Source organism: Pipistrellus hanaki (assembly GCF_964339955.1).
Source record: "Pipistrellus hanaki genome assembly, chromosome: 2".
Taxonomy (NCBI): domain Eukaryota; kingdom Metazoa; phylum Chordata; class Mammalia; order Chiroptera; family Vespertilionidae; genus Pipistrellus; species Pipistrellus hanaki.
The window spans coordinates 156874209-157162566 of NC_140504.1; the positions used below are offsets into that span (position 1 = coordinate 156874209).

The 288358-nt window shown below is 42.5% G+C and overlaps 1 protein-coding gene across 1 annotated transcript; it reads right to left on the reverse strand.

Annotated features, from left to right (window-relative positions):
• Positions 1–8305: 8305 nt before the first annotated feature.
• CACHD1 (cache domain containing 1) lies at positions 8306–238541 on the reverse strand. Its single transcript, XM_084871354.1, has 27 exons — positions 237709–238541; positions 151288–151350; positions 116537–116685; positions 91671–91777; positions 75487–75613; positions 72668–72812; positions 71351–71567; positions 60099–60239; positions 55516–55749; positions 52510–52659; positions 51750–51873; positions 50790–50907; positions 43613–43781; positions 38837–38979; positions 37969–38150; positions 36188–36298; positions 30523–30645; positions 29299–29398; positions 29094–29210; positions 26660–26820; positions 26219–26305; positions 24539–24655; positions 23197–23348; positions 21483–21644; positions 19897–19974; positions 18474–18575; positions 8306–10091 (listed from the first exon to the last, which is right to left on the reverse strand). Exons 1-27 carry the CDS (start codon positions 237955–237957, stop codon positions 9853–9855), a joined length of 3867 nt encoding a protein of 1288 aa, XP_084727480.1. The 5' UTR covers positions 237958–238541; the 3' UTR covers positions 8306–9852.
• Between the last annotated feature and the right edge of the window lie 49817 nt (positions 238542–288358).

Genomic DNA, 288358 nt, shown 5'->3' on the forward strand with positions numbered 1-288358 from the left:
ACAGCAGGGGGAGGCCAGGTGAGGTCTAGAGGCTTTTAGATTACAAATGTAAAAGAATATGTTACAATGTTAAAATATTGATCCAGGACGACAGAGGAACATCTAACAGTAATCTGAGGGGAAAGCCAGGTTTGGGAGGTTGGGTTGTAGGCTCAGGGATAACTGAGTGCTTTCAGCGCCAAGAGAAGGAGCCACAACTGAGGGCAGGCATATTTGCCGCAACTAACTAGACCGGAGTCTACCAGTTGGCTCCAGGGAGGAGGAGGAACTCCTTCCTCTGAGGACAGAGACAGATAACGAGGGAGCACAATTCTGACACGAGAAGGCACAAACGTTATGAGACTTCTACCCAAACGCGAGGGAGGGATGTGGGCGGGACAATGTGGAAACGCCTGGGAACAGATTTTGAGGAGAATGTACCAGAGAGTAAACTGGGTCTGGATAAAGGCTTGCCAAGGAGTCCCGAGAGTCAGGAACATACTTCTGTAGGGCAGCCAAGCTTTTTTGTTATGTAATTTATTTATTTTTTCTAAAAGCACCAGGCCAACATAAAGAATGAAGACAGTGATCCTGGTGGGTATAGTGTTACATAAAACACTCGAGTCAGGCAGCAAACAGAATGAGTCTCATAAGAAGTAGGATTTGAAAACTTTCCACATGTAAGCTCCTTCTTCAAAAGAAATGCTATTTAGCTGAAACTGGTTTGGCTCAATGGATCGAGTGTCGGCCTGCGGACTGAAAGGTCCTGGGTTCTATTCCGGTCAAGGGCATGTACCTTGGTTGCGGGCACATCCCCAGTAGTGGGTGTGCAAGAGGCAGCTGCTCGATGTTTCTCTCTCATCAATGTCTCTGACTCTCTATCTCTCTCTGTGAAAAATCAATAAAATATATTTTTTAAAAAATGCTATTTTAAAACTGTATTGGACTAGAGGCCTGGTGCACAAAATTCTTGCATTGGGGGGAGGGGTTCTTCAGCCCAGCCTATGCCCTCTTGCATTCCAGGAGCCCGTGGGAGATGTCCTACTGCCGACTTAGGGGAGAGGGCCTACGCTGTCAGTCAGATATCCTTAACGCCGTGGGCTTAAGCTGTCAGTTGGACACCCTTAGTGCTGCCACAGAGGCATGAGAGGGTCCCCCCACAGCTGCTGCGCTCGCCAGCCATGACCGCGGCTTCTAGCTGAGTGGTGATCCCTCTGTGGAAGCACACTGACCACCAGGGGGCAAACACTCCAGTGTTGAGCATTTGCCTCCTGGTGGTTAGTGTGCATCCACTGTTCGAGCGATTTGCTTATCAGCCTTTTATTATGTAGGATAAGTAACTACACATTTAAATTAGCTAAGAGGAATTATTTGTTCACTTATATATGAATATATGTCACATAAAATTATAATAAAATATAGGTAGCCTTTTAAGGGCCTACTAGTATATACTGAAACTATGTTTTAGGAAGTTGAGAATTTTTCTTTTTCTTTTTCTTTTTAAAAAATATATTTTATTGATTTTTTACAGAGAGAAAGAGAGAGGGATAGAGAGTTAGAAACATCGATGAGAGAGAGTCATCGATCAGCTGCCTCCTGCACACCCCCTACTGGGGATGTGCCTGCAACCACGGTACATGCCCTTGCCCGGAATTGAACCCGGGACCTTTCAGTCCGCAGGCCGACGCTCTATCCACTGAGCCAAACCGGTCCCGGTGGAAGTTGAGAATTTTTCTATCAGTGGTAACATAAAAAAACTTTGAAACATGTAATATTGTATTAATTGTTAGTACAGTATACTAAAAAATTGTTGTACTCAAAAAACAAACAAAAGTGAGCTCATGGATATAGAGAACAGATTGGTGGTTGCCTGGGGTGGGGAGTGTAGGGTGGGCGAAATGGGAAAAGGGGCTCAAAAGGCACAAACTTCCAGTTATAAAATGCACTAGAGGCCTGGTGCCTTTTATTATATAGGATAGGGCCTGCAGATATGATGTACAGCACAGTGACTGTAGTTAAAAAATGGTGTTACATATTTGAAAGTGGCTAGGAGAACGGATCTTGAAAGTTCCTATCTTGAGGAAAAAATTGTAATTCTGTATGGTGATGGATGCTTACTAGACTCATGTGGTGATCATTCTGCAATACATATAAATAATCATATACACATGTACAAATCATTAGGGTGCATGCCTGAAGTATGTCAATTATACATAAATTTTAAAAAAGTGTTGCACTAGTTGATGAAGCAAGTATTTTGGAGAAATCAATGTGCTTTATCTACTAGTCTGTATACATTATTATATATTGTAACTGTACATTATTATATATTCTAACTAATTAATGGCTGCAGTTGACACTCTAGAAATTTAATCTTACATTACAAAGAACAAAAATAATTCTTTCCCTTAGAAAAACAGTCCAGTTGAGTCTATAAAAGAGTTCATATGAAGCCCTGGACAGTATAGCTCAGTTGTTTGGTGTCATCCTGGATACCAAAAGGTCTCCGGTTCAATTTCCAATCAGGGCATATGCCCAGGTTGAGAATTCAGTCCCCGGTCGGGGTGTATGCAGGAGCAACCTATCAAAGTTTATCTTTCACATCAATATTTCTCTTTCTTTTCCTCTCCCTTCTTATATCTAAAATCAATAAAAGAATATTTTTTAAAAGTCCATATAAAAATGCAATGGGAACACTTTGTAAAGTATATGATTGTCTAGCCACTATGCATATACTTGGAACTAATGCAAAATAATATTGAATGTAAACTGTAGTTGAAAAAAAAAATTAAGTAAAAAAAAGTACAGCCAATGTCCAATCTGATACGAACTAGAGGCTCATGACTGGGGTGATAAGTAAGCACACTAGAGAATTGGAGGTTCAGACCTCACTTTGTATCAGGAGTACAAGTGGGTGAGTGGGGTTAAGGAGCCTGGTTATAGGATGGAGTCTCATTTGAATTGAGACTTGCTAAGGTGAGAGGAGCAGTCGTATCTCTTAAGAGTTGAAGAAAACCTATAAGTAGATTTTTTTTAAAAAAAGTGTGAACAAAGAGCCACGAGAAAGGAAATCCTGCCATTTGCAAAGATTGGAATAGACTTTGAGGATATTATGCTAAGTGACATAAGCCAGTCAGAGGAAGCCAGAACTGCATAGATTCCATACTTATGTGTGATTCTGGGGAAAAAAAAAAAAAAAAAAAAAAAAAAAAAAGCCAAATTCACAGAAAGAGTAGAAAAGTGGCTACCAGGGGCGGGGGGTGGGGAAATAGGAGAGGTTAGTGAAGGGTACAAACTTTCAGCTATAAGATGAATAAGATATGAGGATCTAATATAACATATGGCAACTATAGTTGATAACAGTATTATTGTATAATCAAAATTTGCTAAAATTTATTGTTCTCAATAAACAAATAAGATGATGATGTGTTAACTAAATGGGGAAATCCTCTCACAGCAAATACTTATATCAAATCATCAGGATGTATACTTTAAACATAATAATTTTATATGTTTATTATAACTCAATAAGACTGAAAAAAAAACCTCACTCACACACAAAAGACATGAACAAAATCATATCACATCAGGAAAGTCAGAAGGCGCTTGGTTGGTAGACCAGTTGGCTGGAACACAGCAGCGGTGTATAAAGCATAGCAGGATGAGGCTCTGAATTTAAGCAGAGCATGAACTCAGGAATACGCCACTAAGGGGATTAGGTAGGTAAAGTGGTGAGACTGAAAGCTCGTTTACCATGCTGACTGAACAGAGCTCAATCACAGTAAATAGGTAGGAGATGAAAAGAACTTGCCACAATGCCTGTCACTGAGCCAATGCTCAAGGTGAGTCAAAGTCATCAGTAGTTACTGGGCTGAGCTTTGATGAATGAACTGCACATCTGTAGCCACCTCACACCAATATATAGAACACTGACTCTTCATTCCTTACTCTGCTCCAAGGTCCCCAGCACAGAAGCCACACCACCATGCAACTGTTCAAGTCAGGAACCCCTCTTCACACCCTTACAACCAGCCAAGTCCTGCTGTTCCTGCTTCCAAAATGGGTTTCCAACCATTCCGCTTCCTTCGTCTTTACTTCCACCCTCCTGCATCTTACCTAGACTTATGCGGATGGTTTCCTATCCATGTTTCCATTTTTGCTACCCCAAAATCTATTTTCAACTCATAGTGATCTTTTTAAAATGTAGCCTTACCCTCTGTTTCTTAAAATATCTTATTTGCTTCCCACTGGTTTCACCCACTTTTTCTCCATGGCGTCCAGGACCCCGTATTCCTACATTCCATTTTCCCTTTGCTAACCAACATTCTAGACATGACACTCTTCCCTCTCTGGGGCCCATGGCATGTTCTACTTCTTCTGCCTCAAATGGTAGCCTACTCACTGCCTCCCCCCTGTCCTGCTGTCAGGCTTTCTCATTCTCTAGTAGCAGCTTTGACATCACCCTCTCAGACACTTTCCATGAACATCTATTCAAAGCAGATTCCTTCTTTGCCTACACTCCCCCTTTATGGGTTATTTCGTCCATTACACTTCCTTTGCCTTCACAGTAAGTAGCTATATTTGAGATTGTATTTATAATTTTGCATTGGTTGTTTAATGCCTATGTTGGAAGCTTTCAGGTGTAGATATTACACAAATAAGGATCTTTCATTTTCTCCTGAGTGGAAATGCAGAGGTAGGTGGGATTCAGGTTGGGTCACATGTTCTCCTTACCGTCAAGAGGAATGCCTTAGGGAGGTCACCTTGACCCTGAGCTTATGACCAATAAACAGGATGTGGTTGGACTAATGGGAAATACAACCCTAGGATTGAGATACCTCCTGGAATTGCACTCACTGCTACACAATGAAAAGGGGGGGTAAACACTGGGGTGTCAACCCCGTTATCCACTTACATCTCTACATTCAGTGAGAGGAGGGATCTCTCTGCTTAATTCATTCCTAGCACAGCACCTGACAGGTCGTAGGAGCTCAGTGAGTATTTGTTGAATAAACGAAGAATTGGAGAAAAGAGTCCAGGAACCATCTGGAGGTCACTGAATTAATGGATATAGACAGCTTATATTTTTTATTTTTATTTTTAAAATATATTTTATTGATTTTACACAGAGAGGAATTGAGAGGGACAGAGAGTTAGAAACTCGATGAGAGAGAAACATCGACCAGCTGCCTCTTGCACCCCCCCCACTGGGGATGTGCCCGCAACCAAAGTACATGCCCTTGACTGAATCGTACCTGGGACCCTTCAGTCCGCAGGCTGACGCTCTATCCACTGAGCCAAACCGGTCCCGGCGGATATAGACAGCTTATAAACCATTCCCCAAAAGGAAAGGGATGCTGCTTACTCAAAAGCTTTGGAGTTGGCCATTCACCGGATGTTAAATGAGAGAGGGAGATGAAGTCCAAGACAGGCCTGGCCAGTGTAGCTCAGTGGTTGAGCATTGACCCATGAACTGGGAGGTCACAGTTCAATTCCCAGTCAAGGCACATGCCTGAGCTTTGGGCTTGATTCCCAGTAGGGGATGTGCAGGAAGCAGCTGATTATTGATTCTTTCTCATCATTGATATTTCTCTCTCTCTCTTCCTTTCCCTTCCTCTCTCTGGTATCAAAGAAATCATTTTTTTTTTTTTTTTTTTTTTTAAGTCCAAGGCAATTCTGAGCCCAGGATCATAGACTTTGGTTTTAACTGGCCTCCTTGTTTTCAATTCAGTGCTCCACCACCCCAAGCAAGTACTAAATATGGGGCTGAGGACAGAACTTCAAGACACAGATTCTCACATGGGGGCGATGTTGACCACAAACAGGTAAAAATTAATTCTTGGGGGAGGAAAAAAAATCAGATATTACAATATTTTGTAGCCCTCCAAAGTGATACCTTCTTCAACAAAACCTTATCCCCTAGTGTTTAATTTCTCTTCTTAGGATGAAATTAAATTAAATAAAAAATTTCTCCTTAGGAGGAGGACAATACTGAATTTTTTAAAAGGTTAAGAAACACTGAATTCAAAGATGAAAGTCCTGGCCAGTTTGCTCAGTGGTTAGACTGTTGTCCCTCGGACTGAAGGTTTGGGATTTGATTCCAGGTCAAGCACATGTACTCAGTTGCAGGTTCATCCCTGTCCCTAGTGCAAGAGTGTGTGGGAGGCAACCACAATGTGTCTTTCTCACATTGATGTTTCTCTCCCCTCCTCCACCTTCTCTTTCACTCAATCTAAAAATCGATGAAAAAGGAGGATGGAATGGGAGAGGGCAATGGAGGAAAAAGGGACGTAAGCAATGCTTTCAACAATAAAGATTTATTAAGAAAAACCAACAGAAAAAATATCCTCAGGTGAGGATTAACAAAACACACACACACACACACACACACACACACACACACCAGAACAAAACAAAAAAAAGATGGAGAAGATGCCTTATGAGCAGTTTAGGACTGAGGAGGGAAGGTTGGAGGAAAAAAACACACAGAAAAATCTCAAATGTATGTACATCTATATATATATCAACACACACCTTAGTTATTAAACAGACCATCTTGTATAGTTATAAATAATAGCCATAGAACTATATCTTTCAACCTGATTCTTTCCCCCTCCCTGACAATTTAGAAAAAAATTCTGAATATGGCATTGTATGGCAGCCAGGAAAATCACTTCTCTGCTCAGAAACAGACCGAAAAGGACACCGATGAGACTGGGCTGACCCATTTTGATTATTCTACCAGATCTACATTTTAAACACTGTACTCATTAGAGGAGCTCATTGCCAAAGGGAGGCAAGCTTAAGTAATCTTCCAGGTCTTCTTTCCACACACACCCGTCACGCTGACATGCAAAAATAAACCTGTCTGAATACATCTGACGTTTTTCAAAGAAAAATATTAGTGAAGTTTAGTTGAGCATTCAAATTAACTCAAAAACAGAGAAGAAAAAACTAATGTAAAATGAGTGTATCTGAAAAATAGACAAATATAAGACTATGATAACTAGTATGGATCTGAACCCTGTTTTGGGGGGCCACAAATAGTAAATTTCCTTTTCTTTTTAAAAATTTAATATTTTTATTGACTTTTACAGAGAGAGGAAGGAAGAGGGATAGAGAAAGAGAGAAACATTGGTAAGAGAGGAACATCAATTGGCTGCCCCCAGCATGGCCCCTACTGGGGATTGAGCCCACAACCCAGGCATGTGCCCTGACTGGGAATCGAACTGGTGATCTCTTGACTCCTGGGCTGATACTCAACCTCTGAGCCACACCATCCGGGTAGAAATTTCCTTTTCTAGCTAAATAAAATGACCTGGAACCCCTAGCTCTTGGTGCTTATCAACACCGACAAGCAATTCTGATTATAAGAATCAGTGAATAAAAAGGCAGTCATAAGACCTCCCTCTAGGATTTCATGGAAGACTAGTGTATAACAAAGCCATGGTATTATTATTATTTTTTTTGAAGGGGGGATGTGGGGGGAGGAGAACAAAAGGAAACAATACTGGTCTCCATGAAAAGTTTCCCAAAACACATTATTCCTTTTAAAGAACAACAACACAAACAACAAATGTTTAAACAACATTATACACAAGCCTTAGGGAAGAAGACAAAAGGTAACCCCAACTCAAACTTCACACACCTGGTTGTCCTATATTCCACAGGAACTATAAAACACAGTTATGTTTCTTACCCAGGTACAAGAATTCAATGGTTTCCCCCTCAAGTTCAGGATAAGGGCGATTCTTTTCACAAAAGACACAAAATGCACTTCTGCTATTATATTTGAGTAGGCTGTACCATTTTTTTTATTTTTAAGCTCTCTGTCTTGTGATTTTTTTCTTAGAAACATCAAGTCCCCCTTCCCCTCACTCCCCATCAAGAAACTAGTGTCATAACACAAAGGTTCGTAACTTTAGAAAAACAAAAACAAAAAAACAAAACAAAACAAAAAAATCACACACACACAACCCCAGTATTCCAAGGAGAGGTTTAATTTTCCGGGAAGTCAGGAAAGCCACCCATTCTCTCCAGCAGTTCGAGAACAGCCATTTATTCATTGTTAATGACACCGATTCAGATGTTCAGGAAGGGGAGCTACGCCCCGCACACTTTAAAATATCGGCTTCTCGTTTTATCCCATTACATTCTTAAATTTCTTTGCATATTCAAGATGTCCAGGAGCCCCTGACCTTGACTACAGCCTAGCAAGGAGGCCTGACTTCAGCCTGGCGGCCCATCCGCTGGGGCACAAAGGGGGCGAACCTTGCCTGGAGGCACGAGCAGAGGTACGTGAACGGATCGCTATAACCACGAACACTGTCCATTCACACAGTTTATTCCACCAGACTGCCATGTCATACACAGTACGAAGGGGTTTCCTGACAGCACACGTAGTTTGCTTCAGTACAGCTGAGCCTCTTTTTTTAAAAAACAAACAAACATTATATCATAATACCCTAATGTGAACACGTTATTCAGTGACTTTTTCCAACTACATATAAACGGAGATTTACCACACACACACACGGTGCAAGAATGTCTTTATAACATAGTGGAATCACAAGGGGTGGATCTAAAATACATCACTGCCATTAGAACACTACTTTCAACTCACAACGCCACGTTCTCTCAGCCCGATCTGGTTCCTCTCCGAATACGGACGGCACAGAGCGGCCTGGTGGGCGACTTCCCGCGTACCCGGCAGCAGCTTTGAAAGATGACGTCAAAAAAAGAAACCTCTCACTCACCATCCCAATTTCCAACTTTAAAAACCTCTTCCTTTATGCATTCGACATTCTCAGAATCGAAACAGGACATTTCCAAAGGCATCGTCTCTGAAACAGTGAGCATTGAGCACAACCTCTCTTAGCGGAAAAGCAGGGGTTGTGTCACGAGGTTTCCTAGAAACCCAAGAAAAGCACTGCATGGGATGTGTTACAAAGGAACACAGTTTTCTTTATCAGTTTCTTGGATTCCTCTGCCCCTCCCCACCTCTGTCAAACCCAGAGAAAGAACACTGTCCTGTCATGACAAGCCAAGGTGTGTGGCCGTGAAACGGTGGTCTAAAGAAAACGGATGTAAACACGTCAGAGAGGAAGGTTTCTTCATTTTTCCCATTTGGTGGAGCGGGGCGGGAGGGGAGATGAGAGCAGTTAAATAAGAAACAGAACTCGTCAGTCCAAGAACCACTTCATCACACACAACACGGGTAGGGATCACTGCCGACAACGTCTCACGTGCTTCCTTTTCGTTCCCCCCAAAAGTCTGAGAGCGTCTGCAAGTTCAATAAATAGTAGAAAAATAATCCTTTTACTTAGAAATCTTGAGATGCATCATGTAAGAGCTTCACACGAGTCCCATCCAGCCATCGTGGTCTCTGGGTACCGCCGGGGAACAGAGCCAAGTCTTCAGCGCACACATTGTTGCTCCCGGGGCTGGCATGGGCCAGGAGGTGCCACGTTCCCTGGCTCTGCCTGAGCCCATTTCCCCTTCGTCCCGTCCCGTCCAGGAGAGCCGAGCGTCCCGGGCTCCTCAGCACATTCCTCTGGCTCAGCTTCACGAAGGCTCCCAACGTTTCCTGTGTAGGCTTTGTCCCTGTGTTTGGAGGTTTGCCTTCAGTTCCATCCCCTGCGGGTCACGGCAGGCTCATGGACCAGGCTAGCTTCCCCTCCACGGGCAGAACCAGCCGGGCATCGTCCCCAGGGCGATGGGGCTGTCTCTCTCCTTCTCCAAGGTATTTGCAGGCAGGACACAAGTTCCATCAGTTGGGACAAAGCCCCACAGGCAAGGGGTGTCTTGCCGTGGATGGGAGGCTGGTTCTTCCCCTCCCCGCTCCCGCCTTCCTTCCCATGGAGGCGCGGGTGGTTAGCACTCGGCGTCCACGCTGTGCACGGTCACGGCCGCCTGCAGGTGGTGGCTGTGGTGGAGCGTGGGGTGGGGCAGGCGGTAGTGGTGGAACTTGTTGCTGAGAAGGGCCGCGGTCTGAGGCGGGGCGTCCAGGTCCAAGTCCTCGTCGTGGTTGCCCACGTCCACGCCCGCCGACAAGGGGTCGTTGTTGCACGGCGGGTTCTCGCTGTCCTCCTGCGGGCTCATCGTGCTGTAGCCTGGAAAATGAACGGAACAGGTGAGCTGCCGGGAGTCTCCAGACGCAGGGAGGGGATGTCACCTCCCGTTCGCAGGGCACCGGGGGCGTTCCTTCCTGTGTGCCACACAGGTGCAAACGCTGGTAGGTGGTCAGCAGAAGGCCAGGTGCTTGTTTTTTTTTAAAAAAATATATTTTTATTGATTTTTTACAGAGAGGAAGGGAGAGGGATAAAGATTAGAAACATTGATGAGAGAGAAACATTGATCAGCTGCCTCCTGTACAACCCCTCTGGTGACTTGCCCACAACCAGAGTACATGCCCTTGACCGGAACTGAACCTGGGACCCTTCGGTCCACAGGCTGACGCTCTATCCACTGAGCCAAACCGGTTTTGGCCAGGTGCTTATTTTAAAGAGAGCTTTTGTTGACTGTTATTTTCTTAAAACAATTATCCAAGAAATACCCAATCATTTCAGACAACTGAGAAAGTCAAGATCAGGAAAAAGTAAATAAAAAATGCAAGAGCCCTTTCCTTAAATCAACAACATAAAAATCAAAATGATCTCATGTCCCGTCTGACCCACAGATAACGGCCAGTGACGTTTGGGGAACTCTCCTCCTACACTTTTCCCTGAGATGAGATGAAGACTACTTTTTATTTTAAAAAAAGAGAAAAATAATGGCAGTTTCACCCAGCTGGCATGGCTCAGTGGTTGAGCATCAACCTATGACCCAAGCTCCATTCCCAGTCAGGGCACACGTCTGGGTTGCGGGCTCAATCCCCAGTGGGGGGCATACAGGAGGCAGCCAATCAATGATTTTCTCTCATCATTGGTGTTTCTCTCTCCCTCTCTCTCTCCCTTCCAGAAATCAATAATATATATATATTTAAAAAAGCAGCTTCAAGAAAAAGACCCTAACAGGTTTCAGATCAGTTGGGGACCGGTGGGCAAAGCTGGGCTTCAAAATACCCGAATGTGATGCAACAGTAAGGACAAAAACAGTTGCCACCATTGTCTGCACACCTGTCCACGCAGGCTTGGATGCCATGCCATTCCTGCATCCCAGCAAGGCAGGCGTTTTAATATCCATTTTACAGTCGAGAGAAGCAAGGATCAGAAAGGTTAACAAGCCTGCCTGAGGTTCCAGTGCCAACTCCACTCCCTCCCCCCACAGGAACTAGCAAAGGAGTCGACTATTCTCTGTGGGCGCTGGCCCACTGTATTTAAAGATTCATTTCTTTCTGGTATTCTAAGTCATACACATTTCAAAAGAAAATGCCCTTGCTGATCAAAGGACTCCATTCCAAGAACCTTGGCATGTTTTTAAATATTGCAAAAATCCCCTTTAAAATGTTTGAGAAGTGACAGCTCATTAATATTTCCGCTGCATCTACAGTTAGCATCCATCAGCACTCACCCGTGGGCAGTGCTAGTCGCATTTGTGGCTGTGCAACTGACGTGCCTGCATACGGCCCAGCGGGGATAGTTCGGTGGTTGAAAACATGTGCTTTCGTGCAAACATGAGAAAGGCAATTCTCTGCCCTCAATGAAACATTTCCCGAATGACAATCAGTGAAGTCCGCCCAAAGCCACAAATATCTATTGGGCACCTCCTAGGCCCCTGCCGGACATACCAAGATGGAAACCTGGTCCCTGTATAAGGAGCTCAAAAACTAGTGCTTGAGAAATAAAACAAGTATAAACACAACTCAACTCAATCGCTCATTCACTGAAGACCACAGTGGGGCTGAAGGGGAGAAGACTGTAAAACATAAATAAGAGATGTCTTTCTTCCTTAAAGATTTCAGGAGGCAGATATTCACGAAGCGAGGCTTACAGTAATGCAGATGGTGGCAAGTGCTATAACTGAGGTATAGTTAAAATGGAGAGTAGGGAATAACTACGTCTGGCGGGGGGAGGGGGAAATGAGGAAGCGCCACGGTAGAACTCATCTTTCCGTTGGGCTTACATGGATGAAGGGGAGATGGGTAAGTGGATGTGAGCAAAAGAACAGATGAACAGAGGCGCACAACCACAGAGGTGTGGGAACCTGAGGCCAGTCCTGTCCTGTGGCTAGGATGAGTGTCAGAAGGTGGGAAGGTGAGTTCAAGTCACATCATGAAGGTCACGCCAAAGCACAGAAAATGAAGGGACAATACACTGTTTTGAAAAGACTGTAGGATACCCGCGAAAGTGACACTCCAGGTGTCAGGAGGGATTTGTTAGGAAAAGGAAGGGGAAATGTGCCACAGGCAGGCTGACGAGCGTATGCAGACAGCAGCCGGAAAGGCCCTCGTGGACCGGTGACAAGCCTGGTGTCGGGGAGGACGATGTGGGAGATGCGGCTGGACAGGGAGGCTGGGACCCAATCAGCAAAACTGGGCGAAGCTATGAGTTAGGACTTAGCAATGGGCGAGGGAGGCAAACGGCAAAGACATAGCGTGTGTTAAGGTGATCCCTTGTGGCAATGAGGAGGCTGGACAGAAGGAAAGAGCGATCAGACGTGTGTCAGCCGGAGGAGATGGTGAGGACCTGACGTGGGGCAGCCGTGGGCTTCGTGAAACTCTTCACGTGCAGAGTGGGCTGGATGCAGTGACTGAATGGACTCACCTGGTATGTGTGACAAGAGCTATTACCTCTCAGATAAGGTCAAGATTTCTAGGTTTAGAGGCTGGGGAAACTGGGATGCCTTCTCTCAAGACTTTGAGATTGGGAGCCAGAGTGAGAGTCTTAGTTTCTCAGCGTTGGCACTGCTGTGTCTAGACTATAAGACTGTGTGGTAGAATGCAGACTGGTGCAGCCACTGTGGAAAACAGTATAGAGTTTCCTCAAAAAATTAAAAATGGAACTTCTGTTTGACCCAGCGATCCTATTTCTGGGGATATATCCTAAAAACCCAAAACACCAATCAGAAAGAATATATGCACCCCTATGTTCATAGCAGCATTATTTACAATAGCTAAGATTTAGAAACAGCCCAAGTGCCTATCAATAGATGAATGGATAAAAAAGCTGTGGGACAGTTACACTATGGAATACTATGCAGCTGTATAAAAGAGGGATCTCTGACTCTTTGGGATAGCATGGATGGACCTGGAAATAGTATGCCAAATGAAATAAGCCAAATGGAGAAAGACAATATCACATGATCTCACTTATTTGTGGAATCTAATGAACAAAAGGAACTGACCAACAAAAAAAGGGAGGCATGGAACAGACTCACAGACCTCGATGTGGGGTTGGGAGGACAAGAAGAGATAAACCAAAGACCTTATACTAGTATATGCATAGCCTATGGACACAGGCAATAGGGTGGTGAAGATGGGGGTAAGGGGGGAGAGAATAAGGACTGGTAGGAGGAGGGGAAGAGGGAGAAAATGGGAAATATCTGTAATATTATCAACAATCTTGCCGGGACTGGTTTGGCTCAGTGGATAGAGAGTCGGCCTGCGGACTGAAAGGTCCCGGGTTCGATTCTGGTCAAGGGCATGTACCTTGGTTGTGGGCACATCCCCAGTAGGGGGTGTGCAAGAGGCAGCTGATTGATGATTCTCTCTCATCGATGTTTCTAACTCTCTATCCCTCTCTCTTCCTCTCTGTAAAAAATCAATAAAATATATTTTTAAAAAAAGAAAGAAAAGAAAAAGGACACTTTAAAAAACAAAACAAAAACAAAACAAAAAAACACACAATCTTACCTAATAATAGACAAACATGTAAATTGATCATACCTCCCCTATACCGATAGCCAATCAGGATCAAGTATGCAAATTAACCTGACAAAAATGGCAGGTTAATTTGCATACGCAGGCACAGAGCAGCTGGGGGGGAGGGGCAGGACACCTGCTATGAGGGGGGGACGGTGGAGGGAGCTACAGGAGCAGTGCTCTGGCTGGGAGCGAGGACTTGCAGGCTCCCGGTAGGCGGGGAGCGAAGCCAGGGGAAGCAAGGCCTATTCTTGCACTAATATTGGGCAACGGGCCTCTAGTAAAAAGTATATTTAAAAAAATAAGCTGTGAAACCAACCTCAGTTACAAAGTGCTACATATGCTTACATCACCGTTTGCTCTACACATAAGGGTAGAGCAAATGGTGGAAAACCTGTTTTAGTCAAAGCACAGTGTCTGTGTTGATTATTTCTGGCCAACCTTTAGAGCTACACTGTCTTCTTCTTTCCTCCACATACTCCTGGGAGCCTCTGTCTCTGGTCAAGGGCACACACCCACAGTAACTGATAATTCATTTTCACAGTCATGATATAAAACTCAGGGGGGTCCATTTGCCTGGCTCTCCATCCCTCCTCTTGCTATTGCGCTCCCAGTTTCAGTTTGAGGGTTTTCTCTGGAAGCATCCCCAACCAACACCCCCCACCCCTAGCCCAGTTCCCTTCTGTGAGTTTAAATGGCATTCTGTGTACATCACTATCTTAGATTTCACCACGTTATAACAGAGTATGGGGCTGTCTTGTCCATTAGCAAGTTCTTTCTAAAAAAACACAAGAATTTATTTATCTTTGTACTCCTAATATTCAACACAATACTCACACAATTAAAAAAAAATCACGTATTACATTCCCAAAACAAAGGCATTAATTAATTCCCCCCGCCCCCCAATTATCTGTTGTGACATTCAACAATCTTATCTAATAAGGAAGGAAATTGAGGATTCCCCAGACCCTGCCCAGGGGTTCTGACTTAGGGTCCAGGGATGCTCTGAACCTGACTGGTCATAGACCCAGGGCAGTGGGGATGGTGCAGATGTCCCCAAGGCAATGTGGCAGCACCCCCATTTCTCTTGATGCTTTCTGATGAGAGCCCCAGCAGGGGCCCTTCCAAAGTGATCCACTCACTGCGGGGCCATCCTATGTAACTTGCTCAATCCCTCTGTAACGTAGGCTTCCCTGTATCTCAATAATTAATAAAAATGTGCCGGGAGGAAGTAAGTTATGGAGAAAGACAAACACATATTCTCAATTAATTGTTCACGTGGTGCCACACAACCCTGTTGAGCACGGGGAACAGTGATGAATAAGGAAGACTCAGTCTCCGATGCACGGAGGGAGCCCTATTTAAAACACAAAAGGATATTTACCCATACTTTCCAAAGGAAGAAATTCTTTACTGTCCAAAGGTGTATGCAGAGAAACCTCTGCAAAGATGATCTCAACCAAGAAAAAGGTTTCAGGAAGGAGGTCAGGTATCCATTAAGAACAGAAGAGTCAAATTAGGCTTCTGGTCTTTGGTATTCTGCTTGTGTATTTAGCTGATGGTTTCTAAGAAACCTCTCTTGATGACTAGGGATGTGAGGTCTCTCCAGGGACTCACTCACCATCTTGTGGCCACACAGAGTAACTGCAGGACAGTATCTGCACCTCTAGACAATGGTCTGCTGCACTATACAGGTTTTGACCAGATTTTCAAGGTTCAGCATTTGCCTTTTGAATGTTTTGGAATCTGCTTAACTTGGGGAACATTTCCCTCTTACAAAGAAAAGAAAATGTTGCTAAATATACATATACATAAAATTTCTAATAAGATGGTAACCAAAACAGATTCAAAAGGAACAAATTATTGGTAGTTTTTATCTTAAAAAAAAAAAAGCCAGTAGATGATTAGACAGAACATGAATCTTCAAGAGACATAATGTGCAAAGCAGATACATAATTAAAAGCACAGGTAGGAAGTAACTGTTTTAACCTGCTTGTGATAGTAACAGTCAATAGTTGAGTGCTGAAAACAATTGTTCCAGGAGATCTTAGAATATTGACAAAGGTGATTTCACCTTTCAAAAACCATTCTTAGTTTGAATAGAATTTTTTATCAAAATACAAAAATTAAAATGTGATTCCTCTGAAATACAGATCTCCGTTGGTCACTCTAAATATTTCTAAATAAAAAACGGAGCCTGAAAGGTTAGTCTGCTAACATTTAATTTTAATTCTAGGAACACAATACTGTTCTGAACCATAACACAAAAGTCAAGTGTATCTGTGTTACTGTTTTGAGTTTTCTTTTGTGTATCAGACCCCCAAGAAGGGAGTCTGAACTATGCTCCCTGAGTAGCAAAGAACCATGGTCCTACAATCCTACTGGTTCAAGGGCCAGCACATGCCACTTTCCCCCTGGGGTCTCCCATGATTTCCCTGCAGATGAGAGAGGAATATCTAACCTTCTTCTTTGTTCCTCTCCTTTAAGGAAGCTGTCACAGTCAGTCTTTTATCAGTCTCAGGGAAACATGCATTCATTTACTGCTTACTCCAGGACTGTAAATTGCTTGAGGGCAGAGTGGGTATGCAGGTGGGGAGGTCAACCCTGAGCTTCTGCCTGCCATACAGTGTTTCCTTTAATCCCCATAACTTCACTGGCGTGGAAGTTCTAATCCTGTTCTCATAATTAGGAAACTGAGGTCCAAAGTAGCTTTGCTAAGTCTCACAACTTGTAATGAGATGGAGTGGTGAGATCCCAAGTGAACTCTGCTTGACCTTCTCCTGTAAGCTCTTCTACACCGCGGCTGCCTCACATAAATGACACCTCCCCTCCCCCATGCCGAGCAAATAGCAGATGCAATACAGTCACCCTATATAGGACAATAAAGATGAGCTAGAAGCATGCCAACAAAACAATTAGATTACTAGTAGGTCCTTGTTTTAACGTGGACATACGGCTTTATCTTCTACTCATGATAGGGACATTAACTCAATGCCACCAATTTTTCTGACCCACCACACGGGTGTGGGAATATGACACCATGCAGGTAAAGGCTATTGATTTGGCAGTGCATCTGGAATTACGCGGAATGTCAATGTCTCCCACTTCTTTTAGCGTTGCATTCTGTCTGCACGAGAGACTATTTTTCATTCCTTGGGGATAACAGGGCTCCAATTATTGTGAAAAATGAAAGAAAGGAAGCCCTTAGCTGGATTCCTTGGCTTTCAGATACTGACACTGCTCAGCTCCTTTTATCTAAGCTGTTGCTTCATATGCCATTTTACTAAGACAATGGGAGAGCTAATGGAACATTCTCACCGTCCCTCAGAATTCCAATTCAGTACTGAAGTCATTTCAATTGGGGGAGAATAAGGGGGAAGGAGGGGGAGAGAGGACAAGAGGGAGGGAGGAAGGGAGAGAGGGAGGGAGAGGATTCAGTATTTCTGCTGAATAAGAAATTATTTCTGTTGAACTTCAGTAGCCTCAAACCTGTTTTATTATTCAAAGGAGAAGAGGCACAGAACTGCCTGGCAGAATGCATTTATAGAATGTTCAAAGGTTTTTAGGGAAAAAAGGCAGAAAGTCAAAGAGAAAGAAAAATTTAAGTTCTGCTTTGACTCTCCACAGAAACGCAATGTTCCTATTTCGCTGGTGGGAACAATGTCATTCAAAGCTCAAATTAACAGCCTCCATTTCACAATCAGAGCCTTAGCTCCCATTTTCCGAAGGGAGTCTGAGCACCTGGCTATGGGGGAGAAAGGCCACATCAGCTGCTTTGACAAATACCCACTCCTGCCTTTCTCACCCAGGGGTGGGAGCACTCTGTTTGAAGACACGTTCTTCTTTTCCTTTTCAGGATAGAGGTGCAGAAAGTAGAGTCAAGTACATGCATTATTCATGCATTAAAAACAAAACAAAACACACACACCCTGATTCTAGTGAGAAAATAAACATTTCTGGAGAATTAAACAGCCATGTGAAAAATAAAAACTGCTGCTCTCTAAGACAACAGCCACCTGGACGCCAGGCCGGGAAGGTGAGCACTGAAGTGGTACAGATTCATGGCTCATGTGGCACTCAGCACCTCTTCCCTGCTCAGCCCGGAGCCCTCCTTAGCATCCTACGAGGACTCTGTACAACTCCAGGACTGTACCCACTAGTCCCATTGTCCCTAAGGTTGTTCCCTCACCCATCAAGGCCCAGAGTAAATGCTGTCTCTTTAATGAAGCTTGCCCAGAGCCTCGCAGGCAGGGCTGCAGGCCGGGGCAGGGAATGCCAGAGGGCAGCATGGACTCTTGCCCTGTCCCCAACGTACGTGCCGGGGAGAGCCGTGATGATGCTGGTATTTGCCAATTGGCAACACTGGGTGGTGGGACCTATTTAGGCTGCCTATTTACTGAGAATCACATGGTTGGTGAGAAGCTTTCACTCAGACATTATTTAGGGTGAAAGCCACCTGTGTACCCAGAGGACTTGAGAATGAGGAGACACACCAAGGCCACCCCCACTCTTGGGCTCTTATGACAGAGTCATGATGGAACGTGTCTTTTTGAAAAATCATTCAGAATAATTCCCTTGAGCATAGAACAGAAGGAGAGAGAAGAGTGGGGATGGGTGCTGGCCCGCAGGGTTCCCCGGGGCCCGCAGGGTTCCCCAGGGCCCGCAGGCCCGCGTGCAGGGAGCGGGACCTTACCGTGATCACTCTCGGTTCCCGAGCGGCCCCAGTAGCGACGCCTCCTCTCCGGGCTGTGTGCGTGCCGCTCCATGACAGCGGCTATGAACCGGGTATTGCTGACTGTGGAGGACAAGGACAGAGAGTCACTCCTATGCCATGTCCTTATTGTATCAAGTACATGTACTCTGAACAGGCTCACTTCTAGGTTTGGGTTGCTCTGAGGAGAGTTAGAATGTGTAATTAAAAAAAAAAAAAATCTGAGGATTAGGGGAGCTGGTGTTAGAACTGGGGTAGGGAGCAGTTCCTAGTTCCACAGGCATCAAGAAGATGGGCTCTAAGTCAGGGGTGGGGAACCTTCTATCTGCCAGGGGCCATCTGGATATTTATAACATCATTTGCAGGCCATGCAAAAGTATGAACTTAAAAATTAGCCTGCTGTCTTTGCTCAAACCTTTTTAAAAATATATATATATATTTTATTGGTTTTTTTTCAGAGAGGAAGGGAGAGGGATAAAAATCTAGAAACATCAATGAGAGAGAAACATTGACCAGCTGCCTCCTGCACAACCCCTATGGGGATGTGCCCACAACCAACGTACATGCCCTTGACTGGAATCGAACCTGGGACCCTTCAGTCCAAAGACCGGCGCTCTATCCACTGAGCCAAACCGGTTTTGGCTGCTCAAACATTTAGTTAACTCACCCTGAACACCTCGGCAGGACCAGACCAAATGATTTGGTGGGTCTTATGTGGCCCGAGGGCCGGACATACCCCACCCCTGCTCTAAGTAGTTGAAGCCTACAGTATCTCAACACTATAAGAGTTCCTTTTAAAAAAAATATATATATATTTTATTGATTTTTTACAGAGAGGAAGAGAGAGGGATAGAGAGTTAGAAACATTGATGAGAGAGAATCATCGATCAGCTGCCTCTTGCACACCCCCCACTGGGTATGTGCCCGCAACGAAGGTACATGCCCTTGACCAGAATCGAACCTGGGACCTTTCAGTACGCAGGCTGATGCTCTATCCATTGAGCCAAACCAGTTTCAGCTAGAGTTCTTTTTTGATAAAGAGCTGCCTCTTGCCCCGAGTTGTATGCATTAGCTTAGGGATTAAAGAAAATGCATCTGGGCTCTTCCCTTTCTAATACACTATGCTGGACAGTAATGAGGAGGAGGAAGAAATGGAAGGGTGAGAAGGGCGAGGCCCAAGCAATGAATTCCAAAAAGAACACCATGAAATCTTTTGAGATTTCCTAAAACAAAGCAAACACCTACACGTATTCCTAATAAAAACAGGGGGGGGGGGGGGGGGGAAAGACCACATCATGTCAAAGCTTCTTAAAATTTTAATACAAGCCAAAAGGATATAAAAAGGAATATTTATTCCGGATTAGCCTCCTGCTGACACCTCTGCGCAAGGCAGCGGGGTACTCACTGATGCCTCTGTCTTCGTGGCTGTCTTCGTCCCTTTCATCTCTGTCATTCTCCAGGTTGGACATACGCACTGACATTTCTACCCGTCATTGGAAAGAGAGAAACATGACTATTTAATCAAACAAAGCCAACGCCTGTAACACCCCGCAGTGTGCTCGCTGGATGGCTGGGTGACAGCATTCCATCAAGAAGAACCCGGTTTTGGAAAAGAAAAAACAATACCCCCTTTTAAAAATAGAGAACAGGAATCAGAAGAGGGAGAACAAGTGAACAATTGGGCCTGACACTGATTTCTGAAGAGAAGAAAAGGTGACAGAGACGAACTCTGCTGAAACACCCAAAACAGAAGGAAGCACTCTCAAACCCCAGCCGACCAAGCTGATAAAATGGTGCTGCACCATCCTATGAAAGGTCAGGCATAAGGCAACCCTGGATGACAGCCACCCACTGCCATCGAGGGGCGAGAGCCTGGTGGTTAGCCCTGTCACTGAATCGGGCAGCATTACCCCACGATCCCCCATCAGGATGGTGGCCACAGTCAAACCGGCCGATGCCCCCTGTGTTTCCGGCTGCCAGGTGAGCTCGGTGGCTCCTGACCCGGTCCAGGAAGAAAGTGGATCATCCTCAGCTCCATACAGCTCAGTGAGCACATCCCAGGAGCTTTTCGGAATGGGTTGGGGAGGGGTGTGTGTGCTGTGTGTGTGTGCGCACGCGCGTGCGTGTATGGCCATTGAATGGTTTTGTCCCTTGCAAAGGAACACAGATACCATGCCTAACTCTTAGTATGGAAGCAGTAATTACAGACTGATCATTTTACACCTCTGCTTCAGTTACCTATCCTGTCTTAAGAGATGGGACTATTCCTTTGAATGTGTGTTCATTCACAAAATATGCAACGAGTGGCCAGATGATGATGATCTCTGAACGCACAATTCTCTGGCCACTCAGTGTATTTGTATGTCAAATGGGTACCAGAAGTATTCTGGACTTTTGCTGGAGATCAATCACCTATTTGCCCTGTGCTTTTTGTCAGCCAGTGCAAAGGGGAAAACTGATCAGGTGCACGATTTATAGTATCTTTGATATCAAATAAATGAGGTGCTCAAGAGAAGTACACCGAGTGGCCAGATTATTAGGCATTCAGAGATCATCATCATCTGGCCACTCCGTGTATAATAGACAACAACAACAGAATGATCCCTGGTCTGGCCCATAGCGATCCGTGGCATCTGTGGTTGGCCAGGGTTTTGGGAACATCAAGGGCAACACAACTGTGCTGAGTGAAGAAGAACGTTTCCCCCTCGGCATTCCAGCTCCCAGGCTGCCTGCTCCAGAGCAGCGTGGTGGGCGAATGCTGCTTAAGAAGGGAGAGGAGCCAGGCATTTCCTGGGGACTCACAAAAGGGGCCAGAGGAGCCTAGCAGGCTTGGGGTGCTCTGCACCCCTCTGGAGAGGCTGTATGTGCAGCCCTGTTCTTACAAATGCTCAGAGGCCCCCCATGACAGGCCACCATCCTCTGGCCTCGGAAGCACCTGCGAAGGCTGCTGCCCCCTGCGGGAGCTTTGGGATTCTTTCGCTGCGAGCTCACCTTGAGCGGCCAGAGGAGACATGTGCTGATGGCTCCGGCGGTGGATCTGATGGCGGTAGGCGTACACGGCGAGGACCAGCACCATGATGCACCCCATGATGCCTCCGGCCACGGGGCCCACGGGGGCACTTTTAATCATGTTCAGTGTGATCACCTCATCACCTTCATGGAAACAAACAGATGCCCCTTGTCAGGAACAGAAAGGGGAGGGGTCTGGGGAGGGCAAGGAGAGCTGCTCTCAGCTTTGAACTCCTCAAAGATGACCCACAAGAACGTGGGGGCAGTGACTTCGGTTAATTCCTGGCTCTCAAATTAAATTTCAACCAAGTCAGAACACAATTAGCAAGAGCTAGTAAAAGGAGTACATGAGAACCACTTAAACAGGCGATGGCCAGTGTTGGGAGCCCAACTCCCTGGGGTGGGGCTGCTATTGGAAGAGAGGCAAGAGGGGTGAGGGCAAGGTGGGTTCTTTGGGGTCATGTGACCGAATTCACAGGCATAAATAGCACCAGTATAACCAATATGTGTTTAAAAAGATCCCACATTTCAAGGCTTGTGGGTTTCCTTTAAAACACTGGTCTGTGGACCACTGGTGGTCCATGCAGTCTGAAAGGTTGGCAATTGCTGCTTTAAGGAAACCTTTTCACTTTTTATTTATTTAAAAAATTTTAAATATATTTTATTGATTTTATAGAGAGGAAGGGAAAGGGATAGAGAATTAGAAACTTCCATGAGAGAGAAACACTGATCAATTGCCTCCTACACGCCTCCTACTGGGGATCAAGCTTGCAACTGAGCCTGCCACCGAGCTTTTGACCAGAATTGAACCCGGGACTCTTCAGTCCACAGGCCGACGCTCTATCCACTGTGCTAAACCAGCTAGGGCCACCCTTTGCACTTTTTAGACAGAAAACTACAGTTAGTTATACAAAGTGACTTAGAACAAGGTCACACTCACTGTGTCTAACCTGGTTCAGTGGTCATACGAGAGCTCAGAACCGATCTTCACATTAGAGCATTTCTTCTACTGATGGTCTATGTAGGGAGTTGCTAATAGACAAGGCATTCACTAAAGGCTTAAATATTTGCCTCTCCTGCCAGCTAAGCCTTAAGCGTTTGCGCTAACTCTGTGAAGACACTGAGGGGATCTCACTGTGGGGTGCAGGTAGTATTTTTGAGGTCTTGGAGCCCAATCCCAGGGGCTTTCTTCCCTACAGTGATCCTGTCCTCCACTCTAAGCCACTCCAGCTGCATTGGGTCATAGCTCTGGCTTCTGTTGACCTTACTGGCCCTAAATAATGACTTGTGGCCACAGGACTTCTAGCTCTGCAAACGCTGTGAGGGAAATGGATGTGTGGCGGTCCCTCCACCCGCCATTGGCCGGCCCTGTGCTTCTAACAGCTGGGACTCACATTCACACAAACCCTGGGGTTCAGCCACGTGGAGATCAGGCCTGACATTTATCAGAACACGCTTTATGAGAATGAATTCCAGGCTTGCAAAACCTGGCAGGGCCGGCGGTTGCTCACTCTGCACAGAATTATCTCGCCAGCTTTGGAGGTAATCAGCGGCCTTGGTTTTGTAATGAAAAACTATTGGCAAAGGAATCAGGGAGGCGGCGTAGAGGATCGCGTTAAGATTTCTGTCCTTTATAAAGACAGGAAAATGTGTACTCAAGAATTGAATTATTCTGAATTATTCCCAACAAACATACCTATGGCTCCCATGTCATCAGCGTAGGGACTCTTGGCTCCCACAATCCCCCCAAAGCATTCTTTCTGGGGTGCACAGTAGGCTTTGTCCAGGTGCGTCTTCCCATCGCTGTCCACCATGCACCACTCACAGTCCAGCACACCAAAGCAGTCCCTGCCAGAGAGACGAGGCTGAGTGTGCCAGGAAACAGTGCCAGGCGAGAGGGCACGTGGGCATCCAGCTCTCCAGATGCCCATTGCTTACTAGTGCTCTGACTCCTGGAGCATCAGCGCCCTTTCCTTATAAAACGAGAATAGCAACAGCCTGCCTTCTGTCCCTCAACAACTTGGAAATGAGAGAAAGAAAACTGCTCTCTATGAATCCAACCATGAAATGCAATCCATGCAGCATGGATGAGTGCGGATTATTTAAAATCATCTTAAAAGACCGAGTGGTCCCAAGATTTGTTGGACTTTGGCCTAACACCATCCAAGTGTATGGTCATAAAAGAATAAAATAAAATAAAAAGGAAGGAAGAAAAATATGGTTAAATAACTTTGGGAAATAGAGGTGAGTTAAACAGATTTTCTTACTGCCAATTTCTTAGAGCCTTTAATAAGTTAAGTGTACTATGGCTCTAAAAGAATATATTCAGTATTTCTCAAACTTAGTTGACTTTTGGTTACTGTGTAACATCTCAATTTATTCCTACCATTCCTCTGCCAAAAGCTACACCCAAAGTAGAACTGGCTGCCCTTTCTACCGACTAACTGTTCTATCAAATGGACGCGCAGCTCTCTATGTAATAAACGCATCACCCCACTCCCACCCCTTTAGTTACCACAGCCTCTATACCCATTCTATCTAGTTCCAAACACCCTAGGGAGCAGGTGGAGGGAGAAGAGGACACAGTTCTCAGTTCTCAAAACCACCAGGAAGCACATCTGCTTTCTAAGAGATAAAATGGATAAGCTTTAATACATCACACACAGAACCTTGACTGCCAGGTTCTGGAGCCCTGTCCCGCCTCCTTGCTTCTTCACGCCATGTCCCCTCACTCATCTATTTTCACACTTTATCTCAAGAATAACTTTCCCACCCATTTGTCACATACGGTATAAATGCCAAGTAGCTGTAACATGTGAAACCTGGATGAGCTTAAACCTGGTGGATAAATAAAAAGCTTATGGAGTATCAGTTTTGAATCTGAAAAAATAAATAGATACTACTTTTTAAAACATCAAGAAGACGAATAATAAGTAGCAGCTGGAAAAGCTCGGTGAGGCTGCTGGTCTCTATACTTTACTGGGTTCTACTCCCCACACCATCACGGTGACGTGAAAGTACCCCTGGGCCCTGCTCACCCGCTCTCCATCCTCTGACTGCACCTGCTGTTGACACACTGGTGAAGAGCATCTTGCAGGCCAGGGTCCGTGGCTGTGTATGTCACCGGCTCCTGGTGGACCTCGCAGCTTGGGTTTCTATTCAGGAGCAAGTCTGGAGGTTAGGATCACGTACATGCCAAGCTCATCATGCCCTGGCCCCTACGGTGTCAGACAGATCTGAGTTTGAATCCTGGCTTTGCCACTTCGCTGTATAAAATCTTGGGCCAATCACTAAACTATTCTGAGCTTAAATTTGTTCATCTTTACGTACAAAAGAAATATAAAAAAAATAGGAAAGCATAAATATTCAACAAAATAGGAACACACAAAATAAAAAATGGATGTTACCTCCCCTCACTCACCATTCTAAATCTTACTTTTCAGAAGTAACCACTGCTGTTGGTTTAATGGGGGCCCTTTTATACTTTTATTCTATTCCTAAATAAATATATACAACTGACCCTTGAACACATAGGCTTGAACTACATGGGTCCACTTATACATGAGACTACATGAGACTTTTTTCAGTAAATATCTGTCTTGTTTTTGATCCGTAGCTGGGAGTCTATACACACAGATTGCTGACTTTCTGTATTGTTCTATGGCATTCTATACAGTGGACTTCAGAGTCTGTGGATTTTGGTGTCCGTGGGGGATCCTGGAACCAATCACCCAAATATATCAAGGGACAACTATGTTTTTTTTGGGGGGTCAAAAGTTTTTTTGTTTTTCTTAAATATATTTTATTGATTTTTTTTTTTACAGAGAGGAAGGAAGAAGGAGAGGGATAGAAAGTCAGAAACATCGATGAGAGAGAAACATCGGCCAGCTGCCTCCTACACACTCCTTACTAGGGATGTGCCCAACCAAATTCTTGACTGGAATTGAACCTGGGACCTTTCAGTCTATAGGCCTACGCTCTATCCACTGAGCCAAACTGGTTAGGGCGGGAGTAAAAAATTATACACAGATTTTTGACTGTGTGTGAGGGTGCTGCCCCAACCCCTGCTTTGTTCAAGGGTCAACTGTACTAATATGCATACACACAATATTCCTCCTTTTAAGTTCTAGAACAGGGACTTACCACAATTTATTTAACTAGTCTTAAAATATGTAATTAGCATAAATAATGCTATGTCATGTGTGCATAAAAAATATACCTACGTATTTATCACACAGTTAATTCAAAAACTAAGTGACTTAATGTACATAAAATAACTGCCGTGGGGTAGGCACTTGGTACATGCCAGCAACAGTCTCATATTTTTTGTGTATAGCACATATACTGTCAGTCTTCCACAGCATTTACATTTAAGCCTGGAAGTGGACCTCATTTTAAGGCGCTATGGAGCTTAAACCTGGTGGATAAATAAAAGGTTTATGGAATATCAGTTTTGGATCTGAAAAATCTACTTTTTTTTGCTCACTGAACAGTTAAATCAGAAGAGTGAATCATCTTCTTATGCTCCAACCCCAAACAAATCTATAAACAAGACTCACAGCATATATATTGTGCCAAAAAATGTATACATATACTTTGAATAATTAAAGGTAGTATTTGTTAAAATACATTTCAGCCTCAAAACTGAGCTATCAGTTGTTAAAGTATGTACAAACTTTTTGGGAAATACCCCATATAGAGTACATAAAATTTTTTACCGGTTTTCTGCATTGGTGAGGTTGCCAGTACACTCATTGACCTCCAGAGGGCACTCACAGGGACATTCACATTCGTTTTGTTCCATTCTGAAAAGCCAAGAGAAAGTTACCATGCAGAAGGTCAATAATAAATGACATGTTGTTCACATACCAGGGGAAGCAAAACAAACCAAACAGCACTGGAGCTAGTTAAAATGGGTAGTAACGACGAAAAGAGGACCAAAAGTTTAGATACACAATCGGCCTCAACCCACTGCTCTTTGGATAAGGCTGCTGCAAACAACACAGCTCTAAATGCTTCTGTAACCAGGACTTTTCTTTTCTCCAGGACACACACAGCGCTTTCTGTTTATTTTGCAGATGCCACTTCGGAATGACTGGCATCAGTGAAATTATTCAACAGCATGATAAACAGAGACTTAGGACCCAGAGCATCCTTACCGGTGACAGTTGAGGCAGAGCCGGTCCACCATGCTGCAAGCACAGAAGGCAAGGGAGTCGCACGTTTCGTTGACAATGCCCACAAAGGCGTTGGTTCCCGGGATCCTTGCCAGTCTGTACTTTGAACAGTGGCTGCCGTGCACAAGGTTCGTCAAATCCCCCTGCAGACAACCGAGGTGTCAAAAGTGACAGACAACAATGCAAAGACTCAGCCCTACCACGACCTCTGAGCCATCTGCTGAAAATAGCTTACAATCACACTTTGTCTCTGATTACAAAAGCAGGATATTGTCATGTTAAAAAGCTAGAAACTAAAAATTATTTACAATCCCATCGCAGATAATGCTCATTTAACAGCTGTATTTACATCATATATTCTTTTAGCCTTAATTATAAAATAAAATTTTTCATGGTTGTTTTTAGAATCTGTTCTTTTCTTTTTTTAACTCACACTAATATGTCATAAAATGAAAATAAATGCAAGAAGCAATGAAAGACAACTCTCCGGTAAGGAATAGTTTGGAATTTATTCAAAGGCAAACCTAAATAATCCGAAAACAGGCATTTACCCCTTTTCCTTTAGATAATAAACATCTGTTCTTTTAGAATAATAAGATTATTTTAAAACCAAAGCCTCTTTAAGAGGCCGGGGCCCTGCTTCCAGAATAGTTAAACAATTCAAGTAAAGCAAGCACCCTTTTCTTCGTTCTATAACCAGAAAGTGTGATAGCCAGTTTCTTGAATTGCCAACTTTGTCACCATATTAGAAAATCAAAGACTCAAAGGTGTCATTGTAACACAGAGTATGGCCGTTTTTGCCTCCACGTGTAGCCTATGCAGTAGGCCAATGATTTAAAGGCGCGCTTGTTTCCATGCCAGGATCCCCTAACATGTGCGTGGTGAGGATAAGCCTAACTGAGAGCCACGGCACTGAATGCGTTCTTAGAGGTCCAGGCAAATTTTCCATTGCCTGGAAAATGCCCGCCTCTACAGTATAAGCAATAGTATAGGCTTTGCATCCTGTTAGCTCCCATTGCCAGGAATGCTCCTGGTCCATTTTGGAATAACTGATGCCAATAAGAAATTATCCTAATTCATACAGGGGTTGGCAAAAGTAGGTTTACAGCTGTGAGTACATAAAACATACAGTTTATTCTTGCATGATTATTTATTAATTATTGTATTATTTTCCATGTGAACAGCTATAAACCTATTTTTTGCCCATCACTGTATTTCGTTAAAAGATGTCCTACCTTTGTCTCAGGAAATCTTTGTACAAATGATACCGGGGAAGTTAGACTTTCATAGGACAACCTTCCCTGGCAGCTTCCCTCAGATTACGCTCAGGTTTTCAACATCCCCTCTGGAGAGCACTCTCCTCGGAATGACATGGGCTCTGAACGGAGTAATAACACTTTCCTTGTTCTGAACACACTCTCCTTTTCACATATTCATTAAAAAATTCTTCTGTTCCTCCAGAAAACTGTTTTTGCTGTTGCTTTTTTGGAGACTAAGTAGAATTAGGATTTTCATTTAAGCCATCATATCTTTTAAAATCAATTTTAATTATACATTTGGTGATGTAAATATCTATTTTAAATAAAAAGCTTTCTTGCCGAAACCGGTTTGGCTCAGTGGTAGAGAGAGCGTCGGTCTGCGGACTGAAAGGTCCCAGGTTCGATTCTGGTCAGGGGCATGTACGTTGGTTGCGGGCACATCCCCGGTGTGGGGTGTGCAGGAGGCAGCTGGTTGATGTTTCTCTCTCATCGACATTTCTAGCTCTCTATCTCTCTCCCTTCCTCTCTGTAAAAATCAATAAAATATATTAAAAAAAAAAAAAAAAGCTTTCTTCTTTTGGATAACTTTTTGTTTCGAATGTTGGTTCCAACGTTAACCGTTTTAGTGCTTGCCCGGCTAGGATTACTTACAAATTGGTAAGAAAACTCTCAAGATCGGTAATTATATTTAGGTACATTTGCAGTACCTCACATCATAGAGTATTCTAAGCTAAAAAAAAGAAAGGACTTTTGGGTGACGAACATGAGAACCTCCATCTCACAGGGTGGAAGACCAAGAGCTGACCTAAGTTAGCTTCACAAATTTCAGAAGATGGGGTGATGTCTAGAAGACAGGAAGAGAGAAACACGGTGCCACATGTATTCAGACAAGAGAGGGGGAGACGTCAGCAGACGTTCAGTGTCTTTAAGCAAACGACACTGAAACAAAATACCCGGTGGGAGCACTCGCAACAGTCACTTCTCTACTCTGGGCTTTACATCCCACCATTGTCATACTGCGGGGCTGGACTCGGGTCCTGTCCTACCACCCTATAATTCCAACTCAATGGAACAGCCAAGAGTAAGATAACCATCACGGTTATTCTACTTTACATTCCACAGTCGGAAGGAATGCCAGTGTTAAGGAGCAGACTTACCACGAGGCTAGTGTTGAACTTGTAAAACCTCTGTACCGTCCTGTCACTGAAGCTGTTGCACAGGTTTTTCTTGACGAAGTTGGGGTGGTTCAGGATGTCATTGGCCACCAGGGGCTCCTGAGAAGGCCAAGCAGAAGACACAGGCCACGTTATTAATGAGCCGCAGGATGCGGGAGAGCCGAGCTACCAGCGTTGCGACAAATACCTTGTGGGTGATGTGCTGCTGCTCCACAGGCGCGTGGCCCTTGGGGTCAATGAGGGTCGGGTGTGCCACCAGGTAACCCCTGTCCTCCATGATGAAGCACCTGCACCAACACAAGCGACAGCCCTGTCACTGGAGCTGTTTTCCGTGCTTTCACGGAGCATTGGTCTTGCAAGCCCAAAATCAAATTGCATTAATTCCAGGCTCTCAAGAAACATTCATTGATAACATGGAGGACCACTGGCAGTCAGGTAAACAGGCACATCATTCTTGAGGGGGTGGATCAGCATAAGATGAGAGCGTTACATGTGTCTCCGACGTCGCCTACAGTTCATACAGAGTGTGACCATCCAGTCCAAGGAAGGTGGACTCAAAGATCTTTGGCAAGGACGTATAAGCAAGAAATTAATTCTTTATGTGGAGGAGGGAGATTCTGAAAAGCGTGGCCTTGAATGTTTATAGGCACACACTTGAAGCAAACCATACCATTTCTCCTTCCGATGATAAGCATACATAAAATATGACATTCGGGAGACATAAAAAATATATTGGATGGAAATACTAAATAAGTAAAGCCAGAACTGCTTTAATCAAGACTGCATTCTGCTCTGTTTTACCCTACACTCTTCAAAAACAATTTGCCATGAATCCTATATTTCCCCATTAAGGGCCAATGTGAATCTTAGCAGTGATACAAAGCATGGGTCGAGAGATTGAAATAAGAAAGCTATTTTTAAAAGTGGTCTGCATTAAATCAAGGGAATGCCTTTGCTTTGATCAGACATGTTCTTTTGAAATCCAGGCGGAAAAGACTTTTAGTTCCATGGGCCTCTTTCTGGGGAAATGTGAAAGGAGCCATCTAAGCATCTGAAATATCTCACAAGGACTTTGGTTTAATAACTAAGTTAACATCAAAAGTGCTACCCAAGAGTACTCTCTGGTCTTTCTAACACCCCGGGTATAGGAAACCTCTAATCAATGACTTCTAAAGAAACAAGACCTTTCAGAGAATCCTGTGCCACAATTACCCTCTCCGTTATAAGCCAAGTCTGTTTGTCCACATCACAACTGGCATCTTAGAAGAACGTTCTTAATAAAACACTCAGACCACGGATTCGATTTCTGCTCCTGACCATGACAGTGTAGTTGCCATTCAACTAGAGATACCTGACATCATTTTCCTTGTATTTTGCAGCTGGGAAGGAAATGGTGCCCCCAAAAGCTTACCTTATTTTATTGCCGCCGTCTTGGTTACAAACAGGCAACAAGTCCATCAGAACCTTGTAGAAGTACCTAAGCGTGAAGTCAATGCCCATCACAGCCACAGTGTGACCAGAAGACATCTGTGTACTGCATGTGGACAAGATCAATGAGAAGAGGAGGCATGGTTATTTAAAGGTAAAAGCCATGCTCAGCATAAGGACATTGTATGGCATAAGAAACGCATGCCTACTCTTTCTCCACACTTGCCACCCCTATAAAAACAATCAACTAAATAACTGAGCTAGCATAACATGGAGATGTGACGAGAGGAAAAGTTAAGACGAAAAGGTAGAACTTTCTAAAAAAAAAAAAAAAAAAAAGACCAGCCCAAATAAGGTGCAGCTGTGGAATATGGCTAGTCCTGACTATAGATGTTCAGATTACTGGATTACTCTTCGGCAAGAATATGAGGGTGGGAGGGAATAGGCATCAAGTAGCAGGCTGGATGTGTGGCTACTATGATTCCTCACAACAGGGGACCTATCAGACACGGAGCCTGAGTGATCCCCTTAACTATAGGTATAGAAACTGAGATCTCCCAAAGGTTAACTGACTGGTGTAAGGTCACAAAAAATTTAGTCAAAACAAGTTTTCTTTCTATAATATAATACTAACGCTGGCTCCATGCAAAACACAACTCATATTTTAGAACAAGACTCTCCTGGTCCATAGGCTAGATTTTTCACGATTGGAAAATACTAGTCTCAAAAGCAGGAGTGCCAAGGAAGACAAAGTTGGGCAGTAACAACATGGAGCTACCCTTTTAGCACTGGAATCAAGCAGATCTGGGATTAAATCCTGGCCCTGTTGGTTTCTATCTTTGTGGCTCCCGAGACAATACTTAACCTTTTAAATTTCAGTTTTCTCATCTGAAAGTGGGGATAATAATCTACCTATTTCATAAAGCTATTAAATGAGGTAGTATATTTACAGTACTTAGCAAATTGCCAAACATATAAAAAAAACAACATCCAATAAGATGTTTTAGAAAAGTTATTCTTAAAAAACCCCCAACTATATAGGGTTTAAAACTCAGATCTAGACAGCATGAATTCATTACTCTTTCAGAGAAACTGCTAGATGTCTATCAGAAACACTGGCTTCTCACTTGGAACCTAGGTTCTTTTTAATCTATGTCCATGAGAGGGCTCCTTTTGTGGCTGGGAGTTTTCGAGGTTTACCCAACACAGCACATTCCAAGAGTCCATAATTATCATTGTCCACCCAACTGATCTCTTAATAAAGAAAATACCAAAAGAAAAATAGCAATGTTATTGACAAAAATCTTTTAAAAATATTTTATTGAATTTTTTTTTTTTTTTTTTTTTTTTATAGAATGGAAGGGAGAGGGATAGGGAGTTAGAAACATCAATCAGCTGTCTCCTGCACACTTTCAACTGGGGATGTGCCCACAACCAAGGTACATGCCCTTGACCGGAATCGAACCTGGGATCCTTCAGTCTGCAGGCTGACGCTCTATCCCCTGAACCATCCCGGTTAGGGTGACAAAAATCTTAAAAATTTTAATTGGAAAGTTCAGAAGGAACTTCTCAAAGTGAAATCCTCTTTTGGAAAATCAGAATTTGGGAGTGAAATTAGCCTTGCCATGTAGACAAATTAGCTATTGCCTCAATAGAAGCCTCCTTAATACTGAAGTAATTTAAATTCCACCGTGAGAGAAATTAATGACTGAATTACCTTACATGGGATTTGTGCTTCAGAGCAAATGTTTTCCTGAAGAATCAGTTAAAGAAATTTAAACCTCTTTTGGTTGTCCAGGAGAGTGATGAGTCTAAATAACAGCCACATTATGATAATAGTATCAGCTTCCATTTACTGAATAGACACAACTGATAGGCACTCTGGTATCATTTCAAAGATGTCTTCACAGAAAACTTATGAGGCATTATCTTTTCTAGAAAATGGAAGCTTGGGAGGTTGAAGTCTTTGGCCAAAGCCCCACAGTGAACAACTAGTGGAAGCAGGAATTTAAAGTCAGTGTCTGCAACTCCAAAGTATATAGTGCCCCTAACCATTAGGCTACACTGCCTCCTTAAGAGTTTCCAAGCAATTTTACATGATCTACTTAATCTTTTGCAAAGATGTCAGAAAGGAATTATAGTTCCTGCTTAATAAATGAAAAATGAGGTTTAGAATGGTTAGAAGACTTAAACAAGATTGATAACCCTTTATTTATGGCACAGAGTCCAGTATAGAAATCTGGCTCTTTCTACACTGCTTCTGCTGCCTCAGTAAAAAATACAACTCAGGTTTTTGGGGACAAGTTAAGATGATGTCCTCTGACTGTCATCTGCTCCAATATGATCCACATACTGAAGTAAAAGCATGCATATTGCCCTTGTAAGTCTAACATTCATATTTCACCTGCATTTCAAAATGTACACTGTTACCATAGCAACTCTCAAAGATTACCATAGAGAAATCAAACCACGCTTACATTTCTATATACAATAGACCATGCTGTTTGTGAGATTTTCTCTGCCAAGGACTCATCTGATCGGTCCCTAATCACTAACTCTACTTCATCATCTTTATCAGCATTACCATTCTCCAAAGATGCACACCTCAATTCTCAGGCCACTAATGATGTTCTTGGAAGAATCTGATAAGTGAGCATTGAGTTAGAAAAGCTCCTCCCCAAGCTATCAGCCAAACCACTGCCAGAAACCAAGGATAAATGAGGATGCCTCCTGATAAGCTGACCATCAGCTTAAGTTCTCTCTTCTGACCTATGAAAATGCCAGCTGATAAAAATAGCTGCCATTTAGTTGGGATTTGATATTGTCAAGTACGGAGCTACGCATTTTACACCAATCACCTCATTCAACAAGGGCATTGTCACTGTTGTGCATATAAGGTCAGGAGGTCATGGAATAATATTAATAACTATGTAACATGTATTGAGCCCTTACCATGTGGCAGGCACTGCTCTAAGAGCTTCAGATGAATTATTTAATACAATCATTGATGAATCTTTTGAGATAGAACCAAATATCCCTTTTTCATAGGTGAGGAAACCAAGGCAAGAAGGAACTTGTTTATAGTCATACAAATAGTAAGTGGCAAATCTACCTTTTTAGAGCAGAATCAGATCTTAGGAGGAGGTTAGGTTCTCAAGCTGGCATAGATTCACTAGCAATTATTTGGAAAAAAAACAACTGCCTTTGCAGAGAGCACCAATACACCCCTTAAAGCTACAGAGGCTTTGCTTGAGAACCAGAAGAGGTGGTTGACTTGCGTTATAAACTGTGTTGAATGAAAAGCACACGGCTTTAAATAAGAAAAGCATGCTCAGCTGAGAAAAATGTCCAAACAACAAGTCCCCAAGACTGTACATTGATCAAGGCAAGAGCGGGTACTTAATTCCTGGAATTCATTCTCACTGAGTGACTGGCGGTCAGAACCCAGGATTTCAACGGCCATTTAACTCTTGCTACACTCAAACAACTAACCTTGCATAGTTTAAACACACTCTAAAGACGAACCAAATAAGGAAATTGGATGCAGGTATTTCTAATTTGAAAGCCTATCTCATTTCCACCATGCTTCATTTGGACTAACACCGTAAATATCTTTAAGTAAACTCAATGAAAGTTCTTCCATCCATTCAAACCCCAACAAAAAAATATGTACATGTGCCCATGTACATGAGCCTAAAAATCTGCACCTTCCTGTGGCAACCCCACACCACCAGCAAAAGGAATGCTGTATGGAAGGTAGAAGGAAGAGCTCAGGGGGCTGGACAATGAGTGGCCAGGTGGGAGAAGCCTGATGGAATGCCAGAGACTAAGGAAGAAACACACGGGTCGTTGTTTGCAGCCTACCTCCCAATGCTATCTTTCAGAGCCCATTCCATTGTCAGCAAAGGCCCAGGGAACTGCTGCCCCCTCAAAGAAATCACCTTTGTTTACCTTTTCTCAACTGATCAGTGTAGGAGAGATGGCAAGCCTAGCTATTCAGACAATAGTAGGCGTATGCCTAGCAGATGGTCTGTTAATGAAAGCATGGAAAAAATCTGTTCTAACTGAGCGTTTCCTTGTTGACATGTGAAATATTACATTATGGGAGCAGCTGATTGAGCCAAACAGATACAGTGCCCTGCAAAGGAATCAACGCTTGGCTGGCAGCAGGGCCCTGCTTTCCACGGAGACACAGGTCATGATTGAAATTCCACACAGAGCTGCTTCCAAATTCCTACTCCCAATGAACCTGCCTTAGAAGAATTTACTGAATGTCAATCACTTGGTATATAATGAGCACCAGCGAGAAGCATAAGGTTGAGCAAGGAAACCTGTCTCCCATAAATTTTAAGATATCATTACAGGTACTCATCAAAATATGGTCTTTCTTGGTTACTAGGGAAAAACAGCTATTTGTATAATGAAGGGATTAAAACAGTTTAATGTGTTTGACTTGCCTCTCCACCCAACATTTCACTGACATTTGTAGTTTAAATACCGAAACTTCAAAACTAGGAAATATACAGCACCCTAAATATATTTACAGTGATAACTGACATTTTATAGCATTACGGAAAAATCAATTTTCAAAATGCCTTTTTATTTTTCTGGAGGCAGTGGGAGGGCAAAGTAAAAACAACAGACTCCTATATGGTTCTAAAGTTAGACTGCAATATAAGAGGTAATAAAATTGATGTCTTGATACTTTTCTCTCTTCACGCTCCCTTCTTTCGGAAAACAGTCTCTGGTAATGATTAATTGTCAGGCTCCTATTGCTATTTCTTTGATTGGGGTAAGCCTGGCATTTCTACAACTTGCTCTAGTGATTCTAACATCTTTCTTTTTCTTCTTCATAAGCATCATCCTGGTTGACAAGAACAGGGTAAGAGTTTTTCATGACTCAACCACGATAGCCTTGTGAGGTGGTGTTATCCCCATTTTACAGATTGCAGAGGGAAGCCCAGGGAATCCGAGAGGACATGGCTAAAGAAGACACTCAAGCCCTGGCCAGTTTGGCTCAGTGGCCAGAGCATAAGCCTGCAGACTGAAGGATGCCAGGTTCAATTTCGGTCAAGGAAACATGTCTAGCTGAAACCGGTTTGGCTCAGTGGATAGAGTGGATAGAGCGTCGGCCTGCGGACTGAAGGGTCCCAGGTTTGATTCCGGTCAAGGGCATGTACCTTAGTTGAAGGCACATCCCCAATAGAAGGTGTGCAGGAGGCAGCTGGTTGATGTTTCTCTCTCATCGATGTTTCTAACTCTCTATCCCTCTCCCTTCCTCTCTGTAAAAAATCAATTATATATCTATATATATCTATCTATCTATCTATCTATCTATATCTATATCTATATCTATATCTATATCTATATCTATATATATGAATGAAACATGTCCAGGTTACGGGTTCAATCCCCTGTAGGGGCCACACAGGAGGCAGCTGATCCATGACTCTCATCATTGATGTTTCTACCTCTCTCTCTCCCTCTTTCTTCCTCTCTCTGTAATCAATTAAAACATAAAAAAAAGAAAACCATCAAACCTCATCTTGCTTCACTTCAAAGGCTACACTTTTGCCATTAATCTATTCAAATTTTCAAAATACCCTTGCCATGTTCAAGAAATGACTAAAAATTAATGAAAATATTACCTGGATGAATGAATTGTATGGCTAATAGTCACCACGTAGCCAGCTCCTCCAACATCTAAGTAAGGGCCAGTCAAAGAAATCAGCCCTGGATTAGCTACCGCATGCAGATACCTAGTAGAGACCAAAGACAGTCACGTTATTTTAGGATATGAACAACTATGTAAATTTCAAAGAAAAGGGAGCTGGTAACCCAAAAAAATATTTATGGGGGGCTGGGTGAAAAAAGTGAAGAAACTGAGAAGTGCAGATTGGTAGTTAAAAAATAGTCATGGGGACACAAAGTAAAGGATAGGAAATATAGTCAATAATATTGTAATAACTATGTATGGTGCCAGGTGGGTACGGGAAGTATCAGGGAGAACACTTTGTAAAGTTACGTATATGATTGTTCAACCACTACAATATACATCTGAAGCTAATATAAAATAATACTGAATACAACTGTAATTGAAAAAAAAGTTTAAAATGGTAAAAGTATTTACTATAAATAGTGCCTGTGTTACAACAAAATTCAAAAGGGTTCATAACTTTTATGCCTGACCATAGTAGCATCAACACAAGAGGTCAAGAAAATCTAAAATTCTCCTCTAAAAAAGATACTGAACTCAGGATATGTCTAATCTTTTAACAAGACCTGTAGTCTAGATCAGTGGTACCCAACCTTTTTTTTCTTATATCATGCCCCACCTAACATCTCTAGAATCCTGATGCCCCCGTGACATATAATTCTTATTATTCAGAAAGTGAACTCCTGTTCATGTGGAAGAAGTCTAAAACACCATTAACTTGATCTAGACAAGCTTCCAAAGAACACGGCATCCATGAAAGAGAAGAACAAAAGAATGAAAAGACAGCTGAAATACTGAGGAAGAAATCACTAAGAAATTGTTTAATAATAATAATAATATGAAGCAATATAAAAAATAGCAAATAAAATTTCAAAACATATAACAGAGAGCTGAAATGCATAAATGTCATAATATATATTTATGTGCTGTTTATGAGAACCCTAGAACCATAAGAAATGCAAAAAATTCACTGTTGATACCTCTCGAATTGCCCCTCTTGAAAGTCAAATTGCCTCCCTGTGGGGCAGGTGCCCCACCTTGGGAATCACTGGTCTACATGTTTTAGAGACTAAAATAAAAGTAAATTAATGAATGAGGTAGGAACAAATACAACTGGGCACATAGAAATGCATCCTGGATTGGGAAAGGTGGGGAAACAGGCAATAAAACAATAGCCGATTCATTAGTGACTTAGTTTCCAAGAAGCACAAGACGAGAAATCTTGTTTTTATGCCCAAATTGCTCCCCTGCTATACCATCTGACTAGCATTTGTTTTTGAAAAATAAGAGTAAAAAGCTCAGAAGTTTAAAAAAAAAAGTTTTTGAATTCATACTTGTTTATTTTCCAGAGGTCATACCTGAGCTGCAATTGCATGCAATAATCATGCTCAGTGACATTAAGCATACCCACTATAGACACACTGCACACAAGGTAGAATCAAACGAACTACTAGGAATGGAAATGGCTGAACATACAGCATTTTGGTCTCAAGATTTCAATGAAGAGATAAAAACACTGCACACAGAGGAAACCCACAAAGCTGTTGCTAGTACATTAAAAACAACAACACACTATTGAAAAAACATGTTTTCAACTGCCATGAAAGTACCTTCTTTACTGTGACCGCCTGAAGTTGCTTTATAGTTATGTACTTATCATGTCTCTCCAGGGTTTGGGGGGAACCTTTGATAGTGGAAGCCCTAAAAACTCACCATTGTCTCCTAGTGGGATCAAATGCTTTGTCCATGAGGGAACCAGGATAAATTCTGAGGACGCCATTGGGTGTTGCTATGTAACGGCGGACAATGTAAGTGTTCAGGCTGCTCATTTCCATTTGTGTCATCCATTCATCTGTGACGTGGCTGGTAGCCATTACTTCATTTCTGACAGAGAACTGGGAGACAAAGGACGACATAGCGGGGATCCTTTAAGATGCACATGAAAGGAGAGGGGACCGCTGGCAGCGCTGCCCGGCGCTCTCCGGCGGGGAAGCCAAGCCCAATTACTTCTTCAGAGTCTTGCCCCAGCAGATGGGCACAGCCAAACTTGGGGGAAACAAAAGCTTACTGAAATGCAGTCCGTGGATGTGGGAATGGGATTTACTCCATTGTTCACCTCTGGGAGGCTTTCTGCTTTTAAGAGGACAGATCCTACAGAAGTATTTAGACACACACACACACACACACACACACACACACACACACACACACAGCAGCTAAATCTCTGCTCCTTTAACGTCATCATAGTGATCTCAACAGACAATAGGGGCTCTTTTCTTCTCTCTCCTGGGAAAAACAGGCCTGGGAAAGTGTCCCTGGTCTCTCACTCACACCCCCACCTAGAACACCCCTCGTGCAGCTGAGGCCTGAAAGAGCTTGCTCATCTGGCTCCAGGCTTCTTCATCCATCAGAAGGGGCATCCCCGATCAGCCTCCCCTGGCCACATGCTGTCTTTCTGGCTCTCCAGCCGAGAGGCACAGATCCAGGGACTGGGCTTCCCACTTCCAAGATTCACAGCCAGCAGGTCCGCCAGGCCTGGGGGACAGGGCACCCCGGGATGGGGCCCCACGCCAGCACTCACTTTGAGCCCCGGGTTGGCAATGAGGCGGGTGTTGTCACTGAGGTAGGCTGTGTAGTGCTCCACCATGCGCTTTGTCTCGGGCTGGCTGAGGTGCTCGTAGGGGGAGGAAAAGCTGCCAGCAGACAGCATGACGGTTGGACTCTCTGAAAGACAGCAGACAAAGCAGGCCTGAGAACGCCGGGCCTTCCTCTCAGGCTCCCACAGAAGCACCCCTAAGCCCTGCCAGCCTGTCTGCCGTGGGGGCTCAGAGTCTCCCAGAGGAAAGCAAAGAGCTCGACGTGGAGCTACAATCATGAGTGAACCAGAAGAGATACACGTAAAATATATGCAAGTGCTGATATGGCCAACGTTCAAAATGCCTGAGAGCTATCCATGGTATACTTATTAGGAGTCAGACTGGGTTGAACCTGGGCTCCACCGTTTCCTGGCTGCATGGTGTTGGGCAAAAGTTGTATTGCAAAGTGTGTGTTTGTGTGTGTGTGGTGGGCGGGAGAGGGGGTCGGGGGGAGGGAGAGAGATAATTGCACCAACCTTACAGAGTTATGGGGAGAACTGCATCAGTTAACATATTATGTAAAGCAAATGAGTTAAATGTAAAGCACGCAGATCGGTGCTTGGCACACGGCAAGTGCTCTAAGTGCTAACCATTATTGTTCGCCCTAGTATTAGTATCTAGGAAGAAAAATGGAATATTGGTGTCAATGAAAAAATAAAATAAAATAAAATAAAAGACTCTCACAGACGGGTACAGCCAAACTTGGCATAAACAAAAGCCTGCAGAAAGATCGTAGTTACCTAGACATGTGTAACTGTGGATCCCATCTAAGAGGAAAAGCCCTGTTCTCCAGGACAGAGATGCTCAGGGAATTACATGATAACTTACAAACACTACATGTTTTGGGCTTTGAAATTTTCCATTATTCATTCTTATATTATTAAAAGCTTTAGAATCCTGTGTCCAACTTCATTTAAATCTATGGGTCACTTTCTATTCCTTTTATTAGTTCTCACTCACGGTGTCCTGTTTCCTTGTGGCCTAGTTATTTCTGACTGTGCTGGACGTTGTACTTAAACACAAATTAGTAAGAATTGTTGAGGCCTAACAGGATGGGAATACCTTCCTCCAGAGAGGACTGTTGTGTGTTTCTGCCAGGTTCCCCTCCTCTATCCTCCCCAGAGGGGGCAGGTGGTAAGGGTGAAACACATCCCAATAAGGAGACCGGATATTAGCCTAAGTGACGCATGGTGGGATTTTGGTATTCAACTAGTCCACGACTAGTTAATGCCTGAGATTCCTTAGACCACACAGATAACAGGAATCCAAAGTCAAGGGTTAATTTAGTTTTAATTCATCCTTACTCTCAAGATGAAGTCTGATAAGACCTCTGCTAAAAACATGTATGTGGAAGCGGTGCTTTATTTATTAGTCTCCACCTTCTGGAGACCTGGGATTTTTTTTAAATATATATATATATTATTGATTTTTTTCAGAGAGGAAGAGAGAGGGATAGAGAATTAGAAACATCAATGAGAGAGAATCATAGATCAGCTGCCGGAATCGAACCTTGGAACTTTCAGTCTGCAGGCCGACTCTCTATCCACTGAGCCAAACAGGTTTCGGCTGGAGACCTGGGATTTGATTTCTGCCTCTGCCCTCAGCCATAAGCTACTTAAAGCACAGTTTAATTTCACAGTTGTTTCTTCTGGATTGGTAAATATGTTCACTGCAAAAGTGGCTTTAAGCTGTTCACTTTCTTCTGTGAGTTCTTAGATTTTCCTATATGTTGACCCAGGACCTACATATCATGTTGATGCTTTTCAAGAAGAATTTTTATTTATTTTTTATTTTTATTTTTAAAATATATTTTATTGATTTTTTACAGAGAGGAAGAGAAAGGGATAGAGAGCTAGAAACATCTATGAGAGAGAATCATCGATCAGCTGCCTCTTGTACACCCCCTACTGGGGATGTGCCCGCAACCAAGGTACATGCCCTTGACCGGAATCGAACCCGGGACCTTTCAGTCCGCAGGCTGATGCTCTATCCACTGAGCCAAACCAGTTTCGGCTCAAGAAGAATTTTTAAAAAAGGGGTTTCCATCCAGGAGTTTTGTTGTCCTCAGGATAGGTCAGGATTATGTAGTTCACCATTACAAGAGAGGTTGCTCCTACGAATGCTGTCTCATCTCATTCTCATGCTATCAGCAGGGGGTAGCCTGGGAGTTTATTATTCTATTCATATCTAAGAGGCTTAAAAAGGCAGGCTGCCTAGCAGTGTGCTGTGTTCATGGCCTTCGTGCAGGAATGTGCCAGAGAATGAGGACTGTCTCTGGACTCAGAGAGCTTAGGACTCAGTTGGAGTGACAAGGAATTTTAAAAAGGAGAAAGAAAACAGGAATATAAGAATCATGCAATAATATAAGAAATGTTAAAAGGCAACACAGTATTTCAGAGACAAAGGAGTAGGGCCAGAGGTAAGAGGAGAGGCACCTTGGGGAGTGGGCCTTTCTTGTTGTGACAGAAACTTGCATTTTAGAAAAGCTTGCTGCCGTAAGAGGGATTGAGGGAGGGAGAGAACCAAGCACGAGAGAGGACACAAGGCTTTCTGTCTAGAAGGTACCCATATGCTTCTATACATACATGTGTATCTAACCACAATGGATTATATACACAATGGATTATTTACTTCTTTGTGTTCCAGGAAAGACAACGCCCCTCCGTCAGCTCTCCTGTGGGAGCGCTGATACGTATTTGACGCATTGCCTCAAAATCTCCATTGTCTATGGAATTAGATGGAACCCACTTATGTGCCATTCCCTTTTTATTATAATGATTTTGCTTCACTTTCATTACCAACTGGTACTAAACTGCTCTCCATGACCCCCCCACATTGTCCTGGAGTGAGAGGGGGTTCTACTGCCCAGGAGAAGTTGGGTGGTGAAAGTGTCTAGTGAAAATCAGCTGCGGGCTTGAGGTCTGTCTGTGTGATGTAGGATCGGTCCATTCATCTCATGCAAAGCATGTGAGTTGATAAAGTACGTGTTCTGACCATTTCTATTAGGCAGCACCGGGCACCTGAAATACAATGCAATCCCCCAAGTCTAATGCAAAAGTTTCCAGTCGTCCCATTATGAAAAGTAAAAGCAAATAGGTTAATTTTACCAGTATAGTTTATGAAATCCAATCTATCCAAAACTTTATCACTCTAACATGAAATCAACATAAAAGGTTAAGTATTTTACACTTACAGTGAATCCCAACTTGGACTAGTCACATGTCATGTGCTCAGTAGCCACACGAGGCTAGTGGCTACCACACCGGGCAGTGCAGCTATGAGGGTTACTCCAAAGGACGTCAACAGTCTAGGCTCAAGCTGTTGTCTCGTCTAGAAAAACTGCTGCACTTCACCATCTCAAAGCTCAGAATAGTGACCTCACGTTCACCAGCAATCATGCTTACCTTGCCCCCACAGCACTTAGGAGAAGCACGCACACACTAGCCCTTCAGTAAGCATTTCTTGAAAATGTGAATTAAAAAGCATCCATATTCTTGTGCATAAAAACCAAAGACAAAACCTAAATTGAACAAATGAACACAAGTAGACTCTCACCTTTTCTGATGGACATCTCTGACCCTTCCCCAGTGTCTACACTGTTGGACCATGTCCTGGGAGACTGCTCCCCTGATCTCCTAACCAGACAGAAACTCCATAGGACAAAGTTTAAACAAGGAACGCAAACACAACGCTCTCCTGTATAACCAACAGTCTCTGTGGTGGCTTCTATCCTTGATCCTCTTCCCACCTGTGTGCCCTCGACTAGTGTGCTGGCTGCCTCATAATTCTTATTAATAGTAATCAATTTTAAACCCTAAGTATTTCAACAGTGGAAAGGAGAAGTTTACAGAACTGTGAGCACACTGTGTTGTATCGACAGTGCACACCACAAGTGCCCAGCATGGGCCTGGCACACGGCAGCTTGCAATACAGGAGGTGACACCGTGGCCCAGGAGGTGACATGAATCACATCACAGCCTTGCTGCTTTCTGTGCTACCGTGGGAACATCCGTGTTGCCAATAAACCCGATGGCCTCATCTATAATAGGTCAACTCAGATGATGAATGTCGAACGCCTGGCTCATACAAATACAAATTCCCTTTGGCTTTCTTTGCCTATTTCCTAAGCTCTTTGGAAGACAGGGGCCTGTGGCAGACACAGCTATGTGATATAGATATATAGGGATTCCTTTTACTATTTCTCCACTTTCTGCCCTCTATCCTCCCAGATCTCCATACCTGATTTTAGTAGGCCATCTTTGCGACTCTCTTGGGTGAACTGTCTCTGGGCCACTACAGCCCCTTTGCCGGCACTGGCAGAAAACTGACAGTGACTATGGAATAGAAAAGTGCAGCACCTTTCTTGAGTCTGAGCAAATGTACAATTTATACTCCAAAGCACCTTCAGGATCAGGGTTGGGCTGAGGCTGGGAGCTTACCGAAAATTCAACTCTTGCTTGCTTTCTCCTCCTTCCCTATCCTGTTTCCCTCACTTGGTCACTGGTTTCCTCTGAGAATCCACCCGTAATAAATCATTCACATACACATCCTCATCTCAGTGACTGCTGGAGAACTCCAAGGCCTGGCCTCAAAATGTTTTCACATTTGTATCCTGAAACTAGCACTGCAGGCCTGCACATTTAAAAAAAATTCAAACTGATTATGTATGGTGAACGGTTATGACTAAGACCACAGAGAAGCTGAGCAGTGCAAGACTTTACCTAGCGTGGCCAGCTGTTTGAAGTGGAGGCAAGCACTGGGCTGGCCCAGGAGGTCCAGCCGGTGGTACAGCAGCTTGCTGCTGGGCACCGTGTTGAGGTTCTTCAGTTGTCTGACAGGTATTTCTGGTTGTATCACCACAATACAGAGAATAAAGGAAGTGTCTTGTACCTGGAAAAAAAAATTATAAAGAATTTCTAATACAGAAAATGAAGGTCCCTGGGAATTCTGCTCTCTCTGTCTTCTATCCCACATGGAAAAGTATTTGATGAGGGAATGAAATACACTATCTCTGGCAAAAGATTACATTTTATGTTTTCTATTTTCCTTTCTGAAAGAGGGAAATGAATGTATGGGACCAGAAATCATAGAGCTAACGAAGCAATTAGAAACTGGAACTTGAGCCCCTTTGACACAATGACCCCAGCCCTCCTTTGCTTTATTTAAGCAAGAGTATGGCATGAGAACATGACCTTTATGGGGTTTGTGATGTATTAGAAAATACATAGTTGCTTTTGCAATGAGTGTTTTTATTTATTTTATTTTTTAAAATATATTTTCATTTATTTCAGAGAGGAAGGGAGGAGAGAGAAATAGAAACATCAATGATAAGAGAGACTCATCAATCGTCTGCCTCCTGGACACCCCACCCTGGGGATTGAGCCCGAACCTGGGCATGTGTCCTGACCAGGGATCGAACTGTGAACTCCTGGTTCATAGGTCAATGCTCAATCACTGAGCCACGCTGGCCGGGCACAACGAGTGTTTTTGGAGCTGCCGATTTTGAAAGCAAAATATGACTCCGCATATACAACCCATACCGAATCTGGTTTATTCATTGTATTCTCCACCTTCTCTTTTCTTTTTTTTTTTTTTTTTTTTTTTTTTTTTTTTTTTTTTTTTTTTTTTAAATCAATCTTTATTGTTCATATTATTACAAAGGTTCCTCATTTCTTCCCCCCTCCACCAGGTTCCCACCCCACCCTCTGCCCCCTCCCCATCCCCCATTGTCCTCATCCATAGGTGCACAGTTTATGTTCAGTCTCTTCCTCCCTCCCTTTCCCCGATAGTAAATCCCTTTTCAGATAGTAAATCTGTTACTTAGCATTATCTCATATCAATAATACCTCCACATGCCCAATGATACACTTCACACAAAAGACATTTCCAAATAGGTCAACCAGCCTCATCCAGGCCCCACCCAAGGCACTTACAGATCAACACCCCAGCGCTATACTAACTCAACACATCCAGATCTAAGCCTTCATCACTTGATTCAGCAGACCCTCAAGTTTCCGCAAAAGTTTCCAGCCATGTCTGAGAGGCAGCCGTGGGCAGGTACAGGCGAGGAGCGAGCTGTTTCGGGCCTGGCTGCTCCGGGCCTGGCCTCTGTTGCTCTGGTTCGTTCCACAACCAGCTGCTCCGGGTCTGGTCACTGCTGCTCCCGATCTAGTTGCTCTGGACTTGGCTGTTGCTGCTACAAGCCTGGCCGCACCCGACCCGGCTGCTCTGGGACCGGTTGCTCCGGTCCCGGCCGCTCCGGGCCTGGCCGCTCCCAGCCTGAAAGCCGCTGCTCTGGGCCTGGCTGCTCCCAGCCTGGCAGCCATTGCTCCTGGCCTGGCCGCACCAGACCCGGCTGCTCCGGGCCTGGCCGCTCCCAGCCTGGCAGCCGCTGCTCCTGGCCTGGCCGCACCAGACCCGGCTGCTCCGGGCCTGGCCGCTGCCAGCCTGGCAGCCGCTGCTCCGGGCCTGGCCGCACCAGACCCGGCTGCTCCGGGCCTGGCCGCTCCCAGCCTGGCAGCCGCTGCTCCGGGCCTGGCCGCACAAGACCCGGCTGCTCCGGGCCTGGCCGCTCCCAGCCTGGCAGCTGCTGCTCCGGGCCTGGCCGCACAAGACCCGGCTTCTCCGGGCCTGGCCGCTCCCAGCCTGGCAGTCGCTGCTCCTGGCCTGGCCGCACCAGACCCGGCTGCTCCGGGCCTGGCCGCTCCCAGCCTGGCAGCCGCTGCTCCAGGCCTGGCCGCACCAGACCCGGCTGCTCCGGGCCTGGCCGCTCCCAGCCTGGCAGTCGCTGCTCCTGGCCTGGCCGCACCAGACCCGGCTGCTCCGGGCCTGGCCGCTCCCAGCCTGGCAGCCGCTGCTCCAGGCCTGGCCGCACCAGACCCGGCTGCTCCGGGCCTGGCCGCTCCCAGCCTGGCCGCCGCTGCTCCGGGCCTGGCCGCACCAGACCCGGCTGCTCCGGGCCTGGCCGCTCCCAGCCTGGCAGCCGCTTCTCCAGGCCTGGCCACTCCCAGCCTGGCAGCCACTGCTCCGGGCCTGGCCGCACCAGACCCGGCTGCTCCGGGCCTGGCCGCTCCCAGCCTGGCAGCCGCTGCTCCGGGCCTGGCCGCACCAGACCCGGCTGCTCCGGGCCTGGCCGCTCCCAGCCTGGCAGCCGCTGCTCCTGGCCTGGCCGCACCAGACCCGGCTGCTCCGGGCCTGGCCGCTCCCAGCCTGGCAGCTGCTGCTCCGGGCCTGGCCGCTCCCAGCCTGGCAGCCGCTGCTCCGGGCCTGGCCGCACCAGACCCGGCTGCTCCGGGCCTGGCCGCTCCCAGCCTGGCCGCCGCTGCTCCGGGCCTGGCCGCACCAGACCCGGCTGCTCCGGGCCTGGCCGCTCCCAGCCTGGCAGCCGCTGCTCCGGGCCTGGCCGCACAAGACCCGGCTGCTCCGGGCCTGAAAGGCAGTGGCAGCTGGGCCCGGAGCAGCAGTGGCCAGGCCCCAGAACAGCAGCAGCCAGAACAAGAGCATCAACGGCCAGCACTGGAGCAGCCAGACCTGGGGCAGTGGCAGCCAGGCCTGAGGCAGAGGCGGCCAAGCCCAGGGTGGCCAGTCCAGGAACACCCAGACACGGAGTGGCTGGGCCCGGAGAAGCCCGGCCCAGAGCAGCCGGGTTGGGAGCAGCCAGGCCCAGAACAGCAGTAGACAACCACGAAGAATCCAGGCTGGGAGCGGCCAGGCTCGGAGCAGCTGGGTCTGGTGTGGCCAGGCCTGGAGCAGCGGCTGCCAGGCTAGGAGCGGCCAGGCCCGGAGCAGCAGCTGCCAGGCTGGGAGCAGCCAGGTCCGGAGCAGCCGGGTCTGGTGTGGCCAGGCCCGGAGCAGCGGCTGCCAGGCTGGGAGCGGCCAGGCCCGGAGCAGCAGCTGCCAGGCTGGGAGCGGCCAGGCCCGGAGCAGCCGGGTCTGGTGCGGCCAGGCCCGGAGCAGCCGGGTCTGGTGCGGCCAGGCCCGGAGCAGCCGGGTCTGGTGCGGCCAGGCCCGGAGCAGCCGGGTCTGGTGCGGCCAGGCCCGGAGCAGCCGGGTCTGGTGCGGCCAGGCCCGGAGCAGCGGCCACCTTCTCTTTTCTTGGTTGGAGATGACCAGGATCTCCCGTTGATGACAAGTACATATCCTGTGACTGCCTCACAAAGCTGCCTGACCTGCCACTTCAGCCCAGGGGGAGCAATGTGCTTAGCTTAGCTTAAACTATCAAGCACACACGTCAGAACACTTTCAAATGTACTTTGTTCCTAGAAATGAATGCTCGCCTAAAATTTGGCAGGAAAATTGTCCACCCAAGTATCAAAGGCAAGTCAAGCTATTTAGTCCTAGCTCTTTAACTTAAAAACAGAAGAGAGCCAAACCACTTAAGTCTATTGCATCAGGAGATGGACAGAATCTATTTAAAAGGTAGCTTGTAAATAAATGAAGAGTGATAACCAGCGAAGTCAGAAATAATGCAGCTCAAAAGGTTTACTTAATGACCACGGAGAAAATGCTAACGAGGCAGGTTAGCTTTAAGTGTAATTTAAGGTTGATGGGGATGGTGGCGGAATCTTTTTAAACACGGGAGAAATTTGCATCTTCCTGGAATTGCTTTCAAATACCTCTGCCAAGGATGTTCAATTAGATTCGCAAACTGAATCCTTTTCCTCCACCCACAAAATTAGAGAATGACAGGGTGTTCTAAGAGGGCTTTCACTCCTTCCCCTTCCCCTTCCCCTGCTCACTGAGTCAGCCTGTGAGTTTGATTCCTGGCTTTTGTGCTCCAAGGAACCAAAAGATAAAAACTTTGCTGAAGGGCCAGATTATCATTTTATAATATAATTGTGTCTGTTCTGGAAGAGAAAAATAAGAAGTTACCCAAGTCTTGGACCTATTTGGGTTATCACTTCACAAGGTATATACAGGTCGAATCACCATGTTGTTACACCTAAAACTAATTCAATGCTGTATATCAGCTGTAATCAAACAATTAAAATAATTAAAGACAAAGTTACCCCAGAATACTTTATAACTATTTATGTTTATAAATAGTTTGTAACTAGAAAGGAAAACAGACTTCAACACAGGTCCTTCTATTGTGTTCTCATCTGAGATACGCAGCCTCTGCATCCGAGACTGTGATGCCCTCAAAGAGGCTCCCCAGGACCGGGAGTGGTTTTCTCACTGACCGCCCATGGGATTCATGTTTTGAAGAGAAGCAAGGCTCTGTAGTACAGGAACGCTGCAATACCTTCCGATAATCCATACTTCCTTCCATCCGCACAGCGTGCGGCCTCCTCAAATGCTCAAAGATGGACTTGGGTTCTGCGATGACAGAGTCGTAATCTCTTCCCACTCCTAACATAATCCCTCATGTTCCATTTAAATTAATTCCGTGAAACAATCCACCCATATCTGTCTGCTACATGTATGGATGCTAAGCAATTTAACCAGTTAGTCTCAGCACGAGCTAAATCTATTTGGATTATACTTAGGAGAGGAATTCCTTTTATTCCTGAGGACACGATGAGCACCTTCTCCTTAAAGGAACTCAAATGTAACTAAAAAACATATTTACTCTTCCTGCTGGGTAATCAGGCCAGCCTTTTCAACTCCAGTCTCATTATTTATTATCGTATTACCTCTTTCATTTTTCTCTTAATAGTGATGTTCTTGACAATTTCAAAACTCTGAGAACTATCTGAATTGATTTCATGATTACACCTATTTGGCAGAGCAGAGTGGCCAGAATTTACCAGTATCACTGAAAAAATAACATCTATCTTAAGGAGATAATATTTTTTCCAAAAATGTTAACGTTGGGTTTATTTACTCTACAAAGAAGGTCTTAAAGAATGCCTAGGTTTCCTTCTTTCTCTTTCAATGCCAACATATATAAAGGTAGATATTTTCTCAGGATATAACTGAGTTGCTTTCAATCAGGTTGCACTGCAGGTAACCAATCTCCAGTTTCAAATATAAAATTATTTATCAATGAAGTATTCTGGTGTCTGGCTCACCCTTTCTGATGTGAAAATTAAACAATTCATCTTTATTTAAAAACTCTATTAATAGGAAAAATAAGAGCAGATGGTCCAATCATTCTAAAAATAAATAAATAAATAATTCCTAAAGATGAGCTGACTCAGAATTTCAGAAAGACTTTGACCTTTGTCAAATCTGTACTTTATATAATAAAAACCTAATATGCTAAGTGTCTGGTTGTCCATTCAGCCAATCAAAGTGTAATATGCTAATGATATGCTAAGGCTACTCAACAGCTCACTATGACATGTACTGACCACCAGGGGGCAGACGCTTAACTGGTAGGTTAGCTTGCTGCTGGGGTCTGTCTAATTAGGACTTGAGTGAGAAGCCCTGGAGCCCTCCCGCAGTTCCTCCTGGGCTGGCCAACCTCCCAAGTCCTTCTCTGGCCCTGATTGTGCACCAGTTGGGTCCCTCAGCCTGGTCTACACCCTCCCACAATCCAGGACCCCTTGGGGGATATTGGAGAGCCAGTTTCAGCTGATCCTGCAGGCCAGTTCGAGGGACCCCAATGATGCATGGATTCTTGCACCAGGCCTCTAGTCAAACAATAAAATGCCAGTAGGATTAGGCTTGTAAATGTATGTTTCTCAAAAACTTTCATTTAGTATTTTATTGCCTTTTGTTTCCAATGTAGAAATCACTGCTGCCATGATGATGCTTTAAGAACCAAATGAGAAGGTTAGAGGAGAGGTATGTCTAAACCATGTTGGCTACTTCTAATCCTTGTGATTCCTAAGCCAGACACAGATCTGTATAAAGCTGTTAAATTGCCTGCATCCACCACCAGGCTAGACTCTCTATGAAGGCGGAGAGAGTATCATTCTTTTTCATTCTTCTTAGCTTATAATAATTGTTCATAAGTTCTTAAAGGAATGAATAAAGAGCCATTTAGAATAAAAAAGTTAAACACCAGATATGGCCATCCAAAGAAATCCAGGATGACTGCATTTGAGGTTTAGTGATTGAAATTTGATGAAAAATATACAAGTCCACTCTTATTTTGGTCAATTACAATATTAAGGGCCCCCTAACAGCATGTTATGGTATGCTTGGAAGAGGGAGTTAAGGACAGGAACATAAATCATATGAACAGTATGTTTTAGATTCAATTTCTTTGTGGCCCCCTCTCTGACTGAGGCTGGTAAAAAAAAAAAAAGCTGAAATGGGTACCACACATTAAGGCTAATGTGTCAATGCACTTGCGGTGAATGTGAATTATCCAAATTCTAATATGAAAGTTCCTTTCCCATGGAATATGTTAGCAGAGGGCTTTATGCTTTCATTTCCTTTCCCTTGGAATATGTTAGCAGAGGGCTTTATGCTTTCATATCTCTTTTTTTAAATTCCCAACTTTCACAATTTGAACTTAAAATGATAAAAATTCACTGGATATAACCTAAATGTGTATACATAGGGGACTGTTAAAAAAATTGTGTCCACCTATAAAACACTACATAGCCATTAAACGTTCATGCACACTAATATAGAAACGTACACTGATATATATATATATATATATATATATATATATATATATATATATATATATGCCTGTGTGCACTAAACATTTTTCTGGAAATTGACCAAAGTGATTATTTATGGGAAATGGGAGGTCAAAGCCAGGAGGGAGGGAAGAGCACAGTTTACTGTCTACTGCACATTCTTTTATATGGTTTGGTTCATTTATCATGAATAATAACTGGTTTCATAAATTAAAAAAAGGAAAATAATTATAAAACATCTCGAGTATCTCTTCTTTTCCCCAACCACTTTAAAACTGGTAACTTTATCCGACCCAAGATCCCTAGAATTCCTGTACCCACGGCTGCTCAGGCAACGGCTCGTCCTCTCACTCACCATCTTCCAGGCGTAGCTGACATTGTACGCCTCCTTCCCGGTCTCTCTCAGCTTGTTTATGTGCCAGGACAGGGAGGAGTTCACAGGCACCGCGATGATCTGGCTGCCCAGAGGGAGGCTGCATTGGCAAACAGAAGAAAACATTTCAGGCCAAAGATAAAATTAAGCACTTAATTAAAGGCTGGGAAGAAGCTGTGAGTCCGTGGCCACCTCCTGAGTTTGAAAAGCAATGAAGCCCGTCACTTTTGAAAGAGAGAATGTGAGATTTTTCAATTTTGTAAAAGTATGCTGTCAGCTCTGCAACTCAAAACATTCCCGACCCTCTACCCCGGCACACCGCTCCCCCCTCCCCCCCCCCCCGCCTCCCAATTCTAATTCTTTCCAGAAATGATGTTGTCTCAGATCGCTCAGTTATTACTTTACCACCAATGAGCACAAAGACCCGTTTCTCTATAGGTTGCCATCTGCCAAAATAATGTATCATGGCTGGAAAAAATCCAACCTGTTCTTTATTTCAAGAGAAAATGTTGTGTATGATGGTGCTGTCAACTTGGAATGGACACTGCGTGGCCAAGACGTTTTCTGGCGTGTGGGAGAGCGGGGCCTCAACTTAACCTTTCCTTTTGCCAGCATTTCTCAACTTGGTACAATGGGAGTATTCTTCTTAAATGAGATAACGTATATCTGATTTTATAATTAAAGGCAAATGTAAACACGGAATTTGATTTACAAGACATGTCTCCTCAATAACAGTTCTAAGAGACCTTTCCTATTATTCAAAGTAAACATATTTTTTTTTGTGGCTATTATTCTTAGGAAAAAAATTATTGAGTATACTTTTGATAACACTAAAATAATTTATATACTTGTTTTATATCCTGTAATACACACTCATTTTTGACCCCAAAGGATCCTATTCTCAGAGAAAGATCCATACTACAGCCCTCACTTTTTCCTTACCTTAGGATATTTTGCCGAACCAAGTCAAATTTTGGGATATTTTCATAATGAATGATGTCAGTATGAAGAGGGGGTTCTGATAGCAAATATGGCCTGGTAAGAGATGGGTGCATAAGTGTATACCCTGAAATAAGAAAAGAAAAACACAGGCTATGGAAAGCATGTTGTAGGAAGTAGTGAATCTAATAAAGTGCCTATCGTAGGTTTGAAATATGGAATACTCTGGGACGGCTGCCCAACACTCAATTTCTCAGTATGTAACTCACCAGTCCAATAAAAACTGAACTTGTTTTATGTGTTCTTGTATAAAACTCCTGAAGTGTAGAAAGATGTCCTTAAATTATCGGACATCTGTTTAATCAAGACTATTTTGGAGGTACTGGTCATTTGGTTTTCGTTTTATGAAATGTCCTAATCTATCTATCATATAAACCTTCATGCCAGTAAACCCAAAGATAACAATATAGACCAAAAAAGTCCAAAGGATCACATTCTGTGTGTCCTTCAATCCTCAAGTCTAATTTCCCGACCTTACAAATAACTGACCCCTCCACACAACACAGGAACATGTGCATCCTGTTTAGATTCATTCTGTCACATTTATGGTGCTCTACTGTAAGTAGTAGTCCTCGTTATACCGTGTTTGTAGAAATGCTATCATTTCCTACTTGGTTAGAATCAGAATACCTACAGATTTTTTTTTTTTCTTTCAGGATGCTAAAGAAATCACTCTTTCCCCTGATTAATTTGAGCAGTTTACCTTTGTCATCGATGAGAAAAGTATAGGAAGCCAAAGAGTCTTGGTAATATGTCACATCTTCAAGGATGTAAGCCAGGTTCACGTCCACACCTACAATTCCCAGAAGCAGGTTTCCAAAATAACAGGGTTTACTCACTGTCATGATCAAACCTATGGGTTAAAAGAAAAAAAATCCAAAGAATAGCAGAAAAGGACAAAGACAGGAGCTGTGCCCTGGTGAATCACAAAGGCTCCTAGCAGCCACCCAAATGCTGCTGGGGAGGAACCAGCCACCGCCCTTCCAGACAGGGTAAGTGAGGGAGAGTGCAAGGGAAACTGTGTCTGTTGGAGGTTCAGATATCTCAGTTAGACTGAGGCAATGTGCACATTTCCCACTATTTTTCACCTTGAAGGACATGACATTCCAGACCAGTGCAATCATCAGCAGCACTTAATACATCATTCTACTTCCTGGAGTGAGGGAAATTCAGCTGAACCTGAAAGACCACTTAGACAGGGAGTCCAAAAACATGGGTTCTACCCAATTGTGTCCCTAGTGTATCATGCATATCTCACTGGACATAACTTCCCTGCAGCTTGATTTTCACATCTGTTTGAAGGACACAGTAGTAAGTGCTGTACTGATTTCTAGGGGTTGTTAGATGAAAAGATATTATGGATAAAGAAAAGCCTGTAAGGTACTATGTTTCACTAAGGCTTCCTATCCAGAAACAGACTAATGGAGAGAAAAAACTTAGAAAGGCACAGACTCTTGTTATCTGACCACTTAGAACTCTGACTAGCTAAAGGAGACACTAAGTTTCCAAAGGAACATATTTCTTGTCCCTTGGGCCAGGAATGTGCAAACTTTTCTGTAAAGAACCAGATAGTAAATATTTAGGCATTGTGGGCTATGTAGTCTCTGTTACACACACCTTCTTCTTCTTCTTCTTCTTTTTTTTTTTTTTTTTTTTTTTAAAAAAAACTGAGCTTAAAAATATAGAAACCATTTTTGGCTCACAGGCCATACAAAAACAATGGGATGCGTATAGGAAGAGAAAGGCGAAGGGGGAGAGAGAGTGAACAGTGGGCCAATGACTGGCCCTGGGCAGTAGGGAAGCTGTTCTTTCCTCCTAGCTTTACTGCTGTGTTGGGTAAGTATGCCACCTCTCTGAGTGAGACTCTTCCTGTGTCCGATGGGGAGGTGAGACAAAATGATCTCTGGGACCCCAAACAAATCTACAATCCTAGGGCTCTAATTCAAGCCCCAAACAAAACGAGGAATAGCATCTCTCTGCCATCCTCTTGTATTGTCCTGTGCTCGATGGCACTTCATACCTTCTCAGAAAGCCATCCTTCTGTGAACACGTGGGAGAGAGCTTTGGCTCTTCTTTAAGATTTCTACAAAGAATGAGCTTTCACTCAGAGAATCTGCATGATGCCCACCCCAAGTATTACTGAGCAGCTGTGATTGTCAAGGCCAACGACATGCATCGCATGGGAGGAGGAAGTGGATACAACACTGCAAAACTCTGTGAAAGTTATGCCCAGTTATAAGGTAAATAAGCACTGAGTATGTATTTGTACGGCATAGTGACTAGAGTTAACAATACTTGTATATTTGAAAGTTGCTGAGAGATATTAAGAGTTTTCACTACAAAAAAAGATGTGTAACTATGCGAGATGATGAATATTAACTGAGCTTATTGATTTATCTTTATTTTATAGACTTAAACACTTATTGAGGATGGGATGTGTGCCTTACCCATCACTGCCTGAAATAATGCTTGGCTGGCACTCAATTATGTTGGTTAAATGAGCAAAGGGCTGCTTGACATTTTCCCCCAGAAGAGAAAGTAACCTTATCTAAAGGTGAGCATTTTTAATCTGTACACTTCTATGGGCCCTGCCAGAAATAGGAAGGATAAAGAAGTTTGAGTGTAGCAGCAGCTACCATATTTCTTCCTTATATAAAAAACATGTTTACCTAATTCTAGAAAACACACTCTCCAAAGGCTTGTTTCTTTTTATACACGAGTTTCCTCTGACTATCTGTATTTATGAGAGTCCCTGGTTAATGGAACATGAAAATAAAATCTCATATGGTGATGGTGTCTGGCTGGCTAGTAATTAATGCCTCCCCTATCTTCTCTGACAGGAAAAAATAGGGAAAAGAATAGGCAAGTATATGAAGAGGAAAAGAAAAAGAAAAAGATTGTGCTTCTCCTGAGCACATGTCGTTGGCCAGGCATTATTCTAGATGCTTTACAAATATTAGTGCAATTAATCTTCACAACTGCCTTGAGGGAAATATTATTTTTTCCCATTTTACAGACCAAGAAATTTAATCATGACAGTTAAACAATTCACCCGACTTGTGACATTGGGGTGATGCATGATAATAATAGTAATACTGACAAAAGTAAAATAACAAACTATGGGTAATTGTGACATCAAAATGATAATAGCAATAACAACAAAGGTAAAGTAAATAAATAAAAAAAGAACAATAATTACTATCGAAAGGAATGCTAGGCACTAATAAGTCTCATAATTATAATGACTTCAAAAATTTAGACTCAAAGATAGAGCTGTCTGGTGGCTGTTGGGGGAGGGTATGATAAATGGTGATAAATGGAGACCTGACTTGGGGTGATGAATACACAATACAGTGAACAGAGGATGTGTTGTGGAATTGTGCACCTTAAACCTGTATAATTTTGTAACCAGTGTCAAATGCATTCAATAAAAAGGAAAAAAAAAAGATATTACATTTTGAACCAATGATCAAATGGGAGTTAACAAGGTTAAATATGTTACCAAGGACAACACCTCAGCTGTGGCGCGGATTTGCAGTCCTCTCTAATGCTAAGCCTGTATTTGTTGTCTACTCCATGTTGCTCTGCCGCTGAGGCTGGATCCTAAGCACTCTGAGCTTTGTGTTCCACCAGCCCTGCAAAGCTGCTCTCTAGTTCCACGTCTACTTCTTCTCCCTCTCATTTAGCAGGAAGTTTCCCCCAAACTCACCATCTCCCATCTCATCGGAGAAGGGGAGGCTGAAGACAGCTTCATCGATCATCCGGTTGGGAAGGTTGGTATAGAACCTGCCGACTGTGGTCTCCAGGTTACTCAGCTGGTTCAGCACCATCATGCTGCCCTTAATCACGGGCAAGGCTGTCCGGTCCGGCACGCCGTACTTTCCCGAGTTCTGTTCAGCCAGGTCTCTCAGAAAAGCCAGCTCTTTCAAACCAGTCACCCCATCTGAAATGGAAAGCCAAGGGAAGACAATGGAACATGGTATCAATTTCTACAATAACTTTGCCATTCAGATCTAATAAAGGCTTGACTGAGATCTCGTAATCCCTCTGCCGAATGAAGACCCCTCTGCTAAAGAGGTCTTTGCAGAGACAATCTGGACCGACAACAGAGGTACCAGTTCTTGTTGAGGATCAAAGCCTGATGCATAGCCTTTCCTCAAATAGTCGAGAGGGAAAAGGGGTTCTTCAAAAGGCAACAATGCAAAACACTTGAGCAAATAAAGAAGCTCCATCTAGCAAGGATGTGTTCTCCCTTAAAAATTTAATTATATTCAAATTATTTTTCTGCATTTAATATTTGAAAGCAAAAGTCATGTCTAAGAAGTCTGCATTTAATTTAAATTAGTAGATGAAATTGTAAGAGTTCTAAAGGATAGAGGTTTACCATTTCATTTCTTAACCTCCTCGCCCATTAAACACTTGCCAAAATCTCATGCAACTAAATGAAAGCATTATGGATTGCATTTAGGAGGCCTCCAAACCTTGTGCCTTTAAGCTCATTTTAATTACAAATGTTTTCATGCTTGATATTGTTAGGATAATACTGGATTTGATTTATTTAATGTATATTTTTTATGTTTAGATGGTTTTAAAACTTTGTAAAAGATTTAGGCATACCGGGATGTATTGTCCCACAACATCTGTAATCCATAGCACAAAAATAAATTTAATAAACCTTTTAAAAATTCTGGTTTGCTATTGTTGGAATACAGTCAAAAGGATTAGTAACTGATCCCATATGGGTATGACTGTAAACAAATTCAAATGATTTCAATCACTACTGAGATTCTACCACTGAGTTTTAAAAAGGCTTAGCCTCATGTTCTTGAACTATTTAGTCATTAAAAAAAAATCTGAAGAGTTACGTGGCATTATCATTTTTAAATAAGGAGTGTACATAACTCTAACCTTGGAAGTCTATTTCTAGAGTCACAGAAGGATCTAATGGATATTATTTCTTTCTTAACATATTGTGTTTTAATAACTTGGCTTTTGCTCCACTCATGTAATGCTTAAGGAAAGCCAGAACCAGATTATTTTTTCCCTTGCTTGACACAAAGTTGAGATGAGGGGTGGGAATGGGTAAGTGGTACATTCCAAGTAAAAGACAACACAAAAGATACACTGATCCCGACCTTATACCCCTGAGAAGCTCAGAAGCTCCCAGAGGTGAATGATAAAAGCACACAACTTAAGGCAATAAATACATTCCCTTTCTTTGTCATCTACTGCTTGGTTCTTTCAAAATGTAAAAGAAACGCAATAAGCAGGAGCATCTACTAGCTAAAGAAGAACAGTGTGGGAATGCAAGGCTACCAAAGACTGGAAATTTTTTATCACTCTGTCATGAAATGTTGTTATGTAGGGCTGGCAGTAGGGGAGCAGACTGGTTAAGTATATTGTGTAATTCTATAGTCAACACAGTCATGCTGAAAACTACATTTCCCAGAATTCCCTTTCCTTTATGCTTCCAGGTTAAAGGTGCCCAAAAGTGAAGTGTTGTGAAATTTAACCAAAGTGAGAGAGGGTGAGAGACAGACACAGAGGGAAGAAATGTGCTTGTTTGTCCTGCTCACGCTGATCTGATTTAGTTTCATTTCCCAGTTGTTGGCAAGGGCAAGCCCAGATGATTCACTTAGAATTCCCAGGGGTACAGCCACGAAGAGCCAATGACCTCCCACAGACTTCTACACTATCTTCTAGATATCCTTAAAAACTCCAACGTGTCCACCTATACCAGAGCTGGCTGCTAAACATTGTCAACTCTTCTTTATTTTTCTAGTTTCCCCATAATTTTGTACACTGTAATCCTAATGATAAAACTGTTACACCCAAATTCTCAGGGAGGTTCTGCTTCCTTACTTGAAGCCTGACTGGTTGAGTAAGGGGATGTGGCAGTGCCAGTGAACAGTGCTCAGAGATGGACAGCACTAGGAGAAAATGGCAGTGAGCACATGTGTGTGTGGCTGGATTAAAGGGAAAAAGAGAAGAGATGGGAATGGTGGGAGGGAAGTCACCAGAGGTTTTAAACAAGGAAACTATCAGGGCACAGCAGGTGCATATGATTCTCTGGTGGGAAGACTTAGGATCAGTGAAGAGATGGGTGATAGCAACGAAGCTTCTTTTCTCAGTGTCTGCCTGAGCAGACCTCCAAATCCAATGGAAAAGAAGTGACCCCTTCATCTTACATCTCCTCACTCCTGTACCACTTCACTGAATTTATCTGCCGTTTCGGTCTGTCTTTCTCACTAGTTATAACCTTCCTGAGGACAGGCACTTTGTGGGATGCAGCTCTAAAACCTCAGTGCACCGTTACATTGTAGGCTCAACACATTTCCCTTCCCCTCCTGTCCCCTTCCTTTGGGTCCCTTCCCTTCCCAGCCCTCCCTTCCTTTTCTCCATCCTTGCCTTTCTCCTAAGTGTGGAAGAAGCTAAACCATATGAAAAAAAAGTGACGGGCACCCAGAGGAAACACCGAAAGCTATGTGCCATAGGAAAAACCGGCCATCCCTGCCCCTCGCAGCTGTGCTCGGCGGACAAAGGAAACGGAAACCCTATTCATGCCTGAGAAGCTCAGAGTCCTGTGAAAAGTGAAGCGAGAAGGCGACAACAATACGGAGATGGGAGCATCACCGCAGGGTTAACCGGCAACACGCACAGCACACCGGGGAACAGAATAGGAACAGAGCCAACCAGCCTGCCTCCGAGCTGTGGGGAGACAGGGAGTCACACCATCTCTCCTTCTCCTCCAGGTGGCTTTGAGGTCTGGTGATTTACCAGGTACTGTGTCAGGACCTTTAAACGCTTCATGTCTTGCTTACTTATTGCCCTGGCAAACCCTACATACATTTTATTATTTTCTTTTTACAGATTAAACTGAGGCCTAAGGAGAAAAACATTACTTGGAGTAAGCCACGCAGCTAATACATGAAGACCGGAACTCAGAACCTCCAAGCCACACACTGCGTGCTCGTCCACGTATGTGTAATCCACAGAATACCTGGGAACGATCCCTGCTGGCCAAAGCTCACATTCCTGCACCCCACCTAAGAGGGTCCGGACGAAAACTGAGGGAGACCGCATTTTACAAAAGCAACTTAAAGTAATCCTTAGCACATTAAAATGTGAGAACCCCTGCCCAGAAAGCCACGTGGTTCTACATGGAATCTGGAAGTGGACAGCAGACATACGAGACCGTAGGTGGGCAGGGATGCTGGATCAAGACACGGCCTCTAAAAGCAAGAGCTGCCAAAACTGGTTTGGCTCAGTGGATAGAACGTTGGCCTGCGGACTGAAGCATCCCAGGTTCGATTCTGGTCAAGGGCATGCACCTTGGTTGCGGGCACATACCCGGGAGGGGGTGTGCAAGAGGCAGCTGATCGATGATTCTCTCTCATCGATGTTTCTAACTGTCTATCCCTCTCTCTTCCTCTCTGTAAAAAAGTCAATAAAATATATTAAATAAATAAAAGCAAGAGCTTTGGCCACCAAGGAGCCTGAAGAAGGAGATGCTTGGGGAAGAGAGTGATGACTGAAAGGTGGGGAGACAGGTCACGGCAGAGAGGCTAGAAGATGGAGTGCAGTCAAACTGAGGGATGGGGGAGAGCAGAAGGAAAGAATAGTGAGCTTTTCGTCAGAGGGGCCAACTGACTACACACTTTCACATGCCTCCTTTAAGAGCAAAAACAAAACAAAACAAAAAAATCAACCTTTAATGAGCACCTTGCAAGTGCCAGGCCGTGTCCTGTGTTTACTACGCATTAGGGCTAACGAATCTTCACTACAAGCCCAGGGAAGCTGAGGAGGAGGAAGTAGCAGAGAGGCTCAGGGGCGATCCTGCAGGGAAGTGTGACAGTCACAGTCCTGCACTCCTACGAGGTCAGTACCATGACTTTCTGCAGCTTAAATCAATGAAAAAACAAACCAAAAAAACCCCACTTAGTAACCTCGATATAGTATGAAAATCCCAGACTATGCAGGAGAATCCTCTGGGGAGTCACACAGAATCCTCTGGGAGACCACATAACTGGAGAAAGTTCAGAAACAAGCTGTTGTCTGAAGAGAGAGAGAGAGAGAGAGGAGGAGAAAGGACCTTCTCTAACACACGCCCTGAGTATCAGCATCAGCTGCAGAGAGACGGCTTGGGAAGGAAGCTGCTCAGTTGCCTCTCTGCATATGGCCTCCATCAAAGCACATTGTTGTGGTTCTTTTTTTATTTTTATTTTTTTTGAAAGCAGCATACATTTAGAGAGAACTTTCATCTGAAAGGAAAATTGCCGAAACACTACCTACCGTTCATGAGGGCATAGGTGAGAATCATCACGGAGTTGTTTAGAAAGCTATTTTCTTCATTGATGATACGGAGCGTCGCCTTTTTATCTTCTTCCTTTGATGTGAGGCCAGCTGACAGGTAAATGATGACCATGTCTGTATCTAAACAAAAACATACAAACTGTTACATTGGGTTCTGGCTAATGGCAGCAGTGCAATTCCTTTGTTTTTCCCCCCCTGGACTGTCCCGCCCCCAGGACCTGCCTGGCCCACCGTTCCTACTTCTTCCCATCTGATGCTGGGCCTTTCATCTCCCTGCTTCTGCTTCGCGTCCAACCTGCTCTTTGCAGGCAACGAGGCCTCATTTACTAGTATCCGCTCTCAGGTAAAGAGAGGCTCCTAATATATTTCCAGATAAAAGAAGAGCTCCTTTGGGCACCCATGGTTGAAAAAAATTTAGCCATCCCAAATGGAAATGAAGATTCAGAACCCAATTTAATCTTTTCCTCTGTGGCTCAGGATATAGATACAGATATAGATATATCTATGTCTTTTTTTTTGGGGGGGGGCGCTAGGCTTTAAAAATGGTGGTTCTTTCAATGCCCTTGAGACATGTACAGTTCTTTTCCCTACACTAAGTAGCTGCTGTACATGTTTGTTTTGAAAACTCATCAAGAGCCTGGTTTGATTCCCAGTTAGGGCACATGCCTAGGTTTTGGGCTCGATCCCCAGTAGGGGGCATGCAAGAGGCAGCCGATCAATGATTTTTCTCTCTTCATGATATTTCTATCTCTCCCTCTCTCTTCTCTGTAATCAATAAAAATATATTTAAAAACATCTCTCTCTCTTTCCTTCTCCTTTCCTCTCTGAAATCAATAGCATATATAAACAACAACCAAAAAAATGTGTCAGGAGCCAGGCTGCCTGTGTTCAACTCGCAGCTCTGCTACTTCCAAGTGATGTAGGCAGATTTTGTAACCTCTGGACACCTACATTTCCTTGCCCATAAAATGGGGCTGGCTGTGCTTACTTTATAGGGTTGATGTGAGGACTAACAGGTTAATTTGCATAAAGAGTGAGAGCAAAAGAGTGATTGCCAATAGAGGGCAAAAGATAAGAGAAACACAAAACAAAAACAAAATGAAACAAAGAGAAAAACAGGTGTAAAGCAGCACCTGTGACTTAAAATGAAAAACTATTCTCCATTGAGGGCTAACGGGTAAAGTAACTGAGAAGCCCTTGCAGGTCCGTGGAAAGAACTTTTTTCAAGTGGATTTACTCAGAAGAGTAACCGCAGATTCCCTGCACTAGGGTCATGGTGATGGGAGCAGAGGCTGAGCTGTGGCTTTCATGGAGCAGGGGAAGGAAGAGAACTCGGTTTTTTACCCTTTCTTTGTAATATGAGATTCTTCGATTTGATTACATATTGTAAGACATCCTGTATACAAGTTTATCATTTTATTAAGAAATACATATTTATATAATATGTTATATGCATCTTTGTTCATCAGGGATATTTCTCTTTCTTTGTAGTTTCTTTATCTGGTTTTGGAAGTAGGATAATGCTGGCGTCATGAAAAGAGCTTGGAAGTGTTTCTTCCTCTTCGAATTTTTTGGGAACAGTTTGAGGAGGATAGGTAATAGTTGTCCTTTAAGGGTTTGGTAAAACTCTCCTAGGAAGCTGAGTTTTACAGGGCTTTGTTTCGCTGGAAGTTATTTGATTATTGCTTCTATTTCATCAGTTGTTACTGGCCTCACCAGGTTTTCTGATTCTTTCTGATTCAGTTTTGGAAGAACTTTTCTAGAAATTTGTCCATTTCATCCACAATGTACAGCTTGTTGGCATATAGTTATTCATAGTATTTTCTTACAATCATTTGTGTTTCTCTGATGTCAGCTGTTATTCACTGCTTTCGTTTCTGATTTTATTTATCTGGACCCATCCCTTTCTTTCTTGATGAACTGGCTAACAGTTCATCAATCTTGTTTATCTTTTCAAAGAACCAGCTCTTGGTTTCATAGACTTTTTGTAGATTTTTTTGTTTTGTTTGTTTGGTTTTTTTTTTTTTTTTTTTTTTTTTTTTTTGCCTCTATGCCATTTACTTCTGGTCTAATCTTTATTATTTCCTTCCTTCTACTTTCTCTGAGCTTTTTCACTGTTCTCTTCCTAATTCCTTAAGTTGTAGGGCTAAATCATTTATTATTTTTATGGTAATAATAATTATTTTTTGAGCAAGCCTAACCACAGAAATCAACCATACAGAAAAAACGTAATTTTTTAATTTTTTAATATATATTTTTATTGTTGATAGTACATCAGAATGTTTTTAGACTCCAAGCAGGAGGTATGTAGAGAGAGGCTACAACAATAGGGTGAACTGATGCATAGGAGCAGAGAAAGTTCAGGTCTGTTCCTAGGCAAGAATAATTGAGAGAATTCATCAGGTGGTGACATGGGTAGACATAGAGCAAGCTTGTAGCAAACATATACCCATGGACCGATGAGCAACCCTGTGGGGAGCCTGAATCTGCTTGCAATACATTTTCTATGCTTTTGCTTATATTCTGGTCCTCAATTTCATTCCTCGGCTTCATGAGGCACAATCCTGAAGATAAACTTGCTTGCTGTTCCAGATATCATCAGGACTATAAAGACTGCTTTGACTATGTCTTTTTTTTTCTTTTCTTTTTTTTCAGGTAAAAGAAAAAATAACTTTTAATTATTAGCAAGATAGAACAGAGGTGTGAGGGTGTGGGTATGCGACGACTCACAAACATATTGCTCGTCTATCAGCCAAGAGCCCGCCCATAAAGGACAGCAAATAACTTTTTAAAAAAATATATATTTTATTGATTTTTCACAGAGAGGAAGAGAGAGGGATAGAGAGTTAAAAACATCGATGAGAGAGAATCATCGATCAGCTGCCTCTTGCACACCCCCTACTGGGTATGCGCCCACAACCAAGGTACATGCCCTTGACCGGAATTGAACCTGGGACCTTTCAGTCCACAGGCCAACACTCTATCCACTGAGCCAAACCAGTCAAGGCTACACAAGCCTTTTTCATTTGTATGGGGTGACAGTGGTACCTTTTAATGACATTTTTTCTAGCCCGAAACTCCACCAAATACTCGTTACAGGACCCACAGGAGCCTGGTTCTAGGTTTGGAAACGGAGCACCCGAAGTGGCCATCCTGGCCAACACAGAGAATCAGCTGAGAGATCTACCGTGTGTGAAGGCTCTTCCTCTGTAATAGATTTCCAATTGTATCCCACGGTGATCCGAGATGCTTGATATGATTTCAATCTTCTTGAACTCATAGAGACTTGTCTTGTGTCCTAACATGTGGTCTATCTTTGAGAATGACCTATGTGCACTTGAGAAAAATGTATATTCTGCAGTATTGGGGTGACATGTTCTATAAATGTCAATTAAATCCATCTGATCCAGTGTGTTTTGTAGAGCCACCGTTTCCTTGTTAATTTTTTGTCTGGAAGATCTATCCAGTGAAGTCAGAGGGGTGTTAAAGTCCCCTACTATGACTGTATTGCTGTCTATCTCTGTTTTAAAATCCTCTTGTAGTTTTTTAATATATTTAGGTGCTCCTATGTTAGGTGCATATATGTTAACCAGGGTTATATCCTCCTGTTGGATGGATCCCTTTAGTATTATGTAGCGACCTTTGTTGTCTCTAGAAATGGACTTCATTCTGAAGTCTATTTTGTCAGATACAAGTATTGCCACTCCAGCCTTTTTCTCATTTCCATTCGCATGGAAAATTTTTTCCCATCCCTTCACACTCATCTTGTGTGAGTCTTCTGTTCTAAGGTGGGTCTCTTGTAGACAGCATATAGTTGGGTCATGTTTTTGTATCCATTCAGCTACCTTATGTCTTTTGATTGTAGAATTTAGTCCATTTACATTTAAGGTTATTATGGATAGGTACATTGCCATTCTAAATCTTTGAAACAGATGACTCTAAGTAGAGAGTGGCTCCAGCACAGGACTGAAACAGATGACTCTAAGTGAAGAGAGGCTCCAGCAGAGAGGCTTCAGCTTTTTGTCTTATTTAACCTACTCAAATGGGGTGAATAATGTCCGGTTTAACCTAACTCAAAGGATTCAACAAGATGGTTCAGGCACAGGATTACATAGTATTTCTGCTGGATGAGAGTGACCCCTAATGACCTCAAGTGAGTGTACTGGATTACCTACTATTTACTATGGATTGTCTAATATTTACTAAGACTACAGGCACAGTGCATGAAATTCACGCATGGGTGTGGACGGGCGTGGGGCGGCCTGGGCAAGAAGCCAGTGGTGACTTGCAGGTTGGCCATGCTCCCTGGCAACGCACGTGGAGGCCCTGGTATCTGGAATTTATTTACCTTCTACAATTGAAAGTTTGTAGCCTGGAGCAGAGCCAAGCCTCTGCTCTCTCCCGGTGGCAGCCATTTCTGTTGAAATTTATGTATCTTCTATAATGGAAACTTTGTAGCTTGGAGTGAAGGCCTGAGCTAGCCAGGGCTGCAGAAGCTTGGCTTCCTCCTTCATTCGGGGCAACCCTGGCCTCCTGCTTTTCCAATTCATTGGCTGCCACAATTTCTGATGGAATTTATTTACCTTCTATAATTGAAACTTTGTATCCTGGAGTGGAGGCCTGGGCCTGCCAGGGTGTGTGGAAATCTTGGCTTCCTCCATTGCCAGGGAAACCCAAGCTTCCCTCCTGCTTTCTGTGGCTGTAGCCATCTTGGTTGGGGTTAATTTGCATACATGCTCTGAGTGGCTTGTGGGTGTGGTTTGTAGGTGTGACAGAGGGATGATTAATTTGCACATTACTCTTTTATTAGATAGGATGACTCAGGCAAGGATTGCCTAATATTTCTGCCTAAAGATCTCAATTCAGTGTATAAAATGTTTCTCAGGCCCATAATTCAATAAGATGATTCAAGCACAGGATTCCATAATATTTCTGCTTGAGTTGGGTGTCTTAAAGAGCATAAAAACCTACCTCAAATGGCTCTGTAAAGTGTCTTTCAGGGCCAGGATTCAATAAGATGATTCTGCTATAGGTTGACATAAGATTTCTGTTTGAGTGCGGTGTTGTAAAGAACACATAAACCTCAGTAAAAGGACTCAGAGTAAACTGCGGCTCAGGTACAGGAATAAATTAGATGTCTCTGAGTAAAGTTTCCATTTGTATGGAAAATTTTTTCCACTTGTTCAGTGTCATCCTGTGTGTCTTTTGTTCTGGGTGGGTCTCTTCTAGATAGCATAAAATTGGGTCATGTTTTCATATCCATTAAGCTACCCTATGTGTTTTGATTGGAGAATTTAATCCATTTGCATTTATGATTATTCATGACCAGTACTTATTCATTGCCAGTTTAATTCTGTATGGTAGGTTTCTTTCCATATATATTTCTTCTTTTCATTTCATCAGTCCATTTAGTATTTCTTGTAGTGCTGATTTAGTAGCAATAAACCTCTTTAGCCTTTTATTTTTGTCTGGGAAGCTTTTTATTTCACCATTTATTTTGAACAATAGCCTTGCTGGATATAGTAATCTTGGTTTTAAATCCTTGCTTTTCATCACCTTGAACATTTCATGCTATTCCCATTTGGCCTGTAGAGTTTCTGATGAGAAGTCAGATGACAGCCTGATGGAAGCTTCTTTGTATCAAACAAATTGCTTTTCTCTTGCTGGCTTAAAGATTCTTTGTCTTTAATATTTGGCATTTTAATTTTGATGTATTTGGGCATGGGCCTGTTTGGGCTCTTCCTTGGGAGTCTTTGTGCCTCTTGAATTTTTGTGACTTTTTCCCGTCACCAGGTTAGGGAAGCTTTCTGACATTATTTCTTCAAAAAAGTTCTCTATTCCTTGCTCCCTTTCTTCCACTTCTGGCACTCCTATTATGCGAAAATTGTTATATTTCCTGGTTTCCCACAGCTCCCTTAAGCTGTCCTGTTTTTAAATTTTTGGCTCTCTGATTAAGTGGTTTTTTATTTACCCTGTCTTCTAATTAATTGATCCAATCCTTCGCTTCCCCTAATCTACTGTGTATTCCGTCCACAGTGTGTTCTTTATTAATATTATGTTGTTCTTCATAGTTATATCTTTTCTCATGCTGTTGAGCATCATTATTCTGAAGTTTATGTCTGATAAATTTCTTATCTCTATTTTATTTAGCTCTTCTAGAGAATTCTCTTGTTCTTTCATTTTGAGCTTGTTTTTTGTCTCCCCATTTTGGATACCTGTTTGGGTTTGTTTCTTTGTATTAGATAGTTCTGCTACTCCCAATCTCTAGCACAGGACAATGTCAGACATGTTTTGTGACTGGCCCTGAGTATACTCTTTGAAACTATCAGCAATCCTCAGCTTGTAGCTCCCACTGCTGGGGCTGGGTGCCAGCGGATAGGATCTATAAGCAAGTCTTAAAGCTACTTTTGATGTTTGAATAATTCTCTAATAAATACTAACTGCAAATTTATATTGCACTATTTATCAAAAATTAGGAAGTGAATACTGATGCAACACACACACACACACACACACACACACACACACATAAGCTTATGAATATCCCTGTTTTAAATTAGCTGATAATAATTCTCCATGTTGTAAATACACACCTGAGAACACCTAACTTAAAGTTTTAACTGGAAAAAAACAGTGTGTATGTGTGTGTACAAATATACCATGAGGCTGCCCAATGCCAAAGGTACCATGTGTGATAAATTCCTGGACACACCTGTAAAACTGACTTAAAAGAGAACACATTGAATTTTTTACCCAGCTTTAAAAATTTGAATTAAATATTGTCACTGAGAGATGGTTTTAGGGCATAGATCCATATTTGGAAAGCTAGAAGGACTGCAACCTTCAGCAATCAGTGTGTTTTCTTTTCATCCCCACAATAAGATATAGACTTTGTAAGTATTCTCACTACTTTTTTGCTAATCCCTGACTCCATTCCTGTCCTACAGACAGCACCTGGGAAGGCACATAGGCATTTTTTTAATTATAGTCAGCTGAACTCTGGGCTATCGGCAGAGCCACGCCCTGAGAACATGCTTCCCAATGAGGCTGGATATGTTATCAGCTTGGCCTTCATATAAGCCCAGGAGTCAGCAGGGGCAGGTCTAGATATGTAAGCCAGTCAAGCACCAGGAATGCTAGGGCCTACTCAAGAATGCAAATAAGCTCATTTGATCCTAAGTTTTGGTGATACTTCCTGGTATTTGGGGGTATAAAATAAATGTGCTGCTAGGGCGCAGGGTGATCGTGGCTGCCTCTCCATCAGAGAGAATGGTGTCCCACCTGGCTCCCAGCTTGCTTCTATTTCTGCTTCTTTCTTTCTTTCTTTCTTTCTTTCTTTCTTTCTTTCTTTCTTCCTTCCTTCCTTCCTTCCTTCCTTCCTTCCTTCCTTCCTTCCTTCCTTCCTTTCTTTCTTTCCTTCTTTCTTTCTTTCTTTCCTTCTTTCTTTCTTTCTTTTATTTCTCAATCCCTGGGTGCCTCCACTTAGAACCGGTTCATTCATCTCTCTTTCCGTGCTGGACATGGAAAAGGGAGATCCCTGCCATATCTGGCCACTGCCCCATCTGGCCCCCGCACTGTTCTATGCACAATCAAAACAGAGTTATTTTTCTATTTCTAGATAGCAGACCTGCCAAATTTGGTCTGATTTATGTATTTATTTTTACTTAACAGGATATTCTCTCCAGTCACTCAGTTAGAAGAACTTTAAATGTTGTGTTTAGTAATGTTAAGAATGAGTAATTAGCCGAAACCGGTTTGGCTCAGCAGTAGAGCGTCGGTCTGCGGACTGAAAGGTCTCAGGTTCGATTCCGGTCAAGGGCATGTACGTTGGTTGTGGGCACATCCCCAGTCAGGGGTGTGCAAGAGGCAGCTGGTCGATGTTTCTCTCTCATCGACATTTCTAGCTCTCTATCTCTCTTCCTTCCTCTCTGTAAAAAGTCAAAAAAAAAAAAAAAAAAAAAGAGTAATTATAGGAACTTGGGCAGAACAACAACATAGTATATACCTAGAAGAAAATGCAATGGTTTTTGTAATACATTAACAATAAAAAACTTAAATAAATTAAAAAAATGCAATGGACTCTCCATTTGGCAAACCCCTAAGTCACATGCATTCTTTAAGGTCACCATCTAAAAGGAAAGAGCTACTCAAACGAGACTTTGCCCATGCCAATAGATCATCACTCCTAACCATCTTATTCCTTCTGCTATAAAATGACCCGCCAACCAATTACCCTAATAATAAACCCAGAACAAATAACCCAAATGTACTGATGTTATCAGTTATAAGTCTATCTAGGCTTGAAAAAAGCCAGCACTGGATAAAAGTTTTAGATTTTTCCGATTAGTACAAAGTTGCAATAATTTCTGACATGTAGCTTTTGGATCTTATTATCACTAATGGGGGACAGATACTTTACTCTCATGCACAAATTAATTCTCACAATAATCCTACAGGGAAGATATGATTTATTAGGTTAACCTCACCCCATGGCCTTCAAACAGTTCCAGGTACAGAGCAGGTGCTAACTAACTGTCTGTGGAATGAACAGTGGTGTATATATATAGAGTGTAAGCTCCTGGGAGGAGTATATAGACCCCTCCCTGTGTTGTAGCCAAGGCTACTAGTGGTTCTTGGCCTTGTTTGGGCCTCAGGTCAATTTAGGATGACTGGGGCATCTTCTGTAGGTTAGCTGGATGTCTTGTAGGAAACTGAATATCATAACAGCCACAGCTACATTTATTTAATATTTATGATGGAATCCTGGATCTTATTATCACCCCGAGGCCTGGAGAGATCAAATAATTTACACAAGTTCACAGAGGTTAGAAAAATTCCAGAGTAGGAATTTGAAACCACATTGGTGTAAACCTAAAACCCACATACTTAAAACACTATGCTATATTGCTCAAGAGCACCTCAAATCATTCATTAATTAACCAGACAATGCTCATTCCTGGAGTAAATACTTCATGCAACTCATTTGGGTCCTTTTCTCCTTCGAACTGCTGGGAGAAGCTTTAGGTGGAGGCTTGTGAAACCTTAGGAACACATTAGTTGGCTGAAAAGGGACTCCTCTGAGGGAGGAAGAAAGAGAGAGAGAGAGAGAGAGAGAGAGAGAGAGAGAGAGAGAGAGAGAGAGAGAGAGAGAGAAAGAGAGAGAGACAGAGAGAGACAGAGAGAGAGAGAGAGAGAGAGAGAGAGAGAGAGAGAGAGAGAAAGAAAGAATAGTACCATCAAAATTTGTCCCAGTGTTTGATGGTCACTCTACTTGCCATGCTTTTGTTTGCCAACATTAAGAAAAATAAACAAAGTACACGGAAGACAAATGCTAGTCATCAAAACAGCTCAAGTGCAGTGCAGGAAGATTTGTAAGAAGAGGTTTAATGAGGTCTCTACGCACAGTTTTGAAGCTGGAACAAATGTCAACATCTGAAAATCAAGGGATTTCACATAAAAAAAAAATCCATATTTCTGGCTTCTTTTGAAACAGAAGATCTGGCAACACAGGGCAGGAATTCCTGCCTGGCAACACAGGCTGGACGGAAGAGAAGCTGCCTCCCTGATGGAGTATGTGCTCTTAGGCTAACTACACCCTGCAAACAACCCTCCTTACCTCACCTTGGGGACTTGCCGAGTCACAGTCACTTCCTGGCCACTGCTGGGCTGACATTTCTCTCCACTATTTAAACAATATCACCATCAAAACTGGACCTCAACTCTAAAGCTGGTTTGAGGGCTGAAGAATTAAGTAGAAACACTTTCACTGAGGTAGATGGCACCTACAGGTAAATGGCATCCACCAACTAACCAATCCTCTTGAATACTTCATAGGTCGACCTTGTCTACTGGCCTTATTGAATCGTGGGAAATGTTACACTTGGCCAGCCTGTAATACTGGTCAGTTTCAATGCTGATTGGCGAATTCTAAGATGAGCCTGATGACTGGCACCCTTGCACAATGATCCCCTCCCGTCTTGACTGCGGGCATGACCAGGAATTCACTTCTAACCATTCGACTCTGGCAAAGGTGATAGAGAGACTTTGCAGATGTCATTAAGGTCTTAAAGTCAATCGCAAGGGAGAACGATCTGCTTAAACCAAAAGGGAGAGTGGGTTTGATTAGTTCCGACGAGACCTTTAAAGCCTTCCCTGAAGTCAGGAGCTGAAGAGGAGATGCTCTCCTGCTGGCCTTGAAGAAGCAAGTGGACATGAGTTCTGCAGTTGCAAGGAAAGTGAGTGTGTCAACGGTTAGAGCTTGGAAGAGGAGGACTCCAAACCTCTGATGAGACCACACACCTGGCTGACAGCTGGATTGCAGCCTTACGCAATCCTAAGAAGAGAACCCAGCGAAGCTGTATCTAGACTCCTGACCCGGGGAAACAGTGAGATAACACAATACACGATGAGATAATAATATACACAAACACAAAACGCATATGCTACCCACCCCCGTTAGTTGCAATCCTTACAGCAGCTTCTTTCTTTCAAGGTCCCACCATATGCCAGGCACTGTGCTTTGTATTTAGCAATGCTGTCTTAGTTTTAATGCAGACCGACAAAGAGCTTAAAGATATATTCCTCACATTTATCTCAAGGATACATTCATTACAAACCACACACACATACACACCTACAAATAGATTTTCAAATATAAAAGGGAAAATAACAGAGATTCCTTTCGGTCGTTTCAAAGTACGTGTCTTATTTCAAAATACCCTTTTCATTACCATGCATCCTAAGTCCACATCTTCTTTAATACTAGGAAATTAAATTAGAGTGCCTTTGTACATTTTGAAGGGCTATGCTCATCGGAATGACAGCTGGTTAGAGGACGGAAGGATTAGGGCAAGAAGTCCTGCGGCCCATTTACCTGCACAGGCGCACAAGCGGTCATTCATTCTAAGTCAAAGAGGAGGCCAGGTTGACCATTAGCATTAAAAAGGACGTGGGTATTCCCTGGGGAAGTAAATAGGATGTGTCCTTATGAAAGGGGCAGAAAGAGGCTCTGGGAGTGGAGACATTCTGCAGACTGAGTACTTGGATTGGAAAAGAAGAGAAAAATCTATTAAGAGCCTAGGATTAAATGACATGACAACACACAAAAATTTTATCTCGAGTCTGTTTTTAAAAAAATACCCCCAGACATAGTTGTGTGATGCATTTATAACATATTCCTATTGCCACTCTTTACCCACTAGTTTATCAGTCCTCTGAGAAAATGCACTTACTTGCTTGGAACTTTGTGTTGTTATTTGTGCTCCGAATCAGCTGAAATGCCTTTTGAAATCCTACGGCGTGCTGAGTAGGGCTGTCCAGAGATTTGACGCTGCTGACGAAGGTGGACATCTTCCTTTTGGTCTCACTGGTGGCTGGAGACAGGAACGTCTTGTAGCACTGGTCCAGGGAGCAGGTCCTCACAGTGTCTGCCACAGTCAGCACCGAGATCTGGATAGAAGAAAAAGGTAACCCCTTATCCTACCATGGAAAGGTGTGGGTTGCTGTCTTTTTATTTATTTTCTAAATTCCAGAAGAGCCAGAGGAGTGAGAAAGCTTACAGTTTCCTGAAAGTTTAAAAACAAATGCCCGAAAGCACACAGCTATCAAGATGAAAAGGGATTAGCTAAGGATTGGTCAGCGGGAGGGACCCTAGAGTTTGGTTTTTGCTCCAAGATGAAGTCAGCAGTATGGTGTTCACATATAATATTATTTATTATTATTTTTTTTTAACACAAAGAAAAGTCTTAGCCAGTACTAACCATCTTGGTTGTCCAATTGGAGGTGGAAGGTGGGGGGGGGAGAGGGTAAAGATATGGGGGAGGTTTTAAACAAAGACATTAGTGAGTAAAACTTTAGGATATGGAAGTCAAAATGAAGAAGCAGAAACTGCCCACAGCAACAGACCTGCAAACACACCTGTCTCTAGGTGCCTTAGAGATTAGTAAGCCTCTAGTGGCCTTCCCTCTCCCTTCCCTCCCAAGCAATCTTCAGGTAAAGTCAGCCTCCCACCAGCACCCAAGCCCTGGCCTTATTGCTCCTTAACATAACTTCCAGTGTGAAAGTCACAGCTAATTAGAAGTCTTAAGAGGAGGCAGAAAGGAAGTGCAAGGTGCGGCTGGGTGGGGCCTGTTTTACAAGAGGTTTGTAACCTCAGTTGGTGGAGGCTTCCTCAAATACTAGAATGAAAACTACATCGCTCTCTTCATCGTAAAGACGAGTTCCAAAAGGTAGATATAGAGACAGTAAAGCAACAAGCAGACTGTTAAATTGCAGCGGGGAGGGGAGGGAGATGAGAAATCAACCGAAGGACTTGTATGCATGCATATAAGCAAAACCAATAGGTGAAAAACTCTGGGGAGGGAGGGCATGTATGGGAGGGAGGGAAATGGTAAGATATGTACACCGATAGTAATTTAATAATAATAATAATAATAATAATAATAATAATAATAAAAGGGTTCCAAAACATATGCCATAAAACACAGAGTGCTTTTAAGAAGGTGTTCAAGGCAGATCCGCAGCCAGGCGGGCCCCTGGATCACGCTCACCTTATCGTGCTCGTCGATGGCGCTGAGGATGACCTGGGCGGCGTCCTTGGCGATCTGGAGCTGGGTGTCGGTGACGGAGGCCCCGTGGTCCAGGATCACTACGATGTGCTTGGACTGCGGCCGGACTGTGGAGACGTAGATCGGTCTGGAAGGAGGAGAAGCTCTCTGCGGTCAATCCTGCTTTAAGTAATAGGCCTCACCCTGAGCCAGCTGTGAGCAGATGTGTAGTCACACCGGTGCCTAGGTTTTCCCCCAGAGGGCAGGAGAATGAGAGAGACCAGCCCAGCGGGACAAACTATCCCGGGGCCCTGAAAACAACACCCCGAGATCACAGTGCGGGTCTGCAGACCAGGGGCTGGTACCATGTGTCTACCACAGTCCAAAGCAATGGGAAGACGGTTTTAAGAAGCAAACCCTGTGGAAGGCTGGCTTCTCCTCGCATGGCCACCCTCTCCGCTGCTTGTGGTGGTGATGCTGCTCAGGGTTACCCAACGTCCTGCTCCAGGAAACAGACGGGGTGGCCGCCTCAAGCGGCAGACACAGCCTCAGAGGGAGAAAGGTCCGCTCGCCTGTCCTCCTCGGCAGATGACCGAGTAGGTCTTTGGGAAAACCCAGGTACCCTATACTCGGTGAGCGTGCTGAGCGACTCGGAATTGCAGGTCTGTTTTCTCTCCCGCAAGACGAAGACCACTGCGAAGAGAGCCCTTCCCTTTTAGGACTGAGGCAGCCCACGCATGTCAGCCCCGAAAAGGCCCCTTATCTATGCACTGAACACCAGGCCGCCAGGGCTGTTGGAGCCTGTGGTAGCCACTCTCCTGGCCAGGTTTTTGTTTGCCAACATTAAGAAAAGGGGAGGGGTGACGCTCCAGAGAAAGGCCGCCCATCAAAGCAGGCTTCTGCCAGAGTGCAGTGCAGGAAGGGGTGTGCGGGGAGGCTTAATGAGGTCTCTATTCATGGTGTTAAAGCTGGAACAAATTAGGGGGAGCTTAAGAAAGCAAATCAGCCTTAGAGAATGCTCTCCTTTATGGACACCCCTAAAAAACACTAGATTGATTTTTTTTCTCTCTCTCTCTCTGGGAAATGGTAGTTGCCAGTTGAGTCACAAAAGCCTGGGCACAAATTGAGAAATGTAGGCAAAGTACCAAAACACCTGGCCAAGTCGACACTCACTGTTCTCAAGCCCGAAGCCCTGCATTCATACTAAGGTACCACTAGTTGATACCATTGAGCCAGTAGGGAAATGGGATTAAAAAAATAAATAAAATCCAGGAGATGTGGCTCCAGAAATGAAAGAGAGAACAGCAAAGAAGAAAATCTAATTCTCCCAACACTGATGACTGTGTTACACATGGGACTTTTTAGGTCCTCCAAGCTAGTGAATAGATTTTTTTTTTTTTTAAAAGGACACAACTTCTTCGTTCCAACTCAGTTCACATAAATAATAAGCAGCATATGTGTTCACACTGTCATAATAAGTTGGCAAAAAATGCTTGAGTGCGATATTTTAGTAGCAACATATTTACGAACAAGATGCACGAAACCTGCCCAGCTGGTGTGGCTTAATGGTTGAGCATTGACCTATGAACCAGGAGGTCACGGTTCGATTCCCAGTCAGGGCACATGCCTGGATTACAGGCTTGATCCCTAGTTTGGGGCATACAAGAGGCAGCCAATCCATGATTCTCTTGCATCATTGATGTTTCTATCTCTCTCTTCCTCTCTCTTTCTCTATGAAACCAATTAAAAAAAAATGCACAAAACCTTCGAAGTGCAGGGTAATGCTGATTTGGGATAAGGTCCTGCCTGTCCTTTTGAATTATCCCTCACGGGTGATTCATTAAAAGCAGCATGCTGCCTGCTGGCGTGGTTCAGCGATTGAGCATTGACCTATGAACCAAGAGGTCACGGTTCGATTCCCGGGTTGTGGCTCAATCCCCAGTGTGGGGCATGTAGGAGGCAGCTGATCGATGATTCTCTCTCATCACTGATATTTCTATCTCGCTCTCTTTCTCTCCCTTCTTCTCTGAAATCAATAAAAATATATTTTCAAAAAACAGCATGCCATCTAATTTCTCTTCCAAGAAGCACATGAAAATCAAGTGATGGCTCATTTAGACTTGGCAAAGTAGGTGTCTTGTACCAACTGCAGAGGTTCTGGCATCAAACATCTGACACTGCAAACGGGGAACCATGGGGATTCCCAAGGAAGGAAGGAGTGTTTGCCTCAGGGGCTCTGTAAATTGAGGAGCCTTGTCCTACACGCCATCTCTGTCACTGCCCTTCTGGCTAAGCAGCACAACTTCCAGTCATTATCGCACTAACGACGGGTCTTGAACCCAATGTTTCCTAGACAACTTTCACACTTGAGTAGCTGAGATTTGGGTGTACATTTCAAAAGGATGGCCAAGCACCATGTCACGGACAGGAACCGTGAGCATCACAACCTCTGCCCTGAGACATGCTATCGCTACGTCTTCCAGGGCTGAACTGTAGGCAACGTATCACCGTGTTTGTCTCACCAAAGGTGCCCGAAGCGCAGAGCAGTTTGGGTGGTGCAAGCAATTTAATTTCTTTAGTAAATAGCTTGCTCTCTTGTGGCATGTGAGACAGTTCTAGAAAAGCTCTGGGCTTTACCATGTGACCTTCCCTAGCATTTCTATAATCAACCTATGTTCAAAGGCGAAATCGTTTCAGAATAAGTTCAGGTTTCTAAAACCGCAGCCTAGAGGCAGAGCCAGGTGTGTCAATGAGGAGCTGGTATTGCATGCAGAACACTGTCAGGGTCAGTCATGACAACGTTAGCAAGGAAGTGAACATACCTGCTGCGATGCTCATAGCTGCCCTTACACCGGAACTTGTGGGCCGGGAAGACAGTGAAGATCCCTTCTTCCGAACTGAAATACTGCCACTTGATCCCAGGGTTGGACTTCAGGTTGTCTGCAAGAACTGGGGGGGGGGGGGGGGGGGGGAAGAGGGGGAAAAATGAAACATAACCGCTGAGCCCACCGGTGCCCGTGGGCACCACTCCACAGGCGTCTGCTTTGCATAAAACGCTTCTCATCTGAAGAAACTCCACTATAAAGCTGTACATTTTCTACAAAACATTTTCTTTCTGTCCTTCAGAAACAAACACATACCCCTATTAGAAAATGAAATGAGCCGAAACCAGTTTGGCTCAGTGGATAGAGAGTCAGCCTGCGGACTGGAAGGTCCCAGGTTCGATTCTGGTCAAGGGCATGTATCTTGGTTGGTGGGCATATCCCCAGTAGGGGGTGTGCAAGAGGCAGCCGATCGATGATTCTCTCTCATTGATGTTTCTAACTCTCTATCCATCTCTCTTCCTCACTGCAAAAAATCAATAAAATATATTAAAAAAAAGAAAAAAGAAAATGAAATGAATGTTTCAGTCAAGCGAAGCTATTCATCTTAACTTTGAATGGTGACACTCTATGTCCGGGATCATTTTTCCAGCATGAAGGATTCAGTTGTACTAATGCCTCCCCTCACTGGGCTGGTCCCTGTTGGGCCAGCATACACTTACTGGCTTGGCTATATCCTCTAACGGTAGAAAACAGTGATGTTAATAGGCCTAGTCTCCAGAGGGACTAGATGTGTGACCTTGACCTTGCTCACTCCATAATGAGGGAAACAGCGCCGAGGGAACTTAAAAGGCCAGAGCCATAATCATCCGATGATCGTTTATGGAATGATTCCAACATGCCTGGATGGAGGCTCTCCTTGATGTTATCTCATTTCATCCACACAACCACCCTAGGATCATTATTCCCTCCTTTGGAGTTGAGGATAAAGCAAGTGCAGAGAAGCTGAAGCAATTCGCCTAAGGCTTCATCAGTAAGCCGTGGAGCTGTCGTCCAAGCCTGGGTCTCCAGGCTCCTGCCTTCTTTACCTCGTGCAGGATTGCTTCCTGTCCTGTGTACACTGCATCCCTCTCACTGACTGGCAGCTGGAGTTTGCCTTGTGTGCAATCCTGTCCACAAAGACTTCCTTAACCTCTTTCCTGGACTCAGAGTTCCCTCCCCCCCCTCTGATGCCCTTTCGCTCTGTTCCACACCAACTCGGTCACGTATTATACACTTACTTTGTGTAGAGTGCTGCTTTATGTGCTGCACAATATACACAGATGACCCCAAAGCAAACCCTGCTGTAATAACCACTATACCAAAAGAATCACATACAGGGACACGGAGCAGAAGGCAAGGCAATAGAGGAGGAGTCTGAGCAAAGCCAAAAAGAAACTGTGAGATGTCTGAGAAAAACACAGAAAAACACGCATGCTCTGAGTGCCATGCGACCAGCCTTTGGTCTAGCTCGGGAGTCGGCACACCTCTGTCAAGGGCCAGATTGTCAATGATTCTGCCTTTGCAAATCACATGGTCTCTGCTGCAACTCTGCCACTGTCATGTGAAAGCAGCCATGGACATGTGTAAACAGACTGGTGCTCGCCAATATACAGAGACACGCTGGTGTGTGCTAACCAAAGCGTGTTTTCAAACGGCGGTGGCAAGCTGTAGTGGCCACAGCCGGCCCGGTGCCCCACACCTCCAGCAGCTACCCTGCCCCACACACACCAAGGAGCTGTAGCACATTTCATCCTCCTAACAGTCCCAGGAGTAAAAAAAAAATGGCCATCCCAAGTCACAGGTAAGGAGCCAGGATCAGAGAGGGTTTGGACCAGCTTGAGGTTTCAGTGGACAAGGAAGGTGGCGATCCAGCCCGTGACCACAATGCCCGTCTCCTCTCTACTCTGCCGGGCGACCTTCTCAAGGTCGTCACCTGGACTCGGGTGACCATGCTTTCTCCTGAGACAGACTGCAGACAGGAGTGTGTGTTTCCAGGGGAGAGATGGTTCCTTCGCCTCATCTCCCGGGGGTCTGAAGGCTCAGTCTTGACTTCATCTTAGCCCTGTTCTCCAGGCAGCCCCGCCAACCCAGCAAGAAAAAGGCGAATGCTGCCTTTGGAAGTCCAGGCAAACTCCATGACCTCACTTAAAAATAACATCTGTAACGATAAACAGGCTGCAATGAGGCTATTAAAAGGGGAGCCACAGAGAGCAAGAATGCTTTAAAAATAAATCACAGTTCCTACAGCGCATGATACATTTAGTCTCCACCACCAAACATCACGCTGGCTCCCTCGCATCACGGCAGCGCGAGAGCTTAGGTATCAGGCGAGGTTCCTCCAATCCTGCCCTTGAGAACTCCTCTGGCATCTGATTAAATTTCACCCGTTATTGGGGACTAGCCGAAGATGATGGATATGATGGTAATGAGGATCCCAGAGCCCAGAGGCAATCTATCATCGTGGTGCGCGCCTCGAGAGGGCCCCTCGCTGACCCAGATGTGCGGTGAGCGAGAGCCCCGTTATCCACGGGGCAGCCCAGCGGGGGCTTCTCCATTCACAGGAGTCAGGGAGGTGTTCTGGCCGCTGGAAAACTCGGGCTGGGGTCCTGCACACTCACTCTTTCTTCAGAAACGCTGGACGGCATCCAAGAACAAGCTGGGCAGGTGCCCAGCCGTCGGCCCAGGATGCACAGCGTTAAGCCTTAAGCTATCCCCGGGCAGGCCCTGTATCTGTCAAAGCTGCTCTGCACACCTACCTCAGACAGACGCCGGGGAGGAGGCGAGAGATGGCTTTTTTCCTCACTGAAGCTTATTCCCGAGACAGAAGTCATCATGCCCTCTGAATCCCTCCGGTATTTCTCTCTTCCCATCTCATAGTTCATAGGATTGTTGTGGGGGTAACTTTTCGCTTCTCGGTCCCTGGACTATAAGACCCCTGAGGGCAAGGCCTCTGTCGGAGCCACATCTGTACCCCCGGGCAGGCCCCCCCGTGCTTTCCACATCGAGGCACCCACTCGATGAGGGCTGCAGGGGTGATGCCTGCAGGACCCAGGCGGGGGAGGGGCTGCATGGTACTTTTTCTCAGCTGTTTCCGGATACTGTGGCTGGATCAATTCCAAAAAACTTACTTTCCTCTAATGCCAAATCCAATTAAAAATAGGTTAAATATTGGGAGTACAGCCATAGAGAGCAATGATCATTCTAAGCATGTTTAAAAATAATACATACTCCCTTCTCCCCACACCACCACCAAATCAATAGATACGGAACAGATAGGTAAGGGGAGGGATAAAAAGCCTGCCTGTCTGAAGATTTCATGGGACTGCACATGCCAGAATGTATCAACTGTATATTCTGAACACATACGTTTATTGGCTGTCAATGATACCTCAGTCAGGCTGATGTGATAATAAAATAGGAAAAACTTATTGAGTGTGGCATATATGGTGTACTACTCCTTTCCATAACTCCCCCGTGAGTTTATTATACCCATTTTATAGAGGCGGAGCTTGCTCAAAGCCTCCAGGGTGGAGTGATGATGATGTAGGCATGTCTGCCCAAAGCCCTTGCTGTTGCCGGAATACCACAGTGCTTCTACATGTCAATAAATACATGCTGAGATGAGTTAGCAATAATCATCGGGTAAAAAGCACACCGAGTATTTCCTGAGAGGCAGAGTAAACATATATAAACATGTCGGTGTTACTCAATCAAAATAACTGGCTGCATTAGCTTGTAAATATACGTATAAGGCAAGTAAGTACAGTTAAGGAGACACGATGAAAAGGAATGATTTCACAACTGAAGTAAGGTATAAGGCTAAAATAACACTTAATCGTTTTAAAACAAACTGCCAAGTTGCTGAAAGCGGCACCCACCAAGTGGGTCGTCCGATGTCATGGGGTGCGCCTCTGACCCCACAGGCTGGCTTAACTAGAATGAGGCCCAGACACAAGCTACAACTTGGCAGGCAGAGCCAACAGGAGTGACAGCACTCATGATTTTGAGCGACATCTATCGGAGAGCATATTTTAGACAACAGGAGGAGGTTTTACTGAACTGAGAAACTGTCTAGCTGAGATTTCTGAATTATTTTGTGGGCGTCTTTTTCTTTGCCTGTCCATTGGAGCAGCACGTAAGTTGTTTGGACGCAGACTAAGTGCTATTCTGAACTTTCTATTGAAATCAGGTAAGTACTTAGGAACTAGAAGGGAGGCCTGATAAATAGGAATGGACTGGGAATAAGAAGCCATGGGTGGAAGTCCCATGCCTAACCTTACATTTACTCTCCAGACCGCGTGCAGAGGCATCTTTCAAAAATGGCAACCAAGTTGCACCATGGATTTGCTGAAAAACCCTTCAGAGATTTCCTACTATGCCTCTCCTAGTCCTAAACCCGAACTCGCTAGGGCCCTATGCCACCTGGCCCCTTCCTACTCTCCCACCTCACCTTTCCCCTCACCCCCTCGCTACGCTGCACACATCAAGAGCTATTTCTTTCAGTTTGGCAGATGTGCCCAGCTCTTGGCACAAAGTGATCCTTTTCACTCTCTCTCAGAGAGACCTTCCCTCAGAGCACCCAGTGTTTTCCTTCATAGCAAAAATGGGTCACGTTCATTGTATTTCTGTTTGAAGCTATTTGACTCAGGTCTCTGATGCAGAGGGACTCTAAGCTCCAAGGAGGCAGGAGCTGGGTCAGGTCTGTTCCTCACATTCCTGGCCTCCTGGCAAGGGCCTGGCTTTCAGGAAGTGCTCCGTCAGTATGCACTGAGTCAGTATGAACTAGTGAATGATGATCTTGGTCAAGGCTTTTCACCTATGTCACCTCTCCCGATTTCCTCATCTGTGAAGCCATGGATTTTGACAAGGTGTTCCCCAAGACCCTTTTTAGAAACCAAAGGAGAAAAGTGTTAAAAGGGCAGAGAATGAAGTCCAATAGGAGGGAGATACACAGGTTTACAACAAGAGAGAAAGAACCAACGTCCAACTGGGTTTAATCAAGTGTATGTCAAAGGAAAAAAAAATAAGTCAGGACTGTGAGACAGTAATAGCGATCCAAGCTTAAACAAAATGTCCAAACAGTGCCCAGAAACACTTAGATGAGAATGCTGGAGAAGCTTAACCTTGGCATTTAAAAACTAAAGCGCTGCCTGTGGTGGCACCTTGCTCTTCAAAGGCAAACTCCACCCCTTCCTTCCCCCTCAGAGTAGCCTTCAACAAATGGCCTATTTCTCCCTCGCGCCGTTTCTATGTGGATTCTGGGCAAAGACAAACAATCCTGGCATACCCACTGGCTTACTTTTTTTCAACTACCACACACACACTGCTATCAGAAAGGCAGCTAAAAAGCATGCCTTTCCCCCTTCCAGGTGTTCTTTACAACTCCCATTCCTGAGGCTCATATCTGCCTGCACACAGAATACTGACCTGTCTAACCTACAGGCCCCAGAGTCCATGACCCCAACTATCTTCCCTCCAATTTCCCCATCTACATCTAACTTGTCTCAAACTCATTGACCTCTTCAGTGAAACCCAAACCAACAATGTTTCCAAACTCTTATCTACGCTCTTTAATGCTTCCATCACCGGGCTGATGAGAAAGGGTTGGGATACAAACCCCTTGTAGCTGGGCTGTGACTATTGTTTTTCTCAACATATTCTCCACCACGGGGTAGGCACAGGAAGAAAATGATCTATCATAGAAGGCCTGCTGCCTCCCACCTCAAGGAACTCTGGGCTTTCCAAGGCCCAGCCCAACACCACCAAGCAAAACACCCACAGCTATCTGCCTCCCACGGCTTACCGAATACCAAACACAAGAGCTGTCCTAAATACACAAAGTTGCAGACATATAAAAACACTCCGACTTCCCCAACAGACCAGAAATTACATAGCACCTTTCAGTAATATTCTGTGCAACAGCCCTCATTTCGAAGGTGGATAAAATGAATTAACATTCTGAGGACTCCTAATAATTTCTGGCATTATACCCTATCGCATCTTTCCAATTCCTACTCCTCGCTCACATCCAGAGTATTGCTTTACCGTGTTTTCAGGAGAGGCTGTCTTTCATGGACCCCCCAGATATAGTTTACGCTGCTTCAGAAGTGGCAAACATATCGAGCATTTAATTATGTACCAAGCACTTTCCTAAGCCTTTCATATGTATTACCTCAGTTAATTTTACAGCAATCCTAAGAGGTAGGTTTTATCTGTTATTCAGGCAGCCAGCGAGAGCCAGAATGTGGAGGTTCATGCAAGAGATAGTACTGTTCCCGTTACAGACTTAAGGCTACTCTGACTCCGAGAGGGAAGTGACTTGAGCTCTGAGCTGAATGAATCTGGAGCATGCAGCACAGTGATTCCTCCAGATTATACTCGCGAAAGCCCATCACCCAAGTTGCAATAATGACCACGGACCCACCTATCTTATAGTCTCTCTCTCTCTCTCTCTCTCTCTCTCTCTCTTTTTTAAAAATATATTTTTATTGATTTTTTACAGAGAGGAAGGGAGAGGGATAGAGAGCTAGAAACATCAATGAGAGAGAAACATCGACCAGCTGCCTCCTGCACACCCCCTATCAGGGATGTGCCCACAACCAATGTACATGCCCTTGACTGGAATTGAACCTGGGACCTTTCAGTTCGCAGACCGACGCTCTATCCACTGAGCCAAACCGGTTTTGGTCTCATAGTCTTTATTTCAGTATAATGTTAAGTAGAGGAATCCTCACAGCCCTGGTTCTATTCCAAGCTTGTCATGTCTGTTCTAGGCTAATTCTGTCACATAAAATAACCAGTCCATTCTGTCCTTCAGCCGGTTGAGACAGCCTGGTCATGGGCTCAGAATGTGAGTAAACGCCTGGGAAAACCCACAATCAGGTGGGGGTCTACTGCTCTACCCTCTTCCTTTCTAGCAGGCCATTCCCAAAGGATCCACAAGTCCAGGAGGTCTTCAAACATTCCCGGAAGGAGTAAGAGAGAACAAAAGGATGAAGTTCTCAAGCCTGGCTGACCATCACAATCAGCTTTGAAAAATACAGATTCCCAAGCTTCACCAAGCCAACATCTGGTTCACTTGGAAAGTGTTCTTAACAATGCACTCCGGCTGACTCAGGATCACTCAGGTGGGACAACTGGACCGAGACTTTAACCTTCATCATCCTGTTGCCTTAGTTTCACTGTCTTCGTCATCTAAACACTCAGTGTTCCTAGTTTAAAAAATATTAGCAGCAGCAAGAACAATAAAACCCTTCCTCTCTCCGACCTCTCCCGAAGTTTTCAGTGGCTTTTCTCCTTTTCTTAGCCAAGCAGCTTACAAGAGTGGTGTACACTGATTCTCTACTTCTTCTTCTTTATTTAAAATGATTTTAAAGAGAGAGAGGGAGAGCGAGGGAGAAACATCGATAAAAGAGAACATTGATCCACTGTCACCTGCACACCCCACACTGGGCACCGACATGCAACTGCAACTGGGCATGTGCCCTGAATGGAATGGGTGACCTCCTGGTGCATGGATGGATGCTCAACCACTGAGCCACACAGGCCGGGCTGATTCTCCACCTCTTGCCATCCCATTACTTCTCACCTGGTCACTGTGTTTTTTGCCTCAGCCTCTCCCCACCGCCCTCTCCACCTCTGAGGGACCTTTAATAGTCTACCCTGGTTTCTCCTTCTTCCAGGCCAACTACACTTCCACCCACTCTGCACAAAGCTCTCTTGTCTCTCCTGCTTCAAGTCTATCAGTTGGTTGATTTCAAGCTAAAAACAAGTGAAAACCAAAACCAAATCCCAAACAAAACCTTTAGGCTGATGTATAAAGGCTCATTAAAATCTGGCTTAACACTATCTTCATTTTCTGATCCTTATCCCTTCTTATACAGTGATCCCTGCTATCTGGACTTTTTTACAGATTCTGAAATGGGAAATGTGCTTGCCACAAGCCTATCTCCTGGAAAATTCCTATTGTCCCTTAAGACACAATGCAACCTCACAATCTGGGTCAAGTGCCACCGCTTATCCGTATCAAGACAACACTCAGCACTGTATTGTACCTGTCAGCTGATTTCCTCCTCGTCCCGACTCGCCCAACACAATACTATATATACAACCGGCTGTGTGCTCTCTGAGGGTAGGAACTCTCCTAGTTATCTTGCCAGAGTACCATGCGGCCATACGGCTGTCAGCTGAGAGAAGCTCTTTATGAGGGAGTGTGAGGAAGGGGTTGGGGTTTATTCTGGGTCTCAGGCTTCAGTGAAAAAGTAAAATGAAGCTGCTTTTAATTGACATGAAACATGAAACATGAAACATGAGCCGAGGAGGAGGTTTGGGTAGGAAGAGAGAAGGTTCTAAGTTTGGCTTTAGACATAAAGGGAGTATCAATAGGCAGGACGCAGTGGTGGAGATATCTCTCTTCATCTTAGCAGCCTATTGTAGGGAAGCCACTGAACTAGGAGTTAGGGCACAGTGTTTAGTCATGTCGATAGCAACAGTTTGTTGTTAGATTTTAGAGAGATCAGGTAAGTTCCCTGGGCCTGTTTATCAGCTATGAGGTACAGCAGATACTTTCTTTGTAAGAATGAGACAAATGTATAAAAAGGTTTATGAGGCACTAAGAAACGGTGGGTTGATTTTCTTATGTACAGTGCATGTTTGGACTCAGCACAGTTGGTTTCATGAGAATGACACCATGCTCCTGCATAGTCTGTGACACTCTGTACACCTGAGACATTTATGTGTGCTGACTTGCTGCTAAGCTAAGGAAACTAGGGCTACCTTACAGCAAATCACATCCACATTTCTTTCTTCAAAAAGGTCCTTCCAAAGTCTTGACTATTCCATTATAAAAGCAAGGTAACAACATTACAGAGAAAACCCCAGTTTGTTTCGTTCATTCATTCACTTAGTAAACATTTGCTGTGTACCTGCTATGGGCAAGGCACTAGATTTTTATTTTTTCATTTATTTTGAAAAATATATTTTATTGATTTTTTTTTTTTTTTTTTAACAGAGAGGAAGAGAGAGGGATAGTTAGAAACATCGATGAGAGAATCATTGATCAGTTGCCTCTTGCACACCCCCTACTGGGGATGTGCCCGCAACCAAGGTACATGCCCTTGACCGGAATCGAACCCGGGACCTTTCAGTCCGCAGGCTGACACTCTATCCACTGAACCAAACCAGTTTCAGCTGGATTTTTATTTTTGTGTGAGCAGTAGGCACACACACACACACACACACAAAAATTAATTGGAGCAGAGGGTCAAGTAGATGTCCAATATAAAAAATTAAAATTATATAATAAGATGAGCCATAGAGTAAAGTAATAAACAAGAGTTGTAGCTGGGCCACCACAGCCTTTGGGCTCTCTGAGCGGTGGCTGGAGACTCTGCAGAGACTGTATCCCAGCCCACTTCTCCTACTGCTCAACCCTGCTTCCTTCTCTTTCCCTACAGGCTGCCAGTCCCCATCTCTGAGTCAGCTTCCTGGTAAACATAACAAGCTGCAACAGACAAGAATTCTCATCTTTGCCAGAGGGAAGGTGGCAAAGAGGTTGGAGGAATGAGCAATATTTTACAAGTCAGAGAAGGCAGGATGAAACAATAATATGAACAAGGGTACGGAGGAGGGACAGAGACTAGTGGTTTGAAGAAATGAAAGTGATTCCCAGAGGGGAGAGCTCAGAGGGCTTGCGAAGGAGAAAGAGGAACAGAAGATGGAGTTGAAAGGCCTTCACCTTTATCTTAGAGGTAAAGGGGAGCTGCCAGAAGATTTTGAAAAGTAGAGTTATAGAGCAGGTATTTTCAAAATACCAACAGTATGCAGGATATACCGAAGAAAGAAAAAAAAGAGGAGAGAGAAGCAGGGAAAGCTTTTGGGACATACGAAATAATTATTCCTCTAGAAAGGCAGTGACGATCTAAGTGTGTGGCATCCGCAGTGCAGAAGCCAAAGGAGACTCAAGAGACATCTGTGAACAACAAAGTCTGAGCCAAGTTTCCCCTTCAATCAAGAGAGGACGATGAGACCTATGCCACAAATCGGTGTGATGAGCAAGAAGAGGAACACACAGGTAAGTGCCCAGGGAGGGATCTTGTACACAGTAAATACCTGACAAACATTCACTCACTTGTGCTTTTATTTGGTCACTGACTCGAGTTTAGGCAAAACTGTTAAATAAAACCTGGAGTTGTACTGGGTGGAAATTGGGATAATGAGCCACATTGGGAAGTAAGTTTAGAGGAAAGTTAGTGTTTTGTTTAATTTTTGAGATAACGACAGGACAATCATAGAGAGAAGTGTGCCCTGAAGTTGGTTACACAATAAATAAACCCAGAGATAGGTCGTGGGTGGAGATGAAGAGGTGGAATTCAGCAGCACGTGGTGGGAGTTGAGACGCTGCTAAACTGATGACCTTCACGGAGGTAACAGTGATGAAGGACAGTGGAGACATGGTCCCTTCAGACAGAATAATGGAAAAGGAGCCGAGGGGAAACGGGAAAGGGCTGGGCAGAAAAGTAAGAGGATAAATGGAAACCAAAGGATGACAGTGAGAAGTTTACATGTCAACCGCCACACAGTGGTCAAGTAAAACTGTGGAAGGGTCATTCTTTCAAGGGAGCAATGATATAGTGAAAAATTGGGACATTCTAAATGTCGAAGTGGAGTAGATTCATTAATTCAACAATATTATGTAGTCACTGCTACAATGATAGAGAAGTATATTTTTTTATATACTAGAGGCCCAATGCATGAAATTCATGCAAGGAACTTGGCCCTTGTGGCCCCAGCTGCCTCATAGCCTTGCCCACTGGTTGTTCAGAAGGTCATTTGCCATCTGATCTAATTAGCATATTAGCTCTTTATTATATAGGATGCACAGAAGAATGTTCAGATACTTTGTTAAACAGGCTATAAGTTAAACAGGCTATATCCATTAGATCATATATGTTATAAGAGAGTATCCTATATATTATACTAAAAGCCTAATATGCAAATTGTCCCCTCGACTGAGAGTTCAAACTACAGTTTGACTGCTCACTATGATGTGCACTGACCACCAGAGGGCAGTGTGGAGCATGGTGGGCACTGGTGACGTGGCACTGGCAGTGGGTGGCAGTGGATGCACTGCTGGCTCTGATGGGCCCAGATGAGAGCAGGACTGAGAGCAGGACCAAGGTGGGATGGTGCAAGTGAGTGGGCAGTGCCAAGCCAAGGCAAGTGTAAGTGGGGCCCAATTGCCCTGCCAATCATCCAGCGGTGGTGGTGGGAGCAGGGCAGCCTCCTGGCTCCCAGGTGCTGAGGGAGCTGGGCAGGGGCCCAATGACTCAGGTGGAGGGGGGCATGCATGGGGCCCAGGGGCCCAGGTGCTGCTCAGGGCCCAGAGGTCAGCTGGGATCTACCCTTCCACACCAGACATGCTCTGATTGTCGGCCAGGCCTAGGGACCATACATACACACACAAATTTTTTTTTGTGTGTGTATGTGTATGTGTGTATATATATATATATATATATATATATATATATATATATGAGAATATATGTGGCAAAAAATCTTGTAAAAGCAGTATATAATAGGGTTGTTGTGAGAAACTATAAGACTAGACTTTGAAGTAGATCAAAGTACAGGAAAAGAGCATGAAGGGGATCAGGGTGAAGAAAAAGGCCCTGTGTGTACTTAATTTTGTATTTGCGTATGATACACACACACACACACACACACACACACACACACATACACGGAAACGAAATCACACAACCTTAAAAAACCTGGGTTTCTAAGCGACTGAATAACAGTTTTTAGATATTATATAAATAATTGCCACATCTCTTTTTTCAAAAAAAATATATTTTATTGATTTTTGACAGAGAGGAAGGGAAAGAGCTAGAGAGCTAGAAACGATGAGAGAGAAGCATCAACCAACTGCCTCTTGCACACCCCCGACCAGGGATGTGCCCGCAACCAAGGTACATGCCCTTGACTGGAATCGAACCTGGGACCTTTCAGTCTGCAGACCTATGCTCTATCCACTGAGCCAAACCGGTTTCGGCTAATTGCAACATCTCTTATGGCACACATGCATCATAGAGCTGGGGTAATTAGGCATGAAAACAAACCAGAAATCCCTAGTTTGGTTGATTTTTATTCTTTTAATTTTAGTGTTTTTTTTTTTTGTTTTTTTTTTGGGGGGGGGGAGTAGAATGCATCTTTTCACTGCATTGGTATTAGTATATTTAACAGCCAACTTCCATAGTGTTTTAAAGAAAAGAGAGGAACCTCCATAGCACACGGCCAATGTTTGCCATTCATAGAAGGAAGTGATGGATCCACTCCAGCCTCCAGGGCCCACCTGTACCTCCTGCACGGTTAGTGCTGTAATGTGACTTGCAAATGCCCCTTACACCCCATGAATCCCATTCCACAGTGAAGGCTGCAATGCTACTTCGATCCAAGTTTGCAACTTCAAATGCTCTTTAAATCAAACACAATAAAGTCCAGATACTTTTTCTTTTGGTGAGAAAGATGAACTCCCAGCTCCACTCTCATCTCAATTGCATAACTCAAGAGAGCAAGAGGCAACTTTCCTTGGACTCTTCAAATAAACTCTCTTTAGGGATCAGGCTATGCACAAGAAAATAGCTCAGCAGGAATTTAGAAGAAAAGAGAGTGAGAAACTAGGGATAAAAGCAGGAAAGAACCTGAACGAAACATTAGCAGTGCTGTAATATAACACATGCACTGTCAAACATTAGTTATTTGAATGGAATCAGGGACAAGGAGTCAATTTAGAGAGTGGAGATCTGGCAGGAGTGGTTTTAAGAAAAAGAATACACATGTGTGTTGGATGGATGGACATATGACCTAGCTTTGGATAAATGAACTTAAGAATCGTTTACAATTTATGTGAGCCTGTTTCCAGCAAGTCTGCGAGGCAACCTGAAACTGTGTTATCAATTAGGGACTCATTGATGGATTATATACAGTCTGAAAGGGCCTGCGGCTGGATATCTTACAGATGTAAATATCAGACATGCGATAGCCGATGAAGTACATTAATTCTGCTCTGAAAAGGGGCATGAGCTAGGGAGGAGGAAACGAAGGAGCTCTGAGGTCACCCTTCAGCATCTACCACTCCTCTCCTGTTACAAGTGATTGCTCAAGAATGTGGACTTTGGGATGCAGCCACTGCCTGGTGGAATGTCACACACTTGACGTGCAAGCAAGTCCGTTCTCAAACCCTGAATATTGCCAAAAGCTGCTAGTAAATCTAGCTACGTCCACTGTGCTGAGAACAACTCTTGTTAGGCAGTATGTTAGACCTGAGACGTGCTCTGAGAAATAGCAAAATTCAACATCTCATCTTTATATAGCGCCACCCTCACGACCCTCTTCCTTGACCACATAGAAGATGCTCAGGAAATATTTGTTCAATGCATTTTTATTGTACTTATTCATTCTAGTTAGTAGGTGGGAGGCCATTACCTGGCAGAAACAATGGCTTCTGTACTTACTAAGAAAAAGGCACAATGATGCGACTATTAATGATGGAGACAGTTCTCAACAACGTGCTCATTAGAAACAGATACAGCCGAAATGGGTTTTGCTCAGTGGATAGAGCGTCGGCCTGCAGACTGAAGGGTCCCAGGTTCGATTCCAGTCAAGGACATGTACCTTGGGGTGGGGGGTGTGCGGGAGGCAGCTGATCCATGTTTCTCTCTTATCGGTGTTTCTAACTCTCTATCCCTCTCCCTTCTTCTCTGTAAAAATCAATAAAATATATTTAAAAAAGCAAAAAAAGAAAAAGAGAAAAGAAACATATAAAATAAGGGAATGAGGATATAGCCACGTCGGTAGCAGCTTCCAGATCCTCCAAGGTCTGGCCCACGGAGCTGAGTGACTCAGGCAAGAGAGCATCGTTCTAGCTCCCAAGTGAGTGTGCAGCCCCTCCGTCTGCCTCAAACTACCTTTCTTACTGTCCCCTCCACACAGCCAGGAGAATAATGGAGCTCCATCTAGAACCTCAGCACCAGACAGGCTTGAGCATCTGTCTACTAGAAAGGAGTAAAAATGCATTGGAAAGTAGTCTACAATTCCTTCTTGTTTTATTTTCTCCATGATTGTAAAGCAATGCATGCTTGATTTAAAATTAAGAAAACTGGGAAGTAAAAATAGCCCACTATTGTTCCATCACTAAAAAGATGCATGCTATTCAGTAATTTTTTAAAATTAATTCAAATGGCCCACAAATTAACATGTATTATAAAAACTTTACACACATTAGAGGATTAAATTGTGCATTTCTGGACTCTTTTAAATCTGATCCTGTTCAAAGTATGCTTCAATCTCAAGTCTTCAGACCCAGCCACATGTCTTACGTTACTGTGCAAACATGAAGTTAAGGGGTAAACACTAAGTTTGGGAACTAGGAACCTCAAGTTCTAGCTTTGTGTTCTGTGCCCGCTATAGAGGCTTCCATAATTCATTTCTCTGCCCTTCTCTATTCTCTTCAATTAAGTTTTTTTTTTTTATGAAAATGATTTTTATTTAGCACCCTTTCTAGTAGCAAACCCAATCTGCTCCAGAAGTTTTCTAGATTCTCAGAACAATAAAAATAATGACTGAATCCATTATGTACTTGTCCAGACCAGTGGTTCTCAACCTTTCTAATGCCACGACCCTTTAATACAGGTTCCTCATATTGCAGTGACCCCCAACCATAAAATTATTTTCGCTGCTGTAGAGCCTAAGACCATCGGAAAACACAGAACTTTACAATTACGATTCATTAACAGTAGCAAAAGTTACAGTTATGAAGTAGCAACGAAAATAATTTTATGGTTGGGGGTCATCACAACATGAGGAACTGTGTTAGAAAGGTTGAGAACCAATGCTCTAGACTAGGGGTGTCGAACTCAATCAGAGAAGGGGCCAAAATCTAAAATCCAGCCTAAATCGCGGGCCGAATGGTTTACTGAACAGTCATAAACTGACAATGTCATAAACTGACAGTGGAGTGCAGTGATGACAGCGCGGTGCGGGCCACATTGCAAGGCCTGGCGGGCTGGATTTGGCCCGCGGGCCTTGTGTTTGACACATGTGCTCTAGACAATGTGTGCCTCGCTGATTTAGGCTGGACCACTTAGCTAGCAGCTATAGTTTTATGACATATGAAGCTTACAGTTCTCTTTTCAGACCTAATAGGTTGGCCAGTTTGTGGGTACAATTCCCAAAGACTACAATTCTTCCCCTGAACCGAGGTTGGCTGGGGCTCTAAAAATAAATATTCTGGTCCTCTGGCTTTTCTTGTAGGTTTTACATGTTTGCAAGAGACCTGGAATTTGGGAAATACAGTTCTTCATATTTAAGGATTAGATCCTTCATCTGTCCAGCAGTAAAGAAGTCTTAGGACCCTTCTGAACCTATGATTCTTGCTTGGTAAAATCCGAGAATTGAAGCTGGTAAGCGATTTCTAAAGTCCCTTCCAGCTCTGAAAAGGTAAAGCCTCTAGGTTCTGAGGTCCAGCAATCAACAAGTGTGTATAACAAACCAGAGGGTGAACCGTATAACGGAAACTCCAGGGCAAGAGAGCAGAGATAGTAGCCACTTTGGAGTTGTGTACATACAGGTCATCTGGTAGTTATTACTATTGCATATAACAGAGTTCCACTGAGACCAGGAAGAAAGTTCAAACTCAATAAAAAACATCATGACACTGTGCTTATCACTAGAAAAGCTCCTTCATCATTCTTCCAAAACACTCCCCAAAACAAATTAAAAATTATAAATAGGAAATACAAATGAATTCAGCACCTCCTATTGCAAAGATAACTCAGTCTCTAAAACATTCTTTACAGCAACACATGTAAAACTCTAGCAAATGAGATAATGAAGAGCTTAGCAAGGTACTACAGAGTACATGCTCAGTGCTCAAGCACTGAGCATGTACTCTGTGCTCAATTTTCTTCCTCCTTTCCCTCTTCTGAATGTCCACGTTCCAGCAAGAAACATCCACTTTTAAGTACGTATTTTTCTTTAAAACTTAAAGGAAACTGTCAGAAGCAATACATTTATTCGTGTACTTAAAGTACTTAAATGTAGTGTGATGCAGTTTATTTGTATAAAACGCAAAGGTCACTGACCTGAATTTAAGTCTCGTCCTGGATTGAAGGCCCGGCTATTCACAGTAGTAGAAAGTCGATCACAACTAATTGTTCTAGATACGTTGGTATTGAAGTTGCCATCAAATCTGAAAAAATAGAAGAGAGTTGGCAATATTTATTTGGTGATTATTCAATCCAGAAAAACAAGTCAACAAATATAAGAGTTCATACTGTATATAATTAGGTCAGCTCCTAAACAGTAAAATTGTGATTTAAAATTTTAAATATTAAAAAAAAAGTACTGCAGAAGAGCTTGGGGGGAAAGAGGGGGACACTTGCATCTAGAAAGTATTAGAAATCAAGTTCTATTCTAAGGACATGAAGAAATAACCATCCTTCAAATCAACTTTTCTTCCATAAACCTGAGTGACGCTCTTTTGATAAAATCATGCAGAAACAGATTCAGACTAGAATTACAAAAATACAGACTCGAGCTCTGATGTTACATATGAAACAGTTATGTAAATTATCCTATCTGAAAAAATCAATGACCAAGAACCAAAATAGAGAGTAGTGAAGGAGAAAAATGGCTATGGAGTAGGAGAGATCTAGATTTGAATCTGTGCTATGTCACTACTAAATCTGTGTTACTTGGACAAAAATTGTTTTAATTTTTCTGAACCTTTTTTTCTTATCTGGAAAAAAAAAAAGAAATAAAAATACTTATTTCCCAAAGCTGTAAAAAAGATAATAAATAATGTATCAAAGTTCCTTTCATTGCACATGACATACAGCTTGCACCTTCTAGACTGTAATGTAAATAAGACCAAGGTCTTTTCTGATATCCAGCGGTAGTACAATGCGAGTACTAAAGTTAAAACGATGTTAGTGCTCTGGCCAGCAGCGGATCAATGAATACCAGTGCAATCAATGACTTATTTGTCAGTGCTACCAACAATCTGCAAGAAAATAACAGGAAAATGTATCAACTCTGTCACTAAGAGTATTTTGAAAAGAGAATTTTAACCCAGAAGTAACAAAAGAGAGAAAAAAAAGTGAACTTCAAATAACCCATTTAGGATTTCAGATACTGGGAGGACTTACAACATTTCTTGAAACTACCTCCTCACCCCCCAAATCCCTGATAAATTCAGCCTGAAATTATATTTTTTAAAATGTGTGAAAATGTGTCCTCAGATGATAAATGCCATTAATGGAATTCCATTACCATGGGTAGAGAAGCTATCTCACCTGTATCACATAGAACAGTGGTCGGCAAACTCATTAGTCCACAGAGCCAAATATCAACAGTACGATGATTGAAATTTCTTTTGAGAGCCAATTTTTTAAAACTTAAACTTCTTCTAACGCCTCTTCTTCAAAACAGAATCACCCAGGCCGTGGTGTTTTGTGGAAGAGCCACACTCAAGGGGCCAAAGAGCTGCATGTGGCTCGCAAGCTGCGGTTTGCCGACCACAGACCAAGAAGAAACAATCCTAAAACTCTAGATCCACTTGAGTATTCACATGAACCTTGATGATCTGTTGATCACATCCCATAATACTTAAGAGCTGCAAAACGGAACGGATTATATAAGCAAAGGGCTAGGCTTTCACAGGATGTGCTGGGTTCCCAAAGTTAAACATCTTGTTTTAAAACGTATCGTCTCAAAGAAGGAGGTAACCTTCCGTCCAGCCTCTCAGCCAGTACAGAATTACATCAACATTCTCAACTGTGCCTCCAGGGACACAGCTGCTTCACCAACGTGGTCACTCTTCCCTGGACCTGCTCCAATTCGTCTAGACCGGAAGACCGCTGCCTCGAAAGCCACCGATGAAGAGAAAAGAAGACATTAGTACATCAGCAGCTGGCTGTTTGCCTGCCGGCAAAGCAATATCATCTCACTTTTCCGCTTTTGTTTTACACTTGACCTCTGGTAAAGTCAGAGCAGCATCACACAAGCGGCTCACCTGCTCTCCGTGCTCTAGATGCCCTCACATACTCTTACAGAGACCAGGTGACAGTTAGGCTTTGTGGGCTATACTGTCTGCCTGCAATGCACATCTGGACTCTGCTGAACGAATTAGACCTACCCATGTCACAGATGAGAAAAGTGACAGAGAGTCAGGGACCTAAAAGGAACTTGAATCCCATCACTGGACTCCCTGTCCAAGGATGAGCCAACGACCACACTGCTTCATTGAAGTGACACGTAAGGAAGAACTTGCTAAGAGGGGTAACTCACGAGTCACTGGGATTTTCTTCCCGGTGAAGAGAGCCCCTGCCTCCGCAAATGAAGTCTCCGCCATCAGGACCTGGGCGACCAGCACCTCCCCCTGAGAAGGTCGAAGTCCAGTACGGAGCACACTGAGATGCCCTGGGTCTTTGTGCAAGGAAAGCTTGCTCCTGGACTGGGGAGACCAGGGAACTATTTGTATAGGTTGTTTTCTGTACTGAAAAGATCATCTCTAAGAGCTACAAAGAAAATATTCTTATAACAAAGAAGATGGGAGAGACTCATTAACAAAAGTAGGTGCTCAGCAACTATTTGTCAGTCATAAAAAGGCTTCATGGTTGCCTGTTATTAATAATCTACCCAACCTCCTCTCCCCCCACCCCCCCACTATCTCCCAATCTATAGTTCTGACCAGACCAATCCCTCACCTGCTGGACCCCAACTGTGATGCTCTCCAGTGTCCGATGCACCCACACAAAGCCCACCTCTCACATGCTCTTCCCTAAAAGTTCTCCTGTCGGCTCCAGCCTATGATGACTCCTGCCTCCTCCAAACTGACCAGCGTCATTCTGCCTCTTAATTCTAGGCTTGTGTTTCTTTTCCTATTTTTTCCACATTGCCTTGAAATCAGGCCTAACATTAGTATCACCATAGTTGATGCCCATTAGACCCAGATCGATTGAATTAAGATTATGTTTATACCAACATACTAATTAATAAAAGTTTAAAAATAAGATCTATAATAAAAGTATAATATGCTAATTAGACTGGACATCCTTCCAGGCGACCTTCCAGACAAAGCTGGGACTGTGAGGGCCAAGGCAGAGGAGACGGCTGCCATGGCAGGCAGAGGCGGAGCCCCTTGCACAAATTTTGTGCATCAGGCCTCTAGTTTATTATAAATACTAACAGGCAAATTATCTTATTTTGCCTTCTCCGATTTTATTATGTAAAACTCATGATCTAAACCATACCACTTGAACTCCCAATTCTCTCTAAAACTTCTCACATGGCACGGCCAGCATGGCTCAGTAGTTGAGCATCAACCTATGAACCAGGAGGTCACGGTCGACCTATGAACCATGAGGCTTCTATAACAGGGCACATGTCTAGTAGCGGCTCAATCCCCAGTGTGGGGCGTACAGGGGTAACTGATTAATGATTATCTCTTATGATTGGTGCTTCTATCTTCCTCTCTGAAATCACAAAAAAAAAAAAAAAAAACCAAACACATACTTTATTTTTTAAAAATAATAAATTCTTTCACATAAATGAGAAGACTTAGTTGCTCCAGGTGACTGTAAGTTACTTGAGGGCTTATGTTTCTCTCTCAGGTCTAGCACATTGCTGGGAAGGTGGACTCCATTCATCATCATTGGGACTGACTAATGAGGAAGGGCAGAGAGCTAAGTCACTGGAGAGACCTGGGTGTTTTAGTCAATCACATTCATTGAACATCTCTGATGAATAAGGCACTGCCATACTGGCAAAGCATGATTATGTCACTGTCAGGAGCATAGGCCTGAGAAGTACATAGACATGGACTAGAGTTTGGATTTAAATTTTATATATATATAATATGCTAATTAGACCAGAGATCCTTCTGGACGACCTTCCAGACTAAGCTGGGGCTGCGAGGGAAGCCCAGGTCCCAGGTGCCTGCTGGCGGCCGGAGGGAAGTGCAGGTCCCAGCTGCCAGAGGGAAGCCAGTGCTGGCAGCCAGGGGAAGGAAGGCCGACTCTTGCACAAAATTTGTGTACCGGGCCTCTAGTGAGTGTGTGTGTGTGTGTGTGTGTGTGTGTGTAATTCTTGCACATAATTTACATTTTCTAAGCCTCTGTTTTTCTCATCTATGAAACGGTATTAATAATAGAACCTATTTCATAACGTGTTAAGAATTAAATCAGAAAATGATTCTGAAGAGACTAGTACATAGTAAACATTTAATAAATAATAATAATAATAATAAATATTGAATGTCTTAGTACTGTTACCAAATGCTTATCATATGTCAAGTATCTTTCAAGTGTGGTGAATGAATTAACTCATCCAATCTTTTCAAACTATGAGGAAAATATTATTATAGCCATCTGAAGACTAGGAAACTGAGGGGAAAATTTTTTTTAAATTAAGAAGCCCAGATTCACAGCTGGGGCTTAGCAGAACCAAGATGTGAACACATGCCCTGGCCAGCTGGTGTGGCTCAGTTGGTTGGGCATCATCTGGTGCATGGAAAGGCTGCTGGTTTGATTTGGAGTTCTGGCACATGTCTGGGTTTCGGGCTCAATCCCTGATCCCTGGTAGGGGGCGTGCAGGAGGCAGCCAATGGATGTTTTGCTCTCACATTGATGTTTTTCTCCTTCCCTCCCCCTCCCTCTAAAAAAAAAAAGTTAATAAGTCTTAAAAAATGTGAACATATGAGTTTTCATTCATAATGAATACATTACATTGTATCTCAATATATCAACAAATAAATCATCACCAACATGATCTAAAACAGCTGAAGAAGAATTCCGTTCTCTCAAAGAAAAGGATTATGATAAAAGATTGTAGGGCTTAGGGGAGATTTTTGCTTTTTTACTTAATGGAAAATGACAGAAGCTAAACATAACGCTTTCACAATGGATAGCTACAAAGAATGAACTCTGTGGGGACAAAGATGTGGATGGGGAGGAAGAGGAAGAAGACAATGAAGACAGGTGCTCTCTATTAATTACAGATAGATTGAAACATGCTCACCATGGGCACAGTTATGGAATTGGTTCCTTTTTATTATGTCATTCTAGAAAAGCTTCACGCTCCCTTCCTATTCACTACTGAACTCTGAGAGGTCTGTGATAGAAGATTGAGCATGTATGCACGTCTGCATGGCGCAGAGACGGCAGACCTGGCGCCAGTTCATACCAGTTTCTTCTTTCCCTAGTTCCAACTTTCTCCTCTGAGAAAAAGACCCTGGCAGTTTGGTAATCTGAGGATCCTGAACTAACAATTGCCTTATGTACAACAAAGGTTACATAAAATAGAAGATAAGACCAAGAAAGAGAAAACTGCACTACATTCTGAAAAATTTCCACATGGGACGATGAATACAGGGTGCTGACTGATGTGATGGACAATGGCCATGTGGGCGAGGCACGGCACACAGCTCAGGGAAACGCCAGTTGACAGTGGACGTGGCGCAAACACGCAGCCTTCCAGAGATCAAACTTGATCCAAAAATGAAACATAAAATACACGAATAAGCCCTTTTTCTGAAGGAATCCAGCTAATTTTCAGAATGAGTGAATAACCACCTCACATGAGAACCTCCACCAGGTCAATTTAACCTATCTGCTGTTATCTCATCTGAGCTCTGGAAAGTTTACTAGTAAGAAGTGAAAACAGAGTGTTACTTCATTTTTTTAATTCTTGCTTCCTGAGTAATCTGCATGCAATGAATGCTATGTTTTTAGAAAGATTTTTAAAAAAATACATTTTTATTGATTTCAGAGAGGAGGGGAGGGGAAGAGAGAGCTAGAGACATTAATGATGAAAGGGAATTATTGATTGGCTGCCCCAACTAGGGATCAAGCTGCAACCCCAGCATGTTTATTAAATATCAAACCCGGGACCTTTCAAACCCGGGACCTTTCAAACCTGGGAACTTTCAGTCTGTAGGCCGATACTCTGTGGACTTGAGCCAAACTGGCGGAGGCTTAAAAATATTTTTTTATTGATTTTTTTTTTTAAGAGAGAATAAAAAGGAGAGGGGAGAGAGAGAAACATCAATGAGACAGTGAAATATCCATCTGCTATCTACTTCCCGCCCCCTACTAGGAATCAAAGTGGCAACCAGTGCATGGGACAATGCCCAACCCACTGAGCAACACTGGCCAGGGCACTGCTGGGGTTTTTAAGTCAATTGACTCCTACCTGATATTTCAGGAATTCAAAAGCATGCCCACCACTCTCCTTCCTCCTGCTTCCTGCTAGGAGGTGTTACATGGCAACAGTCCCACTGGAGCCTCAATTGTCTGCACTCCCCCACATGTGCAAGCAGCATGCACTCCTCAGCTGAGTTAACATGAAGTGCCTAGAAATGGCTGTCGCTCTGCTGCCGTCCCTGCCCACGCCACTGATGCCTGCCGGGTAAGGAAGCCGGTGTCAACAGAGGGCTTACGAGGTGTAGGAGAGCAGTGTGTCCTAAGTGGATGAGCAAGCTAGGAGAAAACAATTACAGGAGCCAAAACCCTGTGACTCTCTCTCCACCCACGCTCACTAGTGCCTGCTTCTCTCCTGGACGCCAAACGCAGGAAAAAACCTTGCTTAGCCATCCCCTTACACTGCCACCTCCGGGCCTCTGAGGGATGCTGCCTTGCCTAAGACAGGAAGACATTTTATGAATGTGTGCCATGAATAACGAGAAACATGCCGCTCACCCTGATTTGACTATGAGACTATGAGAAATATAAAATTCATGCCTATGATACTTTGTCAAAACACATCATTTAGTCTTAGGAGTTACCTAAAAGATTTTTCATTGAGAAGTCTGTTAGCTGTCATGTTTATATAATTCTGGGTTTATGGAAAGGTCAGGAACTGGTATACTAATAAAGTTTCTCATTAAATGAGCAGGCAATTCAAATTATCTTTATATCTGTGCTTCTAAAAAGCGATAACACTAAGAGAATAATCTTTTCTAAATCTTCTGTAGATCCTCACTCTAAAAAAAAGGGAGGGGGGATATTGGGTTATGATTGCTTTCTATACTTATTTTTATAACATAAAAACCAGTTTGCCTGACATTCAGTTTCTAGAGAAATAACTCCATCTTTCCTACTCCCTTAAGTTAAAACACACACACACACACACACACACACACACACACACACTACTTCCTTCTGGATTTACTTTCATGAACAACTGATCGAAACTGCATCCCGAGGGAGAAAACAGAACTGTGACTCCCACTTTGATCTCTTCCCCATGGAGAAATTCACTCCCTGCCTGGCTTGCAAGATGTTCATTTGATTGACGTTTGCTCTGATGTGCAAACTGCTTTGAACTTCAGACATTTAATTCCCATCAGGCTGCAGTCATTTTTATTCTCCTTCAACAGGATTTACAAGCGGGAGATCAGCAAATGTAGAAGATAAAATAAATTTGCAGAAGCTTTGAATCTTACATCAAAACTGTTCGAGTGAGTTCCAATTGGGTTTCATTCAGCCTCGATTCACAGTGTAAATCAACTTTTCAGTGGAGTCCCAGTTTAGAAGAGGAAGAAGAAGAAGAAGAAAAAAAAAGACATAAAGGAGAGAGACACATAACACCAGTTGGGGTTTACTTCCTGAATCTCTTGGTCTTTGTTTAAATTTGCAATGGATTTCCCTCAACATTTCCAGTGAAGGCTGCCCAATTTATCACCTAGCACATAAAAGCCACACCCACAGTTCCAAGGGCGGCGGCGAAATGCAGTCTTATTCATGGACACATTTTTGTGGTAACATTTAAAAAAGCAAATCCCTGTGGGTATCTCAGAAGAGCAAGGCTTAAATTGGTAATGGAGTCCATAAACAAGGCCGTTGTGATGACAGTTGACGGGCAGTGGCTGTTTTGTACTTACTTGTAATCATGGCTAAAATGCCGAGATGGGTGCAAAAGGTTAAGAAACACACAAAACCCACTGTTTCTTCTGAAGCAAACCCTGGTATCGGCTCAGAAGCCGGTGTGGAGCAAAGGCTGCAAGGCTTCTGACAGAGATCAATGCACAGGGCGGACCCTCGCTTCCAGGGCTGCTGGGCTAGCGGGTTCCGTTTGAAGAACAGCACACACTGTCTCTTTCTGGGCGCTGCCTACGGAGGACGTGGCAGCCGTCTCCTCCTCGGCACCCTGGCTGCCCTCAGACCCCGTGTGAATCCCAAGAGGACCAACACGTTCATCCGGCACCAGCCAGACCCATCTGTCAAAACGAAGGGGAACTGGTGGAAACCCAGAGGCATTGACAACAAGGTGCACACGAGATCAAGGGCCAGATCCTCGTGCCCAACACTGGTTATGGGAGCAACAAGAAAACCAGCCACACGCCGCCCGTGGCGTTCAAAGCCTCTGGCCCACAGCATCATGGAGCTTGAAGAGCTGCTGATGTGCAACGGATCTCACTGTGCTGAGACTGCTCGTAGCAACTCCTCGAACCGGAGACATTGTGTAAAGAGCAGCCCGGCTGGCCATCAGTCACCAACCCAATGCCACTCTGCTCAGCGAGGAAAAGGAATAGACAGGTTAGGTACACTTTCTATTTGTGTTAACAAAATCATAAAATTCTGCAAAAACAAAAACAAAATAAACACCCCCCCCCAAAAAAAAAAACAACAACAAGAAACAAAACAAAAACAAAAAAATAACAACCAAAAAGCCAAAACCGGTTTGGCTCAGTGGATTGAGCATCGGCCTGTAGACTGAAGAATCCCAGGTTCGATTCTGGTCAAGAGCATGTACCTTGTGGTTAAAGGCACATCCCCGGTGGGGGGTGTGCAGGAGGCAGCTGGTCGGTGTTTCTCTCTTATTGATGTTTCTAGCTCTCTGTCCCTCTCCCTTCCTCTCTGTAAAAAATCAATTATATATATATATAATCAATTATATATATATATATATAACAACAACAACCAATAACCCCTACAACAGCACACGTTTTCCTGGGAACCAAAGGAGGCGAAGCCCCTTGCCCAGTAGCTGCCGAGCCTGTAGGAGATGGCCTGGCCACTAAGTCGTCTCTCTAGTCCTGGGCACAGCCCAACAGTGTCTGGCTGGCTATGACACGGGCAGGGGGACATATCACTTCACCTCCATTCAACCAGGTTCCTGCTCATTCTTTCTGGGAAGTGTCTGCTCTCCAAATATTTGAGCAACACCAGTTGAGAAGAATTAAACAAGAACCCCCTTATCTTCCACTTAACCGCCCCTGAGAATAAAGTTAAACAAAGAAAGAGCTAAGATAAAAATCAAACATCTGTACTGGCAAATATTTAAACTCTGTTTGAATGGTGGAGGAAGGGGCACGAGTGGGATCACTTCAAAAAGGAACTACCACATTCATAAAGTAAATGATACCCACTCCCCAACCCCCACACACATACCCTCCTGCTCCTTCAAACACCTAAATTAATGGACAAACCAAAAAGCTGTCAAATAGCGCGTAATCATGTCCCAAGAAATGGTGTTTCCTTCCATCTCTGCAGAGATGGGAGAGATAAGTCACATTCTTTTTTGTTCTTATCAGTAATAAGGATTAAACCTCCAGGGTTCAGCGACTCCGCCAGAGTAGAAACAAGGGCGGCTTTCAAATGCCCTTGGAAGGTAGGGCTTTCGGAGCAATAAAGCATCTCGCTCTCCATTACAGTCAGACTATCATACAAACCATCTTCCTTCTTCTTGGTCTTCCCCAATCCACACACACCGCAGATCATGGAGAGGCGGGAGTCCCACTCTTATCCGCTTAATCTGCTTTCTCACTCACACACACACACACACACACACACACACACACTCGCCTGGGAGACCGCACAGGTGACCAGGGGGAGTGGAGCTGGATCCAAAGCCCCATGAAGCATGTGTATTTCTTTTTCTTTTTCATATTTTATTTATTTATTTATTTATTTATTTATTTATTTAATTGATTATGGTATCACATAATTGTCCTCATCCCCCCATTCCCATCCTAAACCCCTCCCTACATATGCCCCCACCCCCCTGTTGTACATGGCCACTGGCTAGGCCCATATGCATGCACACAAGTCCTTTGGTTGATCTCTTCCCCTTACCCTCACCCTCCCCTACTTTCCCTCTGAGGTTTGAGAGTCTGATCTCTGCTTCTCTTTCTCCGGGTCTGTTTTTGTTCATCAGTCTATGTTGTTCATTATTTCCTCTAGATGTGTGAGATCATGTGATCCAAGAAATTCCCTTGTAAGAACCGAAACTGCGTCAAGCCATAATGGCTACGCTGAGAGGCAAATGAATCAGTCTATAGAGAGTTCCTTTCTGGGCCAACAGTTCTTTTGAGTCCCAATTTCAATATCAAGTTGAAGCATGTGTATTTATCTGTATCTTCCTCATCGCAGATTGGGACAGGGTCCATGGGAGAGAAGAAAGGAGGGTATCTGGGAAAATAAAGGGGAGAACAGGACAGTGGACAGCGGCCTGATGGGGGTGGGACCCATGGGCTCCCTTTGTGTTCTTCCGTAGCCCTCGTCCATCCTGCCATTGGACCTCTACAAAGGACACCTCACAATTTGCAGCGGTTTATTTTTATACTTTCCCCCTCGCTAGATAATACACTTTCCTGTGGGGATTTCCAGGCACAGCCCTGTAAGGTGCACACGTTTAGGACCTGCCTGCTGAATGAATACATGCGGAGGACCCAAGAGGCATGGCTTTCTAGGACTAGAGAGCAGAGATGGTAAATGCAGGCGCACCGAGAGTGAGTAAACGGCCGACAGCTGTGAGTGCAAGGACACAGACATCAAGGAGAAGCACGAACCCCCTCAGAGGCAGCAGATGACCTTGAAGATGGTCTGGCTCGCTCTCTCAGGGCATACGCACCGAGGGGAGAGGTCTGTCCAGATCACCCTGTTCCACAGAAGAAACATGACACATACGACAGGGAGTACTGGTGGCTAATGGGTTCTCAAAAGCAATTACTGACCCAACAGTAAAAAGTTAATAGAGCTGTGAGTCTGAAGACAGAATTGTACACCATCATACCAAACAAGCCGTGTCCCTGAGAGACATTAAAGACAGAAAGCTTTTTGAAGTCTTGGTCTTCTTTGAAAACAACAAATTTTTTGCCCAAGAAAATGCTTAAAAGTCTCAAAGGAAGTTTCTGGTCCTCTGTTGAAATCGGGTCTATTTCTTAAGGCTGGCAGTTTCTCTCAGAAACCCAGGTTTTCAGGAAGAGAGGAAGGGCGAAAAGGAGGGAAGGAGGAAAAATGGAAGGAAAGGAGGAAGACAGGGAGGGAGGGAAGGAGGAAAGATGAAGGAAGAAAGGAGGGAAGGAAGGAAGGAAAGAGAGAAGGAAAGGAGGAAAGGAGAGAGGAAACAAGAGAGAAAAGAGTGAAGAAAATCAGAGGACCATCTCTTTTTGAAATCCATAAAGGCCACTGGTGAATTTCTAAGCAGAGCGGCAGGTCTCCCGTCCTTGCTGCCGTGAAGGTCACACAAGGAAAATTCAGAAGGCGGGACTGTCTGCAGACCCAAGTGCAGGTGCTTTCCACTGTGACGATGCTCATTAACGCTTCTAAAGACAAAGATATCTATCTACACACACACACACACACACACACACACACACACAAGTGGCACAAACTGCTGCAGGAACATCTTTTTAAGGCTGAGTAACCAACTAACCAGACTATGGGGGCATTATATTCAGCCCATTTAGACACTTCAGAGGGTCATACAACAGCCTCAAGTAAATTTCAAAGAAGAAATTAGTGTTTCAAGGGCCAGATAAGCCATTTCAATTTTACCACTAGCCAAAATACTTTATCATGAAAAGAAAATTATTTGCATTCAGGAAACCCTGATTCCAAACCAAGTTCTCATGAGCCCTAACGCAACTTCTCTAAGCAAAATAGGGGCGGGGGTGGAGAGAGGACAGTATCTGCCTTACCGCTGCTGTTGAGAGGATCTAAAGTAAGTAAAATAATGTTTGCAGAAGTAAAAGCCCAAGAAAGTATTTCACTGAAGTATAAACATCTGTAACTCTTTTACAGATGTTAAATCATGTAACTGAGTGGGCCCTCTGTAATGTAAGCATTCTGCAAAATCTTTATTGAGTTCTGAGCTCAACTCAAGTCCTTTGGGCAGGAGCAGACATAAAGACTGGACCTGTACCATTCTGCATGCCTGCAGGTAGTAATAACTTCTAAAAGGACTGGAGGTGGAAGTTTGAGATAAAGCAGGGAGGATGACTTGAAAAGCTAAGATTTATCTGATACCGTGTTTCCTCGAAAATAAGACATCCTCTGAAAATAAGATCTAGTGCATGGAAAGATAAGACATCCCCTGAAAATAAGACCTAGCGCAACTTTGGGAGAAAAAATTAATATAAGACACTGTCTTATTTTCGGGGAAACTGGATAGTACTGGAAGGGCAAAAACACAAAACACATCTTTCTGGGGAAAGAATGGGACTAGAAATAAAATTAAGCTCAGTTGTTTAGAACTAAGCTTGTCCTATTATTTGACCTTGTGACAGTAAAAGAACAAAAGAACAAGTGTCATAAGTGCAAAGCACTTGGCTAAGTCACAATGTTGTATTTTTCATGAGAACAGTAATAAGAAATAAATTATATCTAGGGTTAAACATCATACATCTTCCCCCCCTCCCCCCCCCCCCATGTGCATTACCTTAAAATAGCACTGGGGGAAAAATAGCAGTTGCCTACATGTGGGTCAGCTGTTATGTCTGGAAATATGATTTCATACAAAACTCATTTGTGCATTAGCACATTAACACTATCCATTTCCACTCTGCCCTTGCTCCTGAACTGTCATGCACATAACATGATTATGGGGGTAAAAATATTTGTGGAATATAAATAATACAACAGGCTGATCAACTGCTTGGCAGACACCTCCTATCCAATAATGATCCACATGCAATTCAAAATTAAAACCAGATGTTTATTCTAAATTCATCATCTTCCTCTTAAAAATATCCTTTTGTTCTGATCTTTACTCTTTCTTATCCTGAGATGCACAATTTAAAATTTAGAACCATCTTTTAAAATCTCCCGCCCAATCCAAGTCTCCAATAAAAAATGAATTGGGCCCTACCTGGTTTGGCTCAGTGGACAGAGCATAGGCTGTGGACTGAAGGGTCCCGGGTTCAATTCTGGACAAGGGCACATGCCCAGGTTGCAGGCTCGATCCCCAGTATGGGGTGTGTAGGAGGCAGCCAATCAATGATTCTCTCTCATCATTGATCTTTCTCTCTCTCTCTCTCTCTCTCTCTCTCTCTCTCTCAAATCAACAAAATACACTTCAAAACAAAACAAAAAACGAGTTGACATATTCCAGGTAACCCACCACCACCCTGGACAGCTTCTGCCTCCCTATAATCCTTCTTGACGTGACACTGCTTTTCTCCTGGATGACTAGAATGGCCCGACTTGACAAGCAACATGCCTTTGCACCACAATTTATCTTTCACTTGCTAACTAATCTGCCCAAATTGTAGGCAGGACCACAAACCTTGCTTTGAAACCTACTGCTTACTGCGCAAAGTCTGTCCACGCAGCCAAGGATTTTGAGCCCACCCCAGGACACCTCTTATCCAGCGCTCTGGCTGTGTGTCTTCCACCTCACCACACTCGATGCTTTATGAATCCTTGCTGCTTTCTTGTCCAAAGCTCCTTCCACCAGATCTATTGGCAGAAGTTCCACTCGTCAAGGCAGCAATTGCCAGAGTCTAAGAAGCCTCTGTTCATAACCTTTCTTCTCTGAAGGAGTCACTGGGTTCCTTTCCTGATGCTTGGCTAAACCTGCCTTAGCTTATGCTTTCATGTCCTATGACCTCCTACAGGTGCAGGATGTGTCAGTCATCTTTGTTTGTCAGACAGTATCTAGTACAAGGTCTCGAACATTAACTCCCTTGAACGTGATACAGACAAGTTGAGTTGAAAGTGGCCTAGAGGGGCTCCCTCCTTATCAGCAGTTCTGCTTTCCTCAGTTTCCATGACCCGTGGTCAACTGCAGTCAGAAAATATTAAATGAAAAACTCCAGAAACAACTCGTAAGTTTTAAATTGTATGCCTTTGAGAAGACCATGATGAAATCTCGTGCCCTTTTTGCTCCTTTGCTCCAAGACCACAAAGCATCCCTTTGTCCAGTGTATCCACTGGATACACTCCCCGCTCCTTAGTGACTTAGGATCCACGTTGGTTATCAGACCAACCATCACAGAACGGCAGTGTTGTTCAAGTAACCCTTCCTTATTTTACCTAACAACGGCCCAGCCACAGAGTAGTGATGCTGGCAGTTTGGATATGCCAAAGAGAAGATGTAAAGTGATTCCTCTGAGTGAAAAAGTGGAAGTTTTCACTTAAGGAAAGAAAAAAAAAAATGGTATGCTGAGGTTGCTAAGATCTACAGTAAGAATGAATCTTTTATTTTGAAATTGTGAAGAAGGAAAAAGAAATTCACAGCTAGTTTTGCTATCGTACATCAAACTACCAAAGTTACAGCGCAGTACATAATAAATGCTTAGTTAAGATGGAAAGGACTAAATAGATTCAGAGACACAGAAACATGCAACAGACTGATGAATCTCAGAAGGGGAGGGGCAGGAAGAGATTAACCAAAGAACCTATATGCATCTATGCTCAGCCCATGGACACAGACAATAGTTCAGTGAAGGCCTGGGCGGGCAAGGTCCAGGGTGGTCACTGGGGGAAAGGGGGGACTTTTGTAATACTTTCAATAATAAAAATAAATATAAAAAAGAAAATCAATCAGTAGAATTCACATTATAATAATTAAATTTAAAAACAAAGAAGGCATTAAATTTGTGGGTAGAAGATATGAATGAAAAATGTGTTCTGAGTGACAGCAATGTGTTGCACCAGAAAGCATGAAGCCTTTAAGAAGACTTCAGCAGGGGATCCACTAAAACAAGTGGCCACATTCACACATTTACTACAGGATACTGTTATAATTGTTCTATTTTATTATTAACTAGAGGCCCGGTGCACAAAATTTGTGCATGGGGGGTGGGGAGGTCCCTCAGCCCGGCCTGTACCCTCTCCAATCCCGGACCCCTTGGGGGATGTCTGACTGCCGGTTTAGGACCAATCCCTGCAGGAACGGGTCTAAAGTGGTAGTCAGACATCCCTCTCACAATCTATCACTTGCTCTAGAATTCATTGCAAGTGGCCATTTCCAAACATGGAGTTTCCTTTGTATTGACCTTTCTTTCCTGGAAATCACTTCTTTCATATCTGCATATTTTCGAATCCTTTTTCTACTTCAACATTCAGCTGAAATGCTTCTCTCATAGACCATTCCACAAATTGTTATTCTTAAGTTAATGAATGAGTGATTTAACATCTGAAGGCCTTGCTGAATAATCTCTCCCCGTCCCCCCTCAACCAGGTAACTCTCAAAAAAAAGGAGGGAGGGAGGGAAGGAGGGAGGTAGGGAGGGAAACCAATTCCCTCATGAACTCCAAAATGCCCAATTTTGGACAGTAGAAAAAGATGCCTCTAATGGCAAATGGCTCCAGTTAAGAACAAACCTTCTAAGAAGGCTAAGGGAAATGAATGACTCTTGAGAGCTGGTCTCTGGAGTATACTTCAAACTGCTCATGTCATAGTTGAGGAACCCGAGGATGAAAAGGGTTGAGTTTTCCACAGCAAAGAGGCATAGCATACGCCGACCAGTTTTAGTATAATACTATGTTACTATGATAAAAGCTGCGTCACGGCTCAACTTACACTGAGAGGAAAACTGTCTTTACTGCTTAAGGAAATTCTTTTCACCATGGTAGAGATGGAGCTCATTTTAAAAAGGAGAAGAAAAACAATTAGGCCCTGGACAGGTGAACTCAGTGATTTGGAGCATACATAGTCCAGTACACCAAAAGGTTTTGAGTTCAATTCAGGGCACATCTCTAGGTTGCGGGTTCAATCCCTAGTTGGGCACCTAAGAGAAGCAACCAATCTCACTCTCTAAAAACCAGTAAACATGTCCTTGAGTGATGATTTAAGAAAAAAATTTAAAGAAGCTTGTCTTTTCTTAAAATGAGAAAAAGTTCATGTTTGAGTTTGAATTAGAAAAGAAAAAAAGAAAAGAAAGGAAAAGAAAAGAAAAGAAAAATAACACAAAAACCTGACCTGAAGCTAACTAAATCCCTAAGGAGAGTTTAGCACAGGAATTTGAACATTATGGGTTAGGGAGTTAATCACAAAATTAAAAACAACTCTCTAAGCAACTTATTTCTGGTTCCAATGATGTCAATAATACTTAAAGAACTTGAAATGTGCCAAAACCGGTTTGGCTCAGTGGTAGAGCGTCGGTCTGCGGACTGAAAGGTCCCAGGTTCGATTCTGATCAGGGGCATGTACATTGGTTGCGGGCACATCCCCGGTAGGGGATGTGCAAGAGGCAGCTGGTCGATGTTTCTCTCTCATCGACGTTTCTATCTCTCTCTCTCTCCCTTCCTCTCTGTAAAAAAATCAATAAAATGTATTAAAAAAAAAAAAAAGAACTTGAAATGTGAATATAGAAATTTGCACATCTACATCATAACACAAAAACTCCAACCAATTTACATGGAAAAAATTTACTCAAATGCCAAGATTCCTTCCCAGGTAGCCCATTATCATGAGCATTAACTCTTTCTATTTTTTTTAATTGAGGCATAATTAACATAGTTTAAGATATACAACATAATGACTAGACATTTCACTAGTTAGTCTAGACGACATCTGTCACTCTACATAGTAACACAATTTTGTCTTCTTCTGATGAGGACTTTTAAGAGTCACTCTCTTAGCAACTTTGAAATGTACTATATGGTATTAATTATAGTCACTATGCTATACATTATGCCCCCATGTCATATTTCTTTTGTAAAGGGCAGTTTGTTCCTTTTTTCTGGCTCCTTTACCCATTTTTCTGGCCCCTCACCAACCTGTTCTTTCTATCTATGAGCTTGTTTATTGTTTTGTTTTTTAAAAATATTTCCACATATAAGTGAGGTTATATGGTATTTTCCTTCTGTCTGACTTATTTTACTTAGCATAATGCCCTCAAAGTCCAACCACATTGTTGCAAATGACAAAATTTCTACTCTTTTTATACAGCTGAATAATATTACACTTTGTATAGCTATATCTTTATGCATTTATCCCTTGATAGATATTTGCAATGTCCCCATCGTTTGGCTATCCTATAGAATAAAGAGGTAAGGTGCAAATTGTCTGGGATGCCATCACGTCCGGACTGCTCAGGAGGAGGCTGTGCACGCAAGTGGGCAGGAAGAGACTGCATGTACGGTGAGGCAAGCCACGGACGGCGCAGGCCGGGAGAGAGAGGGCCTGCCAGCTGCCATGGCTGTGGAGAGACCCGGAAAGAAGAGGGCCTGCCAGTCGCAGCGCACCAGCAGTCCTGCAGAGGAAACACCTTTTCTGACCGCTCACTGGCTAAGCTCCCTGTTCGCCACTCGCAGTATTCTTAGTAACTCGGGTAATAAGAATCCAAGAAGGTGATCTAGGGTTTTTCCACCTCACTCCTGGAGAAAAAACAGCAACAACAGAGGTCTGTTGTTGGAGGGGCTAAGAAATGTCATATCCTGCCCTAGCCGATTTGGCTCAGTGGATAGAGCCCTGGTCTGACAACTGCAGGGTCCGGGTTTGATTCTGGTCAAGGGCATGTGCCTAGGTTGCAGGCTCCTCCCTGGCCGGGGCCCAGGACAGGACTCATGCCGGAGGCAACCAATTGAAGTGTCCCTCGCACATTGATGTTTCTCTCTGTCTTTCCCTCTCTCTTCCATGCTCTCTAAAAATCAATGGAAACATATACTCAGGTGAGGATAAAAAAGAAAAAGAAAAAAGAAAGGTAATATCCTATGAAAGAAACATCTTGAAAATGCCTAAAGAACGTTGTCATATTTTGTGGTGAAGGGACTGGAATCCATGTTGATGAAAACACATTGGCAGCTGCAGCGGGGTGATGGGGGTGGTGCCTTCCCCTGATCAGCCCCATTGCCTCCCCCAGAGGGAGGCCAGACTGAGGCTTAGGCCCTGAGGGATCTGGATTGTGAGAGGGGCAGGCTGGGCTGAGCCCTGCCCCCCGTGAACTAATTTTTGTGCACTGGGCCTCCAGTTGTAAATAATGCTGCAAAACATGATAGTACTTTTCGAGTTAGTGTTTTTCTTTTCTTCAAATAAATACTCAAAGTGGAATTGCTGGATTATATGGTGGCTCTAATTTTTCGAGGACTCTCTATATTGTTTCCATAGTGGCTGTACCAATTTACATCACCACCAATGTGTTCTGTTTTCTCCACATTCTCATCAATACTTGTTATTCTTTTATTCTTGATGTTGGCCACTCTAAGAGGTGGTATCTTGTTGTGGTAATGATTAGTAATGTTGATCATCTTTTCATGTACTAGATGGCCGTTTGTATATTTTTGAAAAAAATGTCTACTCAGATCCTCTGTCCATTTTTAAATCAGATTTGTCTTATTGCTATTGAGTTGTATAGAATCCTTATATATTTTGGATATTAACCCCTTATCAGATATATGACTTGCAAATATTTTCTCTCAATCAGTAGGTTGTTTTTTCATTTTGTTGATGATTTCTTTGTTGTGCAGAAGTTTTTCAGTTTAAAGTGATACCACCTGTTTATTTTTGCTTTTGGAGTCAGATCCAGAAAATCTTGGCCAAGACTGATGTTAAGTAGCTTACTGCCTAATATTTTCTTCTGGGAGTTTTATGGTTTCAGGTGTTACATTTAAGGATTTAATCCATTTTAAGGTGTTTTTTTTTTTTTTTTTTTTTTTTTTGTGTGTGTGTGTGTGTGTGTGTGTGTGTATAGTGTAAAACAGTGGTCCAGTTTTCCCAACACTATTTATTTAAGAGACTGTTCCACTGTATATCCTTGGCTCATCTATCATAAAGTAACTGACCATGTATGTATGAGTTCATTTCTGGGTTCTCTATTCTGTTCCATTGATCTATGTCTCTGTTTTTTTTTTGTTTATCCAACACCATACTGTTTAGATTACTAAAGCTTTGTAATGTAGTTTGAAATCAGGGAGCTGATGTCTCCAACTTGGAAAGCTCTAAGGAATAAGAGTCTAACATCCTCCAGTATAAATATGAGTAAATAAAAATTTAACTTCAATGGTAGGTTTTCCAGCCCAATTTTCCATCCTTTCTTTGAGGGGGGAGGGTATGCTGGTTAATTTTATGTGTTAATTTGATTGGGCCATGGTACCCAGATATTTGGTCAAATACTATTCTGGGATGTTTCAGTGAAGGATTTGGGGGGATGAGATCAACATTTAAATCAGTGGACTTATGGGTGGGCCTCATTCAATTGGTAGCAAGACCTAACAGGACGAAGACTGACCTCCTCCAAGCAAAGTATTCTGCCATCAGACTGAAACTGCAACTCTTTCTTGAGTCTTCAGCCTGCTGGGCTACCTTGCAGATTTTGGACTTACATCTCCACAATCAGGTGAGCCAATTCCTTACAATGTTATCTTCCTCTCACCATATTGGTTCTATTGCTTTGGAGAACCCTGCATAATACAGAGAGTTATAACAGTGGCTACTCATGGAAATTGGAAGCAGGACTCTGTGCTCTTCTCAGGACCCATGCTAGTTTGCTTTGCCTACAGCACAATACTCCCAACAGGTTGACTGATAAGACCTGACTCCTGAATCATACAGTTCTAATGGGCACCAGCTGGGGGCGCATTAAATTTGGCTTCTCGGAAAATGAGACGAGTCCTATCTGCTTCCCCAGAAACTATATCAATCTCAGTGGATGCCCCAACTAAAAAAAGCAACTAGGAAAATAGCAGGGATCCAATTTCACAACAGTTCCAAAGTGTCTGCATTTTTTGGAACCAGGGAAGCTTTTAAAATCTTCCCTGGTGAATATGAGAAGTCATTATAGCACTACCTCCAGGTGGATGGCTTCAGAGAGCTTTGGAAACAAGTTGCTTACGTACTCTAGGTCCATCACGTTCACTTTGTCATCTCAAACCTAGTCTAGATGCCTTTATGCCAATTTGTTCCATGATCAACTAATTAATAAACATTAACTGAGTGAGGTTAATAGCACTGTACTTGGAAACAGAAAAAAGAAAGCCTAAGTGCTTCTTCCCAGTATTCCCTCCCTAGCTCACCCCCTCCATTGTTCACTTCTTCTTAAAGACTGACATCAAAAATAAAAAAATAAAAAGTCCACCAGGCAGGACTTCTATGGAAGAGATTGGGTTAACAGATGTGGGCAAATAAAACTGATTGGTATACGTAAAAGGCGGAGGATTGGCAGGGCCAGATGACTAAACAACAGCTTCAGATGCACACAGCGGAGTCCCATGCCAGTGGCAAGCCAGGTGTCTGAAGTAGATATTTTTAGTGCATGCATAAAGGAGCTATATTCTTTAAATGTGAGAGAATGCAAATGCATGCTTAAGTAGACAAAGAAGAAAATGCTCACGGACATTTCCTTAAGTCAAACTTTTTAACATCATGTAGTCTTTTTAGATCATGAGCTGCAGACTCACAGGCAATAATGAGGGCCGAGCAGGCAATGGCAGTCTGGGGAATGGGTTGGGTATGATGCAATATAGACTGTGGGAACCACGGTGAATGGGAGAGGGTCTTCCGAGGGGAGCTGCTCTTCACAGAAGCTATTGCCCCAGAAGGAATGCAGACACACTATTGCCAAATCTTCTATGTTGAGAGAAAACAGAAATCTGGATTTTTAACATGTGTAACCTTCCAAAGTTTAAATGTTGGCAAGAGATTTTTAAATCTTACAAATTTAAAAACTTTTAGAACATCTTATGGGGCCAAAATAAACACTGTATCTTTAGGATAGATATGGTCCGTGAGTGTGATTATGTGTTTGGGTGTCTGCACTTCTGGTGGGAGAGCCCAGGATCTTGCAGGTCCTCATCCCCTGACCCAACACAAGACTAAGGGAGCTGTTAAATAAATTACACAATTAAATGAACTTCCCCCCCCCCAAATTATGTTATTTTAAATGATAGCAATAAAAATGAGTTTGTCTTAGATTAAGCTTTACCCTATGTGTTTTTGTCCATATTGAGAAATTAATTCTTCAGAGAAGTCCTTCACCAAATAACGATGGAGTGCCTAATCAGCATGCAGGGTCCTGAACAAAATAATCCACTTCTGGGCTCCTGCATAAGAAGTTTAAGAGTTGACTAATTTGAGAATGAAAGTATCACAAGCATCTGAAAAATCAGATTTTCTGCTGTTTTGCAGGTTCTCACTGTTGTCATCAAAGTATAAAGAAAGTGGAATCTGCAGAATGCTATGTAATAGAATGCTTTACAGCCTCTCTCTCCTCAGCATTGGGTATTAATTGTTTATTAATTTATTTATGTCCTCACCTAAGGGTATGTATTGTATATTGATTTGAGAGAGAGAGAGAGAGAGAGAGAGAGAGAGAGAGAGAGAGAGAGGGATATCAGTGTGAGGGAGAAACATCGATAGGTTGCCCTCCCATACACACCCTGACAGGGGATCAAACCCACAACCTAGGTATGTGACTTGGGGGGAATTGAACCCGCAACCTTTTTGGTGTACAGAACAATGTTCCAATCAACTGAGCCATGCAGCCAGGGTGGGAATTTTTTTTTTTTAAAAAAAATATGCATCATAAGCCTTAGAGAGGAAAACCAAATATTGACTATAATTCAGTGTAAATGAAACAAAGGGTGAACATTTCCCTCCCGAGTGTCTGCTTATCTTTAATACACTTGAAGAAGAATCAAAGTCAATAGGCCACAGGCATGTAAAATGATAGTGAAAAGTAGGTAGAGTGCCACTAGGCCAGCGCTGAGTTTTAAAAAATGCTTATAGGGCCCCTAAATAAAAAAATGGGTAAGATCCAGGTCTAAGACTGAAGATCCTTTATCTCAAGTCCAGCTGCTTATATTTATTGTAATAGGTGTATTAACACATGTGCATGTGGCCAGGTATTGGAAGGACTTTAGCAATAATCTTGAGTCCATTTTTTAATAAACTTCAATCATTATCATATCTATCACCTTCAAAAGTTTGGTCACATTCACTTAATATTTTTATTTAACTTAACTCTTTTTTAGAAAAAAACCAAAAAACTAATTATATTTATTTTTTAAGAAGAAACTTGTGTTGTTGCCATAAGAGAAAAAACAGTATATCCCTTGACATAGAAGATAATATTGAAATACATAATTATCAAATTTAAAAGTTATAACCTAGAAACATCTCCGGAGGAGGTAGGTACTATCATTCTTTTCATCTCATTGATAAGGAGATAACCCTGAAAGGCAGGTACTAGCTCAATGATAAAGAAACTGAAGCTCAGAATGAAGTGACTTCCCAAGGTCAACTATGAGTGAAAGAAGTATAACTCAAAACCAAATGTGCCTGGCATTTTAAAAATATATTTTTAGTCATGTCCTTATACTGCTTCCAAAGACTGGGAGTCTTCCTTTTCGCACTGAACTCCAACATGAACTTCCTACGATTAAAAATGTAGATATTTTCAGAGGGATTGGAAATAGGAAAGGACTGAAAAATGTGGTCAGTAGAATACTACAAAAGTTATAAAATGCAGATAAAACTGTTTTATGAGGGACTGGAACAAAAGCAGCTAAGCATGACCAGATCAAATATGAAGCATACTTCTAAAGTGGCTAGTCTTTTGTGACACCATTCACCTGGCATATTTCTCTGCTTTGAGGAACCACACACCTCTCTGCTGCGTCACATTTTGTCTTAACTACAAAGTATGTTCAGTATTTGCCCTTCACCCAATGACTTTTAAATTTGAGAGTGGACATCCCCTTACTCATCCCCATATTCAAATCAATTCTGATTCCAACCAATAGTAATTAAGCCCAATTGGCAGGTGCTGGGGTAAAAATGGATGAGGTGTAATTCCCGCCCAGAACAGCAGGGGAGGCAGACTCACCATCAACAATGCATCATGATATGTTTAAGTCCTACATTAAAGGAAACATTAATAGAAATTCATGAAACATTTACTCATGACCTACTAGTTGACACATGTAAGTAATAGAAATGAGACATATTCACCAAGTAACTAGTCTATTTAAGCTTTTTGGTTCATCTACAGCAACAGGTCCATGTAGGAAACCATGAAGAAGATCTCTCTAATCTTCTAAACCAGGGTTTTTCAACCTCTGCACCAATGACATCTTGAGTCAGGCAATGCTTTGTTTGGGTGGGGAGGGGGGCTATCTTGTGCATTATAGGGTCTGAGCAACAGCCCTGGCATCTAATCACTAGATGCCAGTAGCAACTATCCCCACCTTTCAACTATGACAACTGTTTCCAGACATTGCCAAGTGTCCCTTGAGGGCCGAAACAAAAAAAAATATCAACTCTGGTGACTGAGAATCACTGATTAAGTATCATTCTAGCTCTAATGGCTTCCTCCTTATTATATTATCTTTTCTCTAAGTCCTAAAAGTGATTTTTTTTCTTTAGTTCAAAAACCACTGGGCCCTAAATTTATTTTTAGATAAGAGATTAATTTGTCAAAAACATCGTTACTGATGTCAATTATACATATGGGTATCTCCTTTGATTAAACCTAGTAAGCAAAAAATAAAATGTTCACTATGCAATGGGAGCATATAACTATCGTGACCAGTATTTGTTCAGAACACTAGAGTTCACAAAGTATTTTCACACTGACTTCACTGAATGTTTACACCATCCTGCGAAGAACTCGTTATTGTTCCCATTCTAGAGATGAAGACAGGGTGGCTCAAAGACATCAAATGCACAAGACCATCTGATATTATGTGCTGTAGGTAGGATTTATATTCAGGTAATCTCGTTCCAAACAGTATACACTTTCCATTAAACAACTAATGTGAGCTGCTTTGGGACACAGATAGGGAAAGCCAGAAAGAAGGCTCATGATAATATTACACAGATGAAGAAATAAAATATTTGAAGGATGCCCTGCTACCAATGTAGCCCACCACAAAACTATAAGTAAAAACTTGCTTGTAGAAACAAAGCATCATTTAATCACTAAAAAACTATATTGTATCCATCCTTTATATAACCTCAAGAACATTTACTGTGCAAAAAGAGAAGTAATATCTACTAATTATGGTAACATTTCCACTCATAGTTTTTAAAGTATGGTAAAACCTTGTACACATTCTAAATAGCCCAGGAAATTGGTATAATAAAGATTATTATCCGCTGATAGGAAACTGCATATAAATATAAACATTAAGTAACTTGATTAACATCACAGCTAATTTAAGGCTAAGTCAAATTGAAAATTAAGCTCTTTGTACCTCTAGATGAGTATTCTTATCACCACAAACAATTCCCAGCATCACATGACCCTACAACACTCTTCCAGATATAAATATGATAGCCCAATAAGTAAAACTATCTGCAACCATACAAATACTAAATCTGTTTCAATATCATCTGAAGCCACACTTCCCCTGGTGTTTTAAAGGTGGCATTGATACTAAAATAAGTAGGAATTTTTGCTGCTCTTATCAAAGAGGAAAGGCACTCCTATAATCAGGCAAATTACCAGAATCAGTAAGATGACCTTATTCATGACTTGCTAGTTGATGCATGACAAAATGTTTGCAATTTTCCAGACTTAGTCAACTCTGCACTCAAACAATATTTGATTCTTTTGAACCTGAATTCCAGCATAGCAAAAAGGTGAGCAGAGAGTCCAAGAATTCCCTGTATACAGAAGAGTGAGTCTTTAAAGATTGCTTTGTCTTTGTAATAGTAAAGGACTTACTTAAGATAGGAATACTATACACATTGCAATAAACAAACACAGGTATCTTGAAGATGAATGGAAAACAGTTCAGTTCCTGCTTTAAAGGACAACAACAAAAACGTTAAGGTCTTACTCCATCATGGAGGGCGGGATCGTACAGCAGTCTTGAATCGCAGTGAGGGGAGAGGTCAGGTGAGCCGTATAGGACGCTTCTACAACCTGCTTGTTCCGGTTGACCACATCCAAGTAACGGTTGAACTTCTCTCGGATTTTTTTGGCTAGCTGTGGGACGACAGAGAGCAACATAAATCAAAAGCCCAAGACAATAATTTACTATACTTTTTCTATGAAGCTAATGTGTGTCACAAACAGCATGTATTAAACTCCAGGTAAAACAACACACATCCAAGTCATATTCCACTGTGTACATTAAGATTAAAGCTTGCAAAATGCCCAGGATACTCAGATAACAATCAAGTAATATCTTCTGTTTTAAAAGAGAGGAAAATGCATGAAGAACGTTTCACGTGTCCAAATTCAATAGAGCAGCACCAGTCCATGAAATGCCTTGCTGGATAAAGGAAAACAAAGTTTATTGCTATGACCGTCAGTATGACAATGGACACTGGGGGTTATGGAACAACAATAGTGATTGGAAGGAAAAACCCTACTACATGTGGTTCTGGATCCACATAGAATTTTTTTTCAGGAAGAAAATACATTAACAGGGAAGAAAAATGACATTGAGTGTCTTGGCCCACACAACTTCTGGGGTCACCATCACCGTCTTCCATGTGAAGGGAAAGATCCCTAGGGTGTGGCAATGCAGATATCCGTATGAAACAAAACGGAGAATTAGACATACACTCATTTGGTCTGTTCCACCTTTAAAATGGACAAATGTCTTTCTTAACTGTTACGAACAGAGCACTTCATCATCATTTACTTTCATGTGGGAATAACAAAAGCAAATGGATACGCAGACTGCTTTTCCCGCCATTGTTCCCATCAAACATCACAGCTTAATTACAGCTCTCCAAGGAAAACAGGGCTGTTTTCCTTCCCCTTAAATAGAACGTTACCCAAATGAAATGACTGATAGAATTATAGCTAATTGGTTTTGTAGAGCTATTCATTATCAGCATACTAGTGGAGAACTAATCATCTCCTCTGGGTCATGCCTCTCACACAAATCCAACAGCTTACAGGCTAAGAACATGAAGCCAACTCAAAATAACTTCACTTGTTATTTTCAAGTGGATTGTAAAATCTGATCTCATTCTAGTGATATTTGGAAACTTTAAGTTTCAATTAGATAAACGAGGATCTCTCTCAGCTTTGGTAAATACTGCACAAACTACAACGTTTAGAAAAATCTCTGGATTTAACGAGAGCATGAACAAGTATAATGTGTAATTTGATAATGGATTGTCCAAATTCATTTCAGCATTTCGAAAGGAGGAATTTTGTGACTCACATATTAACAAGTCCACCTGCAATTCTATTCCCTGAGCTAGAATTCTTACTACGAAAAAGAAAGGTGTATATTTTTCCTTGCTTGGGTCTTTGCAATAAATGTAGAGAAACAGTTTCATTTCCCATCTTCACTTAGACCACTGGTGGTTTTGCCCCCCGAGGGGACAGGTGGCAAAGTCTGGAGACAATTTTGGTTGTTGCAACTTGGTGGGGTGCTCCTGGCATGTAGTAGGTGGAGGCTAGGATACTCCTGACATTTTACAATCCACAGGACAGCCCCATAACCAAGAATTACACAATCCAAAACGGCAAGAGTACCCCACTTCAGAAAGCTTAATGCAGTGAAAAATCAAAGACAATTATCCCAATTTTGCATTTCAGTCAATCAGTTCCAGGCTATTCTTCCAGGTTAGTTCTCCTCCCATCCAAAATGGTACCCTAAGGAGGAAAAAGATCTAACCAGTTTCAATATTTACAAGTTTCTACTTTGATCCTTTTTTTTCCTTTCTCAGAGAAATGTGAAAGAGGGGTCAGATATGCCTACAGTTCTTTAAAATGTAACCCAAATACAGAGCTGTAGGACTACCCACTCATGGGCAAATGTGTGGATATGTCTTTTTAAACAGCAGCTTGCATTATTGTAACCATGCCTATTTCCTAGCCTTTCACAGTCAATGGGCAGCTGAGGGACAGGCAGAGTAAAACCTAATGTATATTCTCATGGTGCCCTGTATTCCCCCCTCATTACATTTTCATGCTATCATCTGTTTAACATCTGATTACCCCACTAGTCTCTGTGCCCTGAAGGGCAAGCACTAGCCTATATAATAAAAAGGCTAATATGCAAATAGACCAAACGGCAGAACAACCAGTTGCTATGATGCGTACTAACCACCAGGGGCAAATGCTTAATGCAGGAGCTGCCCCCTGGTGGTCAGTGTGCTCCCACAGGTGGAGCACCACTCAGCCAGAAGCCCTGAGCTGGGCTTATGGCTGGTGAGCACAGTGGCAGTGGCGGGATCATCTCCTGCCTCTGCAGCAGCACTAAGGATGTCCAACTGCCTGCTTAGGAATAGGCCTAACCCATCAATCAGACATCCCCCGAGGGCTCCTGGACTGCAAGGGGGCAGCAGGCCAGGCTGAGGAACCCACTTGAGTATATATACACACATACTGAGTGGCCAGATTATTATGATCTCTGAATGCATAATAATCTGGCCACACTGTGTGTGTGTGTGTGTGTGTGTGTGTGTGTGTATTAGAGGCTCAGTGCATGAATTTGTGTGTGGGTGGGGTCTGGCCAGCCTGGCCAGGGGGAGGGGACATGGGTGGTTTGCAGGCTTGACTGATGGTTGAACTCCTGGTCAAGGGGACAATTTGTATATTAGCCTTTTATTATATAGGATATACACTGAGTTCAGAGGTCATAATAATCTGGCCACTCAGTGTATATATCTTGTTCATTTATTTATCTTCAGCATTTAATACACTGCCTGGTGGTATAGTCAGACAAAAAAATTTAATGAATTAATAAAGGTCAAAAATATCTGATCCCAAAGAGTCCTCATCACCCTTATCTTTTTGGTCTAAGGATCAATGACCTCTTTAAAAATATGGAGCGCTTACTTAAAAAACATACAATAATATATATTTCTGGAAACTCCAAGACTAAGTTCTCTTTTCTATGTTCTGAAATAAATGTCATGAATTTTCCACCTATAAGTACCAAGACTGTAATCTATCATTAAAAATAAGGTATTCTTGAAATACCTGCCATTCCAAATATCTTTACAGATTCATTTCTAAAAGGAAAATGGAATTGACAATCATTTCCTTCCCTCATATACATAGAAACATTCACAAACATATGAAAAATATCCACATGTTTCTCCTACACATTTGGAAAATTCTAATTTAAAAAAGTCAGATCTAGCTAAAAAGTCAGCTTTAGGAGCTAAGAATGACTTGCAGACTTATTTATTATTTATTTATAAATATATTTTTATTGATTTCAGAGAGAAAGGGAGAGGAAAAGAGAGATAGAAACATCAATGATGAAAGAGAATCATTAATTGGCTGCCTTCCTGCATGCCCTGCATTGGGGATCGAGCCCACAACCTGGGCATGTGCCCTGAACAGGAATTGCACTGTGACCTCCTGGTTCATAGGTCGATTCGCCATGCTGGCTGGGCGAATGACTTACATTTTTAAATGTCTTTAAAAAGGAAAGGCATTTTACGCTGTATAACTATTTGAAATTCAAAAATTCCAATGTTTGTAAGTAAAGTTTTATGAAAGCACATCCATTTGTTTACCTATCGCTTATGGCTACTTCCATTATACAACGCAGAGGTAAGTAGTTGCAGTAGAGACTGTGTGGCCTGCTTTGCTGTATGTACAAGTTAGAAGCCCTGACATATCCCTAGACAGGAAGGAGCCTCAATCCCTTAAATTTATAAAACTGGCTGAACACGCCTCTCCATGGACAAGTGGGTCTTGGTTCCTTCTACTCCCACGGCTTGAATCTGGGTGGGCTTCTGATGGCTTCTCCCAGGGGAGCATGGCGAAAACGACTCTGCAACGTCTGAGGCTAGCTCAGGAAGGGCCGCATTCTCTTGGAACACTCTCAGCTACCGTGCTGTGACGAGGTCCACGAGACACAGAGATCACAGTTCAGTGCCTGGCTGGCAGCTCCCACTAGGTAAGTCTTCAAGTTATCCCGCCCAGGCTCCAGAGAGGAGTCAGGAAGCCTCCAGGTAATCCCAGCCCTCGGTCTTCCCTCATGAATGCTTCCCCAACACCCCCGCCACCAAGATAAAACTAAACGAGTTCAACACCACCAAACCAGTATTATATGAAATGCTAAAAGGTGTGCTTTAAAAAGAGGAAAAAGAAGAAAAAGGTAAAGATAAAAATTAACAAATACTTATCTGTCAACAAGTGAATCTAAAAGTCAAGTGAATTAAATATTTGAGGAACAGAATAAACTGGTGAATATAATAGAATCAGGGGTATAGAATGGGAGGGGACTGATAATTCTCAGGAGGAAAAGGGTGTCTGTGTGGGGGGTACGGGAAGAGACTGGACAAAAATCATATACCTATGGATGAGGACAGCAGCGGGGTTGGGGGGAGGTAAGGGCAGAGGGTGAAGTGGGGACCAGGTGGAGGGAAGCTGTGGGGGAGGGGAGAAGGAGAAACAATTGTAATAATCTAAACAATAAAGATTTATTAAAAAAAAATAAAAAGATATCACAGAGTAGAGATAAGCCATCCTTGCTGTGCTTGGCCCAAATTCCTCACCCGCCTGTCCCACCACCCCCCCCCCAAAAAAAAAAAAAAAATCCATGGACATCAAGATAAAATTGTTTATGCCACTAAATTTGAAACAGATTGTTACTCAGCAACAAGTAACTGGCACAGCTGGAAGAGGCAGAATTCCGTAATGAAGCCACACCAGACAAAGCTGCTCAGACCCATGTGCCATATCTTAAATCATCAGCATGATCAAGAGGAGAGCCTGAATGTTAGGAACCCACTGTAAAGAGGTTTCAGGGCCCCTCAGAAAATTATAATAGCCACTGTAGAATGGTATTTACCCATATGTTAGACACTAGGACCCTATAAGGTAGGATTACCACTTTTATAACAATGAGGCTATTTTGTGGCCCAAAGCTGCAAAATAATTAAAAGAACCCACTCGCTTAATTCAAAGTCAGAGCTGTCTGGTCTGCAAAGCCTGGATATTCATCTGCTCAGCTATGGTGCCCCAGACAAACCAAACTTCAAAGAAGCTGCAGAGGTGGCTTGAGATAACATACATGACAAATCACAGACTGTGTGAATGGAACTTCTGTTAACACCATCAGCCAAGGCCAGAGCTACAGGATGTCTGCCGGTTAGGGTGGGCTGCAAGCTTCACTTTTCACTGCCAGTGGAGGCAGTACCTGGCATGCAGAACCCACATGCACATTACAATGAGCACATGGTCTCCAGCTCAAGCTCTCCCCACTTGGGTCCCCACCTTGGTCAGAAACCTCTCGGCTTTCCCATTGTGACACCCCATCTTGCTGTATTTATGGAAATATAGTAATTGCTAACAGTAGCAGAGTGTTAACTCTGCATGGGGCACTATTTTAAGCACCGGACATGCACACAACCATTAGTCCTCCAAAGAACCCTATAAGGTTCACACCTCCATTTCCCCAAAGCAGACACTGGAGGTTAAATGACTTGCTCAAGGTCACAAAACGAGTAAGTGGTAGAGCTGGGACTTAGACCCAGAAGTGTTCTAACTTCAGAGCCTGAGCCTTCAACCAGCATGCAACATTCTGCAGTATACAGACTGACAACGCCTCCCCCGCGTCTGTCCTAAGGCATTTACCAAATGCTGTTAAATTCTTGGCAGAATACCATAAGCCATACACAGGCTTAATGTTTTATAAGAATGACATTTTAAAAAATTAATAATTTCATTTACAATTCTTCATAATTCCTATGAAAATCAAGACATTATGGAAGTTTAGAACTGCCAAATTCTACCACCAATGTGAAAGAATGTATTCTCCCAAACAATGCCTACCTGTTATTTCCTGACTACTGTGGTTAAGTCACATCAAACTAACTTGAACCATTTTAATGACTCCAGGGGGGTTGTCCATTTGTTGTAGCCCGGAAAGAGAATGGAGTGGATGTATTGTTCCTTTCCTTCAGGGAAGTGGATTTCAGAATTTAATATTTTCCTCTGAATTGATTTATCTGCCATCACCGTGTTGAGATAAAATTATAATTCTCACTTTACAAGTGAAGAAACTGAGGCATGTGGAGCTTAAGGGTCTCTTGACTCCCAGGGGGTGAGCTGGCCTCCCTTGGCCCCACTGCCTGAGATGACCTCCCTGTGCCCTTCAGACAAGACATGTGATAGCGACTCACTATGGAAACCTCAACCCAGGCTCCACTGCGGGGTGTTTTCTCTCTCTCTAAAAGCAATCTCTTTTAGCATGTCAAGCAAATCCAGGATGCGCGGCAGGCGTAACAGACTCTATTAGAGGAAAGATAGCCCACAGAGAGATTAAATCCTGAATGTGTCCGTTACTCTGAAGGGGACCGGCTACCAGCACAGACCTTTCCAGGGGCCAGACAGATCCTGGGTCCGTATCCTGCCATGATCTCTGCAGACAGGAGGAAACAAAGGATGTTCTCAACAAAAAGCTACAGGTGGACCCACAATCCTCCTCAGTGTAATTAAAAACATTTTTCTTTCCACAGCTCAGCTTTCATCTTTTATCCTTCTTTATCCTCTCCCTTTCATCCCCTAAGGGGTTCCTGAATGCTGATGAGACAACGGGACTAAAACCATCTTGTCATCTTTTTGGGTCAATTCTTTGGCTAGCCAACATCCAGCCACGGGTCAAATGATCAGTAGGTACTGCACTGGTCCCCATGGGAACGGATTCTAATTTGTCATCATCTCCAGTGACAACGTTTCATCACAACATCAATGAATTTCTTTCTTGCTGAATTTCACTTCCCTTAATTTTCCCATAGACAGTTCTGTCATTTGCATACTTCCCCAGAGCCACCCCCACCCCCCCAACCCCTTTTTTTAAAGCTCTTTTTACCTTAGCTTTTTACACTTCTGAAGATTGGGGGTGGGGTGGGCACACAGTTAGAAAAAGGTAAAAGAAAACAAAAATGCAAAGGCAGAGTACACACTTTATTTATGCCTGCTTCCTAAAAGGAAGGGCTGGAGGAATTTTGAATGTTAGAGAAAGCTTTATTTAAAATCTAGAATGATGAAGCTGACAGGCACAGACAGGAAAGGTACCCCAGGGGACCCAAGATTCATAGCAAAATTCCTACTGAATGCAGAAGAGTTTAACATTTGACATTCAAAAACCTTTGTGTCATGGTAAGACTTTAATAGCTGATCCCCTGTCCTTCAGCTCCAGCCCTATGACTCAAGAATAAACCTTTTGCTTTCCAGCAAGTTCCAGGATTTGGTTAAATATTTGTGACAGAAAAATATCTGTAAGTGTAAGCAAGCACAAATATTTAACATCTCTTAACATAGCATGGCATTCCAAAGTTCAAGTAGAAAACATCCTGTTGTTTCATGTTGCACGCTGTATATGGGCTATAAGAAATGCTCTACCCTTGCTATTATTGTTATTGGTAGTAGGTTCTAGCATTTCAAACAGTTCTCTGAATTATTGGTGGGAATTTGGGCAAGTCCTTTGGCTACCCTTAGCTTCTGTTTCTTCATGAGTAATATATGAATCATATCCCTTTCAAGAGCTTATTGTGATCATCAAATTAAACAATGAATATATATAAAGCCCAGGATAAGTACAGGCATTATTCTTATTGTTATACCCTAGTCTCTGGATTAGAAAGTGTATGTTCTGTCGAAACTGGTTTGGCTCAGTGGATAGAGCGTCAGCCTGGGGACTGAAGGGTCCTGGGTTCGATTCTGGTCAAGGGCACGTACCTAGGTTGTGGGCACATCCCCAGTAGGGGGTGTGAATCTCTTTCATCGATATTTCTAACTCTCTATCCTTCTCTCTTCCTCTCTGTAAAAAATCAATAAAATATATATTAAAAAAAAAACTAAGCAAGAGTTTATTTAAAAAAAGAAAGAAAGTGTATGTTCTGTTGATAGGGAAATGGGGGAGGGAGGGTGTCTACATTTTCGAATAACAGAGCTATAAGTAAGAGGAGAGGGACTATCTTAACATTAACCATTTTTAAAATCCTTACCCAAGGATATGTTTATTGATTTTGGAGAGAGAGAAAGGTGGAAGGGGGAGAGAGAGAGAGACATTGACGTGAAAGAGAAATATCAATCAGTTGCCCATCAAAGGCACCTGGACTAGACAGAACCCACAGTCTTTTTGGTATATGGGACAACACCTAAACCAAGACATCCAGCCAGGTCTGAGTAGTAACTATTTTATCCATTTAACTCATCCTCTTGCTTAATCCTCCTTAGGAAACCTGGTTCAGGTGGGGATAGTGGGTATGAACAGCAAAATGGCAAAAGGGGGCTTAAGCTTTGGAGTCAAAGACATTTGAGTGAAATCTAGTCTATCACTAAGGGAACCAGGCAAATGATCTCTCTAGGCCAACTTCATGGTCTCTACACTGGAAATAATACTAGTCGCTTCATGATGTTGCTTGAGAAATATTTAGTGAAGTGTGGAACATGTGGTAAGTGCCAGAGAAATGGTCCTGGCTGTTGCTTTCCTATTGCTGTAACTGCTATTTGCCATTACTGTAGTTGTTGTTATCGTCTGGAGGGTTTGATGTACTGACTCAGGTCCTCTGGAAGGAGAGCCCAAGAACATATTTCAGCCATTGGAGAGGCGTCAGGGTGGATGTGTTAACAGTGGGCTGTGACCTTTCTAGGGTTGTCAGTGCTTCTTCCACAGCACTGCCACGTAAGTCACATGATGACAATCTTAGGGAGCTAAGGAGTCTTCTGGGGATCCCCCCTTTCTACTCTTAAGGGTCCAATAATGACTTCCCTCTTAAGTTGCATTTTAAAGCATTTTTACAAGACTCATCTCAAGTGTCCCTTCTACTAACCCTGAGAGCTGGGGAGAGCAGGCATTCCCCAGCCCTGGTTTTTTTTTGTTTTTGTTTTTGTTTTGTTTTTTTTACAATCAGGAAGTCAAGGCTCAGTGGTATGCCCAAACTCATGCTGAATAAATGTAGAAAACAGAGACCACTTCTAATCGCTACTCTATTCTCTTTCGGCTACACAAGCACCCCCAAATTGCAGAAAAATGTGAACTCTCCCAGATCAAATTAATTAAATTATACTCATTCTTCCCGGTACCAATCCAATTTTGGCCTCTTCTAAGGCTTGTTAGACCCTCTTATTCAATAATTGCCTAGGATTCACCATCTGTGTCACTCACATCCTGAATCATTCTGTTGATCTTTCCTTATTTTAAGGATTCTATTTCCCCTAACACACCAACTAATTGATTGCTTACTATGTGTAGGCACTTTGAAAGTGCAACCTAACATGGTGCCTTTTAATCCTCACAACCCTTGGTAATCACTATATGCTATTTTTATAGACGGTTCTGATAGATTAACCTGCCCAAGGTCACTCAGCTAATAAGCAGAATAATTAGATCAAATCCATAGTCAGGATTTGCATTTTTATACTTAAAAGCATTTATTGCTGTTTTCATTTGCTCCCCATACAATATACTATTATTTGCCATACTAGAAAAAAAAATCTGCTTCCAATTCTAGAAAAGGGCAGACAACCTATGGATATTGCTTATGTCTGGTTCGAGCCAATCAGAGATTCCGGGCTTGTCTAGTTCTGCTCTGAAGTAAGTCTTGCCCTGATGGGCAGTTGGCCACAGACATGTTATAGTTACTCATCCACTATTGGCTTGAGCTTCATGAAATCACCCAGGAGAGCCAAGACTGGGCATGGCAGGCAGTGAAACAGGGCAAGATGGATGAAGACCCAGAGGCAGAACAGGGCCGGTCTGAATTTCCAACGGCCTGCAGAGGTCTTGGGGTTGTCTGAGGGGGGTGGGAGGAGGGGTGGGGAATAGCACATCCAGCGGAGAAGCAGGGCAGCTGCTGACAGACGAACTGCAGGTGGACCAGGAAGATTTATGGGCAAGGCTCCCTGGGCTCCAGGGTCACATACCCCAATCCTGTGAGAGGTGAGGCCCCTGTGGCTGAGCTGGGGAGCAGTGCAATGGAAAAAACAGGAGGCAAGTGCTGACATGCCAGAGAACCAGAGGCGGCTGAGCTCTGGGAACTGGCTGATCGTGGCAGCTTCTCTCTTTCAGCAGAGTGCAAGGTTTGCTGTCAAGGTCACAACGGGGTTCGGCTTGGGCAGTGGTTTGTATTAGGTGTTCTGGGAGAGTCCTGGAAACACATACCTAAGTCTCCTGAAAGCCCAGGTTATCAACGCAAGGGCTCAATGGACTCTTGCCCTGGTTTTCACCCGACTGCACCCTTAACAACCAGATCATAACAAAAGCAGCAAAGGGAAAGGCAGGCTTTAACCTACTTCTCCTCACTTGGCTCTGTAATAGGAGCCCCTGACCTGAGGTTCCTTTAAACCAAAATAAGCAAGTGCTCAGGCCTTGAAAGTTTACAGCCTGCTGCTTCACAAGGAAGAGGAAGCTCAACCCAGTCTTGACCTTACAAAGAATCAAGAGGCTGAAAGAGCTGTGGCGTGGGGGAGAGGCAGGAGCCACAGGATACAGAATATCCTCCGCCGTTTAATTCACAGCTTTTGAGATAAATTTTATAGGACATTAATCACCGAGGAAACAGTCTCTGGGTTCAGAACTTAGAACTTCACTGGTGGTCTTTGAAAGACATGATGGTGGCTGAAACTGGTTTGGCTCAGTGGATAGAGCGTCGGTCTGTGGACTGAAAAGTCCCAGGTTCGATTCCGGTCCAGGGCATGTACCTTGGTTGCAGGCACATCCCCAGTAGGGGGTGTGCAAGAGGCAGCTGATCGATGATTCTCTCATCGATGTTTTTAACTTTCTATCCCTCTCTCTTCTTCTCTGTAAAAAAAATCAATAAAATATATTTTTTAAAAAGAAAAGGAAAAAAAGAAAGACATGATAGTGGAAAAGGAAAGAAAACCCCGTCCCTTTACTCTTACCATGGAAAGCTCTTATTTAGAATACAAATATCTGTGCAAACCTATAAACACCAGGTGGAACTTAGAGGCATTCCAAGTCACAGGGGAAGGGAGTGTGGGGAGGGCGGATAAGAGGAACCAAGGATCCGATGGGAGGGCTCTTGGAACAGGTAAGTACATTCTAGCCCACACTATTTTCCCCACACCCAACGCAAATACTACCTCATCTTGAACCTAGCTGACAACCTGGGCTACAGCCCGGCACCCTGCAGGCACTCGGGAAATGTTTTCTGTATAAACGAAGAGTGAAACCAGACCTACCCTCCAGTTAGGAGCTAACTGACCAGAGCATTTTAGGGTCCTTTGAGAGTCTATTGATCAAACACTTGCCACCAATGAAGTGGTAACTGCTGTCACTAGCCACTTCCTCACCCTCATTGTGGCCAATATCTTATTAAATCCAATTCCTGTAAAGACAATCTTTTATTTTTAAATATATATTTTATTGATTTTTTTTTTTTTTTCCTTACAGGAAGGGAGAGGGATAGAGAGTTAGAAACATCGATGAGAAACATCAATCAGCTGCCTCCTGCACGCCCCCTACTGGGAATGTGCCTGCAACCAAGGTCCATGCCCTTGACCGAAATTGAACCTGGGACCTCTTAGACCGCAGGCTGATGCTATATCCACTGAGACAAACCGGTTAGGGCTGTAAAGGCAATCTTGAGACACAATGAAAGAGCAAACAAACAATGACTTTAGAATGTTTCCATTTCTCCTTAATAATATGTTAACCTGACTGGCTTTTCCAATGGAAGATAATACGTACTATGCCATTTTAGGGTGTGGTTGATACATTGCCCTTAGAATGGCAATACAGCTCAATTGTAGCAAGTATAATGTCACTCCTCGTTCCCCACTGCAAAAAGTTAAATCAGCGCAAGACACGGTGCACAGTGTATTCCATATGTGTGGTAACAAATTTTTGTAACCCAGATTCCCTTTAAAACAAACGGAAAATAACAGTACAAGAGAAAGCGTCTTATAAACACTTGACTTCTCCAGCTGTTGAAGAATATCCAGAACCCTCTGAATCTGGAGGATGGCATGGCAACTGCAGGGGCGGGAGCACGTCCTCTCCTCACCCTACCTTCACACAAGGAAGCCCGCTTGCCTGTGCTTCTCTCGGGAGCTAGAAAAGGCTCTTCTCGGCTTCCGTTTCAAGATACTTGAGCAGCAGCAAAGCAATGCCTGAGATTGAGGTGACTTTATGATGCAGGCATACAACTCTAAGCACTAATAGAGAGGTTCCATTTTTATTTATTTTTTATTGAGAAAAAAACAACAGCACTCACGCAGACCAATTCGACAAGGTGCAAATGTTCGGTGCAAGCAGAAAGGGCGCTGCTATTAAGACTTGCTAGAAACAACACCACCCGTAATGCTTCCCATGTGGGTCCCAAACCAGAGGTATGAGGATATTTGCCTCCGCCACAACCATTTTATTATATCCTCCTCCCAGCTCTTCTGTGTGTTCCCTTGCCAAGCTGCATCTGATACCATTCTCCAGCTCACAGTTGGATTTAGCGAGGTCTTCTCATCCCCAATCTGATGACAGGGAGGATTGCAAACAGAAGAACCAGGGCACGGCTGCTCGCCATGGCCTGCGTGTCTCCCTGGGATGCACTGCGAACGCCTGCCCCTGGAAGGTGGCCCCGACACGGGTGTCAGTGGAGGTGACAGTGACATTTCTTGATAACTTTGAAGAAGAACCAGCACGAACTTTGGAGCATAGAAAGGTTTAAAGGCTGCTTAAGTAACCACCACTGTGAATGCCCACAAACAGGTATTTCAACATGATCTCTACCTGCCTGGTCTTATAGTATGAAAATAATTTGTAATTCTTGGTAAGCTTCCAATTTGATCATGCCATGTGTTATTTCGTGGGTCCAGATTTTCAAAGTGTTTAGCCAATCCAAGAGTGTTTTTTATATTAGCAGCAATTAATTCCTCCACATCATTGCTACAAGTATTTTCTATTGCACCGAGGAATATATGAGGGATGAGCTGGTCCCTACTTTTAAGTTTCTTACCTGATTTTAAAATGCAGTCTGAGCTGAGTTTCTGTTTATGCATTCTTCCGGTGCAGATGATTTGAAGTTATTTTGTTTTTCTAGAAGGAGCAGCAGTTTTGGGGGGGTGGGGGAGGGGAATGGAGTTAGGACGGTGACGATTTGGAGAAATGTTGGCTGCTACCTTTTCACCAGCACTTCTGAGTACTAGCCCACCTTGAGATGTTGGCAATGTGTGTAAAATGAGCTTGTTTCCATTTTCAGTGGGATATTCATTCCTCATGATGAAGTCTTCCTGGCCTTTAGAATGGCAGCTCACTCTATTCCCCTCTAGTTAAATGAAGCTTTGAAGGTTTGAGTCTGAAGCTCAGGGTTGGCTTCACTGAAAGAAGGCATGAGCACACATATGAACTGCAGTTACATGCAAAGCTTCATTCCAGCTGGAGCTGGGAGGTGCATGGTGGGAGCGTGCATGTCTTTTCCTGCCCTGCCCCACAGGCCAACCTGCCCCTCCCTTGGCTGGCTGCAGCCGGCCTACCTGCACCACTTCCTTCTCCCCTGCCTCTGTCACAACAGCGGAACACAGTGTGGGAATTAAGAGAACAAGGAAATGGACTATTCTGGGTTTCTTTTCTTTTCTTTTCTTTTCTTTTCTTTTCTTTTCTTTTCTTTTCTTTTCTTTTTTCTTCTTCTTCAAAACAACAACATAGGAAACCTATAACCAGAATTTCCAAGCTTAAAGTACTCATGCCTGGTGGTGGCAGACATAAGGGATTTCCTTTTCCTATCATTGTTATAGGCATATATATACAAATGTAAAAGTGAACACTGTGTTGTAAACACTATAAACATATGCACAGAATACAACTGTATATGTAGATATATACTGCATTGTTATGTCTTCAATGGGAGTACATTACAAAGAATGTGCAAGTATACGGGAAGGGGTTGGGGTGCAGGCAGGCAGGGTTTTCTCAGCTTATCTGGACACCAGGCACATACATTGGCTAATAATGTACAATGTGTACCCTTGAAGTCAGCTGGTCTATATTTAGTACAGGAATGAAAGCTTTCATGCATGCATGCATACACACGTAGTTTAACTTCCAAATACTATACACAGGCACGCGGAACACAGCCTGTATATATTGTTCCTCAACCTATAAACAAGAGTTAACTACTTTAAATTCAAAATAGCTATTTATTAAATATGAGATAGGGAGCTGTCAGACTGCTTCCTCTCTCCTGGCCCTCCTTGTTTCATCACCTCCCCCCCAACCCAAGAAGCTGGCTGAGCAGCTCTCCCAGTATCCCAGTTATTATCAAAGCTTTATACCAGAGAGCCTCTGAGTTCTACGAGGGAGCTAAGGGTTTGCTGCATTCTTCAGGGAAACCGCACTCACAAAAGCTTTACCAGCCACAGCTCTACATTAAGGAAGCCAGAGTTATCAGCCTTTACTCCCGGTGATGAAAAGAAGCTCGCTATGTTATATTGTAATCCTACTTCCTGGCCCAACAGCTGCAATTTTTCACTCACTCCATTAGATAAAAGTTCTTATTTAGGAAGCATATACTTACAAACAACAACAACAACAACAAAAATGCAACGAATAAAATCAGTAGCCCATAGAAATTCCCAAATGACGCAAATTAGAACCAACTGCCTTAAGTTATATTAATGATAGAATAATACATTGTGAAAAGGACTAAAGTCTTCTCTTCAAAGAAATCAAGGACTTCATTGTTGTTGTTTTTAAAATATATTTTATTGATTTTATTTTTTTTTTTACAGAGAGGAAGAGAGAGGGATAGAGAGTTAGAAACATCGATGAGAGAGAATCATCGATCAGCTGCCTCTTGCACACCCCCCACTGGGGATGTACCCGCAACCAAGGTACAGGCCCTTGACCGGAATCGAACCCGGGACCTTTCAGTCTGCAGGCAGACGCTCTATCCACTGAGCCAGACCAGTTTCAGGAAGGACTTCATTGTTTTTATACCTTGTTTATGCTCCTGCAGGATGATCCATTAATATTAGAATGCCCTTCCGCATAAGGCCCCTTTACTCGAGCTAAAAGGCTTTTCCCCAACAGCACAGAAGGCACCCCCATCACTGTTTTACCCATATCAACTGAGCAGTTAAACTCCATCTTTTCATCATTTAGCAGCTAAACTTTCATCATAGTACTTAAAATGTTTAGACATATTGTTTATATTACTTTGGCTGATGTGCAATGTTCTCAGAAGAGAATAAACCACCTTCAATAAAAAAAATTGGAAATGTAGAAAATTTGGCAGTGGAAAAAGTATGAAAAGTAACATAGCACAGTGGTTAAGAACATGGGGTTTAGAGTTAGACCACATTTATTATGATCCTGGTTCTACCTACCACCTAATTCAAGAATGATTTTGGGAATGGATTAAAGACTTAAATGTAAGACCGAAAGTCATAAAACTCTGAAAAGAAAACATAGGCAGTAAACTTTCTGACATGACCTTAGCAATATTTTTTTGGCTATACCTCCTTGGGCAAAGCAAAAGTAAACAAATGGGACTACATCAAACTAAAAAGCTTTTGCACAGCGTTTGAAAATCTTCTTATTGAAAATCATGAATAAGAGGAAAAGACAAACTACTGAATGGCAAAAGATATCTGCAAAGGGTACAACAGATAAAAATTTAATATCCAAAATATATAAAGAATTCATACAATTCAACATCAAAAAATCAAATGATCCAATTTAAAAATGAGCAGAACACCTAAGTAGATATTTTCCCCAAAGAAGATACACAGATGGAAAAAGAAAAGAAGATATACAGATGGACAACAGACACAGGAAAAGCTGCTCAACATCACTAATCATCAGAGAAATGCTAATCAATACTGCAATGAGATATCACCTCACAAATGTCAGAATGGCCGTTATAAAAAAGACAAGAAATAAGTGTTGGCGATGATGTGAAGGGAACCCTCGTGCACGGTTGGTGGAACTGTGAATGAGTGCAGCAACTATGGAAAGCAGTATGGAGATTCCTCACAAAATTGTTAAAAGAATTACTCCCATAGGACTCAGCAATTCTATTTCTGGGTATTTATCCAAAGAAAACAAACAAACAAAAAAATGATTCGGCAAGATATATGCACCCCTATGTTCATTGAAGCGTTGTTTACAATAGCCAAGATACAGATACAACCTAGGTGCTCATCAATAGATGAATGGATAAAAATATGATATGATATGATATATAATAGAATATTATTCAGCCATAAAAAAGGATGAAATCTTAACATTTGCGACAATATGGATGGTCCTAGAGAGTATGAGGTTAAGTGAAATAACTCAGACAAAGAAAGACAAATACCAATATGATTTCACTTATATACCATATGTGAAATCTAAAAAACAAAATAAGCAAACCAGCAAAGCAAACAGAAACAAACTCATACAAAGAATGAACTGATGGTTGCCAGAGGGGAAGAGAGTGGGGGGATGAGGGGAAAAAAAGCCCTAACCGATTTGGCTCAGTGGATAGAGCGTCAGCCTATGGACTGAAAGGTCCAAGGTTCGATTCTGATCAAGGGCATGTACCTTGGTTGCGAACACACCCTCAGTAGGAGGGGTGCAGGAGGCAGCTGATTGATGTTTCTCTCTCATCGATGTTTCTAACTCTCTATCCCTCTCCCTTTGTCTCTGTTAAAAAATCAATAAAATATTTTTTAAAAAGGAAAGGAAATTAAGAAGTTCAAACTTCTAGTTATAAGTCCCAGGGATGCAATGTATAGCATAGGGAATAGTCAATAATATCATTACAACTATGTATGGTGACAGATGGAAACAAGACATATTGTGGTGATCACTTTGCAAGGTATAGGAATGTATAATCCCTACGGTGTACACCTGAACCTAACCTAATATTGCATGTCAACTATAATTAAAACTAAAACTTAAACATTTAAATAAAGGCATCTTAGCCTTCTAACTATTAAAAAAAATAACTTTGAGAAATCACTTAATACACCTGAGTCTCAATTCCTTGGCTCTAAAACAAAGGGAGAGAAATTGTGTCTGTACCACAGGGTTGTGGTCAAAATTTAATGAGATAACTCACATGAAGCAGTATTTGTTAAGTAAACATGAACTAGCATGTAAAATAAACAACCTTTTATACAAATATAACACAAACTAGGAAAATACCATATATTAAAATTCTAGAAAAACGTATGGTAATTTTAATACAACCCAAAGTACTACCACAGTAAATTGGGTCCATCATCTATTTAGACCACCCTTCTGCCTCTCCTAAATGCCCAGGGGGCACTTCTCTCCTCCAGGGCATCATCTGCAAGAGTCTAGCAAAATAAACCAAAATGAGAACAGTCTCCTGTGATTTAACTATGTCCTTGGGATAAGCATTTGTTTCTCTTCCTATAATGCCCACTACAGACTAATTCCTCAACAAATGTTTGCTGAATTCAACTGCTTACCACTTACCAGAGGTAGGAGGGAACCTAATTTTTATTTTTGGAAGAGGCAACAAATACCAAACATTTTTTCTCTGCTGTAAAAACATTTATTTAATATTTTCTTACTCTTTCCAAAGTTTAAGGAGTATCCTCTAAACACAATATTTTTGCAATTCTTTTGAAACAAACTCAAAGTCAACCTTGCATAATTTTTTGGGAAAGCACCATGAGGTAGTGTAATGGTTTTATGAATCTTTTCTTTTTCTTTTTCTTTTTTTAAAGTGTGAGACCATTAAAAGAAAATAAAACTAAACTCAAACCTCAAACTAAACTCCAATATATTAATTTAGCAAGGTGAATTGCTAACAAAGGGAACAGAAAGAGAACAGAACCTGGTTCGTTATGCCCTGTAACAGACTCTGCAATACTCCCTCTATCCCCTGCCCGACACATTATGTATTGTGAACACATATAGGGAAGCACTGAATCTAAATATACTTGAATTCAAAATCAGGTTCTCTAACATCTTATTCGGGTGACTTTGGACAAAATATTTCTATGTGCATAGATTTTCTTGTTAGTAAACCTTGTAAAGTTGTTTTTGAGAATTATTAATTCATGCAACAAATGTTTTCTGAGTGCCTATGCTATACCACCTGGAGATACTTTTTTCACAGTACTGGGGACATGGTACAGAATGAACAGAAAAAAATCCTCACCCTCACAGAGTTTATATTCTATTAGAAAAGATATACAATAAAAAAATAGATACATATAAGTTCTAGGTGATCAATTATAAGGATATTTTAAAAAGCAGAGAAGGAGGAAGAAGAGGGACGCAATTAATAAATTTATAAATGGGTCTCCAAGGAGAACCTCACTGAAGGGTAACAGTGAGCCAAGACTGAAAGGATATAAGGGAACAAGCCGTGTGATTAAAGGAGAAAAGATTTAAGGACAATGCTTCACTAGTAATACATGTTAATTAGTAACATATATTCAATAAGTGATGCTAGTTATTATCATAGCCAATATAATACAAAGAAAGCACAGATTGTTTAAAAATTAAAAATTGTCTCAACCACTTCAGCACTTCTGTGAGGCCTTACCCACTTAAAACATCTGTAGGAAATATAATTTTCTCATATGGAAAATGAGTTAATAATATTTGTTCATTTTACAATGTCATTAAGGGGATAAAATGAGAAAATATACATGGAAACACTAAGAAAATAAAGAACCACATGAATGTTACAGTTATCACATCCCCTCTTATACCATCTTTCCAAAACAACAGACCACCTCCCATCTTATTAAGAAGACATCCCACGCACCCCTAATGTTCATAGCAGCACAATCTACAATAGGTAGGATTTGGAAACAGCCTAGGTGCCCATCAGCAGATGATTGGATCAAAAAACTATGGTACATCTACACAATGGAATACTATGCTGTCATAAAAAAGAAGGAATTCTTATCATTTGCAGCAACCTGGATAGAATTGGAGAACATTATGCTGAGTGAAATAATCCAGTCAATGAAAAAAAACACCACATGATCTCACCCATTTATGGATAATAAGGAACATTATAAACTGATAAACAAAAAGATAGATTCAGAGACAGTAAAGCAACAAACAGACTGTCAAATTACAGCGGGGAGGGTAGGGAGATATGGGGGAGATAAGAGATCAACCAAGGACTTGTATGCATGCATATAAGCATAACCAATGGTCACAAAACTCTGGGGAGAGAGGGCATGTATGGGAGTGGGGAGAGGAGGGGGATTGGTAAGATATGTACACATATAATACCTTAATAAAAAATAATAAAAAAAAGACATTGTAAGACTTGAGAGGTAGTCCAGGAAGAGGGTTGTCTAAGATAAAAAGCAACTTGTTTTCTGGAGAGTCAGACCAAGAACAACAGTAAGAGCTGAGACAGACCTAAATTGATTTCCAATCAAGGAAACCTAAACACTAACCAGCCAAATTTGCTGGGGCTGTGGTTTGAGAGAACAGTCATTTGTTTGCTCTGATCCTTGGTTGATTCATTGCAATTCCCCACCTGAGCAGCTTCAATCCCTCTCAACCTTTCTTTTGCCTTTCTACAGATTTAGTGCCTTTTATTCACCCATTCAACAAACATTTAATGAATTCTTACAATAAACATAGAGTTAAGTGTAGATTCGGGCAAGGGGGTGAACTAAACCAGGACTCAGCTCAAACAAATCCCCTGGGAACATACGGGGGAAAGGTTGGGGGCAAAGAAAAGAATGGAATCCATCCATACCACCGCTGGGATACCTTTGGTCTGGACAAGTCTGAGCCTTGAACATACTTCACTAGGTAATTGTAAACAAAACGAGAGCCTTCAGGCTACCACCGCACTACATTACACTTGGCAAGGCAATCCCAAAACAAATCCAGATATTGAGATGCAAGAGTATCTCCAGTCATTTTCTTTTTCAACAAATATTTCCTAACCGCCTACCTAGGACCAGGCACAGGAAGCCATTAGTCAAAGACAAGATTCCTAAGGGCTCAGGGCTTGCACACCTCCTCTTTTTGTCCAACCCTTCACCCTTTCCTCCCTGTGGTCCAAAGCATAGTTTGACATGAACTCTCCTACAGCGGACTGTTTCTAGGAGGAGATATACACAGTTAATACAGACTCAAAGCCAACATAAATCCCATGTCCAAGCTCACATTTCTCAACTATTTAAAGGTCTCACGAGTCCCTCCCAGGACCTTTCTGGGATCATTCTCTCTTGGAAATTCTCCTAAAAAAGTTTACAGATCCTTCCTTCTAGGCATACGTTATTTAAGAGGATTAAATAACAGAGTAAGAATATCAATCACCTCACTAGTGTACCCTTATATTTACACTCTCTCACCATTTTGTATTCTGAAAGCAGAATACAAAATACTTTTCTTTTAAACAATCTTGCAAAATAGACTATTATTCACATTTTATAGATAAAATGGATGTAGACCCTGAATTAAATATCATGCCAAAAGTCAAACAGATAGTCAATGACAGAATCCTGTCTGGAACTCAAGTTTTCAAATTGAAAGATGAAATTCTTTAATTCTCCATCTAAGCTACAAGGAGACTGTCCCAAAAAGAATGGAGGGAAATTTCCTAACCTTTCTGGCCTTCTACCCATGGTCTCTTGGGTCCCTTCCAGCTTTAAAACCCTAAAACGTCATGCTAGTTAGGATAGATTCTTTATATTTTAGTATTATATATAAAGTACCATCAGTTTAAGATTGATTGATAATCTTGTTAAAGATAGAGCTATTTAATTAAGGCCATTGTTCTGCTATAGAATATCTTTCTTCTATGAATAAAGGAATATAATTTTGTGCAAGATCTAAATCCTGCTTTTTCAGATGGCTCCTAATCCATTGCTTTGAACTGGTCCAAAATCATCATAACTGGGGCCTCGGATTCATATTTACATGAATTGGAGCATTAATACTTAATAAGCATCAATTTCTTATAAAACCAATGTTTCCCCTTTATTATGTCCAAGTAAATAGTATTTGGTGAAACAAAATGTTAAACTTTAAATCTTGCAGGTAGAATTATCAGCATCAACAATTTATACAACTAATTAAGAAAAACTAGATTCCTGTCAGAATGTATTTTAAACTCTTGCCTGTTTTGAAACACCTATGGAGGCAGAAAAATTCTTAGATCTCTGAACTATACATGTGTGTGGTAAACTAAATAAACAACTGAGCTAAGATTTGAATTGTTCATGCAGATATAAAGTAGCAATTTGTGTCCAATCAAGTTAGTTGCCTACTAAAACAAATAAAATAATCAACACTCCTCACAGGAATATAACAAAATCCAAAGTTTTTCACAATCTCTGAATTTTTTTTACATATAAAGAAAAAGCAAAGTATGACCTATTCTCAAGAAAAAAGACAATCAACAGAGATCAACTTAAAAAATTCACAGATGTTAGAATTAGCAGACAGGAATCTAAAGCAGTTATTATAACTACTAGTGACTCAGTGCACAAATTCGTCCACATTGAAAGGAAATTAATTAGAAGAAATATTTTAATATCGCTATTCGCCCTTTATCTATAATAGAAGTTCCAACCAAATTCACGATCAACAATGACAGATGGGAACACACACGTGCAATTGGTGCCAGTGAGAACTTTGTATATATCACACGTGTGTGAGTCAACTTAGCCTTTTATATATATTAGAGGCCCAGTGCATGAAATTCGTGCACGGGGAGTGTGGGGGAGTGTGCCTTAGCCCAACCTGCACCCTCTCCAATCTGGAACCTCTCGAGGAATTCCGACTGCCCGTTTAAACCTGATCTCAGTGGACAGTTGGACATCCCTCTCACAATCCAAGACTGCTGGCTCCCAATTGCTCGCTTGCCTCACTTCCTGATTGCCCCTAACCACTCCCCTGCCAGCCTGGTCACCTCTAACTGCCAATCCCTGCAGGCCTGGTCCCCACCAACTGCTCTCCACTGCAGGCCTGGGTCCTCCCCATCTGCCCTTCCCTACATGCCCAGCCACCCCCAATTTCCCCCCTCTGCCAGCCTGGTCCCTCTCAATTGCCCTCCCCTGCTGGCCATCTTGTGTCCACATAGGGGCAGCCATCTTATGTGTTGGAGTGATGGTCAATTTGCATATTACTCTTTTATTAGATAGGATTAGGGTCCAGTGCATGAATTTGTGCACCTTGAAGTGTGGGCCATGAGGCTGCGGTAGGGACAGGGATGGGTCTCGGCCCATCCTCTGCCTGGTCCCTCATTCTGCGGCCCCTGGTCCCCTGTCTGCTGGAAGCCCCACTCCTGCTGCCACTGCTCCCATCCATGCTCTGACAGCACCAGCCCTGCTTACACCTGCTGATGATCCAGAGTGATTGGGGCTGACACCAGCAGCAGGTGCAAGTGGGGCTGGTGCCATCAGTGGGTGCAAGCAGTGGCTGCTGCCCCAATCACCTCCCCCACAGGAGCAGAGGGAAGTGGAGAAGCCCTCAGGGGTGGATTGGGGCTGGCAGTCACCACTTGCACCTGCTCACGGTAGTGAGTGATCAGGACTGGCACCAGGGGCTCGCAGCGGGTGCAAGCCGGGCCATTCTCGGCAGTGGGTGTGAGAGGCAGCTGCTGGTCCCAATCACCCTTAAGGAGCAAGGGGAGGTGGAGAAGCCCGAAGGGGCAATCGGGGCTGGCAGCCACCCGCTTGCACCCACTGATGGCGCCGAGTGATCGGGGCCAGCACCAGGCACCAGCAGTGGGTGTAAGCAGGGCCAGTGCTGGCAGCAGGTGCAAGTGCCAGGTGGGACTGCAATATGCTGGAGCAAAGAATTTTCAGTAACCACCAGAGGCTCGCCCCAATTACAGCGACTGGCATCCTGCTTTGGTCTGGCACGCCCCCTCACCTGCTCCACCATCCCACCATGTTCCACGATCTGCTGCCTGTTGCTGATGCCTGCCATGGTTCACTTGCATCCCTTGGTGGTCAGTGCACATCATAGTGATCGGTTGTTTGGTTTTTCAGTTGTTCTACTGTTCAGTCTATTTGCATATTAGGGTTATATATATAAAGATAGAATAAACTTACTTCATTGGGCCTGCTTTCTGATATAGCTAAACTTTTTACAGCCCAGTGAAACACCCCAACTTTTCTTTCAGGAAATTATCAGCAACACAGCAGTAAATATCAACACAAAGCACATTATTACTGTAGATCATGTAGGGAGAACAAAGAGTAAAATATTTAAGTGCAGCAGTGTTTGACTATATTCTGCACAGTGAGAAAACCTGAAGTCATTTTCAAGGTCCACCATTTTTTACTTCTTTTCAGTCAGGTCAAGTTTCTAAGCTTTCTAAATCTCCATTTTCTGCTTAATGAAAATAAAATAGGATTCTACAAAGTCTCCTACCTACCTACTCCAGGACTTCTGTGAGGATCAAATGAGATGAGGCATGGGAAAATGCTTCACAGACATTTGGTTAAAGTGTAAAATGTTTCCACCTGGCTGTAAAGCAAGTTGTGTTCCTGGGCTGAAGAAACTCCAAGGAGGCTAGTCACTAGAAAAAGAAGCTAGGCATTACTACATGACATCATTACCTGGTGCCCACAGCCACTGTTTCTGGGCTGGGCTGGGCTGTGGCCACATTTTGCACCATCGGGTCTCAGCAGCACTAGCTGTGATTTGGTGGGGTGTCGCTTGGCAGAAGCTGAGTGTTGCTTTATGGACGACATGTCTATGGTGCTGTTTCTCTGTAAATGGTCAGTGTGTGTCACGGCAGCTCCTGTGTTGAGCATCTGCCCCCTGGTTGTCAGTGTGCATCATAGCAGCTGGTCAGATGGTTGGACATTTAGCATATTAGCAATATATATATATATATATATATATATATATATATATATATATTCTCAAGGATACAAAGGAAAATGTTTGCAATGAATTGAAAAAAGAAAAATCTCCATAGAAACAGAGAATCTATTAAAAAGAAATAAATGGAAATCTTAGAGCTTAAAAATACATCATAACATTTAAAAATATATCTGGACAGGTTAACAGCAGAATAAAGATAATAGGAGTGGAGTTAAAGATAGACCAATAAAAAATGATCTAATCTGAAGGTCAGGGGGGAAAAATATTAAAAGAATAAGAGAATAGGAGAGGCCATCATCTCAGGAACTTGTAGTAAAATGTAAAAAGATCTCATATACATATAAATGGAGTCCTAGAAGAAAAGCACAGAATACAGTAGAACAGATATTTAAAGAAATAATGGTCAAAAGTCCTTAAAGCTCAACAAACACCATGCAGAATAAATATGAAGACCCCATATGTCTAGGCAGTCATAGTCAAATTACTGAAAACCAAAGATATAAGAGAAAAATCTTGAAAGCTGCTAATGGGTAGAGGTGGGATGATAACACTGCATACAGAGTAAAACTTTAACTGACTTTTCATCAAAAACTCTGAAGTCCAGTACTTAGTGAAACACCATTAAAAAACTGTCAGTTCAAAAATTCAGTCTCAAGCCAAAATATCCTTTTGGGAAAAGCAAAATAGAGACAAGACATTTTCTAAGTAAAATATCATAATGTAATTTGTCACCAGGAAATCTGTACTATAAGTAAATACTAAAGGAATTCTTCAGACTCAATATCAACTGGTATCTTTAGAAAGAAATGATGAGCACTGGAAATGGTAAGTATATAGGATTTATTTTTTCTTTTAATTGTTAAATTATTAAATTCATATGATAGTCTAAAGTACAAATAATAACACTCCTGTGAAGTTTGTAATATTTGTAGGTGTTATGAAAACCCTAGCGTAGTCATGGGGAAATGGACCTATAAGGTTATGAAGGTTCTATATTTTACACAGTGATAAAATATATTAACTCCAAATAGACTGGAATAAGTTAAGGATATGTAATTTTTAGAGTATACACTTAAAATATATAAAAATATATAACTAAAAATAAAATACATTGACATGAAATTTTTTTAAAATATTCAAAAATCCCAGAGGGTAGAGAAGGAGGAACCAAGAAACAAAAATCAGAGGAGAAATTGGAAAACAATAAAATCACTAACCCAAATCCAATAATCAAACTTAATATTAACTGACCAAATATTCCCAATTAAAAGACAGAAATTGTCAAAATAGCTTAAAAAGAATATCTCAGCTATATTCTATGTACAAAAGACACACTTTTAGTAATACAAACATTAAGAGTAAATGCTTATAAAAAATGTACAGCATGCAAATAGTAAGCATACAAAGGCAGGAGTGACTATATTAATATTAGCTAAAATAGACTTTAAGGAAAGAGATAAAGAATAACATTTCATAATGTCACAAGTAATTCATCAGGAAAACTTAACCATCTTAAATGTATACATACCCAATCAGTAAGCCTCAAAATACATGAGATAAAAATAGAACTAAAGTGGAAAATATACAAAGTCCACTATTACAGTTGAAGACATTAACCCTGTTCTCAACAAATGATAGAATTAGACAATATAAAAATACGATCCAAAATAAATGATCGGAACTATCTGCCAGCTTAACCTAATGGATATATAAAGAATACAACAGATAACTGTAGAATGCACATTATTTTCAAGTTCACATTGTATATTCACCAAGATAGGACATAATCTACATCATAAACTCAAGTTTTAATAAATCAAGAATGACTTAAGACACAGATTATGTTCTCTTTCCACAACGGAATTAAATTAGAAATCAGTAACAATAAGACATTTAACAAGACACCAAATGTTTTGGAAACTGGACAACATACTTCAAAGTAATCTGTGGGTACAAGAGGAGATGATCACAAGGGAAATTAGAAAAAATTATGAAAGTAAAGGAAAAGGAAAATATATGGTATCAAATTTTGCGGGATGAAACAAAGCAGTGCTTAGAGGAAAGTTTAGAGCTTCAAATTCTTGTGTTCATAAAAAAAAAAAAAAAAAAGGTATAAAAATCAAAGACCTAAAATTCCAATCTAAGAAGCATGAAAAAAAGAGCAAGATTAACTTAAAATGCAAGGAAGGAAACAATAAAGATCAAATCTGTGAAATAGGAAAAAAACAGCAAACCAGTGAAGCAAAGTTCAAGTAATAGTTCTTTTACCAACTTGCTGATTTCAAGGTTCTGTCTTCTAAAATTAGACACTGCCAACAATCAATAGTTTATGAAATGTAGCATTGATTATAAAAATATGCTTGCCATTTCATTGAATAAAAAATTACTAGCGCATTTGAGAAAAAGAGCGAACTCTAAACAATATGCCCAAGGTGACTGATTCCTTCAGGGATCCAATCATGTGCCCCTCGAGGCTCCTAGTCCTTTTGTTTCTTCTCCAGTGCTTTTTTTTAATGGACTGTTTTGTTATCTTTTGGGACTCTTGATCACCCATTTATTTTTCTTGACTCAGGTTCAATTTTATATAATGCCTTTATGTGCTCACACAACTTAATTTCTTAAAGTATACAACAATGGAGTCTATGGGAGGCGTTCCACACAAGAATGTGTGCATGGGATTTGTATTGTCCTGAGGCTGTTGCCATAGTTTTTGGCACCACAACTACATACACTGAACTAATTAAAGATTCAAAACACATTGTTAAGCAATTTTGAAGCACATTCTGAAAGTTAATTCAAAAGAAATAATGAGAAAGACCAAAGAAAAGTCTATTACCATAGAGAGTTTTCTGGCAAGTGTCAAGAATCACAAAATGTTTTATATTAGTTTTAGTTACTTCGCTCCCCTAACCAGAAGACAATAACAACATGTTAGATTTAATGCCAAGTTATATAGTAAGCACAAGTCAGATCCAACTCTCAATAAGATTTGATTAGTAAGGAGGAGGGCAAGAATTCATGGGGCTCTAGTATTCATTACCCCAAAGAAGAAATAATGGATAAAACCTTAAGTTAGGATTCCAGATACTAACAAATATAAAAAAGCATGCATAAATAAGTGGTTCCTTTTAACGAAAGACTGTTGATCTTAAGAGCTAAAATTAAAAGCACAGAGGTCAATAATCTAATTTGAATAACTAGTCTGATTTTGGCTTGTCAAACAAATCTTACAAGCAGTTATAATTGTTCTTATAAAATTGTTAAGAGGCTGGTGTCCTGAATGAAAACCAAAACCACCATCAGGGGCACTGAGCCCACAAAAAAGGGAGAGCTAGAAATCTGGGAAATAAGGCAGTGCCCAACCTGCTTTCACACTGAGAATGAGGGCATAATCTGGAGACCTCCACTTTGGTGACAGCCCCGGGGACCAGGATAGGAGACAAAAAGCTTAGGTCTTGGCTAAGATGGGAAATATGATAGAAGACACTACAAAAAGCTGTAACCCAAAGAGCTCAGTATAATGGGGAAGTACAGAGGAGACAGCTAGTTAAAATAGAAGACTATTTGGATATTTGGAAAAATTAAAGCATCCTTCTAAATAACTAACAGATCAAAGAAGCAATGATAATCAAAATTTAGAATATACCTAAAACTAAACAATAAACATCATACACATGTTTTGTGGCTACTATTACCATACTTATGTAATACTTATCTGAAGGTAAGTATAGCAAGACAGTGAAAAGAAATAAAAGGTATAAGAATCAGAAAAAGGACCCAGGCTGGGTGGCTCAGTTGGATGGAGCATTGTCTCGTATACCAAAAGGTTCCAGATTTGCTTCCTAGTCAGGGCATACATCTAGATTATGGATTTGATACCTGGTTGGGGTGCGTATGGGAGTCAACCACTGATGCTTCTCTCTCACATTGATGTTTCTCTCTTCTCCTTCCCTCCCCTCCCCTCCCTTCCTTTTTCTTCCCCCCCCCCCTCCTCCCTTCAACTTCCCTCTCCTCCCCTTCGTCTCATCAATAAAAACATAAAGATTTAGAAAGAGAATCTAAACTGTTTTATGTGTCTATATGACCATGTACACAGAAAATCCAAAGACATCTGCAGGTAAATTATTAGAATGAATATGATAGTTTAAGATAACTACATGTATGAAAAACCCATAAAACTCAAATCAGCAACAGTTAGAAAACATAATTTTAAAGGTATTATTTATAATACAAATTTATATCTGAGAAATAAATCCCACAGGCATGGATTTTCAGATCTTTTGTGAACTTATCACCAAACTATCTAAAAGACATTGTAAAATTACTAAGTACATAGAGAGTTATACCATATTAGTAAAGATATTATCTTCAAATTGATCTATAAATTGTTGTGATAGCAATTAAAATCCCAACAGGATTTTCTTTCATACTTGGACAAACTGATTCTGAAATTCATATGGAAGAGCAAATGCTTATATTAGAGCAAAGAGCAACAGATGCTCTCTGGAAAAATAAATGAAAATATAGTATCACCCTACCAGACACGTACTGGCACAATGAGAACATGTACTAACAAAACCAAACTGAACTTGCACATACATGGAAACTTGACTAATGAATGAAAACAAAAGTGGGGAAAAATACAAATTTATTCAATAGATAGTGCTAGAACATTTGGAAATACATATGGGGGGGGGGGAGAGAAATTAGATATCCACTTTACATCCAACATCAAAATTAACTCCAGATGGAGAAAAGTCTTACATGAGAAAGAAAAAAGTTTTAGAACACAAAATAGGAGAACTTGTTTATATCACTGGGGTAGAAAAGAATTTAACAAAACATAAACAGCAGGAACCAAGAAGAAAAAAAATTGATTAAAAAAAACTATTAAAATTAAACTTTATTATTTTAATAAGAAAAGTGAAAAGAAAAGCCACAAATTGGAATGATATATTTATTCTGCAAGGGAATCTAATATGTTAACCACTGGCCATATGTAGCCATTTTCATTACAACTGAAATTAAATAAAATTTAATTACTCACTAGCTCCACCCACATGTCAAGTGATCAGTAGCCATGTGTGCTAGGGGCTGCTCAATCAGCACCAATATGGAACTAATCACTTCAGAAAATTCTCTTGGACAGCATTGATGTAGACCATGAATAGACCTTTTAAACTTGTATAATAACCAGTCAGCCCAATTTTAAAAATGAACAAAGGACATTAGTAGACATTTGACAGGACAAAAGAACACCATGAACCAGTCCTCTAGTATATCATAAACAATGTGAAGAGTCATTTCAACTTCATTAGTATTCAAAGTAAACAAATGAAAATTATTAGATACCATTTCAGGGACCCCATTTGACAAAAGATTAAAAATCAGTAACACCAAGTATTACAGAAGATACCGAGCAGCCAATCTATAATACACTGTCTGTAGGAAGGTGACCCGGTTGATCACCAATAAAGTAGTTTGGGCCCTGTCCAGTTTGGCTCAGTGGATAGAGTGTCAGCTTGTTTGGAGGTTCTAGCAGGGGAGCGCAGCTACTCGTATACCCTTGACTGAAGATCGGTCCTCTCCTCTTGGGGGAAAGTCGTCCTCTTCGACCGAGCGTGCAGCTTCGGGAGGGACGCACATGGATCGGTGAGGGAGGAGGGGGACACCTGCCTAGTCAGCCAGATCAGCCGAATCAACCCTGGTGATCAATGGGGTGACAGATGTCGCAGCCAGATTGCCCTCACATCCATCAGTGGATAGAGTGTCAGCCTGCAGACTGAAAGGTCCCAGGTTCGATTCCAGCCAAGGGCATGTACCTTGGTTGCAGGCACATCCCCAGTAGAAGGTGTGCAGGAGGCAGCTGGTCGATGTTTCTCTCCCATCGATGTTTCTAACTCTTTATCCCTCTCCCTTCCTCTCTATAAAAAAAAGCAATTATATATATATATATATATATATATATATATATATATATATATATATTTTTTTTTTTTTTTAAGTACTTTGGCATTATCCAGTTATGTTGCACACTCTGGTACCCAGCAATTCTATTTCAGGGATTGATTCTCCAACCTAGCTAAAGCCCTTCTCCCACCAAGAACATTTGGAAATTGTGTAGATACACACATCACCACCACCACCACCACCACCATTCAATTGTCAGAGGCCAGGGATAATAATTATTATCAGAGGATTTGAACAAAAATAAAACATGAAAACACTAGAAACAGCCCAAGAATTATCAATAGAAAAATACATACTTGCATTAAATGGACTACCACCCAGAATTGAAAATAAATGCACCTTAGCTACAAATCTCAACACAGCTGGTTCAAACGAATATAATGCTGAGTGAAAATGAGAAGATACAGGAATATAAACAATATACTGAAAATTTATATAAAGAATAAAAATAGTCAAACTAAATAATTAATTTGGAGATATTTATACACACATACTAGAGGCCGATGCACAAAATTCATGCAAGGGTGGCCTTCACAGCCCCAGCTGCCTTGCGGCCTTGCCCCCCACCCACACTGAGTTGGTCTGGCACTGCCTGCATCTGTTGCCATACACCTTCCCCCAGTTTCATGGAGCTCCCCGCTCCCCGATGGATTGCCCCACAGAGAGTGGCCTGGGCCTCCCTCTTTGGGGCAATCATGGGGCGATGGTGGCCCCCCTCTGCCACCCGATCAATCGCATGGCATCCACTTTGGCTGGCCTGGCACTAGCGGGTGTCATAGTGTGATAGTCCGGACAGTCATTCAGCTGTTTGGCCATTCGGTCGATTTGCATATTATGCTATTATTATTATAGATATAAACAAATCAACACTTACATACACAAAAGCAAAGGAATGGCTTAACAACCAATCAGGATAAGGTTATATCTGGGAGAAGGAATAAGATAACCTTTGGGAAGGTCACATAAGTCTTGCTACATAATGGCCACGCTTTATTTTAGATGGGTAGAAGGTGGAGGTATTCATTTTAATTTCTTTACTCTCTATGTATATGTTTTTATACTCTTCACATTAAAAAAAACACAAAACTACACAATTGGAAAAAAAGCCAGCTTAATTACATATTCGCTGGGACCCTTGACCTTTCTAAGTTAAAAATAGTAACTCCTCCTATCTTACAGAGCTGTTCTGAAGTTCAGAGGAGATAACAGGTGTGAAAGTGTGAGTGACTGCCAAGGGGGGATCTATTATACCAGAGCTAACACAGATAAGCAGTTCCCTAAAGATGTCATCCTGGAACTATCCTGGATCTCAGGGTCCAGAGTTCCTGGGCGCTTATTAATCAAGTCAAGAAGACAGTAGGACTCTCTGTTTCCTCACTACAAAATGGGAAACCCCAGTCCAGTTCAGCGCACAGGAGTATCATAGCAAAGTGAGAGCAAAGTATTATGTACAATACAAATAGAAGCTTTTATCATTATTGTTATAGTGCCCAGAGGATTGAAAGGGAATGGAAGTCAAGTCAAAGAAGAAGAAATTATTTAGAATGGGTATTTTATTTTACTTCTCTTTTTTTTTTTCTTTCAATTTTATTTTTCATTGGTTTCAGATGTATAGCTTAGGGGAGAGACAATCATATACTGTACATGCCTGGATATATCCAGTATCCCAACTGGCACCATCCATAGTTATCACAATATTATTGACTATGCTTCACTTACATCTCCATGACTGTTTTGTAGCTATCAATTTATATTTCTTAACCCCTTCACCTCTTTCACCCATCATCCCTACCCCTGTTCCCTCTGTCTATGAGTAGCCCCCGGCATTTTTAATTTTAGGCTAACATGATAATGATGATGACATGATAATTACCTCCAAATACTAGCTGCAAAAGAGGCATAAGATCTAATTGTCCAGGGTTCTTCAGAGGGCAGACTGGGGCGACTAGAGAGAAGTTAAAAGTACATTCAGAGTATCAGAGAGAACTCTGTAACACTCAGAATAAGGAGAGATAGAAGTGACTATGTGGTAATTCTCCTTAATTTTATTCATTTTAATAATTATTCAGATAAAAACAGAGTTAGCCCCACTGTGTGGCTCAGTGGTTGAGCATAGTCCCATGCACCAACAGGTCACCAGGTGGCTTCAAGCTGAATCCCCAGTAGGGGGCGTGCAGAAGGCAGCCCATAGATGTTTCTCTTTCTCCTGCTCTCTTCTTCTCTCTCTAAAATATACTTAAAAAACAACAACAACAACAACAAAACACCCACAAGTAAATAAAGAAATATAGTTAGAAGGAACTTCTATTTTGGATGAAAATACAAAATGTTAAAGTAAATTCTGTTAAAATAAAAATACAGGTAACTTGGGGTCAAACTTATTTTGAAAACTAGCTTACTTAAAACATCTTACAAAAAAAAAAGTAATACTGTTTTTATTTAACTTCGAAAACATTTCAGCATTCTAAACATACAAAAATGAACAAAACGTTGCAAATTGTGTTTAATACAGAAGGTTCTTGAACTTTCATTGGTGCAGTGACTCTTCACTTTGTTGACAACGAAGAGTTGTAGTTTGTTTTAAAACAACAGTTTAAAACTATCACACAACTCATGTCAGCTATCCTCCCTTTTCCAGAGCTAAGAATGGCAGGACGCTATGTCCCTATGTACAAAAACAAGACAACCTGAGGTTCAATGGATGCCCACTGCAGTGTCCACAGGACCAGCCTCGGTGCAGGCCCTGGGCGACAGCCCCTCCAACAGGCATCTTCCTCACAGCCTCAACGCCAAGCAAAGCACATCAAGAGCTTGTCTTGATTGTTTGTTTTTTTTACAAACTGTAGATATGTACAGCTTACTTAAACATCTTGAGACTACAGGTAACTTATCGCTTCAGTTTCCTCATCTGTAATAAGGATATTTAACTATGTTTCCTTCAAGGTTATGGAGGAAAATTGCTGTGATAATAGATTAAAATTGCCTGGCAGCAGTATTAGGTGCTCAATCGGCTGCTATGATTTTAAAAATGTATTATTGAGCCCTTCCAAACTTGGTCACAGTGAAATAAAGCAACTGACATCACTACAAGAAAACAGAAACTACCTGCACGTTTGAAAACAGCTGAAGGGAGAAAACCTGTATCTGTTACTGAAGGGAAAGCAGCAAAACTGATATCCCTGGCTCAGTTTCCTTAAAATGTTATCAAGTGGCCGCTGCTCTCCCCCGGAGGGCCCTTGAACATGCCCTGTATAGAAATCTTCCCCTGCAAAACCCTCTGAAATGCCATGATCCTAAAGCACTTTCTAGTTTGTTGGGACAGAATGAAGACAGGGATTATGAAGGTAAGAGCTGATACAGCAAACTACTTCATATTCATTGTAATTTCAGGTCATTTGTTTTTAAAAATACTTAATGTAAGGAGGGGGGGAACAGCACATTCAGAGCTGCTTATACCCTATAAATTAAATCTGAAGAAACCAAAATAAAAAATTTAGTGACTATAAACAGGAAATGCTGAACTTGAAGACTACCTCAGTAATTTATTATAAATACCGTAACGAACTATCCCATATATAACTTCACTCTAATGACACTTGCGAAGCTTTTGGCTCTTGGATGGCATTTCTCAAGTTCAGATCTAGTCAAGCTGTTTTCCATGAATAAAATACAGGCAGCATCTCTGAGGTTTAAGTTATTTTGCCTTTGACCATAGTGATCTCTCCACTCTGTGGACGTTCTCTGCTACACTCTGGCTCTTAGCTTGGTCGTGTTTATTACTTAAGTTTCCAGCCCAGCTTCAAATTACCCGCTGACGGTCACGCAGTTTAATGAAGTGAGTGGATTAGCTGAAATCGAAACCCAGGAATCCTCTTTGCCACCCTTCCTTCGCAAGTGCGGATCAATTATTTAAGACCAAGCTCGCCAACGCTATGTTTTAATTTAGGAAGCAGTCCATGTGAAGCCAGCTCTAAATAAAGTGGGCAGCGCCTGGCTTCAGAACTTTTAGACCTTACAGAGGATGGAAAGAAGATGGCAGAAAACAAGCAGAGGAAGAATATAAGAGGAGAGGAAGAGAAATAAAGAATAAGAAAAGTCCGTATCTATTGAGCTGCTTCTATGCCCAAATTTTCCACATAAGGGTTTCATTTATGCTGTTCATTTGACATGATTTCATTTTTAAAAATATATATTTTTATTGAATTTTTACAGAGACAAAGGGAGAGGGATAGAGAGTTAGAAACATCGATGAGAAAGAAACATCGATCAGCTGTCTCCTGCATACCCCCTAATGGGGATGTGCCCACAACCAAGGTACATGCCCTTGACCGGAATCGAACCTGGGACCTTTCAGTCTGCAGGCCAACACATATCCACTAAGCCAAACTGGTTTCGGCTGATGTGATTTCATTTAATTTTTCATAATCTCATAAGGCAGATATTCTATTCCCTGCATGGAAGACTGGGAACCTGCAGCTTCAAAAGGCTAAGTCGCTTACCGAGGGCCCCCAAGTAAGAAAACCAGAATTGGATGTGCAGCTTGTCTGATTCCAACACCTGGGCACTTTTTCCTCTATCAGATGAAATAATTTCCTAATACTTTTAAAGATGAGCAGTTTAGGAATTTCCAAAACAAAAAAAGGAATGCAACATAGTTCCACAGGGTAGCACACATAAAAGAAAACCATCCATCTCACTGTTATTTCTATGGCCTGTGAGAACCTGAAGTGAGAGGTTGCCACCCTGTGCTTACGATGCCTGTGGATTCATATGCAGGTAACAGGAAACCCGGCATGGAGGTTGCGTGGAAGGGAGTAATGAAGCCACATCTAAGAGCCAAGACCGAGACAGAGAATGTCAAGCAGTAAGTAACCTCTTACCTGCTGCACTTCACTTTCTCCATTTGAGATTTTCTCAGTGTAAACAAAGGAGTTGAATATCCGCTGCAACAGAAAGAAAGGGAACACACATTAGATTTTCTAAGTAACACAGCCATCGGAGTGTGTGTGTGTGTGTGTGTGTGTGTGTGTGTCTGTGTGTGTGTCATTTGTTGATGCCACAAATAGAGTCAAGCTCAAAAGCTTTAATTAAAATACAGTAATTTTACACAGAGGAATCCAAATATCAGCCAAAGTCAATCACGCTTACATAAGCAATGCCTAGGTACTTCTGTAGTGAAATAAACCAGATGCTACACTATATTTTTCATTTTCAAAAATACATTTAATTATAGACTTCCGGAGCCCATGCCATTCTATCCGAGCGGTATAATCTGACAGAGTTGTGTTTATCATCTAAATCCTGAACTCCCTGAATGCCGCAACTGTTTACAGACACCAACATCCAGTGTCACAGAGCTCCTTACAGAGGATTCTTTCCATATTCTTCCCTGCCCCTGTCCGGCCAGTCCCTGCCCATAGTATCCATCACCTTCACTGCCTAAGCACCCCCTCGGGAAAGCAACACAACAGAGCTTTGCCAAGTCTGTGTGGCCTGAAGAGAAGATGCAGTTCTTGCAGGCCAGGAAATGGGACAGCCGTGCCAAGACATGAGTCCAAACTGTGACACACAAGCACACATTCTTCCACCGGGTTCCGCCTCCCCAGTGCCCCCTGCTCCATATGTTGCCGGCATTGAAAATGCCCCTGCAGACTTAGGACTTTATCAAACCCTGCCACTACTAAGCAATCACAAGAGATTAACATATAACAATGAGGAGAAAAATGAGAATCAAAGATATGTGTCTGGGGGAGACACACACACACACACACACACACACACACACACACACACACAGACAAACCAGCAGCAGCCTCATCATTTATCCTAAAACTTTAAAGATGCCTCTGGAACTCTCCAGATGAGTAAGTAAGGAGTCAGACCTGGAGATGTCAGCCAACAGTTCCCTTTCGCCTTTCGATTTTCCTGCCAAGGGTTTGTCAGCATCTGGGACAGCTTCCCAGGCAACCTAACACACCTGCATGGTTGTGATGAGGTAGACAAGTGCCAAGTTCATCAAGTGCTGTGCCAATGAAGGCAGATAAAGGTGCTGGGTGGTGGTGGTGGTGGTGGTGGCGGGAGAGGGAGGGAGCAAAGACTCTTGGGAAGAATTGGGATGGAATTACAGTCTAGAACATTCTAATTATGAATCAGTATACTTTTCTAATGCTCCCCTCATTCATTCAATAAATATTGTTGTTGTTTCTCTTTCATAAAAATGACTCTGCTGACAGGAAATGTATGGACTTTTAGTAACAGTGATGATGATGATATTGGCTACTATTTACTGGAGGTTGATGATGGGGCAGTCACTATACTAAGCATGTGATATCTATTTACTTAAAGAAGTCTCATAAAACATCTTTGTGACAGCATTATTATTATTTCCCTTATACAGATGAGGAAACTGGTGCATATTTATTGAGGGCCTAATGTGATACACACATGGTACTTCATATGCAAACCTTACTTATTAATCTTTATAATCTGCAGCCCCACAGATGTAAAGGTAAGACCCTGGGGAAATTAAAGAATTTATCAAAGTTAGTTGGCTGAAATTTCCACCCAAGCAGTGTGACTTCAGAGGCAGTGCTCCTAACTCTATTGTCTCATAACAATTGGCTACCTACCCATATAAGACTACTCCTGCTAGGAGCTCACTCTTGGACACAACACAGACCCACAATCCCTTATATGCAATTCTAAAATAAGAAAGCACTGAAAATCAAATGTTTTGCAATGACACACTTGTTAGTAAAATATGACCTGACCGGAACTTGTTTGGTAGTAAATCCCAACTTCAATTGCTGTATATTAATAGTCTTCTTTAAAACATTTGGTGGAGGTATTCATTTTCTTTGATTCAGATGTATTAATGCATCTGACATAGGGTTCTTCTCCAGGTCTTACTGGAGTGTTTTGCCATTAGGAGGCATCAGGATGACCCTGGCCAGTGTGACTCAGTTGGTTGAATGTTGTCCCTATGCATTGAAAGGTTACAGGATCGATTCCCAGCTAGGACACACACCCAGGTTGCGGGTTCAATCCCCAGTTGAGGTGCATGAGGGAGAGGGGGGCGGCAACGAATTGATGATTCTCTCTTACATAGAGTTTCTCTCTTTCTCTCCCTCTCCCTCTCTCAAATCAATAAAATCATATTCTTTTTTTTTTTTAAAGAGGTATTAGGATTCTGAATCCTAAAACAGACTGTTTTAAGAAAGGGATTATGAACTTATAGACTTCCATTCCTACAACTCTAAGTTCCCAGTTTTCTGGTACACATCTTTTAATGCTTTTAGAGTCTCATTAAATGTCACTGTCACCCACATCCCCAGATCATATTCTATGTTCTTATAGAATTTGATTTTCAAAACCTGCTCAGGACCAAGAAAACACTTCTATTAAGAACTAGTGGCCCAGTGCTCACTTTGGCAGCACATACACTAAAATTGGAATGATACAGAGAGGATTAGCATGGCTCCTGTGCAAAAAAACTAGTGGCCCGGTGCACAAAATTTGTGCACATTAAAAGGAAATTAATTAGAGGAAAGATTTTAATATTGCTATTTGCCCTTTCTCTATAATGGAAGTATCAGAGATGAAAGAAAATTAGTAAAATGTATATGAAAATATCCTTCCTGTCAGAGTCTGGGGCATGCCACAGGACCCAGAGCCAAGTCCCCGCCCACCTGCGTGTGCCTCAAAATCGCAGGAGACCCAGACCTAGCTGGCCCCACCCCCATTGGGTGAGACCCAGACCTGGCTGGCCCCACCCTATGGCTGCGTCCGCCGGGTAGGGACGCAGCCATAGGTCCCCGGGCCTGAGGCTGGGCAGAGGTGCAGCCTCAGGCCCCCATCAAGTCCTGCCAGGCAGAAAAGGGGAGGGGGCACGCAGCAGCCTCAGGTCCCCCATCAAGCCCCGCCGGGTGGGGGGTGCAAACTGAGGTCCCCCGCCCCGGCCAGGCACCATGCAGCTTTAGGTCCCTGCTGATTGGTACTTATGGCATCATGGTGTGACAACCATTTGCATATTAGCCTTTTATTATTATGGTTAACATAATTTATGTAGTGTCTCAAGATTTTGGTGAGTGTGGTCAACTTTGTATCTCATTCATGGCAATGACATTCCAGTGTTAAAACAACAGTGGATTCCTCGGCAGTAATAAGGAATATATGTGGGGACTTGACTTGTCTGTGAGGCTGTTTCAGTCCCTGTTTTACTCACTTTTTGTCATAACAATTATTAATGATGACTGCTAATACTTTTATGTGGATGTTTTTATGCCTTATAAGCATTTCTACACATTCTACACCTAGTAAGTATAGATGGGTAAAAGAAAAGTTTCAAAGCAAGAAGGAAGTTACAGAGATGAGCAGGAGTGACTCTGCAGACTGCCTATTTCATATGGCCCTCTAGCCCCTCCTCCAGGAATGAAAGATGACCTGATCATGGCTTGGGCCTACCACCAAAGCCAAAAATTTTGTCCTTCTCTCTCCCCTGTGGGAAGGAGTATTAGTGAGAAACCGGTAGAACCTAAACAAGTAACTCATAGCTAAGCAGGTCAGCCAGTGGTGTCTGGTGCAAGGTTAAAAGTTCAGGCTTATGTGTGTGCACAAGACCTCAAGGTACAGAGGGAGTTTCCACTACACTCTAGCTCAGTGACTTTTAACCAGTGTGCCACAAGAATTATTAAAACATGCAATATCTGGCTACTTAGGGGCACTGGCCTTTTTTCCCTTAGATTGTCAAATTAAAAAAAAAAATGACAGCAGCCAGCACAACAATAGCCATATGGTGTGAATGAAACAAAATTATACCTATTTTCTGTCTTTCTATCAGATCTGCAAATATATATGTATGTGTGTATGTATATATATATTTGGTATGCTGCAGAATTTTAATAGTTTCTGTGTGCCATGAGATGAAAAAGGTTGAAAATAGTTGCTCTAGGTCAACGGACAGCACTCGTCTTTCTGAAAACACAGCGCCTGCTAAGCCCAGCTCTCAAAGGCTTAGTTTAGTACTTTAATAGTTTATAATTTCACATACATGGTTAGATTTGATCTCCACAACAACCCTATGTGGTAGGAAGGGCAGGGATCAGAAACCACTTTTATAGATCTAAAAAACGATGGCTCAAAAGTTAGAGAATGTTTCACAGGTATAAAATCCAAGTGCTGAGGTCTGAACCTATGACTTGATTTAAAAACAGACGTTGCTTTTAGCAAAGCTATCAAGTTTATTCACTTCACCTTTTTGCTCAGGATAATCTAGGAATCTTAATGCCTGTATGTAGAAAACCAAAAGGATTTGGGTGTTTGTTTTTTTAATCTATTTATTGTAAGCAAGATCCAATGTGCTGGCATAATCTTATATATATGACCGATATTAGAAATAATTAAGAGGCCCAGACAAAGTTGTTTTTTTTTAATTACTTTCTATTGCTATGTAAAACTGTGAAAAGAATAGAATATAGGTTGTTTTATTTTTATTATTTTTATTTGTGTGTGTGTGTGTGTGTGTGTGTGTGTGTGTGTGTTTTGGGGGGGGGGGGGCTTTTTTTTTTTTTTTTATTTGAGCCAGAAATTCCAAATGATATACTAGCTGACATTTTGGTGACTTCAGGGTAAACAGTTTTTTGTTCACTAGAGGACTTAGAAAATGAAAATGGAGCCGAAACCGGTTTAGCTCAGTGGATAGAGCGTCGGCCTGCGGACTGAAGGGTCCCAGGTTCGATTGTGGTCAAGGGCATGTACCTTGGCTGCAAGCACATCCCCGGTAGGGGGTGTGCAAGAGGCAGCTGGTCGATGTCTCTCTCTCGTTGACGTTTCTAGCTCTCTATCCCTCTTCCTTCCTCTCTGTAAAAAATCAATAAAATATATTAAAAAGAAAATGAAAATGGAAAAGTTTCCCTAAAACATAAACAATGATTAGCAATCTGAAAAGACCAGCCCCTCCAGGCCTCGGGGGTGACTTTCTCTCAGGAACAGGGAAAGGGAAAGGCTGGGCGTGTGGGTGGGTAACCTGCATCCTATTTCCAAGCTGTCACGTTCCCTTCTATCAGCTCCCTGGAGGACAAAAGGAATCCCAGAAATCCGAACTCTTCATTGGAGCACAACCTGCAGGGAGAGTCTGAGCCCTCTCCTCAGCGCACACATGCCGCCAATGGCAGAAATATTGTCCACCTTTGCCCTTTTTCTCTCGCACTCCTGTCAAATACTAAAAGTAAACCTAAGTTTTGCTGCACAGTAAAAAAAAAAAAAAATCATTAAAACGGGTGAGGAGTTTTAAAAAGTTATTTTACCTAGAAACATTTCATGGAAAACTTGTTCACTAGCTACTTTATTTCCACACTAAAAAGGAAACAGTAACCATGGCAAGATGCCTTATTCTTCTGCTCATGAGAACTGAGGACTCCGATCTAAAGACAAGGTGACCTGCCTCTCGTTAATACACACACTTTGGAAAACTGCCAGCATCTTCTAACGTGAGTGATGTGCATACGGCTGCTCAGAGCAGCACCGCTCACAATAACCCCCAACCTGGAAAACATTTAAATGCGCATCAGCAGTGGAACAGACAAGAGATGGGTGGTGTATTCACACGACAGGATATCTGGGGACGGGAATGCACAGACGACTGCACCAGGCACCAACATGATGACTCTCACACCCATCATACTATTGAGTGACAGGAGCCAGACACCAGAAGACAGAGTATACAGTTCCGTTTGTACCCAGTTCAAAAAACAGACAAAACTTCCAACTGCTGGAAGTCCAGGTGGTGACCACGCTCTGTGAGTGAACAGGACAGGGCGTGCAGGCCGCTCCAGGAATGCTGACACCTCCGTTTCCTGGCCTGGGGGCTGCTACAGGGGTGTGCCCGCTTTTGGGGGATCCTTCAAGTGGCACAATCATGACTGGACACTCCTCTATGTGTCTGCTACATCTCAATAAATGTACCTTTGACATACATTCTAGGCTGTCGCTTTACAATATACCCTGGCCAAATGTTTTTGCATACTTTAAAAACTATATAGTGGTTTTTAAAAGGACAGGAATCTAATAACTGGGCTATTATAAACATTCAAGGAAAAATCAACACCCCCAGTCTGTAATCCAAGTGAAACGGGGACTGAACCCACCGGGGGGTCACAGAGGAGGTCACAGACAGGGTCTCCTCAGCCCTCCCTGAGGTTATGTAGTAACTGCTCCCTCAAACTCTTACGTACATAACATAATGCACGCAGTTATTTTTAAAAAAATATACTTTATTGATTTTTTACAGAGAGGAAGAGAGAGGGATAGAGAGTTAGAAACATCAATGAGAGAGAATCATCCACCAGCTGCCTCTTGCACATCCCCTACTGGGGATGTGCCCGCAACCAAGGTACATGCCCTTAACTTGAATCCAACACAGGACCTTTCAGTCTGCAAGCTGACGCTCTATCTACTGAGCCAAATCGGTTTCGGCTGCATGTAGTTCTTGAACATCCCACCCAATGGTACTGTACACACCTGAACGTTCAGCAAGGAAAAAAAAAAAAAAAGTGGGTGTCTGAATGAGAGTTTCATCCAACCTGGATGCTCTAAATCTCTGTAGCACGATGTAATCAAACCTCCTGTTGCATATTCCGTCCCTTTCCTCCCTAAGCACTGCCTCCCCCCTCCTTCAAAAGGGAAGTTCAATTCCAATAAAGTTAGAAATTAAAGAATCATGTAACCACTGAATCCAGTCCCCCTAACTCTACTGCGAGAGAAGAGACGACACCCTGCTCTGCCTGTGTCTGTGTCTGTGTCTGTGTCTGTGTCTGTGTCTGTGTGTGCGCTGCGGAGCCCGCTCTCCTCCACCTGTGGGTGGCACCCTGGTCCCCACGCCCTGCTCCACTGACCCACCTTCCCAACCCCATCACCTTCCCTCCCAAATCTCTCTGTTCAGTGGAGCCTGCTTAACAGATGGCAAGAGAATCCCACTTCGCTGGAACAGGAACAATTACGTGAGCATTTAATAAGACCATCAGTCCAGACAGTTGGCCCCCCCTTCCCATTTCCAGCAGCTCTGCCAAATTTTAACTAGATATTTAAAAGAATGGTGTATAGCACAACACCACGGTGAAGAAATAAAAGCCTTTATAAAGCCTAATGAGATTCTGTTGGTCTGCCTCCCTAATCTTTGCTAAGAAAATGCAGGACTGAATTTTTTTTCATCAGGTTATTCTCTTGATGTTTACAAGGTTTCCGTCCCCGGCCAATTTGGCTGACAGTTCACTAATAGCTGTTTTCTGCTCTGGATTTCTTCCTATGATCTAGGAATTGTGGCCAAAGGGGAGGAAAAGATAGATGGCCACGGCTATCTCAAGAAGCAGACCAACTTTCACCGTTAAAAGAGAAAGTGCTGTCATGCAAACAAGCTCCAACAATCAGTGCGCAGGGAATGAAAGGCAACTTAACTTAAGTGTTTCAGGAAAGAAAACATATGCATGACTTTATTCTGCCCTGAGCATGAATAATCTTTTACTAGGATTTAAGGGCTCCCTCCTGCCCCGATTAAACATTGATTTTTACCAGACTCTTTAACCTCACACTGTTAAACATATGGAATGTCCAGAAAAATGACATTACCTTAAGGAGGCTCATCATTCTCCATTCTGAGTTTGCAAATCTGGTGCTATAAATCTGAATCATAAATAAAAAATAAAAAAAATTCTAGCCATAACCGGGTTGGCTCAGTGGATAGAGCATCAGCCTGAAGACTGAAAGGTCTCAGGTTTGATTCCAGTCAAGGGCATGTACCTTGGTTGTGGGCACATCCCTAGTAGGAGGTGTGCAGGAGGCAGCTGATCGATGATTCTCTCTCATCGATGTTTCTAACTCTCTATCCCTCTCCCTTCCTCTCTGTAAAAAAATTAATAAAATATATTTTTGGAAAAAAAACCTCTAAACCTGCCCATTCTGAATATAGGTGGCTCAAGAAAATAGTTTAGAGTATTAAAATGGTTGCCACTAAAAAGAAAAATCGAAAATAACCTAAAATATCCAATCACCGCAAAAGGGGACTGATTAAATTACTCTTTATTCAATCAAGAAAATATTGCACAGCTATTATAACCATTGTTTTCATTGCTAATGTTTTAAAAGCATTTTCATATACAAGTATTGTTCTAATTATGTCTGTGGGGGGGGGGGCGTGCATTACAAATAATAATGTTACCATGTATATTATCAAGGGCCCAGGATGGATTCAGATGCTTTACAACACATTATCTCATTTAATAGTCACAGCATCCTTTTATAGTAGTTACTTTGTCTTCATGTTGCAGAGGAGGAAACTGAGATTCTGTGGGGTTTAACTTGTCCAAAGCTGACCATTAAGTAAGTGCCCAAGTCAGATGCAAAATTGGTCTTACTTCCAAGTTTATGTATTATCTTCTATGTGAACACAATGCAACAGAGAAAACTTATGCAAAAGCTAAAAAGTGACCAAAATAATAACAGGACTTGTCCATGACTAAGGAATAAAAAACATATTCTTTTTCTTCCCCATCCCCCCACCCAGCCCCCCTCAACCTCAAAATAGAGCATGTACTTCCTGCACAATGGAGAATGACAAACATTTTTCAGGGTTGATCACACTCAAAAAAGGGGGCACACATTTAGAGTTACAGCTACACTCTACAAAAATCCATCTGCACTAGATCCCCACCTGCAGAACTTGCAGAGAAAAAATAAACCCCAGGGCTCCTGCATGATCCCCACGAGAAAGGTTGGCTCTTGAAAACCACAGTGACTTGCAAGAAACAAGGCTATTCCAGGTTCATGACAAAGGGAAATGCTTAGGTGCTGAAAGTCACGGCAGAGGAAGAGGCCTAGATGGGGAATTTAAAACAAAACGAATCCATGCACAATAGATGACCTTGTGCAAATGGTACACTGGGTGCCCGTGTCCTGGTCTAACAGACTTCCTTGTTCTGGTTTAAGGTTGCTATATATAAAAATGTAATGGCTATTGTTTATATAGTGCTCCCTATCCGGCACTAGGTACTTTGCATGCATTAACTCAACCTCATAAATGTGAAGAATTTATATAGAGCGCACTAAAAACATTGTGAATGTATTTCACATAGCATTGTTATAGTTATCCAAACAGCTCGAGAGTTGTTCTATGATGTTCTCTTCCAGTTCATCTTTAAAGACTCTTCTCTTAATGACAGTTGTTCTCTGATGGAGGAATGGGGAGAACAAACATTATCTGTATAGACACCAACGTCAGTCCCACTTCATTCTTAACCTCCCACCATGGTAATCTCCCCTTTTCTGGACTTCTATAGCAAAGACTGTTTCTGTACAATTTAAATAATTATTCACTGTAAAAAAAAAACAAACGGAAAAATATGTAAAGGAAGAAGAGAGGGAAAAAAAGCTGTTGTCTGACTACTCAGTAAAAACCAACTACTGTTTACATTTTACTTTATTTCCTTCCACTCTTTTGGGTGTCTGGGTCCTAACTTTGACTATGCCATGAATTCTTACCACAGTGCATTGTACACAGTGAGCATAAACAAGCACTTGTGTACCCATTAATCTAGGCATTAAATCATTCAGGTCATTATTGTGGCTGGTTACTCAACCAGCTAGCAAAAAAAAAAAAAAAAAAAAAAAAAAAAAAAAAAAAAAAAAAAAAAAAAAATGGAGGAAGGTGTCCTTTCTCTTTAGGATAAAAAATGCTCCCCACTTCACCCTGTTTTCCTTCTCTGTCCTCTACTGGCTCTAAACACTCACACACACCGCCTTGCAGATACTTCAAACTCACAAAAGAATCAAATTATTAATTCCTTAGGCTGATGGCATTTAACTCAACACCCTTCAAACCAACACGAACTCTGAATAGTAAGAAATCTTGTGGGAGAGCCACGAGTTGGTGACAAGTGTCACCTTGACAAAGGGCTGCCTGTTTGGGTCCACTCTACCCCTCAAAAGAAATTACCAGCAGAAAGGAGTAGCTTGCAGTCTTGAGTTAGCAGGGAAAATCTAAAGCAATCATCTCAGCGGGCAAAGTTTCTAGTCTTGATCACCAGATTTCCTGTTGGAGCACTCAAACCAGGACAGTGGTGGGTGACTAGGAAGCCAGAGAACAAAGACAGGCAACACAAGACAGAAACCCTTCTCTAAATTCAATAAAGCTCCAGGAGGGTTATTGGACTTTTTTTTTTTTTTTTTTTTTTCTCCTTTCTTTTTCGTCGTTGTTGTGTTGGCTTTCAAAGGGGTGAGAGGGGGAAAGGCGAGTAAATCAGTTCCACATGTTGGAAAGATCCAGCCTTTAGCCAATGTAACTTGACTATAAGTAATATTCATGACAATGCACATGGCAACCTCTCAGAAATGGAAAGTTGAGTTGCCCAAATGCTTTGCAGATGGTGCCAAATTTCCACTCCTCTAACTCCTAATTCTCCCCCCACCCATACCCACCCCCAGGATCTCCATGAAGGCTTCTTTATGTTTGTTTGTTTATTTGTTTGTTTCACCTTGAAAGAAAAAGGAAAGGTAGTTATTTAATGTGTTTATTTTCGGGGTGGGGTACAGTTTATGTGTATAACAGGCCTTTCAATATTTAGTGTTCCGTGGGCGCCCAAACCCACACAAACACTCAGGTCTTTGGGAACCCACCCACTAAAGACAAAGGGAGCTGTAAACCCTGAAATGCGTACCCTTCCAGACCTAAGCAATGATGTTTAATTAATAACTCAGCCAGCTAATCATAGCCTTTCTGAAGGCGTCAGAAACCATGTAAAAGATGGCCCCGTATTCTTAAGAAGCTGATTCTAAGTGGGAGAAGACATTAAGAATTATGAAGTAAGAAGGAATATGAACAACGCAATACAGAACTCGGTGTGAACGCTGGGCTGGGCAGAGGCTCCGGTAGGGGCGGAGTTGGGAGTGGGCAGGAAGAGGTAGGGACCACTCCGAAGAGATGGGACTTGGGCTGGATTTTGAGGTCAGATTTAAATAGGACAAGAGAAAAAGAGCATGGGGGAGAGCATTGTGGAGCCTTCCAGGAGAGGTCTGTACTTAGCACTTTCAACAAGCCCTGTTCTGGATGACAGGGACACAGGAATGAGCATAACTAACAAAATCCCTGTCTGTGTGCACCCTATATTCTAAGTCCCTTGGCTTCAAGAAAACCCTTAATAAGAACTTACTAAGCCCTGGGCCATATACTAGGAGGGGTGCTCAAAGCTGAGGACATTGCTTCTTCTAGGAAAAGCTCACATTCCAGAGAAAGATCCCCCCAAGTCAATCATTATAATGCAGTGTCAGTTTCAAGAGAAGCTTTTGGAAATAAAATGGAACAAAATGGAATAAAAAACGATGAAGCTAAACTATGGAGGTATTTCAAGCCAGGAAGAAGAATTGGATTTTATTCATAAGGTAGGCACTTAATAAATATTTTTTAAGGGGCCCAGTGTATGAATTTGTGCACCTTACAAGAAGCTGTGGGCTGGCCGCTAGGCTGTGGTAAGCACAGGAGCGGGTTTCAGCTCATCCTCTGCACCCCCCAGCCCTTCCTGCTGTGGCCCCTGGTCCCCTTTCTGCCTGCAGCCCTGCTCCCACTGCTACCACTCCCACATGCTGATGGCGCTGGCCCTACTCTCACCCACTGATGGTGTGGAGCAATTGGGGCAGGTGCCAGCAGTGGGTGCGAGCAGCGGCTGCTGCCCCGATCACCCCTCAGGAGCAGGGGGAGGTGGAGAAGCCCTCAGGGGTGATCAGGGCCAGCCGCCACCGCTCCCACCCACTGATGGCGCCAAGTGATCAGAACCAGCACTGGACATAGGCAGCAGGTGCGAGGAGCGGTTCTGGCATCGGCTGTGGGTGTGAGCGGGGCCAGTGCTGGCAGCGGGTGCCAGTGGGGGCTGGTGCCACCAGCAGGTGCTAGCACCAGGCGGGACCGAGGCACATGGGAGAAAGGAATTTTCAGTAATGACCAGTGGCTCGCCCTGCTGATAGTTATGGGCACCCTGTCTTGGTTTGGTGACCCCGCTCACCTGCTCCACCATCTGCACACTCCCCCTGGTGGTCAGTGCACATCATAGCAACCGGTTGTTCCAGTTGTTCCACGGTTCAGTCTATTTGCATTTTAGCCTTTTATTATATAGGGTGAGTTCGTGAATAAATGTATATTCCCCCCGCCAAAAAAAATAATAATTTTTTAGCTGAGGTGTTTTATGAAGGTTTGTATTCCACATGCTCAGAACCATGCACCCCCTGTCCTCCACTTAGAAACAGTTACCATCCCAAGGGTGGGTGACAACTGTAAGAACCAAATGAACTGCATCAGCTTCTAGTGTGACACTCCAAAGACCTTGAATTATCTCCTCTGTAAAATTATAACATCCTCTAAGGGGCTGCTCATTCAATTTCGCTAAATCCCTATAGCGCTAGACCAATGTTATGAATTGAGACTGAGAAATAATTGTTAAAAAAATAATTTAGGAATAGTTTAATGAAAACCAACTGCTGTGAGTTAAAGCACAGTTGTGATGTTGCATTCAGAAATGAAGGCTAGTTTTTGGCATTTTAAAATATGCTCTTGTGAAGTTGTTTGGATGTTCTTCAAATGAAATGTTCATTGCTCCCATATCCAAATAGAATTTTTATAAATGCAATTTCTAGTATGTCTTTCAGTTTAAAGAGATCTCTCTCTCTCTTTTTTTTTTTTTAGTATAATCATTAAGTAAAAGAAACTATAAATCAAAACTTATCACAAAATTAAACAGTGTGGAATTGCACTTCTACAAACTAGCTCTCTGCCTGGGTGAAGTCATTTAGCTTCCCTAGGCCTAGTTTCCTTCACCTGCAAAATAGAAAGCTGGGCTAGATTATAAAAAAACTCAGTGATCTTAAAGTTTCCACTCTATTATTGTGCTAGAATTTCGTGGAAACACCAATTGTTGGACTTGTGAGACGCCACTAATGGTGGGTCTTCCTGCCATATGGCTGGATATTTCAAACACTTTATTCTTGCTGATATAATCTGAATTAAACTGTTTTTTTTTAAATGTTATAAACTTATCTGTCAAACTTGTTGCAGGAGGAGTGAGTGGCCAAGTGTTAGAGGGATAAATTTTTTAAGATGAAAATTTAAACACAAGAGAGAGAAAGCCAATTTGGAGAATGGTGAGTTTAAATGTGGACATTTAAGACATAAATCAAAGCAATTAGCCTTTTATGGAACAAACGTGTTACTAATATGGATGCATAAAAGCCTCTCAGGTCCTCCTGGCTATTGTTTTTCAGGCTCTCACAGGCAGGGTGCTTGTCACGTGCGTCAAATGCCATGGTAACAAGTCCAGCCATAGTAACAAGAGGCTCCAGCAAGACATGCCGTGGAATCTCAACAGTAATCATTAATTCACATCTTGGTAAATGGTGGCTCTCTGGGCTCAGATGCACAATAGAGTTTTAAAAAATAAGTAAATGCTGGTTAAAATTCGTCTTTTAATGTTTTTAGGGTTAAACAAACAAAAACACCAAATAGGCATGTGAAAGGGGAGTTTTAAAAACTCATGTTGTTACCTTGGAAAGATGAGATGTGCCCATTTCGAAATTTGTACAACAGAGGTGCTGATAAAAGGCCTTTCCTGGGAATTTTGTGAAGCCCAGTCCACGTACAGCTCTTATTCCTAATGCACAGTAAGAGCTCAAGATGTAGTCGCTTTTAAAACTCCTTCAAAAAGAACAACTATTCCCAGGAATAAAAAGTCATCTGAGATTATCCGTGTCCCCATCCGAATGCCAGGAACTTTTCCAAGTCAGCATTTGTGAAGCTTTCCAAAGTGACAAGACCTATTAAGAAGTCTGCGTTTCCAGGAAATGGCTTTCACGTTAGTTTCCAGCGCCTTCACAAGCTTGGCTCCCAGTCTCGACAAACTGACTTCTTCAAGTTTCCTTAGAAACCCACAGGCAAGGTGGGTCCTTGAGAAAGTGACTTTCCCCCTTGATTACTGATAGGACTTGGTGGGGAACACCTGGTTGAGCACACCCCAAATCTCCAGTTTGCTTGAGCTCAAGGCTTTGTAAACATGCCAAGGCCAAAGAAGTAAATTGAGGTTGGGAAATAGGTTGCAGAGGAGCTAGCTGGTGCCTCCCAATCTAGTTACTGCTCAACGCCCAGGGCTCCTTACCGCCTGCAGAGCCCTGTGAGACCCGGAGCGGTAAGTAAGCAGTCCTAAAAGCTCAACCTGCACATCCTGAGCAATAATAGATCCTGCAGGAGAGGGGAAATGCAAGAACCAGCTCTACCTCCAACTCCTTCCCAGACCTACCCAGAGGCAGAAAGGTGACACCCCCTTTAGTGCTGTCATTAAATATTTACTTTCAACATTGTATTGCAAGTATTTGTGTATAAACATGAGTGGCGACCTCACAGAGGTCAGGACAACTCCCGGTCACCTGGAGAGGAGGGTGGGGACTATGTTCTGGGCTTGGGGTCACCCAGACCTCAGCTATCTCACGCAGGGCAGGTTAGCCTAAGTGTTCTCGTGGGAATTTAAGCAAAACACCTCCCACTCCACAGAGACAAAACAAAGTGCTAATTGAATGGGATGACAGGCTAGGACAATGCCTGGCTTATTGTTTTTGCCCAATTAAGCACAGCTGGCATTAAAATTCTTATTTGCCCTAGCCGGTTTGGCTCATCAGATAGAGTATTGGTCCTTGAATGGAAGGGTCCCAGGTTTGATTCTGGTCAAGGGCACGTAGCTCGGTTCAGGCTCGACCACCGGCCCTAGTAAGTAACTGATAGATGTATCTGTCTCTCCTCCTCCCTTCCATTCTCTCGAAACATCTATGGGAAATATCCTCGAGTGAGGATTAACAAAAATAAAAAATAAATTCTTACCGCTTTCTCTGAATATATACTAGTAACATCCAGTGTAATATCATCACGTGTCCAATAAATGCTTAATAAATATATAGATTTGGTAAAACTTCCTCATTTGGCAGAAGAAGAACCAAGTCCCAAAGAAGGAATGTGGCAGGTCAACAGCTGGGGACAGAATCAAACACTGGATTGTCCCAGCTTTCTGTCTCCCACCATTATCCGTGTTAGCATGCTGATTGCTCATGTAATTTTAAAAATCTGGCTGCACTGGATACTGAACTAAAAAAACTAAGCCCCATTTGTTTCGCCTACAATTCCAGTTGGAACAGGAAGGGAAAGTATATTATCTAAAACTACTGAACAAGGATAAAACCAAACATAAAATTCTTCTCCCCAGTGAGTAAATATTTAATTTGGCTTGAGTTCCTGGAAGCGAGCATGGTATAGTGGAAAGAGCATGGCTGTTGGAAGGAAGGAAGTTGGGCTGTGGTCCCCAGAGGGAGGCGGGAGGCATGTTGTTCCAATGTCCGGAGCCTCCATGTTCCCATCTCTAAGAATGGGCGCAATAATGACTACTAGTGGGTACAAGGTTTCTCATTGAGATGGAGAAAATATTCTAAAATTAGGTTATGGTGGTGGTTGCACCACTCTGGAAATACACTAAAAACCACTGAATTATACACTTTCAATGGGTGACTTTATGGAATGCAAACTCTATCTCAGTAACATCTACCTTAGGACCACAGCGGTAAGGACTTCGTTACTATCTATGTGAGGATGATGACGGAAAGCACATAGTAGGTACTCAACCAGGTTGTATAAAACGGATTTCTGTTGCTAAAGTAGTGACTATCAAACGTGAGAGATACAAACCCATCCTGGCTTGCTTGTTATAAAATTCAGATTCCTGGGGACCCACCTCCATAGATGATGGGTCCGTGAGCCATGGGGAGGCCAGTCAGCCTAGGAATGACCGAGGTTGTTCAGATGCAAGTACTGCACCAGGGAATCTTTCACGTCATAACACTTCTGTGAGTCTCCTTGATACACCGGTGACAGTTTCCTTTACTGACTTTCTGTACAAATCCAAATTCCCATTAAGTATCCTTTAAAGCAGGGGTCCTCAAACTTTTTAAAGTGGGGGCCAGATCACGGTCCCTCAGAGAGCTGGAGGGCCGGACTATATGAACTATTAATTCCTACTGTAACACCTTGGCTGCGCTCACTGCCCAAAAAACCTGGCGGGCAGGATCAGACTCCCCTGGGGGCTACATGTGGCCCGCGGGCCGTAGTTTGAAGACCCCTGCTTTAAAGTATGGTCTGGCTAAAATAAATTTCTTAAAAAAAAAATAAAAAAAAGAGGAAAGGAGAGGGAAAGGTAAGTACTCAGTACTGCTGGTTACTTAGAGGGGAGGGGAGAAAGGGACATTTTCCAAATCTCCAGGTACTAACAGCTCTCCACTTGCAGCACCATGTTTAGAATTAGAGATGAAATAGCTCTGGGTGGGGCTTCCTGAGAGGACAAGAGGAAGGCAGGCAGGAATGAGCTCTTGGAACTGCTGAGCCTCTGCCTCCCTCTGACGATGGGAAAGGTGTGCCTGAGTCTCCCTGGTTTACACCTGGGGAGGCTAAGGCTCACCGTGATGAAGCCACTTCCTTCAAAGTCACACATCCATCTCTGGCAGGGTGGGCCTGCTCTTCCCACTCCTCTAGGCATCCCTGGCGGCCATGGCTTGGACCTGGGATCAGATTCTCTTGGGCATCCCAGTGACCGGAGCGGCTGTTGAGCTCCCTTTGTCCTTCTCCCAGAACGTTTACCTTCCCGTCATGGCCCAGCTCAGCTGTGTGACTGTGCACAGACGAAGGGGTCAGTGCTGACCTGGCTCTGGGGGACGCTAAGACAGTCCTCGCGCCCTAACTGGTTTGGCTCAGTGGATAGAGCGTCAGCCTGCGAACTGAAAGGTCCCAGGTTCGATTCTGGTCAAGGGCACCTTGGTTGTAGGCACACACTCAGGAGGGGGTGTGCAGGAGGCAGCTGCTCAATGTTTCTCTCTCTTCGGTGTTCCTAATTCTCTATCCTTCTCCCTTCCTCTCTGTAAAAAAAAATCAATAAAATACATTAAAAAAAGAAAAGAAAAAAAAGAAGAAGAAAAAAGACAGTCCTCGCCTTGAAGAACTGACAGTGCAGAGGAGCAGAGGGAGGTGTAAGCAGATGCTGCAGAAGTTGTAGGCACTTGCCAGAGTGAGGCAGGGACCCAAACACAACATGGTTACCTGGAGCCTGAGTCTCAGCATTCAACAGGGAATAAAAACGAAGGCCCGATGGAGACAGCAGGAGGATGGGCTGGTGGGTTGGGTGGTTGTTATTGTTTGTTTGTTTGTTTGGCCTGAAATTCATATTCATCAAGAGACTTAAACTTATACTTTCGACTTTATCAACCAATGAGACTTTATCCACAGAGATAAAATGACAGTGGAAAGAAAAAGCTACCTATCGTGAACTTTGAATTTGTATCTCACTAACAGAACAAACCATGCATATGTAGTATTCTCTAAATTAATTCTTTAAAAATAAATGCTGAAAATGACCCCAATTATGCTGCATTTTTGTGCTGAGTTAGTTTTTAAATGGAGATATGTACAGTAAAACAGAGCTGAAAACTGTTCTGCATTTCTTCATTGTTGATACAGGGCTTCAAAACTAGCTGGAGTGGGCTGGCCTGTGCTCCCTCTGTGAAAGCCCCGCTGCTGTAAATATTCACGGCTGAACTCTGGCTATTTGCATTATTCCTCACCTAAGGCAACCCGCTCTGCAAAGCCTCCCTTTGGAGCTCTCTTCAGAACTCCACCTCCCAGACTCAAGTAAGTGCCCTCACTCCTCTGCCCTGTTTCTCATTCACACCCTGGCCCTCTCTCTACAAAAATACCAATAAACAAAAACAAATCCTCTTCCTGTTATCTACCACTACTACTATTGCTGCTACGACTATTCCTTTACTCCTCATTACAAAACCTTTTAAGGTTAAGAATAATAAGCCTCATTTGATAGAAGAGAAATCAGAGTTTGTGAGTGGCAGGCCTGCGGTTTGAACTCAGAGGATGGCTCGGAGACCAGGGGCACATGTCACCTCCAGGCCAAAACTCTCCAGTAGCTTCCCAGCCAATTCAGAGTAAAAGCTCCAGTCCTTGTCCTGGTTTCAAAGCCTAACCACATGTGCACCCTTTGACCTTCCTCCTGCCCTCAATCTGCTCCAGACACACTGACCTGTGAGTGCTACTCGGACCTGATCAGCACTTTCCAGCCACAGGGCCTTTGCACTCCCAGCTCCCTCTTTCTGAATTACAGAGGCTCTGGATGGACTTACTCCCTCGCTGCTCCAGGGTTTGTAACCTCCAAGAGCTGCTGTGGGTTGCCATTTGCGTCTAAGCCACTTTATACAAATGGCAACCCCCAGCAGCTCTTGTCACCTCTGACATGCCCTGTAATTCACTCGTTGCTGTCTGTCTCCCCGTATCGGTATGAATGCTACATGAGCCCAGGCACTTTGCTTTGTTCCCACAGTGTCCCAGTGCCAAGAACCACTCGATGAATGAATTCAAGAGAGAGGCACAAGCTGTACATCCAGCAAGAGAAAAACACAGCCCACTGGGAATTTATACCACAGGGAATCATTCAGAGAAGTGGTTTCCCCTGCCCAGAGTGCACTTTGCCTCTAGCTTACCTGACAAGTTGGTCATTAAGATTCTCTTAATTTTCACCTCCTTGGAAAGTCCCTCCCGATCTCTATGCAATGAGAGAGCATCCTGCTGTTCTGACACTTAACACTATGGATTGCAATGATTTGTTTACATATCTGTTCCACTTCCCCTGGCCTGCCCATCCTTTCTAGAAGACAGGACAGGTTCTTATTCATCTTTGAATTCCCCAGCCCTTCTAGTAGGCATGTTATTTGTGAATACATGGTGTAATTCTAATACATCGCACAGAAGTAATATTTGGGTAACAGTCTTCGAGTCTGGCATTAACCTAAATCATGATATGGAAGATCTTCTGGCCACAGAGAGCATTGGTGAATCAAACCAGTCGGTGTAGGAACCCGTTTAGCCTGCTTGAGCAACTGAGAGGCATCATTCATAAGCAAATTAACAAGCTGAGAATCACAGGAAATACATTTCTGTTTATAGATACTTGAGTTCTGCCAGAGTTTAGATTCTTGTTGACCCTGTTTACCTCCCTCAGACAAATCCTTCAAGGTGGTGGTCTTTCTTTCTGTCTCTTTCTCTCTTGTGCATGTGTGCGCGTGCACATGCATGTATGTGCATTTTTACACCCTGCGTATACTAGTGCCTCCACATTGATCACATGTCACTAACAAAAGCAAAAGCAAAGGGTCAGCAGAAGCGGAGATATTTGCTAGAGCCCTGGGATTCAGTTCCTGACAAACCAGATGTTTGCCTGGGTTCTTGCCTTCTCAGTCTCTTCAACCCTCACTGATCATTGGAAGAATCCATAAGTGCAGTAACAATGCAGGGAGGTGAACTTTTTGCCTGATGTCAGTAGAATAGCATTAGGCTGCAGTGGCCTGGATTCCCTGTAGCTGTCTGACTTTCAGATTACATGCGGGTGCTTTTCATTGTGCCCACAATGGATTAATTCCAAGTTTTAGTAACTAAGGCTGCAGAGAAGCACCCCATGCAATGAACAGACTTGCTCAGGTTATAGAACCAGCTGTATGTGATATACAATTAATTGCTAATAAGATTTCCTTAGGCTTTATTTCAAAACAAATTTCTGATGGAGAACGAGGCTTAGGGAAGATGTATTTTATTTTTACTTTATTCTTCTTCCAAAAGAGGATGGAATAGCGACACACCTGTGACCTCATTTTTTCCAATAAACTGTCGAGGGCAGGAGTCAACCCATTAATAATGGCAGAAAAAGCCCTGTACCACTCTTTACCTTGGGCAGGTAAGTAAGGCTAAATGTATATCTCACTGTATATCTTCATGATTTTTAAACTCGGTCTTTCTGCAATTAACTTTTTTTTTTTTTTTTTTTTTTAACAGATGTGTACACGGGGAATTCTAAAATCTTGTCAATGGCTTTGATTTTTTTTTTTTCTCAAATGCTAGTTCATAAATGTAAGTTTTCACTTATTTAAAAGTCACTATTCTTGTCCTTGCTGGGTATCTAAGTGGTTAGAGCACAATCCCCATATGCTAAGGTTGCAAGTTCAAACCCTAGTCAGATAATTTACAAGAACCAACCAATGAATGCATAAGTAATTAGAACAACTAAGTGATGTTCTTTTCTCTCTCTCTCTCTCATCAGTAAATAAACTTAAAATAAAAAAAATAAAAGTTGTTGGTTTAAACCTCTAGGAAGGAATGTAGACAACTCACTGTGGAGGCAAGACTGGGAAAAGTTAAATGGCCCCAGGTAATGCTAAATTGCTCACACACAAGACAGCATCACTGAAGTATCCACTGTTTTTCTATTTAAACCTCAAAGCAAAACATTAGACATAATATGAAATTTGAAAGGACGAGTTCCGTACTATTAGACATTAACCACAAAGGACACCTGACTCTTTCCTTGTCAGGCACTGTGCTACTTCAGGAGACACCAAATGATTCCAATTACAGAGTCCTATCAATGATAGTCTCAAAGACATCTTTCATTTTCCTTTTTATTTTTACTCTAGTCAATCCTTATCAATCATAAACAACGACCAGGATAAAAATCATGGAGGAACTAGAAGCAAAATGGTGAAGACCTAAAAGTTATAAGGAAATAATAGGCCTTTGAAGCAATGTTACAGAGCAAGGGAATGAACTGATCTGAACTGGACATGTGGCAGAATAATTTGTCAGCCATGGATAGAAGAATCATTATTATTAGCAAACTGAAACATAACATAGTGTTTGTTGGGCATGGACACTAGGGTCAAAGGCTGTAGTGGATTCAAATCCCCGCTCTGTCAATTACTGAGTAGTAGCCCAGGGCACATTTCCTTACCCCTAATAGTCTCCGGCTCTGCATCCAGTTTTCTACTTCGTAGGATTATTATTAGTATTAAGATAAACGCATTTATAACACAATGTACATGTAGTAACAGAGTAGACAACACATGGTCAGTAATCAGTAAATGATAAGTTTTGTCACTGTCATTGTAATAAATGAGAGACAGACATGGGGGATTAGAATAAGATGATGGTTCAGGAATTGAAATAAGGAAAATGAGCACGGGGCATTTTGAGCTCTCCGTTGCTGATTGTTGTAAGGTATCGAGAGATACATAAAAAATGCCAAAGAAGTTTGAAAGCCAGGTAATTACGGGGCCAGCAATGATAGGTTCCATTTTCAGTGTGTTAGTTTTACCTCGTCAAATGGAAAGAAATAGGAGAGAGAGAGAATGTTCTCCACAGTCACTGCTGAGGCAGAAAAAATTCAAAGCACAGTTTCTTGAATGTTACCCCACCCTTTCAAATAGATAGAGTACAGACATGAAGCCGTTTCTTTTAGAAAAGAGGTTTCTCAAAAGATTTTATTTTCATGGAATTTAATTGAAAACGTTTTTGGAAACATATACAATGTATATATACTCTTACAAAAGTAAGCACCAAGACTATAGACTCATACATTCAAATCCCATTGTCACTTAGGATACCATGAAACTGGAATAAAATATAACCCAATGAAAGGTAGGAAAATATGGTAAGAAAATATAGGCATGACTTTTTTTAATGTCAGATATCAGCATTATAAAATAATTCAAGAGTCTCCTATTTAATTCCGATGTCATTTAATTAGGAGAATATCACCAATTATTAAAATACAAACTTGTGTATGGGTGGGGTCCCTCAGCCTAGCCATCAATCAAGGCCTATGGGAGGGTGTTTCTCCCACCACCACCCCCAGCATCGGCTGACAGGGGGAGGGGCTGTGGGAGGTTGGCCAGCCAGCCAGGGGAGGGTGAGGGAGAGCTGTGGGAAATTGGATGTGCGAGTGCACTGACCACCAGGGGGTAGCTCCTGCATTGAGCATCTGCCTCATGGTGGCCAATGTGTGTCAGAGCAACTGGTCAAATGGTTGTTCGGGTCTTAACAATCGCTTAGGCTTTTATAGAGAGAGATTTTTAAATAGAAAAAAATCATGTGATTACAAAAATCAATGTCAATAAAGTTAATTCTAAAATAACAACAGTAATAATGTGGGGTTGTTTTTTTTTTACATTAACAATAACAATGCTTTTCAGAGATTCCACAAAAATGTTTATAGTACTCTATAATATCATGAGTCTACAAAAGTAAATAAAGCATTAATTTTAACAAAGCCATAAACCTAGGAAATATATATATTTTTTTTCTGACAAAGGCATTTTCTCTGGTCATCAGACTTTACTCTTAACTTTAAACAAAAACACAAAAACAAAAAGGAGGCAGAGTTTTGTCTCCAGAGATGAAACTAATAATTTATTGCAAGTAAATCTCTGCTGTGATATTATTTAGAAGGATACTATTTACATTAACTCCATTATTTAGGTGTCCCCATGCTGATCAAATATTATATGTCATCTTCATTAAAAATAATTAAGATTCTCTAGGCACACAAGATTAAGATGGGGGTGAAGGGGAGTCTCAATTTTTTATACCACTGCAAGGTTTTCTAAAACTCATTCATATTTAATTTTTAAGAATGCTTTGCAGCCCATTAAATATTTAACAGTCAGAGGGATTTCAAACCGGAAAGCTAAAATGTCAACTGATTCCTCCAAAATACTTTTCATGTCATTGCAGCAAATAAGCTGGACCTCCCCTTCAGAAACAGGAAAGAAAGAAAGAAAAAAAGCCTTCAAACTTACCTCACATTAGGACATGGAGATAATAATATCTATCTACATAATTAGACCATGTAAGAGATTTGATTTTAATACCAGGCTTATTAAGTATTGTAGAATTCTAAAGTAGGGCGGCTCACATTATAAATGGAGATAATCTTTCAGAAACTCATCCCCCTCTCCTTTCCAGAATTCATTCTGCATTGTGCAACATCCATTGACATAGAGAATGGATGTGATAAATCAGCACTAGCAAGAGCAGAGACAGCGAGATTCCACAGCACTGAGCCAATTAGCAACACAGAGTGACAACTGAGAAACACGGCTCACCACCCGGCTCTAATTAAGAAGGGGTCTTAGACACCCATTTTGCCTTTTTATAGGGACAAAGTATTGTAAGGTCACAGACCAGGTGGTCATCAGTACTTGCTAACCCCCATTAAAAAAAACAAAAGTCTTTTTACAGGTTTGTATACTCACACCAATATAAGTGACATAAAATCTGCTTTACTTAAAACAGAGAGAAGGAAATTGGGCTTAAACCATGATGATACGGAGAACAGGTATTAAAAGGTATTTTTTAAAAAGGAAGAATAGAAAATCTCTAAGACAGAGAGAATCCATGAGACTGGACCACATCAGGACAAAATTCAATTCCTCCCAACCTAAGGCTCTGGACAAATGCCATGACACAAAACTGTTTCATCACCGCACTGTGTGAAAGTGTGTTCCCAGTGTTACCCCACAGACACACAATGATGAAACTTCCTGAAGAAATCACGAGGAGCCCAGTGGCTTCACAACGTCGCATTAAAAAGTACACAACACACTTCAGAAATGCCTACATGGAGTGCCGTCTAGATGTCACACGGGCTGCCCTCAAGGATGCCAACTTTCTGGTGTCCTTGATCTATAGCAATTTCTGTAGAGATGAAAAGGGAGACAGGAAAACAGTCTTCCATGCCCACCCTGCTCTGCTTTCCCGCACTCACCATCTTATGCCATTTACTAAAAATCAAGTTATTTTTCTGACCAGTTTTGAAGATGTCCTTGAAAGACACAGCCACCTCTACCCCATGCCTTTCTTCTGTTCCCCAACAAGGAAACACAGGGAGGATCTACTAACTCTAAGTCGCTCGAGACACCAAAGGCTTAAAAGGTACCTAGAAAAGTTCCACCAATTAATCCACTCATGACCCCCTAGCTTTGTGGTGGGCAAACTGTGCTTGAGAGCCACATGCGGCTCTTTGGTCCCTTTGAGTGTGGCTCTTCCACAAAATATCACGGCCTGGGTGAGTCTATTTTGAAGAAGTGGCGTCAGAAGAAGTTTAAGTTTAAAAAATTTGGCTCTCAAAAGAAATTTCAAACATTGTACTGTTGATATCTGGCTCTGTGGACTTATGAGTTTGCTGACCACTGCTCTAGCTAAATGACTTGTGTGGCTGCCCTTTTTCTTGGCGGGAAAGAATCATGGTAATAAATTGGGGCCTCTATTCAACAACCCAGCAGCGTAAACCCACACCAGAGGTTGTCGGGAAAGGAAGTGTGTGTGTGTGGGGGAGGAATGTGAAGAAATGGTCTCCTCGATCTGGGGCTCTGACATCGCCGGGCTCCAAACACCCCCAAAGAATAGGTTTCTGACTTGTATGGAAAAATAAATAAATAGATAAATATATAAATGCGCAGAGCTTTCCGCATTAGGAGGGATGGGAAATTGCTTCACTTCACCAATTTTGAAACTTTAACTCAATTGCTTCTTTCCCGAATGCCCTCCTCCTCGTGCCCCAGTCTCCTTTCATTTCAGAGCCTAAAAGAAGCCCTGTCACATACAGGGCAGCCAGCCCTCTGGGAAGTTGTCAAATTCCAAAACAAGTCATAACAGGCAGGAACTTTTCTTCCGGGAATAACATTGCTATTGTTATTAACTACATTTGTTTGTCTCTTTCTCAAACCGCTTTAAAAAAAAAAAAAAAAAAAAGTAACTCGTAGTCCTCATGGTCCCCACAGACATGGGACATGAATAATTTCCCACAGTTTTTCACCACTGACTGATGAATGAAAAAGAAATGGGCAGCTGGGAGGAGAAACCACCCATAACTTGGAATCCCACACATTGCTGTAAATATGGCTTAGGAACCCATACTACATAGAGAGTCTTAAATAAAGAGCCAGGACAGCCTGGCTGGTGTGGCTCAGTGGCTGAGCATCCACCTATGAACCAGGAGCTCACAGTTTTGCTCCCAGTGGGGGCTCATGCCCCGGTTGCAGGCTTCATCCCCAGTGGGGGTGTGCAGGAGGCAGCCAATCAATGATTCTCTCCCTCTCTCTCTCTCCCTTCCTCTTTGAAATCAATGAAAATATATTTTAAAAAAGAAAAAGACATGATAACTCACAGGGGCAGACACCATTGCAACTGGGCCCATTTTACTAATCAATACATGTGAGTATGAGGGTCACTGCTTGCCCCAAATGAGTTGAGCTCAAACTCAAACTCCCATCTTCTGGCCCTAAGCTCCAGGGAGTTGCATAGCTTGTGATTCTAATAAAGCAGTGCTTACGTAGGTTTTAATTTGGCTCTAAGAGCAGCACTTAATGATGATTCACTGCTTCCCAGTTCCTAGATCATCTGTCTATTTGAGAGCAACCCTACTTTTTGAAAGCAAGCTCACACCCACAACAAAAACAAAATCATGAACGCTTACATCCCTCGGATTTTCATCACTACATGAAAATCGGGCAGGCCTGTGTCCTCATCCTCACCTCGAGTTTTCTGGGAGAGCAATAAGGTTCGCAGTGGTTGGAGGTCCGCTTAGTGAGGTTCTCCTTCCTCCACACCCCTTCCGCACACGGGTCTCTGTGGGGAATCGCATAGGCGGGGGAAGGAACGCAGCGCTGCCATTACTTAATGAAAACCCAGTGTCCAGAGACAGCGCCCACCAGTTAGCACACACTGCACATGTGGGACCAATTAGGTAGAGATGACCTTTACATTTAGGAAAGCACTAAAATACCAGCTAGCCCTCTGAATGTCTGACTTCCATCTGAAACTAAAGAGCAGCAATAATGCTGAAGATTTAAGCACTTCAGGCTACTGTACTTGATCAGCAGTGATACAGTGTGGTAGCGAAAAGCCAGGGTAAGGAATGGAGTGAACTGCACTGGAAACAGGAGGTGAAAAGTGGACAAGACTTTTCAAAGCATCTAATTTGACCCACTCGTCTTAAAGGGGAGGAAAAGAATGGTCAGATATGGTTATTCATTTCTATTTTGGGGAAAATATCTAATTGACATTCTTTGACTATGTTTTCCTAATTGAGAGATTCTTTCTTCATTATCTCTGTCATTTTATTTTATTTTTTTTAAAATATATTTTTTATTGATTTTTCACAGAGAGGAAGAGAGAGGGATAGAGAGTTCGAAACATCGATGAGAGAGAATCATTGATCAGCTGCCTCTTGCACACCCCCTACTGGGGATGTGCCCGCAACCACGGTATATGCCCTTGACTGGAATCGAACCCGGGACCTTTCAGTCCGCAGGCCGACGCTCTATCCACTGAGCCAAACCGGTCCCGGCTATCTCTGTCATTTTAAATCCTTGGAGGATCCGATGTTATTCTCTGTGTATCTGGGCATGAATACTAGTCTCTCAATGCCCTTTTGGACAGGCGACCTAAGACCTAACAACTTTTCTTTTTTTTTTTTTCATCAGAAATATTTTTTTATTTTTTATTTTTTTAAATAAATTTTTATTGTTCATATTATTACAAATGTTCCTCATTTCCGCCCCCCCTCCATTGCTCCCTTCCACCAGGTTCCCACCCCACCCTCTGCCCTTTCCCCACCCCCATTGTCCTCATTCATAGGTGCACAGTTTATGTTCAGTCTCTTCCCACACCCCACTCTCCCCTTTTCCCCGAGAATCGTCAGTTCACTCCCCTTCCATACCTCTGATTCTATTATATTCACCAGTTAATATTGTTCATCAGATTTTTTAAATTCCCTTGGTTTTTAGATTCACTTGTTGATAAGTTACATATTTGTTGTTCATAGTTTTTATCTTTATTTACTTTCTCTTCTGAAAGAACCCCCTTCAGCAATTCATATAATTCTGGTTTGGCGGTGATAAACTCCTTTAGCTTTTTTTTTTTTATTAGTGAAGCTCTTTATCTGGCCTTCGATTCTGAGTGATAGCTTTGCTGGGTAGGGTGTTTTTGGCTGTAGGTTCTTGCTATTCATCACCTTGAATATTTCTTGCCATTCACGTCTGGCCTGCATGGTTTCTGTTGAGAAATCAGCTGACAATCGTATGGGTGCTCCTTTATAGGTAACTACCTGCTTTCCTTTTGCTGCTTTTAATATTCTCTCTTTGTCTTTTGCACTTGGAATTTTAATTATGATGTGTCTTGGTGTGGTCTTCTTTGGATTCCTTTTGTTTGGAGTTCTGTGCGCTTCCTGGACTTGTAAGTCTAATTCTTTCACCAGGTGGGGGAAGTTTTCTGTCATTATTTCTTTCCGTATATTTTCGATATCTTGGTCTCTCTCTTCTTCTGGGACCCACATAATTCTGATGTTGGTTCGCTTGAAGTTGTCCCAGAGTTTTCTTACATTATCTTCAACTTTCTGGATTCTCTTGTCTTCTTGCTTCTGTGGAGGAGTGTCTTCTGGCTCTTTATGTTCCAAATCTTTGACTTGATTCTTGCAATCTTCCATTCTGTTTTTAGGACTCTGTATAATATTTTTTATTTCAGACACTGTATTCTTTATTTCTTGTTGATCCCTTATTATTTCTTGTTGATCCCTTTCTATCTCCTCAGAGGTCTTATCACCTTTTCTAGGAAATTCTTGAAAAACCTTATAAACGTGGTTTTGAACTCTATATCCAGTCTCTTCTTTTCCTCCATTTCTTTTGTTTGTGATCTATTCCCTTGTCTTGGCATTTTCACAGCTTCCCTGAGTTGGTAGGGTGGCTTTGTGTGCTAAGGTGTCCTAAATGGTTCAGTGAGTCAGCCTCCCAATTACCTGAGGTGGACAGTCTTGGTGTAGTCCTTTGTGGGCTGTGTGTGCAGTCTTGTTGTTAAGCCTTGCTTGTTGTAGGCATCACTGGGAAGCGTTGATCTCCAAGCCAATTGGCTATGAGGATCAGAAGTGTCTCAGCTAGGAGGGTTTCTGTATTCCGCTTGAATGGGGTGGAGTCTTAAGGTGGCACAGACAAGCTTTGTTGAATCCCGCACAATTGGTTGCAGACAAGCTTTAGATTCCTGTCTGCCCCTCCCTAGGAGAGTCCTGTTGGCAGTGGACAAGGAAGCTAGCCACTGGAAGGGCTTCTGTGCTCTGCTTGGATGGGGCAGAGTCTCGGGTGGTGCAGACAAGTTTATTCAGCCCCTCCCTACAAGGGTCTGGTTTCTGAGTCCCGCAGTAATGGCTACTGGCTTTACACACCTCTGAGAGATCTCTGCCCACTGCCTGACAGTCTGGCCTTTCCCTGTGTGGGGCCGTCTATCAGCGCAATAGGGTGGTTCTGTTTTTCTCCTGAACAAGAAAGCCAGCCGCGCATTAGCTGTCCGCCCTCTCCGAGCGCAGGGAGTAAGCCGGTAGCGAACTCGGCCCGCCCTCTCTGCGCTCTGCAAGCAAGTCGGCAGCGAACTCTGAGGCCGCCTTTTCGCACGCACAGTTCTCCACACCTTAACAGTTCCTGAGGTTCAGCATACCTTCTTTCTCCTTCCCAGATGGTCGAGCCTCCTCTTAGCCAGCCGTCCGGCACTTCAGGGTGATGTTTCCTCTGTTTTTCAGTTCGAAATTCAAATTTGTTGTGGTAGGCTGCATTCGGGTGTCTACCCTATGCCGCCATCTTGGTTTCTCCAAGACCTAACAATTCTTATCTAGACTTTTAGGAGTTTCAGGAGAATATAAAACAAAATACAAAAGAATATTATGGTTTTATAATTTGGTTATATTGGTTAACGGCAAAGAGAAGGGAGTGGGGAGACATTTGCTTAGACTGCTCACCAGTGGTGTGTTATGGATGTACTGGGTACAGATGTACGGAAAGGTAATGAAGGCTCTTCAGTGACATAAAGTTCAAATCCTGACTCTACTCACTGACAATGTAACCTTGATCTAGTTACTTGGCTCTTCTTGCTCAATTTCCTCATCTGTAAAATAGGAATAATAATTCTCCTACCCATGGGAATGCTGTATTTATGGCTGTCATCAACAAACAATAAGTGTTGTGGAAAAGGGGGACCCTAGTACACTGCTGATGGGAATGCAGACTGGTGCAGCCATTACAGAAAACAGTATGGAGTGTCCTCAAAAAATTAAAAGTGGAACTTCCATTTGATCCAATGATCCCACTTCTAGGAATATATCCTAAGAAACCAGAAATACCAATCAGAAAGAATATATGCACCCCTATGTTCAAAGAAGCACAATTTACAATAGCTAAGATTTGGAAACAGCCCAAGTGCCTATCAGAAGATCAGCTGATTAAAAAGAAAGTACATTATGGTACATTTACACAATGGAATACTATGCAACAGTAAAAAAGAAGGATCTCTTGCCCTACTCAGTTTGGCTCAGTGGATAGAGCATCAGTCTATGGACTGAAGGTCCCAGATTCTAGTCTAGCCAAGGGCACATGCCTGGGTAGCAGACTCTATCCCCAGTGGGGAGCATGTAGGAGGCAGCCAATCAATGATTTTCTTTCTCATCATGTTTCTATCTCCTTCTCCCTTCCTCTCTGAAATCAATAAAGATATATTGAAGAAGAAGAAGAAGAAGAAGAAGAAGAAGAAGAAGAAGAAGAAGAAGAAGAAGAAGAAGAAGAAGAAGAATCTCTTACCATTTGAGACAACCTGGAGAGTACTATGCTAAGTGAAATAAGCCAGTCAGAGAAAGATAAATATCACATGATCTCATTCACAAGTGGAATTGAATGAACAAAATAAACTGATGAACAAAATAAAATTCAGAGACACAGAAGCACTGAACAGACTGTCGAACCTCAGAGGAAAGGTGGGGGTGAGAAGGTAGAGGAGAGTGATAACCCTGAGAACTTATATGCATATATGCCTAGCTAGCCCATGGACACAGACAATAGAGTGGTGAAGGCCTGGGAGGGGTGGGTGGAGGAGGTCAATGGGGAAAACAAACAAACAAAGTGGACATCTATAATACTTTCAACAATAAAGATAAATTTAAATATTTGTGTGTGTGTGTGTGTGTGTGTAAGTCAATCAGTAGCCAAGATTATAATAAGCACAATAAGTGAAGCTCCAATAATCACCATCACCACCACCACCATCATCATCAGTGTCTCAGTTTCCAAAGTTCTTCTGCACTGAACATGTTATTTTTGTAATTTAAAAACATGATTAAAAGTTTTTCAAGGATAATTTCTCCCTAAATACTGCCATTCAATTGTTCTTACAAGACGGAAAGTCATCTCTGGAACCATCCTTTTCTAGAACTCTGCTCTGGATTTTAGTAGTGAACTACTAGCTGTCATCCCCATCAATTCAGTTAGGCAATTAGGTAAATACCGTGTATTTAAAGGACTTCCCACATAGTTAGATGCTAAATAGTATATTATCCCATATGCTCTTCCCATGAGCCAGGAAACAGAATAACAATGTGGCAATGTCAAGCAGGCAAGGGTTAAAAACCCAGTTTCTGGTGCTGTGTGATCTGAACTGTGTTGCCTAACAGCAGACCTGGAGCCAGATATGACAAAACCCTAGAGCGGGTATTCTGGAGAAAGGTGCAAATCTCTCCCCACCCAAATGATCCACACCGAGGTCACTATCCATTCTTACGCTTGTGTATCATTATTCAAAAACGGTAAAATAACCTAGAGCTGCCCAACGTTGCTGCTTCCAGCTAAAACTGCATGGCTGGTTTTGTTGAAAACATGTAAAAACAAAAACAAAGAAGTCAGCAAAGCCTTTACAAGTCCTTTCAGAGCCTGGCACCATTTACATCACAAAGTTCAACAATTACGAGAGAAACTGGAATGCTCGTATTTTATTACACTAGCAAAACCAGAAGAAAGCATAGAATAATTTCCAGATGGTGTCCTTTTTCTATGTGTACAGATTTTTCAATTCGACATTGTTCTGAAATCTTCAGTCATCTGAACACAGAACTGTAACAATGCGATGCAAGAACCCTATTCTTGGGTAAGGACTCATATACCACATTTACTGGGGCAACTAGCCCTTAGGAAGAGAGCAAGAAAGAAGAAAGCCTGTGCCAGTCTCTTCTACAAAGACAGGAACCAATGATTGGAAAGACCAAATTCTCTATAGACTATTTCTGATTTTTTCTAGTTTTCGAATGTATATATATATACCCATAAATGGGCATTTTACATATAAACTTCCTTTTAAAAAGTGCCAAGATTTACAGACTCATGGGTCTTAAAAGCTTCAGGAAAATAAACTCACATAACTATGAAACAAAGGGCATTGCAGATTAGCATGAGTAACGTCCAGAGCCAAAGGGGCGCTGTGAGCCATCAGCCTCTGCAGCCCTCCGATGGGCCCCGGAGAGCCTCTGGAAACGGGGGTTTGCCGTTGGGAAGTGTGTTTCTGTAACTGCTCTGAAGTGCTCCTCTCCTCCACAGCAGGGTAGGCATCCAAACTCAGAAGACCCATTTCTGTGTAATACAAATGCAGCTCTGAATGAAAATGCCTCTAAAATGCCTTCGCTGCTGTATTACAGATGAACATATCCACCCAAAACTATTTTTTTAAATTACTGAAACATATAAAAGACAAAATATACCTCACTGCATATCCATTACTGAGCTTCAGTCATTACCAACTCACAGCCAATCTCATGCATCCATATGTCTACTTTCCCCACCCTGTGGTATCATCCACAGATAGTTTAAAAAAAAAATCTAAAAGATAAAGATTCTTTTTGCTAAAAGAAAATCACAATGCCATTACCACACTAATAATAATTCCTGGAGTCATCATACATCCAGCCAGGTTCAAGTTCAGCTGCTATACTTCACAGACACGCTACTGAAAAGGCCAGGGGGAACCGGGAAGAGGAGCAGGACATCACAGCAATGCACACTTTTGTCTTAAAACTGTGCCAGTGCTTAGGGCACAGCGTGACCTAGTTTCGTGGACACAAATGATCCCAGAATTTACTCTGAGCCCTCTCTTTCTCTTACAGCCCAGATGTGAGGCTCTTTCATTTGGAGAAGGGGGCCACACCAGAATAAAATACAGGAAGCCATTTTCCTCACTGGTATTTTCATAATTAGGAGGAAACTATTAAATATACACAAATTTCCTAATTTTTGCGTTTTCTTTTGGGGGGAAAAAAATCAGACATACAAGTTGCAAATGCAATACAATGAATTCCCATGTACAGCCCGCCCACCCTCCCGGTGATGATGTCTTCCATCATGAACTTTTAAGAACCTGCACCTGTCAGTCCATGTATCTATGGCCCATTGACTTTAGAAGAGGGTGCCAAGGCCATTCAACAGTGAGAGAAGGGTCTTTTCAAGAAATGGTGTTGGGACAATTGGACAGTCACATGCAAAAGAAGTAAGTTGGATCCTTATCTTATACCTTATACAAAAATTAACTTAATTGATTTAAAAAACGTAATACCCTATACAAAAATTAACTTTAAAATGGATCGAATAACCTAAGTGTAAGAGTTAAAAGTATAAAACTTTTAGAAGAAAACAAGACAAATCTTTATGACTTTAGGTTTAGCAGAAGATTTTTAAATCTGACACTAACCACATGGCCATAAAAAGATATATATATATATATATATATATATATATATATATATATATATATATATATATATGACTCCATCAAAACTTAAAACTTTGGCTCAGTGGATAGAGCATCAGCCTGCGGACTGGAAGGTCCCGGGTTCAATTCCGGTCAAGGGCATGTACTTTGGTTGCGGGCATATCCCCAGTAGGAGGTGTGCAGGAGGCAGCTGATTGATGTTTCTCTCTCATCAGTGTTTCTAACTCTCTATCCCTCTCTCTTCCTCTCTGTAAAAAAATCAGTAAAATATATTTTAAATTAAAAAAAAAAAAAAACTTAGGTGCTTCAAAGGATGCCATTAAGAAAAGTGAAAAGGCAGCCTTATATGATGGAAGAAAACACTTGTAAACTCATATATGTGATAAGGACCTGGTATCTAGAACATATAAAGTATTCTTACAACACATTAAGAGAAATAATTTTAAAATAGGCAGAGGACCGACATAGATGTTTACCCAAGGAAGATATACAAATGGCCAATAAGAGCATGAAGAGATGTTCAACATCATCAGTCGTCAGGGAAATGCAACTCAAAAGCCACAGTGAGATACCACTTCACTTCCACAAGAATGGCTGGACACAGTCACTAATAACAAATGTTGGAGAGGAAGTAGAAATCAGAACCTTCATGCAGTGCTGGCCAGAATCCAAAACAGTGCGACCACTGTGGATACAGTCTGGCAGCTCCTCAAATGGATAAACAGAGTTACCACACAACACAGCAATCCAGGCATAGTATACACCCAAGAGAAATGAAAACATATATCCACACAAAAACTTGTACACAAATCCTTACAGCAGCATTAGTTAGAACAGCCATAAAACAGAAAACCCAAATGACCATTAACTGAAAAATGGACAAAAATTGTGGTATATCTATACAATGGCACATTATTCAGTCATAAGAAGGAATTACGTAGTAATACATATTACAATATGGATACATCTTAAATTTTCACGCTAAGTGAAAGAATCTAGTTACAAAAGATCACATGTGATTTTATTCATATGAAATGTTCAGAACGGGGAAGTCTATAGAGACACACAGTAGACTGCGAGTTGCTTAAGGCTGGAGGAAGGAACAGGAGGGTAGGAAGTTGACAGGTAAGCAGTACAGAGTTTCTTCCTTCCTTCCTTCCTTCCTTCCTTCCTTCCTTCCTTCCTTCCTTCCTTCCTTCCTTTCTTCCTTCCTTCTTTCCTTCCTTTTTTTTTTCTCCTTTCTTTCTTTTTTACAGAGAGGAAGGGAGAGGAATGGAGAGTTAGAAATATCCATGACACAGAAACATCGATCAGCTGCCCCCTGCACACTCCCTATTGGGTATGTGCCCAAAACCAAGGTACATACCCTTGACCAGAATTGAACCTGGGACCTTTCAGTCCACAGGCTGACGGCTCTATCCACTGAGCCAAACCAGTTAGTGTCAGAGTTTCTTTTTGCAGTGATGGGAAATATTCTAAAATTGACTGTGATGTTGGTTGGCAATACTTGTGAAGATAATGAATTGTAGACTTTAAATGGGTGAAATGTATGATATGTGGATTATATCTCAATAAAGCTGTCTTAAAAATAAAATCCACAGATACATTTAAAAAGAAGATGATTCTGCACTGCTGGCTTTCAGTCCTTAATTTTGGAGATGTAACTAGTCTTTCCTTCCTGGCCTTAGGAGCATGCCACTTCCCTACAAAAGAAGAAAAGGAGAAGGGCAGATGGCTCTTAGAGATATCAGAACTTTACAGAAATTCTAAGGAGACAGACAAAGGGCAACATCAAAACTTTTCATTTACTGCCCTGGCCAAGTAGCTCAGTGTTGGGCCCAAGTGCCAAGGGTGGGGGTTCAATCCCCAGTCCATGCATAAGCAAGAATCAACCAGTGACTGTGTCAACAAGTAGCATGACAAATCAATGTCTCTCTCATCCTTCCTCTCACTCTAAAATAAAAAAATAAAAAACTTTTCATTTACTACCTCTAAAAAAAAAAGAAGTGCCTAAAGCACACACAAAAAAGCCTTTTTTGTCCTGGATTAGACAGGGTATAGGCCAGGCTGAGGGACCAACACCCTCCCACCCACCCCCATCCCCCCGCACAAATTTTGTGCACCAGGCCTCTACTACTATAATAAATTAGTGTTGTTGCAAGCCACAAAGTGTGTGGTAATTTGTTATGCAGCCATAAGAAACCAATGCAGGGGCGATAGGTCAGCACCACCTGCAGAAACAGACCTTCATTCAGGTAAAGGCGCCACTGTATCTCCTTGGCCTCAGTTTTCTGTCTGTGAAATGGAGCTAGAGACTAAGCAGAAAGATGTGCGTAAAGTGCCTGACATGTCTGATTTCCCACATGTGACAAGAGATGGAGTTCTGAGCACATGGAAGTTAAGCAACGCTTTCTGAACAAAGGAATCCTGACAAATCATTTTAAGATCTAACTCCTACAGAGCACCATTAGTAACAGTGGTTTCCGCCACGGGGCTCCCAAGGCAGTGCTAAGATGCCTAATTAACTTAGCAATAATGCAGCATAGGTAATGCGATATCGTGTGTGAGTTAATTAGGTTAAGCTACAACTCAAACGCAGTTGGCATTATATCCAGGAAGGCCCTCTCCCGGCGGGCGGCGGCTCGTGTTCTAATCACGAAGCCTACACTCCAGAAAGAGGCACCGCAAATGTTTCCATTATCCATGGGAATCGACACCAAACCCTTGGCCAATTAGCAAAGTGAAGAACAGAGGCGGACTGGGCGTGTGTGTGTGTGTGTGTGTGTGTGTGTGTGTGTGTGTAACGAGTGGCTTATGGAAGGGCAATATGAATGTTAGAAATGGCCCTCACCGCCGAGATGACAGATAAGTCCACGCTACAAGAACAGGCCACACTATTCTAGAGCTGTCCCTGTCCTTGGATGAACAGGAGTGCAGCCTTGATCAGCTTGTTCTCTCAAAGGCCCTGAGACCAGTCACGACTGGAAGATTGCCGGTTGCTTGATGCTGATGATGAGGGATAACAGAACCGCCTCTGAAATGCTGTCACATCCAGGAGGGAGGTTTTCATGGGAGGCGGTGATCAGAGCAGTTCAAAGAAGAGAGCTGAGACGGAAGCGTGCAGAGTGAGTCCGTGTGAACGGTTCTGTGCCCGCTGGATGATGTGGCTGATAGTCACTGTGTGTGTGTGTAGCAGAAGCCTGTCTCAGACTCGTCTGAGTCATAACCAGGCGGCAGTCATAACCAGTCATAACCAGTAGCTACTAGTAAACCTCACACACCTCAAGTTAATGTGGCTGCTATCAAAACCCACCCTTGGCCTCCCCCACCCAAAAAGCACCTTGGAGCTTGTGCACAGCCAAACTGGCTTAGGTCAGTTTGCAACAGGTGGCAATCATTGAGAGCTGTTAGCAATTTTCTTAAAAAGTCAGAATTTGCTGGTCATAACACTAAAACATCAATTTTTTTTTTTTTAGCCCTGGAATTATGCTAACGTAGCACTATAATTATTTAACCTGAGCTGCTCAGGGGATCTGATTGACAGTGAATGGCAGACCCTGATAACTTTTTGCTGGAAGGAACAGATGAGTTCATTTAGACTTAAAGAGTTTGGTAGGTATTTTTAAAGTATTAAGAGATAATAATGAGCTCTCTTATTACTGAGTTAGTCAATCCTTTCATTTTGGAGATAAGGAAACTGAGGCCCACAGCAGATGAATACTAATTTTTCTAAGGTGTTCCAATGTGTTTCCATTCCTGAAATCGGATCTTCTCAGGGTATCTGATGTGATTCCTGAGTAGCAGTTCCTGGCTGGGCCTCAAACAAAAGGTTCCGCTGCCTTAACCTGCTGGCCCCAGATTATGTAGCATCTGGAATGTTCCCACATTTCCATTGCTGAAGGCAAAACATTTATCAAATCAGGCCCCAAAAGCTATTTGAGTCTCTTTTGAGATTTCTGAGCAAATTCTTCCATTAAGTCTGTTATCTAATAGTAACAAGGGGTTTATAAGATAAGATACTGTTCCTACTAATGAGTAACCCCTCAGTTGTAAAGCTTTAACTCAATCAAGTGGTGCTTACCTCCAAAATTACCCCAAGTAGTTAACATAATTAATAAAGATGGGGTGTTGTAAGTGGCAAAAAAAGATATTAGTAGGAGCGCTAAACAGAGGACAAGTCTTGTTTGGGTGTGGGTTGGAAGGCATAGGCTGATGGTCTAGTCAACGCCATTATCTACAGGGTTCTAGAGTGCAACAGCCTGCAAATAGCTCCATAAAGTAAAAAACTTCAACTGGCAGGGAATAAGGCAGTGGAGAAATACTCAGGCTTGGCATGTTGATGTTGTCTACAAAAGGTTACACAATAACTTCACCAGAAAAAAAAATTTTTAATATATTTTATTGATTTTTTTATTTTTATTTATTTATTTTTTTTTACAGAGAGGAAGGGAGGGAGATAGAGAGTTAGAAACATCAATGAGAAAGAAACATCAATCAGCTGCCTCCTGCACACCCGCCACTGGGGATGTGCTCGCAACCAAGGTACATGCCCTTGACCGGAATCGAACCCGGGACCCTTCAGTCCGAAGGCTGACGCTCTATCCACTGAGCCAAACCGGTTTCAGCTCACCAGAAAATTCGTTCCCAAAATTTGGTGCTGCACTAGTAACTTTGTGACATCTGTCTACCTTATCCCATGAAGCAAAAAAAAGATACCTGTGCCTTAACCCATTCTGGAGACAGGAAAACTCAGGCTCAGAGATGTCCCAGTTACAGCCACTTTGACAAAAGCCCAGGTCCTCGAACCCCAATCCCACGTGATCCTCCATTAAATTTTGCATCATGACCCACTCCCATCCCACCATCCCATCTCCCATTCCCTAACAGCACCACATTCCCGGGCAGGCATTAAAAGAAGTAGATTACATATTCACTTGGTTGAGAGGAACGGGGCATGATTAGAACAGTGGAAGGCTGTCCGGGATGTTGAAAGGCAGGTGTAGAAATCATTGGTTCTCACCGGAGACACAGCACAGAAGCGTTTTCCATGGCCCAGTGTGTTGAAAGCATGTCTGCTCCGTTATCAGGGTGGAAAGCAGTTAAGCATAGGTCATGAGCTGACAAATGAGCACACTTAAGCTCTTCCTCCTACCCCATAATGGATCCTCCTCACTGTAAGAAGATACGAACATTTAAAAAACACTAAACCAACCAACACCTCCCAGGATCCTCTACAAAGGTTTCCCGGGTCAGCCGGGGAAGCCTGGAAGACATCAACTCACGTTCAAAGAGGATCCCAAGCTGTGCTGCCACAGGATTCTACTTCCCTCCCCTCTGAAGACCTAATCATTTCCTTTGTTTCCCAAGGAATACAACCATCACAGCCACAGGACTGCCAAGTTCAATCAATGACACAGAGGAGGCAGGAATACACACAAGTGAAGTGTAAAAGGGTAAGCTAATAGGAGAAAGAGGAGCAAGGAGCTACACTGCCCAGCTCCCTCTCCAGATGACAGCAGCCTGGTGAGGATGCTGCTGCCAATCCTCTGCTGGAGACCCTCCTCCACTAGCTCCCCATGACCCTCATAAAAGCCTTTAAGGCCCTCCGGGTCCCCCTTACTATCCTCCTGCCACTCTGGCCTCCTTGCTGTTCACCTCCACCAGCTCTTCCCAGAGAACCACATGGCAACAAATGCCTTCAGCCTCTTCGAGTCTTCGCTCAAATATCGTTTTCTCAGTGGGGCCCATAGTGAATATGCTATTTGCTGGCAATCTCAAAGGCCACCCCAGGCCCTTACAGACTCTCTTAATCCTCCTTACCCGCCTTTACTTCTTTTTTATTTAATAGCACTAGCTACTCTCCAATATAATTTACTTCCTAGTACTTGTGATGTCTATTGTCTAGCTCATTGCTGGTGGGATGTAACCTGAATGTATAAATTCCTTGCAGACAGGGGTTTTTGTTTTGTTTTGATAACTAATGAATGAATGGGACCCAAGAGTGCCTACCACACACATAGGCACTCAAATATTTGCTAAATGAATGAATGAATGAATAAAAGGTACCCCTGTGTTAAGAACACTTGAGAAATTATGTTTCAGACACATAGCAAATGGTTCACTTCCATTATCTCATGTGAAATAGGTACTAATGGTATCCTCAATTTACGTAAGACAAACGGAGGCATACATGGCTTGTCCAGGGTCACGTTGCTAGCAGGCAGAGAAGCCGGGATGAAAAACCCAGGTCTTTCTGATGCCAGTGAACTCCATTGCTGTGTTTCCCATTCCAGATCTGCTTGACAAGTTTCTGTGGTTCTGTTTTTGATGGAATGCTAACCAGTGTTTATTTGGGAGAAGGGTTTAAAATATGAAAAAAAGAATTGCTCTATTAAAGTCAAGAAAAGTCTCTAGAAAAAATTTTCCTAGAAACATTACTCTATTAGAAAATGCCCTCCTGTGGTATAGCGGTAAGAACCATGAGCAGAGGATGAAACCTGGGTTCAAATCCAGACTCCTCCTCCTAACCAGCCCCAAGGCCCATGTGGGGGTCGTAATAAATAAAACAAGGATGAGGATGTGTATTGTGCAAGACTGTTGGAAGGATTAAATACAACAATGTTCACGACAGTGCAAAGAAAATCTGACTTGTTATTTAATCCTCCCTTCTTTCCAATGCTGACAACCTCACTGCAGAACCTTATATTTGCTCAGAAATTAACAGACATTTATTAAGCACTCAGTGTTCCAGGCACCAGGCCGGATGCTGTGGTTACAAACACAGCAAGACAGACCATTACACAGTAATAAGCTCCCCATCCAGAGATAACGCCAATAAGCAAGCCAGGTATTCTAGAACCACGGGAGAAGAATGCCACCGAGCTAGGAACTGCACTTAATGCTGAAGTGAGCTGCTTCAGCTCAAATGAGAATACAGAGAGACAGATACTGATCATGGCCAAGTCACGAGGGAAGAGAAAAAATAATATAGAAAGGATAGGTAGATTCAAAATTGGTTCTACACTGCTGAATGAAGGGGCTACGTTACCTTATCTTAGCTTAAAATGAATAAAAAATGTTCAGCATCAGTCTAATTTAATTGCTAGCCATTAAGAAGAAGACTACTTAATAAATATTTTCTTAGATATGTGTAGTCTGTCTGTGAGAATCCTATTACAACACTCTCTCTCACCACTCCTCCGTGGAAGTGCGGCCTAAATTCCAAACACCTAAAAATCTCAAAATCCCAGGCTCGAACATGCTTTATGTTCAGGAATGGAGGTAGGTAAGGGAAAGGGGGGGAACCAAGGCCCTCCACAGTTTTGTAAATTAAAACCAATGGAGTTGGAACCATGAATCCCAGCCACTTTTCTATTAACGCGGGAGGATTAGCATGGTAGTGTAATTTCTGTACACCACTTCAGACTACCTGCATCCCCAAACAGTGTCAGATAGGAGCCCTTTCTTCAGACATTAATTTTACATTACCTTCTCTCCCAGGCAGCTAGGGAGCTAACAAGCAGTCCTTGCAGCTCGATCTGAACAGAATTGGCATGCATTCAGGCAACACAACTACAGCTGTTGCATAATAGCGTATTTCATATGAGGAAGCCATACCGCCACAAATACCAATAGTCAGAATGATTTAAGAAGAGGAAAGAATGCTTTGAGGTATTCTGAACTTGCAAGCCTAGAGACTCATTTTCGTTTTTAATTGCATCAGCTTCTATTCCAAAGGTCCTAGACAAATGTCAAACCAATCAGACTGGAAATGCATCTGGGCTGAGGAGACTCTTAGGGTGATTTAAATTCAGTCTCTCACAGGAAGGGGTAGGATCTGTATTATTTCCTAGCTGTTTTCAATTGGGGAGCTGTAACTTCCACAGCTCCCCAGTTCTAGTTTCCAAAGTATATCCCAAAGAAATTAATTTTTAAAAGTATGCTGTTCAATTCAGATTAGTAGACATTGTTAAGTGTTAAAGTCTGTATTTCACAAACAATTTGTAATGAGAGTTCAAGATTCATTAGGGGGGAAAAACCTAAGAATTCATACCATCCACATTAATCTAGAGTCCTCATTTTTAGCCTTCCATGCCGTGTGTGTGTGTGTGTGTGTGTGTGTGTGTGTGTGTGTGTTCTCCTCCCAAATCATCCCACGCTACAATGTGACAAAAGCCACATGGATACCAAAAAACACCAATGAAGCGCTCCAGAGAGCTTGAACCTGGGGAAAATACCTCCTTTGTGACCAAGGAGGAGCATATGAGCTCTAGAGCCTATGAACTGGTCAAATTTCTCAGCATAATCATAGAATAGATTATTTAATTCTAATTACTAAGGACAAATAAGAATTCAGTAAGGGTAAATCAGGCCAAGATGTGCCACCATTCAACTTTATCAAACAAGTAGAACTTTATTAAATATGTATGAACTAATATGCATCTTGATTTCTTCAAGGCATCTAACCAAGTAATTTTTTTAATATATATTTTATTGATTTTACACAGAGAGGAATTGAGAGGGATAGAGAGTTAGAAACGTCAATGAGAGAGAAACATCGACCAGCTGCCTCTTGCACACCCCCCACTGAGGATGTGCCCACAACCAAGGTACGTGCCCTTGACTGGAATCGAACCCAGGACCTTTCGGTCCTCAGGCCTACGCTCTATCCATTGAGCCAAACTGGTTTCGGCTAACCAAGTAATTTTATACTTCATCCTTAAGAATAAGATGGTGTGAACTGACCTAGATAGTCCCATGTGGAACTTAGATACCATCACAGAAAGCTAAACTACCTCTGGAGACTTAAAAGAATATGCATAGGGGTTGTCACATAGCTTTGCTGCTGAGGTACAAACCAATAATCCTATGGTCAAGTAGGGATCTGGCTCTGCTGCCTATAAACACATTTCTTTCTCACCCCATAGATCAGGTTTTCAAAACCTAGGAGTAAAAGGAGGAACTCCTTCCCTACAATGTTAAAACTGAAAGACTACTATGTAAAGCTATGAGGAGGAGGAGGAGGAAGAGGAGGGGGAGGAGGAGGATGGGGAGGAGGAGGAGGAGGAGGAGGGGGGGAGGAGGAGGAGGAGGAGGAGGAGGAGGAGGAGGAGGAGGAAGGGGAGGAGGAGGAGGAGGGGGAGGAGGGGGAGGAGGAGGTGGAGGAGGAGGGGGGGAGGAGGAGGAGGTGGAGGAGGGGGAGGAGGAGGGGGAGGAGGAGGAGGTGGAGGAGGGGGAGGAGGAGGAGGAGGAGGAGGGGGAGGAGGAGGATGGGAGGAGGACGGGGAGGGGGAGAAGGAGGAGGGGGAGGAGGAGGAGGAGGAGGGGGAGGGGGAGGAGGAGGGGGAGGAGGAGGGGGAGGAGGAGGAGGAGGGGAGGAGGAGGAGGAGGGGGAGGGGGAGGAGGAGGGGGAGGAGGAGGAGGAGGGGGAGGAGGAGGAGGTGAGGAGGAGGGGGAGGAGGAGGAGGGGGAGGGAGGAGGAGGAGGAGGGGGAGGAGGAGGAGGGGGAGGAGGAGGAGGAGGAGGAGGAGGAGGACGGGGAGGGGGGGGAGGAGAAGGAGGAGGAGGAGGAGGGGGGAGGAGGAGGAGGTGGAGGAGGGGAGGAGGAGGAGGAGGAGGAGGAGGAGGACGGGGAGGAGGAGGAGGAGGAGGAGGAGGAGGTGGAGGGGGGAGGAGGAGGAGGTGGAGGAGGAGGAGGTGGAGGAGGGGGAGGAGAGGAGGAGGAGGAGGGAGGAGGAGGAGGAGGGGAGGAGGAGGAGGTGGAGGAGGGGGAGGAGGAGGAGGAGGAGGAGGAGGAGGACGGGGAGGAGGAGGAGGAGGAGGAGGAGGAGGAGGAGGGGGAGGAGGAGGAGGTGGAGGAGGGGGAGGAGGAGGAGGAGGAGGAGGAGGAGGAGGAGGAGGGGGAGGAGGAGGAGGTGGAGGAGGGGGAGGAGGAGGAGGAGGAGGAGGGGGAGGAGGAGGAGGAGAAGGAGAGGAGGACGGGGAGGGGGGGGAGAAGGAGGAGGGGGAGGAGGGAGGAGGAGAAGGAGGAGGAGGACGGGGAGGGGGGGAGGAGAAGGGGGAGATGATTCACAGTAAAGCTGGCAAGAGTCCTTTTTAGCTAGATAGTCACATAGCCACCTTCTGAAAAAAGCCATATGGTTATACTTGTTATTTTTGGCCTCTTTACCTTTAACTTCTTTCTTGTATATAGAGGCCTCCAGTTATTACCAGCAAGTGATAAATCACTTTAAATTTCCAAGGCTACAAAAGGCATTTGCTGGCAGCCTCTCCGAGTTTCACTTTTAGCTGAGGACCCAGGGGAACTCTCAAGTGGAGGGTGCTCGTGTTTTCCAAAGAGCGTTGTTTTACTTAAACGAGGTCATAATTTTAGATCTGAACTTTATCTTGATAGATAAGATTTAGATGGAGGAAGTAAAACACGGGTAGAAAAGAAGAGTATACAGTAAGAAGGAACATACCACTTTGACATTTCCTCTGATAGCTTTTTAAGGGAAAGAATGAGAGAAGCCTCTCGCAGGCCCCTTAAAAGAAGGCCTGGAACAGAGGCTGCAAACTGGCAACCTCATTTGACCTCCATTCGGTCTTTGGCCAGCACTGACAATGTTACTGTTGTTTTCAATTGAGCTAAAGTTAAAAACTCGTGAAATTTCACATTTTACAGAAATCTGCATTTTTCAACATCTTTTTGAAACACTGGGAGATCTGGCAACACCAGACTAACATTCCTGCCCCGGTATCTGTGTCCCCATTAGGTGCATCACACAATCTCCCAGTTTGTTTGTCACCTGCATTGAAAGCCCACTTCTCTCATTTTCATTTTCTGACTGGCAGCCCATCAAAAGACCAGAAATAAAGCCCTATTTCCTTGTTGGGAGTCCTTTCTACCTCTGCTATTCCTACAAGTGCAACTCACATGCCAAATGCCACCTCGTCTTTGATATGTTGACTGAACCTTGCAGATTTATTAGATTCTACCTTGCATCACCATTCTCCCCCCCCCCCCCCCCCCCATAACTGCTGGGAAGCAGGGATAGTTAGTAACTCATACATGGCTATTGTACCTTTTCTCCACAGCACTTAACACAGTCCTTTTCTTGAACCAGACATTTAAAGAAATATCTAGTAGTTACCTCCATCATGCAACCCTTTTACATATAGACTAGTGTTCCACCTCATAACAGTGTTTCTCAGATGGGGGTTGATTATGTCCCCTCCCAAGGGACATTGAACATTTTGGGGTATCACAACTGGTGTGGGGGAAGGGAGAGCTGCTGTCGTCTAGTGGGTAAAGATGAGAGGTGTTAAATATCTTAAAATGCATAGGACAGACCCTCTTCCGCCACCACCTTCCAATATCATTAGTGTCTAGAATGAGAAATCCTGCCTTAGAACCATTCTGGTAAGAAACAGTGCAACAATTTTGCAGATGGACAATCACAGGATAAAGAGGCTTACTCAAGGGAAACTAGTATGCAGTAGAATCAGGGGTACGAGCCTCGGAGCCAGGCTCTTTGAGCAACTGATAACAGAAAAACAGAACACATTAAGGGTGGAAATTTGTGCCTCTGGCATAACTGGTGCAAGAATGTTCACAGGCCAGAAATGAACATCCAGCTAACATAAAATATATCTCATCTTTTGTAAAACATATAATGTGGCCTGATTGTTCTATGTTAGAGCCTGGGACATACGTGTTGGAAACAAACTTAACGATATCCCATGTTACATTTACAGTGTACAAATACCGAAAAACAAAGTTGTCCTCCCAAGAGGACTTTTTATATTAGCTATTCAAAACAAGTGCATGGAATGACACCTAACCCAAGTGCTGATGAATATAAATGAATGGAATAACATTTCCAAAAAGAAATTCTTTATGAGAAAGGAAAAGAGGAAGGAACAGCAATCTGCAGGATATTTTATTTTGTTCCAGTGAGACCAGTTGGCCTGCAGCAGCCTTTCTCCATTCAGAGTAGGGGAGTGGTGGGAAGTGTTAAGATGGAAAGAGCAAAAGTTAAATTATTTGCTCTTGAACGTCATGGTTTCCACTTGCTTTTTCTGTGGCTCTCAGGAAGCTCCATCAGTTTTCAAGATCCAGAAAGTGGGAGTGATCATTCCTACCTGAGAGAGGAATGGAAAGTAACAGCAACCTGTAACCTTATGAAACTTTGTAAAACTCACCGTGTGCCAGTGACTCTGCTAAATGCTCTTCCTCATTGATCCTCAGAGCATCGTGAGGTGGCCACCATTAATGGATGAGGAATCCAGGGCTTAGAGAATTGAATGCATGGGACTTGTTCAAGGCGCCCGCTAGGAAGTAGAGGAACTGGGAGTCAAATCAAAGCACTTTGATTCCATGACTACATTGCTGCCTACCTTTATCAATTCAAAGTACTAATTACCATTTTTAGTTACTAAGAGGTTGTTACTGGTAGACAGGTGAACCCGGAGCCAGAGGAATCCTGTGGTTCATAGAGAATACGTTTCCAATAGCCAGAGCTGTCCACAGAGAAAACAGACCATCTAATTCCCCATCACTGTTGCAGGAAGAGGTTGAGTGACCATTTTGATAAAGGGGTGATCACTTGGAGACAGTGATGAGCTTTATTCCTTTAAGGTCTATTCCAATCTTGCAATTTTATGACTCCTTGTCCCTTGAAGTCTTAATCATCTATCTCTGGAACCTATTGCTTATTTTCCTACGTAACCTCTATTCCTTCCTCTGGTCTTTCTCTCTTCCACTTTTTTTTAATTCTCCCTTGATCCTAGCATGAGTAGCATGGAAAGAACCTGGGAGGCTTTGAAATAGAAAAGGCCTGGGTGTCAATGTCCAGTCTCCCCTTTAATTGCTAATTGATACTGGGCAAGTAACTAAGACTTCCTCTCAGTGAGGCTCTCTAAAATAAAGGAAGTAACGTCAAATGAGAAAAAAACAGATTCAAGTATAGTTCCTTCTCTATAGAAGCTCAGGAAATGTAAGTCTTCATTAGCAATGCTCTCCCAACCCCACCTGCTACACAGTCATACTGTCACGATCAGCTTTAGTCCTGGCGTGTCTGTAGTGTGCACAGGCACACACAAAGCAAGCATAGTCACAAAACACCTACACATTTTACCTATCATTTAGTTAAAAGCAAAAGGAAAGTGTCCTGCACGCTGGCTCATTGTGGGCTCTCCACCACAACGGCCAGAATCTTTACCAAATTCTATGCCCCTTCTTTGGCAATCTAAATCCCAGCTGTACCCACGGCTGTATTAATCCCATAGATTCTCCCTCACCAGAGCCTCTAGGAATAACAAGCTCTGAGTGCACAGAACCCTCCAGCTCCCCCAGCTCCAACCCCTCATTTATAAACCATACAACAATCTTGCAGAGAGACTTACAAAGGCACTTGGCATTATCTGAAGTTTTTTGAATCATAGATCCAGTGGGCCAACTCTCTTTGCCAGTTTCTGGTTTTTATCGTTTAAAAACTGTGTGGTGCTAGATGAATACCACCAGAAGAAAGCAATATATCAAGATGGGAACTAACTTCTTTGGAAAAGGAAATGATTAGAAACCCAGAAAGAGGCAGAAACATAGTGAGGTTAGATAGCTGAGAATATCCCCCAGGAGATCAAATCACCCAAACAGCCTTGCTGGAAGGCCACCATGGACTAACCTGGCTGTTCTGTCCCTAGAATCTCTTCTCCATAATCTTAAAATCTTTAACTGTCCTTGTCTATTGCTGCCTGAATTTTTAAAGTCCCAGACAGGAGTCTCTGGGAGCTTCCTAGTGTCCATACCATCACCCTCACCCTAGCTGCTTGGAGCAGGGAGAAGGACCAGCTGCCCTTCCTCAAAAAGGGTGAGCAAACTGCAGGGCAGCCCAGACAATAGCACATGTCCAGAGCCACCGAATCGTCATCAGAACCTCTTGAGAATGAGTCTATTGTACATCCCCACTCCTTTTTTGACAAAAGACATTGACTTGCTCAGGTTCATGAAGTCGGTCAAATGCCAGCATGAAAATTCACCCAAAACTCCTGGTCCTTGACTCCCAGTAAAGATCTGTTTTCATAGGCACAGACAGCAATACTTCGGGTAGTGAACATACAATGCAGTATGCAGATGATGTATTTATAATATTGTACACTTGAAATCTATATAACCAATGTCTCCCAAAAAAATTTAATGAAGTTTTAAAAAGCAGCTTTTACAAGCACCCTTGTGTTTTGTTTTTTTGTTTGTTAATGAGAGTTCTAATCCCTCTTCACTATTTGGTCATAAATATGACTGTGTGTATGTGGAGCATAAATACTACCCAGGTCTTTCAGCAAGCTTTTAAAAATACATTTTTCTGCCTGGCTGACTTGGTTGAGTGTCGCGAAGTATGAATCAGGAGGTCACGTTTGATTCCCAGTCAGGAAACATGCCCAGGTTTTGGGCTCGATCCCCATTGGGGGGTGTGCAGGATTCTCCCTCATCATTGATGTTTCTGTCTCTCCCTCTCACTTCCTCTCTGAAATCAATACAAATACATTGAAAGAAATACATTTTTCTGAAACCCATCATTTCTTCATAATCCTGAACTTAAGAAAACCTTAACAATAGTTGTGCAATACGAATACATATCCAAGAGTCTTTGTTTGAGAATCATTTGTTTCTACTGTCTTAGATTAATCTTTTCCTATCATGAATAAAGTGAGAGTGGATGCAAATGTCGCTGATATTAAAACAGGTGCATATAGTAGGCTTTGGAAAAAAAAAAAGATGTTTTCCTAAAATCCACCTGATAGCTTTAACTTTACATTTATATATAATGTTGTAGTAGTCTTTTCTTCTCCCCTTTAAAAAGACCCATAGGGCCAATTTCATGGTCAAAGAAAAACAAAGCCTTATAAAATAACTCAATAACTTCAGTGTTTTATTCTAAGACCCTTTTCCTTCCTACCCATTTCTTTAAGCCAAGAAAGACAAATGAACTAAGCTGTTCATCTTTAGTTGATTCAAATCTACCTTTTTAATAGCAAGTAGCTGATGCCAAAGAAAGGATTAAAGACAGTGTTCTTTCAACAATTCCTCATTACGGCCTGGGATTTGCTGTGCAATTAGTCTCTCCTGGACAGAGCCGAGGCCAAGTGAACTTGTTATTACCCTGTCTGGAGATCTTTAAAAAATGAAAACTCCACACTTGCTAAGGGGCGGGTACCACCAGCATAAAGATGTCCTGTAGAAGGCGTCATAAGGCCTTTGCTAAAGAAAGTTCAAAGAGGGGATGAGCCCCAACCTTCAGAAATAAAAGCAAAGACCATTTTTCATATGTTTAGGAACAAGGTAGCATAGAAATGGAGTATGAACGTAAATAAATTTTGAGTCCTGTGTAAGTCTCAGAGTAAACTTTCCATGCTGCCCTACTATTTTCTCTCTTATAATTAGCAATAAAGGCCTTAAAAGGCAGGGGCAGGGAAGGGAATCTTTTTTCTTTGTTCTTGACTTCCAGGCAGCAAAGATGTGGGGAGCAGCTGGCCAATCATGGGAAGGAGGAAGGGAGGGATGGAGAAGAACCATGAGAGGGGATGGCAGGGGACAGACACCAAAGGAAAGGCAAGTGGCCCGGAATCTAGGGCACTTTTCAAGGTTAAAAGTAAGAACCAGGGAGGCAACAAATCCAGATTAGAGGACTTGTCTACATCTAAAATGGTTTGTGGAGGTTCACCAGTGTCAGACCTGGGATTGTCAGGTCAGAACACTGAGGGTGGTTCTCCAAACAAGTCACCCTAGTTTTCCAGAGCCCACAGATGGCTCAGCGAGGGGAGCAGCTTACAACTTGTAGGCTTGGTAGGAACCCATCTAAGAGAGAAAGTGGCCAGCATTGAATGTGGCAATCGCTGAAACAAGTTTTCTAGAACAGTCCCAACTGGAATATGTTAGGTGTTACCATCCTCATTTTACACAGAAAGACACTGACGCTTCACATGCTCTCAAGTCCTTGAGCCTATCTATATTCAGCACTTTGTCTTCTCCAGGAAGTTCTCCCACAGCCTTTGTGCAGTGCTTCTCACCGAATACCTGAATGCTTCCATAAGCACCCCTTATGTAATTCCTACCAACATGTGTCAGGAAGGAGAAGGAATCCATCGTTTTTTCCCATTAAAAAGACGTGGAGGCCCCAACTTTAAATCACCTGGCTAGGCATATACTAGGGCACTCTTGAAGGTAGGCTCTTTCCTTTAGCGATCACATTTTTGACATATCAAAAAGAAGTTATTTTCTCTCGGCTATTTCCCATGGAGCTCGAGTTCCCGGCTTGCTCCCCGCTTCTGAAGGCTCATCCTGTCTTATTTCTGGCTCATCTCCCTAATTCAACCTGAGTTTCCACATTCCCTGTCTCCTGCCTGGGCTGTCAGCAGATTCCTCCTCTGGTTCCCCCGTTCCCCTGCCCCAGCTCTTTCCCCAGAGGCCTTCGAGCCTTTGCTTTCCACGTCTGTGCATGATGTTCGTTTTCAGCCTCAGAGAAGAAAAGTACAAACCTAAACTAAAACCACCCCCTTTCATCTCCACCTTCACCTGGCAGCCCATTAGTGTGATCTGATCAGCGTGTGCTGCACGCAGCCTCCGACTCAGAAGCAAAGAGGAGAGGACAGAGCTGGCGTGGAGGAGCACATAATCCAGTGTGGCAGGCAGAGGGCATGCAACCAACGAAGGCAAGACACTGGTACGTGGTGGCAGGAACCGCTTCTGGCTGGAGAAATTTCGAGAAGGCTCTGACCTTAAACATTTGTTCCTGTCCGATCTTAGCACATCCGGAACAGCCTTCAGAGCAGGGTGCATGAAGTCCTCCAAATTTACAAGTAATGATCTTCCAACAACATCTTTCTGCCTGGGCCCCCAAAGTACCCACCTATCCCAAGAATACATGGTAGTTATCATTCACCCCATTTTATAGATGAGTACGGTGAAATCCTTGCCTAACAAAGGGTCATAAAAGAACTGAAAAGCAAATGGCAGCTCCTATCTGACAATGTTTTTCAACCACTTTGGAACTAGAACTCTCCTACCTGCTCCAAGGAGACATGCTCTCATAGCGGGAAGTTAGTCCCATAAAGAGCAGGCAATTTGAAGCATTTATTCAGGAAAATCTCAACCAAAATACTAAGGAGTTTTATCTCCATTTGGAAACATTTTCTGGGTACCCTCTGAGCTGCTTCTATAAACCAGGCACAGTGTGTACCATCACCCCCCTCCAAGTAGGGAAAGAAAAAAAAAAAAACCTCCTCCCTCTAGACCCACTTATATTCTGCCCCGCTTTGACTTAGGACAAGGCCCTGAGTGAAGTCAGTTCATCTTTGCCCCTCCCTATCCTCCTCTCCATTCGTGATAACAACCGCATGGACACCTCACTGGTGGCTGGGAAGAGTAAGCGAATGAAGACACATAAACTGCCTGACACATCACAGGCACTCAATACACTGCACCACTTTATTAGTCTTGTTTGGTGCCTGGGTATAACGCTGGCTCTTGCATTCGGTAACTGTAATTAGAGGGTCAATCTTTTATCTGCCTGGTAGCGAAGTGGTGAGGATTACATAAGATCATGCAGGTAAGAGTATTTAGCACTTAGTAAGCGCTCAATAACTGATGGTTACATCACGTGTCCACATTTATGAGGAGCTCTGGCCTCTGTCATTTTTTGATTTTTTATTTCTTTATTACTAGAGCCTAGCTAGCACAACACCCAGCACAGCGTTAAGTACTTAAGCGCTGTAATGAATGAGTGGCGGGCAAGCAGCTTGGTTCGGGCAGGTGAGGCCCATCACTGGCTCCTTCTTGGCCTGGTGTGTCTGCCACCACCTGGCACTCCATAGGCGCGAAGGAAATAATGACAAACCAGTGAAGGGCCGCAATTATCCCGCAGTGCTCAATTCACCGTGGTGTTTTCCATGGAAAGTCCCCTCCTATTTTTTTTTTTAAAGCGCCCTTTTTGTTTGCGTTTGTTTGTTTAATGCCACCCTAGTACTTTGGTTTAAAAAAAGAAAAACAAAACAAAACCGTAGCCCAAGAGTGACAGGGGCTGGAGGTAGCTGGGAGCAGCCCTGGGGCAGGCTGGCAAAGTTTGGTGGATCCTGGGAAGGAGGAGGAGAAGGGCCAGCCGGTCCCGGCGGGGAGGACAAAGGACAGAGCTCAGAGCAGAGAGAGGAGGAGGAGGAGGCCGCAGGGAGCAGGGGCGCCGGGCAGGAGCAGCACAATGCCCCGGGGAGGGAACAAAGGGCTGGGAGGCGGGCGGGATCCCAGGCCGCCCACGGGGGAGCCGAGGCGGGGAGGCGGGGGGCGGGGTGGTGGGAGGCCCAGGGAGAGGGGAGCAGCCTGGAGGGGGGTGTTGGTGGGGGGCGAGGGGTGGCCTGGAGGCGGGCGATGGGCGGGGCGCGGCGAAAGGGGAGCCCAGCACGGAGAGGAGAGGCAGGGAGACTGGGCGGCCTTAGGTTCTAGTTCCCAAACAGAGAGGATCTGCACCGGGTAAGGCTCTGCGCTGAGCGCCTTCCCGGCTCACAGAGGCTCACAGAGGCTGGGAACGGGCTCAGGGAGCAGTATAAAAAAGACACGCATGCTGCTCCCTGCACATCCCGAGTGCTCTTCCCACATCCCAGGTCCTGTGCGGCGAGGCGGAGGGCCTAGGACCCAGTGTGGTCAGTGGGTTGCGATCAGGTCATTTCCAGGGCTGCTATCCAGGGAGCAAAGAGGAAAGCCTCCTGTGCAGACCTCACCGAGCAGTCGTGGTTGTGAGAGGAATAACTAACTGGATGACAGCTTTTTATTTCTCGAGTTGAACTTGAAAAGGAGGCATCCTCCTCGGGCTTGCGGGGAAAGTACAATGTGGGAAAGGGTGTCAGTCACACTGGCGCTGGGTCAGGTTTCAGGCTCGCATTTCAGATGCAGGGGCTGCGCTGCAGGAGTAACACTTGTGGCTCCGCCCGCTGAGCGGGACCTACCCATGGGCTCACCGTGGCTCTCCCCATGGCTCTCTCCTCCTGTGTTTTGTCTCTTCCTCCTGCACTGAGGATAAGGACCCTAAGACGACCAAAGGCTATTCTTACCTGGACTCCTAGAACTTAAAAGTTGAGTGTTGTCACAATAAAAAGTTCTAGTTTTACACCTAGGTAGGACGCATGTATAGAAGAAATCTGACCTTTAATCAGAATAGAAACAACTCTTCTAGGTGAACAACAAAACATTTTTAAGAAAAAAAAATATCAGTCTTAGTCTCAAGAGTAGTTTTATGAGACCACAAAATACCAAGTCATGGAAATGAAACGACAAGAGCTACTACCAGCCTGGCCAGTTGCACAGTGGTTAGAGCAACAATCCCTGGACTGAAGGGTCAGGTTGGATTCTGATCCAGGGCACCAACCTCCATTGCAGGCTAAATCCCACCCCTATTGGGGCGGTGTGGGAGGCAACCAGCTGATGTGTCTCTCTCACATTGATGTTTCTCTCTCTCTCTCTCTCTCTCTCTCTCTCTCTCTCTCTCTCTCTCTCTCTGTCTCTCCCCCTCCCTTCCACTCTCTCTAATAATCAATGAGGGGGAAAGACCCTTGGGTGAGGATTAACTGCAACAAAAAAGCTTCTACCATTTATTGAGCTTCTACTGGGCGTTCCTGATGTATTGTACATCCTCTGACTTTGTCCTCACAATCCTCCATTCAGTGGGTGTCCTCCATGGACAGGCACTGCACCTGTGCCGGGGATAATAAATGTAAGGCCGAGGGTGGAGGTCCCAGGCCTCAGGCAGCTTGCAGTGCACCCAAAAGTGGGTACAATTTGCAAAGGAGAAAATGTACAATAGGTGATTGGCCCTTGGTTATGCCCATTATCAGTTGATCCACTACTACACCCCACCTCTTCAATACAGTAGGATTTCAGTGTTAACAACTGCTTTACCCTTCTACTTAGGGAAAACAGAATGAAACCAAGGATTGCTACCTATAAACAAACCACAAGAACTAAACCTAACAGGTAAATTGAACAGGTGTAAATCTAATAGCGATAAGGATTCTGGTAACACATGCATTAAATCAAATACCACATTCCTTAAAATTCAAATGTAAGGATACCTAAATTTATGAGTTATAAGATATGATAATATGTAGTCTCTCTTAAGAAATAGATATTCTCGCCGAAACCAGTTTGGCTCAGTGGATAGAGCGTCGGTCTATGGAGTGAAAGGTCCCAGGTTCGATTCCAGTCAAAGGCATGTACCTTGGTTGCAGTCACATCCCAGTAGGGGGCGTGCAGGAGGCAGCTGTGTCAATGTTTCTAACTCTCTATCCCTCTCCCTTCCTCTCTGTGAAAAATCAATAAAATATATATATTTTTTAAAAAGAAATAGATATCCTCTCTATTTTTAAATTTTAACCTTTTTATATGTATTTCTGTCATGCTCATCACTATTAACCTCTAGGTTAGGAGTAATTAAAGCCTGACTTACATTTCAAAATGGCACAGAATAACAGAGCTCTCAAGGACTACCTCCAATCTCTTCATTTACAAGAAATAAGGAAAAAATCTCTGAGAGGTTCCCATCACGAGTGGATAGCTGGCAAGACCAGGAATCAGAGCCCAAATCTCCCAACCAACTATCTTCTACGTAGTATATTGTATATCTAACAAACCCCTGGCTATTTCACATATAATTCTCCAGAGAAGCTCTTCAGCTACAACATACAACTGAAGCCTAAATGTATGTGTGTGGGAGGGACTGGTCAATAAAAGCATTCCTAGTTGAAAGTCTCAGTTTATTTAACATGAGTTACAGGTATTTTGATCCAATAAAACGCATCAGCTCTACACACCATACGACCCAAACCCATGTTTAGAAAATGTGGGCTGGCTGAAAAAAAAAAAAAAAATCCAGCAGGTGGTCTCTCTTTTCACATGCAGAGTGCATGGACGACATCTTAAAAATACGAAATCATGCTTCGCATGAACAAAAAATGATTCCTAAAAGGCACCACTTAGTGAATTTTTTTTTCTTTTTTGCTGCTTGTTTTTTTTTTTTTTGTTTTGTTTTTGCTTCTCCTCATAAATATTTCCTGTATTTTCTTTCAAGTATACCAGTGCTTTCACAGAATTTAGATTTTTCTCCTTAACTGGAGGCACTATTCAATTTCAATGTCCTTGGAGTGTTTTATCTGGGGATTAGACCACTGTACCAAAACACAGCTGTTCCATTTTTTTTTTCTCCTTTATTTTTCACATTAAAAAATTCTCCCACTATCAGCCAGTCCAATTAGTTACTCGCTATCAAAAGCCGGCTTTGGTCTTTCATGTTCTGGAAAACTGGATCCAAGTGACAGGGTGTCATGGAAACTGTATCTCGGGTCATTTCCTGTTTCAATTGTTTAGCCACCAAAAAGAGAAGAAAAAAGTTCAGCTCTATCAGATGGAAATTAATGAATGCTTGCCGTTGCTTTTGAAGAGCATGCAACTAAATGAAAAAGTAATTATCCTTTTTGACCAAGTTTTCCCACCAACACCAAGGAATAAGGGGAGATCAGTGCACCCGAAATGGGAAAAGAAAAGTGCTTTGATTAATGCAGTGAACCCAAGCCTTTTTCAGTTCAGTTCCATAGTTCAGTGGTCAGTTTTAGGCTGTCCTTGGGTTTGAGAAAAGTAACCACAAGTTAAGTGGTTTTAATTGTAGCTAACTTTGTTCTGACTCTTCCAACAAAATTTTTCCTCTCCTCATGTATTCTACTTAACCCCAATTTGTTTTTGCTTGTCAATTCTCACCAGAGGATTTTTTTTTTCCATTAAGTTTTTAGAGAGAGAGAAAGGTAGGGGGACAGACAGAGAGAGAAACATCGATGTGAGATACATCGGTTAATTGCCTCCCACACACATTCCAACCCCCAACTGGGGCTAGGGATCAAGCCTCCAGCACAAGGTACATGCCCTTGACGGGATTCAACCCTGCAACTCTGTAATCCACAGTGTGATGCTCTATCCACTCAGCCAAAGGCACTAGGGCAGTGGTCAGCAAACTCATTAGTCGACAGAGCGGCAAACCGCAGCTCGCAAGCCGCATATGGCTTGCGAGTTGCAGTTTGCCGACCACTGGGCTAGGGCATACTTCACCCCAATTTTGACATTAACTAAACAGAGATGGTATTCTCCTCTTTGACCTAAAATCCCCTCCATTTAAGGGGAATGTGTAAATTAAACAAAAACTGTTATATAATCTAAAAAGATTTCTTGCCGTATTTATTCTCTGCTAACAAGAGAAACACACACACACACACACACACACACACACACACACACTCAAACGTGCATGAGGGGAAAGTAAGCTTAAGACCTACAAGCAATACCAGACAAGCACATGTGTTTAGGAAATGAAGTCCTGGCTGGAATTCAGCAATAATGAGCCCCTCAGTGATCTAATGTACACCAGCGTACACTTCGGTGGAAACAGAGTGGCAGACAGGACAATAAGGAACTCAATCCGTGTTTAATATGTTTCAGCTCTGTCTAAATAACTGCTGGCAAAAAACTGGGAAGCGATACAACAAATCAATTTTGGGGCTCAAGAGGATTTGCTCAAATAGAAGAGAGCTCTGAAGTGTACATTACAGGGTAAGTTCACAGCTCAGTTATGAGGAAGGCGCCCACTTACAATGCTGACCTTTTTAGGTTGTGATCTGTCCTCTTTATTCCAAAACAGGAAATATCTGTGCTGCTTCTTTTTCTTAGATGTAAAGAAGAAAGCGACTGGAAGACATCCCCCAAACCAGTTAACTTTAAATAGCACCCAAGTAAGCTAAGCCTTATATTACATATATGTAAATTACTATTTGGACAATTTCTTTAGAGAAGGTGGTAAAGGAAAAAAAAAGGGGGGGGGGGGGCACCTTTTAGCGATGACTCCGAGTTCTAGACCTTTCAGTGCCAGGAAAGACGCATCTAGGCCAACCTTGTGCACAATTTCTCTCCTAGTCGCTCACACATGCTGCCCAGTTCCTCTCTCTAAATCTACACAAATGCCCTTAAGACACCAACTATGTTTTATTAAAAATAAGGTGGAGCTGATGATTTCTAACTGGTAGTTGCTTCTATTTCTTTTTGGTTAGCCTTTGAGGAAAGGAGAGTATCCATCTTTCTATACCTTTGGGGGAGAAAAGTCCCTAATTTAGGAAAGTTACTGGTAGGCAATCTTTAAAAGTGTTTATATTATATTCACTATGGTTTGGTCTTTATGTACACAGAATAGAAGTAATTTCACCAGCGGTAATATTGGCCAGAAGTAGAAGTTATTTCTAGAAGCCATTCAGACAGTATTTTCTTACAGAAAAACCAGTTAAAATATAGAAGCAACTGCTGAAGGCATCAACACAAAAGGCATACATCAGTTCAAAGGATGAACCGAGACTAAAATACATCCAAGAATACAGCTACGAACCAGGCTTGAAGGCCTCTGGTCATGATGAGTGAAGTTGGTTCTATCCCAAGAGAAACAATACATAAAATAAAGATGGAGCTGGTACAAGGGGTTATGAACTGTAGGAGAGGCAAGAATACAGTCAGTGTATCAAGACAGGCCATCTTTATATTCTGGTCATAACTCACTACTTCCAATTTCTTTGCCCTAGAAAATACAATGTTAGTGCGCTCCCTGCCCTTTCTACCTTATCTGTTTAAATGGAAGGGGAAGAAATAGAGACTCTTAGTTTGTAAGCAGCAGCTCAATTACAGGAGAATTCTAATAAACGTTCACTGTCTCCATAGCAATCGATTAATTCTTGTCATTGGTGGGTGAACTTCAACACTGAATTTGGTGAAAATTTCAACTCCAGGTTGTATTTGGTTTGTTTGCATGCCCAATCAAAGTTATTATTTAGAACACAGGTAAATGTATTAGGCACCTTCACTGTTGCAGATACAAAGCTGTAACGCTTTGGGACAGTGAAAGCATACTAATGTGAAACAGACACGCATGCTGCTTACTGGACATCCCGAGGGCTCTACCATACACCCAGTCCCTTGCAGTTAGATGGGGAATCATACGATCAAGCATGGCCAATGGGTTGTGGTTAGAAGTGACCTGTGACAGTGAACAGAGACACCCAGGACATCAAGATGGCATCGGTGATACGAGTAATGAAGAAGAAGCTCATGGGTGTCAAAATAGGGGGAGCTGCCAAGCTAGGTAATGATACAGGATATCACCCCTTAAGGCATCATTGGAGCATTTCAAAGCTTGTTGCTACCAGTATTACTAAACAAAGTATGTCACTGGGAAGGAAGGGGGCATCTCCGGGTTTCCTAAGGTGCTGGCAGCTCACATGCTTTAACTGCTGCCTTTCTTACAAGGAACTCAAATGTGAATAATTACACAGGCACCCCAGAAGAGAGGGCTACTCTGCATTCCTGACCATGACCTTCTTTGCCTTTAGGAACACGATCATTACTGAATCCTTTCATAGAGGATTGAGAATTAATGCCCCCAAAAGATGACTGGTATGTATAAAAAAAAGAAAGCTACTTGTCACTGCCTACAAAATGAAGGCGAGTTCTCTATGTCTGTTTTGCCCTGTTCAGGCAAACCTGGAAGTCACAAGTTGAGATGGCAAGGTCTCAGGATAGAGAAAAGCCACATCAATCCCTAGGAGACATTCATTAAACAAGAAAATCTGTATACACTGAGTTGTGGGGATCTTTTTCAGTACTGCAGCCTGTCCTAGGCCAGGGATTCTTAGCTTTTGTGTGTGTCCTGAAGCCCAGGAACAGGGCAGCCAAGAGTGTGATGCTCTCCTCAGAATCATGTATTTAAATGCATCAAATGCAACATACACGATTACAAAGAACATCAATTACAAAATGTTTTCTAACTTATGATATATATATTTTTTGCATGCTCCTTTATTAATGCCTGATGTATGAAATTTGTGCAAGAGTAGGCCTTCCTTCCCCTGGCTGCCAGCACTGCCTTCCCTCAGGCACCTGGGACTGGGGCTTCCCTCGCAGCCCCGGTTTCGTCTGGAAGGTCATCCGAAAGGATGCCTGGTCTAATTAGCATATTATACTTTTATTATAGATTAATCAAAAAGACCCAGCAGTGTGTCTAACAACTACTATAATTTCAAAGTTGTAAGGATCATGTCATTTCAACTTATCTATGATACTAACAAGTTATAATATTTCTTTGGTATGTTTTGATGACCAAGTCCCAAGTACAGCCAATAGTATAAGGACTACATCATCATGGAACGAGATGCCAAATTTCTGATAGAGGTTTGTGTTATAATTCTTTTTGAATTCTATGGAGCACAGAATAAGAACTCCTGAGTTTTACCCTTTTCTGATTAATACAACTGCACTACAAACTCGCAAGCAGAGTTCCTCTACTGGGCTGTCTAGAGGTGAGTGTATTGCAGTGCATGAGGCATGCTCTTCTGTGGCTATTTTTTCTGACACTGAGTTTCTGTCATTTATTTTGTGTTTGCACCAATTGTTTTCAACATAATGGCAACTGATGAAAGTATCATTCAGGTTGTTAAAATGCAATTTTATGGAAGCTCAGGTGCCCTTCAAGGCAATGAAAATTGATAAAAATCAGCCCATAAAAAGGGACTGGTCACAGCTTTTGGCACCATAAACACCACCCATCATAAACACCACCCAACAGTTGTACAAAAGGCAGCTGATAAAATACTCTGTCCAGAGACTTGTCATGACCTCAAGAAACATGAAGACACATGGAGATAGCCAATACAGGATGCTGGGGTCACTAGGTTGGAATGCCATTCAGTCCTCACTCAGCTGGTCAGCCCAACACACGGTATTCCTGGGTACACAGCAGGCAGGTATATCCCAAACTAATTGGGATTTCAGCCTGGGTAAAACAAAACTGAAATAATTCATACATCTTAAGGCATTCCTTTATAAATTGGGGGAAGTCAAGAGAAAAAGAGAGAGAGAGGCATTAACATAACATAAACCATCATTGCACTTTCTTAAATCATCCTAGCATAGTAGTTAATACCTTACTCAAAAGTATGTGACACAATAGATAACTGAGCTCTCAGCCTTGATAGGGAGACAAGGATTAGAGAATCAAGAAAGTATTTTACATCAAGCAATAAATCCTGCAGATAAGATCTGAGAACCAACAATGAATGAATCCATCTTGCTGCATGTGTCAAATACTAAGAGTTTGTGTAGTACACTAGAAACACCACTGACTGAATGGAGAGCCAGGAGACCTGACTTTTACTCTGGTCCTTATCTCCAATTAACCCGAGGAAACAGGACCAATAACTACATTCCTAAGAGCCTCACATTCCCCTTTTTTTCAAATGAAATTAACTTTGAGGGTACCTTCTCACATAAAAATAAAGATCTGGTAACTTGAAATCTCAGGAAGATGACAAAATAAGTAGACCATACTGTAAAAACATAATCAAATACAGATTTAAACTAAATGTTTTCTAAAACAAAGAGTATTTCCATTTCTCCTTTCTTTTTTATTATTGTTAATCCTCACCCAAGAATATTTTTTTCACTGATTTTTAGAGAGTGGAGAAGAGAGGGGAAGAGGAAGAGGAAGAGGGATGGAGGGAAGGAGGGAGGGAAGACGGGAAGGAGAGAGGGAGGGAAGGAAGGAGAGAGAGAGAGAGAGAGAGAGAGAGAGAGAGAGAGAGAGAGAGAGAGAGAGAGAGAAAGAAACATCAAAGTGAGAGATACATCCATTGGTTGCTTCCTGCATACCCCCCTACTGTGGCCAGGGATTGAACCTGCAACCCAGGCACACTACCATTAACCAAGGATCAAACCAGAGACCTTTTGGTGCAGGGAGGAAAAAGGAGTGTGCTCTAACTACTGAGCACACCAGCCAGAGCAGTACTTCCACTTCATATTGTGAGGTCCCTATGCTTTCTCTCGGGTAGCCCTCTCTGTGCTTATTATATACCTAACCACTAATTCAACTATCCATTAGTCTTTTGAAGGTATAACACAGTCTTATTTAGGGATCTATTCTCCCAGCATTAGACGAATCAGGGGAAAGTTTTTTCTGGAGAAAAGAAGAACGTGTGAAGACCTGTCAAAGGGCCTGCGATATGGTCTGCACTCACTCTTGGCCCCCGGTGAATGTCCCCTGCCCCTTTATGCTGTCCCTGTGCATCCATCCTGTTGCTATTTGGATTGCTTTCTCCCAAGGGGCTCACCCGTTTACTAGCAGTGGAGGGCTCTTCAGATAATCAGGAGAGTAAGTCAGGGTCTAATGTCTGCTGATTCCAGGCTCTTCCCCAGGTTTTGTTTCCTCCGAACTATGTAATTCCAAATTGCCTTGGTTCTCATAACCACTAATTTCGTCAGATTTGGAAACCTCTTTATTCTTCCTGACAAAGGTCTCTCGCCTTCCCTGCCCTTCCCTATTATTGTACTTGCCAACCACTGCTTGGCTATCATTATGGAAGTGACCTTTCACAACTAGGAAAGACTTGCAGATTTGGCCCAGCTCGCTAGGCTAGCACTGAAAGAGAATTTCTACTTCTACACACACACACACACACACACACACACACACACTCCCGGCAGGCACACACAGTACTGGCTGAAATTGTTGGCTAAATGAGTGATGCTCAAAGGACCATGGGTGGCCAAAGCCCAGCAGCATTGCTGGCTGATGGAAGAGAAAAGAAGAAAAAAATAGCTCTACCTTCCTATTGAGGAGAGAGGCACTATAAAATCAGACTCTCTCACTCTCTCTTTACTGCAAAGCTAATAACTAATTAGTAGCCAATGGGTTGATCACTCCTTGACTCTCAGCATTTGGGAAGAGAAAGCAAGCTTGCCCAAATGAAGACACACATAATTTGGGGGAGGGGGGGAAAAGGGACTAAATTTCAACCCTGCTTTGAAACAGACATCTTAAGGCCCCTCAGGTTAAAAATGACAGCTAGTCCTTTAATCTTGAAAATGTTCTCTCCATGGAAACCTTAAGGACAGGAAGCCACTTAGGCAAAGCTCTTTTCTTTCTTTTTCCTTTTTAAAAAAAATTTTTTTGGGGGGGGGTGGTGGTGGTAGCCAACTTCTAAGAAAAATCTAGGTTTTAAGGAAATTGGGCTTCCATGAATAACTATCCTCTAGGAAAATAGTCCAGGTCATGTGGTTTCATGGATCCATGAATTAACCCATAAATAAAGCTTTCCCAGTTTGGCTCAGCTGGAAGAGACAGGCTCACTCGATTCATTTCTCTAAGATTCTTGTCCTCAATTCCCAAAGCACCATCTCCACTATTAAAATCCTCGGCAAGGATTCTACACTGTGGTCCAAATGATTTTCACCCAAAGCCAGTGAATTTTGTAAGCTGTAGTTTTCAAGTTCAACAAGCATCTATTTCAATGTGATGCTTAGGACTATAACAGCCTGGGAAAAATTTGAGTAGCACATAACCCTAGAAAACCCTACCTGGAAGACTGCAGGAGGAAACGACAGCACAGAGAGGTTAAGTGATTAGCTCCAGGTCCCAGCAGATGTCAAATACAGTTTCCTAACTTCAAGGTTGCTAGATTCCTCTGGACTCTAGCATACCACATCTTAGACTGGCTAAACTTAAAAATAATAATAATATTTAGCTAAAAAGCAATCCAAATATTTTCAATAAGAATAAGGTGAGGCAATTGTGCAAAATCTTGACATCACTTATAGAATCTGGAGCCTATTAGCTGGAGAGAAATATCCCACATATTTCAAAGGGTAAGTCGAATGTAGTTCAAACAAGCTCCAAACATCCCAGTCGCTTTCACAACCATCCAAGTTCTAAGATGCGTTGTCTGGGACATCGGCCAGGTTGGCAAACAAATCATTATAAAACGCAAAAGTATTAAGTGCCCTCTTGCCTTTGGCAGTGCACTCAAAGCTATTCAAATATATTATAGTGAAACTAAAACACAGCTACCACGTCTCAGCCAAAAAGAGGGAGTGAAGTCTATGCATGTCTTTAAAAAAAAAACCAACAAAAACTGTTTAGGTATTCCAACTTTTGTTCTATTTCCTTGTCAAAGACAAGCCTAGGAAGAAGTGGAGGAGGGAGACCCAGCCATAAGTTAGTAAGAAAAAAAAAAAAAAAAAAAAAGAAAAAAAAAGGAGGAGGAGGAAAAAATAGGCTTTGGTGAAAGCATTTAAGGATTTCAGTGCTAGGGACACTTTGAAAACTCATTATAGAAACTCATGATCAAAATAGGTCAAAAAAAAAAGGGCTAATTATCTTAAGTCTGAGTCAATAAAAAGGAAACTTTATGGCCTCCCTTTCTGTCCATGTACCGTATTTTCCAGCGTATAAGACGACCCCCTAATTTTACAGTTAAAACATAGGTTTATGCCTATATTCGCTGTATAAGACTACCCCCCACTTCCGAGGCAACACCAGTTCTTTTTTTAATAGACCGCCTCTCTGACTCTGGCCAATCTGAGCAGGCTTTTTACTAGAACACAGTGTCGTCTTATATGCTGGAAAATACGGTATATATTTCTATCTCTCTCCCAATCAACAACAGTCCAGGCAGACAGATCAGCCCATTGGGCACACACCCTTTTGTATGGTCAATCACTTGGAAGAGAATGGAGAACTGAACAGTCTTTCAAGTATATGAAGAGACTGTGTGTACAATGACAGCAGCCACTTTATCTGTTTCGACAGAGAAGGCCAAGAAGAAATAAACTTCCTATTACATAAAATAGCTTTTCCTGGCACATCAGGAAGGAATTCCAAAATAAGATAGGCTATCTGAGACTGTGATTTGGCATTCAGCTGTCAGGTACTCTCTTTTTATTCCCTCTCATCCCCCCGACCCTAAATGATGATGACCATAACACTACATTTGCATCCATTTCCATTTTTCAAAACACTTCTACAATATATATATTCCATTCTCTCCAAGAGGTGGTGTGTGTGGAGGGGGGGGGAAGAAAGGGGGTTCCCCATATTTACCTACTTGGGACAGAGAAATGAACTAAACAAATGTGTCTTCAACCACTGGATCTGTTCAATATTTCCTGTTGACTAAGCTACAAAAATACCAGTTCCTCCCATTACCCACTCTCATCGTCTCTAGAGTCCCTACACAAAGAAACAAGATTTATCCAGGCAGCAAATATTAAAGGGTTCATTAAATGCTGAATCAATAAATGTAACTGAACTGTCAAGCAGAAGCTGACATGGATTTGAATCTAACCTCTTCCACTTTGTAAAACTTTCAGAAGTTGTTTACACTTTCTGAAGTAAATGCGGGTAACCGCATTAGAAAGAGAACTCAAAACCTTAGCATAAAGTCTGGCATGTTTAAGGAGATCCCAAAAGTGTGCTATTGTAAGTCCTACTTACCAAAACAAAACAACACCAATATATATATTGCCCTTTGGAGATATTTTTCCTTTCCCAGCAATTTAAGGAACCATATCACAGGCAAACTCCTGTGGTGTTGCTGAGAGTAAGTAAAGCAGCTTCCATTCGGTTACACTCTAAGATTCAAGCTTACAAATAAATTGAGAGAAAAAGAGAGTGTAAATTCTTTGTCTAATTAAGCTTTGGGGTGTCGTTGTCTGGGAGCTCGGGAATTGCCATCCTTTATAATTAAATCTTCTTTGTGACCATGTCTCATGATATGTAACTAATACAGCTTGACTTGTCCACAAGAATGTTAAAATTCCATTGGAATGCACAGAAAGCAGGGAAAGAAAGAGAGCTGGAACAGAGGAGAAAATGTCACTTGTCTCAGAGGGCAGAGCGGAGCCACACTTGACAAACCCCTACCTGGTCCGAAGAAAAGTTATCCAAAGCATTAACTAAGAGGATAAGAAGCTACCATTGTTAGTGGCTTAAAGCGATCCACTTTCACTGGGACTCGGGGCAGTGGGGCCCTCATTGGAAATGCAAAATCCCCAGCTGGGGGTAAAGAAGAAGAGAAAATGTTTAAGATGCCGGGGTCTGGAGTGCCGAGACCAAGGGTCTCAGAATTCCAAAGCTCAGTCTCCTCCCTCAACACCCACCCTTTCTCCCCCCTCCCATTATGTGGGAGCAGCTCCTTCCCAGCTCTGCCATTGGGTCGGTGTCAGGGAGACTGGGGAAGTGCCCCAGGAACTGCTGAGAGATGGAGAAATGCACAAAGGCCCCCTTCCACAAAGCCTGCTTTCACAGAGGCAGCCGTGTCTATTAAATACATCCCCTGACTGTGCATACACTTCTATAAGGAGATTATGAGGACCACGAGCTCACTCAATTAGCCCCACAAAATGTTGTTAAACCCACTGCAGGCAGGAGAAAAAGGTATGTGTGGCGAGGAGGAGAGAAGATTTAAAATTAGTGGCAATGGGGAGGGGGGTGGGGGTAGGGAATGTGGAAGTGGGGGGAGAACTCCCCTCTCCTTGGTCATTCCCAGGGGAAAAGAAGGTGTGCACAAAACTGACCCGTAAGGCTGCTGCAGCTTCTGGGTGGAGCTGGTTGGCATCCGTACAAATCTTCTCCTATACGTGCATTCTCAAAGTGTCCCTTCCCATAGAGAAGTCATGAGAGAGGCATAATTCCCCGTGCAGTAATATGTGCTTTCCAAACTGCTGCAAATCGTTGGAAGTACAAAATGTAGTAATTTTCCAATAAAACTTATGATACATTTTCTCAAATATATAACAGTGTAAATGCGGTGCCCAACTTTATACACTTGAGTTACTAAACCACTCATGGGCTGTCATTGGCTACATGAATGATTAAATTTTTCACCACATTTATTTGTTCATGATTACTTCCTTCCTGGAGAATGAAGTAGTTACTCAGAGAACAAGTCGACCCAAAGCAATAAATGGAATGTCCTTTTATTTATCTAAATGTATGAAAAATAAAATAAGAAATCTTTCCCTTAAAAAGTACTTTTTAACTCTTATAATAAGACTAGAGGCCCAGTGCACAAAATTTGTGCACAGGGGGGCGGGGAGATGTCCCTCAGCCCAGCCTGCACCCTCTCCAATTTGAAACCCCTCCAGGGATGTCTGACTGCCTGTTTAGGCCCTATCCAGTCGGACATCCCTCTCACAATCCAGGAGTGCTGGCTCCCAACCACTTGCATGCCTGCCTGATCGATGCCTAGCTGCTCCCCTGACAGCCCGATTGCCCCTAGCTGCCCTCCCCTGCCAGCCTGTTCATTCCTAACTGCCCTCCCCTGCTGGCCATATTGTGGAGGCCATCTTGTGTCCACATAGGGGTGGCCGTCTTTGACTATATGGGGCAGCCATCTTGTGTGTTGGGAGTGATGGTCAATTTGCATATTACCTCTTTAATATATAGGGTATGTAATACTTTATACTTTACAAAGGGATTTTAGAGACAGTTCATTTGCTGTAACAGCTCTGTGAAGTGTTATTTACTTTCATATTATAAGTGAAGAAAGAGACCCAGAGGGATTAAGGTGGAACCCTGGGTCATTGCTTCCAAATTCACCTCATCCCCACTCTCACCCCAGCACTTACTGAGGGTCTACTCTTGCCCTGGGCACGATATAAGATATTGAACATTTAGAGAAATCAGGCTTAATTTCTTCCCAAGAGAAGCTCACAAGAGCAAGTAAAGAACTCTAAGGGGGTCACAAAGCAACCATAACTCAACCCAAATATAGGTGTAAAAAAGGAGACAACCTTTTAGTATTAGAAACTAGACCTAGTTGTCTAGTCTAGACAATGAAGGAAATACAATAACTGAAACCTCAAAGACACACCACAATGCCCTCCACTACTCACCAGTATTAAATGAGGCTAACAAAAAAATGGACCTGATGATAGTATTTATTCCAGAAGGTAAATAATTGCCCAATATACTCAGGAAGTCCCAGCGGCAGGGCTGTCTTTTATACTTATGTTAAGTCTGAAGAAAAGCTAAGTGACATAAGGTAAGTGAAGTGCCACTGGCACAGGTAGGTACTCCATTAAAGGCAGTTTACTATTCCTGTGTGACGAAGCATTTCAGAACAGGAGGAGTTACCCCCAGTGATCAGCAGGAAAAGTCCTTCCTGGGCGATGAGCCTGGGGAGCCACGGAGCCACGATCCATTTGGTTCAGAGGCACTAACTGGACACACGGCCTACAAAAGGGGATGAGGCCAGGCTGCTGGTCAAAGGCCTGTTTCTGAGAAAATAATGAGAGGACCCATCTCCATGCTATCAGAAGAGAGGCTATCCTTCCCTGTATTTCTCTGAAGTTATAAAAATGCCATTATAACTCAAGCAACAGAGATTTCCAGTGGCATTTGACTAAAGATAAAACATCCCCAAATACAAGCTGTTTATACTGCAGGTATAGAATAGCTGCAGCTAAAATTATAATGCCACCCAGATTTTATTTTTAATTTATTCTATTTTTAAAATGCCAAACTTGTGTTGTTGTTTTATAAATCCCAATCTTTTTAAACTCATGGAGAAATATTTTGAGAGTCATGGAATTTCAAACCATCATTAGTTAAAAAAGAAAAGTAAAGAACGGTCTTTTAAGAAAATCAAAGGCAATCTGTGATTTTAACACACACAAAAAGCTAGTTCCTCACTGTTCGTTTTTAGTGGTAATTTCATAAAATAGAAACTGTACCTAATCCCCCACCACTTTGGGTCACTTAAATAGAGGACCTTGACATTCAGGGACTGAATCTTTAAAGTTTGGACCATTGTAAGGCAAACCCTGCCAAAGCCTAAAGCATGGTAATAAATTTGAGTCATAATTAATAGTACTAGAGGCCTGGTGCATGAAATTTGTGCTTGGGGCGGGAGGTGTCCCTCAACCCAGCCTGCACCCTCTCCAATCTGGGACCCCTCGGGGGGACACTCGGACATCCCTCTCACAATCTGGAACTGCTGGCTCCTAACCACTCGCCTGCCTGATTGCCCCTGACCACTATGCCTACCAACCTGATAGCTCCCTAACTGCTCCACTGCTGGCTTGATTGATGCCTAATAGCTCCCTTGCCAGCATGATCGTCCCCAACTGCCCTCGCCTGCAGGTCCAATTGCCCCCAACTGCATTCCCCTGTGGTGCTGAGGGGACTGGGGGACTCCGGCTGGATGAGGCAGGGCTGAGGGGACTGGGGGACTGAGGCTGGATGAGGCAGGGCTGAGGGGACTGGGGGACTGAGGCTGGATGAGGCAGGGCTGAGGGGACTGGGGGACTGAGGCTGGATGAGTCAGGGCTGAGGGAACTGGGGGACTGAGGCTGGATGAGGCAGGGCCGAGGGGACTGGACACCACCATCTTGTGGCTGTGAGTGCTGTCATCTTGTGAGGGTGTGGCAATCAATTAGCATATTCCATCTTTATTGGCTGTGGGGGCTGCCATCTTTGTGATGGTATGATGGTCAATTAGCATATTCCCTCTTTATTATATAGGATAGTTATATCATACTGGTCTGTAGGGATCATAGGATAGGCTTGATTATATCCATACTTTCCAAAAGGTTTTTTTTTTTTTTCTTTTAACATGTTTTATTGATTTTCCACAGAGAGGAAGGAAGAGGGATAGAGAGCTAGAAACGTCGATGGGAGAGAAACATCCACCAGCTGCCTCCTGCACAACCCCTATCGGGGATGTGCCCGCAACCAATGTACATGCCCTTGACCGGAATCCAACCTGGGACCCTTCAGTCCGCAGACCGATGCTCTATCCACTGAGCCAAACCGGTTTTGGCCCAAAAGTTTTTTAAGCCAAGTTTTTCTAGACTTCTCTTCTAATTTTTACACAAAGACCTCATGGGGTTGAAGGTACAGGGAATTTAAATTGGCAGGAGCATTCAATCCTACATTCCCACCATCAGTTGCTGTTGATCCGCTGAGAATAAGAGGTTATACCTAAAAAGTACGATAGGAATCCATTTTACATACGTGCTTTCTTTGTCTTCACTACATTCTTTGAGGTAGCGAGTACTCCCCATTTTACAGATAAAGCAATTGAGGCCAGGCAGCCAGGCCACACAGCCTCTGTACAATTGCCTTGTGATTGTTCTGGAAAGACAAGGAGTTCTGAAAGTCACTGTATGGGGTCATTGTGGGAGAGCAGGGCTTTGCTCAACCGAAGTGCACGCTCTCCCCTCAAATGTCTGAAGGGCACACATGTCTTCTGAGAGAGGGAAACTCATCAGTTTGAGGAGAAAATGCCGGGTTTAAAGTGAGGCTTGTTAGAGAGGGAGCTATCACAGATTATTAATTTAGCCTTCTCTCCCAGCCAGTGTTTGATGTAAATGGCAAGGGTTCAAAGGTCAAAGAGGAAGAAGTATGTGCTTTAATTTCTCCCCCCTAGAGGTGCATGGATGTTTTCTATTAACAAAAACCCTGTAGCCAACAAATCCCGGGTGTGGATCAAACGGCCTTCCATCTTTTAAGTTATAACATCACAGGGAGGCATTTCTAGAGGAAACGGGCCCCAGCAGACCTGACTACCAGGGGGAAGGCTGGGCTGGCCTTTAGGAATTTGAAAAGCATTTTCCTTTTTGCTCAAATTGCTTAGTGACGGACAAAAATGTCCCCAAATAGGTGTTCTTGATCTCTAGACAGGGACAAAATTGAAAAAAAAGAAACACACACACACACACACACACACACACACACACACAGACGTGGGCAGGGACTGAAAATAGAGCCATTAATACCCGAAGAACCAACCCCTTTGGCCAAGACTAGTAGGAACAAACATTTGGCAGCAAGCTTAGTCCACAGAGCTCTGTCTGAGTTCAATGAAAATATCCAGTACTTAATCTGTATTACAATGTACAGTACATAGCAGATGCTCAATCAATAGTAGATAATATTGTATAGCACTCCCCTTTTCCCAGCCATGAATAATGTAGGAAATTTGTCCTACTCATTTCTCACCCCCACACACCGAAACCCTCACTGCTGCTCAAAACCTAGACATGAGGGTTGGACCGTTAAATTCTGAAGATCAGCAACATATCCCGTCATAGAAAAAGGCTAACACTTTGTGAGAACTCCAACATCAGCCGCTCTGCCGGACATTCTTGTTGATCTTCTCTCATAACCCTATCACCATGGATGTACCCCGGACTGCCACAATGAGAAACTTGAGGCTTGAAGGGCTTGCATTAAAAATTTGTTTCTGGAAACAGACTTTTGTGAGTTGGCTTGGGTAGTGAGTCTACTTTTTTTTTTTTAATTAAAAAATTTTTTTTTTGGAGAGAGAGAAACATCCATGTGAGAGAGAAACATCGATCAGCTACCCCCGATACTCACCCGACCTGGGGATCAAACCAGGTATGGGCCTTGACAGGAAATCCAACCCACCACCCCTCGGTACACAGGACAATGCTCCAACCAACCGAGCCACACTGGCCAGGGCTGGGCCTGCTTTTATAACCCCTTTGCGTGAATATTTCAAACAACAGACTTTGAAATGAGCTTTGGAAGCCAAACTGTTGTAAACTGAGGATACCTGGAAGCATTTCGATTTCTCACCACTGTCTGGGAAGGCCTCTGCACTACCTACGCATGGCTTTTACTTTGAAGCACAGCCACAAGGCCTCCAGGAAGGTAAGCATTCCCCTGGCCCGACAGGCCAGTCCTGGGAGACTGGAGAATGGGGTAAGTCCCAGGCAGCTCAGTTAGAAAACAAGAAATAAAACTCCAAGCAAAGGGTTTATAGAAAACACGCAGAGGAAGAATAAAGCATGGTAATTGTTTACAGGCCACTTGTGAGTCTTCTAAAAAGGTCGTAAACAAGAAATGTGGCTTGGGAGAGACTAGCCTGAAGTGTTTATCCCTCAGACAATCCCTCCGGTTCCTGTGAGCCCTCCGAATTCATGAGGCTAAAGTCTTGCCTTGCCAGGTGGCTCAAGTTGGTTGGAGTGTCCTCCCATACTCCAAAGAGGGTGGGTTCGATTCCCAGTCAGCATGTACTTGAGGCAACCAATCCATGTTTCTCTCTCTCCCCGACCCCCTTCTGCTCTCTCTAAAAACTCAATAAAAAATATCCTCAGGTGAGGATTAGAATAAAAGTCTCAATCATTGCATTCGCATAAATCTCCCTGCCCCCTACCCTAGCCCCCACTGTCCCCAGACTGCTTACTAACACTGCCCGCCCCCCCCCCCCCATCCCTCCGCAGAATATCTGCTCCAGGAAGACAGAGCTGCCCTTGTTGATGATTGCTACCTTCAACATCTACAAGAATGCCAAGCTAGTCATAGATATTCATATATGTGAAATGAAAGATGACTTATGTCATCATTTACTTCATTGTCCTGGTTCAACTGTTTAGATACAAGAATCATTTCTACAGTGTTAAAGGTGTGATGCAGTGATGTGAATGTTTTAAGGAAAAGCATATTCACAATTTTAATGTGATCATAAAACTAAGGAGAAATGGTCCAATGTCTATCTATACAATTTTGATCTTATTCTCATTAAGAGAACCAGTGTATAAAGATCAAATTCTAATGAAATGGAAGAGACTTAAAATTACAAAATCAGGCACCCTGCTTGGTAGATAGTATGCAGGATTCCTATCCCTTGATTCAACGTCAAGATACTATAGGAAGTGGTACCACATAACTTTTATTTCAATAGCCTATGAATGTGCTAAGTAAAAATTCTGTTACATTCAAGTCCTGTAACTTTTGAATTAGATCCAATGGAAGATGAGTTTTTGTAGGGTAAATTAAAAAGGGCTACTTGACAAAACCGGTTTGGCTCAGTAGTAGAGCGTCGGTCTGTGAACTCGGTCTGCGAACTGAAAGGTTCCAGGTTCGATTCCGGTTAGGGGCATGTACGTTGGTTGCGGGCACATCCAGGGGTGGGAGGTGTGCAGGAGGCAGCTGGTCGATGTTTCTCTCTCATCGACGTTTCTAGCTCTCTATCTCTCTCCCTTCCTCTCTGTAAAAAAAAAAATGTGTATATATATATATATATATATATATATATATACACACACACACACATATATTTTAAAAAATAAAATAAATAAATAAAAAGGGATATTTATCATACTTTACTAAACTCCTTGATAATATTTTACTATGTCATAAGGAGATTCCCTTAATAATGAATTCTTGATAACTCAGTCCAAAATAGATGGCAATTATTTTATAAGTACAAATGTCTCAAAAATTATTTATTAAGATCCAATAAAATGTGTGTTTATGTTCATTTGAAAATGTCGTCACTATTACTTAGTTTCAACCACTACGTGAACTAAATGCAGACCATTTAATAACTATATCTTGATGCAGCAATTCTCTTCATGACTTTTCTAAACACTTTCATGGAAGAGACAAAGCCAAACAAAAAAGAAGGGGTAGGCAAATGGAGATTGGTAAAAAAAAAAAAAAAAAACACAAAAAACACAAAAAAAACCCTGAAATTTTCAAAAAACAAATTATAAAGTAACTCTTACCAGGTGCTTAGAACATAATTCTGTCTGAAACATGTTATGCCGTGAAACATATTACGTTATTAGGATGCCTCTGTAATAATAGGTTTGTAAACTATAAACTCCACCAGCATGGGTAATTCCAAACCATAATCATCTCACATAAAGCTAACATTATATTCTAATATATATTAGAACTGCCTTCCACACCAATTGATTTGGGTTCTTCTACTAACCAAATAGATTAAGCAGACCCAGATTTTCATGCCAACATGACACCATCAAGTACTTCTAGTAAATAATCCATTAAATTACTAAAAGGAGGTGGGGGAGAGTCCAGCATAACTAAGATGCTAGCCAAAATGATCCAAGTAATTCCCATGCCCTGGCCGGTATTGCTAAAATGATCAAAGTCATTCCGTCTTTCCAATGCCTGACTGGTGTTGCTAACTGGCTACAGCATCAGCCTGTGCACCAAAGGGTTGTGGGTTTGATTTCTGGTCAAGGGCATGCACCTGGGTTTCAGGTTTATCCCTGGCCTCAGGAGACAACCAATCAATGTGTGTCTCTCTCACATCTCTCTCTCTCTCTCTCTCTCTCTCTCTCACTCTCTCTCTCTCTCTCTCTCTCTCTCTCTCTCTCTCTCTCTTTCCATTCCACTCTCTCTAAAAATCAATGGGAAAAATATCCTTGAGTGAGAGGTCTGGAACCAATGCACTCAGTATACAACAGGCAAAAGCAGCATGAGAATGACCTAATATCAGGTGACAGAGCCTGGAGAATAAGGGAGAACCAACGGAGCCAGGGCTCTGATCAAACTGTGCCTGAAGCTCACACACACTATCTATCGGTAAACCTTCCAGCTACTTAAGCCAACAAACTCTATCCTTTCAGGCAGTTTTAGTTGGCATGGGTTTTTACTTACAATTCAAAATATCCATTGACAACAAGGATGACGACGACAATGAGTCTGCAACTTACATATAACTGTGACCCTAACAACCAGCCAAGGTTGAGACAGGTATGATTTTTCTACTTACAGAGTGAGAAAACTGAGGCTATGAAGAGGGAAAAAGGGGACTTGCCAAAGTTACACTGCTAATAAGCTAAGATCTCGATTGCCTTTATTCATCATCTGCTCAGCAAAGAATATCTGTAAATGTGAAGATTATCAATGTTGTCTCATATTTTCCATATTAAACAGTCTTATTTTCTTGAGTCTTTAATCTGTTGCAGCTATTCTACTAGATCATAGCCTTGGCCCAGTGAGCCTTTGTTGATGTTCAGGAAGCATGTCAAACTCTCGGCCCGCGGGCATGCACATGCCTCCTTTACTTGACCCGTGTTAGCATTTGAGTTTGACATGCTTGATGTATATCATTAAACAGTACAATTTTATCATATTTAAATGAAATTGCAAAGGTAAATGTGGTGATACCATTCCATGAAGAATAAATACCATTATTACTCTCTCCACCTCCATTTCTGTCTCCCCCACCTCCTCCTCCACCTCCACCCACACCCCATACAACCAGGGTACCCAACAGCCAACAGGAAATTTCTAAAGCAAAAGTCAATGATATTGCTCTTATGCCTAAAATCTCCCAATGGCTTCCCATTCCAGCCAGAATAAAATCCAAACTCTGGTCTTCACAGGGATCCTGTTCTGTCTCATCTTCTTCCACTCTCACCCTCCTTCAGTGCCTTCTTTCTGCCCCTCACACACCCCACATCCTCCTCTCAGACCCCGTGCATCCTCCCCGTCCCCCCAGCTCCTGGAAAGCCACTTCAACACCATTCAGGCCTCAGCTCAGCTCAAATAGCCGCCGCCCCCCAGGAGACCTTCTTTGAAAACCGAATTAACCTGCCCTTATCTCCCTCAAAGAACTAAGCTAACATTATCTTTAATTTTCGCATATTTAAATATCTACATCCCCCTCCTCCCGCCCCTTCTAGAATGAAGGCTTCTCAAAGGCAGGGACTCTGTTCTGTTATCTCTGTACCTCCTCTGAGGAGTTCAATCAGTGGTTACTAACAGATTGATTGCCCGAGTGACTTAATCTAAGAATCCACAGGCCACTTAAACCAAAACTTTTAAACAATGCTTTGTTTTGAGCTGAAAACAAGAACTGCAAAGTCCACGAAGCCCTTTGAAAGATTTGTTATCTGTCCTGGATTACACTTTATTCTTTCTAATCCTGGGGCATCATTATTCTTTAAGTAATAAAAACAATTTCCTTGTGAGAAAAATGTCACATCAACAAACAGAAAAGAGAAAACAGAAATGTTACAAAACTGAATAGTGGTGATCATTGTACAAATCTACAAAGGTAATAAAATCAGTAAATTGTTTTAAAGAAATCAACAGTAAGAAAAGAACCCAGTTTTAAAACGGGCAAAGGTGTTGGCATTTCTCCAAAAAAACAGATCTATAGATTAATGGCAAACAGGCACCTGAAAAAATGCTCAGCACCATTATTCATTAGCATATGTTTATTAAAATCACCATGAGATACCACTTCATACATTGTACACTGGGCGACATTAAAATGACTGACCCAATCAAGTCCTGGCGAGGATATGGAGCCACCAGGACTTACTACTGGAGTGGAAGAAGATGAGACAGAACAGAATACAAAATGATATAGCCCCTTTGGAAAACAGACTGGCAGTTCCATGACACAGTAATCCCAGCCCTGGAGATGGGAAAACATATGTTCCAACAAAAACTTGTACATGAATAAACATATAGGAATGTTTATAGATTTATAACCTCAAAAAATTCCAAATGTTTTTCAACTGGTGAATGGATAAACAAACTGTGGTACACCCACACCATGGAATTCTACTCAGCAACAGAAAGAAATGAACTGTTGATATACATATACACAATATAGCTGAATCTCAAATGCACAATGCTAAATTTTAAAGAAGCCAGACTCAAAATGCATACCATAATGCATCCATTTATATACAATCTGGCAAAGGTAAAATTACAGAGATGGAGTTCAGGTGAGGGGGTCAAGGACTAACTACAAAGAGAATTTGGGGGCCTGATGAAACTGTTATGTACCTTGATTGTGATAGTCACATGACTGCATATTCACTAAAAAAAGAGCAGCAAATGTTGGCAAGAATGTGAAGAAATTATTCTTGCCCATTGCTGATGAGAATACTCTATAAAATGGTATAACCACTTTGGAAAACAGTATGACTGTTCCTCAAAAAATTACACATAGAATGATCACATGATACAGCAATTCCACTTCTGGGTATGGACCCAAAAGAACTGAATGTAGGGACTCAAATATTTGTACCACCCATGTTTACGGTAGCATTATTTACAGCAGCCAAAGGATGGAAGTGACCCCAGTGTCCATCAATGGATGAATGGACAAGCAAACTATGGTATGTACATACAATAGAAAATTATAGCCTAATTTTAAGCGAAGAAGTAACAGAGCTGACATTTTTAAAGGTCCTTGCTTCCTTTATAATACGACTCAAAATCTGTAACTTATATTTATAGAATTATTTCTTTAATGTCTAGTTCCGCTAGTAAGTGGTATACTCTAATCACATGTGTCAAACACAAGGCCCGCGGGCCAAATCCAGCCCGCCAGGCCTTGCAATGTGGCCCGCACCGCGCTGTCATCACTGCACTCCGCTGTCAGTTTATGACATTGTCAGTTTATGACTGTTCAGTAAACCATTCGGCCCGCGATTTAGGCTGGATTTTAGATTTTGGCCCCTTCTCTGATTGAGTTCGACACCCCTACTCTAAGTGGTATACTCCATCAGAGTAGGGATACATGTCTCTCTCTTTTTTTTTATCCTCAAACTCAAATCCAAAATAGTACCTGGCATATAGTATGTGCTCCATAAATATCTGTTAAGCAAATTAACCAGTGAATTTAACCTCTAGGGCAAAGTAGCTCTAAGCACATAATTTGCAAGCATACATACATTTTTACATTTTTTATATTCCTAAATGTCCTCCATATACATTCCCCCACTTTCTCTAACATGAAGAAATTACACATCAGAAGCACCTAATATGTGCAGTCCTAGTGTGCTTGATACACTGCTAAACACTTTCAATCATCAGAAACATTTAAATCTTTAGTAACAAGTAATGGCTCAAGACAATTCACTCTAAGACTAAAGTAATGAAATTAACATATGAAACATAGTAAACATTCGCCATAATAACTATTAGAAAGGTACAGAGTCTACTGTTAAAAGACGGGCACACAATTTCTGTAGTCCGGACATTTCTGAGCCTTCACCATATGCCAGAGACAGTGCGAACTGTACCAGTACTATAGATGAATACATCTGGGTTCTTCCTGGCAGGAGCTCATGCCCTAATAACTCTCATCTGTACAAAACTTTACTGTTTACAACTCTTGCTCACATTTATTATCCAGGCCTCCTTGCCAGTCACCCTGAATTTATGCTATCTCTAGGGATCTCGACCCATAACCAATGAAATTGCTTCATGGTCAGCACAATCTATTCCCTTCCAAGACTACCACGGGGCAAATATCCCCGTTTGACAGAGGATCCAACCAACTCTGGATCCAACAACCAAGACTGTCAATCACCTCTGTTCTCCCAGCTTTCCCCAAATCTGCCCACAAGCCAGTGCCACTTTCCCAGGGAGAGAGCCGAAGCAGCAGCAAAAAGCCAAAACCCGACTCTCCTGCCTTGGCCAAGGGCAGCTCTCACTACCCAAGACACACACTTCAGCACCTCCTGCCTCTGGGCGGCCAGGAGAGACACTGGCCTTGGAGAAAGCCAATCAGTAAACATGAATGGAATTAGGATAAATGAGTCCGATATCCTGGCAGGGGCCAAAAATGTTCCATGAGGTTTCATCTGTGTTAGCAAATGATTGAGGATGGACAAAAAAACATACAGGTCTTTTTACGTCTCTCATTTCCCAGAGATGAATGTGATGACCACGTAAAACTTATATGAATATTTACAGAACACACATAGTCCACCACGAAGGCCATAAAAGTATCCGTAAGCCATTTCTAAATATTGTAACACATATCAGGGAGGTGATATATTTCAAAATTTCTTCTTCCAATATCTTTTTGTGGTTATACACAGCACAGTTATATGGCTTCCCTGTGATTTCTTTTCCACATAGAAACCCTTCTTTATTTTCAAGTGACATGGAAATATGAAGACTATTTTAAACTGCTTATTATTTTATTCACGGCGTCAGAGCAGACTGATGGATCTGTACTTTAGTGTATTTATGGATCATTAATTCCTAGCCCTTCCTCCTTTGAATTAAATTAAAAAAAAAAGAAAGTTGGCCATCATATACTAGTCTAGGTTTGTCTTGTTTCCTTAACATATGCCTTATCAGCTCTGCCACAGCCGAAGTGATTCCAAATTGCTTCATGACACACTTGGATTTCCCCCCCCTAATAATTCCTGCTTCCTGCCCATGACTGGCAGGCTTCTTCCACGCGGCAGTAACGTGGGACAGCTAATTATCTACCAATCCACCTTGCTATTCCGCACTTGGCAACTTTTATCTGCACAGGACAGCTGCACTCTCCCCGTTTGAAGTAAAATGTCAGTCTCTGCTAATGCAACAAGACTTACATCACTAATGATGGCTCCGCACTTTGAAGAAACAACTCAAAAGCCTAATTAAAAATTCAGATTCATTTCTGATTCATTCTCACTGGCTCACCGACTTCCACTGCCCTTCCACCAGGGCCTCGGAGCATGCAAAAATAACATTTAAGAAAATATCCAAGGAAATCCGTAAAAAAAGAAAAAAGTGCTGCCGTCTTGGTCTTTGACAGAGTCTGTAAAATAACTGTTACGGTTGGAACAGAACCAATACGTTATCACGTATTAACAGATAAGAATTTACTCTACTGGCTTGTTCCCTACAGTTACAATAAAGCACAGTGTTTCCAGGGAAACTATGGACCCAGCTACCTTTCAGTCGCTCCACTCTGGTATTTAGGTGTTGGAGCTTTTCTAACTGTAATTAACTCAGAAGTTGTTTCAGCCGAAACCGGTTTGGCTCAATGGATAGAGCGTCAGCCTGAGGACTTGAGGGTCCCGGGTTCGATTCCGGTCAAGGGCATGTACCTTGGTTGCGGGCACATCCCCAGTTGGGGGGGGGGGTGCAAGAGGCAGCTGATGAACGTTTCTCTCTTATCGATGTTTATAACTTTCTACTCCTCTCCCTTCCTCTCTGTAAAAAAAAAATCAATAAAATATATTTAAAAAAAAAAAAAAAAAAAAGGAAGTTGTTTCACCATCTAACTGTGTACTAGGGGAAACTTTTTTTGAACTCTGAACAAAGAGGACAAGGTAAGAGTCATTTCCATGACATGATGACATTTTGTTTCGTTATGGAATCAAATAAACAACCCTTAACACTACTGCAATGTTTGAAGAAGAGGAAGGAGGAAAAGGAAGTGGAAGAAGAGAAGGAAGAAAAAGAACAAATTTACTTCTTAACTCCTAGTGACTATGAAGAGAGATGCGGGTCCTAAAATTCAATTCCAAACTAGAATTTTGCCTGAAAATTACAGGTGAAATTTCCTTCTGTAGCTTTTACATACACCCCCCCCCCCCCCACACACACACACACACACACACACACTTGTTCCTCACCTAACTTTTTTTTAAAAATTAATTTTGGTGGTACAGGTTCACATTATAAATAGCTATTGACCTTTTATATTTGCTCTTTTAAAAAATATGTAAAAATACTGCAATAAGTCCCCGATTTTTTGTGTTTCTACAGTGGCTCACTAACTTATAGGTATTTAAATAACTTAACTTTAAAAACAAAAACAAACAAACAAAAAAAAAACCAGTCAGCTGACAAATTAGACTATCAGCTTTAAGTTCTCAGCCATAAAATAATTAAGTCAAACTTTTTTTTTCCAAGAGAGGAATGCAAGGTTGCTTCCATTTTAAGGGAATCTTGTCTTAGAAAAATGGAGCTCCCAAAACATAGTATAATATTGTTTTTGTTTTTGTTAAATATGTTTTTGTTGATTTCAGAGAGGGAGGGAGAGGAAGAGAAATAGAAACATCAATGGTGAGAGAGAATCATTGATCAGCTGCCTCCTGCATGCCCCCTAATAGGATCGAGCCTGCAACCCAGGCATATGCCCTGACTCAGTGCCCAGTCACCTCCTGGTTCACAGTTCGATGCTCAACCACTGACCACACCAGCCAGGCAGAATAGCACAGTGCTATGAAAGGGCTCCAGAGCAAGAGTCCTAAAACTAACACTTGAGTTCTAAGTCTACCACTTACTACTGGTGTGATCCCAGAGGGCCACTTTCCCACAGGGCCTGTTTCTCATCTGTAAGTGAGGGAGGTAGATTTGACTTTCTTTCTGGCCCTTCTGGGTTCCCATGCCACCCAGCGCTCTGGGAGGTCAAGGAGACAAGGCATGCCAAGGGCAGGCCTGCTGAGCCTGGATTCCTACAGCTTGTCAGGGAGGGAAGACCACAGTGGGAAGCAGACCAGCCAGAGCAGGAAGACCACCAAGGCCCTCCGTGAACTGAACTTAGAGAGGCAAAGCCTTGACACCATACAGGCTCTACCTTCTGGTGGCTGAATCCTAAATCGCTTCATCTGAGTTATAGGGACCAGGCTTTCTCCAGATTTCCAGGTCCTCTCTCCCAGAGCACATCTCCAAATACAAGAGACTCAGAAGCTAGTTCCCAACTCAAACACTGGTGAGCCACTGCCAGCCATGGGCATGCAAAGAACGAGAAATAGGGTATTGGCCACATTGTTTGAGCCCTAATCTACCTAAGGCAGTAGGTTCCTTTCTTATTTAAGTCAATATAAATGAGGTGTTCTGTTACCTGCCATATTAAGTCACAACTGACAGGTAAGACCCAAGGATCTCAGGGTGTGTGACTTCTGTCTACTTCTCCGACCTGTTCGCACCCATTCTTCCCTGTAGCTCTTTAACACCGCCCTTCCATTCTTCCCAAGGAGACTTCTGGGAACTCCATTCTTTGGCTAACCAACACCTATTCATTCCACCTTTTCCAGGAGGACTCCCAGAATCCCTCCCCATTCCACCAAAAGATTAACATACTTCCTCAAAGCATCCTCTTCTCTCATAACCTCCGTTGTGTCAGAAATGAACCTGGCACCAAGTAAACATCCAACAACGATTCCTTTAAGTAATTACGGTGAAGGGCAGCTCACCTCCCCAAGCAATCCAATTGAGAACTCTTCTATCAGGATGTCTTCCTTTCCATCACACAGAAACAATCCAGTCACTGCACACCGGTGGCCTCTGGCCTGCAGACATGTTGGGCTTGGCTCACACACTGTTTATTGTTTGTTTCCCTTTGAAAAATCTGAATTATTATAGTAGCCTATGTTTTCAGAATCAAGAGATTCTGTCTAAAAACCAGATATCCAGCTTCTCATAAAAAAAAAAAAAAAAAAAAAAAAAGTCATGTGGCAGCAGTGGACCCACAATGCCAATGGCAGTAATTGCTGGAGCTGAGCAGCACCTGCTTCCCTGGCACGTGCCCTCCCGTTTACAACAGCAAACACCCGTCTTTACTGGCCTACACCTGGCCCACATCACTCATTTGTCCAACAGACCCTGTGCCGATGTTGGATTCAGTGACTCTGGCTGTCATCTAGATGCTACTATTTTAGAATTTCTTTCTATACCGTCTTGACCTATACAAATTGGCTTAGCCTCCCTGATGAGGTTCTTTTCTCTCAGAGGAGAGGTGGATGTCCTATAGGTCTCCTGCCCTCTTCCAGCCCCCAATTCTGCAAAATGAGGGCCCAGTGAATATGTGGTAACAGGCTGATTATTAGACAAATATTTTTTCTTGTCAACCCGCCCCTCTCTGCCACCTATAGCTCATCTTGTCTTGTCCCTTTTTCTCTCCTTCCTCCTCTGGGAGTGAGAAGCCATGGTTCACACTGCATGGCACTAAGAAAACATGGGACCTCGCAGCCTGTGGGGAAGCCCAGCCTGAGAACAAGGGCCAGAGGGCATGTGTGAGGGAGGAAAAAAGGATCCCAGAGGAGCTCCCCAAAAGAAGGTTGGGCATTAATAATCTGGAAGGCTGAAGAGGTTGGCAGGCAAAAAAATACTAGCTGTCTATCAAGGGCTAGACATATCATCACAAAAAAATCTATAAAGACACACCTCCAAAATGTTTGTATTTATTTGTGGACTGCAAATTCTTCATGCCGGTGTGCCAATATTATGTACATTATAAAACATTTAGAAATATTTAAGTTAAAGAAGGACGCAATAAAAGATTTTTATGAATGAAATGATGTGCTACCTGGAATTTACTTCAAAATAATCAGGAGGGAGGGAAAGACTGGCTGGAGGCAGACCACAAGTTAATAACTGAAGCTGGAGAAGATACAGGGGGATTTTAATGCTGTTCTCTTTACTTGGGTGTATTGTTTTTCAAATCTTTGACATTAAAAACTTTAAAAGTAAATAAATAATTGTGAATTACAGGCCTAATATTTTCTTCACAAGCCCCAAGGGGTAGTTCTGCGCCACATCCCTGAGGTCTGTGCTAACCCCTGGGACAGAGGATGGACCACACTGAAAGATGCAGGTGCCAATGACTCGATTTCAGTTTCATGCAGGCCAGGGGCGACATGCTTGTTGCCTTCCAGGCTCCGTACCCTGGCACTATACAGACTGCCCCACACGAATGTGTGTTTACGGACGGCTCCTATGTTAGACCTTGTGCTAGACACTTTTTAAATATATTTCTCTCCATTCACCAAGTGAAGCATGAAGACATCGCTAAAGTTCAGGGCAACTTAGTAACGTGCTGGAAATTATGCAGTGAAAAAAATGAGCTGTGTCAAAACTGTTGTCCCTGAATGTCAACTGTAATTGAAAAATAAGAATTTACTTTTAAACTGTTGCCCCTTCAATATTTTGGATTTCAACACGTCTTTACACCGGGTCCAAACAGATGCAAAGTAAACCCCACTGCGCATAATCCCCAAAATTCCAGAGTTCTGCAAGGTTCCTGTCTGCTCATCCACTTAAGCTCAAGGAAGGAACTCCTCAAGCAGCAACCAGAAATAGCACCAAGTTATAAAGTGTGAAGCCATCTCCTTCCCCTCCCCCACACCCCTCCACACTCAAGTATGATTGGCACGAAAAGGATAAGCACAGGCAAGGATGCCAGCCGTAAGACAGGTATTAGTGGAGAGGAAGGGAAGGAAGTCCTAAGCACAACTGGGATACTCCGTCAGAAGTCATTCAGCGTGCTTTTTCTTGGGCTCATGCTCACCAAGTTCAAATCAGTCATCCATCAATCATCAACTTCCCTCTACTCCAAATATTCAATTTCAGAAGAGAGCAAAAGTCTGCAGGTTTTCCACTAAGGCTTATACTGCACACAAGGCATAGACAGAATCAAACCATATTATTTGCAAATACAGGTGATATCTCACCCCTAAAACATTCTATAGAGCCTAAGCAGACCTTCAAAGCATCCAATACATGACATTCCTGGTATAATGGACATTATTTTAAGAAAAATACAAACCTTACCTAAACATCATTGCGTATCAGCATGCAGTTACAGGAAAGGCACCAGATGTTTATTTCCAGTAGCCACAGAAGCCCCAGGGGAGATGGCCAAAGAAGACATGGAGTCACATGAAAACACAAGAGTCACAGCCACCCCCTATTCAGGCATTTAAAGATATGCCAACTACCTTGTCCAGTTCCATCAAAGGGAATTAGAAATGTCTGATGAACTACTGATGTGGCTGCTGCTGCTTTCAGGATTGGCCTGTGTATGCAGACAGTTCACTGAAAGACCGAGAGAGAACTAGCCCCGTTCTGTAACCTCACCAGATGGGCTTGGGCAGCCCTCTTCTGTACTCCCATAATGCCCTGTTCCTCTCTCCACCACGGCACTAACCCACTGCATTCTAAAACCTCTCTGCCTCTCGCTAACCTCCGATAACACAACGCCTGCTTTTGTATGTCTCCATCCTCACTAAGAGCTAAGGGCACGGATCAGGCCTTATTCATCTCACCTGCCCAGCTTATCTAACCCCAGGCCTCTCTTAGAGCAGAAGCCCCCTCCTCCAACGTGTGCTGAGCATTTGCTGCAAAAATGAACGATGCACTTATGCCATGTTGTCCGACTGTACACAGAGGAGGCCACCCTTTTCAGTCTCAGCGGCAGCCACTGTTTCCCGTGCTCTGCATTTTCAGCAAACACCACACCCCGATGTAGCCCTTCAGTTTCTGAAATCACATCTGTCCCGGCTGTTGCTCCTTCTGCAAACGGGAGTGGAAGCTCTAGTTTGTGCTTCTGGTGTTTCTTCTGCCTCTCCTGGAAGGTCCTCCCACCTCCCCTTCCCAGGCCACGTACAGCAGCTGCCTGTCCAACCTGCTGGTGTGCCTGCCAATTTCACAGCCACTGTGCCCGGCCCAGCGGAGCTGTGTTAGAGCTAACATCAAGGCGGGCACACTGGCTGTATGCCAGGCCCTCGCTGTTAGGAAGCCTGTATTGTCATATAATGTTAAATGGGCCTTATAAGTGCCTGGTGAAATGGCTCCCGGAGCCAGACATGCCTTCTAACAAGCAGGCATTGTTGCTTCACTGTTTTACCTGCGCATGCTATCTTACCTCCTCCTCCAGGTCATGAATGTACGGGGCTGTGCTGGAATACCTCCTTGTAAATCTGCGAAACACCTAGCAGAGTGCTCTGAGCACAGTAAGCTTTCAATGAATAAATAGTCCTCCATCCACATTTCCCAGCCCCAGGCTCACAGGCACAGGTGCCTCCACGCGCACTCTTCCCATTAGGTCCACAGAGCAAATCTCTGGGAAGAAACACCCCTTCCCCAAATTTGCAGATGAAGATCATCCCACTTGCAAGGGGTGACGCAGGAACCCAACGTAGGGTTCTCTCCCCTCCACGATGCTGCGTGAAAAAGACTTGTTGCATGAGTGAATAAGCAGAAGCAAGACTCTCCCTGGACACAGCCATGCTCTGCTCCCTGGGTCACAATGAAGATGATTTCACTCAACCAGACCCCTGAGGAAACGATGATTAGGTTTTTGGACTTTTACCCATGATGTATGATGCCTGCTGCCAGGGGGTCCGTGTTCAGTGACAGCTTTCCCAGGGCACTGGCAAAATTAGTTGGTGCCAATCATTTCAAGACTTTAAGAAATGTTCTCCATTACTAAGGAGGAGGAACAACAACGAAACAAGAGCAGGCCGCCTCCAGGAAAGAAACCTTTCCAAGAAAATCTTGAAGATGGACCGCTTTTCCAACTGTCTTCTCTATCAGCAAGCCTAAGAACTTGTCATGGGAAACTTACGGCGCTGAAAGAGGGCCTGGTTTTTGTTTTTGTAAAATTACCCCTTGCAACCTCCTGTGAGCAGTGTATGTGCTGCCTTTCGAAATGTGCAGCAGGCCTCGCTTCAGGACTGACTTTGCCATTTCTCAAAACTAAAAAGGAAAAAAATATATATATCTTTGGAGAATTTCGGCCTCAACAGGGGCAATTTAAAAGTCTGGAAGTAGGCTTTTTACATATGTACTGACTTTGACATTCCTCATCAAATAAGATGCTGTCCAGAAAGGTCTGCACTGAGCTGGAAATGCCAAGGTCAAATGAAAGGAGTCAATCCCTTCATCAAAGGGAGGGCTTTTTTTTTTTTTTTTTTTTTTTTTTTCTGCAAAGAGACACAAGCTTTCCCCAGCCTCTGCACATGGAAGTCTGCCCGGCTCACCTTAATGTCCACATGAGGCTTCCTACCTGGGAAGGACAGATTAGCTCTGTAGCTATAAAATTCAGCATTCCACAGGGAGGACTCTATAATCTGCACTTTAGGTCACTAACCCCACAAATTTCAGTCCCACCGAACAAATTCCAGAGGATTACTGAGGGAAATGTGAGGCTCACAATCTTTGTTCTATGAGTCAAAACCCTAACCTGCCTTAGATTTTATGTTACAAGTACCCTTCCCACCCCACCCCCCAAAAAGAAGCTGGCGGTCTAACAAAATTAAAAAGAGACTCCCCCCAATTTCCCCAGATGAAGGCAAGTGGCAGGTCCACGTAAGGCTCCAGAAGAGGAATTTAAATATTAAATACAGTAGGTGCTTCTCCTTTCAAAAAAGGAGAGAAGCCACTTCACATTTTGCCAGACAAAAACCCTGTCCCCAGGAGGCCAGTTTCCACAATGAGGCTGCAAAGGTGTTAGAAAGAGGCCAGTTGGGAGGAGATAAAGGGCCATTTGGGCACAAACCCCCCACTGATCAGGGCTTTTTTTCTAAAGTGTCTCCTTTTCAACAGAGAAGCCTTTTAAAACTACATTTGCTTTGGATCTCTACCTAAATGACAATGTGTTAGGATCCGATTTCACCTTTTGTCAAGGATCGGGTGAGAAACAGTAAAACTGCTGTCAGCATCTTAGAGAAAGCAAGCCCTTAGCTTATATGGGGAAGGGGGTAAAAAAATAATCCTAGGGTTCCCTTGTCCAGCCCCAGTTACGGGCTGAAGGTGACAAATGCCTACTGATCTTACAAGCACAGTCCAACACAGCAACATATGAAATGTCCTTCATTAAAAGAGGTGCCTCCATGCAAAAAAATAAATAAATAAATAAATAAAAATGCAATTGTTTGTGCTCTAAATGGAAACATTCACCAATGTTCCTCCTAACGTTTTAGTTCTATTTCCTCTGACAGACACTTCACCCCTAAGAACTCTGTCAACAATCACCAGAGATCACAAAATGTCTATGGAAGAAAATTATAACTAAACCTGAACCCGAAAGTTCTGCATAGAAAAGGGCAGTTCAGTGGGGTAACTTAAAAGCTTGTCTGTTACTATGCAAATGAAGAACCAGACTCCATTGCACTTCCAGGGCTGCTGTCTGCAAAGATACACTGTACAGAATTCTCGTTCACGCAAACCAACCACTCTTCAACCTCACCTAACTGTTAACCAACATGTAATAGGAATTCTAATTGTCTTTCTAAAGTGTAAAAGGTCTGCAGAACTTGCTTTGGGAAAACTGCATCATCCTGGGAGGAGACTGGGGAGGTCGCAGGGAAGAGGGTTAAAAAAAAAAAAAGGCGTCAGAAACCTGAGTCCTACCAAAACCCCGCCTTAAGGGACTCAAAACACCTCTCCCTCCTGGTGGGAGGTGGACTGGAGGTCGCCGCCGTAAAATCGAATCCTGAAACCTATTCCAAGAGCACATTCCTGGAAACTTCGTTCTTTCGAAGACCGAGGTCGTCACCATTGTTGTTGTGAGAAAGCATAAGAGGCTGTTTTCCTGAGGAACTGTGAGAGCAAAGGTTCCAGACTCCCAATGCCATCTCAGCCTCGCCTCATCTCGGGGCCTTCCCAGCCCCGTCGTAGGCTAAAACAACGGCGGGACTCATCTCCAGGTGGTTGCTGTGCAGCAGTGTTGACTGCTGCTGTGTGGTTGGCTATGCGTAACATCGCCAGGATTCCTCAATAGACCCCCCTCATTCTTTGGGGAACCCCCTTCCCCTCGGTCCACAATCCAGAAAAACAGGAACCTCACTCACTGTGTTCCCACTCCTCACCCCCACCAAGAGGCAGGTACAAAACAAAACAAAAATCGTACAGCGGGGCAGCATGCAAAGGACAACAGCAATAGCAACAGAAGTCTCCCCCACAGGACAAGAGTGGAGAATCCGCCAGGAATCTGCCAAGCCGACCCCTCCCCCAGGGCACCCGGGCAGGGACGGGGGAGCTGGGAGCCTCTCGGAGCCTCTCTCCGCAGGGACCCAGGTGGCCGGGAGCCGCTGCGGTGCCTCCCCCGCCGGTGCCTCCCCTCCCCGCGCCCGTGACTGCGCGCGGGAGGGGTGGACACCAGGAGGTGGTCAAGGGGTGAGGCTGGGGGCCTCGGAAAATCATCCCAGCCGGGCGGGGGCCGTCAGCCCCGGGATGGGTACACAAAGAGGGAAGGCAAGTTTGCAGGGGCGCCGGGGTGAAAACCAGACCAAGAGGAGGAGAGCCATGCACATTTAGGGAAGGAGGTGCGAGGGGAAACCGGAGAGTCCCTGCGGAGATAAAAGAGCCGGGTGGGAAGGAACGTGGGTCCCGTGCACAGGGCCAGGGCTTCTGCAGAGAAAAAAGGAGGAGGAGTACCTGAGTGCCAGGAAGAGTGGGTGTGCATAGAGGCATGGGGGGACCCTGTGCAGAGAACGGAGGTATCTGGTGGAAGTGGGTGGGGGGCTGTGCGTGACAGAGAGGTCGGTGCACGGTCAAGGAGGGGGACCTGCCCTGGGGAAGGGGCTCTGTGCAGAAGACGCAGAATGCCTGGCAAGTTTAGGGGCGCCATGGGGAAGGGGGGGCGCGCTTACCTGCATGGTGACGACCCCCAGCTCCTCCGCCGCTAGCCTCCGCATCTGGCTGGCCAGCACTTGCGCCTCGTCCAGGATGGAGAAGTCGGCGTGGGCCACCGCGCCCAGCAGCCAGCAGGCGACCACGCACCGCAGCCAGAGGGGCGGCCGCCGCGCTCCTCCAGCCCCGGCCCGGCCCGGCGAGCCCCGGCAGCCGCGGGCCAGGGCGGCCGCCCCCGCCGGCTCCTCTTCCTCCGGCTCGCGGGCCATCAATGGGCGCCGGGCGCCGGGCAGCGGGGAGAGAGCCTCGGGAGGCGCGCCCGGGCCCGCTCGGCACACCCCGCAAAACTTTCTTCCCCGGGTCCGGGCGCCGGTGCGCGCGCCGCGGCGGCTCCCAAACTTAGGGGGCGCCCGGCTCCGGCGCGGGCGCGCGGGCGGCCACCATCGGCAGCTCTGGGGCGGCGGGCGGGGGAGGAAGCGGCCCCCAGTGGTCCCCGGGACACGGGGGCGGCCCCAGGGCCAACGCTGTGGCTGCGGCGTCGGGAGGATCGGCGGCGCCTGACCCCCGGGCGCGGGCCGTGCAGCCCCGGGGCTGACAGTGGAGCTTTCGCTTCCCGGAGTCCGGGCGCAGGAGGGCGGCAGCGGCCGGCAGCACCCGGAGGAGGCGGAGCGGCGATCGGGCTGCTGGGCCAGGGCAGCCACCGAGCCCGCGAGAAGGGAGACGGGGAGGTTCGAAGAAAAAGAAAAAGAAGACGGAAAAGAAAGAAAGAAAGCGGCGGGGGGAAAAGGGAGGTGTCTGGTGCCACCACGCTGCGCTCCGGCTCCGTGCACTTCCCGGCTCCGCCGCTGCCGCCACCGAGACTGCGGTGATTTATGGAAGGAGCAAGAGAGGCGGGGAAATTCCCCCGGTCGCCCCTCCTCTCTTCGCCTCACTCCCGCCCCAGAACTGGCCCCCGGAGACGCCAGAGGCTGGAGAAAAGGCTCTCTTCCCGGGTACCAGCCCCGCCAGGGCTGGGTCACTTGGACCCTCCGGTTACCAGGCACTGCGACCCACCCCAGCTCTCCCCGCCTCTGCCAACTCCAGGGACTCCAGGATCCTACCCGTTCAAGGTTCCCCCTATCCCCAAATCCCTTTAAGTTCCAGGACTGTCTGCCCCGCAGAGCTTTGGGAAGGAGGGGACTGCTGTGTATGCGTCCTCTGCTTTGCTTCCAGTCAATAACAATAGCTAGCACTGGTTGCATCAACAGCTTTCTCTCTCTCTCTCTCCCCCTCTCTCTCTCTCTCTCTCTCTCTCTCTCTCTCTCTCTCTCTCTCTCTCTCTCTCTCTCTCTCTCTCTCTCTCTCTCTCTCTCTCTCTCTTTTTTAAATCAGCTACTTTGTGCCCTGCAATGTGCTCTAGGGTTTGTAACAGTATCCTTTAATCCCCACCGCATCCCTAGGAGGTACAGTATCTTTATCCCAAAATTTTAGGTAACAAAGGCTGAGGCTTAGAGAGGTGGGGTGCATTGCCAGAAGATCACCCAGGGGGTGAGAGGCAGAGCCAGAACTGAAGCACAAGTCTCACTCCCAGGCTCTTGCTCTTATAGATGACATCGTTCTTCCAGTCTCTTTGAAAAGGAACCATTTGATCCCATCAAAAGCAGAGACAAAACAAAACAAAAAACCGCCAACACTGCTGAATCTGAACCAGAGCTTGCCCCACACACACCTATGTCTCTGGAGCTTGGGAGGCAAGAAAGGTTAACCTTCCTGTTTCCCCCTGATGCCTGGCTGAGCCTCTCTGGGGGTTATTAAAGCTGCAGCTCTTCCTTCCAGACTGGTGAGCTTGCAGCTTATGGGTTCCTGGAACACAGAGCCATGCCCAGGAAGATGAGGGCTCCCGAGAGGGGTGTGGGAGCAGGACTAGAACCTGGAGGTAGTGCTCTCTTCCCTTGACAGCAAAAGCTTCTGTCTTACATCTTTGACTAGATTGTGTTACAGACACACCTCCTGCAAGCCTTCCCTGGTCCATTTTACCTGGTTGGTTGTGTCTGTCATCTGAATTCCCAAATCAGTGTTGTCTGTGCTCTATACTCTGTTTCCTTTTGGTGACACTCTCCACTCTGTGCCCCCTGGAGAGAGGCAAATCAGACTCTTGCACAAGATCATTTTATACCTGCCATGTTTGCTTTAACATTACTCACACATAACAGAACTAGGATAAGCCTGTTTGGGGCAGGGACCAATCCGTCACTCCACCATCCACACTTAGTGCAGGTGCTGTAAACATGATTCTTGAATTAATAATAGGATAAAAAATATATATGTTGCCTCCGGTCCCCAGAGTTGAATTGACATTTGGTAGAAAGATGATCCTATAACTTCTGTTTTTTATTGCCATACCATTGCACATGATAGTGAATCTATCCGTGAAGCAAAAAAGATTAGCCAGATGGCAAGTGGAAGAGAAACAAAACAAAAATAATAATGTCATCCAGCACTATTAACTTTTTGTATTGGATTCTTCAAGGTCATTGCTGCCAGAGTTGTCACACATCGCTAAGCTATCCTTCTGAAACTCCTTTGGCTTCTCCTTTTTTGACAATTTTTTATTTTTGTATACCGTTACTATGAGGGAACCCATTTTGAAGGATTATAATTCTAGGTTCTTTTTTTTTTTATCACCCTCGGGTTATTTTTGAGAACTCTCAGTGCACCCATGCCTTCAATTATTACCAAAACATCAGACTTTTTGCAAACTTCTAAACAAAGCTCAGTCTCCCCTTGGAGCTGGAATGAACAAATGACTTACTGACTTCTCTACCAGATATACCTGAACTAAAATTCATTCCTGTTTTTTCCTACTCTCCATCTAAATCTGCATCTGGCTGCAAACGGGGTGGGTGTCATCTTTTTTCAGCCTGGTGCTTCACTCTCTACACACGCTCCTGCTCCTGTTCTCCATCTGCATCCCTTCGCCTGGCCTCAGCGCCTCATCACAGTTCACTCTCAGGTCTCCTCTCAGGTCTCCATGCCATCCATCTTACCGCCAACATTCTATTCTCCACACTGAAACCAAAGTCACCTTTCTAAAAGTAAAGTCTGAACCTGTCTCCCACTAACCTAAACATTTCTGATGCCCAGTCTCAGAGAAATAAACTTAGAATAAATAAGGCTCTCTGTGCCCTGGCTTATCTGCCTTGCTGGCCTTATGGAAGTTACTCTGCCCCAAATCCTCACCAGCCCCCAGAAAACACCTTTGCTGGTGGCCTTGAATGCCCTCCCCTTCTCTGAACCTGGTAAGTTCTTACTGAGCTGGGAGTCACCTCTAGGAAGCCTTCTCTGGCACTGTCCCCCTAGTATTTGTTGCCTTCCTCCAGTGCTCTGTAGCTATTGATTCTTCTCTCTGCCCCCCAGCAGTTAATAAGCGGTATTGTGATTATTTGAAAGTCTTGTTCTTTCCTCCCTAATAATCCTTGACCACGGGTAGCTTTAGATTGCACCTACTGTACTGCAAATCCTGTACTTCAACTCAAGTCTGCCAGAACAGAGAGTCTCTGGAGGTGGGCTAGGTCCCAGATATGCACTTTACAGACCACCCCCCGCCCCAAGCCACCCAGATGAGTCTCCTGAACCATGTTAGACTGCAAACAAGCTCCCAGATGGTTACCCATTCATCTGGGAGCTCTAGCGTTTTCGTCCAGTGCCTACACCCAATGCATTCTCAATACCCAGAAAGGGCTACGTGACATTTATGTTGTCAGTGGGGAAAAGTTTCGGAGAAATAAAGTCATTAGCCCAAAGTAACACAAATTTTAGTTGGAGGTGCCAGTGTAGGAACCTAGGTCTCCAAATGGCAAGCTCTGAGTCTGGTGTTAGGAAAAAAATGTCTACACACATAACACACACTGGTACATGACAGACCAATAAAAGATTGTTGTCTCGTAAACTGCCAGCCTTACTGTCCCAGCCCACATAAGTGAAATTGCCCCACCATCAACCTCTGCTCGGCATTAGTTGATTGTGTCCCAGAGGGGTAACCTGGACCAGGATGGGCATGCGGCATGAAAGTGAGCCAACCTATAGCATCCAAGGCATGGCAGACAGATCAGCTGTTGAAGCAGATTTTCATTCTCAAAAGTTTTACTTTAGGGAACACTAAGGGTAAAGGCAGTTAGCAGTGGTTACTGCAACCAAAGAAGGAGTCATAAGGGCCATGAGTCCCACAATACCTATGTCAGGGAACATATAGCTGTATGTATGTACATACACACAGAGAGACGTGTATAGAGGACTACATATTCCCTGGTGTATGTTCATGGTTATATGTATAGTCATATGTGTGTGTATGCATATGGCCATTAAGAGTATGGATACTGGAATCAGAAAACCTGGATTCAATCTCAAGAACAAGACTCATTAGCTCTATCATCTCTGTAAAGTTTAACGTTTCTTACCCTCAGTTTCTTCATCTGTACAATATAAACAATAATACTCAGGGTTTTTGTGAAAAGGTACATAAAGCACTTACCATAGCATCGGTTCTATACATAGAAGCTCCCAGTAAATAGTGGGTATGATTCTGCAGAGCTATGAGGGAGCAAACATCACAAATAAAGCTAAGAAAGCTGATCGGAGAAAGTGCAGTACATAGAACATGTGACCTGTGAGAGGTCACCACCAAGACTCAGGGCTAATTTTCCCATTCCAATTCCAGTCCTCGTGTTTATTAACAACACGATAATAATTAATAACATAATAATAATCGTTTTCTCTCTCTCGTCTTGATGTAATTCTCAGGATTAAGTTCAATCGTTTGCTCTATACAGAGAGGACACTACAGACTGTGTAACTATTTAAACCACGAAATAATGAAAAGACTGGGTAAGTGGGTCACAACTGTGCCTAGAAGACAGCAGACCACCAGGAAAACTGTCTCCTGGTCTTCTTGCTTGTGATTGAGCCAGGCACCTGTTCGCTGGTTGTTTCCTTTTCATAAGCCCAGCACTTAACATGTGGCCTTGTACTTGTCCATTCGTAATTCCCTTTTCTCCATCTTAATGTTTCTCAAAGTGTGGTCTACAATCACCTACAGTAGAAGCACCTGTCAGGAACTCTGTCTGCTTTATTCACTGCCACAGAATCTAGCACAATTCCAGACCAGAGTAGAGACCCAAAAGAGTGTGAGACCAAAGAACTGAGAAAAGGATGATCCTTGAAGCATTAATTCTGTGCAAAGAGGAACACAAGAATTTTATTCTGTCACTGCTAAAGAAGAACAGACCAAGATTCCTCATCAAATTTCAAATTGGCAGCTCTTCCATATATATATATTTTTTGGGGGGGGGGTGAGTATAAATCCAATTAAGTGATAGACCACCTCATGGCACTTTTTGGGCAAGATTCTCACCACAGAGAAACTCCATGTCAAATTGCTTTGAGGAACTCTCGGTCGGATTTCCAAAAACGTGGTGCAGTTTCCAGGCTACCACAATTCCCCTTTGCATGCTCTGAGGTGAAAGCAGGGCCAAGTTAACAACAGATTCTCAGCCTAATGCTGCTGGCAAGCCTCCCATTCAAAACAATACTGCCTGCAAACTATATTGAACCTGTGAACTCAAGGGAGCTCAAGAGAATAGAACCATGAACTCCAAGGGCAGAAATTAGTGCTCGCTCATTAACTTCTACAATAATTCAGATCTCAACAAGTGTGCTTTACTGTTAAGTAAATGGAAATGACTTATGGTCCAAGCAAAATCCTAGAACAAAGATCTTCCGTGTTTTTCATATTCTTCCTGTTTTTAAAAATCGCCACATTTCCCATTCCCCTTCAAAGTGAGAGCTAGCAAAAATAGAATAGCAGTATGAGATATAACATCCTACCGCAGGTCAGGTACAGTATATGGCCTGAGTGTCATCATTTGTGCCAACTCCCCAAACCCCAATTCCCAAGTGGCACTTGCTCACATCAGGTAGCATTGAAGAACAGGAACCCTAAGCTTCGATAACCCACATCTCATTTATAATAAAATGCAAACAAAACTGCCACTTGTCCCTGAGGGAGATAGTTTTACTATGCTGGACAGACAGTAATTTTTCTCTTTGCTCCAAAGAGAGACATAATCTCTACTTGCCAAGGCTATTCACTAAATAAACTCCTTGAAAAAAATAGTGCCGAACAATAGGGCAGTTCATACCTTGCTCACAAGACATACAAAAATGCAAGAAACCCACGGAGAATTGTTTCCCCATATCACCGTTTTCTAGTCTGGACTCACATATGAGGGGAGGCCTCATTCCATTTGGGATTATAACCCCCTAAATCTCTGCCTGCAGCAACTTCCTCCATCCTACCTCATTGTTGTGCTTATACCACCTAACATCATATATGTTTGCTCACTTATTTTGTTTACTGTAAGCTCCATGGAGGCAATGACTTTTGTGTGTTTTGTCAACATATCTCAATGTTTGAAATAGTACCTGGTATAACACATAGTAACTACTCAAGAAATAGTGGTCAAATTGATAAGTATAATATGAAGCATTCCAGAAAAGAAGGCTATGCATCAGGTACAATAGAATCTAATGAGGGGAGAGGTCAGAGAAAGTTCCACCTAAGAAATGTCATCAAGAATAGGTAAAAGCCGAAGCCAGTTTGGCTCAATGGATAGAGCGTCGGCCTGTGGACTGAAGGGTCCCAGGTTTGATTCTGGTCAAGGGCATGTACCTTGGTTGCGGGCACATCCCCAGTGGGGAGATGGGCAGGAGGCAGCTGATTAATGATTCTCTCTTATCTATGTTTCTATCTCTCTATCCCTCTCTCTTCCTCTCTGTAAAAAATCAATAAAATATCTTAAAAAAAAAAAAAAAAAAGAATAGGTGGGAGTTACACACACACACACACACACACACACACACACACACACACACACAAAATGGCATCCCTGCAGGAGAGAAAAGCTTTTAAAAATGTACAAAGAGCAAAACAAAGTGAAGAAAGGAACTAGAAATTTATAATTTCTATAGCATTAAATGGGAAGGGGCAACTGAAGAGAACTTTTGGTGAAACAAAAAGAGTCTGGTCCTTAACCAAGGGACTTGGACTTTTCTCCTGTGAGGGATGGGGAGAGAGGGGGAGGGCAGGAAGGGCTTTAGGGAGGGGAAGATTAGAAAGATTACACTATAATTGTGTGGAGGATGGTTTAAGTCAGGGACTCTACTCAGATTTATTAGCTGAACTAAAGAGCATCTCAGAAGTCTCAAAATAATTCTACCCAGGACATTTCTAAGGGAAAAGTATAAGTTTTTAGTTCAAACAAAACAAAACAAATGACAAAAATTAAAAATACCCAGAGCTTTAGCAAAATCCCTCATGATTTTTATAAACATAATAGTGAAAACTTAAACATAACTTGGGGAATCTTAGAAAGCAAAGAGGACGAATGGGCTGTAAGCTAGTCATTTCTTTATGCTGAAATCGGATGACCCTTTCCTTTCGTGGGCTTGGTGACCCCTTACTGGATATGAACAGTATAGTTTTCTTTCCATCTTACTAAACATTTTCTGAAAACTATTTAAGAATAATAGAATTATCAGTTCACCAAATCGAAATAACAATAGGGTGAGCACTTATATGCAAATATCATGCTACCATACTCGCTCTGAGTTTATACTCTGGCTTGGGATGCAACATTAAACATAAAATATGCAATCATGCCCTGGCCAGTTTGGCTCAGTGGACAAAGTGTTGGCCTGCAGACCGCAGGGTCCCAAGTTCAATTCTAGTCAAGGGCGGCCCAGGCTCGTTCAGGAGGCAACTAACCGATGTGTTTCTTTCACATTGATGTGTCCTCTGTCTTTCCCTCTCTCTTCCACTCTCCCTAAAATATTAGGTCTAGTAATAATTAATGTCGTTTTCTAATACTTTTTAAATCGAATTTATTTAAACAATACAACAAAATTTAATCAACAATATAGTTGCCGTTGTTTTCTACTACTTGTGCCCAACGCTCAGGAAGCATTTTAATCCCTCTGTTGTAAAATTCTTGTGATTTTGATGCAAAAAATTCGGTCAATGCATTTTTGAGGCATTCTTCATTATTAAATTTTTTTCCAAGAAGCAAGTTTTGCAAAGAACGAAACAAATGGTAATCGGAAGGGGCAATATCAGGAGAATATGCAGGTTGAGGGAGAACTTCCCATTCCAACTGGCGCAGTTTTTCAGCAGTGATTCTTGCAGTATGCGGTCGTGCATTATTGTGGTGAAGAATTATGCCCTTCCGATTAATCAGCGCGGGTTCTTTTTCTCTTAAAGCTTGGGCTAACCTTTCCAATTGGGCACTATATACTGCACTTGTAATGGTTTGGTTAGATGGTAAAAGTTCATAATGAAGAGTTCCTTTAAAATTCCACCAAACACACAACATCACTTTTTTCGCATGCAAGTCAGGTTTTGGCATGGGATGCGGAGCCTCATTTTTGTCCAACCATTGAGGCTGCCTTTTCAAATTAACATACAGCACCCATTCTTCATCTCCGGTAACAATTTGCTCTAAAAACGGCAAACGGTTTTGACGAGAGAGGAGCGAACTGCAAATTGTGACTCTTTGATTACGGTTGTTGTCGGTCAACTCATGAGGAACCCATTTTCCAAACTTTTGGACTTTGCCAAGTGCACGCAATTGATTGGAAATTGTTTTTTGTGAACAATTTAAAGTTGTCGCAAACTCTTGTTGGGTAATTTGAGGATTTTGCACCAAAAGAGCTTGAAGAGCTTCTTGATCAAAATTGGACACACGGCCTCGACCACTCTTGTCATCTAACGAAAAATTTCCCTCGCAAAATTTCTCAAACCAACGCTGGCATTTTCTGGCGCTAACTGCATCTTGACCAAGAGCACTACAGATGTTTTTTGCAGCCTCACTTGCTTTTCTTCCTAATTGGAACTCGTAAAGCATGCAGTGCCGAATATGCTCTTCATCTGCCATCTTCTTAGCCCTAGTTTTGCAACAAAAACCAAACTAAACACAAACTTTTTCAAGCAAAACTTGTTAATTGCACTTCACACGTTCTGTAGATACCACGTGTTTGAAGGTTATGTCAATACAAGTCAACGCCAAGCAAGATTTTAAACGTATGTTAAAAACGACATTAATTATTACTAGACCCGATATCATGGAAAAATATCCTCAGGTGAGAATTAACAACAACAAAAATGCAATCACAACAAGAGATCTACCAGGTGTACCAGTTAATAATGTGGATTTTGTGATAAAAGAAAACATGATAATTTCAAGAGAAACATCTAAAGTGCTTTATTCAAAATAATGTCCATCGTTAGCTACACATTTCCCCCATCTTTCAGGTAATTTGTGAATACCATCCCAATAGAACTTTTCTAATTTTTTTAAAATCAATCTTTATTGTTCATATTATTACAAAAGTTCCTCATTTCTTCCCCCCTCTACCAGGTTCCCATCCCACCCTCCGCCCCCTTCCCCTCCACCATTGTCCTCATCCATAGGTGCACAGTTTATGTTCAGTCTCTTCTTCCCTCCCTTTCCCCGATAGTAAATCCCTTTTCAGATAGTAAATCAGTTACTTAGCATTTTCTCGTATCAATAATACCTCCACATGCCCAAAGATACACTTCACACAAAAGACATTTCCAAATAGGTCAACCAACCTCATCCAGGCCCACACAAGGCACTCACAGATCAACACCCCAGAGCCATACTAACTCAACATATCCAGATCTAAGCCTTCATCACTTGATTCAGCAGACCCTCAAGTTCCCGCAAAAGTTTCCAGTCATGTCTGAGAGGCAGCCCTGGGGCGGGGGCAGGTGAGGAGCAAGCTGTTCCGGGCCTGGCTGCTCCGGGCCTGGCCTCTGTTGCTCTGGTCTGTTCCACAACCAGCTGCTCCGGGTCTGGCCACTGCCGCTCCCGACCTGGTTGCTCCGGGCTTGGCTGCTGCTGCTCCGGGCCTGGCCACACCCAACCCGGCTGCTCTGGGCCCGGCTGCTCCGGGCCCGGCCGCTCCGGGCCTGGCCGCTCCCAGCCTGGCAGCTGCTGCTCCAGGCCTGGCCGCACCCGACCCGGCAGCTCCGGGCCTGGCCACTCCCAGGCTGGCAGCCACTGCTCTGGGCCTGGCCGCACCCAACCCGGCAGCTCCGGGCCTGGCCACTCCCAGGCTGGCAGCCACTGCTCCGGGCCTGGCTGCTCCCAGCCTGGCAGCTGCTGCTCCGGCCTGGCCGCTCCCAGCCTGGCAGCCGCTGCTCCGGGCCTGGCTGCACCCAACCCGGCTGCTCCGGGCCTGGCTGCTCCCAGCCTGGCAGCCGCTGCTCCAGGCCTGGCCACACCTGACCCGGCTGCTCCGGGCCCGGCCGCTCCGGGCCTGGCCGCTCCCATCCTGGCAGCTGCTGCTCCGGGCCTGGCTGCACCCGACCCGGCTGCTCTGGGCCCGGCTGCCCTGGGCCGGCCGCTCCGAGCCTGGCCGCTCCCGGCCTGGATGCTCTGGGCTTGGCTACTGCTGTTCTGGGCCTGGCTGCTCCCGACCCAGCTGCTCTGGGCCTGGCTTCTCTGGGCCCGGCCACTCCGGGTCTGGGTGTTCCTGGACTGGCCATCCTGGGCTTGGCCACCTCCGCCTCAGGCCTGGCTTCCACTGCCCCAGGTCTGGCTGCTCCAGGCCTGGCTGTTGCTGCTCTGGTTCTGGCTGCTGCTGCTCTGGGGCCTGGCTGTTGCTGCTCCAGGCCCAGCTACCACTGCCTTGTGCCTGGCCACTCTAGGCCTGGCCGCCGCTGTTCCAACATTCTGTCCTTTTTTTTTTTTTTTTTTTTTTAATTTTTTAATTTTTCATTTTTATTTTAAAAACGCATTTATGCTGCAATGTTGGCTGCTGAGTTGAGTTCTGACTTAGTCTTTGATTTTTCAAGATCTTCTTTGTGTTCTTTCTTAAGTAATTTTACTATAATATCTTTTGCTCTCCCTTGATTTCTTCACATTGAGAACTTCTTCGGTTTCTTCCTCCTTGTCCTGGAAGCTCAGCAGGTTGGCCTGTGGCATTCCTTTGTTCTCTGCGGGCTCCTGCACTGCTTCAGCCTGTTGCCAGGGTCGGCATCGCTGCCCAGGAAGCAGCCCCCGGCCTCGGCTCCATTGCCCACACTCAGCGGTCGAAGGCTCGGGGGCACCCCCCCCCGGGGGGGCCCAGTCACCCGGCTCCTTGCTGGCGCCTGACTGGCCGGTGTCCAGCAGGGGCTCCTGCTCCTCTTCATGTTCCTCCAATCTGGAGCTTTTTTTTCTCCTTCTCGCTAGGGGAGTCTAGCATCAGAGTCAACAGACTGTCCTCTGCGCGCAATGTGCGCGATTCCGGGGGCTCCGCTTTTCACCGCTCCCCCAGGACTCCACCTAACAGGCCCGTCTTCCTCTGCTTGAGCCTGGGTCCCCAGGGATTGGCCTAGAGCTGGAGTTCAGGGCAGTCAGGAGTGAGGCTCAGCACCGCCGGAAATTTTGTTTCTTCCCTCCAGGGCAATACAGCATCAGAGTCAACATTCTGTCCTCTGCAGGCAATGTGCGCATCTGCGCGCACAATGTGCGTGACTCTGGGGGCTCCGCTTTTCGCCGCTCCCCTGGGATTCCGCCACACAGCCCCGTCTCCCCCTGCCTGAGCTGGTCGGGGCTCCTGCTTCCTTCCCTCCAGTGCAATCCCGCATCAGAGTCAACATTCCTTCCCTTGCGAGCAATGTGCTCGACTCCGGAGGCTCGGCCTTTCGCCGCTCTCCCAGGACTCCACCTCACAGCCCCATCTCCCCCTGCCCGAGCCTGGGTCCCCAGGGTCTGGCCCATAACTGGGGCTCAGCGCTGCCGGTTCGGGGGTTCAGCCCAGGCTGGGGGTTTTATTTGCTAGGGAACGCCAGGCAGCACCCAGCCTTCTCCTCCTCTCCGGCTGCGACCTCTCCGGCACACGTGCGGGTGCACAGCATGTCTCCGTACCTTAGGCTTTTTTTCAGCTCCTCTGATTTTCCTTCTGGTTTTCTCTTTCCTTCTTGTTATAGAATTTTCAGTCAGTCGACTACCTGTAGCTCTGGGCAATGTCCACTCTACATTTTAGTTGTATTTCATTGAAATTGTGTGCTGCTGCGGTTAGGTGTCTACCTGAGCAGCCATCTTGGATCCTCCAAAACTTTTCTAATTTTGAGGCAAACCATTCAGAGATACAATTTTTCACTTCTTTGTATGTTTTGAAGTGCTGCTCAGAAAGTGCGTGTGCATCGATCAGACAAAGTGGTAATGTGAAGGAACAAGGTCTGGGGAATATAGCAGGTGGGTTAATACTTCACAGGCAAAATCTTTTAATGTGTCTTTAACTGGTTTTGAAGTATGTGATGGTGTGTTATCATGAAGCAAAATGACTTCGTTGTGTCTTCTGGCACATTCTGGTTGTTTTACAATTAAAGCATGGTTCAGATTGATTATTTGTTATCAGTAGTAATCAGTATTAACAGTTTCACCTGGTTTTAGAAGCTCATAATACACCACACCTTCCTGATCCCTCCAAATGCAGAGCATTTTCTTCTTTCCGAAGTGATTTGGCCTTGCAGTTGATGTTGATGGTTAACCTGGATCAAGCCATGATTTTGTGCATTTGGGATTCTCAAGATAAACCCACTTTTCATCACCAGTCACAATTTGATGCAAAAAAGATTTTATTTCATGCCACTGAAGCAACATTTTACTGATGACTTTTCGGTTTTCCATCTGTCTTTCGTTCAGTTAACGTGACACCCATTTTCCTTCCTTTACAATCTTCCACATTGCTTGTAAATGATAAAAAAAAAAAAAAAATTGTTTGCTGAGCAACATTTAATCTTTCTGCAAGTTGTTTTTGAGTTTGATATGCATCTTCATCCAATGTTTGTAATTGTTGGTCTTCAAACTTTTTCAAGTTTGACCTGGATGTTCTTTGTTTTTCACATCAAAATAATTACTTCTAAAGTGTTTAAACCAGTGTTCACAAGTATTTTGAGATGGAGCATGTTCACTATAAGCTTCCTGGAGTATACAATAACTTTAACTAGCACTTTTCTTCAAAATAAAGTAATGAATTAAAACTTCCCACAAGTGCTCTTTTTTTTTTTTTTGCATGAAATTCAATATATATATATATATTTAATATATTTTATTGATTTTTGTACAGAGAGGAAGGGAGAGAGATAGAGAGTTAGAAACATCGACGAGAGAGAGAGTCATTGATCAGCTGCCTCTTGCACACCCCCTACTGGGGATGTGCCTGCAACCAAGGTACATGCCCTTGACCGGAATCGAACCTGGGACCTTTCAGTCCCCAAGCTGACGCTCTATCCATTGAGCCAAACCGGTTTTGGCGAAATTCGATATTTTTAAGGGTAAAAGTATCTATGATGTTAACACCTTCAGCAAATTTGACATGAAGTTTTGAAGCTTGCTATCAATACAACAAAATAGTATACACATCAAATTGCATATATAGCAACATATGTGTAACTCCATCTATTGAAAAAAAAATTTGTATTATTAATTGGTACACCTGGTAAATCACTGCAATTGAAGTAATGGAACAAAGCAAATGAATTAGACAAGCAGTTCTTTGCATAGTAAAATGATGACTATATATGGAAATAAATTAATAGCTAACACTTTCTGTGTGCTTATAAGGTTCTAGATGTGATGCTCTATGTTTTAAATGAAATTACCTCACTAAACCCCTAAATCTATGAGGCACAATAATTGAGCTCTCACTAGGTTTCAGGCCTAGTGTTTAAAAATGGATCATCTACACTAACAAAAGAGAAACATGCAAATTGACTGTATCTCCATTGACCACCAGCCAATCAGAGCAAGTATGCAAATTAACCCAACAAATATGGGTTTCAATTATAAAAGATAAATAAAATCAAGATAACTGCTTCCAGCCAACCCAGGCCTCCACTCAAGGAAGCACTGAAAAAAGAAAGAAAGAAAGAAAGAAAGAAAGAAAGAAAGAAAGAAAGAAAAAAAGAAAGAAAGAAAGGAAGGAAGGAAGGAAGGAAGGAAGGAAGGAAGAAAGAAAGAAAGAAAGAAAGAAAGAAAGAAAGAAAGAAAGAAAGAAAGAAAGAAAGAAAGAAAGAAAGAAAGAAAGAAAGAAAGGAGGGACTGGGAGCTATCAGACTCTCACGCAGGCTGGCCACACCCCATGGGGTGAGGGTCCCCACTGGAGGGCTTGGCCAGCCTGAAAATAGTCCTCAGCCCCTCATCTAGGCTGGCCACGCTCCCCACGGGGACCCCCACTCTAAAGGGTGTGTGGCCAGTTTGAGAACAGCCCTCAGCCTCTCACGGAGGCTGGCCACGCCCCCAGTGGGGACTCTCACCCTTTGGGGGCATGGCCTGCCTGCAAACCACCACAGGCCCCTTGCCCAGGCTGCCCCATGCCTCAAGGGAACCCCCACTCTGATCTGGGACACCCTTCAGGGCAAATCAGCTGGCCCCCACCCATGCACCTGGCCTCTATCTATACTAATAAAAGGGTAATATGCTAATTAGACTGGGAGGCCTTCCAGGAGACCTTTTGGATGTTCTTCTGGACAATGCCCTGGGGCAGGGTGAAGTAGAGGTGGTTAGAGGCCAAGAGGGGAAGGCAATTGTGGGTGATCAGGCTGGTGTCAGGGGGTACCATTGGGGGCAAGCAGGCTGTCAGTTGGAGGTGATCAGGACAGTGTGAGGGGGGCAGTTTGGAGTGAGCAGGCCAGCAGGGACGCAGTTGGGGGCAAGCACACTAGCACGGGAGGTGGGGGTAGTTGGGGGTGATCAGACCGGCAGGCGGGGGCATTTAGAAGCAAGCAGGCCAACGATGGGGGGTGCAGTTGGGGATGAGCAGGTCGGTAGGCAGAATGGTTAGGGGCAATCAGGCAGGCAGGTGAGCAGTTAGGAGCCAGCAGTCCCATATTGGGAGAGGGATGTCTGACTGCCAGTTTAGGCCCAATCCCTGTAAACTGGCAGTAGAACATGCTTCGAGAAGTCCCAGATTGGAGAGGGTGCAGGCCGAGCTGAGGGACAGTTCCCCTCACCCCCTGGGCCTCTAGTTTTATTATATCCTTGCAAAGATCCTATTTTGGAATTATTTCATCCCCATATTACAGATTAGGAAACTGAGGTTTAGCGAGATTGAGCTATTTCCCCAAGGTTTCATCAGTAGTATGTGATGGTGCCATTATTTAAGTCCAGGCCCTCACTTTTAATTACGGTGCTCTCCTGCTTCATAATAATGTGTAGGTATTTTTATCAAATCCATTTTACAATGAAGGAAACTAATCTCAGAAAAGTGGAACCATGAACACATGTCTGTATAAAAGCCAAAAAACATAGCAACATAACCACAAATCTAGCTTGAAAGCCTAGATTTTATGTTATCAATGTCATCCAGATGACTTGCCCTTGAATTAGTATATGAGCAACTTCGTGGTAAATGGGGCAAACCAGATTCAGATTTTTAAAACATTTACCGTTCGCTCACACCAGGCACTTGGATACATGCTAGAGAGCAGAGATGTGGCAAGCATACTTCATACCCTTAGGAGCTTACAATTTGGTGTCAAAGACAGATACTGAACTAGCAATTGCAAGAACAAGTAAGGTAGAAACTTTCAGATCAGTGTTCTTTTTGTACCGAGTTCCCCATAATGCTAGTGAATTCTAGAATTCCTACTGCTGTGGATCTGTGCACTGAGCATTGTAACTTCACCCTATAGCCCCAGGGGTCAGGAAGAGGGAGAAGAAAGAAACACGCCTATTTGTGTTTTCTCCCCCCTGGCCCCCACTTCTAAAGGCCCAAGCAGCCCTTGGTAGTGTTGTGCTAAACACTCGCAATGGAAGTCTCAAAAACAAATTAGGAGGCCTCTCATTTTACCTGCCATTCGTCACTCTAGTTTCCCCTGGTCTACTCAAGTCCACTCTCGACCCCAGATTCTCACCTTCAGCATCCCTGGGTTTGATGAGCCATCTTGGACCCCCACTTCAGTATGTCACCTCGGAGACATTGAGGTCACTCACTCTCTGGTACTAGGCATCTACCGTTGGATGTCATCACCCTAATATCACAGTACTGACTGGGCAGATCTACTTCCTGCCTGACCTCAGAGGATAGGATCGTATAAGTGCACCATGAGGGTGTCAAGGGTGAAATGAAAAAGCCACCCTTGAAATCTCTCTTTTTGAACTCGGTTAAATCACTTTATTTCTGCACCATTTATGGATCAATGACCCCACATATAAGTTTCAGGATGAAATGGAAACTCTTTGCACACCTGGACTTGCATGATCTAGACCCGAAGATATCTCTCTGCTTCCCTGACTCCCCTCCTCCCAGCATACACCTGCATCACAGGCAAAACAAGCCCCCTGAATCTCTGACACAATCCCTGGTTGCTCTATCCTTTCCTGCCTTCCCTTGTTTGATTGAATCTGCTTGGAATATCTTTCGTCACCTTTCCACCTGGATAAGATGATCTTATTTTTAAAGGTTCAGGTGGAATCACATTTAGCTAGGGAACCTTTCCTGACCACTCTGCCCAGGTAGAGGCAAATGCCCCTTCTTGATGCCCTTTAGCCCTTTCCAGTCATCCCTCAGCACACTGCATTGTAACTGCTAACTATTTTTAAAAAATATATTTTATTGATTTTTTTTTACAGAGAGGAAGGGAGAGGGATAGTTAGAAACATCGATGAAAGAGAAGCATCAATCAGCTGCCTCCTGCACACCTCCTACTGGGGATGTGCTTGCAACCAAGGTACATGCCCTTGACCAGAATTGAACCTGGGACCCTTTTATCCTCAAGCTGACACTCTATCCACTGAGCTAAACCAGTTAGGGTGAAACTGTTAATTCTTGACTGGCTTTCTCAGAGGACAGTCACTTCATTTAGGGGGAAAGCAACTTGTTTTTGCCTTTTGATCTCTTAGCAACAAATAGCACATAGTGGGACTTATTAAACATTTATTGAATTAGTGAACATGAGTCTGCCACTTACTTCCGACTTAGCTATTCACTAATTTGGAGGCTATTAAGTGTCTGTAGAAATATCACATTTAATACTTACAGGGACCAGATAGGGAATGTAAATGCATTAACTAGCCACGCGGAACACATGTCGTGTCTAAAGTGACCTCTGGTTTAGGCACATGGTTTTCCTTGGAGATAAAGAAGGAGCCTGAGCAAGTTGTCTGTTTTCTTCTCTATTTCATATTCCCAATTCAAGGGTTTCACAACTTTCCCTGGAAGTACTATGCGAATAAGATTAATATTAAAAGGCCAAATTTACCTTCATCTTTCCTACTGAGTTTTCTACTAAGTTTCTCTGCCAGTCCCCATGAGAGCAGAAATGTTATTGCTCACATGTTCTGCTTTACCATTTAGCGCATGGTGGGTGTTTAATTAGTGTTAAAATAGTAATCATAATATGCAGAAGGTGAAAGAAAAAGTTATGTATTTTTAATAAAAGAGTGTGACAATTATGTTCCTTTTGAATATACATTCAACCTACATGTGATCAAGCAATAGGAGAGTAAAAGTGAGTTGCCGTTATAGTATTGTATAAAAGGTATTTTGCTCTCGTCTTCTCTATTTTGGCCATTATTCATTCACCCAACAAATAATCTAGGCTGCTGTGTGCCAGGCACTGTGATGATTACTCCAGCTCTACTTGAACCTTGCAAGTTGCTTTTAGTTCACCCCTTTAACTTTCTTCCTTAAAGGTCCCAGGTCGTCCTGCTGTTCTCCACTGTTCCTCATTGCTGGCTGATATCCCATTTCTGGCCAAAGTCCAGTTTGCTGCTATGAACCAGAGTTTATTTACCATGAATTTTAGCAACTGCTTCAAACTGGAGTGGATGCTGGCTGGAAGCAGTGCAGCACCCTAAGGGAGCCCTCCCCACTCCCCCCCCACCCCCTATACTCTGTCTGCCTCTGGGCTCCAGGCATGACATGTCCTTCCAACATCCCTGAGCTCTTTGTGGGTACCACACACTCTGCTCAGCAGTTGACTCTCCTCCTCATTCAGCCCTTCCAAAAACCGGAGGAGGGAGACACTGTTATTATCCTCATTTTATAGACGAGGAAACTAAATGACAGAGCTGGATTTGCACACACACTGTTTAAGTCCAGTCACCAAATTTGTCATTACTTCCTTAAATGACCAAGAGTCACACTCTGAATAAGAGGTTCTTTCAGTCAATAATATAGTCAATAGTAACAATAACAGCAGACAATAATAACAATGACTCCGTGTGTGGTAGAGACTCTGAGATGTTCTTGACTATTGAAGCTCTTTCTTTTTTTATAATAATAAAATCTTTAATGTTAGCCAGGCAATCGGCTGCCTATAGAAAATAGGACAAGCCGAAACAGGTTTGGCTAAGTGGATAGAGCGTCAGCCTGCAGACTGAAGGGTCCCAGGTTCGATTCCGGTCAAGGGCATGTACCTTGGTTGTGGGCACATGCCCAGTGGGGAGTGTGAAGGAGGCAGCTGATCCGATGTTTCTCATCAATGTTTCTAACTCTCTATCTCTGTAAAAAAATCAATAAAAATATATTTAAAATATAAAAATAAAAAATGGGGGACTAAATCACCTATAAGTTCCCTTTAAAAAAAAAAAGAAAAGAGAACAATTTTTAACCCTTGTTGTGATTCTCTAGAGCAACATAACCAAGTTCTAAACAGTGAGTGAAACAGAAATGGAACAGTTCCCAGAAAGTTTTAATTGCTTTGAACTTTTTGATAGCATTCTATAGAAGAAACACATTTTATGTTACTTTATGTGATATTATATATGTGTGTATACATATATATGTCATATGTACACTCACATACTAAAACAGTTTTATGGAGAAATACTTGCCTTTACTAGATGGTAAATACTCAGATATCTTCTCTATTTTTTTTTTTTAAGTTATCCTTTATATTGTTTGATGACTCACTAGTGAGTCATGACCCACAGTTCAGAACACATTGTTCTGTCAGACAATGTCTCCGTGCTCCTCTCTCTGTTTTCCTTTGTCCTTCCTACCATCCTGACGCCTCCAACACAAAGCCCCTGCTCTGGACCAGGAGGTCAAGGCCACACACAAAGGAGTGTCAAGACACCTGGGTCTCTGATGTTATAAAATGTCACATCAGCCCCAAATTACCTACATGGGCCTTTGTGGGAAGAAAACATGAGCTACACGTTTCTCTTACTTAAGCCACAGTTACTTTGAATTATTTTTTCCTCGTGGTCCAAACCAATGGTAACTGATGGTGCGAATGAATTGAGTATTGCTTTCAGATCCATTTCTCTCTGTCTTCCTGCTTTGCTTTTTACTACAAAGGGGTTTCGGTGGCAGGAGTGCAGGCGGGAGACAGGAGGGCAGAGGAAGGAGCAGCCCAGGTATGTCTCCTCAGGCTCTCTGCCTTGGATGGAACCTTTTCCTGGACCAGCTATAGCTCCTGCCCGGTGAGTTCCCACTGGGTGGGGCTTCATCTACTTCTGGGCCATCTCAGCGCTCTGTCTCTGGTAACACCGTCCTCTCCCTTTATCTCTGCAGCACAGGGATGGTGTACTCCTGCTCTGGCTGATCTCTGGATTTCCTCATCTTCCTCTTCAGCTTCCAGTTCTTCTAGCCCCCATTTAATGAAGTCCCCTCGTTGCATTTCCGCTGTTCTAAATACTTGAAATAGTTGCAGTTTTCCCCACCCTTCACTCACATGAACACATCATCCAAAAAACTTTGGGCAAAATGTCTCACTGCCTCCTCCCCCTATAGGATAGGTAGGAACTATTGGCCAAGGCTACTTCCTTCTCCTTACAAGTGATGAAACTTTCAGAGAGCTTGAGCTTCGTTGGGACTTTTCTGACTTTAAAAAAGTAATATTTCAACACAAGTGTTTTCAAAGACATGAAAGCAACTTGCATGACATAATGCCACGTTATCAGAGTAGGTGATCCCCATCTCCAAGTTCCTTCCCAAAGCAGGCCCATGCCCTGTAACTTCTCTCTGCCTTAGGAAAGGGTTCCAGCCTTCCTCAAAGTGCTTTCCATCCTTCACATCAAATTCTTAATTATTATTCAAGGATTGCATTTACTTCTTCATAAAATGTTTATTGAGTGCTTAGTATGTGCCTTACGGCTAGGGTCTGGGGCAGAGCAAACATGAATGAGACTCAGTTCCTGCACTTAAAAGAGCTCATTGTCTAGGAGGAGAGACAGGTACCTGACACAATGAAGGCATACATGGAGGAAATTCTTTAGTAAGACCCAGCACAATAGCAGCATAGTGGAGGAGTGGATCTTGAGCTGGTTCTTGAAGAATAAGGAGAAGTTTGGGAGGCAAAGGGGATTAGAGGAACATTTCTGGCTGAAGGAACCAACATATGCAAAGGTTCAAAGGCATAAAATATTTCATTTGACTCAAATGTGGGCATACAGCTTACCCTTCAATATGAACCTTGGTGCTTTTATATTTACCCAAACTTGTGTGTGTGTGTGCGCACACACACACACAGGGTGCCCATCAAAAAGTAACAGATTTTAACAGCTGAACTAATGTTTCTTTCTTTTTATATTTAACTCATTGGAATTAATAATTATTTCATACATATACACACACTTAACTACATACCTACAGTTTATATAGACATTATAAGTATGTGTTTATATGTAAATATACCCTGACATAAATAATATATTACTAGAGGCCTTGTGCACCAGTGGGGTCCCTTGGCCTGGCCTGCACCCTCTTGCAATCCAGAACCTGGCAGGGGATGTTGGAGACCCAGTGTATGGATTCAGCCTGATCCCCACAGGCCAGGCTGAGGGACCCCACTGGTGCACAAATCTTGCACTGGGCCTCAGTATGCATATAAGACCTTTGGTTAATCTCTTTCTGCCCTCCACCCTCCCCTTTTCCTCTGAGATTCATCAGTCTATTCCATGTTTCCATGCCTGTGAGTTGAGTGTCTGCCCCCTAGTGGTCAGTGCGCATCATGGCTACTGGTCAAATGGTTGCTGAGACTTTTTATATAAAGAGATACTTATACTATTATGCATGTAAATATAGACATATATATCTTCTTTGTTGTTTGCCTTTTCCTTTTTGCCATTATATTAACCTAACACATTGCATAAAAGAATAAAAATGGCCCAGCCAGTGTGACTCAGTGGCTGAACATCAACCTATGAACCAGGAAATCATGGTTCTATTCCCAGTCAGGGCACATGCCAAGGTTGCGGGCTTGATCCCTAGTAGGGTGCATTCAGGAGATAGCCAATCAATGATTCTCTGTCATCATTGATGTTTCTATCTCTCTCACTCTCCCTTTCTCTCTGAAATCAATAAAATATATTTTAAAAAAGAACAAAGTTTAACAGAAAAATTAATGTATTATTAAAGTAAGGGAATCTATTGCCTGGATTTTATCTGTAATGGTATTTACCACAATAACAAATAGCCAAGAAAAAATGATTGAAATATAAACCATAGCTTTGTACAAGGACATTCCTTCATAGGGAAAAGCCTAAATGACCCTTTCAGGCTCAAGTTCCTTTCTGGAATACTATTAAAGAAAATGTCCTGTGCTTATTATGTTTCAGCTGAAAGTAAGATGTGAACAATAAAAAATACTTTCCAGTGGCCTAGAGTTAGTTCACCTTTATCAGTATGCAAAATCATAATCTGTCCAAAATTCCTTTGCTCAGGGCAGTATAACTCTGAAGAATAAAAGTAATTAATATAACGCTGTCCAGAATTCTCTAAGGATTATTTTGCTAACCTACTGACTTCCTACTTGTGTTCTCCTGGTCCTCCATTACGCCATTGTTTAAGAAGGGGTCTTCCAATGCTGTCCTCCAACCAGCTGAGTCAACCTCTGGACAGACTATAACATCTGCAACACTGGAGTAGCTTTTGCATCACTATAATTTTTATATATTGTCTAACCTCTCATATTAGCTCATAAGGTTCCTGAGGACAAGCAACCTATAAAATAGTCTGTTCCTTGGGGAGAAATACGTTGTTTTCTAAAAGTGTATCTCCCAGTGAGTTTCTAGTCTTGGTTTTTCAGTTTTCTTTTGCCATTCTGGCCTCCAGAAACGGAACATATACATCACCATCACCTTACAGACAGGAGGAAAAAAAAAACAAAACTAGTCCTTAGAAGTAGAGACCATTGTGGAGAGGAGAAGAGTAAAAAGAGGTGAGACATTTGTGTCTTCTCTGGCCTCGAAGCCCCAGTGGGTAAGGGTGGATGAGTAACTGGAAAACAAGCAGATACATTCACCCAGATAGCCTCGTAATGATCACAGTATCACTGAACTGGGAGTCAGAGATGGAGAGAGGCTTAGCAAGGTGGAAGAAGACCGATCTCATGAGTTTCTTAAGGATCCCGGATTGGAAAGGAGAGGATTTCTAGGTTTGCTGTAGACCTAGAGAAGGCTATGGAAGACAGACAGCTGCGAAATATCCACCAGCTTTTCAAGAGATTGTGGGATGAATCTGACCCTAGGAATCAGAAGGCTGAATCAGAGGTTTGGAGAAGAAAGTCCCAAGAAGGTACTTGAAATGAGCCACCTGATGGAGCTAAAAGCAAGATGCCATCAGTACCAGACACATGAACATGTGAGGACACCAGCAGCTGGAGCCATCACTGAAGAGACTAAATGTTTCTTCAGCTGCAAACTGTAGCAGCAGGAGCCAGCCAGATGCTAGGGACAAGAGCAGAGTGGCCACACTGCATCAGAGGCTGGCAAAGACCCAGAAGACAAGATGGAGACCAGGAGCCCTTCTGTCAACCAGAACAGGCAAGTTATCCTCCAACCAAGATGAACCTCGAGAGAAGGGGGAAGGGAGGACACCCCTGAAAAAGGAATAGTTATCCTAAAAAGAGCAAGTTTAAACTAAAGAAAATAATTTAATTAAAAGAGATATTGCTGACTGATGCATGTAAGTATATTTTTCCTTTCACCCAATGGAATGGTGGTTACTGAGGAATTTTAAATTAGAGAAAATTTAAAAAGTTATAGGGTTTTCTCTTGTTCTCGTTCTGAGTTTTGTGCTGTGAAATATTTGAATTGGTTACATTTTCTACCAGGGATTGTCTCAGAGGGCCTTACACATGTTAGGCATGCAATATTTTAGTAAATCACTTGGATGGATAAATAAGAATCCATAATTCACTTTGCCCAAGTAATTGTTAGATGGATATCAAATTTACTATCCACATCTAATACAGATTTCATGGCTTTCTAATTAACCAAATTTTAATGTCTGAAGAAAATCATTGCTTAAGTCTGCACTTGAATCTACAAATGTACAAATTCTGCATTTACTCTTGCATCAATTCCACTTCAAAAAACTGCTTTACATTTGTTTATTGCACTTATCAACCAGTCCTAGACACTTTCTATTAAGATGCAGAGGCGGAAAACAAACTACTTTAGCAACCATCATGTGCTCTTCAGTTTTGCCTCTGTGAAGATCTGCCTGTCATCAACTGACGATCTTTATCTACCAACCATTTACTTATCTACACCAGCAGGCCTTAAGTATAAAGGCTAAGTATTTTTAACCACAATGATTAGTTGAAACAAAATTATCATACATTTGCCACTTTACAGTTCACCAAACTCTTCTAACATTTCATCTCTTCTCATTTGAACAACTCCAGATCTCTGGATGAGCCATTCTGATCAAGCCTTTGTAGCTACTTCTCTACTGATAATGTTTTTGTCAAGATGGTCAGTGAGTTCCATCTTGCTCAATTCAGTGGTGTCCTTATCTTCTTGACCTCTTAACACCACTTAAACACTTCCTGAAATCATTTTTTCCCCTTTGTTTTATGCTCATTTTTTCTAGTTTAGTGGTTTCTCCTGTTCAGTATTCTTTATTTTTCTTCTTTGAAAAACATGTTGCTGTCCTTGGCTTCTCTTTCTAGGGAAACTATTTCAGAGCTATGTTTTTCAATACCATGCTCAGAGTCCTAAATTCATTTCTCCAGATCCAGCCTCTTCAGTCTTGAATATCCAAGTCTGCTTGGCATTTCTGTTTGGATGTTCAAGAGGCATCACAAACTGAGTAAGTCCACCTTAAGCAGCCTTCCTAATTTTACTGGTTCCCACCTATCTTCCTAGTTTTTTTTTTTTTTTTTTTTTTGCCTAGTGATTATCTTGACTTTTCTTCCTTTATATGCCCTGCTTTTGGCTTCACTACATGCTCTGACTCTAACCTTAAACTGGCCACCACTTATGATCTTGTCCTTGCTTCAAGCTGCTCTAGACCTGTAGTCTTGCTTTGCCCATTGGTTTCCAGGTTCTGCCTCTTATCTGCTCCTTTTTCATGGCAAGAGGCTCCAACTTTCCTCAACCACAGCAGGTCTTTCCCTATATCCAGGGCTCTGATCACCAGCTACTCTGGTGTTACTATCTACCTGACAGCTTACTTTTCATGAGATCCTGGTGCCTTTTCATAAGTAGAAAACCCTGCTTCCTTATACATTCTCCTTTAACAAGGCAGTTAATGGCATGGCCAAGAGGTTACACATCATCAGAGAAGGTTTACCAGGTACTCAATTGTACATTGCCTTGTTCTTGCCTTTTAGGTGATTATAATCAGCACTGGCTGAAATGTTCATCTCAATTACCATTTCCACTTGATTGGTATTAGCTACCTGGAGTGCATTTGAAAATGCTTTTAAAGTCAGTAAACTCAGCAGAAAAGAATGCTATGATCAAAAGGTAATGCTTAATATTGACTCTGCACAAGAGAACCTCATCATGTAATTGCTGTCTATGTGTAATCTGTTATTTGCTTTTCCAAACCTTTTCTGTTCTTATAGCAATATAAATAATTTATTAATAAGACTTATAATTTATTAATATCATTAACAATACAAACACCATTATTAATATTAGTTCATTAGTAACTGATTAACAGAGTATTAGCCATAATACTGCTAATAGTAGATACCATTCTAGACTACTTCACTCTTTACTCAACAATATGCCAAAAATTTTGCTTAACTAACTCATTTAATCCTTACAATTACCTCTGCAATTACTATTAACTCCTTTTGCACAGAAGGAAGCTAAGATACAGAGATAAGAAGTAACGGGCACTAGCTCTCTTCACTTGTTAGTGATAGAATTATTTAAATCAAAGTTTGTTTGGCTCCAAAGTCAGGCCTTAAAGACTTTGGCAGACTGTCAACACATTTGTTTAAATAATTTTAAGAATTTGATGTGTAACATGCAAAAAGTGCACAAATCAAGTATATAACTCAATTTTTACAAAGACTAACATTCATATAAGCCACCATCCAAGTCAAGGTCTAGAACATTTCTAACACCCAGACAGCTCCCCTATGCTCTTTCCCAGTTGCTGCTCCTTCCTAGTAACAGCAGTTCTGACTTCCATCACCATGGATCAGTTGTACCTGCTTTTGAGTTTCACATAAATGGAATCGGACTGTCTGTAGTCTTTGTGACTGTTTTTGATTGCTAATCACTGTGTCCATGACATTCGTCTGTGGTGAACAGACCCTAAGATGATGCCAATGCTTCCACCTAAATCCTGTGCCAAAGGATTTCTAAATGGCAGAGATCATTCCAGGCTGGCAGGATCAGTGATACTGAGATGTTGAGAAAGGTTTGGAGGGACAGTTCAGGATCAGGGCAGGTCTACTGATTTGGGCAGTGCAAGCCAGCTGGCCAACGTGTTACCCAGCTATAGTTCCAGCCTAAGGGGCAGAAAACAGCAGACACGTCTGGAGATGCATTTCCTCTGCCCTAAAGACATGGCTAATGAGACACTGTAGGAGGCAGGTCTACTTAGTATTCCATAAAGAGCCTCTTCTCCTCCAGCTATTTTAGTGATTCTTGTTTCTGGTTTTCAGAACACAGCTTTTTTCTTAACTATTATTTGCAAATTTTGAGGGTGCTTTTTTTGGCCAGTGTTTTAGTTGTATATATTGACCTTTCGTCCTTAGGCCCATGTTTGTTTTCTAAGAAACTGACATTATTTTGGTATCGACTAAAGAAATATTCCAGTCACATCCAGGCAAGAAGGAAGGAAATGTCTTCATAAGCATAATCTGCCTGTACTTTTTCCTCATACTCTGAGCCTCCTATCTTTATAAGTTTCCACCCAGATTAATTTCTTAGTGATGGACATGAATAATTGTCAACAAATGTATTAAAATATGTCACTATTTATTAGGAGTGCCTTGGGACTGGAGGGGTAGCATCAAAGGTTTATTTTCAATACAGTCAATTACTGAGAAACTATGAGGTACATGAAGCTTTTCAGAAATATAAAAAAAAACCTACTAAAATATTTCTAATGGCCAAACTGACTTACGATAACAGAAATAATACAAAAAGTTTTGAGAAATATTCTTGCATTCGCCAACAGTTTAATAAATATCTTCTGATTTATCCTAGTCCTAAAATGATGAGAATGCTCAAATCAGGTCAATGGAGAAACAGATGGAGGTGGCAAATTATAACTTTCAAGGAAAGAACATTTTAAGCAAATAGTTAATAAGTTAGGAGGAACTAGAATTAAGTTTTCTGGCCCAGGTGTAATGTATCAGAGTCCAGTGTTTCCCAAAGTGTGGTACACGTGCCCCCAGGAGTACAGGAAGAGTTTGGTGGGGGTACACGTTGCACCAGAGTTTGGTGGGGATATGCACTGCACCGTGCTTAGCTGAGCCTAATTCTACGTTCTCATGAGTACGAGGGGTACTCAGCGTTACAAAAATTATAGAAGGGGTACACATATGTCAAAAGTTTGGTAAACACTGTATCAGACAGACTCTTTATTCAGCATTTTTGCACATTTTGGGTAGTAGGTATCTGCTACCTTACTTATGTAAATTTATCTATAGTCATATGCTAGCATGTGGTACACATTTATGCCTCTCTATGCCCCATCTCCTCCCCATTCTCCTGCCTTCCCAATCCCTTCAGCCCACCTTCTCTATCCTTGACCACATGCCCTTGGATCTTAAGCTCCTTCTACAACCTGCATCATTCTCTCTTTGCTAATCCTTCTTTCTTTCCTGCAACTCATAGAAGAAATTTATACATTTGATGGCCTCAGTGTGCAGTACCAGTGGGGTATGAGTTTCAGGGCTATATATGAAGGAAAAACCTACTCTACTCTTAAAATGTGGACTGGCAGGCTGATTTAAAGACTCATTTCCATCAGTTGTATTTGATCATCAGTTTAAGAAGGTTAAAAAGAAAAATAATTGGGAAGAAAATAAACCTCATCCTAACTTCCCAGCTACCCTATGATCAATTTTTCCATGGGCAGAGTCTCAGCTCTTTACCTCACTTTTTATAATGAGATGAAAAATATTTCTATCTTGCCATTAGCCTTCTGCTGCAGCCAGACCATTAGATTCTGTCTCTGGAATAGTTATGAGTGTTCCAACTAAGTGTTTTCACTCACATCTGTCTTCCTGGAATTCCCTTTCACCCTTTTCTATCTCCCCAAATCCTTCCCATTTTAAAAAGCTTTTTTGAATCCAAGTCCTCTGCAAATCTTACCCTGACCACCCAGCAAAAAAAGAGCTCTTCCTCCTCTAAAATTGCTTGGATAAGTTGGCACTTAAGAATTTCAGTGTAATAAATATTTATTGAGTGTTTACCATGTGAAAATTACCATATAAGGTACTGTATGAGCCTCCAAGATAAATAAAACACTTTTTCCTTGAGTACAGTATAAAATAAGTACTCAAAATTATAACCAAACACAGAACATACTACGTATGATGGTGCGGTATGGTACGTAGAGCTGTAGGGGTTTGGAGGAGTGGAAGGAGCTAACATTTGTTGAAGAAATATTGCAGGTTAGACTGATAATGCTGCATATTTTACATTGTAATTTAATCTGCACAACAACTCATTTTTATAATGGTGAAAGACAGGGGCCAGAAAAGTTAAACAAATTAACCAAGATTACAAACCTGGTTAAGTGGTAACATAGAATCAAAATCCAAATCCGGGTCTGTTTGGCTTCTATGTCCCATTTCCCCCCACTATCTCTTATTTAGTTATAAATTTAAGAAGGTTTTTATGAAGAAGGAGGCATTTGAGATGAGGCTTGAATTATGAGTAGGATTTGATAAACTGGGAGAGAGGGAATACATGCTCCAATGCATGAACTTCAAAGCAAAATGTAGACAAGTAAGAAGAGGATGAGTTCAGGGAATAGTGAGCAGTCAACTTAGGCTAGCTCAAACAATATGTGGAATGGGATACTACCATAAAAATAACTGTCTCTTATTGTGTCAGACACCATTTTACACACTTTCATGTATAAAATCTTATTTAATACTCCTGGCAACTCTGTGAGATAACAGTTAAGTTTTTCCATATAATATATGACCCCAAAACACAGTGGCTTCAATTAGCTCTCACTTCTATGGGTTGGCAGTTAGGACTGGACTCACTGGAGGGTTCTTTGATAAACTTGCCAGGACTTGCTTGTGCAGCTATAGTTAGCTAGTGGATTAGCTGGAGCTTGGTGGTCTAAGATGACCTCACTTACATGACTAGTGGTTAGCAGTCAGTTGAAGGGTGAGCTGGGAGTTGTGGTTATATTCCACCTGGCCACTCCAGAAGGCTAACTTTTTTTTTTTGAGTAGTGATATTTATTTTTTTTAAAATAAATCTTTATTGTTCACATTATTACAAGTGTTCCTCATTTTTTCCCCCTCCATTGCTCCCCTCCACCAGGTTCCCACCTCACCCTCTGCCCTTTCCCCACCCCCCATTGTCCTCATCCATAGGTGCAGTTTATGTTCAGTCTCTTCCCACACACCCCCACTCCCCTTTTCCCCGAGAATAATCAGTTCACTCCCCTTCCATACCTCTGATTCTATTATATTCACCAGTTAATATTGTTCAACAGATTTTTTTTAAATTCCCTTGGTTTTTAGATTCACTTGTTGATAGTTACGTATTTGTTGTTTGTAATTTTTATCTTTATTTTCTTTCTCTTCCGAAAGAACCCCCGTCAGCAATTCATATAATTCTGGTTTGGTGGTGATGAACTCCTTTAGCTTTTTTTTATTAGTGAAGCTCTTTATCTGGCCTTCGATTCTGAGTGATAGATTAGCTTTGCTGGGTAGATTATTTTTGACTGTAGGTTCTTGCTATTCATCACCTTGAATATTTCTTGCCATTCCTGTCTGGCCTGCATAGTTTCTGTTGAGAAGTCAGCTGGAAATCATATGGGTGCTCCTTTATAGATAACTACCTGCTTTGCTCTTGCTGCTTTTAATATTCTCTCTTTGTCTTTTAGTCTTGGAATTTTAATTATGATGTGTCTTGGTGTGGTCCTCTTTGGATTCCTTTTGTTTGGGGTTCTGTGCGCCTCCTAGACTTGTAGGTCTAATTCTTTCACCAGGTGGGGGAAGTTTTCTGTCACTATTTCTTTCAGTATGTTTTTGGTATCTTGCTCTCTCTCTTCTTCTGGAACCCCCATAATTCTGATGTTGGTTCACTTGAAGTTGTCTCAGAGGCTTCTTACATTATCTTCAACTTTCTGGATTTCTTTTGTCTTCTTGCTTCTACGGAGGAGTGTCTTCTGGCTCCTTATGTTCCAAATCTTTGACTTGATTCTTGCAATCTTCCATTCTGTTTTTAGGACTCTGTATAATATTTTTTTATTTCAGACACTGTATTCTTTATTTCTTGTTGATCCCTTATTATTTCTAGTTGATCCCTTTTCATATCCTCATAGGTCTCGTTTATTTTATCGGCCTTTTCTAGGAAATTCTTAAAAAACCTTATAAGCGTGGTTGTTTTTTTTTTTTTAAATATATTTTATTGATTTTTTACAGAGAGGAAGGGAGAGAAATAGAGAGCTAGAAACGTCGATGAGAGAGAAACATCCCCTACTGGGGATGTGCCCGCAACCAATGTACATGCCCTTGACCGGAATCGAACCTGGGACCTTCAGTCCACAGACCGATGCTCTACCACTGAGCCAAACCGGTTTCAGCATAAGCGTGGTTTTGAACTCTATATCCAGTCGCTTTTTGTCCTCCATTTCTTTCGTTTGTGATCTGTTTCCTTGTCTCAGCATTTTCACAGCTTCCCTGAGTTGGTAGCCTTACAAGTCTCTGTGTTCAGCTTGGATGGAGCAGAGTTTCAGGGTGAAGGCACCTCTGAGAGAAAGGTGCCCTGGAGTTTCGCCCACAACCAAACAGTCTAGGCTATCCCCCAATGAGCCTGGAACTGGGGTTCAGTTCTGTTGGAAGTGGGTTTGGAAGTGGTGTTCAGAGCAGTCTGGAGCTTTAGTCTCCTTCCTGCTAGGGCAATCCAGCGGCACAGTCAACAGTCTGTCCTCTGCGCACAATGTGCACGCCTCTGGGACTGCCTTTCGCCACTCCCCTGAGATTCTGCCTTACAGCCCAGGCTCCCTCTGTATGAGCCTGGGTCCCAGGGTCTGGCCTAGAACTGGGGTACAGTGCTGTCGGATCTGGGGTTCAGCACAGTCCGGAGCTTTTATCTCCTTCCCACTAGGGAACACCAGCCAGGCACTCAGCTGCCCCTAACTCTCCAGCTCCGTCCTCTCCACACATGCATCGTGTCTCTGTACCTTAGGCTTTTACAGCTCCTCTGAGTTTCTTTCTGGTTTTCTCTTTCCTTCTCGTTGTAGAATTTCCAGTCAGTCGACTTTCCTGTAGTTCTGAGTAATGTCCATTTTGTATTTTAGTTGTATTTTATTGAAATTGTTGCATGAGGCTGCAGTTAGGTGTTACCTATGCCGCCATCTTGGATTCTCCAGAAGGGTAACTTGAGTTCACTCGCAGGGTAGTCATAGGTTTTCAAACATGGAGAGTGGGATCCTCAAGAACTCTACTGAGGCTGAAGCTCTTAAACTTCACAAGGCCACTTCCACGTATTCTGTTTATGAAAATGTCAGAACAAAGCCAAGACCAAATTCAAAGAGTTGGGAAATATAGTCTAACTTTCATGGGGAGGGAGATGTAAAGGTCTTGTTGTTATCCACAATCTTACATAGATGAATAGTATTATTATCCCCATTTTCAGAAATAAAAAAAAAAGAGGCTTGAAGAGATTAAGCAACTTTCCTCAGATGACATAGAGAATATCAAAGCCAGAATTTGAAGCCAAACCTGTCTTAGTGTGAAGCCCAGGCTGAAAAGGTCTGTAGTGGCTGTGTGATGACACAGTCTAATGTGACTGACAGGTGACAAGTTTCTGTGTAATTCAGAAAGATAAATGCCATTGATGGGTTTTACGTAGGAAAGTGAAAAAAACAGTTGTGCCTACAAAGAGTTTTCTGAAAAAAGATAACCTGCTGAAGGAAAGGCTAGAGGTAGTGATGTTGGTACAGAAATGCATATAATGGTGAAAGGGAGAACAAAAATGTGGGTCAGAACTAGGGTGTGGCTGTTATAATGGTAAAGGTGAGAAAAAATGTGTCTCCTCTTAGAAAAGGAGTGAATTCAAGAGACATTGTGGAGTTAGAATTTATTTTATTATTTTTTTTTCTTAAATATATTTTATTGATTTTTTTATAGAGAGGAAGAGAGAGGGATAGAGAGTTACAAACATTGATGAGAGAATCATTGATCAGCTGCCTCCTGCACACCCCCTACTGGGGATGTGCCTGCAACCAAGGTACATGCCCTTGACCAGAATTGAACCTGGGACCTTTCAGTCCACAAGCTGACGCTCTGTCCACTGAGCCAAACTGGTTTTGTCTGGAGTTAGAATTTATAGGATTTGGCAATTGACTATGTTATGGACAAAGAGTGAAGAGAAGAATGTGCCTTCAAATTTGCAATCCTATATGTCAAGGGGAAAACAATGCTGTTAACAGAGTTAAATCAGCAGAGAGAGTTGGGTTAGGGATTAATGAAGTCTGATATGGGACTTGTCCAGTTAAAGTGTCAGCAAAATAGCATCATGGAGGTGCTTAACAGGCCACTGGTAAAGTTGGATTATAGCTTGGGAGAGATACTATTTCAACTGGGCAGGTATAGAAGTCATCTGCAAAGAGGAGGGATTTGGAACTGTACGCATGACTGTGTTTGCCATGGGAGAGATTGTCAGGGGAAAAGATAGCTGGAGGAAAAAGATTTCATCCATTTTCAGTGGCTATCAGAGAAAATAATATCAGATAATAGAGATAGAAGAATGGTCAAAGAAGTAGATGGAAGACAAAGGTAAAGGAAAAACAGTTTCAAGATGTCAAGGAAAGACAACATGGCAAGGTGGGAGAGATAATCTGCCTACAAATACCTCCCCAAAAAATCTGATTGTGTTTCTGGGACAAATGGTTTGTATGGTGATGATCAGAGTTAGAGGAGTGGTAGATTAGAGAAGTGATTAGTGATGGGATCTAAAGCAGAAATTCTTTTTTTTTTTTTAATTAAATATCTCTATATATAAAGAGCCAGGATCTGTAATGTCCAAAATGACCAAAGGAATGATCCGCCAGGCTGCATGTGCAGGAGGCTTAGGTGGGTGGGGACTGGCAAGCAGGCTGAACTGCTAACCTCTGAGAGAGAAAGAGAGAAAGAGAGAGAGAGAGAGAGCTGATCAACCTTGCCTCTCTCTCTCTCTGGGCCTTGCCAGCAGCTGAGCTTCTCTCTCTCTCCAAGAGGTCAGCAGTTCAGCATGCTTGGTGGCAGCTTGGGGTGGCTGCTGATCAGCCCCACCTCTCTGATTAGGCCTGGAGATAGGCCTGGAGATGCTGATTGGCATAGAAACTGACAAATCAGAATCAAATCTGTGTGAACTGTGAGGAGCCAATGGCTACCCAGGAGGCAGAGCTTTTGATGCTGACTGGCATAAAAACCGATCAATCCAAACCTAATCTGGGTGAACTGCTAAGGCAGAACCTAAGGTGGGGGCTGAGGAAGGGTTTTAAGGGCAGTAGCTGTTTGGTGTAAGGTGTAAGAAAACAGTTCAATCTTTTAATGACTGGTTTGGAAGTATAGTGCATATGGCTGGCTAACAGTCCAGATATAGGAATTATGTATTTTGGTCTGCCAAGAGCATCTTCTCCTACTGAAAAAGGCTTTCCCGCCCCATTTAAGAAATCCTATCCTATATAACCTATTTATACTAATAAAAGGATAATATGCTAATTAGACTGGGTCAACCAGCCATCTTTCGGACATCCGACTTCCTTCTGGACAAAGCCAGGGGCTGGGGACAGAGACAGAGGCAGTTGGGGGCAATCAGGGTCTGCAAGAGAGGGCAGTTGGGGGCAAGATCAGGCTGGCAGGGGAGAGCAGTTAGGGGCAATCAGGCAGGCAGGCAGGCAGGCAGGCAGGTAAATGGTTAGGAGCCAGTGGTCTCAGATTGTGAGAGGAATGTCTGACTGCCAGTTTGGGATCTGGCCTCAACCAGCAGTTGGACATCCCCCAAGAGTTTCCCGATTGGAGAGGGTGTAGGCTTGGCTGAGGGAACTCTCCCCTTCCCCATACATGAATTATATGCACCAGGCCACTAAAATATATTTGATTTCAGAGAGGAAGGGAGAGGGAGAGAGATAGAAACATCAATGATGAGAGAGAATCATTGATTCATTGATTGGCTGCCTCTTAAACACCCCCTATGGGGATTGAGCCCACAACTCTGGCATGTACCCTGATCGGGAATTGAACTGTGACCTCCTAGTTCAAAGGTTGTTGCTCAACCACTGAGCCATGCCAGCCAGGCTAAAGCAGAAATTTTCAATATTTTGGATGTTGGGGATCCCTTTGAGAATCTGATAAAAGCTCTATGTATCCATCTCCTAGGAAAATATATTTCTACAAAACACTTACTTCACATATAATTTCAGGAGCTTTATTAAGTTAGTGGGCCAGATTTCAAATTTTGAACACCTGATCTAAGGATAAAAGTCTTATTCACACCAGAGGGAGCAGAATATTAACTTGATTTGAGGAAATTCGAGAGCCAAATGTAATACCCAACTCCTCTAGGCATACACATTCTCAAGTGTAAAAAGAGCACAAGTGAGGAGAGAGAGAATTAATTATTAGTCAAATCAAAATAAGAGAAATAGTGATAATAATAAGTATAATTTATTACAGATCTACTACATGTATGGTATTTTATACATAATATTTACTTTAATACTCACAAATCCCCTCCAAATTAAATATCATCCCTCCAGATGAGAAAAATGAGATTCAGAACAGTCAAACAGTCCATTGGCTGAAATGGGATTTAGTGGGAGATCTGACTCCAAATCCACGTTTCCCCAATATGCCTTGCTACTTCTCAATATGCCTTTAATCTTCTCAAGATTAAAAACTAAAAACAAAACTAACAAAAACTCCCAGCTAAAATGTTGGGAATAGAAAATAATTTATTTTAGGCATTATTTAATGCAACCATATATTAAAAGCAAGGGTAAAATAACAAAGAAAAGCATGAGCCAAGAGAATGTTAACTAAAAATACCGTAAGAGTCATATAAGAACCTCAATATGTGCTAAGAAGTCACCCGGTAAACCTGACATTTTATACTCGATGAAAACTTTTTAAAACTTGGTTTGGAAAGTATATTAGAGAGATTATGCAATCACTATGACAAACAACTTCCAAATGCAGTGGCTTAAAGATTTATTTCTGGTTCACATCATACTTGGCTGTGGTGGGAAGGGGGATGGGCAGGGCTCTCTCTATTCCACTTAGTCATTCAGGGGACCACTTCCATCCAATGGCATGCATTCCTTGGTGCTTTGAATTCTTCTGCTAGATCTCTGGCATTGAGTGAGCTTGGCAAGCCATAGATGAGAACTTGGAGGATCACTCTAGCCCTACCAACATTTCATTGGCTGGAGTGAGTCACATGAGTCCACCCAGATGCAAGGGGCCTGGGAAATGTAGTTATGTACCAAGAAAAAGGAGATTGGCCTAGACAGTCTGTGCCATTGGGCTTCTTATTATATATTTTACATGCTACATATTTGAAACTGAGGTCAACATTTATAGTTCAAATAGACCTGACAGTTAATTCCTCAGGAATGAATATAAAAACAATTTATATTCCTAGTCCTAGTCTATGATAATCTAATAATTACTTGAGAAAAAAAAAAGAAATGAAAAAAAAAGAAACAAATATTTACAGCTGCAGACAATATATTTTAAAATCATTGGAATTTAAACAAAATTATAATAAATTATAAGTAATTCAGAAATAATATCATCATATATTTAGAGTACCATCTCTATCAGATCAAATCTCGTGCACCTCCTCAGATGTCCTGAACAACCTCCCTTTTCCCCTTCCCCCCAAGGATGCCACATACCTCCCAGCCTGTACCACTGTCACTGAACTCCATAAGTTTACTAGAATCAAGCTGTAGCCCTGACTTGCCTGTACCACACACTCTCTAATATATTACTGCCTTTAGTCACCACTTCCAGAGTTGGATGCGATGCTGTTCTGTAGTGTGCACTTTAACTTCCTAGGATTCCACCACATGACGGAAGGACACACCTCAGAGGCACAAAAGAGTTACGTTCTGTGGGATGAACCTTGACCAATAGGAAATGGCAACTTAGAGAGATCTGCACAAATAACTTTCTCTTTCCCTCTCCACCCTTGTGAACCACCAGGAGGTAGACTCCTGCTTGCCCTCCTAAGCAACATCTTTTGCAGCCCATTGTGGCTCATAGCATTGCATTACCTCTTTCCTTATTTCACTTTCCCTTTGCCTTTTTACTCTCTAGGCTTGTGCCTCCCCAAGTTTCAGTGTTGTATCTCTAGCTAAGGCTCTGCTTCCTAGAGGACCCTATGCTCACTCCCATATAAATTACATTATTATATGCTAGTGACATATCTAAAAAGTAGAGTGAAAAATCAATTAATTTCCAAATAATAACTAAATATTGGTTAGGCTCAGGTCAATTTATTGAAAAGACATTATGAAAACATGCTGGGAGAAATAAATTAAGAAATAACAAATAGATATATAAACTATGGTTCTCATTTGGGGCCTTGGGAAAATGAAAAATTATTAAGATAAGAATTCTTCCTAAGGTAATAATATATAGGTAATGGAACACCATTTCAACATGATACATTATATAACAAACAAATTGAGTGTGAAAATTCCACTGGAAAAATGAAAAGTCCCAAATACATATTTATTTAAATGATGATAAGCTCTGTTAAATTAAAAACAACCTTATCAGTATGATAAAATAATTTTTGGTGCTTTACAGGTTGTAAAGTATTTCTACATACATTTTCTCATTTATTCATGTTAGATTGATCAGAGAAAAATTAGTTTATTTGCATTGAGAGATTATTTACTTATTTATGGGATTTAATTATAGATGGCCTGTTTCCAAAACAGGCTTCAGGTACTTTATCTCAATGTTGAAAAGTCTGAAGGTTGGAGAGCTCTCAATTAAAGGGCTAGTAATGGGATGTTGGAACTCTAATTCAAGCATTTTGACTTCAGAGCCCATGTTTTTCCTCACTTTACAATCTTCTATTACGACATGACAATGAATCAAAATATATGGGTTTTGTTTCAAAGCAGAAAAGTTGGGATGGAACTGAATAGATTCCAGAAACAAATTTAAACTATTGTAAGAATTTAGAATAGTTATTTTCCTGGTTTTGTGTGTCCATGTCTTGTGAAACTACTTTGAATTACTTTGGGTAGTGGGAAGTATATAAACAAATAAAAAAGGAATGAGTAAATGAATGAATATTCCAAACCTGAAACAATATAATAATCAGGGGAAGAATACTTTGATACATTTTGTTGGAATAATCAATTATAATACAACATTGAAAATTAACTCAGTCAGCACTATTTCACTCAGTATTGCAAAAAATTTCCAGGAAAGTTGAACTATTAGCTCGGTTCATTATCGTTTCTCAAGAAATAAGTTTTAATTGAATGAGCATCTAAAAAAACAATTTGAGGCCTAGACGGTTCATAGATGAATTCTACCAAACATTTAAGGAAGAAATGATATCAATTCTCTACAATCTTTTCCAGATGATAGAAGCAGAAGGGATACCTTCTAATTCATTCTATGAGACCAACATTACCTTAATTCCAAAACCAGACAAAGACATTATAAGGAAATAAAACTACAAATCAATGTTTCTCATGAACATAGATGCAAAAGTTGTCAAATATTAGCAAATAAAATTCATCAAAGTAGCCCGTGGCCGGGTAGCTCAGTTGTTTTAGTGTGTTACGTATGTCTGGTATTTGTTATGAGCTACTGGTTTTTAGATTTCTTTCTATTTTTAAACTATATTTTAAAAACTAAACCTGCATGATAAAAATCTTTTTACTCCAACATATAAACAGAAGCTGGCCAAAGAGAAAATGCTATTCACCCTAACTAAGGGGAAATAATTGCCTTGAATGTTTGCTGCCATGAGTCAATGAGGATCAGGAGAGTTGGCTCGTGGGCCTGAAGCAGCATGTATTTCTTATTTCCTGTTGTGTACCAGCAAAACTCTGCCTGCTGGTGATTTCAATCTCGGGGGCTGTTAAGAAATAAAGTTTTGGAATAACTATTTAACTATTTAACTATTATAGAATGCGAAGACAGAGGAGACATCCTGTGAAATGTTTCAGGTTTTGGAAATCTTACTTAAGATTTCTTTCTTGGATGCTTAGATTACTAGTAAGTGTCTTAAAGATGTCAGTATTTTTTCCACAAATGATTTTGAAGGTTTTACAACATTTTAACCAAAATCTCAATTGTACTTTTCAAAAACTTACCCTAATAATTCTAGAAATTTTTTTGAAAAAGAGATAAAAATAATAAGCAGTTATTGAAAAAGTTGGCTATTTAGTGGAAAATTACCCACTAGCATTTAAAGTGAAATAATTAAAATAGTATAGATGTCAAGCCAATTAAGTAGATTTTATATCTAAAAAGCTCAGAAGCTGACATTGGTATGTAAAAAACCTTAATATATAAAGAAGAGTATTGAACTAAAGGGTGTTCTAGAAATTGATCATTCTGAGAAAAACTAAGATTCTTAATTCATGCTACATAATAAAATAAAGTTATATGAAGTTTAACTATTTTAAGAACCATAGGAATATTTTCATGTATAGCTGCTTGGTTTTTGAGAAAAAAATAGAACATAGGTAGAACTTAAAAATAATGGAAGAATAAAAAATGCAACTTGAATGATTTGATATGATGTTTATAAGTCAAAAGCAATAATAATTATAATAAAATAATAAACTGGGGAACACAATTTCCAAAAACATGACAGGTAAAAACATCAATGTCAATAGTTAATAGAGAGTCCAAAGATGTTAATAAGAAAATGCACATGCTCCCAATTAAAAGATGGGCCAAGAACTTCAACAGTCAGTTCACATACATGTATATTTGCACACAAAGAAAAATGCTTAGCAACATATAAAAATACTTAATGTTATGACTTATGGCAGAGATGGCTAACAGACCACCACATTTTATGTTTCTTCTTCATAGCAGCCTTTTAATTAGGAAGTACATTTCTTAGGCACCCTTTTCTCTAGTGAGGCCATATGACCATTCTCTGTAAGTGAAAAGTGATGTGTGTTCCTTTTAGAGAGAGGCTTTTAAGAGTTGGGTTGTGCCTTGTTCACATTTTCTATTCCTCTTCCACCTTCTGGATGCAATTAAGTATGATGTCCTAGCAGATGTTTATGACTTAGCTGCAATTATCTGGCATTTTCAGCTCTTATAAAGTAAGGTGGTCTCTTTTCTACTATCAAGAGTCATAAAATAGGGAATTCTCTAAACACAGAAAGTTTAGAAAGTGGGCATAAAAATAATAAATGTTGCTATACTCTGAAAAGCAAGGAAGCGGAAAACTTGGATAACGGAAACTGTCAATTCATATCAGATAGTATTAGTTAGGTCTGCTGCATGTAACAGACAAAAAAAAAAAGTAACAGCAATTTAAACAAATATATATATTTATAAATTTGTTATATATTTATTACTCTATCATATGAAAGAAACTCAGAGGCAGGCAATGTAGAACTGATATAATGTCTACACATTATCATTTTGGACTTAAGCACTTATCTTTCTAGAAGTTCCATGGTCCTATTATTTTGTTCCAAGGTCACATAATTATTTAAGATGGATAGTGGAAAGCTGACTGTCATGGCATAGGTTTGAGAAAGGAGAAAATGCAGAGAGCAAATAGCCTGTTGAGTCAGTTTCCTTTAAAAGCTTTATGAGGAGTCCCATACTCTACTTCTAGCTCCATCTCATTTGGCCAGAACTGGCTATGATCACATCAAACTATGAGGAAGGCTGGGAAATGCTTTTTGTTTTTGTTTTTATACCAGACTAGAAGCTCGCTGCATGAAATTCATGCACAGATAGGGCCCCTAGGCCTTCCTTCCCTGGCTGCCAGCTGCTGGCCAAGGCCTTCCTTTATTCGGCACACATCATAGCAAGCGATAGAACTCCTGATCTCTTGGTTGAACTCCCGCGAGGACATCTTGCATATTAGTCTTTTTTATATATAGATGGCAATATTTCCAGTTAAAACTTGGAGTTTTCTTTCAAAGTGAAATGATGATGATGGTAGGCAACTGGCAGATCTCTCATAAGACCCTTGACACAGAGTAGTGAAGGGAAAGGCTGCTGGATTATATGGTTGAAATGCAGGACAACTTGAGAATCTGATAAGGACTTTTTATTTAAAAAGAAAAGAAATGCAATTACAAACTTCAGGAGAAACAAAAGCTGAATAATAAAATCATGTTGAAATATGAAACAAGGGGGGCGGAGCTTGAAGATGGCGACCGAACAGATGGACTTGTTCTGACCCCGGTCCCAAAACAGATAGAAGCAACATCTGAGTCGCTCAGGGAATGTTGATTAGCAGCTAAGGGGCAGCGGATCACTCTAGGAAGGTAAGGAAGTGTCCGCTGGACAATTTTTCCTGACCAAGCGGCCAGCACTCCCGACTTCTCCCGGAGCTCCGGGCTCGGCGCAAAGGCGGCGCCACCCTATCAGGAAGGGAGCAGCTTCTCTGAGGCCTGGAAAACCCACAGCCGAGGAGTCCATCGAGCACCTGTGGCGCCCCGTTGGGAGCAAGCGCGTGGATTCAAGGAAGCTCTTCAACCACCCACAGAAAGGTCAGAGTTTGCCTGGCTAGGCTGAGAGTTCAGGCTGCGATAGCCCCATTGCTCCCGCGAGGCCCCACCCCCAGTGCGGCCCTGAGCGCCGCGGCCCCGGAGCGCCGCGAGGCCCCACCCCCAGTGCGGCCCTGAGCTCCACGGCCCCACCTATTGATATATTGTAGCACCAAAGCGCCGCGAGGCCCCGCCCCCAGTGCGGCCCTGAGAGCTGCGCCACAGAGCGCCGTGAGGCCCCGCCCCCAGTGCGGCCGCGGCCCCGCCTATATTGTAGCCCAGGAGAGCTGCGAGGGCCCGCTCCCAGAGAGAAAGAAGGCCAGAGCAACCAAAGTCTGGGAGGTCAAACCAGTAACACTGACACCTAAGGGCTGAACTACAAACTGCCTTTTTTTTTTTTTTTTTTTTTTTTCTTTTTTCTTCTTCTTTTTCTTTTAATTAATCAAAAATAAATGGACACAAATAACTAAGATATAGCCTACCTAAAATTAAGGACTACCTTACAAAACTGAGGTGCAGTGGAAAGCTGGGAACTGCAAGACTCTCTGATCCAAGAACCAGGCATACCAAATACAATAACAGAGGAAGTGATTGAACTCTACTGGACAATTTTATGCTAATTATACTATTCTTTATTTTATTTTCATTTTTTACATTTTTTATTTAATTTTCATTTTTTACATCTTTTACTTCAGAAACGATTTTTTTTCTTTTTTCCTTACTTGATTTTACCTTTTCAATTATTACATTTTTCAATCTCTATCTTCACTATTACTACTGCTATTTTGCAATTTTTTTTTCCTCTTTTTCTTTTCCTCCCCAGTACCATTTTACTTCGTCTTTATTTTACATTGGGAGTAACCTTCATTCTATTTTAATCTCTACTATAGCATCATTCAACCCTATCTCAATTCGACCTTTACCCCATCACTCTCTTACTAAACTTTAACCTTTTAGTCTCCAGTTTATCCTATCCCTTTCCGGCTTTAGTTTTTCCTCTATTCTTTCTGTATACCCCCTGCTAAAGCTCTCACTATACTCATAGACCTAAGTTCCAACCCCTGATACAAGTGTATAAATATCACTCTCTGCACTATATTAACTAGTTAAAAAAAAAAAAAAAAACACAAAAAAAAAACGGTTCTACTTTCTATCCTTTTCTCATTGTTTGAGTGAAGGTTGATCATTGTGAATATTTGTGCTTTTCAGTGAAATTGTTATGCTTATTCCAGTGTTGTTATTGTTGCTTTGTATTTTTTTTTAAATCCTCTGTTTTTGTTTGTTTCTTTGACTTCTGTATATCATAACCTTACTTAATAATAGTGGATATTGTATTGTAGTTTGTATTAATCTCCAAGTATTGTTACCGGCATTGGCTGGGCTCAGTGGTTGATCTACGGCAATTTTCTCCACATATATATAGTTTGTTTCCCATTTTTTTAGTTTGCTTCTTCTCTCTCTCTCTCTCTCTCTCTCTCTCTCTCTTTCTCTCTCTCTCTCTTACTCTCTCTTCTTTTTCTCCCTGTTTTCTATCTTCATTTTGTCATTACTTTATTTCTTCTTTGACTTTTTTTTTTTTTTTTAATTTTTCTTTATTTTATTTTTACCTTCCTTCCTTCCTTCTCTCCTATACCCTAATTTGCCTATCGCTAGGGGTTACCTTTATTAGAGGTTATTAATATTATAAATACATTCCTGTTAAGTGCCTCTCGTGTTGTACCTGGTAGTGTTGTATTTTGCACCTATAAATTAACGCAAGAGAAAGAACACCACATAACCAGACATCCTGAAAAGAGATACCATGGGAAGACAAAGAAACACCCCACAAATGAAAGAAAAGCAGGCATCACCAGAAAAGGAAGTAAACGAGCCAGAGGCAAGCAGCCTACCAGAGCAAGAGTTCAGAATAATGATTATTGGTTGGCTAAAAAGAATGGAAGAGAAATTTGACAATAACCAAGAAGAAATGAGGAAGAACCATCAGGAATTGAGGAAGAACCAAGAAGAAATGAAAAATGACATTGCTACCATGAAGAACTCAATAGAAAGCATCAAGAGTAGACTAGATGAAGCGGAAGACCGCATCAGTGAGCTAGAAGACAAGATGGAAAAAAATACCCAATTAGAGCAGCTTCTAGAAAAAAAGATTAAAAAGCAGGAGGAGAGCCTACGGGAGCTTTGGGACATTACAAAACAAAATAATATTCGAATAATAGGGGTTCCAGAAGGAAAGGAAACTGAGGTAGACGTGGAAAAAGTATTTCAAGAAATAATGACAGAAAACTTTCCTGAGATAGAGAAGAAAAAACCCACACAAATTCAAGATGCTCGCAGAGTCCCAAGCAAAATGAATCCCAGAAGACAGACGCCAAGGCACATTATAATTAAAGTGGCAAACAACAACGACAAAGTAAGAATCTTAAAAGCAGCCAGAGAGAGACAGAAAGTTACTTACAAAGGAACCCCCATCAGACTAGCAACTGATTTCTCAACAGAAACATATCAGGCCAGAAGGGAATGGGATGAAATATACAAAGTCATGCAAAGGAAGGGTTTGAATCCAAGAATACTGTACCCAGCAAGACTATCAATCAAAATTGAAGGGGAAATCAGGAGCTTCACAGACAAAAAAAGACTGAAGGAATTTATCTCCACCAAACCAGCAATGCAAGAAATGCTAAAGGGTCTACTGTAAAAATAAAGAAATAGGAATTGAAGAAGGAACATGGGTATAGAATAAAAATGCCATCAAATGAGTACCTATCAATAATAACCTTAAATGTAAATGGATTAAATGCTCCAATCAAAAGACATAGGGTGTCAGATTGGATAAGAAAACAAGACCCTTACATCTGTTGCCTACAAGAAACCCACCTCAGAAAAAAAGATGCACACAGACTGAGGGTGAAGGGATGGAAAAAAGTTTTCCAGGCAAATGGAAAGAAAAGAAAAGCTGGGGTAGCAATACTTATATCTGACAAATTAGATCTCAGAGTGAAGGACATAACAAGAGATAATGAAGGCCACTTCATAATACTAAAGGGTACAATCCAACAAGAAGAAATAACCCTGGTAAATATATATGCACCCAATACAGGAGCACCCAAATACATAAAAAAACTGCTGGAGGACATTAAGGGAGAGATTAATAGCAATACAATCATAGTAGGAGATTTTAATACCCCACTGTCACCCTTCGACAAATCATCTAAACAAAAAATCAGCAAAGAAATATCAATCCTAAACGACTCACTAGACCAGATGGAATTAATTGACATCTTTAGAACATTCCACCCCAAAGCCACAGAATATACATTCTTCTCAAGTGCACATGGGACATTCTCAAAGATAGACCACATTTTGGGACATAGGCAAAGTCTCTTCAAATTCAAGAAGATAGAAATCATATCAAGCATCTTCTCAGACCATAGTGGCATAAAACTGGAAATTAATTACAATAAAAATAATCCAAAGAAATCAAATACATGGAGACTAAACAACATGCTATTAAACAAGGACTGGGTTACCAGAGAAATCAAGGAAGAAATTAAAAACATCCTGGCAACAAATGACAATGAAAACACAACAATCCAAAATCTATGGGACACAGCAAAAGCAGTTTTGAGAGGGAAGTTCATATCCTTACAAGCCTATTGCAAAAAACTAGAAAAAATGGTAACAGATGAACTAACTCTACAACTCAAAGAGTTAGAAAAAGAGCAACAAGAAAAGCCCAGTGTAAGCAGAAGGAAGGAAATAACAAAAATCAGAGCACAGATAAATGACATAGAGACCAAAGAAACAATACATAAGATCAACAAAACCAAGAGCTGGTTCTTCGAAAGGATAAACAAGATTGATGGACCTCTAGCCAGGCTAACCAAGAAACAAAGAGAGAGGACCCAAATAAACAAAATCAGAAATGAAAGAGGTGAAATAACAACAGACCCCACCGAAATACAACAGATTGTTACAAAATACTACGAACAACTCTATTCCAACAAACTAAACAACCTGGAGGAAATGGACATATTCCTAGAAAAATACAAACTGCCAAAACTCAATCAGGAAGAATCTAAAAATCTCAATAGACCAGTGACGTGGGAAGAAATTGAAACCGTCATCAAAAAGCTTCCAGCAAACAAAAGCCCAGGGCCAGACGGCTTCACAGGAGAGTTTTACCAAACATTCAAGGAAGAACTAAAACCTATCCTCCTCAGACTATTCCAAAAAATCCAAGAGGAAGGAACACTTCCGAACTCCTTCTATGAAGCCAACATCACCCTAATACCAAAACCAGATAAAGACAACTCAATGAAAGAGAATTACAGGCCAATATCCCTCATGAACATAGATGCCAAAATCCTCAACAAAATTCTAGCAAATCGACTCCAGAAGAACATCACAAAGATCATACACCATGACCAAGTAGGATTTATTCCAGGAATGCAAGGATGGTACAATATCCGCAAATCAATAAACGTGATACATCACATAAACAAATTGAAAGATAAAAATCATATAGTCATATCAATTGACGCAGAAAAAGCATTTGACAAAATCCAACACCCTTTCCTGTTAAAAACTCTTAAAAAGGTGGGAGTACAAGGATCATACCTCAACATAATAAAAGCTATATATGATAAACCCACAGCCAACATTATACTCAATGGGCAAAAACTAAAACCATTCCCTCTAAGAACAGGAACAAGACAGGGATGCCCACTCTCGCCACTCCTGTTTGACATAGTTCTGGAAGTACTAGCCATTGCAATTAGACAAGAGGAGGAAATAAAAGGCATCCAAATTGGAAAAGAAGAAGTAAAGTTATCCTTATTTGCAGATGACATGATATTGTACATAAAAAACCCAAAAGACTCCATTAAAAAACTAATTGACTTAATAAATGAATTTGGCAACGTAGCAGGATATAAAATTAATGCCAAGAAATCCATGGCATTTCTATACACCAACAGTGAAACTACAGAAACAGAGGCTAAAAAAGCAATTCCATTCACCATCGCACCAAAAAAATTAAGATACCTAGGAATAAATTTAACTAAAGAAATAAAGGACCTATTTGCGGAAAACTACACGACACTGAAAAAAGAGATAGAGGAAGATGTAAGGAGATGGAAGAACATACCATGTTCATGGATTGGTAGAATCAACATCATCAAAATGTCCATACTTCCTAAAGCAATCTATAGGTTCAATGCACTCCCCATTAAAATACCAACGACATATTTCACTGACCTAGAAAGAACTCTCCAAAAGTTCATTTGGAACAATAAAAGACCCCGAATAGCCACAGCAATTCTGAGAAAGAAGAGTAAAGTAGGAGGGATCTCAATACCAGACTTCAAACTATACTACAAAGCCACTGTTCTCAAAACAGCCTGGTACTGGCACAAGAACAGACAAATAGATCAATGGAATAGAATTGAGAACCCAGATATCAACCCAAATCACTATGCTCAATTAATATTTGACAAAGGAGGCACGAATATACAATGGAGTCAAGACAGTCTCTTCAATAAATGGTGTTGGGAAAATTGGACAGACACATGCAAAAGAATGAAACTAGATCACCAACTTACACCATTCACAAGGATAAACTCAAAATGGATACAGGACTTAAACATCAGACGGGAAACCATAAAAATACTAGAAGCATCCACAGGTAGCAAAATCTCAGACGTATGCCAAAATAACTTCTTCACTGATACTGCCCCTAGGGCAATGGAAGCTAAAGAGAAAATAAACAAATGGGACTACTTCAAAATAAAAAGCTTTTTTACAGCAAAAGAAACCATCAATAAAACAACAAGAAAGCCCACGGTGTGGGAGATCATATTTGCAAATATTACCACTGATAAAGGTTTAATCTCCAACATTTACAGACAGCTTATACAACTAAATAAAAGGAAGATGAATGATCCAATTAAAAAATGGGCAATCGACCTAAACAGAATATTTTCAAAAGAAGACAGAAGAAAGGCCAAAAGGCACATGAAAACATGCTCAAAGTCACTAATTATCCGAGAGGTGCAAATCAAAACAACAATGCGGTACCATCTCACACCTGTCAGAATGGCCAACATCAACAAATCAACAAACGACAAGTGTTGGCGAGGTTGCGGAGAAAAAGGAACCCTCGTGCACTGCTGGTGGGAATGCAGACTGGTGCAACCACTGTGGAGAACAGTGTGGAGTTTCCTCAAAAAACTGAAAATGGAACTCCCATTTGACCCAGTAATCCCACTTCTAGGAATATATCCCAAGAAACTAGAAACACCAATCAGAAAGGATATATGCACCCCTATGTTCATAGCAGCACAATCTACAATAGCCAGAATTTGGAAACAGCCTAGGTGCCCGTCAGCAGATGATTGGATCCAAAAACTATGGTACATCTACACAATGGAATACTATGCTGCCATAAAGAAGAAGGAATTCTCATCATTTGCAGCAACCTGGATGGAATTGGAGAGCATCATGCTGAGTGAAATAAGCCAATCAACGAAAGAGAAACACCACATGACCTCACACATCGGTGGATGATAAAGATCTTTATAAACTGATGAACCAAGAGACAGATATAGAGAAAGTAAAGCAACAGGCAGACTGTCAAATTACAGTGGGGAGGGTAGGGATATCAGGGGGAGATAATAGATCAACCGAAGGACTTGTATAAATGCATATAAGTACAACCAATGGACATAAAACTATGGGGAGGGAGGGGATGTGTGGGAGGGAGGGAGGGGGGCAATAAAAAAAAAATCAAGAAAATATGTAAAAAAAAAATAAATTAATTAATTAATTAAAAAAAAAAAAAGAAATATGAAACAAAATCATGGTGTAAGAAAATAAGAGTTCATTAAATATTTTTAATAAAGTATATTCTCTTTTAAGTGGCCAGGTAGGAGGTTGTGGTCAGTAATCCCAGTATACTTTGTGAACCAATGTGAGAAAAATATTTACACAGGCAAAATATTAAATGGTTTATATTAGTTTTTAATGTTGAGAGTCAGCCTTCAGACAATATATGGATCAACTGTAGCTGTGAACAGAAATAAATGTTAACATTATAATTTAGAAGTGACAAAAGGTAGAAAGTGGAAGATAGTGAAGGAACATAAAGAAAAGGGTAGGATAACTAATTTCTAATCTTCCAGAGTTGAGTCATGATACTGATTAATGAGGATGGAAAGAGAAGTAAAATTTTAAGTATTGTTTAATGTTTTAAAGACAATCAATATAATAACCAAAAATAATACATTGGGAGAAGGGGACAGACAAAAATATTATGTGATCCTAGAACTTGAGTCTTTGAATCTTTAAAGGTTGTAATTGTAATGAAGTTTACATTTTCCCATAAGAATATTGCTGGAAGCAAATTCCAGTAATAAGCCTAATAAATGGGAGATGTTCCTCTGAAAGCTGATGGACAGCTTCAGCAGAGCTGAAAATCTGTGAATATTATTGTCTGCTGTTGGAACAGCCAAAGGCACTTCCCCTCACCTGATAATCTTTTTATTGTTTACCAAACTTTACCTTTGATATGTATATCTGCTTTGCTAGAGGGCAAGATGTGTCAATAAAAAGCCCTGTGTGCAGAGATTCAAGGAACTTAGTCACTAGAACTTTTTGACCCTCCAAAATGCCTTCCAAATTTATATTACATGTCTAGTCTCTTCATTTATTATGCATAGCCCCTTTTACAGATTCCTGATCCCTTGTTGTTGCTGAAAAGACCCCGGAAAATAATGTTTTAATTGAGAGTTAAGTACCAAGTAAATTCCATGGACAATGTCCGGGAAGCAAAGAAAGAGCTCTAATAAATCCATATATTGATTCAAAAGAGTTTATTTATATGACAAATGGATACAGTTTCAGTAATGGTATTTATTTTTCAATGGTCCTAATGTAATGAACATTATTAATAGTTAACATTTGAACTTATATATGCTTTTTAGAAGAAACATAAATTAGACATTTTTAGCTATTAGTTGGCTTGCTGTTTTAGAATCTTGAAGATATTTCAGTAACTTTGGATGGTTCACTTCTATTCAGGAGCTGTTTTCAGAAAGATTAATATAATGATTTCTTTTTCTATATATAAATTTACCAACAGCAAGAGATTTCAAAGTAGTTTTGCCGACCTTATAGCAACTCCCAATTTGAGATGACTATTTTCAGTAATAAGCTTTGCAGTCTCTAAATATTTGGGGACCTCAATGTGGACTTTGTGAGGTCTGGAGCCCAGAATTCCCTGAAGGCAGGTCCTATAATTTGCCTTCTCTTTATTTATTTCTTTTCCTAGACCCATTGTGATAAACATAAAAAGCAGAATTGAAAAGCAAAATAGGCCATTAAAAGATAGCATTGGGATCATAGATGGTGTAGCTCAGTTCATTGAGCATCATCCCCTGAAGTTAGAGGTCACTGGTTCAATTCCTGCTCAGGGCACAAGCCCCAGTTCTGGGCTCAAACTCCAGTAGGAGTCATGCAGGAGGCAGCTGTCCAATGTTTCTCTCTCTCTCTCTGTCTCTCAAATAAATCAAACCAAAACCAGTTTGGCTCAGTGGATAGAGTGTCAGTCTGCGGACTGAAAGGTCTTGGGTTCGATTGCAGTCAAAGGCATGTACCTTGGTTGTGGGCACATCCCCAGTAGGGGGTGTGCAAGAGGCAGCTGATTGATGTTTCTCTCTCATCAATGTTTCTAACTCTCTATCCCTCTCTCTTCCTTTCTGTGAAGAATCAATAAAATATATTTTTAAAAAATAATAAAATAGAACATTTTTTAAAAAGATAGCATTGGGATCTGGTGGAAAAATAAAACACTGAGTTGGATGGACAGAATTCTTTTTTTGGGGGTGAGGGATACAGATATGCAGATAAGTGGGGGAAGTTGTTACCCTTAGGTGCTGATAAGACTCCAGACATTTTATACATTATCTGATTGAGAATTCCTTGTACTTTCCTGAACCAATGCCAGCAGGGTCTCCACTCAATGCTGCTAAAAAAAAACACACACACACACAAAAAAACCAGGGATCTGTAAACTAATAGAGAGTCCTTAAATTCCCTGTACTGCAAATTTTACTTCCCTTGAAGCTACATATCCAACTGTTAATGATTTTTAGGTAGTATGATATAGGGTAACTTTTTTCTTATTTTCATTTTCTAATTTCTCTACAATAAATATGTAAGACCTATGTAAACAAAGAAGAGGGAAAAGGCTGAATATAAAAAGTATAAATTGTATTTCCTTCTTTTCTTGGTCTTGTTTTCTTAAACCTTGTTGTCATCCTTTTGATATCTCTGCTACAAGACAATTTATAAACCTGTTGAGCTACAAATCAAGATTCTACAGGTTTTGTACAACCTACTAGGTTGGCTATTCACAATTCTGAAATGTTATTCTTCTTTCTCACACTGAAAGGAATAACCAACGTAAATGGTTCATCAAACAGGTGTTTATAAGTGAGCTATTTCATCTTCTTGATGGAGTCATCAAAAAACTTGTATGATGATTCTGTTAATAAGAAACATGTTTAAGGAACCTGTGCTATATTTTAAAAAAAGCAATATACAAGTTATATGTACAATAAAATCTATATAACCAAAGAAATATACCACGTGTAAAAATTTTCTTTTTAAGATAATGCGAGTAAAAGCACCACAGAGTATAAAGTTAGTAGATGGTCAATCAATGTTAGATGAGTTTTTAATTCAAACTGGGGGGTGGTGCTTGTTGGTAAAAATGGTGTATTCAGCAGATCCCTAGATGAATGAAAAACTATAAATGAGCTAAATATTGAAAACAAGAAATATGGTGAGTAAACAAATTTAATTATAGATATGAACCAATCTATGTGTGTATATCCACATTAAGGCTAATCAATTATTTACAAGAGATAAAAATAGTTTAATATTAAATGGATTTTTATATCTCTTGCCATCTGTGAAAGCAATCTACATGTATACTAATAATTTAAAAGTGTATTATCAAAAGAACGTTTATTGAAGCCATTCTAAATGAAATGCACTAAAGGATTGCTGAGTATGCCCTGCTGTTGAGCAATAGTAACTGCTATATAAGGATACTTGAAAAAAATTAAAAATTGGCCCTTACTCTCTAGTCTTAAAGAGATTTTCAGAATTTCCAGAATTTCCTATCATATAGCTTAGATCTTCACAAAGTTCTGGAATAACCACTGGAATTATTATTATTATTATTTTTACTAGATTTCAGTATTTTAAAAAATTCCATTATAAAGGGTTTAGTTATGACATCTGGGCTACCACGGGTTCTCAGTAAATTGATTCTGAATTTAGCAAAGACTAAGACAGTATTTTTCTCACAAATGCATCATACTTTACATATGTTTATCCTCAAAATTCAGAAAATATGATGATTTCCATTCAAAAGCAAATAATGGACATTTCCATGTTTTGAGATCAAAACTGAATTAATGTATTTTGTTTTAATTATGAACCATAAAA

Excerpts from the sequence above, each read along its gene's own strand:
- CACHD1 (XM_084871354.1), bottom strand. The coding sequence starts at position 237,957 with ATGGCCCGCGAGCCGGAGGAAGAGGAGCCGGCGGGGGCGGCCGCCCTG. Across the intron at positions 51,874-52,509 it reads TTTTCTCATCGATGACAAAG|GGTATACACTTATGCACCCA; the intron begins GTAAACTGCTCA and ends TTCTTATTTCAG. Across the intron at positions 38,980-43,612 it reads CAAACAGCTGGCCACGCTAG|AGAGTCCAACCGTCATGCTG; the intron begins GTAAAGTCTTGC and ends GCTGTCTTTCAG.